General features: G+C 46.5%; 4 protein-coding genes and 1 long non-coding RNA gene across 7 annotated transcripts; all 5 read left to right on the forward strand.

Moving 5' to 3' along the window:
- The first annotated feature begins 18,338 nt into the window (after window positions 1-18,338).
- On the forward strand, window positions 18,339-119,817 carry PPP1R16B (protein phosphatase 1 regulatory subunit 16B). The gene is made up of 11 exons (XM_075901331.2): window positions 18,339-18,532; window positions 44,831-45,238; window positions 98,866-98,936; window positions 101,278-101,423; window positions 105,259-105,362; window positions 106,283-106,407; window positions 107,827-107,952; window positions 108,935-109,010; window positions 111,024-111,153; window positions 112,157-112,325; window positions 113,034-119,817. Exons 2-11 carry the CDS (start codon window positions 44,992-44,994, stop codon window positions 113,553-113,555), a joined length of 1,716 nt encoding a protein of 571 aa, XP_075757446.1. The 5' UTR covers window positions 18,339-18,532; window positions 44,831-44,991; the 3' UTR covers window positions 113,556-119,817.
- LOC149523448 (uncharacterized) lies at window positions 61,943-81,669 on the forward strand. The gene is made up of 4 exons (XR_016347016.1): window positions 61,943-63,180; window positions 63,865-64,040; window positions 65,127-65,292; window positions 81,532-81,669. It is a non-coding gene; the product is annotated as an uncharacterized LOC149523448 (long non-coding RNA).
- Window positions 119,818-120,448: 631 nt separating the features above from the next.
- Window positions 120,449-150,019, forward strand: LOC102445795 (scaffolding CK1 anchoring protein D-like). The gene is made up of 4 exons (XM_075901336.2): window positions 120,449-121,310; window positions 145,250-145,417; window positions 146,606-146,730; window positions 148,647-150,019. Exons 1-4 carry the CDS (start codon window positions 120,861-120,863, stop codon window positions 149,584-149,586), a joined length of 1,683 nt encoding a protein of 560 aa, XP_075757451.2. The 5' UTR covers window positions 120,449-120,860; the 3' UTR covers window positions 149,587-150,019.
- Window positions 150,020-150,164: 145 nt separating this feature from the next.
- On the forward strand, window positions 150,165-162,705 carry LOC102445553 (protein sack1d.L-like). The gene is made up of 4 exons (XM_075901337.2): window positions 150,165-153,979; window positions 158,480-158,647; window positions 159,444-159,568; window positions 159,844-162,705. Exons 1-4 carry the CDS (start codon window positions 153,329-153,331, stop codon window positions 160,232-160,234), a joined length of 1,335 nt encoding a protein of 444 aa, XP_075757452.2. The 5' UTR covers window positions 150,165-153,328; the 3' UTR covers window positions 160,235-162,705.
- A 12,936-nt stretch (window positions 162,706-175,641) lies between these two features.
- DHX35 (DEAH-box helicase 35) lies at window positions 175,642-245,660 on the forward strand. 3 transcript variants are annotated; one of them, XM_075901329.2, is made up of 22 exons: window positions 175,642-175,780; window positions 177,292-177,425; window positions 177,841-177,933; window positions 180,181-180,258; window positions 189,019-189,123; window positions 193,800-193,861; window positions 195,848-195,917; window positions 196,619-196,678; window positions 198,526-198,638; window positions 200,520-200,616; window positions 205,575-205,733; window positions 208,152-208,362; window positions 218,964-219,088; window positions 220,924-220,978; window positions 227,329-227,424; window positions 233,071-233,165; window positions 233,816-233,893; window positions 235,321-235,450; window positions 236,762-236,843; window positions 238,137-238,208; window positions 240,543-240,681; window positions 243,944-245,655. In XM_075901329.2, the coding sequence occupies exons 1-22, from the start codon at window positions 175,741-175,743 to the stop codon at window positions 243,986-243,988; spliced, it is 2,139 nt and encodes a 712-aa protein (XP_075757444.1). In that variant the 5' UTR covers window positions 175,642-175,740; the 3' UTR covers window positions 243,989-245,655. The 3 variants fall into 3 exon arrangements, with proteins under 3 accessions (XP_075757444.1, XP_006126256.2, XP_075757445.1); XM_006126194.4 differs by having other exon boundaries at window positions 240,543-240,654; window positions 243,944-245,654; XM_075901330.2 differs by lacking the exons at window positions 218,964-219,088; window positions 220,924-220,978 and having other exon boundaries at window positions 243,944-245,660.
- Window positions 245,661-270,421: the final 24,761 nt, after the last annotated feature.

Genomic DNA, 270,421 nt, shown 5'->3' on the forward strand with positions numbered 1-270,421 from the left:
GACTCTGCTGCCCAAAGAGTGAATATGTTCCTGGGATGCGTAAGCAGGGGAACCTCCAGCAAAGAGATTATTTTACATTGCATAGGATTTGGCACTGGTGCGACCACTTCTGGAACAGTGTGCACATTTCTGGTGCCCACAGTTCAAGAAAGAGGTTGATAAATTGGAGAGGATTCAGAGAAGAGCCACAAAACAATTAAAGGATTAGAAAGCCTGCCCTACCATGACAGACTCCAAGAGCTCAATCCGTTTAGCTTAGCAAAGAGAAGGTGGAGTGACTTGATGGCAGTTTATAAGGCTCTTCATGAGGAACTAATATTTAATAATGGGCTGTTCAATCTAGCAGACAGAGGTCTAACTCGATCCAATGGCTAGAAGCTGAAGCTGGACAAATTCAGATTGGAAATGTACATTTTTAACAGTAAGAACAATTAACCCTTGGAACAATCTACCAGAGATTGTGGTCTATTCCCCATCTATGGCAATTTTAAAATCAATATTGGATTATTTTCTAAAACATACACTTTACAAATTTTGGCAGTGGGGAGCAGGGGGACGTTGTTCTCTGGTCTGTGCCATTCAGGAGGTCAGATAGATTATCATAATGCTCCCTTCTGGTCTTCAGTCTGTGACTCTCTGAACCTCTCTCTCTCCCACCCTCTTCCTAGCCGTGGAATCTATGACAAGCCCAGTAATGTTAATCTGCCTCTTCTTCCTTCCAAGTGCCATGTTCTTTACTGTCTTTGACTCCAGTGGGAGCAGAGTTACGCTTCTGTTGAGCACTGTTGAAACCCCCACCCTAATATCCCATGGTCTAGTTCAGTGCTCACCAATCTACTGGTAGATCTTGGAGCCTCCGACAGGTGATCTTGACGGGTTTGGCCAAGAAGCTGTCAAGGGCTGGCACTTCCGCTGCTCCTCCCCCCACTGCTGTGCAACTCTGCTCTTTGCCTTGGAGCTGTTCCCCTTTCCCACCCTGTATTCTATCGCTACAGAATAGGGGAGGGGGACACAGCCGGGTTTGGGATGGAGGGAGTTGGGTGGCTGCTTTTCCGAGTGGTACAGGGCCAAGGTAAGGATGAGCCTACCTTAGCCCCACTGCATCACCCCACAGGAGCCTCCTGTGGTAAGAAGTGTCCAGCTGGAGCCTGAATCCCAGTCATGAACCCCCTCCTGCACCCCAAGTCCCTGCCCTAGCCCTGAACCCCCCTAGACCCAGACTCCTTTACTGAGCCTTACCCTGAACCACCCACGACACCCCAACCCCTGCCCCAGGCTCAGCTGAGAGCCCTTCTCACATTCCAAATCCCTTAGCCCAAAGCCTGTGCCCCAACCCTCTGCCCCTGGCTGATGAAACAGAGGAAGGATGGGAGAGGGAGGAAGGACGGAATGAGCAGGGACGGGGCCTTGGAGACGAGGCACAAAGGAGGTGGGGCAAAGGTATTTGGGTTTGAGGTAGATCCTGGATTGCACTTACATTCAGAAAATGATCTCATACTTTAAAAGGTTGGAGATGACTGGTCTAGTTCATAGATTGCTAGCGTGCTTCTCTATCCTTTGCCTAAACGTCCCCTTTTCCTTATCCTATGCGATACTCTGCCATCTGCTTTCCTGCCGTCCATGCTGGGCGTGCTTGCACAGGGGTGTCCGAATAGAGTGATGAGCTGCTCTGAAGGAAACGTGCACTATTATCATGATAGTCCATGTTTTACTCTTGTGGATGAAACATTTGAACTAGGAATCATAAGGCAAGAACTGGAGAAATTTTTCACCCAGGGATTTGATCTGGTGGGTGTAGGGGAGTAGGGGTTCTCCAGGAGGGGAGTACCCCAGAGTGTGGGGCAATGCCATGGGGCAGTGCCCTGAGGGAAGGGCTCTGTGGTCTGGGAGGGATGCAGGTCCTGATGTGATGGAGGACAGACAAAAAGGTAATAGGGAGAGGGACACTGCTGGGAGAGGGTCCTCTGAGGCTACACTGGGACAATTCCCAAAGTGGACAGTAGGAGGCGCTGCGGCGGTGAGTTATGACCAGTTACACCCCAGTTCAATCTCAGCTGTGTCCAGCAGTCGTCTGGGGTGGGGTGGCCAGAGAGAAGTGACAGCCAAGACCACTTCATTCCCCATCCTTCAATAGGCTTTGCCTAAGGCGGGAGTCCTCTGTTTCAGTCTGACCCCCGCTCTGGCTTTTCATAGAAAAGTACGGGGCTTAAGATGAATTCCAGTCTCAGGTGACATGGTCCCATATATCTGCAAGCCCCTGTCTCCATCCTTCACAGGCTGACCTTCAGGTCTGCAGGAAAGTTAAACTCCATTGTCTCTCTACTAATGCGCCATTACAGCCCTGAAGTGTAGTCAGTGGGAGGGACTCAAAACAGCAGATACGCACTTACAGATACACGGTTCAGTATTCTTAAGTTGACCTACAAAAATGATACTGGCATACAAATGGGAAAGTTGTATTCAGTAGATTACAACTTTTCCAATGATGCCTCAGATGGAATAAGTTGCCTAGGGAGATTGTGGAATCTCCATCACTGGAGATATTTAAGAGCAGGTTGGATAGACATTTATCAGAGATGAGCTAGACCAGGGGGTCACAATGGTACTCACAGTGCATGCAGAGGGCTGCAACTTAAGTGGGGGCTGGATAAGAGATAACTCAATAGTTTGAGCATTGGGCTGCTAAACCCAAGGTTGTGAGTTCAATCTGTGTGGGGACCATTTAGGGATCTAGGGAAAATCTGTCAGGGATGGTACTTGGTCCTGCCATGAGGGTAGGGGATGAGACTCAACCTCTCAAGGTCCCTTCCAATTTCATGGTGTAGGTATGTCTCTTATTTGGTTAAATATCTGGTGAGGAAGGAGGAGTTGCTAGATCATCAAGCAACTTCAAAGATAAAAAGAATGGAGCCACTGTTTTTGTCTTTATGTGCTCCTTTTGCTGGCTCTAGCAGCACTTCACATCAATAGTCATTCCCAGAAATCTGCTGACATTATCAGCAATAATAGTCAATTAAGTGTACCAGGAAGTAATAATGAGGAAATAAACAGATATGTTCAATTCAGTGCCAATGGGACAAAAGAAAATTAATGTTTACCAAGTGGGAAAGGTTAAAAGCAATACCAGGGAAAAGAGCAGGGGAAATATTTTCAATTCTTCAGTGTTACAAATAAAAAGGGGACTACAGAATGTTCCTGACCATGCTTTTTTTGAGCTTGCCAAAGAGGCAAATTGCTATAGAGCATTAGAACATTTTCACCTGCTGGCTCCCGTTATTATGACTATAGAAACATGATTACAAAACCTTTTCTTGCTGTGCAGGTTTTAAAAGGTGCCCTGAAGGTAAATGGATCCATGTTCTATTGTACGGTTTGAGATTAAACTGCTATTTGGTGCTATTGATAGACATGGAAATTCATGGTTGCATTGGGTATTTGAGATGCCAAGGGATTAGGTCAGTTTTGGCACTGGATGCCTTAAGGCAAAATTTTCTGCCTGTTATTTTACTTTGGAAATTTGCATAATAAACTGCTATTAGGCAGGTACAGCATGAACTACTAATCACCTCTGGTCTGGTTTGCAAAGTACAACAGTAATAGCATTACACAATAGCAATTGCACTTTGTAAGTGGAGGATCTTTAAACCCTCCACAATGTAATAGAGACCTAATAATGAGTCCACACAGCTGAGGTTAAGTATCAGAGGGGTAGCCGTGTTAGTCTGAATCTGCAAAAGCGACGAGGAGTCCTGTGGCACCTTATAGACTAACTGAAGTGTAGGAGCATAAGCTTTCGTGGGCAAAGACCCACTTCGTACATGCATCTGACGAAGTGGGTCTTTGCCCACGAAAGCTTATGCTCCTACACTTCAGTTAGTCTATAAGGTGCCACAGGACTCCTCGTCGCTTTTACAGCTGAGGTTGTTACTAGCTTCCCTCTGCACCTGTCTGCTTGCAACAAGCCTTCATTTCTTGAAAACTCTGGTTTGTCCATTGGTCAGTGGGGGATTTCTTGGTGTGCTGTTTGACTAAGAATGATGCTAGTTAGACAGGCTATTTCTGAAAGATGAGGTTGATTGGAGGGAAGGGAACGAGTGTTTCATTTTCTAAGCAGTTAACTTTTCATGGGTGTTGTTTCTCAAACTGTAGAGTCCTAGAGATTCCACTTTTATTTTCTTTGTTTGCATTCAGTGAAGACTGCTGCCTTTGCAAAGAGCATTTGGGAGAAGTGGTGTCCAGCTTTGCTATTCAGCCACATGTGACTAATTTGCATAATTGCTCCAGCATAAATCTGGAGTGTCACAGTAGTGAATCAGGTCTATTAGCTACAAACGTTTCAACTTGTGCTAAGCTCTCTAGTTCACCCATGACCAGAATTTTTGTGTAGTTTAAACTCCACAAGACCAGGGGTCTATCAAAGCTGGGAATTTTGTGGTGCTTTGACTGAAGTCCTGTGCCAGCTGCTTTTGAGTGTCTGCCTACTGGAGCTTCTAAATTTCCCATATATCAACTAGGAGCTGAATTTTCTGGACAAGTATCTTCTTGTTACTTGCAGGCCTCACTACTACCCTAAATACTTGCATATAAATGAAATCTTTTTTTTTAATGGCAATTAGTGGTTGTTTTATATGCAAGTATTCTGAGAAACTTTTTTTTGTGAACAGTTCCTTTTAAAAATAATTTGAAAATAGGAAGTAGGAACCATGGGAATTTCCTTGGAAAGAAGAAATGTCCCCACTGAAAACTCTTGAATTTTCTGGGAGACCTGGACCCGATCGTGCCCTACGGTTCCCGAACTGTGGTAGAGCCATAGATGGGACCCACATCCCAATCCGCGCACCTGAGCAGCGAGCGGCCCAGTATATCAACCGCAACGGCTGGTTTTCAATGGTGCTGGTCAACCAGAGTGTACAGTTCATGGACATTCTGTCAGGTGGTTGGGCAGGGTGCAGATGCCCATGTATTTAGAGACTGACCCCTCTTAAAGCTGTAGGCACCCTGGACAAGCCTTGTGACTGGAAGCCAGCCCTGGAGCAGCACCCTGACTGCATGGCTTTCCCTGCCGTAGGCCTGCTGACCCATGACACAGCCACAAGCCCCTCGACAGCCCCCTGGTCCTCGCAGGGAGCAACACTAGGGCTCCCACGACCCACCGAGGGATACCAAGCGGTGGACACCCTCATGGTCTGGGGCGGAGATCCTGTCCCTCTTTGAGCTGGGGGGGGGGGGAAGGAGACCTTCCAGCAGTGTTTCTTAAACTTTTTAAGACTGAGGAACCCCAAACAATATTTTTGGGATTTTTTGTTGAGCAAAAAAAGGTCAGGAGAAAGTTATTCAGGAAAAAAAAAGAGTGGCCATTTTGAATTCTGTTGTTCTCTGCGGCACACCTCCGAACACAGTTTAAGAAACACTGCCCTACAGGATCTCTGCTCCAAATGTCACAATGCGGACATTTAAGGCTGAGTAGCTGAGGCCCTTAGAACAGGTCTGGACTAAAGGGAAGGACCTCCACCAGGGATATGGGAGGGCCAGAGAGCACAGCTTATGCTCCTGGGCAGGACCCCATGCCTGCCCCTACTTCACCGAGCTCCACCAGATCCTGGGCGGGGGGAAGCCCTTTTCCCACCCGTCGTCAAGGACTCCGACCTCGAGATGCCCGTCGTCGCCTGGCTGGAGGTCACGGAGGAGGACATGGCCACAATGACGCTGTCCCTGGAGCCAGTTGCTATGTGCCAGGACGTGTCCCAAGCATTGTCTGATGCCAGGTAGAGATCATCAGGTGAGTGCTCTCACTTTGTCTCACACACAGGCTGTGTCCAGACTCCATGCCTCCGTCGACGGAGGCATGTAGATTAGCCAGATCGGAAGAGGGAAATGAAGCCGCGATTAAAATAATCGCGGCTTCATTTAAATTTAAATGGCTGCCCCGATCTGCCGATCAGCTGTTTGTCGGCAGATCGGGAGAGTCTGGACGCGATGCCCCGACAAAGAAGCCTTTCTTCATCGACACAGGTAAGCCTCGTGAAACCAGGTTTACCTGTGTCGATGAAGAAAGGCTTCTTTGTCGGGGCATCGCGTCCAGACTCTCCCGATCTGTCGACAAACAGCTGATCGGCAGATCGGGGCAGCCATTTAAATTTAAATGAAGCCGCGATTATTTTAATCGCGGCTTCATTTCCCTCTTCCGATCTGGCTAATCTACATGCCTCCGTCGACGGAGGCATGGAGTCTGGACACAGCCACAGGGTGAGGGAGGCGGGTGCGAGGGGGTGGGGTGCGAGCGTCACTTGGCCTGCTGGGGCTGGACCTCATGCTGCAGTCCGGGCATGTGGGCCCACGTGCAGCATTATTGTGCACCATGTGGACTCAGCAGGCAGCCCCTGAGCCCACCCAGGCTCCTGCTCCTAGGCTCAGGGGAGGCCACACACACATCTGGCCCCGGGGGGCGGGGATACCCTCCCACCACCAGACACCTCTGGAAGCAGGCTAGCCACAGGGGCGTAGGCATGTCCCCCGACACACCGAGGAGTGCCGCACACAGGCATGCCTGCACGTGTGAGGCACCACCCGCTCCAGCGGGCAGCACTGTGAGCTGCAGGTGTGTGTGCAGGCTCCAGGGAGGACCAGGCTGCTCCTGGCTCCTCTGCCGCCCATGGGATCTCCCTGTGGCCGGACACTTCCCTGGCCTGCTTGTCCATGATGCGGTGGAAGGGGGAGTGGCCAGCATGGTTCCCTGAGCACCTTGGGCTTGTGAGAGGCAGGGCCTGCTGTGCAAGCCACACATGGCCTTGCTCCCAGGACATCCCCCTCCTCTGGCCCGAGGACTGTTGGTCGCTGCTCACAGAGAAGGGCACGGCCTCAGGGACAGTGTCTGCAGGGATGACTGACCGCCTCTCCCTCTTGTGTAGTCTCCACAGCCTGGCTCGAGGGACGAGCCACGCCACCCGAGCCAGCCGCCCGACCCCGGGGGAACCGAAAGCACTTCAGGGTCCAGGTGGAGCTCATGAGGAAGCATGTGGACATCCTGTGCAATATGCAGCGGACCTTGGTGCAGAAGGTCTAGGAGGGTGCAGACTGGCGGACCCACATGTGAGATCAGCTTGAGAGAGAGATGATGGCACACCCGGCTGCTGTTGCTGCTCCTGCCTGCCATCCTCCTGCCCTCTCCAAGCGATGCCCATGCACCCTCCTCCTACCATCCCTGACCATGCTCAGGCCCACCCCCCTGCGGTCCAAGGACCCACGCAAACCCAAGTTCAGTGAGGTCTCCACACCCGGACATCTAGCTGTCCCCCACGCCACTCCCAGCTCTGAGGCCCCCTCCAGGTTATGAGCCCCCCCCCCAACTTTTTTTAGTAAAGGATAAATACTAAGTTCATTCTGTTAAAATCCCAACAGGTGTCTTTATTCTGAGGTCTGTGAAAGGGCGGAGAGGGGTTGTGGTGGGAAAGGGATATTAGAGCAAGCCAGAAGCCGCTAGTGGGGAGGTCCTGGGGAGAGTTACTGGGGTCCTTGAGAGAAACTCTCCCTCAGGGCCTCCTGGATGTGCAGCCCGGCTTGATGGGCCTGGCGGATGGCAACTGTCCGCAGCTGCTCAAAGAGTCTCCCCTCGTGGCCGGCCTCTGCCCCCCACCCAGGTAGGAAGGCCTCCCCCTTCCTCTCCACAATGTTGTTGAGGACGTGTTGAGACAACCTCCGGGATGCTGTGCTCCCCCACATCGAGGCAGGTCAGGAGGTAACTGAACACACCTTGAGGCGGCCAAAGGTGCACTCCACCTGCATCCCTGCTGGGCTAAGGTGGGAGTTAAACTGGTCACTGCTGGGGTCCAGGTGGTCGGTATAGGGTTTCATTAATGATGACATGAGGAGGTAGGCTGCATTCTCCACGATGCACAGTAGCATCTGCACATTCCCAACCACAAAGTCACAGCAGGGGAAGAATGTGCCCACCTCCAGCTTGCTGTAGAGGCTTGAGTTTTGAAAGATGCAGGCATCGTGTGCCCTTCCTGACTACCCGACAAAAGTGTCCGTGAACTGTCCACCGTGGTCGACCAGGGCCTGCAGCACCATTGAAAAACAGTCCTTGGGGTTGATATACTGGGGCGCTCGATGGTTCAGAAATGTGGACCGGGTTTTGGGTCCCATCTATGGTTCCACCACAGTTCAGGAACCCCAGGGCAGCAAATCCAGTCACAATCGGGTCCAGGTCTTCCAGGAGGATGACCCTGTGCAGCAGGATGCAGTTGATGGCCCTCACCACCTGCAGAAGGAGACAACACACAAAACAGAGAATGACAGGGAGTGCCGGAGCACTTGGGAGGTGCCTGCCCCCCCAAACACCCCAGGAGCCCCCCTCAGCAGCAGGGCTGAGAGAGGGCGGGATGGCACAATCCCCCAGGCACGGGGCTTCTCCCCCCCCCCAGCCCTACACCCTGCCCCCCAAGCCTCCTGTTTCCTGAGGATCCCCCTTTTCCAGGATTCCTCCCCCCATGCAGGGACTGCAGCCCCGGAGTGCCTTACCTCATGAAGAGGGCTCCAACGGTGGACTTCCCCACGCCGAACTGGTTGCCCACCAACTAGTAGCTCTCTGGGGTGGCAAGCTTCCAGATGGCAATTGTGAGCCGCTTCTTCAGGGGGATGGCGGGCTACAGGTGGGTGTTGCATTGTCAGAGGGCAGGGACGAGCCAGGCACATAGCTTCAAAAAGGTGGCCTTCTGCATGCGGAAGTTTTGGAGCCACTGCTGGTCGTCCCACCGCTCCATGTCCAGCTGGTCCCACAAATCAGAACTGGTGTCCAGCCTCCAAAAATGCCTCTCCACTGTGGGGTGCAGTTGCACAGGTCTTGCTCCTGCATACAGGGAGAGGGTCTCCAGTATGAGCTTGGAGTGGAGCTCACGCAGGGCCAGGAAGGCAGCCTGCGCAAACTGCAGCATGGCCGTGTGGGGCCATCGCATGCCCAGGGGCAGCTCTGGCTCCATGGCACAAAGGAAAAAGCTGTGGTATCCAAAAAAGCTGGCCAACCAAAGCTGGCACTGCAGGAGCACTGCAGTCCCTCGAAGAGGTACCAAGCACGCAGCGGAAGCAGAGAAATGGATGTCCAGGAGGGTCCCTTTAAGTGTGTGTGTCAGCAAGGATTCAGCAACAGCACTCCGAAGCAATTGGTGACCTAAAGCCCTGCTTGAAGTGGTTCCGGGTGGCCTTATATGCGAGATAGTGTCCAATCAGTGTGGACGCTCTCTTTCAAAAGATTTTTCAGAAGATCTCTTCTGGAAAAGCTTCTTCCAAAAGAAGCCTGCAGTCTAGATGTAGCCTAAGTGTGGCATTAGGTTGGCTCTTTCCTTTTATGCTTGCATACTGAACAGGCAGCTTAAATCTCAGGGTGGGCAGTTCAACACCAAATCCATGAGAAAATTAGTATATTGTTACAGCAACTCCTGCAGCCATGGCAGAAAATGCAATGGTGCAGACAAAGCATGGACATTTGACCAGTGTGTGTTCTACACACTGCACAGGTATCTGCCCAGCTTTAATGGAGAGCGGTCCTAAAATTTTTTTCAGCAAAAATTGCAGAATGGGGCTGACCAAAACATTTCACAAGTTCATGTTAAAGTCATTGAATTGTGTGTCAAAAAATGTGAAAGAACTGAAATGTTTGACATTTTTTATACCAAATGTTTGACCTTTTGATTAAAAATTATTTTGGTTTTAAAATTAAACTGAAACATTTCAAAAGTAAAAGCACAAAGTCTAAACATTTCTGGTCAAACAACCAGAAATTTGTCTGACCCCAAATTATTTTTTTTTATTTTTCAGGATGGTCAACCAAAATATAATTTTGTTAACTAAATAGCTGATACAACTGGTTACTGCATTAAAGGGACTTTCAGTTTAGTAGAGATACAGCCCGAAGGGGCAAAAATAGCAAAGGAGACTATTATGAATTTATACAAGCAACTTTTGATCTTGGGAAATGACACACATTCCAGATCACTATCTACAGTGAGACATTTGCTTCTGAGTTGGAAATGGCAGAAACAACCCTGAAATGTCTTTCCAGCAGGCCCAAGACCTCAAAGCTGCCTTGCCCATTCCAGAAGTGAAATCAGGACAAAAAGCATGCCCAACACTAAAAAGCAAGTACAGAGAAAGTATTAACCTATAACATACTCTGCAAGTCTGAATTTTGTGGCCTTCCAAGCTTCCTGCAAAAGCCATAGTTGATGTTTTGAAAAAGGCAAAGGGTATAAATTTCATAGTAATGAAAAGGTGGAAAGGAGTTGGCTGATTTAACTACAGGGACATTAACAAATTTCAGTTCAAAAGCACAGGAGCTATTTAACCATTTGCTAGTAAACAAGTATTATAGGCAATGGAGACCAGTCTTCAGTAAGATGAATACCTTGTAGTTACAGATACCTGTGTAGTCCCCTTACTAAAGGTGCCTCCGCTTATTTTCTGGGAAGACCCTGAGTGCTGCAATCCAGCCTCACAGACTACAATTCCCATGAGTCTTTGGGAAAAACAGGAAGGAAGTGACTCTTGTGTGGGAGATCAGGGTCTCTCCAGTGCATGAGAAGGGAGGCTTAGCAGTCTGGGACTCTGCCCTTGGATTTTGGAACAGAAGGGAAGCCAGGCTGCTGTGGAGGAGTTTCATCCAGTCCAGGGGCTGTTAGAGTGCAGCTATAGACTAGGACTGGCCTTTGGAACTGGGATCAAGCAGGCTGCTTCTGATAGGCACAGCATGAGACTGTAAGTAATTGGGCATTTTTGGAAAAGTGCTGCCTGGGACAGAGCTGCTGCCTAGCTTGGACCCTCATACACACTGCCTGCAGAGAATCTCCATTACAGCTGCAGTTCTTCAAGTGCGCTCATGCAAGCAAGAGTCTGGGACTCTGAGTCCAGGAGTGTGCGCACACTGGGGTGGGATCAATATTGGCAGTGCAAATGCTAGCTATATAAGTTCCAATTATTGTGGTGCCCTTTGTTAATGCTATTCATTGTTAATCTATTAAACCCTGTTTATTTAAGTTAAGTAAAGAGTGTTTATTTTAATGTAATCTTTTAGATGTATATGATTTGCAGTTGTTGTTCTGGAATTAGATCCAGATTATTGCTGGAATGAGTTTATTCCTGGATGCTCTCAAGGCACACCAGTAAGTGTGTACAAGGCCAGCCAGCTGGAGGCACCACCCTTGTATGTTCTTTATGAGCAAGGGACTGCAGAAAAGGGGTGGATAGGGTTTTCCCCAACTAAACAACATCACCACTGGGGTGCTCAGGATCTCCTTTTATGTTAAAACCATCAGGTGCCCAGGCACACAGGAGAGTGTGACCTGCTCCCGAGTAACCCGGGGAGGGAAAAGGGGGTTACACCTGTCATGTTATTTCCTGTTCTACCACTGTGCTCTGACCTTATCTGCCAACAGCACGTTATTCTCCCCCCCCCCCCCCCCCCATAGCCTAAGTGCTATTTGCTTCTAAAGACAAAGTCTCTTTCAGTTACTTCATTGTATTCATCACAGGACACATCATCTCCTCTCAGACTTTTGGGGAACTGTTTATGCTTCCTCATGTCTTTGGATTCTTTTCACAGATCCTTAAGTTCTAGTTTTACCCAGTCTCCTGCCTATCTGAGAAGTAAAATGCATGGTTCTGCTTCTGTGGCCCTGTGGGAGAGACATAATGGAAGTATAAAGTATTCCATCTGTGGCTGATGATCACTTATTTCAGTCAAAGCAATGCAAGTAAACTTGGCTGAAGTAACATCAGGGCATGGTAAGCATGCAGTTCTGGTCACCCCAACTTAAAAAAATAATTAGAATTGGGAAAGATTCAGAGAAGGGCAATAAAAATGGTTAAGGTATAGAAGAGCATTCACATGAAGGGAGATTAATACAACTGGGACTTTTCAGCTTGGAAAAGAGATGATTAAGGGGCAGGGGGATATGATAGAGGTTAATAAAATCATGACTGGTGTGGAGAAAGCGAATAAAGCTGAATTTATTTATAGTCACGTAACACAAGAAGCAGGTGACACTATGAAATTAATAGGCAGCACAGTTAAATGAATGGAAAACCTCTTTATATAATGCTCAGTCAACCTGTGGAACTTGTTGCCAGGGTATCTTGTGAAGACCAAAAGTATAATAGGGTTTGAAAAAGAATTAGAGAAGTTGCCAGGGAATGAGCCATCAAAGGCTATTAACCATGATGTTCAGAAATGAAAACTCCTTTATCTGTGTGTAACTAGGAGGGAGAAGCTGAGAGTGGATAACAGGGGACTGATCACCTGGTCTATTCATTCCCTCTGACACACCTGGCCTTAGCCACTGTTGGAAGACAGGATGCTGGGCAAGGTAGACCATTGGTCTGACCCAGAATGCTTCATGGCATATCTGTGGCGTAGAACTGGGCTCCTATCGTTTTACAAGAGATGCTATAATTAGGAGAGTCTAATGTGTTCAACTTCCTACACACTTTGCAGAAAAACTAAGCTGATACCCTTTGTCTTCCATATTCTGGCTCTCATATATAAAATCATAATATACACATGGCTTTTATAAGAATGCATTGTTGCTTCACAGCACCTCACAAACAACATGCTACTAGGCTAAACTATAGTCACCCCAAACTCTGGTTTCTGAAATCTCATCCCAGAGACAAACTTTACATCTTGAATCTATCTCTGTCATTATCTGCCTGGGAGGTAGGTAAAATGCATTAGTTCAGATTAGAGGAAGAAAGTACGCAGATTAAGTGCCACACAATGGTCTTTGAGCCCAAAACTAAACAATAGATATAAATAAATAATGCATCAGCCAGGTGTTGAATTTCTTTTCTACTCTGTAAGGAATATGTGTAGGCAGGACTTTAAACAGTGTCTACCACACATGCATTCTGTTCAAGGCAATGATGTCTGTTTTGCAGCAGCATGACAGATGCTGCAACAGGGACATTTCAAGCATTAGTAAAGAAAAAAGAATTAATCTTAAGATTACAGAGCCCATTAGCTGAGGTTCTGCTGTTGCTGGCAGGCAAGGTTCCAGGACAGTGCGGCTGCGTCTACACTGGCATGATTTTGCGCAAATACTTTTAACGGAAAAGTTTTTCAGTTAAAAGTATTTGCACAAGAGAGTGTCTATATTGGCATGTGCCTTTGCGCAAAAGATTTGCTTTTGCGCAAAAGCATCTGTGCCAGTGTAGACGCTCTCTTGCACAAGAAAGCTCCGATGGCCATTTTAGTCAGAGGGCTTTCTTGAGCAAGAAAGTAACGTTGCTGTCTACAGCGGGAGTGTCAGAGTATTTGCGCAAGAACCACTGATTTTGTACATTACAAAGTCAGTGTTCTTGCACAAATACTCATGACCAGTGTAGACAGGCAGCAAGATTTTGTGCAAAAGCACACGCTTTTGTGCAAAATCTTGCCAATGTAGAGACAGCCTGCAAGTATAACTTCACCTAACAGTGAAATCTGGAGGATGGAACCCAATTCCCAGGGAAATTTGTTAAGGAGCTCAGGTATCCCCAGCTACCACTATGTTCTGTAATTGCTTACACCTGTGCAAAGAGGCTGGGATGAGCCTGCCAATTGGACTCTCCACTCACAGGTGTGAGCCTTTCACTTGGCACAGCTGCAAATAACTAACCAAGGTGGTAGAAAATCACACCCTAGAGGTGTAGTTTTAATTTTTTTTACTGTAGTAACTAGTAAAACAGTCCCATGTACCAATGTTCAGGAGCTGCCTTAGATCCTATTATTGTACCCAGAAGGTCTTTCCAGGCCAGGTCTCCACTGCTAGCCACAAGAATCCCTGCCCTAGAGAGTTTAGAATCTTAGTTTAAGATAAGATGTCACAGGTGGGTGAAACTAAGAGACTGGTAAGTGGAGGATGGACTAATGATAAGGAAAGCATGGTTTCTCCCACTGAGTGGGGTAGGCGGTCAGCTACTAGCCAGAAAGATTCTAGTCAGTACCTGCACCAATACAGAATCTTCCCTTAATCAACATGCAGCATTGTTTTTCTGGCTTTACAAAATCCAGGGGCTAAATCCTGCCATCTTTGCAGAGATCAGTTCAAAGTTGTGGGTTGATCCAGGTAAATGGAGTAGTTTGAAATTCAAATCTAGATCTGATGTCTAGATACACAAATGTCCTGATCCAGATATCCCCACATGCTGTGGTGGACAGGTTCCAGATCTGACCAATTCTGCATTTCTTCCTGCCAGCTCCCAGAATTTCTTCCTCCCAGTTCTCTTTGTCTTGCAGCTTTGACTGCTCCACTGTCTTCCTTACTCTCAGCCTTAAATTCTTTATTTCCACTCTCTTCCTCCCCACTTTCTTCAACGCCTTTCTACCCCTTTGAATCCATAGTTTATTGCATAATATCACCATCCTTCCCTTTGTACCCCTCTTTCTAAAATCCTGGCTCCCGTGCCTCTCGGCTTGATTAGTATAGTTGTCTCCTTTCCCATGCTGCTCAAAACACCCCAACTACAATTATTTTCTCCTACTGCTTTGACCTCAGCACAACCCTCCTTGAATCACTTCACTGATTTCCTCTGTGCTATCACGAGTTCCAAGATGTTTGCTCTCAGTCACCAGTAAGGCCCAAGTAACCTCACCCCCAAATGACATCTGTTCTTCTTCACTATTTTCTGTTTCACTCTCTAAATCCTCCCTGTCCTTTCATTTTATAGCGTCCTCTGTGTGTGCCTCCCACTTCCAGCTTAGCCTCTTCTTGGACTAGTCTCTTCCCAGTCACCAGGTATCTTTTCTAATCTTCAAATATTAAATTGCTGTAGCTTTTTTCCTTTTTTGCCTTTTTTGCCTAAATAGACTAAACTGACTGCTAGCATCTTCTCTGCCTCTGGCCAATTCACTCATAGAATACAAGAGCATGTGATAGCGACAAGGAGTCCTGTGGCACCTTATAGACTAACAGATGTATTGGAGCATAAGCTTTCATGGGCAAAGACCCACTTCGTCAGATGCATGTAGTGGAAATTTCAAGAGCATGAGATAAAAACCTTTCTCACAATGCAGAGCCTACATTTTATAGGAACGGAATCACAGGATGTTAATAGCTAGTTTATCTTATTCTTTGTCTGCTGCTTCTAAGTTTGTACCTGGGCTCAGAAAAGCCTCTGCCTAAAGTTCAGTACTCAGGGAAAGGGTAAGAGTTACTCCAGAGGTATGCCTGCTTACACCAATGCTCAGTTTGGCCCTTGGTCTCTCTGGGGATAAGGCATGAAAGTTACACCCAAGTGATGTACCAGTTCTCTTACTGCCAGTGATATTTGAGGAGAAATCTCCAAAGGTCCTGTTACCATAGCTGCTGTCAAAATCCTGGTTTGCTTCCACAAAGCTCTTGCTCCTTGGCTGCCACCAAGCCTCTTCACGCCCATGTGAAGTGAACTATGGAATAGCTTTGCCTTTGTATTTTCTCGTGCCCTGCATCACATGCACACCTCTGACCTGCCACCTGAAGTGCAATCTTTGCTTGCCCGATTCCAACTCAGTCTGACTCTGCCATATCTCACTGGTATCAAATTCCCATCCTGCCTTGACTGGTAAAATGCACTTCAGCTAATATGGGATGATCAAGCTGCAAAAGGAGATTGCCCCATTACTCTATTATCTGAGCATCTTGGAATCTTTGATGTATTTATCCCTTCAGAGCCCTTGTGAGGTTGAGAAGTGCTGCCATTCCTGTTTTACAGATGCAAAACTGACACACAGAGGGACTCAGTAGTTTGCCTAAGGTCACACACAAAGTCTGTAGTAGAGCAGGGAATTTAATCCGGGAATCCCAAATCCCAGGCTAAAACTCTAACCCCAGGACCATCCTCCCTTAGGGGAATTGAGTCATATGTGAGAGAACTGGATGGCTCCTACAAATGTTATTTCACACAGGGTTAAACCAAGCCTCAGGTTACCAAAGACTTGAAATCAGGAGAACCTGGGATCTAGTCCCAGCTCAGCCATTGACTCCAAATCTAGTGCTGGATCATGCTGTCTCCCTAGCCTCAGTGATTTAAAGGCAAACATCAGCTCCTGGTAGAGCTTTCCTAGATAATTTTCACTTGAGCTCAGTTACCTGACACTTCTAATGGTAATTTTTTCACCCTTTCTTCTTTATGGTGTCGATGTGCCTTCTTTGGACAATCTCTCTTGATTTTCTAGATCTGTATTGGAGATGAACAATTCTGTCTTCCTCTCATCAGCCTTGTTTTCCAGGTCTCTGCAAGTAGTGCAGCCGGAGCCCCTATCACACTCCGAAACTCCTTGGCCCAAGAGCAGAGCCTGCACCCCAATCCCCCAGCCTGGAGACTGGGAGAGGATAGGGCATTTGCCTGGGTAGTAGGGTGAGGTCTCGGAGAAGGGGTAGAGCAGGGGCAGGACCTCAAAGAAAGGGTATGAAAGAAGTGGGGCAAGGATATTTGGATTTGAGGTAGATCTTACATTGCTCTTAAATTGAAAAGGTGATCTGGTGGTTAAAAAGGTTGGAAACCACTGCCTTAAAGCTTGCAGGCTTTGTGTATACAGGAGGTAGATTGCTGCTGCAGCAAATAGTTAGTGGACTGCATACGTTACTTTACTAGACCAAGCACTTCACATCAAGCCTTCATCATTGTAGCTTAGTACATTCCTGTACAGCTGAACAGCCTGTGGGGACACGTGAAAGTTTTGGATAACCATGTGTTTGGATCAACAGAAGTGATTAGCTTCCAGCTACATGATGGATGCCAGGTGGATTTGAATAACTGGGATTTTTGGATAAAAGGGGATGCAGATAACTGGCTTTATACTGTATCCAGGGGCGGCCTGTGCATATAGGCCGACTTGGCCGTCGCCTAGGGCGCCGTGTTAAATGGGGCGCCCAATGATGACGTCACACCATTGAGGGCTGTGGAGGCGGGGGCGCTGATTGCGCATTCCGCCTCGGGCTGCCTCTGACTGTATCTATAATGGGTGGGACAATAAATAAAGTATTTTAGAGTGCACTTGGGAATTTGTGCATGTGCAGTCTTTCCAGGAAGAAGGTCTAATGGTTAAAGGAGATTTGGAGCTAGGACTCGAGGTTTCTATTCCTAACTCTCCTATTAATTTACTGTGGCCATTGGCAAATGACTTCATGCCTCAGTTTGTCTGTCCACAAAATGGACATGAGAATTACATCATTGAGGTGTTGGCTTGATTCATTAATATATGCACATTGAGAGCCTTAAATGAACACCTGATAAAAGCACAAAATATTGCTTATTTGGGCTCTGTTTTTAACACTTTCCTTATAAAGCATGAATCTCTCTTCCCTGAATAATGCATTTCATGGAAAATAGGTACTTGCTATCAAGTTCTCTTATTGTATCTACTAAAAATTGTAGATATTTTTAAAATCTGTCTTCTGCACCAACAGCAACTTAATTTCAGTAAAGCCATCAGTGTACCAGGTATGTTCACTCTGAAATAAAATACAAATCTTAGCTAACTCCACAGTGGGCTGTTTTAGGAAGATTCTCATAAGTACCTGGAATTTTCTACCAACCCCCATTTTTTTCAGTTCCCCATCTTTTGGTCTCTCAACAGTGCTATTTTGCTGACATCAGCCAAGTCCAGAGGTTGTGTGCAGCTTTTAGGGAAGGGCTTGTAGACACTCAGAGGTGTAAATCATCAGTGGTGTAAATCAATGTTTCTGTAGCAGTTAGGTGTGTGTGTGTGTGTGTGTGTGGAGGGGGGAGGGTTAACTAATCTTGTTACTATCTTTATAAACAAACTTACTTTGTACTATTTCATTTTCACTTTCCGCCTTCACCTTCCTCTCACAAGTGCAGGGGGGAGTTATGGTGCCATATGCCCCTAACTGCTTTTCAGCTCTAGGAAGGGTTTAGCTCCATGTCCCTGAGTAGGATCCCTTAACAGGATCCCCCCTGCTGTGCCCAAAGGACTCTTCTCCTGTCTTGCTCTAGAGTGAGGTGTTGATTTGCTCCCGGGCCTGCATTCTACAGCTCTGGCCCCGGGGCTGCGAGCAGGGATGCGGGGGGCAGCCCGGTAGCTGCAGATGTGGGGGTGGGGGCATGCTTGGAATTTCAAATCTCAATGGTGCGGAGCCGCGGCGGGGAGGCCGCTGCACAGCGCCCCCTCCTCCCCCGGCTTTGCTGGGCCTGGCTCCCGCTGCCTCCCGGACTCTGCCCCGCTAGCCCGGCTGAAAATACCCGAGCGCCCGGCGCTGCCCGGCTCCGCCTCCCCCTCCCCAGCCCGCGGGCAGCAGAGCGCAGCGCCCCGCCAGCCTCCGGTCCTCAGCCGCCCCCCGCCTGCTCTGGCCCCACCCCCGGGGAGGAGCCGGCGGGACCGAGCGCAGGACCCGGGCTGCCGCACTTGCATCCGCGCCGGCTCCTTCCCGCTGCTCCTGCCGCCCGCGGAGGGCAGGGAGCGCTCGGCAGCGGCGGCCCTGCGCCTGGGGACCCCGGGCGGCGCTCGCCTCCCCCGGCCTGGCGGCTGCCGCAGCCCGCTCGGGGCTGGCTCCTGCGGCGGGTGAGTGACGGAGCAGCTGCAGCCCGGGGGGGGGCGCCGCGCATTGACCCCCCCGGGGGGCAGGTGCATCCAGCCCAAGGCTGGGGATGGGGGGCAGACAGCGAGGCCGCGGTGGGGAGGGGCCGGGGAAGCAGCTGGGGACCCCTCCCCCGGCCCGCTCCGGCCGCTTCTCCGGCTTTCATTGAGCAGGAACTTCCCAGCTCGGCTGGGCTCTGCAGCGCCGGACCCTGGGGCTCGAGGTCCTGCCGGGCCGGGCTGTGTTGTGTCCTGGGGGAGGCTGGGGTGGGACAGCGCTGGGTTTGCATGGCGGGGGCGGGGGAGGGGGGTTAACAGGCAAAGCAGCAGCTCTGGGGACCTGCTGCGAGCCAGGCACTGCTCTGGGGCGTTCGCACTAGCGAGGCTCCGAGGCGACTCCTGGTAGCACTCGGAGATGTGCTGCCCCTGTGTGGCCCCCCAGAATTTTAATTAAGTGGGGTGTCCTCGTGCCCCCCTCGTGCCCCCTCCGTGCTCCCTGGGTGGCCCCTCATGGGCACCAGTCACCTGGGTGTGGGCTCCTATGCTCTCAAACCCTTCCCAGCCCTGCTTGTGGGGAAGGAGGTGGTGCTATGGGAACCAAGCAGTGTGAACATGACTAGCTGCTGACCTACCCACCTGCTGTTCTGGGACTGATGGCCTGTATCCCGTCCGCCTCAGTCTTGACCCAACACTCCTGCTCCCTGGGGCATTTCACTCCTGATCCTGCTCTGCCTCTCTCCTGGTGCACCGTGATACCCCCTGTTGTTCCAGTTCTTGACCATAGTTCTGCCTGTGTGCCTCGCCCCTTATTTCTGATGTGCAGCTTCCCCCCCTTACCTCGCAGTGTGGGGTCCTCACACAGTGCCCCTCAGTCCTGACCTGCAGTACCCCAGTTATTTCAGGCTCAGACTTCTATATTTCTGTGCCAGTGCATCCCTATTTGAGCTACAACACTGCCTGCTATTCCAGTTTTGGTATTGTCAGTGATGCCCCAGCCACACGGTGACTTCCCAGGGTGGATAGAATAACTGACTTGTGACCTGAGACCACCAAACTAGCTTTCGTAGCTGACATGGTGTAAGTCAGGGCTACTCAACACGCAGCCTGTTTGTTTGCGGCCCGCCAGCGGGAGCTAAAACAAAAAAGTTGTCTATATAATGGTCTTCTGTTGATATGTGTTTCAGTAGTTAAATTCCTGGACTGTCATTGCTCATTAAAAGTGCTGACATATGGGTAGAAATCGGGTAGATATTGCATTTTATTAATATCAGCCAAACTTACTTAAAGGGGGCCTGTGTGTTGTGTAGTCTTGCCTTAATTTTTGTATTCATGCCCCTCAGTGTGAAAGAAGCTATTTGCATATATTTGCAAATATATTTTTGCATATATATGCAACCACACTTGAGTTGTGGCCCTTGGCATGTGCTGTGAGTATCATTGTGGCCCCAGGGGGCTTCCAAAGTTGAGTAGCCCAGGTGTAGGTAATGCAAACCTAGGTTTCCAAATCTGAAATCAGGGGATGGTTATCTGTTACCCAGAAGTGATGACAAAATTACTCTGCAGTGTCAAGTCTGGAAATAACCTCCAGTATTGTGCAATCCTAGGCAAACTAGGTAAGAACCACTTAAATAATCTAATCAGCCCTCTAGTCAAGTAGGATAAGACACTGTTAATCCTACTATAGTCTAACCTTATCTTGAACACATCTAGTGACAGGACATAATTACCTTTCTAGGGCAGTTCATTCCATTGCCAGTCAGGGTTGAAAACACTTTACCCATTATGGAAATTAGGTGATCACAAGAAGCTAGAAAATTCAAGGCCTCAGTTTCTCACCCCCACATTGGGTGTGGGCTCGGTTTGCTTCATTTGGAAGTTCTCTTCCTTTTGCCTAAATTAGAAATGATAATATACTTCAGCAAAACATATGTCTGTTTTTAGAAATGGATTGATTGTTCAAGTCCAGGGACTTAAGGGAAGTCAGTGGCCAGCCTGGCCATCTTCCTGTGTGATCCAGTGAAAGCATGTCTCAGAGACACTGTCAGCCAACTTCAAATCTATCCGTGCCCTGAGGCTCCTATGTGTAGTTCAGTATTGTTGAAGGGACACTACCAGCCTGCAACCTGCCTGCCAGTCTTTGTTTTCCTAATCACTTTCTTATCTTTAAAAATGTTTATTTTCTCTGCTGCAGAAAAACCCACACGAGCCAGGGGACATCTAACTCTCTAATGGAAATAGTGAAATTGACTTAGGAATTCACAAAGCAAACAAATGGTGGAGGGGGCAATCTCCAGTGTTTCTGCTCTAGTCATCTTAGGTATTTGTAACGTGTATGAAGCATTTTCAGATGGAGTCAGTGTTGGAACTTCTGTGCCCACCTATTGTTTTACCTTCCTCAGTAGAACTGTTTTGAGCCTTACCTTAGATTATTAATACTAAGTTGCATAAGGAAGGGCTAGGTATCCATACTAATATTCAGAACTGATTTTATTTATTTATGGTCTTGGAACTGACTTAAAGCATGGGTGCTAGTCCACCTCTAGATTGGTTTCATTGTAAAGCACATATGGTACTGTGGTAAATGCTATATAAATAACACCACTGATAACACTTTTCCCTTACGCATTTAATCTCTATATTGAAGGCCTGGATCCAAAGCTACTAAAGCTAATTGAATTGATTCCTTTTTTTCATAGACTTTGTATCAGCCCACAGGATCTCTAAAAGCCGAGCTGCTTTCCTTCTGACTGGAGGGAAGGGAAAATGACTGTAGATTTCAGAGTAGATGTAAGATTAAATGTGTTCCACATTCAAAGTGTATGATGCATGTGATATCATTTAGATATAAAGATGCTACTGTTCCTTTCTTCCCTTACGAATGTATGTCCAGGCAGCTTGCCTTGAACAAGGTTTTGTTGTTGAAGCTTTCTTTGGTGAGAACTTGTCCCTGCACGGTTTATCTTGGTACCAGCATCTTCTTGGTGTCTGAGTTGCACTGTGTCATTTCTGTAGAAATTCTGTTGGGGGGGAAAACTCAGCCATGTTTTACTTTTACTTCGATCTTTTATAAAATGCCTGTTGCATATTTCATCCAGTAAAAAAACAACACATCAACCAATGTTTATTAGAATGCTGTTGATGATTACCTAGTCTGAGATGTTCAGGCTAACAGATTACAAAAAGTCCATGGCTTTCTAGCTGATTTGGGAAAGTTTCATTTTACCCTGGTGTGCACTAGTGAAAATGTAGGCTTTGTTCCAAAAGATATCTAGTGACGCTAAATTATTAGCTCATGTTGTTTTCTGTGCCCCACCTCAACAAAAGGAACCCACTTTCTTCCTACAAACTGCAGAATTTACCTATGAAATCAATTAAGTTAGTTTAAAACAATGAGTAATCTTGTGGCACCTACCGTATATAGATTAATGAGCTTTCACGGGTAAAAATCTGATGAAGTGGGTTAGAGTTAACACAGCTACGCCTCTGAGATTTTTAACACTTAAGTGAGTGTAACTCTACTGGACCTTTTTCTTCTCTTGCTTTTCTGTCTAAATCTAAATTCAGTTGGGCAACTCTGGAATTAAACCCATATAAAAGAGATTTAAGTGAGACTAGAATCAGGCCCACCATTGCTTTCCAGAATCAGCATTTGTGGATAGAAGGGACTCCCTATAGTTCTTCAGTGCAGATACTATGTACGCTGACAGGAGGAATTCTCCCGTCCATATAGATAATACAGGTACCCAAGAGGCAGTAGCTAGGTCAACAGAAGAATTTTACATGGGGATTTATGTCAGTTTAACTATCCTGCTCATGGGTGTGGATTTTTCGCATGCATGCTCAATGTAGTTAAACAGACCATATTTTGTAATGAAGACCAGACCTTAGAATTGCTTATTCAGCTTTAGGTGGTTCAAAATGAGACTGGATAAATGACAATTCAATGATCTCACTTGGCAAATTAGATTGCTGGCTAATTGACCCAGCTGTTCAGGAAGAAAAAAGTTACCTAATATTCAACACTCACTGAAGTCTGTTACTCATTTAAAAACCCTTAACTACCTTGGGTAATATTTCACCTTTGTCACTATTTCTTAATTACTTCTGGGTATTTATCAGAGCTTCACTTTGTCATCTTGTCTTTGGGCTGGATGTAGTAAATTCTCTCCATTAATCATACCCACTAATCCTATCAGCCTGTTGATCTCTTGGAAATTTCTTTTGCAAACTCCTGCTCTTGATTCTTCCTGTCTCTTTTGCCCGCTTTTTAAAAATACATGCATAGTGGGGGTAATTTTATAAACACAACTGACAGGCCTCCTCCTCCTCTTCCCCCACCTCCACTTAGGCACAATTAAAACCTTATTTTGAATGTCACTTACAAGAACTCTTGTGGGTGAGGAAAAGCCATTTCCAGCCCCAAATCAACATTTGCCATAGATGCATTTGTGAACACGAAGGTCCCAATCATGCAATCAAGACACCACTTCCCACACAGAGCCAGAGCCTTCAGATGCTCAGTGCAAACTTGAGAATCTGCCTGCATATTGCCCTTGCACAGTTGAGGCCTAGGGTTGCTAATGTCATAGAAGAATTTGCTATGCATTTAAAATGCACTGTTTTTCTTGTGGGCTAAAGTAGCTAGATGTGGTCAGTGAGTGTGTGGCAGTCGGTTGATTGTCCTGAAGATGCTAATGATCAGTCTGAATTCAGTGTTTGTTTTCCCGGCTGAAAACAGCTCAGCTGGTTTCCTTCTATGCCAGAAAGGCCAATGATTGTTGACTGCAAGTAAATGCTTATTTAGTATCTAGCCCTCACCCCTCTTAAAAGAGCTCAAGGAGTGAATTGGAGTGTGTGAAAGGGGTTAGCTGTTCACTTTTTGCAAGGCTCTTGAATCAAGTAATACTCTATCCTAGGAATGGCTTGCCAGCTGCTTCTCCCTTTAGGGAAGTTTAAAGAGGCTTATTGCAATCTTACTAGAGGTTGGTCTGTCTTTTATTAGTCTGCTTGTCTCTCCATCTCCTTTCCATGGGCTCGCTCCCTCATTCATACAGACAGATCCATTGCTGGATGTGCACGGTTATCTAGCCACACCAGCTGTGCTGCTCAATGAAGTATTCTTCCCATTTCTGGCACATTCATTTGTAGATTGTCACTTTTTGCTGTGTAACATAGATTTTTTCCCCTTAATGCTTTTCCTTAAAGTGACACTTCTGAACTACTTCTTAAGTGTATGGCTAAGAAGTCTTAAAAATGAATCTTCTGTTGACTATCCAGGTGAGACCCATTATGTTTGATTTGAAAATCAATCTCTCCAGCTTTGATCAATTAATCAAAATGCCCTCTTGCTGTAGATTCTGGTTTTGCACCTACATGGCTTTAATATAAAGCATGAACTCTGCTTGTCTTGTGCTGGGGACCTGCAGACAGGACTGTGTGTGTACCATACGGGAAACATGCCTCTGTTTCCCAGTATAAATTTAGAGATACTTCAACCTCACACAGAAGGCTGAATTGTTTAAAGCACTCTGACACTTGGATCAATAGGACCCAGAAGTCCTGTTCTCATTATCAGTAAAATAATGGTTTAACTACAATTTCTAATGCATTTGCAAAAGGAGAAACTGAGGCAGAATTGACATGACTACCCAAGTTGTGCCAATGCATGTCCAGGATGCATCATAGGCCTCCTCAGTCCACCTGATGTCTCTTCTGCTCTATTCTCGGTAAAATATACTCAGTCTTTTATATTACTCTCAACTGTTTGCTTGGAACATTTAGTCTCTGAGAAGGATTAAATTATGTTTTTCAAAGCAGCTAAACTGAAGTTATGCTCCTGGGAATTGTTACATGCACTGGGAGGGAGGAAAGGTGCTACTGCTCTGAACTTCCTGTTTTCCCCCCCTTCTATTGGAATTACGGAAGTTAACTGAATAGCTTCCCCTCCCCATTCACACTTAGAACAACTTGTTAGGATCTGGATTAAGGAAGCCAAATAAGAGTTTGATAAATAGCAAGTTACCAGATAAGCTTCAAACAGGAAAATAATGTTCAGAGGGAGACTTTTGCTTCATGGGCTCTTCCTTAACTATGTGTTCATAGTCCTGAAAGTAGGTTTCTTACGATCCTTCTCTTCCTTTAACATTAGAGATGTAGCCGTGTTAGTCTGGTCTTGCTGAAACAAAAGACAGGACTATGCAGCACTTTGAAGAGTAACAAGATGGTTTATTAGGTGATGAGCTTTCGTGGGCCGGACCCACTTCCTCAGATCAAATTGTGGAAGAAAATTGGCATGACCATATATTCCAAAGGGATACAATCCAAAAAAAGTGAACACATAAAACTGACAAATCAGATTTTGGAACAGAGGGGCGGTGTGGGGGGGGAGGTTAGTGTCTATGAGATGATATTAGGGGTGATAATTGGGGAAGCTATATTAATCACCCCTAATATCATTATCTCATAGACACTAACCTCCCCCGCACACCTTCCCTCTGTTCTAAAATCTGATTTGTCAGTTTTATGTGTTCACTTTTTTTGGATTGTATCCCTTTGGAATATATGGTCGTGCCAATTTTATTCCACAATTTGATCTGAGGAAGTGGGTCCGGCCCACAAAAGGTCATCACCTAATAAACCATCTTGTTAGTCTTCAAAGTGCTGCATAGTCCGGTCTTTGTTCCTTGAACATGGAGTTGCTCCACCTTTTTCTTTCTAAATCACCCCTCCTTCCCCCCCGCTATAAAAATTCCATGGCTTGCCTGTGCCACAATAACTCTCTTTCTGCATATGCAGAGGGTTAAAATCCAGGGCTGGTTCAGTGGGTCTGACAGCCTGGTCAGGCCCCTGGGCAAAGCGGTGGGGAGGGGCTGCTCTGCACTGTGGAAGGGGCGGGGCTTCGGACAGAAGGGGTAGAGTGTGGGGCAAGGCAGCCCTCGGCACTGCCTAGAAAGCACTCAGTGGCCCAGTGTGCCGCACTTCAGCAGCTCTGGGCCCGGGACAGCTGTCTCCTTCTCCCCTCTTTCCTCCCCAGGTCAGTGGCTGAGCTGGTATTAAGAGGTAGCAAGCAATAGCACGGTAGTTGCCTGGGTGCCCCACGTTACAGAGGGCCCTGCACAGTTAAATTGCTCAGGCTCTGGCTTCAGCCCAGGATGACGGGGTTGGAATTGGACTTCTCCCCTGGACCCCAGTGAGTCGAATACTGATCCAGCTTTCTGGTTTATCAGAAACCTGCTTGTGGGCCTCTGACCCCTGTTTGAGAATCACTGCTTTTAACACATGAGAGGGAGGGGCGGGTAAGGAGGAGAGAGAGGACTTTGGAGGTGGATTAAACAGGAAAAAGATATTTTTATTTAAATAAGTATTTATTTACATGGGGAGTAATTCTAGACCAGTTACAGCAATTTAAATTCACACCCTCTCTTATTCCACAATAACTTCTGCCTGTAGACAAGCCCCATGGCACAGGTAAAATGGGGAGGTGACTCTCGCACATCCATACAGCAGGACAGTGGCAGATCCAGGAACAGATATCTAGTCTTCTGGGCTACGTCTACACTACAATACTATTTCGGGCTCACTAATCTGACTTCCCTGTAAACCTCATTCCATGAGGAGTAAGGGACGATTTGGAAGAGTGGGTTGTTATGGAATTTGTTGCTGTGTAGACAGCGCCAAATTATGAAATAATCTCTTTCAAAATGAGATTGAAATAAGCTACATAATTTGCATAGCTCAAATTGCGTATCTTATTTCGAACGGTGGTGTACTGTAGATGTAGCCCTGATGCCCTTTCCACGTTGCCTCTTGACTGACTGCCCTGTCTAGAGGCATAATGCAGTCTGACCTGTTGAAATCAGCTTAGTCCTTTGAATTTGTTACTGCTAAAATGGCAGAGATCCTAGCTTCATAGGACTGCACTTATTTCATTCCAGTTCTTAAACTGAATTTTGGCCATTAAATATTGTATTCAAGATCAGCCCTAACTCCCTGCTTTTACAGCATGTTGAAAACACAGACAGACAACACTCACCAATAGGTCTTGTTTGTGTTCCCCAAATGGCCTAATAAAGACGGACTCAGAATTGGGTATGTGAATGGGTAACGTATTACCCAAAAGCATCACCTTTAATGGGTGATACTTACAGTAACCCGGGAATCGGCAGCCTTGCGGGGGGCTGGGGAGCCCAGAGTGGGGTCGGAAGCAGCTGGGCAGGAGCCGCCCCTGATCGCAGTGTGGGAGCTGCTCCAGCCGGCCCCCATTTGACCAGTTAACTGGTTAAACTTACATTTAACCACTTAACTAATTTAATGGGATTTTACATCCCTAATCACAATCTCTTGCTAGGCTACGCTTATGCTGCACAGCATCTCCTCTCTGCAGAGATTCAGGGTGGATCCGAGGCAGAGCGTAGTGTGGGATGTAACAGACTGAGGTGGTGCTAATGGATAAGCTGTCTGTTGGTGTGAATTATTTGTAAGTAAGTGTCCTGCTACACACTTGGTAAGTCAGTCTTGCTGTGAAGAAGCAAGTGTCTCCTGAAGTAGGGAGAAAAATCTGTATGGTAATATAAGTAAGCACTTTTGTTTTGTTGTAACTTCTCATGATTCTTTGGGGTCTGACTCATGGTTCCTTTGGCCTGAATGAATCATGGCTTTTGATTGCTCCCTGCTTACCCCCTCGTGTGACAATCACAAGTTGAAAATGCAACTTTAAATGCATGCATGTAGGCAGGCATTAGCTCCCACTTTCCTCTCTCTCCCCCACATTATCCAGAGCCCTCCCCTGTGGGCCTGCTCAGTGACTCACTCCCCCCAGACGGGGGAGAGGAGGAGTTCTGTTCCCAGCCTGCAGGTGGCTGTGCCTTGGGATCGTGCTTTTAACAAGTGAGAGAGGAGGAGAGCAAGAGGTCACGGCAGCACAGGCACCGCAGCCAAGCTTGGGAAGAGTGCAGCTGGGAGCAGGGCTTGCTCAGAGCACCTGCTGATTCAGGCCATGGTTTCAGCTGCTACCTGCTGCACAGTGACATCTCCAAGCCAATGCCCGAAACTGCTCGTGGCTCAGCCAAAATGCCTGTACTGCTATCACACCCCACTCCCAATCATAGCAATATCAGTGAAGTGTTGAATGGTGCTAAATTCTTTGTTTCCCAAATGCATCCCACCCATGGAGTTACCCCGGAGTTACTCTTGGCCTTGTATCGGTAGTGAAATAGCTATTGAGATCCTCTGAGAATTGCTTCTACTGTCCCGTGCAGGGCTTAGGTTTTAGGTCAAAGAAAGGAGTGATCATGGGCGACTGCACTTCTGGGCCTCGAGCTCAGCTGTTCCCCCTGCTGGTGGTATCTTAGTGCAAGAGGTGCCCACATTTTCCTGCATGCCCCCACCCAGCAGTAACGGAATCTGTCCATGTCCCCAGCCCCCCGTTACAGCATAGTTGGTTTAGCGGTGGAGTTAGACTGGAGGCAGAGCAGAGGGCAGAGTGCAGAGTGGGACTGCAGCGGGGCTGGGAGCTATGTTGGGATCTTGGGGGAGGGGTATTCCTTCCTAACCCCCTGCTGTGTGCTCCTTCACATACTCTCCACACACTTTAGGGGGCTTGCCCCATAATTTATCTTAGCAGCTGGAGAGCAAATGGGCAGAGACCTTCAGATCTTACTTCACGTAGACGTCTCAAGTAGGAATTAATTCTGTATCCGTGAAATTCAAGGTGCTTGACTGCTTCTGGCCAGGCTTTCCATAATGACTGGGGCATGTTGAAATGCCCCCCCTCCATCCATGAGCGCCCATATGGGGAAATGTGGTGGGGGGGCAGGAAGCAAATTCCAGCTTTGAGCAGCTTCTGAGGTGCTGCAGAAGCTAGAAAGGGAAACCTGTTAATTTCCCTAGCTTATTTCTATGTCCATGTAGGACATACTCTTGTACTTCATTGTAAAAATAACTTGAAAGGCTTGGTTCTTTGGCTGCTTCCATAAGACTCTGGTGGAAGAGTGTATTACTGTACTAAGGGAAGGGGATTGTTCCCTACAATCTCCCTGCTTTGGAAGGTTGGTGTAACTTGCTTCATGTCTCCTTGCTCTATAGGCTGTTCTGGAAAAATCTACTTCTTCAGATCACAATATGTTCAGGTATATGGTCTAAAATATCAGGAAAGGATCCAGGCTTTGGGACCAAGCCCAGCCATACCCATTGCAGTGCTGGGGAAAGCTGCTTGAACTAAAAAAACAAATGCAAGGCAATTATAAAGTTGCTGTCACAAATGGGTCAGACAGTTTCCCAGGCAGGTGTCTGGCCTGGCAATCTGCATTCAGATTTAATGTGCTGTTAAAAAAAAAAAAGTAAATGGAAAACCAAATTGGAGTCTTATGCCCTCAATTAGTTTTGTTCTACATAGTCTGGGCTGCTCTGTACCCCTCCCTGTGATGTTTCATTGCTGCAGTTCAGTCTAGTTCATTGGATGCTCTGCCCTGCTGTGAGGCAACTGTTAAAATTCAGTTAATATTTGCACACAAGTACAGATGTGGAATTTCCATTTCTCCTAAGTAAACACTGAATTCTGGGATGGGGTCCCTCTGTTGATCTGATATTGGAGATAGATTTTGGTAGCTGCTACAGGTTGCACCTCTATAGTCCAGCACTCTCTGGTCCCACAACATCTGCAGACTGGCATGATTTTAGTTAGACAGATATTCATTTATCATGGGTGTGGTCAAGTTTCCAGTGGTCCTATATAGTTTATCTGAAGCCATCAATCCTAGCTCTCCGTGTTCTGTGCTGCTATTTAGCTCTAATTTACCCCAGCCTTCTAATTTACCTTATCTTCTAAGAACCCAGTAAGCAGTGGAAGTGTTAGTAATGCTGCTAGACAGTATTGGCCTCCTGGGGTTCGGCGCCGGTCAGGTCTCAAGTGTGCAGGACTGAAGAGGTTCAATCTATACTTTGCTTCAGGACTGCAACAGGGAAATGAAGGGGTGAAATGAACCTTCAAGGGAACGAACGTGTCCGTGTTCCCCTGAAAGGCCAAAGTTGTCCTTACCCTGGCCCTGAACATGCTCTCCGTCCCTGGGGTCACGTGATCTGTCATTCTATATAATGCATCTTAGCGTAGCTATTGCAGATTTTGAGGTGCCTACCACCTTGGCGCAAGTGCTCTCAATGGAAGTCTCAAATAGAATTAGCATGAAAAGATATGGCCCAAAAACAGGAAAGGAAATCGGTCCAATTTATCTAGTCTTGGCTACTCCACAGGCCAGGAAATAGAAGAGCTTTCTCTTCCCAGCTGGACAGAGAGGGGATGAGTTGGATTGCTAGAGTGTAGTCTCTTCTCAGTTTCATCCCAAATCCAGTTTCTGATCCCCACCCTAAAAATTAGAGTTTTCAAAAGTAGCCCTTCGTTTCAGATGTTTTGTGTCTGGCAACCCTCTTGAGCTCTTTCCTGATGGCTTTGTGCCCCTGGTAAGGCTGAAACCAAGGGCTCAGCTTTCCAATGCTGGCTGGCTTCAAATTTCCAAGTAAAAGGCTGCTGAGCATCCACCTCCATAGTGCCCAATGAGCAGTTTCTGCAGCTGCCAGAGACCCCTTTGGGTGCACAATCATGTTGCTTAATAGTAAATCCCTGGATGAAATATCATGACTGAGCCTTCACTGAACATGCAGCTGAAAAGTGGTCAGGTGAGGAATGGTTTAATGACTTATCTCCTTAGAGATGTGATTTTTTTTTTTTTTTTTTTGTATACAGGCAATCCCTGGGTTACGTACAAGATAGGGACTATAGGTTTGTTCTTAAGTTGAATTTGTATGTAAGTCGGAAATGGTACATATTGTAGGGGAAACTCTAGCCAAACATTTCTCCAGAGCTCAGTTTTATTCTCCCACACCTCACTTCCCTCAGTCCTTTATTCTCAAGCTGAGGTGTCTGCTGAGAAAAGCCGCTCCGCGTCTCCCTGGTCTGCTGGGGGGGGGACGCTAGCTTCGCGTCTCCCTGGTCTGCGGGGTGGGGGCGCTAGCTTCGCGTCTCCCTGGTCTGCTGGGGGGAAGCTGCTAGTGCGGGGTTGCCTCACCCTGTTTGTAAGTAGGGATCTGATGTAAGTCGGATCCATGTAACCCGGGGACTGTCTGTATTAAAATGTGAAATCTAAACTTATTTTACTCAGAACTCTTACCACCCACCAGAAAAGCCTAACCTGCATTTAACTTCAGATTTTTAAAAATAGTGTATTAATAAACCAACCAAAAAAAATAAATAGAGCTGGAAGGGACACCTTGAAAGGTCATTGAGTCCAATCCCCTGCCTTCACAGCAGGACCAAGTACCATCCCTGACAAATTCTTGTCCCAAATGGCCTCTGCAAGGATTGAACTCACAACCTTGAGTTTAGCAGGCCAATGCTCAAACCACTGAGCTATCCTTCCCCTCAAAGGAGGTGGCTTACTCCTCTGCATAGGTGCTAAGAATAGGAGTGGTGGGGTGCTCCAGTGCCCCCTGGTTTGAAGTGGTTTCCATTAAGGGCAGGATTTACTGTTACAAACTGTTCCAGCACCTTGCTCCCATGGAACAAAACTGTGTTCTACCCTATGGCCTGTACTGAAGCTCTGCATAAGCTTGGGCAAGGATCCAGAGGCTGTGGTAGATATTGCAGTTCCTGCAGCTTTCCTCAGTGGACAAGCAAATCAGTGGGCCTTGCTAGTCTCTTTGCCTGCCTCTGCTTCACTCCAAGCTTCCCCTGGTGCTAGGGACACCTTTTGTTGGGCTGAGGCAAGCCGTTGGCCTGGCTTTAAGACACAGTCCTGTTTAAGTAATTTGGCTCCTATCCAATACTGAGGCAAATTCAAATCTGTTTTTGTCCAGTTTCACCATGGAAAGTCTCGCCACTGTGTGTGGAAGACACACAGGCAGGAGCGGGCCCAGACTATTCCCAGAAGAACTGTAATGTCCAGTGTTGTGAGGATGGGTGGGTAGCCAGCCTCCTTGACTTGGTGCACGTCACAAGGCACCATTCCTCACACTGGCTCTCCAGATTCATTCTTTTCCTGTGCAGTGGAAATGCACCAGTTCTGCTCAATCTAAGGACCTCCACCTGCAGCATTGCTTTATACTGCAAGTTTGAGAAGCAGGATTTTATCCAAGCCTGGGCTAGGGGGAGCAGATTACACAGGAGCAGGTGGGGGAAAAGGAATGGGTGGGTAGGTGAGTCGTGGCATCTGCACAGTGAAGCTGAGGTGGGGCAAGTCTGTAGTGTCCCTGACTCACTTGCTGCAGACCTCTCTGGCTGGCTAGGTTGCAGGGGGAAGAGGGAAAGCAGGCTGCACGCGGTGGGTGTGTACCAGGACATTTGCATGATTATATTTCAAACGTAGTTCACATAGGCATTAATGGCTTATAGTAAGAAATAAAAACATTTTAACAGAATTTTTTTGGAGTGTTGCAAATATCGAAAATTCTGATCTTAATGACTTTTATCATCCTGTGTTACTAATTAATTAATTCACGGTATATTATATTGCAGTAAGGCCAAATCTTTGCTATGTGGTAGAGGTCTGGTTTTTATGAGGCAGCAGTCGCAAGTATTAGGTGTGATTCTAATTGTTTTGTAGGACAAAACCCTATTTGCAAGCTCTTCGAAGCCATGTGTTAATTTGTTCTGGGGCATCTATCTATCTGTTTTTGTTTGTATTGGTGGTGCACATGCACACACTACCTCAATATTAGTATTGAACATAAGAAATTTCAGCTGTCCAAAAGAAAATTCATCGTGCCCAAGGGTAGAAAATGTTACAGGAACACTGGTAGAGAATCCCTTTAAGAAAGTAGAGAAAGTGAGTCCAAGGTGAAATATTGGGAGGAAAAGTGGTGTTTTATGGCATACTGTGCTAAATGTTACAGGAAACATGAGGTGAAAATGTTAAGAGGCTTCCTCTGGCTCTTGTTTAGAGTGGAACAGCTGGAAAAAAACAAGGCCCTTCGACTTTTCTATTAACAGTGTCAGTTTTAAAATAATTTCTGACTCACTGTTTAACACCTTTTTTTCTTGGTTGGCATTTCAGCCCTGGTATTAGGAATAAGTTCAATGGAGAGAAAGATGATATGGAACCCTAGAGAACAGCCAACCCAAAACACTTCTTTCCAAACTTACTGGCTTGGAGTTGCTGAGAAAGTCTTAGTTAAAATCTTTAGGCTTCTATTGAACTAAGGAAATAATTTGTAATCTTTGATCCCATTTATGTAGCTTCATCAATACCACAGCATCTCAACAAATTATGAATTTATTTTCTTAGTAATGTGGTGTGATAATATCCCCATCTTATGGATGGAAACTGAAAAACAGACTAAGTGACTTGCCTGAGATCATACAGGAAACCTGTGTCAGAGCTGGGAATCAAACCCAGAGCTCTTGAGCCCCAATCTAATGCCTTAACAGAAGATCCTTCTTGGCTTAAAGTCCCCCTGCTGTACATGGACATTAAGTATGTATTCAAATACTTACATTCTGTAAGAATCATGGTTTACACAGGGTCCTTGGTCAAAATTTCCTCTTCCCTCTATTTTTATACGGTATGTTAATACCACTTGACTGCTGCCCATCACACCAGAAATGGCTGCATTTCATTGATCCTTTGAGTACAATTTCAGAAGGGCTTTAGGATCCCTGAGCATGAAAGGTGCTGAATGCATCTAAGGACATGTCAGATGGCACAGATCAATGAGGACTTGGGCAGGTTTTTAACTGCAGTGTAAAGGTTTGGTCTCTGGGAACCTCCCATGTTGCAGCGTCCTAGCCCAAGTTCAAATGTCTACCCCACATTTAAACAGTCCCAAGAGACCAAATCCGTTGCCATGGGCCAGCCTTAGGTTTTTAATGGCAGTGTAGACATACCTAAAATAGTGATTACACAACTGTTGATTTTCATCACTGATACAATTTATTTTCACTCCCACCTATGGCTAACCTGGGAGTACCCATGTACCCACCAACAAGGCACAATGCGACAGAAACAGTTGGTGAAATTAGTTCTCTGGGTGAGTTGATTGCTTTCGGTAGTCAGGGGGACGTATTCAGCACTGTGGCATGGCTCCCGTGCAGGACTAGGGCTGAAAACCCCAGAGTTCTAGACCTGGCTGTATCACTGACTGACTGTCTAGTCTCTGGCAAGTCGCTTTGCTCCATGAAACCTCCATTTCCTCATCCTTTACGATGGAAGCAATTGCATTTATCCACCTCGCAGGAGGCTGGGACGGTTAGTCATCTCTGCAGTGCCTTGACAGGGTAATTGATGTACTTCTACCACATCTTTGTTTCATGCACTCCCCTGAGCTTCGTGCCGCACATATTTCGCTTCGGTAGGCAAACTGCCTCCCACAGCCCTGCTGGTTCTTGTCATCTTGTCATGAAGTGGGTGCCATGAGTGCTGCCTCACGTAGTGATTCTGTGGGGCCAAGATTCAGTACGGGGGTGGGGGTGTGTGTGCAGTCTGTTTGTGGCTGCTTGTGACTGTAGACAGAAGCAGATGTTCAGTTTCAAATGAACAAAAGCAGCCCCCCACCGTGGGCTAGAAAACACTAATTTTTACTTTGTTACCTTAGAAACCTTCCATTGATGGGCCACTGTTTGCTCCCACACCCCATTGCTGAGAGGGTGAACTTGTCTTGGCTGATCCGGATCAGGGGTGGGAGGTGGTGACCAGAATCCCTAGAGAGCAGGGGCTTTGATGTGGCAACTCAGTGTGTCCTAGTTCCTGAGCACACCCGAGTGTGCCCCAGGCAGTCAATACTGGCAGCTGGTCCAGCCTTCGTTGTGTTGGAAAGGCCTCAGCACTGGGTGAGCTTCACAGGCAGCCTGCAGGGGAAACTAGTCAGCGCTGGCTGGTGAGGTAGTCAGAACTGGCACCTTGCCCTTCTCTGGCTACAGGTGCCTGGAGGTTGGAGAGAGAGTGGTTAATGAAGTGATATTTTAAGACTAAGAAAGGAAACTTAACTGCATTTGCTGTGAGTAAGGGCCCGTGATGGTTGTAACAAGCTGGTGATGTAGTACAGGACTTTGGCCACGGTTTCCATCATCCAGACAGAAAAGACATTGGTGTCACAGCACCTGTCTTAAGGGTATAGCAGACTGATTCAGATAGCAGTGCCACTGGCGAACCTGGGACCGTAAGTGCTCAGCAAGAACTCGTGCGTGGCTAGGAAATTATGCCGAGCTTGTTTGACTGGAGAGAGTATTAAGTAGGACACTGGCATGCTACAGACTCGCTTGAACAGTGTCATGTCGGCTTTAGCTCCCACCAGAGAGGAGTAGAAGAGGCTTCAGTCCCTCTGCCCCTATGTAAATACAGCACTTCCCAGGTACTGTACTTCCAGACTCTTTGCTTCTGGAGAAGACCTGCTCCAAAGCACCTTACCATCCTGCCTGGCATACAGCCGGTGCTGCTACACCTGTACATCTGGCCCATTTCCATCTTGGGCTCCCTCCCTCCCTGGCTTTTGTTTGGAGTCCATTTGAGTTCAGTCCACATCTTGCCCTGTCCCTCATGCCTCTCCTCCCCTCCCTCTCCTGCTCTGTTTCCTTTGGTTTCCTGCAAACTGCCTTACCCCCTTTGGCTTGCCCAGCTTCAGGTGGGAGCTGCTGCTCACCCTGCTGCTGGGGAACTCCTGCTACTGGACAACATATTACCAGCTGACATGGTTCCCAAATTTCCCCTGAGTGGGGGCACTGTCTGTCAGCCCAAACCCCAGTGCAGGACTTGAACCACCAACGTTCAGTGGCAACAAAGCCTGATTAAAGGAACCTAGAAGTCCAGCTCCGGAGTCAAGGCCAACATGCTTGATGGAGGCATCCATGGGAGAAGGACAGCAGAAGACCTGCCCTGGGTGGTGGCTAGGAATTGTGTGATAAGGCCTTCATGTAGCGGTGGGTAGAGAACACTGATTAGGAATGCTGAGGGGCAGATCTAACCTGCCTGAAGTGGTTTCCATTACATACAGGGGTTAGTCTGGTTCAGTGGCTCTCAGCAACCCACGATTCAAATGGTTGCAGCGTCCCTGGATCTGAAGAAACCTTGACTTTGCAGTGGGCTAGGAATGAATGCTAATGAAAGAAATCAACCTGCCTTGTTTACTACTTTCATTTGGCTTCTGGTTCCTTGTGGGAGAAGATTAACTGGGTTAGTTGGTAAGGGAAGGTGATGCATTCTCTGTTCTTTATGCACTGATAGCACTTCGGGGCTTGGGGGGAGGGGGGGAGGCTCAGTCCTACAGACCCTGCTGTCCACAAGTCATCCCACTGACTTCAAATGAGACATCTTGTGAATAAAATTACTTGTGCCAGTTCGTGTGACTGGGTCCTTAGTTTCATTGTTGCTTCAAAGCCCAATACAAACAGCAGGACAAATTTTATACTTACATCGTTGGGGGCTCCCTATTTAAAGGATGCTTTGTCAGAAATATTTTCCCTCTAATGTTAACACTTGATAGACATACCTAGTTTGTTAAATCTGTGTTTGCAGTGATCTCATGTAATTTAAATAAAATCACAAGACAGGGCCGCTGGGTGCTTTAATAATGCTCATTCTATATTACCATAACACCACCTTAAATCAATAGAGCTGGTGATTACACCTGTACAACTGCTTTTGCGCAAAATCTTGCCACCTGTCTACACTGGCCACGAGTACTTGCGCAAGAACACTGACATTCTAATGTAGGAAATCAGTGCTTCTTGCGCAAATACTCTGACGCTCCCGCTCAGGGATAAGCCCTCGTGCGCAATTGTTCTTGCGCACGAGGCCAGTGTAGACAGGCAGTGTTAATTTCTTGTGTAAGAAAGCCCGATGGCTAAAATGGCCATCAGCGCTTTCTTGCGCAAGAGAGAGTCTACACTGGCACAGATACTTTTGCGCAAAAGCACATTTCTTGCGCAAAAGCACATGCCAGTGTAGACGCTCTTTTGCGCAAATACTTCAACACAAAAACTCTTGCGTTAAAAGTATTTGCACAAAACCATGCCAGTGTAGACGTAGCCTAACTGTTGTAGTGATTGTGCTCTTTCTGATATTTACATGCCGAGGAACTATAAACTTGTTAAATCTGCCAAGTAAAAAAATAGAAAAGTCTTGTTTGTTTTTAAAATTTCTTTAAACTAACTGTCCCTTTATGTGTTTGGATCACTTATTGCTTTATTAACGTGGGAGTTAGGGAGTAAATTGGGGGTGAGGTCAACGTTATGGTGCTCAGGCGTGTCAGGTTTTGCTGAGTGACATAGCTAAGTTGACCTAATTTTTTAGAGTAGGCCAGATCTAAATTTATCTACCATCAACTTTATAACATTTTAACTTTGACTCTTAGATTGAAAATCCTATTACTAGATATTTGTTCCCCCGTGTAGATATTTACAAATGATCATCAAGATCACTCCTTCACCTTCTTTGTGTTCAGCTAACACACAAATTAAAGTGGGGCTGCTTGTTTGTAGCTCAGGGAGTTGCCACTTTAAAGGAAGCTGCCCTGATCCTGCCAGGCATATGGGTCCGTGGAACTCATCATCACATAATTGCAAGAGGGGCCAGAGTATGTAGCAAATGTGGGCTTTGGTTGCATTGTGGGAATGGACATGATCACAGGTGCCAGCCTCTACATGCTCTCAGTAAGGACATGTGGAGGCAGACATAGTAGGACCTACCTTTGGGATCCCCATTGGAGCAGCTGGATTATTTGGGAAGGGATGGACCATTGTGAAAAGAGTGATCACGTGAGTGGTATAAAATAGGGAATGTCCCTCCTTCTGACTGGCACGTATAGTAGGATCACTGTTCTCTCTGTCGTGCTGCTGTGGTTTGCTTGCAGCTTGCAGGATGTGCTCTGCACCTCTTAAGAACCAGGGCAGCTGAGCTCATGGAAACAGAGCTGGGTGAGAGGCAGGGAGCAGCACTTCACTAAAAAAAAAAAAAAAAGAGAGAAACTAATATGTGAAGCTTTGTAAGCCACAGACACCCACACAGCTGGGTCCTATGCTGCTTTACAGGTAAAACGAACCTTTAGGCCGTGCTGTGCTATAATTAGACTGACCAGTTTGTGAGAAGAATAATTAACATGTGCAACAATTTTTTTTTTTTTGTACAGTGAAAGAAACTAGGGCATTTGAAAACAAGCAGCCTGAGCTGCAGAGCCAAGGTTCCACGTGGGACTTTGTGGGCTACAGGAGTAGCACGGAAGTAGGTCCAGTTCTGCCACCTTTTGATGCCTTGTAAACGTATAGCAGTTTTCTGGTGCTTGAGGATGATCTAGTATTTCTAGTACTGGCAGCTGCCTCTCAATAACTCCCACGCTGCCATGGGCACTGGAACTATTTGTATTAAGAATATAAAATCATGGTTAATCAGTAAACCAGTTAAACGTTGGGTTGACCTAACATTTAACCAGTTAACCTACTAACTAAAGCAGGATCCAACCTGGGCTCCCCATGGATACAGGCTGCTGCAAATGCTGGAGCAATCCCTGCCTGCGGAGTACCTGAGCCTGCCGTGGACAGGGGTACTCTGGACAAAAGCAGCCCCTGTCCATGGTGGGAGCAGTAACCCCTTGCCCCACAGCAGGTGGGGATCTGCTCCAGCCCCCATCTGTTACCTGGAACTGGTAACCATTACCCATTTAGGGTGATGCTTACCAGGTAACCAGTTAACCCTTTGCATCCCTAATTTGTATAGTGGGAATGCTGAGAGCCACTGCACCAGGCTGTAAACCCTGAATGTGATGGAAACCACTTTAAGGCAGGCAGTGCGTGTCTGAGGCATGGGTTGCAAAGCACAGCCTCTTTGTCATCTCTCATTGTCTTCTCTTTTACCTATCTCTGTTCTGTTGTTTGTTTGTTCTTGTACCAAGCTAAGAGCTACAGGATGCTAAACATTGAGCAGAGATCAGGTGAAGCCAGGCAACGGCAAAGCAACTTCCCACCCACTGGCTCCCTCCCATGCCTTCTAAAGGGGCCTTTTTCTCTGGCACTTCTAGGACACAATCCTTCCTCACAGGAGTAGCTTAAGGTTTCCAGGAAAGTTGGCAACTAGCTGTGCCTCAGGCAGGCAGATCCTTTAACTTCCCTTGTGTTTCCTTGAGGGACAACTTGTTTGAATAGTCCTGCAGAATCAGGCTTGGGCAGTTTTTATGGGGATGGACACAACTTTTACTAAATTAACTTGAAAAGTGACGTCTGTTGGACAAGGGGGGAAGGCAAGAATGACCCTTGTTGTTACCTCTGAAACCATCCATTCTTTAAAACACATCAAGCTTAAAATCCTCAGTGTTAGCTAAAAAAGTACTAGACTAGACCTCTCCTCAGAAGAATGCTCTCAGGCGGGCACGGTTATGCACCACGCTCAGGTGCCTTAGACCTCGTGTTCCACTCTGATAAACTCAGTCACACGTGCCTCTACCTCGGCATGTAGGCCTTATGCTGGTTTCTGCATGTGACTGTTTCCACCAGAGCAGCCAAAAACCAAGGGGTATGCTTTGGCTTCCCTGTAAGATAGATTTATATTTGAACTCAGGGTTCCAGCTGAAGAAGAAGAATTTCTCGTTAACATATGTGGAGCTGAATCTTTTATCAAAGGCCTCTGGAGGTATTTGGTACAATCTGGTGCATTCCAAAGGGGAAGAATTTACTCTTCAGAAACATCTTTGTGGCTCATGAATAAATCATGCTTGACTGAACTGGCTTGTGTTATCCAAAGAGGGCGGAGGTCTAGCAGAGGCACATGGCTTGCTTTGACAATGATTTAAGCTGTCTTGAGGACTTACTAGATCTGTTTCAGTCTGCTTCGGTGTTTTGCAAATATTGTCTGTCCCAAAAGGCCTTGAGGCTTTTAGTACCACTTCAGATCAGCAGCAATGCTGATCTTACTCTGTTTTGGAGTGGCAGGTGAGCACAGAATGTTCCTTCCCGCTTCCCTCAACATTTGATTACAACCTTCCAAATTTTCAGGCATTTGCAAATTTTGCATAATGAATCCCCGGCAGCTGACAGGGTTTGACTTGCTTGAAAGAGGTATGGGGGGAACAATGTTGGTAGGAAACTTGACCAGCTCTCTTCATATGGGGCTTTAGCATAGCTGCCTGAAAATATAATTTTGACAGGCTTTGGATCTATGTTGAACTTTACAACTCTATACGCTGTGTATTGGTGTATTTAATGGGAACAAGCTCATCTCTGAGGCAATTTGTGCCTTGTTAACTGTATCTCAAATTCATTTCCTTTAGAGGAATGTGCTGTACCCTGAGTATGGCTGTTCCTCTCTCCCAGGTGCTTCCTTCTTTGGCCTCTTGATTATGAGGATGTGTTAGTATAGTTTCCTAACTAATTGTATAGTCAACTATTTGTATAGTTGACTATACGATTAGTCGATAGGACCACTCTGCAGAGCTGCAGCAGGGGCAACTCGAGGAACTGGCTTGTGCCAGCTCCAGAAGCCACCTGCGCTGTGGCTGTGCATTTTAAATATAGTAAGAACCTCTGGACTCTTGCTACCTTTAAAATGCAGAGGTGCGGCGTCCCAGACCAGCGCGAGCCAACTGCTCTGTTCCAGCGTGTGCTAAGTCCAGCAGCCCCTGTTCGCAGCAGACAAGGCTGGCTGTGGACAGGGGCTGCTGCCAAAGCAGCCCGTGCTTGTGGTCAACACTGGCTGCCGCGAACAGGGGCTGCTTGGTGGCAGCAGCCCCTTTCCGTGGGGGGCCCAGCTCCCTACTAGGACCCCTGCGGACAGGGGTTGCTCTGCAGCAGCCTCCCCTATTGCCCTCTCCCCCCCCCACTGCCTCTGATAGGGGCAGAGGCAGGCGGCATCCTAGAGACATGTGTCGACAGGGGGCTGAAGAAGGCTGGGGACTCTGAGAGTCTGAGGGCAGTGAAAGGAGAAGAGGGATGTGAGAGGGGGGAACAGGGATGCAGGGGGCCCCTGCCCTGCACACAGGCTACCCTGTCTCACCTTCTCCCCTCCTTACTAGTGTGGATGAAAACTATCACCACCATAGAGCAATCTGTACCATAAACTAACCTCCCTCCCCGACATCACACCCAGGTGCTCTCTAGCACACATTTAAAACAGGGCTCCCAGACTGCCCCCAAAGAACCCAGCACATCACAAAGGGAAAGCATGCCAGATCCCTGTCGCCTCCCCGTATTCTGTAGCTCTCTCCACTCTGGCTATGTCTACACTGGTATGATCTTGTGCAAAAACTCTTCCAGAAGAGAGCGTCTACATTGGCATGTGCTTTTGCGCAAGAGCATCCATGCCAGTGTAGATGCTGTCTTGTGCAAGACAGCTCCGATGGCCATTTTAACCATAGGGCTTTCTTGCACAAGAAATTCATGTTGCCTGTCTACACTGGCCTCTTGCGCAAGAACAGTTGCACAAAAGGGCTTATTCCTGAGCGGGAGCATCAGAGTTCTTGCGCAAGAAGCCCTGATTTCATACATTAGAACATCAGTGTACTTGCGCAAGAACGTGCGGCCAGTGTAGACAGGCATCTGCTGGGGCCCATTGGGGTGGAAGCTCTTACTGCTGCTACTAGGGTTGCCAGGTGTCCGGTTTTCTATCTGACAATCCGGTAATAAAATCCAGAAAATACCGTATATGTGCAACATCCGGTATTTCCTGGTTTTCCGGCTGGCCGCCAGACAGAAGCCTTGTGGGGGCGGGGTGCGATCGGCGCTGGGAGCTCTGATTGTGTGTGAGGAGGGAGAGCAGCCCGGTCCGTGCTCTTGCGCTGGAGCCGCAGCCGGACTGAGTCGCATGGGACGGGAGCGCCCTAGGATCTGCACTGGCCGGGTCAGTCATGTTCCTTGCCGGCTGATTCGCTCCCCTGCCCCCTCCGCCAGCTCTGCGTCCTGCTCTGGTTCCTGCTCTGGATTTTCCCTGGCTAGTCCCTCTCTTCTCCCTCCCCCCCGGCCGCTGCCGCCAGCTCTGCGTCCCGCTGCGTCTTGCTGGCCGATTCCTGCACGGCCCCCCCATCTCCCCTGGCCAACCCTGTTGCCCCTCCATTAGCTCTGTTTCCCAGCCCCCCCCCCTCCATGAACCGTGTCCGGTATTATTATTTTTTTTAATGACTACCTGGTGACCCTAGCAGTGATCCTATCCCTGTGATTACCACAGAGATTTAAACCGAGAAGCACCTTGCCTTCCCCCTCTCCTTCAGCTCCCAGTACCCCCAGACCCCATGCTTAGCTGGTTCTGGAGGGCTGCCGGCACAAAATGGTCCTGGAGCCTTTTTTTTTCCCCCATCAACAACTTCGGTCCCCCCCCTTTTTTTTCCTTCAACAGAATTTTTTCGTGTGCGTGCGCGTGCAGTATTTTTGTTTCAACCAGCTGGCACCCAGGCCCGTACTGCACTTCAATACTCACTGCAAAGAACACTGGTGTCCAAGTTGCCTACCTGCTCACCCACATGGTGGCTGCCGAAGCTGGAGCCCAGGCTGCGGTGTGGCTACCCTGGGAGCTGGGACTGCAGTACGGCTGTCCTCGCTAGGAGAGCTCCAGCCCGGAGTAAGAGCTGAAGCTAGGGCCAGGACTGCATGGAGGCTGCCTTGCTGCTCCTGGGGTGGGGCAGCCACCCGCTCCACGGCCCCACCTCGGAGCAGCTAAGCAGCCATTGCACAGCTCTCCTGAAGAGGTGGGCAGCTACCACATGGACCTTAGAAGGAACTGTGGTGCAGATGAGCTGCAGCATCCCCAGGCCTGAATTGGTTTCCATTATACACATAGGGTTGCCAGGTGTCCGGTATTCACCCAGGCAGTTCGGTATTTTTGCCTCCTATCCGGTAAAAAAAAAATTCAAAGAATATCGGACACCTGAGATGTCTGGTATTTTCTGAATTTTTCCCTGCACCAGGCAACTCCAACACTCAGTGCCCAGACCCCTTTCCCCCCCGAGTCCTCCTGACCTCAGCCCCCATGCTTACCTGGTTCCCCAAGGCTGCCGGCACAAAATGGCTGTTGGTCAAAAGACCTAAGGCAGTGGTCCCCAACACTGTGCCCGCGGGGGCATTTGTGTGCGCCGGCCAAGTGCTCGGGGCTGGCCTGGCCCCGGCCACGTGGTGCACGGTGAGCCCCGGGAGCGCTGCGGATTGGCTGCCCGGGCTCTGGGTGCATGGCGCATGGGGGGGGGCACCGGCCCCAGGCATGTGGCCCTTGGGGGAGGGGGCCGCTGGCCCCGGGTGTGCAAGTGTCCCCGCCCTCTGGTACCTGGTGGGCGAACGGCCACGCCCCCTGGCGCCCGGCAGCCTCTAATGGTTGGGGACCACTGACCTAAGGGAAACAATGCTGGGTCTTAGTGCTTCCTCCCTGTTCCTATCCCTGCACTCACTCTTAAAGGGGACATGCTGTTTTAATGCTGTTTTATTTTAATTTTTTTGGGGGGGGCGTAATAAGTCCTTGGTCTCCCCCCTCTTTTTTTCCCCCCTTCAACAGAATTTTTTGCAGGTGTGTGGTTTTTTTTTTTTTTTTTTTTTTTTTTGTTTGTTTTTTTTTGAGGGGAGGAGAGGGGTTTGGTATTTTTTTTTCAACCATCTGTCAACCCTATATACCCGGGGCTTATAGTTTGGTTCAGTGGCTCTCAGCACCCCCAATATACAGAATGTTCCAGTCCCCTTGTCTGGGCCTCTTGTGCATTTTCTGCTCTTACTCGATAGTGTAAGTCAGTGGACCCCAACCTTTAGAGGCTCCCGGATGCCTGGGGGCGGGGCCACTCACTTGCCAGGCGCCCGGGGGCGGGGACGCACGTCCGGGGGCACGCCAGGGGACCCGCCAGGGGACTGGGATGCCCTTGCACCCGGTGCCGGCATGTGCCCCGGGGCTGGGGCCATCCGAGCGCCTTGTGCCGTGGGCCTGGGGCCGCCGCCCGAGCCTCGCGGCTGGGGCTGGCACCGGCGCGGCTCTAGTGTCGCATGCCCGTGCGCCCGCATGTGCCTTGGGGCTGGGGCCATCCGAGCGCCTTGTGCCGTGGGCCTGGGGCTGCCGCCCGAGCCTCGCGGCTGGGGCTGGCACTGGCGCTGCTCTAGCGTCACATGCCCGTGCGCCCGCATGTGCCTTGGGGCTGGGGCTGCCTGAGCGCCGCGCATCCGGCGCCGGTGCGTGTCGCTCGCATGGGGCCGGCACCTCCCGTGCGCCGCGCACCGGGGGCGGGCCCAGCCCATGTTGTCGGCGGGCCCGTACAAATGCCCCGGCGGGCGCCATGGCGCCCGCAGGCACCGCGTTGGGGACCACTGGTGTAAGTCCTGCAGCACAGAGACTCTTTCTATGTGGCTGTCTAATGGCTAGCCTAGGGAAGCTCAGATTGCTGCAGGGGCTACTATACACAGCTAGCTGTAACTTACACAGCTGGCAATGGCCTCCTCAGGCTGGAACCAATCTAGAGCTGTCATAAACTAGTGGGCCCCTGGGAAACTAACTCCCCTGTTGCTGAAGTGGAGTGCAGCTGGGGACCTGACCAACATCACATTCTTATGTGGATCTTTCCGTGGTATGATAGAGGAGCCCATGAACGAGTGGTGGCCTCAGGGGGCTCTCTTTCAGCTTTCTGGTGTAATTCACCCCGACTAAAACCACAGCATCACCAGATGGGTTTCACTAGGTCCCTTCCATCTGGATGAATTGGATGACAACTGTGCAACTTGTTACTGAGTTTTGTAGTTAAAAGCCTTGATGTGTCAGCTGGTGTGACCAACCTGGGATCTCTGAAACGTCATGCCTCAGCCTCTACTGCATGAGCAAAAAGCTGCCTGCCTCTTTGCTAGGGCTGTGGCAGACTCATTAATCTCTAGATCAGTGCTACTCAGACCTCAGTGGTTCAGGAGCCAGAGTAGTGAGAATTCAGAGTTTCATTTACTTTCTCTCGCTTTCCAGTAAATAAAACTCTGTCCATAGTATTCTCACAGCAAAATGACTGACCAAATTTTCTACAGTTGGTTGGTAACCATGCCAGGTTATTAATGCATCAGGAAGTTTTTACTATGCTAATAATGAAAGCGTGGAGTGTTTTAATATGATATGCTGCGAAGAGCACCACGAGACCCATTAGAGAGCCATTTATGGCTCCTGAGCCTTAGTCTGAGTATCACTGCCTGGATGGACTTGGTGTCACTAGGGCACGGGTCTCCAAACCACGCAGGCCGTGCTTACAATGGCAGCCCCATGAAAATTCGTTTCAGATGTTAGCTGTTCTCTGGAGAGGTTTTTCCATTGGGCTGGGGATGGTGACTTTTCCGAATGGGAACTGTGGAGACTTAGCCTTGTTCTTTCCTTCTCTTCTTAGGGTTCCACCATGCCCTCCTTGGAGATGAGGATGCACTGGTCCCAGCTCAGTCCCAGCCTGCCGGTATAGTGCTGGGCTGCTGATGCGCACCTCACCTGCTGTGGGATATCGCTCCAGCAGGGACGCCCTGGGCCTGCGCGCCCTCTCTACCAGCAGAGGCAATGGACGCCCACATGGATCTCCTGACAGAACTGGAGCTGCTGGATAAGGTGCCCACACTAGAGCGGCTACGAACAGCCCAGAAGCGGCGGGCTCAGCAGCTGAAGAAGTGGGCGCAGTATGAGAAGGAGATGCAGCACAAGAAGCGGAAGCACGAGAAGAGGAGGAGCGCTGTCAGCCGCAAGAAGGTGTCTTTTGAGGCCAGTGTTGCTTTGTTGGAGGCATCGCTGAGGAACGATGTGGAGGAAGGTAGGACTAGCTGTGGGCAAAGCCCTCATGGTTTGGCTACCTGTGAACCTGCAGTATCTCTTCATAGGCTACATCTAGACTGCAAGCCTCTTTCGAAAAAAGCGTCTAGATTACAACCAGTACTTTTGAAAAAGCAAGCCGCTTTTTCGAAAGAGAGTACCCAGGCAGTCTGGATGCTCTCTTTCGAGAAAGCACAGTTTGCATTACATGGCGCCTTTTTTCGAAAGAGCATTTTTGAAAAAAGGCGTTATTCCTCCTAAAACGAGGTTTTCCGCGGTCGAAAAAACTGCCGCGTTCTTTCAATTTACTTTCGCAAGAACGCGGCAGCAGTCTAGACGCAGGGGAAGTTTTTTCGAAAGACCCCTTATTGAAGAATGTTCATTGTGGGGCTGTGGTGGTTTTGTACTGGAAAAGCCGGTCTATTAGAGCTTAACTGGGACTACAAAGCGGTGTTATGTGACATAAGTGGTAAGTTGGTTGCTGCCTGGCTGGCATCCTTTGGTGATGGCGGGTAGGTGGCTGTCTCTTTTAAACTGATGGCCAAGCTGTGAGTGACATGAAGTACCTTCATTAAATAGGATAGTGTTCTTCTCTCACAAAATGCACTGAGGCTAGAAGAGGTTAAAGCCAATAGTATTGTTAAAGACCTTGGTATCCACCTGCATCGGATGGATTTGGATTATAGAGGTTAAGGGAGCTGCTAGACTGGATCAGACCATGGTTGTCTTGTCTCTGGTGGTTGCCCATACCAGACCTTCAGTGGGAGTTACAGAACAGGGCAATTGTGGGGTTGTCTTCTACTCCAAGCTTCTGGCTGTCTGAGGTTTTGAGTCACCTTAAGTGTGGGGTAGTATGCCTGACTTTATCTAATAGCCATTGATGGACCTATCCCCCGTGAATTTATCCAGTTCTTTTTTGAACTCAGTTATACTTTGTGGCCATCACAGCATCTCACATCTATAAATTCCACAGGTTAGTTAGGTGTTTTGTGAAAAAGTCTCCTTTTTGTTTGTGTTAAACCCTCTGCCTGTTAATTTCATTGGGTGACCCCCCCCTGGTTTTTGTACAGTATTTGTAGACAACACTTTCACTTTCTCTACATCATTCATGGTTTTATAGACCTGTATCATATTGCCTGCTTAGTTGTCTCTTTCCGAAGATAACCAGCCCTAATCTTTTAGGCTATGGCTATACTAGGAACTTTTTCCGGAAGAGGAAATGCAAATGGAGTGCTCATTTGCATATCTTGTGTTCTCATTTGCATATTTTCTTCCGATCCTTTTTGCAGAAGAGGTTTTTGCGCAAAAAGGGGTTTTTGCACAAAAACGTGGTGCTTTTTTGCGCAAAAACCTCTTCCGCAAAAAGGATTGGAAGAAAATATGCAAATGAGAGTGCGATATATGCAAATGAGTGCTCCATTTGCATTTCTCTTCCGGAAAAAGTTTGTAGTGTAGACTTAGCCTTAGTTTCTCCATGTATGGAAGCTGTTCCATTCTCTTGATCATCTTTATTGCCCTTCTCTGGGGTTTCTTGTTCCACTGTTTCCTTTTTGAGACGGGGTGACCAGAAGTGGGCACTGTATTCAAGGGGTGGGTGCACCATGGATTTATAGTGGCATTTGTTGTTTTCAATCTTTTTTTTCTATCCCTTTCCTAATAGTTCCTAACATCCTATCGGTCTTTTTGATCAGTGCTGTGCATTGAGAAGAAGTATTTGTAGAACTATCCACAGTGAGTCCAAGGTCTCTTTCTTGAGTACTAGAAGGTAAGGTAGAACCCATCACTGTATATGTATAGTTGAGATTATTTTTTTTTCAGTGAACATTACTTTGCACTTAATAATGGTGAATTGCATCTGCCATTTTGTTGTCCACTCACCCAGTTTTGTGAGCTCCCTCCGCAGCCCCTCACAATCTGATTTGCTTAACTGTTGTGAATACTTTTCTATCATCTTATAAACTTTGCTGCTTCACTGGTCACCCTCTTTCCTAGATCGTTAATGGCAATGTTGTACAACACAGGTCCCAGTGCAGATTCGTGGAGGAACTTGCTCCTTAGGCCTGTCTCAGAGACAGCTTATCTGTATTCAAGTGAAAAGAGTGGCTGTGAGCAACAGCAAACCCAGGCGTAGAAATCTTCAGCTTACAGGGTGTGTGTGTGTGTGTGTGTGTGTGTGGTGTGTGTGTGTGTGTGTGTGTGTGTGTGTGTGTGTGTACACGTACGTACTGTGACTGCAAACTACATCTTGGATGCCATCTAAACTACATGTATGGTGTCCAATACAGAACATGCCCTGGTCCCTGTCTCCAACCATCGTATGAACTAAAGAATCACTATTAGAGGTTGTAGTATTGAGGCTTTTTCCCCTCCCCCCAGGCTTCAAAGAATTGAGAGTGATTGATTGTTAATTCTTGAGTAGATTGGCTAATCTGCCCTACAGAAAAAAGCAAAATACACTGTGTCTAAAAGGACATGGAAGTTCCGTTTAGCATTGAATAACACAGACGGTTTATTCCTTGAGTCACTCCCTGTCTGTTAACAATCAGACCTTTTTGGCGCTCATTAGACCAAACTTCCAAAATGGAATCATTTGCCTGGAGATTCAAGTTGGTTTTTACTTTCACTTTCCTCTTAAATGAATTCCAGGGGTGGTTCTGCAATCAGTGACTAGATCAAACAGAGGAAGATCAAACATCTCTGGCTGCGTAATTTTCTGCTTTGTAATTTTACTGAAGCCTCTACTGTAATGAGACTAGAGTAGAGTTGGGTGGTATTTATAGATATATATATTTTTAAAGCCCATGATGTATCACTGCAACTGAGAATTTAAATTGTTCATGAAACCCTGTCCCCCATCCCAGAATAGCTAAATATCGGGTGGTACGGAATAGGGAGGTTAACGGTTAACCCGTTATCCAGTACTTGGGAAGCAGCCCTGCTAGGCCCCTGCATGGGCTGGGATCTGGCAACCCCATGCTGGGCCAGAAGCAGCTAAGATAGAGCAGCCCTTGCCCACAGCCAGGATTTGGGGGGCCGGAACAGCCCTCCTGCCCACCCCCATTTAATCTGTTAATTAAACGGGATTTGACATCCTTAGTTAGGAAGTGAAAAGGCACAGGCTCCAGACTTTGGTCTGATTGAGACACGAGTAACATAACCATTGGGCTATTAGATCGTCTGGCGGGGGCGGGGGGGGGGGGGGGGGGGGTCTCTTGCAGATACGTTCCGATCTGAAATTCGGCCCTGGGACTGTGAAACTTTTCTTGACAAAAGTTAAAGCTGATACATTCTCTCCAAATGGCTCAGGTATTGATAGGCATTGTCCAGCAAACACTTGGAAAAATTCCTGGCCAGCTCTGCCAACGCCTGTGATCTTGAGAGAAATTGCTCTGCAAAGTATGTTTTGTCACCTTGGCATCTGGTCTTAGTTTTGTTGGCAGCACCAGTGCCACTTCTAGCCAGGAAAGGGCTCTGCATACAGAGGGCCCAGTTCTGATCTCCAGAGTGGTGGCCATATACCTGGGAAAAGTCTCCAGTTGTGCATGGGCAGCAAGGGCAAGGGGAAAGGGCTTGCTTTGTGCTCCTGGAAAGGGTAGGATTACTAGGTGGCTTCAAAAAAAATACTAGACACACTTGAACTCAGTTGGGGGGCGCAGGAGACGCATCGGTTGGGAGGGGAGTGGGGCTGGTCGGGAGGATTGGTGTGGGGGGCGGGGGAGGGACCAGCTGGCAGGAAGCAGGGCTGGTGGGGGGGGGGAGTCGAGGGAGATAGAGTGCGGGGGACCGGCCGACGAGAAGCGGAGCTGGCCAGGAGGGGGTCGGGAGGAAGCGGGGGGAGCAGGACTAACCCGGGCGTGCAGAGATCCTGGGGCTTTGCCCGTCCCACACATGGTTTCGGTGAAGCACGGCCGAGTCCAGCCCTGGGGATTCCATCCCGCACCGGTCCTGTGTCCGCGCCCCTGCTCCCACCCCCTCCGGCTTGTGTAGTTGTGTACTGCCTGGCTGATATGCTCACGCTGCATGAGTGTGTCTGTCGACTAGCCGGGCAGTTTGCAACTAGGTACTGATACTCCTAATAATAATAAAACTTAGCTAATTAGAAAGTAGCAGACATTTTATATGTCCAGTATTTTCTTAATTTTTTTTCTGGACAGAAAGCTTGAATTCTGACTGTCCGGTTCAAAACCGGACACCTGGTAACCTTAGGAAAGGGCAGGGCTGGGGCTAGTCTCCTGCCACCAGGGGTGGGGAATAAAACTGTGGTGGTTCCCCAAAGTTAACCTGGTCGCCACTGCTGTATTTAACTGCATCTCTAGAGGTAGCGGCAGTCACGGCTCCCATTGGCCATGGATCGCTGTTCCCGTCCAATGGAAGCAGCAGGAAGTGACGTGGACTGGGACACCACTTCCTGGAGCTCCCATTGGCCGGGAACAGCGATCTGCGGCCAATGGAGGTGATTGCCCATCTCTGTGGAGGAGCAGGTACATATAATGGTGGGGGCCTGCTGGGAGACCAGATTTGGCAAGACCCTCGTAGACCAGATCTGGCCTACGGGCTGGTATATGCCCACTACTGGTCTACAGGAAAGATGACCATCTCTGGATACCTGCTAATAGGCTGACTCGCTGGTTCTCCAGAAAGCAGTTTTACACTGCACCATATTGCTAGGGCTGCATGGGGAGCAGAAGGTAGGTATGCAGCTTGTGGCTTGAAGCTCTTCTACTTCATGGGAAAATCTGAGTCTGGTCTCTTTAAGTGCAGGGTCACCACCCCTAAATGCTGGAACTAGTGGTGTTGCCGCACTCCCTGGTTTCAAGTGGTTTTCATTATATACAGGGCTTCGTGTGTGGTTCAATGTCACTTTTTTCCAGCATCCCTGTCACCACTCTGATTCCTTCTCCCTTTGGGTTGGCCTGTGTGGTGGGATGTCCCTCTTACTCATCTCTTATGAGCACACTAATTACCACATCAGAAAAAGGCACTTTCAGGGTGAGCTGGAAAAATTTAAGAAACCTGGTTGTAGTGAATATCTTAGCTAACGGAAAGTTATAGGGGGAGGAGGGTTTGAGATGCTAAATAATTATAATCATATCCCTAATGCAATGTTTGTTTCCCCATTTAGCCGAATATTTCAGATGCCACTGGTCTACTTCAGCTCAAATGGGTTGTGCTGTGTTCATTTTTCAAGACTAAATGTAGTTTACAGACCCGATTTTATCCCTGTTCTGGTCCCTTTTGTCCTTCCTGGATACTCTGTACAAAGGGTGGGTGGAATCTAACTGCAGCTGCCAAGTGGAGAATTCTTTGGCAGAGGAATTCTTAACTGGTTTAGAACAAGCCCAGATCCTTGGCAAATGCCCCACACTCGTTTTAGGGAGCAGAATTTTACATTATCAGTTTTCAGTTGGTGATGGACTTTCAGGGGACGCAGCCAGCTGCTCTTAGTTTTACAGCAGCCCCTGCTATCCAAGGGAAGACCAATAAAAATGATCATGAGGCTGAGAAGTCAGTTTGGGGAAAGAATTAAAAAGCTAGGTGTATAGTTTGGCTCAGAGGTAACTAGGTGGGGGAACAATAATCCAAATTCCTCTTCTCACAATTTAAACACTTGATATTTGTAAAGCAGTAAAAAAAGGGTATTACTACAGCTAAAATAGGGAGGGGAACCTTAGGATGAATATCAGGATAGCAGTGTGATGGGAGATCTATTCAGATGTGGAATAACCTCCCATGGGAAGTGGTAGAACCCTTGTATTTTGGGACTAGATTGGATGAAAAAATCATGAAGCATCCTTTGGGGGAACAATCCTGCATCTCAAACCGGCTGATTTAACAAACAGGTCTTTAACTTCTCTGGCTTCTTTTACTTTTACACTGCCATAACTGAAATCAGCAGCAGCTATTTTACTCAGTTGTCATAATACAAATGTCAGCCCAAAAGAAGGCATTTGTTAAAGTTATGAGCTGCTGAAATGAAATGTGGGTTAGAACAGGAAAAGCAGCTGAGCCTTAGCATTTCCTCTTACATATAACCACCAGTATTTGCATTGCAGTCACGTCTAGAGGCCAGGGCCCTATTGTGCTAGGTTCTTGCAAACATGAACTAAAACCAGTGTCTTCCCAGGAAGGGCTTACAGTTTATGTTGAAGGCAAGACAGCAGACATGTGACCAGCCTAATGGGCAGCCCACTAGCAGCCTGGTTCAGAGTGTCATAGCATAGATGGCATTTCAGCGCAGGGTTACAGGATAAGGTAGTGGGCTTTCAGAGTTTTTCAAAGGATTCGTCCTTGCGTAAGAATCTGCATATGAGAGCACAGCACTGCTTGGTGGAACACTGGATAGACAATTACAGCTGACGTCATTGGTATCTGTGGCACTATATATAGCCCCGGTGCACTGCTCTCCTTGCTACTCATTTACTTTCCCTGTTGGTTAACTGAGAACCACCTTCCCCTTCCCATTTTTGTCTGAAGGTTTCCTTCCTGTTGACATCATAGCGGATGTCCAGCTATGCTGAAGTCTAATAACCTTCTGGCTAGCATCTGGGACTTCAGAAATGCACTCCAGAGAGCAGGCATGAAGCTTTTGTTGGTTTCACTCTCAAAGCTGCTGTGATGAGCTTTGGGACTGGAATGATTCTTGCAGGATGACAGATCATAGAACCATAGAGCTGGAAGAGACCTCAGAAGGTCATCAAGTCCAGCCCCCTGCCCAAAGCAGGACTAATCCCAACTAAATCAACCCAACCAGGACTTTGTCAAGCCGAGACTTAAAAATCCCTAGGAATGGAGACTCCACTACTTCCCTAGGTAACCCATTCTAGTGCTTCACTACCCTCCTAGTTAAATAGTTTTTCCTAGTATCCAACCGGAACCTCTCCCATCACAACTTGAGACCATTGCTCCTTGTTCTACCATCTGTCACTACTGAGAACAGCCTCTCTCCATCCTCTTTGGAAGCTGCCTTCATGAAGTTGAAGGCTGCTATCAAATCTCCCCTCTCTCTTCGCTTCTGCAGACTAAACAGACCCAACTCCCTCAGCCTCTCCTCATAAGTCATATGCTCCAGACCCCTAATCATTTTGGTTGCCCTCCGCTGGACCCTCTCCAATGCGTCCACATCCTTTATGTAGTGGGGGGCCCAGAACTGGACACAATACTCCAGATGTGGCCTCACCAGAGCCGTATAAAGGGGAATAATGACATCTCTGGATCTGCTGGCAATGTTCCTCTTAATGCAACCTAATATACCATTAGCCTTCTTGGCTACAAGGTCACACTGTTGACTCATATCCAGCTTCTCATCCACTGTAACCCCCAGGTCCTTTTCTGCAGAACTACTACTTACCTGGTTGGTCCCCAGCTTGTAACTATGCTTGGGATTCTTCCGTCCCAAGTGCAGGACTCTGCACTTGTCCTTGTTGAACCTCATGAGATTTCTAGTGGCCCAATTCTCCAATTTGTCTAAGTCACTCTGGACCCTATCTCTGCCCTCAAGCATATCTACCTCTCACCCTAGCTTAGTGTCATCCACAAACTTGCTGAGGGTGCAATCCATCCCCTCATCCAGGTCATTAATAAAGATATTGAACAAAACCGGTCCTAGAACCGAACCTTGGGGCACTCCGCTTGAAACCGACCGCCATCCTGACATCGAGCCGTTGATCACTACCCACTGGGCTCGGTCTTCTAGCCATCTTTCTATCCATCTTACTGTCCGTTTATCCAATCCACATTCCCTTAACTTGCTGGCAAGAATATTGTGAGACCGTATCAAAAGCCTTGCTAAAGTTAAGGTATATAACATCCACTGACTTTCCCACATCCACACAGCCAGTTACCTCATCATATAAGCTAATCAGATTGGTCAGGCACGCCTTTCCCTTTGTGAATCCATGCTGACTATTCCTAATCACTTTCCTCTCTTCCAAGTACCTCAAAATAGATTCTTTAAGGATCCCTTCCATGATTTTTCCAGGAACCGAGGTAAGACTGACCGGCCTATAGTTCCCTGGATCATCCTTCTTCCCTTTTTTGAAGATGGGCACTCCATTTGCCTTTTTCCAATCATCCGGGATTTCTCTCAGTCTCCACGACTTTTCAAAGATAATGGCCAAAGGCTCCTCAATGATATTTGCCAACTCCCTCAGTGCCTTCGGATGCATTAAGTCCAGACCCATGGATTTGTGTACGTTTAGCTTTTCTAAATAGTTCCTAACCTGTTCTTTACCCACCAAGGGCTGTCCATCTTCATCCCATCTTGCGTCACTTAGTGCATTAGTCTGGGAGCCTACCTTGTCCGTGAATACAGAGGCAAAGAAAGCATTGAGTACTTCAGCTTTCCTCACATAATCTGTCACTAGTTTACCTCCTTTATCCAGTAGGGGCTGAACACCCTCTCTGATCACCTTCTTCTTGTTAACATGCCTGTAGAAACCTTTCTTGTTATCCTTCACATCCTTAGCCAGTAGCAATTCCATTTGTGCTTTCGCCTTCCTGATAACCCCCCGGCATTCTCGAGCTCTACATTTAAACCCTTCCCTGGTCATTTATCTAAGTTTACATTTTTTGTTAGCTTCATTTTTGTGCTTAAGTTCACCAAGGATTTCCCCTGTAAACCAATCCGGTCTCCTACCATGTTTGCCTCTCTTGCTACATGTCGAGATGGTTTCTTTCTGTGCCTTCAATAAAGCTTCTTTAAAATACTGCCAGCTGTCCTGGACTCCTTTCCCCTGGGATGCTAACATGAAGGGGATTCTGCCCATCAGGTCTCTCAGGGAGTCAAAATCTGCTTTTTTGAAGTCCAATGTGTGTATTTTACTACTCTCTTTTCTTCCTTTGGTCAGGATCCTGAAATCTACCATCTCATGATAACTGCTTCCCATGTTGTCACCCACCTCTACTTCCGCTATTAGTTTCTCCCTGTTTGTGAGCAGAAGGTCAAGCTGCGCACAGCCCCGGGTCGGATCCTTCAGCACTTGTGCCAAGAAGTTATCCCCAACATTCTCCAAAAACTTCCTGGATTGCCTGTGTACTGCCGTATTGGTTTCCCAACAGATGTCAGGGTGATTAAAGTCCCCCACGAGAACCAGGGCCTGTGATCTGGAAGCTTCTCTCAGTTGTCCAAAGAAAGCCTCATCTACCTCATCTACCTGATTTGGTGGCCTGTAGCAGACACCAACCACAACATCACTGCTGTTGTTTGCTCCTTTAAATTTAACCCATAGACTCTCAACAGGTTTTTCTCCCTCTTTATACTGGAGTTCAGAGCAATCATAGTGCTCGCTTACTTATAGTGCAACTCCTCCTCCTTTTCTCCCCTGCCTGTTCTTCCTGAACAGTCTATACCCTTCCATGACAGCGCTCCAGTCATGCGAGTCATCCCACCAAGTCTGTTATCCCAATTAAATCATATTTCTTGGACTGGTCCAGGGCCTCCAGTTCTTCCTGTTTGTTGCCCAGGCTTCTCGCATTAGTGTACTAACACCTCAAATAACCAGTTGATCGCCCTATCTTCTCCATTCGAATCAGGGGTCCTCCTTTCTTTCTCGTTCCTCTTTGCATTTCTTCCCGGTATCCGACTTTCCCACTCCCCTCAGGGTTTTGGTCACCGTCCCCCGACGAACCTAGTTTAAAGCCCTGCTCACTAGGTTTGCAAGTCTGCCCGCGAAGATGCTCCTTCCTCTCTTTGTTAGGTGGATCCCATCTCTTCCTAACAATCCTTGTGACTGGAACAGAGTCCCATGGTCGAAGAAACCAAAGCCCTCTCTGCGACACCACCTGCGCAACCACGCATTTACGTCCTCAATTCGACGATCCCTGCCCAGTCCTTTCCCTTCAACAGGGAGGATGGACGAGAACACCACTTGCGCTCTGAGTTCTTGGATCCTTCTTCCCAGCACTACATAATCCGCAGTAACCCGCTCAAGGTCATTCTTGGCCGTATCATTAGTTCCCATGTGGAGAAGCAGGAAGGGGTAGCGATCCGAAGGTTTGATGGGATGGAAACCATCCCATGCCTTCCAGTAGATGGTGTTCCCTTCCGGTTTCTTCCTTGTGAGGTCCCTTCCAAAGCATTCAGCACTGCAGAGCGTGTGGAGAGAGCCTGAAAGCAATTACTTACCTCTATAGCACTGGGAGATTCCCATGCTGGCCTTTTCCCCCTTCTAGAAGTTACATGCTGCCAGTTCTCTTCCTGGTCACGTACTGCCCTCTCTGGCTCTTCTGCCTGCTGTGCTTGAAGGATTAAACGCTGCCTTCTATCGAGGAAGTCTTCATCCTCTCTGATCGAGCGTAGGGTCGACACTTGGGCCTCCAGTCCTCTAATTTTTTCTTCCAAAATGGCTTGCACTTAGTGCAGATGAAATCCGTTCTTTCTTCTGGGAGGAAGACAAACATGGCACACTCCATGCAGGTAACAGCAGCAGACCTATCACCATCCATCGCTGTTGTCCTGGAGAAGGGATTTAAAAAGAAAGGGAAGAGAACCTCACGCCCTTCCCAACTCCCTCTCTAAACTCCCTGTTAGCACTCACTTGTTCGCAAGCTCTCCTTGGTTGCTTGCCCACTGCCTTATAAAGACCTGGAGTGCCTGAAAGACCCTCCCCCTACCAAGGCTCAGCCGATCAGCAAAGGCTTCTAGAATTCAAACTTTAATTAGAAGCCAACAGTTTCCACCTGCCAATCACAGCACACACTCCATGAAGGGGAGGGGGAGGGCAAAGGGGAAGTGGGAGGGGGGAAAAAAAGCCTCACTCACAAACACAGGGGAAAAAACAAACAAAAACAATAACAAAAAAAACCACACACACTAACCCTCACTCACACACACAAGCTCAGCACAAAGCAAGAAAGCCCCAAACACAACACACACTTCCCTCAAGAGTCCTATATCTGCTTCTCCTCTACCTGGAGAACTCCCCCTCTAAAGCCTCACTCACAAACACAGAGGAGGGGGAAAAAAAAACCATGAACAGATCCTACAAGTTGGTTCCACTCTGTGAGAAGGTGGTTAGCCAGCTCAGTGCATGGTGGAAAGTGAACACAACTACATTCTCTTCAAGGGAGAGATCATTAATATATACTGATTAAAGCAGATGGTGGAGACAACTTCTAGGGCTGTGGTGTGCAACCAGTTCTGAAACAGTAGCTACAGTAATGGCCACTGCTTTAGTGAATTAGCCACACTCAACCGGCCAAATAGCCACATTGTTCAAGCCAACTATCAATACTCAGCTGGCCAAAGTGCCATATGTGGCCAGTGTGTTGGACACTACGGTTCTAGGGTTTGCTTTAACACATACACAAGTTGTATTTGGAGGTGAACTACATGACACAGTGAGTGCCTGGCTCACTTTTGGAGGTAGTTCTGCCAAACCCATGGTTACATTTTCTGGCAGGACAGTGTGGTTGGTGGAAGCACAGCTGGTCCCGATGCTCTACCTATTTGTCTCCAGGGCCGTGACCCAATCAATATTTTCTAGAACACTGGACAGTGAAAATAATACCAAAATGGTTGACAGTCAAATAGGAAACCAGCTGAAAACTGAGGCCTTTTCTCTCCTGAAAGAGTGCAGAGTGGCTGTGCCTAGAAAAAGGTATGTGCGCTCAATGCCTGGAACATGCTGCATTTTTTTCACTTGAGTATCTGCACAGCTGCGACCGGGCTGCCCTTACAGGTCCCACTTGAATGCACAGCAAAGTTTTCTTGTAGTAACTTTGGAAAGTTCTCTTCTGCTAAATGCTAGCTGGGAAGGTAAACTAATCAGAGTAGAGTGCCTGCTGGAAAGTGTGGGTGGTTACCAATATTGCTAACTCTCACAACTTGAAATTGTAATATCTTATAGCCCCAGCTCTCATGGTTATTTTGTAAGTAAAATTTGGGATTCTCGCATAACTTTCTGGCTCTTGTCTTTGTGAAGAAGCTTGAAACCCCCCAACCCTAATGAGCTGCAAACAGAAGACAAACAAAACCTTCACATTTATTTAAAAAAACCTCATGACATGAGCATGTGGGGTGTCAATAGTGGAGGCAGCATTTACTGAAACCATTCCCAGTTACTGAGATTGTAAATCAGAAGTCGGTGGAGTTTCTTACGTATGGATCTAAGCCAGAGCCTGAGGAGATGTCCATAACTATGGGAAGCTTTGCTGAGGTAGGGCTTCAGGACTGGGTTTTGTATTCATAAGTATTTACGTAGGTTATCAATAACATTGGCATTTATTATGACCTTTGAAAACCTCCATAAAACTGCAGCAGAATCTTATGCGCAGAATGTGCACTCTCCCAGGGCATTTCATGTTGTTTTCCTTTCTTTGCACTGTTTTAGTATAAAACTGACCTTGTCAATTAAAAAGCATTTTAAAGAGGTCCTAATTAACGTCTATAAATTGCTTTGGCTAACCTTTTCAAGTTGATGTGATCTGTTCCCTTGTTGCTAAAAACCCTTTTATGAGGTGCCTTAATTTTCCACCCACATGATTACTTTTTTGAAGCCTTTCACTCATCTTATCTTGCATACAGTCAAACTTGAAAGCAGTTTATCAGCAAGTGCATTTGCCTATTTGAAGGGGATTTTTCTGTTGTCTTCTGTGCTACCTTGAAGGGCCTGAAAATTTTTTTGTCTCCAGCAAAATCAGGATATATATTTAGTAAATTAATCAAGCCCTAAATGTGTACAGTCTCTGTTCAACAATACACACTTTTTTGGCTTCTTGAGCACCAAAGTCTATTTCCTCACCCCCAAGCAAAACATCAGTGTCAGACTAGTTGGCAATGGTGAAATATTCGAATGGTAAATTAGTGGAGGGGTGTGTTTCCCTTACATGCTCCTACAGTCTGTGGATCTGACTGCAACCAGGGTGGCTGACGTATGGCAATTAAGCAGTTGTCAATGAAATCACAACCTTGGATTCTGTCGGACGTTCTAACAAGTAGTTGACTCCTCTTGGCTGCCTGAAGTCAGAGCTAGGCAGGAAACAGTGTTCTTTTGAGATTTCAAAAACATTTCCTGACCTGAATAGGGATAAAAAATCAACTTTGAAATTTTTTGCAAATGGAAAATTTCAGATAAGGTCAATAAAAACATTTCATTTACATGTGTGACCTTTATCTTCTTTTTAAACTATAAATTATCTTAAATGTTTAAGCTAAAAAGTTTTGAATTGAAATAAACATCAAAACTGGGAAACTTTTTAAACCAACGTTTTTCCATTTGGTTCTGACATGAGCATTTTCCTTCTAAAAATATATATACAGGCAGTCCCCGGGTTACGTACAAGATAGGGACTGTAGGTTTGTTCTTAAGTTGAATTTGTATGTAAGTCGGAACTGGTACATATTGTAGGGGAAACTCTAGCCAAACATTTCTCCAGAGCTCAGTTTTATTCTCCCACACCTCACTTCCCTCAGTCCTTTATTCTCAAGCTGAGGTGTCTGCTGAGAAAAGCCGCTCCGCGTCTCCCTGGTCTGCTGGGGGGGGGAGGAGCGAGGGCGCTAGCTTCGTGTCTCCCTGGTCTGCTGGGGGGAAGCAGCTAGTGTGGGGTTGCCTCACCCCATTTGTAAGTAGGGATCTGATGTAAGTCGGATCCATGTAACCCGGGGACTGCCTGTAATTGAAAAATTCCCACAAGTTCTATTTAGAGAGTTTTATAGTATCCACTGAGGAGAGCCATATAAGGCACATATTCTTTCTGTTTCAAGGAACTTGAAATGACAACTAGATCAGAAAGTGGGGTTCTGTCTCTGACTAGCATGCCCATTACCATGGCTAGATGCTCTGTCAAAATAAAAATTCAGGCCAAAATTCTCAAACCTTCAGTTCCTGAAGTCACACAGGGGATCATAGCACCAATAACAAAAGAGGGTGGGGGGATGTTTTTTTTTAACAAGTGCTGAGCAGCTCCTATTAACCACAATTACATTAAAAAGAAAAAGCTCATAGCCCCTTTCAGTTGTACTTAGGTTCCTAACTTTAGGCACCCCGGCTTAAAAAATGGGGCCCAAGCATTGAAAAACAAAAATCCTTGCCCTTTGTTTCTGACATTTGAGATAGATTAACAATTTTTTTCCGTTTTATCAAACTTCTGAGTTTATGCTGCGTGCATGTTCTGTCCTAGCATGTGTGTTCTTTTGCCTTACACACTGAAGCTAGAATTCTGCTGATATTTAACCCTACTTTTTTGTTTTGTTTTTGTACAAACAGACCTGATCCCACTTTCACAGGTGTCTGTGGTAAAACCATGGCTGCTGTGGATGCATTGTCAGGTGTTAAGAGAGGATCTGCCATAAAGTGCTTTGGTTTTCGATATATTGTTGGAGAGCAAAATTGAAAATAACACTTTTTATGGATCTTTTCAATCACTGAAAATATTTCATATGGGGTTTTAAAAATGCCTGTACAATAGACCCTAAATGTACTATTTGTCCCAAACTCTTTGTCCCTGTTAGCAAAGAATGCTCAATTGTATCCAGAGCATTTTAAATGAATCTGGGCTTGGCCAGTGGCTCTTGTGGATTCCTGGATTTTGTTTCTTAACGAAAGTAGCTTAAATTGGTTAAGCTACTTTTAAAATGTTGGAAATATGTGGTTTGGAGGCTGGCAGCAGCAGCTTTGTCTCCCTGGTTTCAGTTTTAAAACCTGACACACCTTGGCAAGTTCAGTCTTTAGTTGTACTTTTTAAACAAGAACCGGCTCTTAAAACGGCTGAGTTGTCTGGCCGTGAACAGCCATTAATCCCCATCACCTGTGGTTACTGCTGATCGTGCATGATGCCTACTTCTAGTTTATTCAGGCTTGGTTTAAAAAGATTCCTTTACCATGAATAATCCCGCTGATGAACTGTCAGTGTGATATTGTCTCAATCAGTGTATTGACTTGGGGATGGAACGGATGCCAGTGTTTGAGGCTGCTGTGGCATGTCACAGTATTTTAGTAGAGAGACAAGGTGGGTTGGGTATTATCTTTTATTGGATCAATTTCTGTTGATGAAAGAAACAAGCAACCAGCTATGCAGAGCCCTTTTCAGGTCAGAAGCTGGTCCAATATAAGAGATTATCTCCCTCCCCCCCATCTCTCTCGTATTCTAGGTTCAATGTGGCTGCAGCAACACTGCAAACAATACTTAGTATTGTTTTAAGAATCCCATTACTTCATTGGGAGCATAGAGATTGGTTTCCTTGTCCCAAGGACGTATTGGCTGAGAGGAAGCATGTTATACGTGGTTTGAAATGTTACGTTTCATTGAGATTTGTGTGTCATTCCTCTGGGCTGCCTTAAAGGAGTTCTTAGGTTGCCTAGGACTTGGGGGTTACTCTTGCTGCAGTAGCACCACATAATGTGAAGGGTTTCCTGCCAAGAGGGGGAAAAATTGAGTCAATTCAGAGATGAGGCTGTAGTTCTCCTCAGTGCTTGTGAGGTAAGGCAGATAGGATATGTGAGGTCACCATCTGCTCGCGAACGCTGCATTGCCACATCCCAGCAGGCCCAGCTGAGGACACAGCGGCAGCCTCACCTGGAAATGCCATGGCTTTTGTCAGCTCAAGGCAGATTATTAATGTTACCTTAGCTCAAGTGGGTGGGTGGGGAAGGTTTGTGCTCAAAACGAAGTGCTAAATCTCTCCATTTAACTGGTCAGTGCCCCCGTCACAGCTGCTAGTTGGGGGTCACGCAAGTGAGAAGCAAAAAAACAAACCCAAAAGACCCTCACTGACTTAGCCACTGAGTGAGGAGAACCCCCCCATAGATGTGGGCTTCAAGTGAGAAGCAGGAACAAAGAGCCTAGGGCAGTGGGGCCTTGGGGCTCTGCTTGCGGCTAGGGTGGCCATTTGTCCTCTTTTATAGAAGACAGTTCTGTTTTTTTGTTACTCTGTCCTCTGAATGACTTTACAGCCTCCATTTTTCTCTGGAGACCAGAGGTGAAAGTAACCCTGTGTGCCTCATGTGGTGCTCCGACAAATAGAAACGAGAGGGCCAGCACTTGGCTGCAGCTGCTCCCTGCCAGGCTGGGGTTCTGGGCTTGCTAAGTAGTAGGTAGCCAGGCAGTTAAAAGGGGCTGGCTGGGAGTGTGCGTGACCCTCCCCCCACCATCCAGGGCTGCCCTAGCCCCCTGCACCTCCAGTGGCCTTTCTTCTTCCTTTTCCCCTGATTATCAGGGAACAAGGGGAAAGTGCTCAGTGTGTGGCTGCCTAAGGGAGGGCAGAGCAGGAATGCAGCAGGCTGTGAACTTCCCCTTACTCCCTGAGGGTATGTCTACACTACCCCCCTAGTTCGAACTAGGGGGGGTAATGTAGTCATACGGCGTTGCAAATGAAGCTCGGGATTTGAATTTCCTGGGCTTCATTTGCATAAAGCCGGCCGGCGCCGTTTTTAAATGCCGTCTAGGTCGGACCCCGTGCCGCGCGGCTACACGCGGCACGCACTAGCTAGTTCGGATTAGGCGTACAGCTAATCCGGATAGGAAGGCGTACAGCTAGTTCGGATAGGAAGCCTAATCCGAACTAGCTAGTCTGTGCCGTGTGTAGCCGCGCGGCATGGGGTCCGACCTAGCCGGCATTTAAAAATGGCACCGGCCGGCTTTATGCAAATGAAGCCCGGGAAATTCAAATCCCGGGCTTCATTTGCAACTCCGTATGACTACATTACCCCACCTACTTCGAACTAGGGGGGTAGTGTAGACATACCCTGAGAGACAGAGGAAGAAGAGCAGCAGTGACCCTATATGTGTGGCTGCAGCACCTCCCCCTAGGGTTGCCAGACATCCAGTTTTGAACTGGACAGCCCAGTATTTGAGCTTTCTGTTTGAGAAACAAATTGAAAAAATATAATTGAGAAAATATAAATGTCCGGTATTTTCTATATAAGATGTAATGTAGATTGTGATGTAATGTCAAGTGTGTCCGGTATTTTTGTTGAAACCATCTGGCAACCCTACCTCCCCCCCATCGAAATGGCCCCCTGGTCCCCTGCACTCACTCCTACACCTCCTCAGCCCAGGACCCCTCCACCCTCAGCCATGATTCCTGAACCCCCCGCATCCTTCAGACATGGGCTCCCCACACCCTAAATGCAACTGTCCTTTATTCTTGAGGTACCTTGATGGCCACGCTACTTGCAGCCTGTGCTCCCATCTTCCCCCTCCCCCGTGTGTGTCTCATGTACTGGGGCACTGGAGCCCTGTACTTCTTCCCCTTCCCCCTCCCTCCCAGCACTTTTGGAGTTCCATGAATCTTCTGATTTGCACTCCATCTCCCCTCCTCCCCCTCCCTCCCAGACATGGCCAAAAGTGCTGGGAGGGAGAGAGAGAAGTAGGTAAATGGGGGCTCCAATGACCCAGTGCACAAGAGGCATGGGGCAAGGGGGCAGAGAGGCGGTATGCGGGGGCTGCAGGTGGAACCCCTGTAGGCTGCAGGTTGCCCGCCACTGGTGGTCATATGGCCCACTGAGACAAAGGAGGGCCACTCATGTGGCCCACTCACTAGTCTTGGTTGCCCATCGCCAGTCTACATTGAAGTGCGGTACTGCTTTATGTGATCATAGCCAAGCCAGGGCTTAGTCAGCTGTATTTATTTACCGCAGCAGTGCCTGCTGTGATCAGACGTGTTAGTGCAGGGTTGGGCAAGAAGTGGCTAGCGGTTTGGATCCAGCCCACCAAAATGCTGGATCTGGCCTGCAGGCACCTCCCCAGCACCCTTATTACACAGCAGCTGCAGCTGCTTTAAACAGCAGGCTGCTAATTACTGTGGTATCTGGGCAGGGAGGAGAATGCTTTGTGCGCTGTCCCCGCCCCCTTTCAAAATGCACCAGCTTTCATTGGCCAGTTTCTGGCCAATAAGAACTGAGAAATTTTGCTGATGGCAGGGCAGCAAATAAAGCCTCCTAACCCCTTCCTCCCTCCCCCATGGAGGAGCTGCCCAGCACAAGCTGCTGGCTGGGAGCCACTTAGGTAAGCGCCTCCCAGCCAGAGCCTGCCTCTGGCATCCCACCCTCTTTCTCCCCCCAACTACCTGCCCCAGGCCACCACCCAAGCCCTCTGTATCCTCTCTTCCTACCTCCTCCAGCTTACAACTCCCTCCCAGAGCCTGCAACCCTCCTGCACCCTTTCCCCAGGGTGGAATCCTTTCCATCACCCATACCCCTCCCTGCCCCTGCACCCCAAGCCCTTCCTCCACATCACTGCCCAAACTCTCTGCACCCTTTCCCCCAGGTCACAACTCCCTCCCATACCCTGCACCCCCTCTTCTACTCCCTTTCCCCAGGCCAGAATCCTCTACTGCACCCATAATCCCTCTTGGAACCTTCATCCCAAACCCCTGCCCCAGATCATAACCTTCTCCTTCACCCAAACTCCTTCTCAGACCCCACACTCCTTCCTGCACCCCAGTCTTCTATCCCAAGCTCCCCTCTACACCCCACCTGCTGTCCCAGACTCCGCACACCCTCCACTTACCAAAATCTCGGAGTGGTCCTCCATTAAAAATTATTGCCCACCCCCGTGTTAGTGTATCTGTACAGATCTCCGGAGTATGGCGGAGACACTGCATGTATGTGTTTGCGTAAAATGATGCTGGCCCTGTCCCCCCTGCCTTTCACTTACATTCATTCTCTTCACTCAACTATTTTGCTTCAGATCCCACTGGCTGCAGTTCTGACACTTCCGTGAAGAATGTTCTAATTCCTTATTTAATACCAGTTGCTATGGCAGCTGTCAAGATAGTTCCTGATGACCTATTGTAATGCTGCTTCGCATGCGTTTCTCTGGTGTTTGCTTTCTTGGCTGGAGCCTGGCGCTGTGTTTCTCAAGCAGTAAGTAATCTGAGTTTGGAAGCCTTTTATCACCACTGGAGAATGAGATGGCAAAATAATCAGATTCTGAAGTAGCCTGGGGCTTGACTTATCCTATTCTCCATCACCTCTGGGCTAGTAAACACTCCAGCAAACAAGCTGCTGCCAGTTTAACTCCATGACCAGTAGAAAACCAGGACATTGCTGACTGTCCCAGCACTGTTGCCCATAATTAGGAAAACAATAGTTCAGCTGCAGCCCATAATAAGCAGATGCATCCTCCATTGAAGTCAAGGGGGATTGTGACTGCTTATCCTTGAAGCTGGCCTCCAGAGAATCCCAGACTGCCCTCTTTTTGAAAGTGAAATGGAGTCAAGCGGTAATATGTTCCCTTTTCACCCAGTATACACTGTGTAGTACATTTCACAGTCTTCCAGAGCTTGTAGTAAACCTGTCCCTTTAGTTTTTCTAAGTGGACTACCGATCCCTCTGCTCCCTTAGGTAGGGAACGCCTCCCTTTCACCTTGTCTGGGCTGAGTCAGAAGGTCTGTCTGTCCCTGGAGGCAGGATGCTGACTTGGCTGCACCAAGTTGTGGTTAAGCACAGGAAACTGGATGTTCCTAGAGATCGAGCTAATGCTGCTAAGTATGCCTAGGTGAGGGGTGGACAGTAGGATAGGCCCTTTTAATAAGGAGGACTCTTGCCTCAGCTCCAGTGTCTAAAGAGAGAAGTGAGGACAGCAGGTCTAATACTGTCTGGCTATTGGAATATAAAGTTAAAAGCAACCCCATCCAATCACCTTGCTTCTGCATGTTTTACTTTAGCCCTGGTTCTCAGCTGGGACGTCCTAGTTTCACAGTGCTGTTGCTTTGTCCTAATTAGTTACACAATTAAAGCTTTTTGAAAATCAAATTTGCTGTGGTGGGGAAAATGCAGCATCTCAGAATGACTCTCTCTTTGTAAGTGGAACAAAAAATGAACCTAGCACAATTATTTGCAAAACAAAACTCCTAAATTTTCTATTGGAAATGTCCAGATGGTATTTGATATGTCAAAATAACCATTTTCTTTCCAATTCCATTCCTAACAAATTCCACGGTGGAAAAGCGATATTTCAATTAAATGACATTTTCCAGTCCACCATGTGACCCACCCCAGAAGGAAGAGGAACAGGTTTGCCGTGAGTCCATTGCTGCACTGAGTTCACCTGAGCGTGGTTGGACAAAGCAGTGCTTTTACTCCAGCATCCCTGATCTGAGGCAGTCTGCCCAAGGTAGGGGTAATTGTGACACTTATTTGGGGTACTCAGAAGTGTTGGTCCTGATGTAGTTCCCTTGCCTCCTTGAGAGAGATTTGCTGGTTTTGATTTGATTTTTTTAAGGGTATGATTGTCATAGATGTAGCTGATTTGGTGACCTTCTGGGACCTCTTTGGCTTCTTCCACAGTGGCAGGGCTAGAGAAGCTGTGAGCCCTCTAGCTATCAGAGCAGTGACCCAGGGCTGAAGCAGTGGTTGGATTTGGGTCAGCCGCCTGGGGCCACACCAGGGGCATTCAACCCCTGCCACAGGAGTAGCAGCAAGGTGGAAGCAGCTGCTGGAGGTCCTGGCAGTGCTCCAACTCTTAGTCTCCCCTTCCCCAGGGTATTTTTAGTGAAAGTCAGGGACAGGTTAGGGGCATCCATTAATTTTTGTTGATTGCCCATGACCTGTGCCTTGTTTTTACTAAAAATACCTGTGACAGAATCTTAACCTTACTGATTTTCAGTCAAAGTAGGGTCCAAGATTTTCATGATTCTTCCGCATGTCCCACTTGGAGTCTCTGCATTTAAAAGCAAAATGTCTTTTTGCTTCCCCTTATGTTTCACAAAACATTGTTTTCCTTCCTCAAACAAAAACTCTTTGTAGCTTTTTGCTTTAAGGTGCTGCAGGATGTCTCATTGTTTTAGCTGAAACGAATAACAGAAATGTATAGTTCTAGTTTCTGGTGTGTTTCCATGCTGAATTCACATCCCCAGTCAACATGACTTTTCTTATTGACTTACATGCAAATACCACTCCCATTGTATTTGGCTTCACAAATACTCCATTTGTATTAAGATAGTTTTCTCTTTGTTCCTACCTTCTGTCTGGATGAAAATCTATTTCTCCTTTGTTTGGTTTTAGAGTCTAAAGCATAATATCAGCAAGTGTCCATAATTCCTCACATAGTGTTAATATGCACATTTCACAATGATATTAATGATCTCTGTGTTAACAGCTTTCATTCAGTACCTAACCAGACACACGTTTTAGATTAATTCTATTATAGGTGTAGTGAGTTTGTCAGGCCTGAAAACTGCTGACATACAGTGAACCACTAGTGGGCCTCTATGTTACAGTATTATTTAAGGCTTTTTTACTGTTGCAGACTTGAATTACACTTAAAGTGGAGTGTGCTAAATGTCTGTTTATAGAATGTTGTCTGTACTGAGTGCTTTAAAGACAGACATGAAGACCAGATCCATGTCCTTGGGACTTTACAGTTTAAACATCCATGTGGGGTGAAGATAGCACATGTTCTCAAAATGTGAGGTGCGTAATAGAAATAGGAATCTGATTTAAGAAGGAAAAGAATCAAGGACAAGTTTCTTTTGTGTGTGAGAGGGTGCCAGGGGAAGAGATTTCATTCAAACACTTAAAGAATAAGTTTTAACCTATTTAAGAGCTTGGAGTCCTTCTGTGACTTTTCAGACCTGATTTTTTTTTTTAAGCTCTGTAAGTTTCTCTTAATTAGCACAGTCTGTCAGACCTCAGGAAAACTCCTCAGGCAGCTAAATGCACTCTTTTAATTTAATAATAATAATAATAATAAAAAAATGTAGTTGGGTTGCCTAAAATAGCCCTCATTAGAATGGGGTAGTGTTCTACCAAAGGAAAGCAATCCCAGTGGAATCTATAGACTGGGGCAGTCTCCTAAATCCCTCATGCAGCTGTTTTGAAAGCTTTTAAGTAGATGCTAGCAAGGTATCAATGCTGGTCTGGAGTCTTATGTTCACTTCCTTTGATGTGGGCGGCAACACTGAAATTCCAACTTCGCTGCTGACTAGTGTCAGGAGGAAAAAAAGTGTCCTGGTAATAACGATACCTCGCTCTTATGTGGCACTCCTTAGCAGTAGAGCTCAGAGAGCCATTGATCTAAACCATTTGTTTTTACATACAGTAGCCATCAGTGTCAAATCTAAGCACTAAAGAGCATGGGGGGGAAAATCCCTGTCTGTTTCAGTGACAATCCTGCTCACAAGTGACTTGTTTGGTCCAAAGAGATTTGATTTATTCATTAAGCCCTTTAATACTTTGATAGTGGACTGTGAAGATTCTTCTAGTTACAGTGATGAGTGACAGGATGAAATATTTGTTCTACTTGCATTTGAGACCTGTTTTCCAGTTAAGGGGCATCCCTTGCTGAACAGTTTCTGAAGACTGAGTAGGATTGACAGCCTGAGTTACAACTGGAGCTGGGGAAATTGTCAGTTCACTTCCTGTAGCTTTGTACAGAGGCACGGGTGCTGGTGACTGGATGCTCTGCTGGATGCGGTCTCCCACACTCTCTGGGTTTTCTCAGCTTTCCTGAAGCAAAATGCAGGTTTATTCTTACTGATCCAAATTCCAAGGTGTGCTGAGTACCTACAACTCCCCATGACTTCCATGGAAACTTTTGGGCCTGGCATCTCTGGGCATTTGGCTCCTTAGGAATGAATTACTCAGTCAGTGAACCTCCTATTCCTTGTGAGTAGATGTTAGTGCAAAGTCTGCCAGTTGGAACACTTGATGCCTCTAGTAGTAATCAACCCCAGACTGGGTTCTTAATGCACCCCAGCTAGTGTTCAAAGTTCCCAGCCCATGTGAGAATGACTTAATAATTAGCATGGGTCTGAGAGGGAGGAGTATTTGGCTTCAGTCATCTTGTTTTGGAAATTGATTTCAATGGGATGGTGCCCACACCCTTCTCCTTCCCTTAAACAGGAAGTCACTTTGGGCTTTCCAGTCACAGGACAGGAAGGAGGTAGGAGAGGCTTGTTAAGTCTCCAAGCAAGAGGGAGTTAATAGTTAAGCTATGGCAAGCTGTGACACTAATCATAATCAGGAGCCCTACTGGTATTCTGGGAAGAATTCCCAAGTCTGCAGCACCATGACCAGCAGTCCTGAAATGCCATGGCTGGGGCCTCTGGAGGCTGCTTCAATAATATGCAAGTATGCTGGCACATGAGAGCTGGAGAACCATTTTAGTTGCTGGTTGATCAGCCAGTTAAAGGAAAATCCCATTTCATAACTGAAACAGCTGCAGGGCTGTGAGACCAGCCAGATGTCTTTGTTGCTCATGTTTGAGTAAGCAGAGTCTAGAATGGGGATATTGGTCTTTACACGTTGTTCTCTGCTGAGTAGGGAACTAGGTGGAACAAAGTTCTCCCTCACAGGTACATTGTGATGTACAAAAGCTTGGCCAGTTTTTTTTATAACATTTGCCCTTTAATGAATGGGATCGAAACTATTTGCATATCACAGCTGGATGGAGTCTCCTTTTTTTGCTTATGTGCCATTGTATCCAAGTTCTGTCGCTGCCTACCTGAGTAGTAAAGGTATGCTGCATAATGACAACCATGACATCCTGCATAACTATTGTTGTGTTCACCTTTAATGGACTCTGTAATATTAAAAAACAAAAACAAAAAAAAAAACAGACTAGAAACACTCCCCTATCCAAATAAACATCATGTTGGCAGGTCCATTTGGAGAAAGGTGGCGCTATTGTATATAGCTGCAGTTTGATAGGTTATAGGAAAATATACATGTAAAAAGGGTCCATATTTGTTGAAATGTATTTCCCCTTCAGCGGAAGCATTTGCCATTTTGTCATGAATATTTGACACTTGCTAGAGGCCCAGAATGTTTAAATTCCCTTACATTTGCCACTCTTTGCTCACCTGAGTAGAAGTAAATCCACTTCCCAGCACAGGCCACTCTGAAACAGAGGAGACTCTGCAGCATACATCTGACACACATTGTCTCCCCTGTGAAAGATGTGGGGCTGCTCTATTAATTGTTGCATCCTTTGCATGCTGTCCCCATCCAATGGCTTGAAGGACTGTTTTTTTCTGACTACACAGACTTTAGTCAAAAGGGGCTATCGGGGAAAGCAAGTGGGAAACAAAACAATAACTAGAGGTGAAATAGGCACAGTAGGCTTAGGGAAAACATTTAAAGGATCATGAAGAAAACACTGGCTGAGCTATTAATTGGGAAAGGCTCACCAGCTAACGCTGGGAACCTAACATCAAAAGGACAGGTACTGAATAGGTGAAGTCCCTCTCTGAAGAGAAAGAGACCCTAGCCTGCAATGTCTGTTAGTCTGTCTTATCCTAGCTGTCTGTACAAGGTTTCTTGTACTTGCCTTTGAAGCAGCTGGTACTGTCCACTCCGACAAGATACAGAACTAGATGAACCACTGGTCTGATCGGCATGGCAGTTCCAGTGTCGGTTACTGTGTTTACCAGTGATATCTGGGCACTTTGGAGGGCAGGGATATGACAAACTGAATCCACCCGAGATTTCCCATCATACTTCACTGTATTGGCTCTGCACTCAGCCAGGCGATGTTTACACTGCACTCTTATTTTGAAATAACTCACGTTGTTTCGAAATGACCGAGTGTGTGTCTACATAGCAAGCCCGTTATTTTGAAATAATTTCGAAATAACAGGCTTCTTTCTCCAACTTCTGTAACCCTCATTTTATGAGGCATAAGGGAAGTCGAAGAGAGAGTGTTCTTCCTTCAACTTCCTGCTGTGTAGACAGAGCCAGAAGCCAAGTTAAGGTACTTTGACATCAGCTGTGCAATTAATGTAGCTGAAGTTGCGTATCATAACTCGACTTTAGCCAGCAGTATAGACATACTCTCAGTGAGCTCCTACAAGAGGTAGCCCGTGGAGGAGGAATGCCACACTGTGGAAAATGAGGTAATTAGCAGAGGTCCATGTGAGAGGTTGACTCATTAAACACCCGCTACCCAGTGAGTAATGCTAGCCTCCCTCACAGTGAAAGCACCACACTCATACAATCAGGACTTAAATTCTCATTGGGTATTTCCTGGGACCACCCATAGGAGATGTCAGGACTTTAGCCCAGCAGTGGGCATTGGGACTCAGGTTTTCAGCCCTGCAGGAGGCACTGGGGCTTTGGGCTTTAGCCCAGTGGGGGTGGTAGGCTCCAGACAGCTCCAGCTGCAGTTAAACTCCTCATCCAGTGCTGGGAGAGAATTATGACCATGGTGTTTAGGAAGGACAGGTTTTTGAGGATTTCTGAAAGCAGCAGGACTGGCTAGTCCGCCAGCTTCTAACCTATTTCTCCCTTGCTGCTATGTCTGCTGTCACCAGCTGGCCATCGTGTTAATAATCAGCCCATGGCTAGGGTTTTAAGGTAGCAGTTAAAGATTGACCAATGGAGTGGGAGTCCAGGAGCCCATAAAAGTTCTTCATTATGCTAAGCAGCCACGTTTAACTAAAATTAGCCCTTGGTAAGTGGCATTGACTGCTGTGCATAACAGCCAGCTAATCTCACTAGTGAGCGGATTTACTAGGAAAGGGTCCATTTTCTCTCAGCTGTCTGGCTGTGTTGTCTCTGTACGTTACTAGGGGCAGTGGGACCCTTTGTAAGTCCTGCTTGTGAAAGCTCAGGGCCCATGGGACGTTGTCAGGTTGTACTTTGAGAGGCAGGTTTGAATCCTGCCTTATAGCACAAGTGGGAGAATGTGCATCTGCCACCTGTGTTGGGTTTCTCTGGCTCAGAGGATTAGAGCAGAGCAGGTGCTCTACAATCCAGGATTGAAGGAGGAAATTTCACAGCATTTACCTCCGGGTTCCTGCTCCACATTTTCGGGGAGGTCACCACCTGTTAGTAACTTTGTCCTGCTTTATTTCTGTTACACCAAGTTGTCAGGAGGCAGGCTGCTGATTAGCAAAATCTTCATGCCTTTGAGGGTTCCCGTGTCATTCTCAAACCCAAGAGCTCTTGGGTTTCACTAGAGTCCAAACACAGGACTCCTGGGGATCCCTTCAGAGTCATGTCAGGAGGGTTGAATGACGATACAGTGCTTTGAAGAAGGAAAGTGCTATGTAAGGAGTAGTAGCTGACTCTTCCAGGCTCATTCTGCAGCTGGCAACAGGCTTTCCTTCCCAGCTATGGAGCTACCAGATAGGCCTGTGACTATGAAAATTTCAGTCACTCTATTTCACTTAAATCCCAGGAGGGAACAGTTGAATCTTCCAAGAGGCTGTTTCTGGTGGGTGGGTAGGAGGCTGTTTAGCTGTTTGCAGGTGACCAAGCAATCTCCCAAAGCCAGAAGTGTTCTAGCACCCCAGGACCCAGGGTGGATGGGGATAGAGAAAGAGCTGAACCACCAGAGCTAGATTCCCTACTTGAATTGTGAGATGGTTTATCAAATAGTTGTGAAATTGCAGAAAAGTAGTAAAGGATAATATAGAAAAGACAGCACCATTTGTTTGAGAAAAATTTGCTGTAACGATATAAACACTCATACTTAATATTTTTTTTATAGTCAGCTATTTTGCTACAACTGCATTATAGTAATTAATGCAGTATAGCCTAAAAGGACTTGTAGAAGAACCATGCATGGGGCTTGACAGCCTGAGTGCCATTATACAAGGGGCTGAAAGCCGGAACCCTAGCATCTGTCAGCTCAGATAAATGGGGTTCTACTACATTAATGGGGGAAAAGTGCGCGTTTCAAACCACTAAATGTGTGCAAAACTGAACTGTGCAAAGTAAGCTCATTAAAATCAAATTTCCAGTGGAAAACTAACATTGTAGGATCCACAATTTCTGCAACATCACCATTTAAGTAGGGCTTTAACCATAGTTTAACCTGCATCCAGTTTTACCTGTTGGATGGTATCATCACTTTGAGCTGCTCCACTACTGTGAAGGTGGTGGTGCCTGGGCACTGTCTTATCGAACTCCTAAGAGCAGTACATGGGGCCGGCAGCAACTCAAATCCAGAGCCAAATTCCAAGTGCGGTGCTGGTTTCCTGTCTCCGGTGCAGCTTGGATCCATCTCTGTTCAATATAGAAACTGCCCAGTGAAGGTTAAAAGGAAACATGATAAAGCTGAACTAGCGTGACTTAATATTTCATTTAATGAAGCTTTTTCAGGATTTTTTGTAATGGCCTGTTTTCTGCAGCGCCGTTTAACTGGGAGGTAGGATTCTCTAATTAAAATGCTTCTTCTAGAAGTCCTTTTAGACTGGTAAATCTGGCTCAGATTCAAAGTATGTTCTGGATGCTTTCTGCAGCTCTGATATAGCAAATCAACCATAACCCTGGGTTTGCAGCCCCTTTGCATTGCTTAGTGGCAGAAGGCCAGTATTTCTTGCCCTCCTGGCCTCCCTAATTTGTTTCTAGTTAAGTGTTGCCCATTGAGGAGTTCAGCTAAAAACAATCAAAGATTCAGAAAACCTGGCCTGTGAGGAAGGGTTAAAACAACAGGTCATGTTTAGATTTGAGAAAAGATGACTGATTGCAGGACCTGATGTGACGGACCTGGCCAGGTCTGGGCACAGCTGAGGGCGTCCGCTCAGGGCGAGTTGCTCAAAACTCGGGGCTCCTTACAGACCCAGACGGGAGACCTTCCAAACAGGTCACAAACCAATCACACTGAATGCTTCAGCTGCCAGTCTGACCAGCCAGAAGCCCATGAGCAAAACCCCTCTGACACCTCAGCTCTTCCTGTGCCCCAGTCAGCCCCATGCCTAACAAAAAGGTGAGGGGTTATAGAACCCAATCTCACCTACCCTGAACAGGTTCTTCCGGTCCCAAGAAATCAGCCACAGGTCCCAGTCAACTTACACTCTGGATCTTACCCACAAGACCATGCTGAGCCAATCCGTTAGCATCTAAAATCTAACGGTTTATTAATAAAAGAAAGAAAAGCATGAGAGTAGATTAAGGAGAATACGTTACATGCATCGAATCACCAAGTTCTCAATGCAGGCTCTTAGCAGAGATGTTACAACTGCTATCTTAAAAGTCTCTGGTGTACATCCTGTGTCAGGATGGGTCCAGGGTTCTTTCTGGCTCGTTGTTCCCTGCAAGACTGCATCTAGGATCAAGAGCTGAACTCGAGACCAAAATGGAGTCTGCCACATGGCATTCTATATCCATCTCTGATCTCTTCCAAGCTGGAGTGGGTCACATGGCCCAGGGACCTATCCTTGTGTCCCAAGACAGCAATCATTATTCTGGCTGGTCTTCAGGTATCCAGATTCATTCCTCAGGTGTGTCTTTGGCACCTAGAGATCTATTGTCCCTGGAGCGTCGCTAATTAGCATAGCCATTGAACGAACATTCCTGGCACTTCGCTCTGCCTCAGACAGAGAATTTTCCAGCATCAACACAGAGTACATATTTATAACTCCACATACAGATATTATACAAGTACATGAATAGCATCTACAGAATCAGTAGAACATACGCTTTCATGTGATGCCTCACATGACCCCCCTTTGTACAGACTTTTGGGACAACCCCCCCAAGGGTGCAAGAGTGATCTTTAGAATCCAATAACATGACACCTGATAACAGTCTTCAGATATTAAGGGTTGTTATGAAGAGGAGGGTTCTTCAACACCATTGAATGTAGGTCAAGAAATAAAAGGCTTAAATGGCAGCAAGGAAGATTTAGGTTAGATGGGAAAAGCTTTACTGTAATGGTAGCTAAGTCTGGAAAAGGCTTTCGGGGGGGCTGAGGGATCCTTGTCATTGGAGGTGTCTTAAGAACAGGTTGGACAGACACTGGTGAGGGAAGGTCTAGGTTTACTTTGTCTTGCCCCAGTGACTTCACGAGGTCCCTTCAGCTTTACATAGCTGTGATTTCTATGATCTTCCTCCCCTTAAAGTAAAAGCCCAGAATGAACTTTCCTTACTTGGGTCCTACAACTCATTGATGGTTATCATTCTGTGATAATAGAATTCTGCAGCCAAGTACAGGATGGAGTCACTTATTAATGGGTTTTTGTTTAAGGGTTGAGCAGATTGCTTTTTTAAAACTCACTAATTTGAAGTCTAGAAGACAGCCCCGACCAGATAGCAGCTGTTTAGAAGAAAACATCACTGATTAGCTATTCTATAGTTTACAGTACACCCTGCAAAAAAATCCCTGCAGCAGCAAATCTCAGAGCACAAGTCAGCTGACTCAGGTTTGTGGGGCTAGCACTGTGGAGCTAAAAATAACTGGGTAGCTCTTCCCTGAAGGGCAGGACCTGAGGCCTTGAGGCCCTCCCCACTATTTCTAGCCCCATTGCACCAGACCAAATCAGTTGACCTGTGCACTGACACTCTCAGCCACATGGGAGTTTTTTGTAGTGTAGATGTACCCTTTGAGTCTAATAGATCAAGTTCATCTAGTTCTATAACTGGAAATGAATCAATACTTTCTTCACACAGTTTGTTTGGTCAGAGTTTTACTATCTAGTCAGAAGCACTAGCCTGACTTGACTTAAACTTGTTGTTTTCAAAGATACTGACGAACACGGCTACCCCCCTGAGACTTTCAGCCTGACATAGTTTGTGATGCAGGTGGGGTGGAAAAGCAGCTCGGCATTCAAATATATATCAACTTGTGCCTTAAAATGACCTGTTTGTCATAACCGTGGGCATCAAAATACATGAAGTTACCACAAATCTGCCTGCTTTACTGCACATGCAAATTACTGTACTAATGCGGCCATCATGCAGTTACTGGACTTTTAGGTATAACTGCAATTTTTGCTCATGTGCAGTAAGTATGCTGTTAGACAAGTGCAATTCTAAAACATGAGGTTTTGTGTTCTGCAAGGCAAGGCAGCAGTATTTCTGGAAGATATACCTCTTAGGGATTTGACTGTTGATCAGCATTTCCTGCAGCTCACAGACCAATTGCAAGAAGCCAGCTTCCTCTTGGATCATGAATTATTTTTCAGCAGTTGGAACACACTTCAAGAGTATTCATTCCTTGGTGATTTGTTCTTCACTCTAATTGTATGGAATGATTAAAATATATTTTATTGCACTGCAATTTTCTTGTCCCATAATGCTCTCTGAGTGGCCAGAAGGAAACCAAGATAACCCAAAGAGGGCTTCTTGAAAATTTAGGGGTGCACTCACTGCCTGACTCCAAATTACTTTCTTTTTTCTCCTTCAGCCTGTGATAAGCAAATCACCGGTCAGCAACTTTTTAATCAGATACTGTTTTCCTTTGTGAAAAGGGACTGTCATTTGTGAGGGTGGATTATCCTGTATGAGAATTTAACAAAATTAGGCCAGATCTAACAACGTGACTCATAAATGTATCTGCTTAATTTAACCCCCATTCCTTGGCACGTGAATCGCTAGGAATACTCTTTATTAAGTATCTGCTTGTTCTGAAGTGTTGAAAGGATGTGGGATGCAGGCAGATAAGAGGAGAAGAACTGGCAAGGAAATAGCAGCCAAAGCATTTTTGGGGACCTGTATAACTCAAAGATCATAGAATCATTGAATACTAAGACTGGAAGGGACCTCAAGAGGTCATCAAGTCCAGTCCCCTGCCCTCATGGCAGGACCAAATACTGTCTAGACCATCCCTGATAGACATTTATCTAACCTACTCTTAAATATCTCCAGAGATGGGGATTCCACAACCTCCCTGGGCAATTTATTCCAGTGTTTAACCACCCTGACAGTTAGGAACTTTTTCCTAATGTCCAACCTAAACCTCCCTTGCTGCAGTTTAAGCCCATTGCTTCTTGTCCTATCAGTAGAGGCCAAGATGAACAAGTTTTCTCCCTCCTCCTTATGACACCCTTTTAGATACCTGAAAACTGCTATCATGTCCCCCCTCAATCTTCTCTTTTCTAGACTAAACAAACCCAGTTTATTCAGCCTTCCTTCACAGGTCATGTTCTCTAGACCTTTAATCATTCTTGTTGCTCTTCTCTGGACCCTCTCCAATTTCTCCACATCTTTCTTGAAATGTGGTGCCCAGAACAGGCCACAGTACTCCAACTGAGGCCTAACCAGCGCAGAGTAGAACAGAAGAATGACTTCTCGTGTCTTGCTCACAACACACCTGTTAATGCATCCCAGAATCATGTTTGCTTTTTTTGCAAAAGCATCACGCTGCTGACTCCTATTTAGCTTGTGGTCCACTATAACCCCTAGATCCCTTTCTGCCATATTCCTTTCTAGACGGTCACTTCCCATTCTGTATGTGTGAAACTGATTGTTCTTTCCTATGTGGAGTACAGTAAAACTCCAATAGTCCGGCATCCAATAGTCCGGCGCTCCTGATAGTCTGGCATCAAAATGGCAAGAGCCTAGTGAGTGATCTTTGGCAAAAAATGAGTCACAAGGAAACAGCGGCAGCAGCTGAACTGAACGAAAAGGGTTAAAAAAAGTTAAAAAAACTGAAACATTACAGTATACTGTATACAGTATGTACAGTAAAAAAGGTTAAGAACACTTTATACACAGTATATACTATATACAGTATATACATAACCATCTTATAGTACCTCCTGATACTCCGGCATATCTGATAATCTGGCACCACCTAGGTCCCATAGGTTCCGGATTATCGGAAGTCTACTGTACTTTGCATTTGTCCTTATTAAACTTCATCCTGTTTACCTCAGACCATTTCTCCACTTTGTCCAGATCATTTTGAATTATGACCCTATCCTCCAGAGCAGTTGCAACCCCTCCCAGCTTGGTATCATCTGCAAACTTAATAAGAGTACTTTCTATGCCAATATCTAAATTGTTGATGAAGATATTGAACAGAGCCAGTCCCAAAACAGACCCCTGCGGAATCCCGCAGATGTACTCTCGGTGACTCTTTTTCAGATGCTCACTATAATATTTTGGGGATAGTGTAAAATCTCATGCCATTGACTGAAAGCTGGAAATCTTTAAGGCTGATTTTTTTAAAAAGTCATTCCCAGAATCTGCTCTTCTGCAATCTCTGAATCAGAATTTCATGCGCATGATGACAAAGCTACTTGGCTGTTGCTACAGAAGAGAATCTGCGTGAAAAGGATAAATCCTAGTTCGTCCACGTGGGTCTAGTTCTGATTTATTGCCAAATCCACCCTCCAGCTATTATAATTCATTGAGGATGCCACCATACATTTGGACAAGCATAAGCCACTAAATATAGTATACTTGGACTTTCAGACAGAATTTGATAAGCTTCCTCACGAAAGGCTGTTAAGCACAGTAATCAGTCATGAGATCAGAGAGAAAGTCCTCTCGTGGATCTGCAACTGGTCAAAACACCTGGAAAAAAGGGATGGGAATAAATGGTCAGGTTTTGCAGCGGAGAGAGAGAATTAGGTGGGTCTTCCAAAGATCTGTACTCAGAACACTGCTGCTCAACATATTCAGAAATAGAGCTCTGGAAATCCATGGATATTCACTTTATAACTGTGGGTATCTGCGTCCGTGGATGAAGATATCTGTGGCTCGTTTCTGCAGATGCAGATAGGAATTTTGTATCTGTGCACGGCTCTAGTAATAAATCACTTATAAAAGGGAATGAACAGTGAGGTGGTAACGTTTGTAGGTGATACAGAATTACTCAAGCTATTTAAATCCAAAGATTACTGTGAAGAATTGCAAGGGGATCTTACTAAACTGGGTGAATAGGCAAGAAAATGGCAGCTGAAATTCAATGTTGGTAAGTGCCAAGTAGTGGACATTAGGAAAAAGTTCTAATTATACGTATAATATGATGGGGTCTAAATTTGCTGTTATCGCTCAACAATCTTGGAGTCATTGTGAATGGTTTTTGGAAAACATCCGTGTGCAACAGCAGTCAAAAAAGCTAACAGAAAGATAGGAGCCAATAGGAAAGGGACAGATAAACAGAATCATGGAACTCGAAGGGACCTTGAGAAATCATTGAGTCCAGTCCCCTGCCCTCATGGCAGGACCCAGTACTGGCTAGACCAGTGGTCTCCAACCTTTTTAAGCACGAGATCACTTTTTGAATTTAAGTGCAATCCAGGGTCTACCTCAAATACAAATACTCTTGACCCGCCTCCTTCCCACCCCTTCTCCAAAGCGCTGCCCCTACTCACTCCATCCTCCTCCTCTCACCCATCCTCACTCACTTTCATCTGGCTGGGGCAGAGGCTTGGGGTGCAGGCCCTGGTCTTGGATTTAGGGATCTGGAGTGTGAGAGGGGCTTTGAGCTGCTGTTGGGGCAGGCATTTGGGATATAGGAAAGGGTTATAGATGCAGGCTTTGGGATGGTGTTTATAATATTTTTAGTATATAAATGCATGATACTCCCACACTTTGAAATCTGTGTGTGGTTGCCCTATGTCAAAAAGATATATTAGAATGGGAAAAGGTGCAGCGAAAATGATTAAGGAACTGGAATAGCTTCCATATGAGGAGAGAGTAAAGAGATAGGACTGTGCGGGGAGGCACATGATAAAATAACGAATGGTGCCGAGAAAGTGAATACTGCTGAATTAAATGGCTGTGATCAAGTACATTGACATTCCCACAGGCTTGGGATCCCGCCCTCTGGGAGGAGTAAGGAATGGGGAATGCTGGCTCCCTTTGCATCAGCTTCCCTGCCTTTGTTTCTAACGGCTGTCTGTCGTATGCATAATGGTTGCTATTGTTTACTCTTCTAACTCTGCAGTACCGCTAGAGCTAATGGAACATTTCCTGGCCATACTGTGTAGTTATCTCTGTCCCTTTATGGGCTTTATTTACTGGGAAATTCAGGGGCATGCAACCTGCTTTTTAACCTCCTCACTGCTGTTTTGTATTGGGCATGAGATATTTAAGAGTAGGTTAGATAAATGTTTACCAGGGATGGTCTAGACAGTATTTGGTCCTGCCATGGGGGCAGGGGACTGGACTCGATGACCTCTCGAGGTCCCTTCCAGTCCTAGTATTCTATGATTCTATGATATACATGGAGTGCTCGTCCTTGGATCAGCTGGGCCCATCGAGGAAATGTTTCTTTTCGTGATACTGGGGAAGAGTCCTGCTGATGGATGGACTGCAACACATTTCAGCTGTGCAGGGGTTAATTTTGTCTTATCAGGAAACTGTTTGCATTCCAGCCCTGAGAACTTTCTCCTATTAGCCCCAAAATTGTCCCCCTCTCAAAGCCCTGCGCTGTGGTATGTAGGAGTTATATCAATGAGGATGGGATGCAAATGCATTAGGAGGCTGACATCTGTCTATATGACCTCAGAATGTGTCTGCACTGCAGGTGAACACCCATAACTGACTCAGGCTCATGGTACTCTAGTAGCAGGGCTGTAAAAACATACTGGAGGTGTTTGGGCTCCAGCCCAAGTTTTGGCACCTTCCTTCTTTGTGAGGTCACTGAAGTTTTATAGCACTATAGACAAGTCAGGTGACATGGGCCAGCCATGGGCCTTTAACTGCAGAGTCAGCATACCCTAACATACCAGCTGGGTGGGGGCAGCAGGGCAGAGAGGTCCCTGGAATATTCCATTAATATTCCAAATGGAGGTGATTGTACTGGGGCACAGAGGGCCTGGGATAGACTCTGCACTAATGTGGTCCTATTTTATCTCATAATATGCTGGGGGAGGTCCATGCTACTGAAGGCAAGTCCAAGGCTACTAATTATTGTAGATGCCTACTCAATGGGAGGGAGTTTTCAGTCTGCAGAGCCTTGTGCCTGTTGGGCCTACACCTCTCATACAAAACCATTCTGGTTTATTCTGCCCCAGGCACCCAAACCTAGAGGGAGAGTCTTGCTGGATGCTTGCTGGCTCCCTTTCCCATTGTAATGGCTCATATTGAATAACATGAGACATACTGGGAAGGAAACATGGTTCCCTCATCCCAGGCTGAGTGAGTGCTTATTGATGGGCTAGTAAGTGCCTGGAAGCAGGCTCATATGTGTGAAACACAGGAAGCCTCTTTTGCAATGGAAACAGCCAGAGTCTGAAGTGGTTTTCTCCCCAGACTTGGTATGACAACTGGCTGCCTAAAAGTTAGCCTTTGCTTAAGAAGTGTGACTGGGGGAGAGATTATGCGACACAAATAGACTACGTTGAGCTCAAAGCCTCCGCAAGAAGTGTTGGAGTGGCTTGAGCACAAGGCTAAGAGCCAGGCCCTCCAAAGTTAGGAGGGAGCTGGACTTGATGACCTCCTGAGGTCTCTTCCAGCTCTGATTCTGTACGTTCCTGCCCAACATTGACTCCCGTGGCCTGGGACAGGTCACATGGACCCTGATCCTACCAAGAGAAAGATGGGCAGAACTTTACTCCCGTGAGTGGCCCTGGGAACCTTAAAGGAACTGCTCCTGTGGGGAAAGTTATGCGAGAGCTCCCTCTCCCTGCCTCTGTCTCTTAGCACCTGTGAAGATGATTCCATGTGTTTGAATCACTTTTAGCATAGAAAGGAGGCCTCTGTTCAGTGCTGAGGTCCGCTGCAGCCTCTCACACCTTATTCAAAGCAGCACTTGCCCAGTACAACCCACACTAACTTTTCTAGAAGGCTTTCTGGTGCAAAAGTGCTGAACAGAGCACTCTGGGCCTGATCCACTGCCTATTTAAAACCAGTGGAAACATTCCCCTTGGTGGCGTCACAGGGCCTGACTGAAAGCCCAAAGTGCTAAACATTAGTAGTGCTTGCACTGACTGCATCCAGCTACTAATAGCCTGGCTCAGTAACACATGAAGCTGAGATATTGCCCCTCGTTTGCATCTGGCAGCGCACGGGGAACAGGGGACCAGCAGAGCATGTACAGGGCCACTAAATGGCACAAAAATCATTTCAGTGCAGAACACAAATCTTTGAGCCCTCGTCTCCTAATTAAAACTGACTCATGGCTCCCCAGAAGCTCGGCATAATCCACCTCTGTAGCAGGTAATTAACTCACCTGTCAACAGAGCAGTATAAGCAGCCATTTAAGCATTAATTAACTTGAATGAACTTACAAAGATGAGCTTTGCTGTTCAAGTGTTTTGTTATTACTATAAATCTCAAATCCAAAAGATAGCACTGTGGGCTTGCTGCAAGGTGTTGCAAAGCGCCAGTGTGATTGTTGCTATATCATAATCTCCATCTTGTGTCGTCTTAATGTCTGATTCTTCTCGTCCGTCATGAAGAATCGGTGCTGGCAGTTATTTATTAAAACCATCAATTTTAAATGGCCCCTGTTTATGTGACATTCAAATATTAGGGGCAGAACAAACACAGGACAATCTGCAATTACAATGCCGATGGTTGAAATTGTCTTTAGTACCTGTTTTTTAGCATCATGCACATCCCCAAGGCATGGGACATGACCCCCTTGTGCTTGGTGCCGTACAAACACAACAAAAAAGTCCCTCCTCCGAAGAGCTTACAATCTAATTTTCTAGTAATTAAACATATGGAACAGAATGAACTGATTAATTAACATAATGTTCTTGTATTACTGCATGTATTCTGCCTTCAGGCAAATCAGTGTGACACTGTCGACATCAGTGGAGTTCTTCCAGACTTACACCAGTGTAGAGAAGAGAATTGACCCGAAGGCCACTCACAGAGCTTCAGCAGCACGTAATGACTCTGCAATAAATAATTTGGAAATTTGCTTTATTTCTCAGCTCATTACTTTGAAAGGGCAAAGTGCTTTGATACATGAGAATGTTCGTTCACTGGCAAAGAAAGAAAAACAATACTTCCCACTGATGTGCTGTTGCTAGAAGAGGCATGGGGGATATCTGACGCATGAGTTGGAGTGTAGGCCATTGAAAATATCATTCACCCTATGGCTGAAGTACTTCCAAGGGATAAAGTGGAAACAAAGCCTTTGTCTGACTCTGTACACTTTCCACTGCTGTGTCTTGGTATGTTTCCCACATATGAGAGCATAAGATCACATGAGGATACAGTTGTCTGAATGTTACATGATATGCAGCCATGCACGGGAACCCTGAATTTTCGGGCTCCTTATCCATGTGTTTGTTCAGTCTGATTTCATTGTATTTATATGTAGGAAGTAAGGATGTGAATGGTTAACCAATAGGGGCTGGAGCAGCTCCCTTCCTGCCGAGGGCAGGGTCCCACTCCAGTCCCATGGGGCCCACTGCAGATGGGCTACTCTAGCTGGCCATGGGGAGGAGGCAGCAGCGCTCTAGGCTGGCCACGGTGGGCTGAAGTGGTCCTCCGCGAACTTAATCACAGGAATGTTGCATGTTCAAATTTTTGTGGAAAAGTCCCGAAATTGTCAAACTGCAGCTTGACACAGTGGTACTGTCATACCAGGAAGCTTGATTGTGACACCCAAGTTTCATCACCATTTAAGGCCAGCTCCCGAATGGAGGCAGCTGCCTTGCAGATGGAGGGCCATGTGGATTGATTTCGAGCTAGGTCCTTAAGACGGTCTGGCTGGATGTTCTGTCTGTGTCCATCACTGGCGATCTTATCATGTCAATGAACCTTTTGGCAACTATCTGGTCGCTGCATTGTGGCAGCATTCCATGGTAAACATGCTTCTTTCTGTGTTGGTTTCCCATCCTAATAAAATGTCCATTCCAAGAAAGCCACTGAAACTGAGTTAGTGCTGATAGGGGTCAGTTAGTGAGTGCAACTGCAGATATCCTCCTTGCTGATCTTGTCCTGCCACTTGATATAGAGCATCTGACAAAGATGACTCTTTGCCAACCTTGATGGAAACTGGACACAGTCATAAAAATTGTGGCAATCTGTTCTGTGCAGAGAAGGAAATAGTTTCTCAAGCAAGAAAGCGAAGCATGAGCCCTCAGTTTCTGAGAACTTTTCCATGGTTGTTTGGTTTTAATGTGCAGAGCATGGTGAGCAGAGGCATAAGTAGAGGTATAGATGTCTCAGCAGGAGTCTTACCCCAAGTGCACAGGCTGTCTGGTTTCAGTATTACAGTTAGAGAGAACCACACTGGCAGTTTGAGTCAAGCATTCTTAATAAAGAATCCTGCTATACACAGTACATCAGCTCTGTCTTCTCTAGTACAAGTCACTTATCAGAGTCTGACCTCTGCAAAGTTCGTTAGCTCTTGGGGCAGTCAGAAGTCTGATTTCTCCCAGACTCCATTGTTAATGTATGTTACTGTGCATGTGTCATTTGAACTCCTGTAGGATTGGAAAATACATTGACAATATTGTCCTTAGCTAAAGAGAAGTGACTTCCCCTCTTTCCGTTGGAGTAGGTGCCACCAGGGCTGTCTACCATACCCTTCTGCTTCTTCAAATTCCATCCGTAATGGTCCAGATTCTGAGGTGAAGTTGCCACTGATGACAGTATTGAGTGTGCTTGTATTTAGGATTGTGCGCAGTAAGTCTGTGAAACCCAGAATTCCTCTTTAAAGAACTCTTCTTCTTGTTGGTGCTCACCAGTTACTGCATTGCGTGTTCTCATGTACAGACCAGAAATCCTGATTGACAGTAGGTCTCACTCAGATTGGTGCTTTTCCTTTAACAGTCTAACTTTGTACAGTTATCTGGTAGCTCCATTGCAGCTGCCTTTACCACTATGTCATTTACTGGGGCCAGGCTGCATGGGGGGATCCTGTTGCACACACAGGGAGACTAGTATAAACACTGCTGATCCCAGGGTTTCTCTTTGCAAATTCCAGTCATGTGAAAGGCAGTTGGCCTGGTGAACAGACTAAATGCATCTTTTTGTCAAGCCCTTGACAGAGATGTACAAGACAGATGCAAGGATATTGAGTTGCAGACTCCATGAGTTACCTTTGTGGGCAGGTGAGCAGGTTCAGATAAAATGGAAAGCTTTGGGGAAAATGAGGTTCTAGCCTCCATCTAAAATTCCCTTGCACTGCCAGATCTAGGCTGTGGTAGGGAAGACAGAAGAGCATGATTCCATTCTACCTCGCTGTCCTAGACCAGGGAATCATGTCTTCTCAGGGTTCAGAATGGGGCTTTGGCTAAGCATCTGTGCTTTTGGAGGCTCCTTTTCATTGCTGACTCTTAGGGTTCTCATGGACATAGTATTCGGTCCTGTCTCTAAACCAGATGTACCCTGCCCGTCTTCCCTAAGCCTTTAACATGGTCTCCACCTCTGCCTTGGGGCTCCCCTGCCTGCATCTCAGCTCTTCATCCTGAGCTCCCGCCCACATCCTAACTCTTGCCCAGACCCATTCCGCCACCCCAGCCTCCTGCTCTGAGCCCACTCCTGCACTCCAAACCCCTCCACCTGAGAACCTTCACCCCCACTCGGAGTCCTCAGCCCTCCCGGACCCATCCTCCTGCCTCAACCTGCAGTCCCCACCTGCGCCCATCCTCTTGCCTCAACACACAGCACCCTCCTGCATGCTAACCCCCCCCCCCCCCATTTTTGGCCCTACAAGAATCTAATAGCCCCATAAGAGATAATCCAGCCCTGAGCACCAGTGCCAAATACAAAGGTAAAATAACCTCTCTCCTCGTACTTGAGAGTAGGTTTATACAGCCTAGAATTGCATTAGCCCACGTGTCATGCAATTTTGTGTGCATGGCGGGTGTTCTGTGGCATAGCTGCATTCTCATATTGCACGTATAGTTAGTCTCACAGTTTTCTACCAGGTCTAGTAACCCTGCTGTTGCAGTGTCACTTAACAGTTTCAGAGGCTCTTGTTGCAAAGCACATCTTGGAATAGCACCCAGCTTTAAAGGTCAGATTAAGAGGTGCTGAGTATTGTCAACTTCATTGTGAGTCCAGAGTGCTAAGAACCTTGCAGGATCAGTGCCGAATATGCCATCTGATCATCTGATTTCTTAAAGCTCCCCAATGCACAGCTGCTTCTCGAGCCAAATGAGGGACAGTGCTGCAACCACTTGTTGGTAAGGGAGTGACTATGTAGCTCAGAGCAGCTGGAAACTCTGTAAAGTAGGAATTAAGGGACGGTCAGGAGTAGAGAGCCCCACAAAAGAATAAGAGCCTCGAACCATCCTCCATAAGCTGAACGGTTCATGTCTGTTGGAGTCTCATTTGGCTGCCGGTTGCAGTGCCTGCTGCTGTCGTTTGGGTCACTAACGGGTCAACGGGCTGGCTTGTGGTGGCGTGGCAAGCAGGTGCTTTCCCCTCAACCCTGCGTTGTCTTATCAAAACAACCAAGCACACGTTAGTGCAGTGATATCTACACACACCACAGTGCCAACAGTGCTGTGCTAGTGCACTGCCTGAGCGGGGAATTACAACTCCTCAGAGGAGGAGCAGTTTGCAAGATCTCTCCCTCTGCCCCCCAGTGGGCAGTGTTAAAAGGAGACTCAAAATAAAACCTAGTCAGTTAACAGAAAACGTGAATTAAAAGTGTTGGCTGCTACATCTCCCAAGTTCCCATTGATGATTTGTAGCATTGTGATCACGTTTTTCTGTGTCCATTTCCCTTTTTGCTTTACTAAAGACCCACATGACTAGGGAACTGACTAGCCAACTAGAAGGAAGGACAATGAAACTGGACTATACACAAATTATCATCAAAAGCACAAAAAAACAAAATTATTTTCACATAAATCTGCTCCATTATTGTAACTTGTGAAAACAGGCAAACAGGAGCATGATTTTTAAACTGATATTGTCCCTTTAAGGTGGTGGTTCTCAAAGTGTGCTTCATGGACCTCTAGTGGTTTGTGAACATCTTGCAGGTGGGTCACGGGCTTGGGGCTTAACCACTCTCCCACCTCCCCCCCAGCCTGGAGCCTGCGCTGTGAGGATGAAGTGCTAGCACCAGCTTCTTGCTGTGGGGGGTGGGAGAGGAGGAAGGGAACTAGGGGCTGGATCCACGTCACCTCCCTTTAGCTGAGGGAATGGCAGCACAGGTAACAACTTGCTTGGAGGCTTTCCCTGCTGCTCTCATTGTCTGGAATCACGGCCAATGGGAGCAGCGGCGGTGGTTGGGTGGCCAGTATGGTAACATCAGTTATGGGTGTGATTTATTATTATTTTAAATACTTTTTATAGTGCCAAAAGCCCTAGTGTAGATGCACTGACATTGCCATAAGTGCTTTTGCTGGTATATGTATTGGGGATGTACGGGAGTAGTCGACTACTCAATTATCCAATAAGCATAAGCTTATTGGGTAGTCAAGTGGAATGTCTGACTACTTGCTTCCCTCCTTGCTGCCTCTCTATGAAACAGGAGCTGGTGCTGGGGGGAGCTGGCTTAACAGGCAGATCCCCTCCCCCCAGCATCATCTCTGCTGTGGTGCCACCTGCCCCCCTCCCCCTCCAGCTGCCTCTGTTAGAGGCAGTGGGTGGGGAGTGGCAATAGGGGAGGCCACTCGGGCAGCAGCCCCTGTACCCTGTCCAGCCCGGGTCTCCTCGAACAGGGGCTGCTGGTGGACCCAGCGCAAGCCAGGACCAAGCAGTCCTGACTTGTGCTGCTCCAGGACCATTGCGCCTCTGCATTTTAACTGTAGTAAGAGCCCAGCAGCTCGTACTACATTTAAAATGGAGAGCTGCAATGGCCCAGAGCTGGAGCGAGTTGGGACTGCTCAGTCCTGGCTCGAGCGGATGCTGGGATCTACTCCTGCTGCAGCTCTGCAAAGCGGCCTCCTTACTGACTAATCGTGTAGTTGATACAAATTGTATCAACTACGCGATTAGCCAGATGACCATTCTTTAACATCCTTAATGCGTATGCAGTGTTTTTGTAGCCATGTTGGTTCCTGGAGATAAGGACCAATATCTCTTGGTGAGAGAGACCAGCTTTTGAGATCAACCACCTGGTGTCTCTATGTTTGCTGGCATTTTAGCTCCAGGGACTGGTGCAAGTTGCACAGGCAAAAGCACTTTTTTGCAGGTATAAGCTGCATCTTCACCAGAATGTTTGCTAGTACAAATTTTCTTGTGCAGGCTGCCTAAATGGAGATCTAAGGCCTGAGGAGCTCCATTGCAGTCTTGACTGCCTCTTCAAGTGAGTGAGCTTCTTACATGGAGATGTCTTATTTAAAGCCCTCACCATTCAGTGAGTGTAGGCTGCTGTATCATCTCTTCCCCCCTGTGACGGGGCATACGACACAGCCGCGCTGCCCCGCACTGAAATGAACGCCGGGTGGAGGGCAGAGTGACCCGAGGGGGCGCTGGGCGGCTGCGGAGAGGCCGCCGAGGAACCCGGGGCCGGGCCAACCGCGGCCAAGGATCCGCGGCCCGGACAGGCACACCTGGATGACGTCCCTTATGACGTCAGCCGGGGATCCCGGAAGGGCGGGGCGACGTGTGGGGGCGGAGCCTACTGGGGATGCTAAGCCACGGCCCTTTCAAAAGGGCCGGAGACAGGAGACTAAGGGGGAGGACGGCAGGGAGCAGGTGTGTCCTTCCACCCCCCTGAGGAGACGGCCGGCGGTGAGCTTATCCCCACACTGGGGGAAGGGACTCTGACCAGGAAGAAGTGGCCCAGGGCAGGGCCGTGGAACCCGTGAATGGAGGGTTTAGGAGCCGCAGCCCCCTCCATTGGTAAGGGATAGACATCCCTACCTTAGGGCCCTGGGTCGGGGCTTGGAGAGAGGGAGGGCCAGAGCCCCCTCCCCGCTCCGAGCGAGCAAGCGAGTCTAAACGCACGAGTATAGACCGATAAATCGAGTAGACCCTTCGGGGATCAGTGACACAGGACGACACCCCACCCGAACCCAGGGAGGGTTTGGGACGAGCCGTTAACACCCCCCAACTCCCACGGTTTGGGCATGACCTAGGTTATGCTGAGATGTGGCAGGAGGAGGTTGGGGGGGACTCAAATGGAGGACTGAAGTTCAGTAAGTGCTTTTGTTTCTGTAGATGCCACTTTAGTGTGTAGCTGTTGGAATCTGTTCATTTTTAAGAGATGTATTTTTATAGTTGTCATGGGAGCTCTTTTATTTAATATAATGTAGATCTGAATAACTAAATATATACAGAAACTGCATTAATGTCAAATCTTCTTGAGCATGAGAAATGCAATTATTGCTAGAGTAGGTAGAATAATGGAGAATGCATTTTAATTATTATTCTGTGAATATAATTCATAATGAATTATTCACAACAACTTGCTCACCTGGCTCCTATTGTGACTGCTGTATCCCATTTGAGAGGGCGTCCCTATTTCTCACCATCTTTTTGCTTGGTGCACACAGCATATCACTGGCTCTACCAATTACAGCTAATTATGGCCAGATTTCATAACAGAGCTCAGCACATTGGGTACTGAGCTACCATAAGGACATGATTAAGTGTGAAAATGGGAGCTGCTTTCTGTATGCTGAACTCTCTTGAAAACTGGCCCCTACCAATTCTGAGTGTTCAAAGCTCACTTTTAAGTAGGTGGTAAAAGCAATTCTTCTTCGAGCGATGCCCCTGAGGGTGCTTCACAGTTGGTGTCAGGCTCATCCTAGCACCACAGGTCGGAGACTTTGAGAGCAGTGATTGGGCTGCGCATGTGCGAGCAGAGAGTGGCGCTCCCGCCTTTGAAGTAGTGCGTGCAGTCCGCTTCTCCTCATCCCTCGACCACAGACAGTTCAGTTCTCTTCTCCTCAGCGCGCTCTGCAGGGCAAAGCAGAACCACTTTATCAGAGTCCTGAGACACTCAGGACTACCTTCTCTTTACACAGAAAACAAAACAGAAATCTGCCGCCACTGCCAGCTTTTACCGCCACGCAAGCAAAACAAAAGAAAAGGAAACAGAAAGCAGCGACCCACAAGCAGTCTCCACTGCTTGTGCAGCTATCGATAGCTTCTGGGAGACATGCCAGACTCTCCTAAGGAGAAAAGATGTGGCAAATGCCAAGAATTTATGCCAGCCTCTGATGCCCGCAATGAATGTATACACCGTTTGGGGGACACACGTGCATCTCAGAAATGTGTCCATTGCTGTAGCCTCACAAACAGAGCTCACAAAGAAAGGGAGCTCACAGTGCGCACGCAGTCCGTGGTTAGATCCCTGGACCCCCATAATTATCAAGGGGGCAATAAGGGCTCAAGCGCAACTTCTCCTTAGGGCAAACATTCAAGCCCTTCTCCTCAGAGTACACGCTCAGGAACTTAGACCCTCACCAGGCCATGCTCTCCCCTCAAGAATTAGCAAAGGAGATGAGCCAGGCACTCGCAAAGTCTCGAGCCTCCTCAGGAAAGGGCTGAAAGAAATGCTCGAAACAGCCCTTAAAATCAGCTACCACAAAAAGGGCACCTAGCAAGGACCCTGTGGTGACAAGAGGCACCACTGGCATTAAGGGCACCTGGCTCCCCCAGCACATTGCCATCCTATGGCACAACATTCGCCTGTGACACAGAAAAATTATATGGCTAGCTCCAGCCGCCCCCTAATACTTCACACTAACTCTCGAACCCCTGGGGTCACAGCTACACCTATGCCACCACCACAAGCGCCGACCGGTGCGGGAATGGATCACAAGCCTGCATCCCATCACCGTTCCTCGGGTCACAAAACACAAGCGCCACCAGGACATGACGGGGTCTAGGAGCCTGACCTCTCCTGAGCCGTCACCACCAATCCGTTCACGATCCCCACTACGAACAAGGGGCTTGCCACGGTCACCATCCTTATCAATATTCAGTGCCTACCATGGGGACACAGGGAGCATGTTCTCCTTATAACACTCCTCCCCAGGTAGGGCACATGCATGTTATGAGGCATACAGACCACCACATTATCAGTATTCTCTGTGGCACACTGATTGGCATTACTATGTCACTTATCACAGCCAGTGGTCCCCCTATCATTACTGGGCACCACGACACACCTCAGGTGCACCACCTACACCCACACAAAGGTCATTGCCCTCCATGCACTCAGATGCATCACATTCCCCATCTGAGGGCTCAGATCTAAAGGAAGGACATATCGAGGATGACCCAACTGTCCACTGATCTGATACAGCACCAATTGATAATTCATCCTCGACTCCTGATGAAGCGGTTATTCCAAATGACCCAACACCCACTGATGATATCAAGCAATTCCAGGTCCTATTTGAAAGTTTGGCTACCAGTCAGGAGGCAGTTTTATCAGATGTCCAGGAGAAACAACACAAACTCCTAAAGAATCTACAGCCCTCTGTGAAGTCCAAAATCACACTACCTCTAAATGAAGTGATCCTTGAGGCAGTCTGGCAAACACCTGCCGCTACCCCTCCAACTAATGAAAGGGCTGATAGGAAGGATTTTGTGCCATCTAAAGGCATGGACTTTCTCTACCTGCACCCTCAACCTAACTCCTTAGTGGTTGACCCTGCCAATCAAAGGTCCAAGAACCCACAGCACAAAACACATACACAGGACAAGGACCACAAACGCCTTGACGTGTTTGGGAGAAAAGTGTACTTTTCATCAACCCTCCAGTTGTGCATAGCTACCTATACAGTACTGCTTGCTAATCATGATTTTGACAATTATACGAAATTAACAGAACTCATGCAGAATCAAGGCAATCATTAAGGAGGGTTATGCTGTATCCCGTATGGCATTGCAAATGGGCTTGGATGCCTTGGACACGGCAGCTAGGTCCATTGCAACATTTATGGTGATGAGATGTTCATCTTGGCTACAAGCAGCGGGAGTCCCAGAGGACCTCCAGGCCAAAGTAGAGGACCTGCCACTCGACAAAGCAAAATTGTTCGCTGCAGGTACTGATGAAGCACTACATTCCAGCAAAGATTCGTGCACTACCCTTCGCACATTGGGGATGTATCTCCCCCTTACTGAAGAAAATGTTACACACCCTATCAAAGACACAAGGATGCAACTTTCACTAGACAACACCCATACCGACCCTTTGAGCAAAACTGCTTCAGACCTGGAAACAAACAAAAGAGAGCCCCAAACAACCGCTCTTCTGCGACCCGGGTCTCGAGACAGCAGGTTTGAAAATTTGGTCGAGGATCTGCCCAACTTCCCCCCCAATTATAATACCAGGTGAGCACAATATATTTCACCACCGCTTGCGCCCCTTCTACAATCAGTGGGCAGCAATCACTATAGACCGGTGGATCTTAGCAATTGTCAGCCGTGTTATTCTATCCCCTTCACATCAATTCCAACCTCTGCACCCTCACCCCTCCCTCTTCAGGGACCCCTCTCATGAGACTCTTCTCCACCAGGAGGTTTTATTTACACCATCTCAAAATAAGAAAAATATAAACTACTTTCTCACCAAGAAGAGAAAAGGAGGTTGGAGACCTATCTTGGAACTTCACCAATTAAACAAATATCTTCACAGGCAATGCTTCAAAATGGACACACTCACCACAATAATTCCATCACTGAACAGGGGAAACTGGCTCGCAGCCCTCAACCTTCAAGATGCGTATTTTCATATCACAATACACCCTGCACACAGGCGTTTTCTACGACTCGCAGTAGCCTGAGACCACTTTCAATATAGAGTCCTCCTGTTCAGACTCTCCTCTGCCCCCAGAGTCTTTTCCAAGACCCTCGTGGTGGCTGCAGCATATCTAAGATGCAATGGGATCACAATTTTCCTCTATCTAGATGATTGTCTTATCCGAGGTCTCTCACAAGGGAGCGTCAAAAACATGATCACATTCACAAAGACCACGCTAGGCTTCATTATCAACAAGCAGAAATGCATAGTATGCCCTACACAATCTTTGGAGTTCATAGGAGCTCGTATAGACTCCACAACAGCTCGAGCCTATCTTCCCCAATTACCGGTTTAACAATATAAGAAATCTCGTTATGACCACTACCTCCAGCCCAACAGTACCCATCATAACGTACCTCAAATTTATGAGCTGCATGGTGGCTACCACATATGGCATGGGAACCCCAGGCCTCCCGCTGTCTGACTATTTGCTAAGATGCTCATACAACTTTCACTCCCCCTCTCTTGCCCCCAACTGGGATTTACTGGTTCAGGTCCCCAGCCTTAAAGCTTTCTGGGTTTGTTGCTAATTGGGCTTTCCTGCACTGTTCCTATTAATAGCTTATTGCCACTTGCATTTCCTTCAGGTTGTCTCTGTGCTCCACAGCAAAGCAAAAATCCCTGGTCATAGAATCCTAGGGCTGGAAGAGACCTCAGGAGGTCGTTGAGTCCAGCCCCCTGCCCAAAGCAGGACCAACCCCAGCTAAATCAGCCCAGCCAGAGCTGTGTCAAGCCAAGACTTAAAAAATTCTAGGGATGGAGATTCCACCACCTCCCTAGGGAATCCATTTCAGTGCTTCACCACCCCTCCTAGGGAAATAGTTTTTCCTAATATCAAACTTAGACTTCTCCTCCTAGGTCAAGTGTTCCAGGCCCTAATCATTTTGGTTGCCCTCCGCTGGACCCTCTCCAATGCGTCCACATCCTTTCTAGAGTGGGGGGCCCAGAACTGGACACAATACTCCAGATGTGGCCTCACTAGTGCCAAATAAAGGGGAATAATCACTTCTCTAGATCTGCTGGAAATGCTCCTCCTAATGCAACCTAAGGGTACGTCTAGACTACATGCCTCTGTCGCCAGAGGCATGTAGATTAGGCTACCAGACATAGTAAAATGAAGCAGCGATTTAAATAATCGCCGCTTCATTTAAATTTACATGGCTGCCGCGCTGAGCCGACAAACAGCTGATCAGCTGTTTGTCGACTCAGCGCGATAGTCTGGACGCGTGGGTGTCGACATCAAAGGTATTTGTCGACCACCCAGGTAAGCCTCCTGGGACGAGGTTTACCTGGGGGGTCGACAAATACCTTTGATGTCGACACCCACGCGTCCAGACTATCGCGCTGAGCCGACAAACAGCTGATCAGCTGTTTGTCGGCTCAGCGCGGCAGCCATGTAAATTTAAATGAAGCGGCGATTATTTAAATCGCCGCTTCATTTTACTATGTCTGGTAGCCTAATCTACGTGCCTCTGGCGACAGAGGCATGTAGTCTAGACTTACCCTAATATGGCATTAACCTTCTTGGCTACAAGGAGACACTGTTGACTCCTATCCATCTTCTCATCCATTGTAATCCCCAGGTCCTTTTCTGCAGAACTGCTACTTAGCCAGTTGGTCCCCAGCCTGAAACAGTGCTTTTTGGATTCTTCGGTCCCAAGTGAAAGACTCTGCTCTTGTCCTTGTTGAACCTCATCAGATTTCTTTTGTCCCAATCCTCTAATCTGTCTAGGTCACTCTGGACCCTCTCCCTGCCCTCTAGTGTACCTCTCCCCCAGCTTAGTGTCATCCGCAAACTTGCTGAGGATGCAATCCATCCCCTCATCCTGGTCATTAATGAAGATGTTGAATAAAACCGGCCCTAGAACTGATCCTTGGGGCACTCCACTGGTGGTGTTGCCTGCACTGCAGTTTATTCCATAGGCAGGCAGCGCAGCGGGTAATCACCTGCTTCCTTTGCTACTGCTGTAACGGGTAGAGGCAGGATGCGGGCCCAGCACATGGTGGAAATAATGGATGGATTTGTGCCAAAGAGAAAAGATCAGAATTCAATGGGCGGAACAAGCTGTGAATGAGCAGGCAGCCAGCAGTGAATAAATGAAAGCCCTGCCTGCTGTTCATGGCCCGTGTGAAATGAGGTGGGTGGTCTTAGCCCAGTTCCTAACTGACAGGTGTCTGTCAAAGCTGGTCCCCTCTTTGACATTCCTGGCAGGGAACTCCACGTTCCATGAATGGGCTGTGGACAGACCGTGCGTCACTCCCCAACATGACCCCTTTGGACCAAGCTTCTGGGGATCAGTGTCTGCATATTGTGCAGGCCTTGGGGGACGGGGGACATGCCCTTCTTGGCTCAGAGAGGAGGGATGAATCTGTGCTGAAGCAGAGGCCTGGGAGTCAGGGTTCTGTTCCAAACTCTGCCATACACTTGCCGTGGGACACTGTGTGAATCACTTTCTCTCATGGTGCCTCAGTTTCCCATCTGTAGGATGGAGTTTTCCCTAGCACACAAAGATGAGACCCTAAATTCATTATTTGTGAAGTGTCCAGCTATTAAGATGTAGAGGACATACAAATGCCTCAACGGAGCCCACGGTAAAGCTCCTAAATATGGACTGGGGGTTGGAAATCCAGTCAGACAATCCCTGAGAAGGATTCAGAGATCACCAAATTGATTGTCAGTCATGATCTAAGCAAGTTTTTGCACCTGGACTCCAGAAGTGGAAGCCAGGGCTCACCATTACTCCCTTCTTTTGGGGCTGTCTTGTCCCCAAGGGATTCTCCACATCCATGTTGGAGCCCTGAGGATCCTTACTGCCTTGGGATCCTCTGAGTCAGGGCGATGTCTTATGGGGAGAATAGTTTATCCCCTGGCCAGCTAAGGGGCAAAATCCTGACTCTGGACTGAAAGTCAGTTTAGGGGCTGAGAACCACAGTGCTTTGTGCTTCGTGCTTCCTATTGTGCAGGAGGGAAACGGAGGCAAAGTGAGGGGAAGTGACTTTGCCAATGTCAGCTAGCAAATCGGTGGCAGATTACAGACTGATTCCCTTTTTTTCCATAGGGACTGTAAGCAATCCTAACTTCAGTTGAAGTCTCCTAGTCTGACAGGTGCCCAGCCCCTTGGAAAATCAGACCCTCCCGAGACCTGCTTTTAAAAGCTCAACTTGTTCAGTGGCAACTTCTGGGCGCTGATTGTTTCTGAAAATCTAGGTAGTGGTGGGGCTGGGCGTTGAACTCAACCCCTGGCTTCCGCCACACACCAGACATCCGCAGTCCATGTCCCAGATAGGGATGTAAGTGACTAGTCGACTCCCCGATAAGCGTAGGCTTATCAGATATTGAGTCACTACTTGCCAGGTCGCTTCCCCCCCTTTGCTGCCTGTGTATCTGCCAGGGCTCCCTGCAGCACGCATGGGGCTCTTGCTACGTTTCAAAGGCCAGAGGCACAGCACTTGGGACCTGACATGAGCAGGGACTGCCTGTGTCCCCACTTGCCCCAGGTCCCATTGTGTCTCTGCCTTTTAAATGTATTAAGAGCCACGGGCAGCTCTTTCTAAATTTAAAAGGCAGAGGCACAGCAGGGATAGCGAGTGCTACCCCCATCGGCTAATCGAGTAGTCGATGGAAATTCCATCGACTGCTCGATTAGTTGATGAATCGAAATGTAATATCCTTAGTCCCAGACCACCCTGGGCTGAAATAGCAGGGAAGGGCGTTTCCAAGGAAAACCCCAGGTGTTTCCAGTTGAAGGATGCAGGTTAGGAGCGGCCCTGTTGCTGAGTAAGTGGAATGGTCCCCGTGCTATTTTGACAGCAGCCCCATGGCCTTACATGCCATATGGAGCTCTAGGCAGCCACGACATACTCAGACTCTGGGAATGTGGCTCTGGAAAGCATTCTGCAGCCGTAAGTACCCTATTACCTCCTCTGTGAGGAAGGTCGGTACTGCTCTGCCCATTTCACAGACTGAGCCATACTGAGAGCACACAATGCCTGTGGCAGAGCTGTGAGTGCAAGACAGGAGGCCTTGGCTGTCAGTGCTGCCCTCAAGCCGTTTCCTGTCAGGACTAAGGAGCAGAGTCAGGGCCAGGCCTGGAGGGAAAGTGATGCACAAGCCAGTGCAGTGAGCATGAGTAATACCTTGGTGAGTCTGCAGAAAGGAGAAGATAATGTCTTGTAGTAAAGGCCAAGTCAGGAAGCTGCATCTCAGCTTCATGTCAGTTCATTGCTAACAGTCCTTACCTCTTTCAGTGCCCTACAAACTTTGCCCACCCAAGCAGAGTATGTGGACTCATCTGTATATGCCCTGGTGTTCCTCTACAGCTGACCGAGCTGGGATCAGTGCCCCTGCTCCACCCACATGGATGGACAGCACTTGTAAGGTTAATCCGCCAGCATTTACTTGCCCAAATCACTGTAAGCAGGGAAAACATGATTATAGAGTCACATGACACTAGTACACAATGGCTCTGAAATGAGCCAGATTGAATTAAGCCTCCTAATAGTATCACATCCAAAGTAAATAACAAAAAACCAGAGCCACCAGTGAGTGACATGTCTATCAGTCAGATCCTATTAGCAGTGCAGGAAGATGGGGTTAGCCAGTAATAGACGCTTCACAGCCATTAAATCAGATGTACTGGCAGGGGTACAGATGCTTTCAGAACTGGGAAGTGTGCGAGTAGTGTGGAGTGTCTGTGCTGAGCATAAAGTGTGAGCTACCTAGTTGGGCCCTTGAACCTGATGTGTGTTTAGTTCCCAGGAATAAATATATGACAGGTGTGCTCTGTTTCTGCTTCAAAATAGTTAATAGATAAGGTGCAAGTTGATGGAGCCCAAGAATATATAATGTGGTTTCTGGATTCTGTAGGACCAAGAAAACGTGCTGAACTCAGCTTTCTCTGTGCAGCTCCCACCATCAAGCTGTCAACAGGATCAGGACCGCCAAAGAAAATTGCAAATGTTAGTTAATTCTCCAACAGCTCTGTGATTCCAGAACGAATGTCACTCGTCTCGCTGATGGGGGAAACTGAGGCTCAAAAGGGTTAAGCGATTTAGCCAGTATCAGTGAGTGGCAAAATCGGGACTAGAACAGTACCCAAGAGATTGGTCTGACCACCTGACTTTATCTCCCTTCATCCCAGTGAGACCTGCTTGTGTGACTTGAGAGCTGTACGTGTCCGTAGCAAACTGGACCAGCAAGAAAATATCACATTGACTTTAAATAGAAGGAGGAATCAGCAAAGCTCTAGGCTGTATCTCAACACCAGGCTGTCACGCTGGATCAGTTACATCATGAAATTGGTACTGGAAGAGAGGGCAGCCTAGTGCCTGGAACCCGAGAATGAGAATGAACTCTGGTGCTCTAGTCTCCTGATGCCGTCTTCCTCTGGGTCTGGGGCAGAGCACTGAAATGCCTCATCTCAAAACAGCGCAGTACAGAAAGAGCTGAGCTGACGAGCAGTGGGGACCGTTACCCCATTTTACAGTTCGGGGAACTGACTTGGAGAGATGAAGGACCTTGCAGAAATACTAGACCACAAAAGCAACCAGCTGGGGCTTCTGACTGTCTTGGTTCAGATTCGTAGTGCAGAGAAAACTGAGTCACGTAACTGGGACATGGTGGAGGCCAAGGCAGGTCAGTGAATATCCCTGCAGTCCTGTCTGATCTACAGACTGGCCATGTTGTGATCATCTCCGCTAACCTGAAGGCATTAGTAGGGGCCTGAACCTCTTAGGCATATTTCCTAAACTGAGGGTAAGGATCTCCCCGCATGCCCTGCCTCTCTGAGCAGTTTCCTACTGGTGCTCTGAACCAAGTGCTAAGCGTTGCTGGTTTCTGAGCAGAGCACAGAAGTCCTCTTGCTTCTGTGTGTACATTGCAGTCTTGCCCCTGCCTTTTTGATAAAGGGGTAGCAGGAAGGAAAGTGATGGGTATAAAACTTGGCACCTTCCTGCTTGTGCTGATGCTCAGGGAATAGCCAGTTGCCGTCTTCTGCCTGAAGGCTGTAAAGATTATTGCGCTCTTAGCCTCAGGAGTGTTCTGTGTCTTACAGCTCTGGTTTCTCTTAATGATTATGTCCCATGCCAATGAACATGATGGGATACAAGTAGCTGGTGTTTCTCTGCCCCTAGGGAGAAAGTGATTATGAACCTGCTAGCTCAGTGACATGTGAGCTAGGAAGAGCATAAGGCTATAGAAACACTGAGGGATCAAAAACCGAAAAGCAGCAAACAAGTGTAGGACATCATAACCACAGTGTAAATGATTGGAAACTTTCCCCATGCTGGTCACTAACTGATATTTGATGAGACCCTTTGGTACTTGTAGCTACTGCTGTTGCCACGTGTGAGGTCCAGGATCAGTTCCAAGATTTTTATTCTTTTAAAATATTAAAAATTTTGTAGCAGCTTTCCTTTAACAAGGAATCTTGCTTAAAAACTAACAATATCTGCAGAAAGAAGCAGAATTTTAACACACTCATCAGTCATCTTCAAGTCCCATGGTGTCCTTCAATCAAACAATGACCCATATGATGTCCTGAAAGCTACATCTGTGTCTTGCAGACCAACCAGGACTTTAGAAAGCAAGGATTGATTCTGAATGCCTTAGCTCTTGTATCCCCAAATCAGTGACTCCCAACAGAGGCCTTACTTTCAGAGGATGGGTGCTTATTCTTGCTAGAAGTTAGGTTCTTTTAGCCTCAAGCTGGGAATTAAAATGATCTTTTGGAAAAGTACCAGTTCTAGTGTACAGTCAGTGCACACAGTGAAATCTGCACTCAGGTATGGTGCAGTGAAATGGAAGGTGAGTTCCAAACTGTTCGGAAGCAGATCTGTGCACTTCACAATTCCTAGTACAATAGAACATCTATTTTATGACCAGTTTGGATCTAGGAATTCATAACATTGAATGTTGCAAAATTACAGTGGGTATGTTGCAGAAGTTGTAGTTTGGTGCTTGCATTGCTGTCTTGTCCTCAAACTGCAGCAGAGAGATTTTTCCGTGCAAAGAAGTCATCAAAATGTGAAGGGACAACACTGACATCACTTTTGTTCTGTGCTTATTTTATTTTTGTCTGGCTGTTGGTATGATTGGTGTTCATGAAACTTGAGGCTCTACTCTAAAGGATAATGCTTCTATTTTAAGTTAGTGAAAAGCTGTGTCTGAGTGGCCTCTACTGGCTAGAATCGGGCAGCATGATGTTATGTACAATATTAACACTCCTTTATTTCACGTGCGAGGGGCCAGGATTCTGCTGTTGCCACAATGCTCCAGGTGGCCAGAGCACAGCACAGTGACAGCTTGGAGTGGTCGGTGGCCGTGGCTCTGGCACAGTCACAATCCTGTGTCTTTGTGGCTGGGCAGTGGTTAGATCTGAGGACAAAGGCCGTGCGCAGGACTGGTAAAATAAAGTTCCTTTCTTCCCATTGTTCTCGTTGCAGTGTGTTACTTACTGAAGAACAATATCAGCCCGGACCTGTGTAATGAAGATGGACTCACTGCACTGCATCAGGTGAGGCTGTGACCTACCCTCGCCATCCTAGGCTGCTTGTTCACGGTGCACCTGTGTGTGTGCAGGGCCATCTGGGAGCACACCTCACAGGCAAGGCAGGGTTCCTTCTCCACAGGGATTTAATTAGCTTTTCCGTAAAACACCTCAAATCTTCAGGTGGCAGTAGCCTGTCCTTTGAAGCTAAGCTGAGCTCGGAGTCCTCTTCTGCCACTCAACTTCCTTCTGTGAGAGGGGAGCCCAGGACCAAAACGCAGCACCCATCCAGCTCCCCATGAGACCAGGCTCTCGGCTCTTCAAGGCAAGGTGCCTCGACTGTCCCAGCAGGCTGAGCTGCTCCCTGGTTTTGAAATGGGCGTGGTTCAGTCAGTGCAGTCGCTGGTTAGGTCACTCGTTGCAGCCCTCTTGTGGGGAGACTCCTAGGCTGCTTCAAGGCAGCATGATGCTCCCTGAGGTACCCAGCATTGTGAGGCACCTTGCCCTTGTCTGTATCTGTCAGGGTCAGCTCCCTGACGTCATTGGTCCCCTGGCAGCACAAGCTCCCGCCTCTCAGCCCACATGGGCTCTGCCGTCCCTCTGCAGGTAAGCAACAGATGCTCTTTGCACACCCCTAGGCTCGGCCAGACACTTCTCCTCCAGACTAGGGATGTGAACGGGTAACCGTTACCCTTACCGAGTGATGCTTATCAGGTACCCGTTAACCGGTTCCCTGGGGAGCAGCCCCCGCACCCACAACCTGTGGCAAGCAGAAGGCTACTTGAGCCCCATGCGGCTGGTGGCTGGGGCTGGGAGCCGGTGACAGGTCTAACCCATGTGGGGCTAGGATGGGAGCCACATGGGCAAGGGGGCTGGAGCAGTGAGGAATTGATTAACCAGGATTTTACATCCTTGCTCCAGACTATCAAAGAATTACCAGGTCCACTGTCTCTACAAGGAACAGTACAGCTCAGTTTGAGTTCTCCTTAGATCACAATGTCACTTAATACACAGCACTTAGACATTTTGTATAGAGGAAATAAAGTTTGTTTCACAGAGTAGTGATTTGTGCCATAGCAAACAAATATTGGGCACACGGGGTTACATATAAAACAAAATCATCACGTACTCTAGAGCCTGATGCCAATAACCAGATGTCCTCTTGTCTAATAAGGTACTGCTTACCCCGAAGGCCTTCCCACCTTGTTTTTCAGTCAAATGATTGTGACCCTTTTTGCCTGAGGTCAAACCCACCGGCAGCTTGCCTTCCCAGTGAGGGATATCGGGGAGTTCATCTGTGTCCCAGATATACTTCCAAAACTTCATTGTCTTTAATCCTAAACAGGATTAACCCCTGCTGCTTATGTTTTTTCCTGTGACCCCTGCAACCTAGCGATTAGCATTCTGTTCAGATTGTCGGTGGGTGTTTATTATGAACCACACAATACTCAGTTGGCACATCCCCAGCCAGAGAGAAAAGCGGGGATCACCTTTTTGTGACTTGCCAAGTTCTCACCCCAGGAAACACCGTTTTTAGTAGACATATGCATGCTGCCACATAGCTCGCAATGATTGTGCTGATCAGCACGACACAGGCTTTCATTAGAGGGGCAGCAGCCCCCAGGCCCAGGGGATCCCCGTGCCCTCTGCCAGCTGGCACGATGAGGCCCCTGGGTCTCAAGCACTTAGAGTAATTTTCCCAGTATCCACACAAGGGACTACACTGAACTAAACTACAATTTGTTAAGCCAAACCAATTGTAGTTCCCTCCCCCACTAATAAGTCCCAGTCACAAGAGAAGTCAGACTGCTCCTGGGCTCTCAGGAGTTGCAGTGATTGAAGTGCCAGCCGGCTGCTTCCTGCCACCCCTTGGAGGTTGGGGGGGCAGTGGATAGCAGTAGGGCAGTTGAGTTTCTGCTGAAGCCAGCTGAGCTCAGCCTCTCTGGTCTGCTCTGAATGCTCCCATTGATTTTTATGGCTGGAGCAACGGTTGGTGTACAGATGACTTCCTCTCTTGGGGATGGAGGAATGTTTGCTGCACGAGAAGCTTTTTCTCCGCAGGGCCATTGTTCTGTAGACAAAGGGGAACATTTTGACACTGGTGGTTTCATTACTTTTCAGTGCCAGCAACCAAAATCATGCCAGGAAAACCCTGCCAAGCCCGAAAAAGGAACAGTTATTGGTAGGGTACTTTTTGGGGTTAAGGCAAGAACCATGGCAGTCATTGAATCCTGGATGAAATACTGCACCAGGTGTGGTTACTGTGCCTTTAAGAATTGGTGTTTTTACAGAGGAATCAGCTTGTGGTCTTGTGATCACTTATAAGCTCAGAGTAAAAATTAACCCCTTTGTTTCTGTCCCTCACCAGTGCTGCATAGACAACTTTGAAGAGATAGTCAAGCTTCTCCTCAGCCACGGGGCGAATGTCAATGCAAAGGACAATGAGCTGTGGACTCCGTTGCATGCAGCAGCCACCTGTGGTCACATCAACCTGGTGAAGATCCTCATTCAGCAGTAGGTGGCCCCTGCTTCCTTCTTGTGTGTCTCTCGGTGGGGCTGAATCTGCACGGTCCTGGTTGCTTCCTGTGAGATACTAAGTGCTCTCAGCTTCCATGGTTGTTGCTAAGATTGGAGAACGCTTAGGCCTTGTCCACTTACTGGCACCGTCGATCTACTTCAGCTATGCAAATAGCGTAGCTTAAGTCGACATACTCACCATGGTGTCTTGCGTGCGATAAGATTGGTGGGGGCTGCTCTCCCATCCATGCCGGCTACTTGTCTTGGTGGAATACCAGCATCCAGCGGAGCACACTCGGAGATTGATGTATCGCGTCTAAGCAGACGTGATAAATCGACAGCTGGTGGATCAGTTGGTGCAGTGTCAATCCACTGCGCCGTGTAGATGAGGCCTAAGTACCTTGTAGGATCAGGCCAGAAGTGCTTGTTGCCCAGGTCAAGGTTGCACGCCGAGGGCTTGGTGTTAGAAATGGTGCCTAGGTTGGAAGAGTGGGGATAGAACAGGAGAAGACAGTAAAATAGGGGACAACTAAGATCTTTGCTTTGAAGGAGGCAGGTGCCTGTCTGGTTAAAGTCTCTGGATTTGGATTTCAATGTGCAGTGTGCTGGCTGGTTATGTGTAGTTCACCTCTTCTCTATGGTCCCAGGCTTCTCACTCTAGGTGGGCAAGGAGCAAAGGTGCAGTAAGAGGACTAGCCAGGAAAGACAAAGGGTGAAACTCATCTCTGCACAGTGTCCCCACAGTTGTGCCAGTCCCTCATCCAAGGCCATTGACACAGGAAATACGAGGGGTTCACATAGCACAAGTGCTATAGAGACCCAAGCTGCACCACACAGGGCACCAATATTTGGGCCTCCCTTTACTCTCTTCCCCCTCCCAAGCACTTGGGTGAAGGCTCTAGGGTTTAAGCCTTTCATGCTCTCTGCACTCAGGTGATCAGGAGGCCTAGTGTTGTGGTACAACTTAGGGGTAATCACACTAAACTGTACTTATCTGAGGGGGGTTCAGTTACCAGACAGTTTTGTCCACAGGTGCTGCCTGTAGCATGAATAGCTTGCACCTTCTGTACTGGGGGCCATTCGTCACCTTGGCTGGAGGTCAAGCAGGCTGAGAAGAAGCCCTGTAGGCTTAACATGCTACTCTTCCCAAGCAGTGTCTGCCTCTCTTTCTGTGTGCCATAGACTATTGCACTGCTAGGTGGGAGACTTGAGTTCCAGTTATGGCCTCTGTTTCTTAGGCAATGGATTCTGCCTAGAAGGAAGATAATGAAGCAATGCTTTCTGTCTCTGAACAAACCCATCCATTGCTGGGAGCTTCCTGCTATTTCTTTAGCCTATAATTAGGCTGGAAAGGTTAGAATGACTGACACCCACCCACTGATGTTTGGAGCAGCTGTGTGTAGCCTCAAGGTTTGGACAAACCCAGGGATTTAATCGGCAGGAACCTGAAAATGTTGGGGAAGGAGGATAAAAATGGAGTACAGAAATAAATGGAACCTGGGAATGTATATTGCATCCTGGCTGGGCCCTGGAACATCCCTTCTTTGGTTATAGGAAAGCATATAGCAGGAGAGATAACAAGCCAGCTGGGAGCATCTGTTCTGGCCCATCCCAGTCAGGTGAGTGCAGACTCTCTGTTCACCTAGACACTTGCAAACCAACACTATAGTAACATTGTCCTACGGTCCATGTTTAAAAGCTGAGCTGCCAATTGCTTTCTAAAGCTGAGGGCTGACAGGTTTTCTGTAGTACCCGGCACAGCGTGGAATTATTGTGCTCAGAGCCTTCTGCAACAGGTCTCCCATTCAAAGGGCTTGCTTACACATTGCATCCCAGGGCTTTGGTGCCTGAACAGAGAACCCACAGAGACCTCCAAAGCTGGCAGCTACTTAAGGATGTCAGGCCACATGCTTTGTTAGTTGCTTAAATTGTCTTCAATACATTGCAAGTGTCTGTTACATTGTAATATGCTCTGCTGATATGAAAGAAAAATGAACAAGCATATAAATGCTGGTGGATGCTGTCTGCCTTTCTTCCAAAGTTTCAGAGGGGTCTGTAACTTGAAAAACAGCGAGTAGTCCTGTGGCATCTTAGAGACTTAACAAATATATACAAGATCGTGAGCTTTCGTGATTCTCATCTGATGAAGTGAGTTTAACCCACACAAGTTCATGATTCTATATCAAGGGTGAGCAAAAGGGCCTCTGCGGGCGGATCCGGCCCTCCAAGCGGGTTGATCCGGCCAAGAGCACGTAGCACTTTGAAGTGCTGTGCACTCCTCACAGGGCGGGGGGAGGCTTTGCACATTCCCCCGCCCCCAGGCCAGTCAGAGCTTGGGGTGGGGGAGTGCATGAAGCTTCCTGCGCCCTGCTCCCACCCTGCAAGGAGCGTGCAGCACTTTGAAGTGCCGCACAGTCCTCGCAGGGAGGGGGGAGGAAACTTTGCATGCTCTTCCTGCCCCCAGGCCAATCAGGACTTGGGGGTAGGGGAGAGTGTGAAGTCTCCTCCTGCCCTGCCAGGAGTGCTCAGCACTTCAAAGTCCTACGTGCGCCTGGCAGGGCGGAGGAAACTTCGTGTGCTTCCCCTCATTGGCCTGCGGTGGGAGAGTGTGTGAAGCCTCTACCTGCTCTGCCAGGGGCATTGGTGCTTAGTGGGAAAAGGGGGGGGGGCAAAGGGCTCCCCCACCCCAGACCAATCATGGTCTGTGGGTAGGGAAACCCGGAAGCGTCCTGGCTCTGCCCCTTCCATTTTAGGCCCCTCCCCTTCTGGGGCAGCGCGGGGCCAATTAAAACATTTTTTAAGTGGCCCCCGGCCCAAAATTATTGCCCACCCCCTCCTATATACATATTTTCGTTAGTCTCTAAGTTGCCACTCATTTTTCTTCCAAAGCTGTAACCACCAAAGCAGATCAAGTTGTAGCTATGTTTATAATATAAAATACACAACCAATTTGCATAGTTTGAATACTGATAGGAATTATCCTGTTGGATCAGAGTAGTGGTCCATTTCCTTAGGTTCATTTTTGAGGGGTAACGTTAGTTGAAACCAAGGGGTTTGATTCGAACGAACGTGTCCCGGAGCGCACTTCCTGGTTCGAATCAGCTGGCGAGCGGAATAGCGCGCAGGCGAGATTATGCTAATGAAGCGCGGGATATTTAAATCCCCACTTCATTAGCAATTTCGGTCAGCTACATTTGCATCCCTGGTTCGAACTAGGGAGCAAGTGTAGACGTGCCCATAGGGAAAAATCTGCCCAGAGAGGAATGTATTAGTTTATTCCCTGCCTACATTGCCATTAACCTTCTGGGGACACAGAACTTTTTAGTGAGGACCTGCCAGCCAAGTGTCCGCTGATTAGGGATTTGCTAATGGCTTGGTACTGTGTTCCAGAATGTCTCAGTGGCTCATCATGCAATGTTGCTTCTGGCACCAGTGGGTCATTGGCTTGTTCTTCCTTGAAGTGCAGGAGGGAGGCATGTAAGCATAGAAGGAGAGGCTGCTGGGCCCATACACAGCCCAGATCCATTACCCCCAACTCCCATGGTGGAGGCTCAGTGTGCTGGGAATATACCAGATTTGGGGCATTTACCTCCCTATGTCAAACTTCATAAGTTCCATGGATACTGCCATGTGTATCTTTGTGTCTGTCCAATCCTGAAGGAATTTGAAGTCCACATACGAGACATTATCATTAGAATCCCAGCTTGGTCTTCAGAGGACTCATCCAGCTGCCGTTTACTGTTGGACATTCTCTGTTCTAGAGCAGCATCGGAGGTTCCCTTTCTCTTTGTATATTTGTGCCTTTTCTTCACAATGGTCTTTCTCTTTGCAGTGGGGCAGACCTGCTGGCAGTAAATGCAGATGGAAACATGCCATATGATCTCTGTGAAGATGAGCCGACCCTTGATGTCATTGAGACCTGCATGGCTTACCAGGGTAAGAAAGGATGGGAAGACTCAAGGTACAGTAGAAGAGTGTTTAAAAAAAAAAAAAAAGTATTGAATCATGGTTTTGTGTTCCTCTATCAGAAAGAGGCAACAAGGGATGGGGGAAGTGGAGGGGGTTCTTCAAAGTGTCAACGCCGTGTGGAGCCTGGGTCCAACTCCCAGGGTCCACACGGTGCTGCTGCTTTGAAATGCCTCGTGCAGCCTGGGGCCAGTTGGGAGCCCAGGCTGCATGCAGCATCGTCCAAGCGGCAACACTGCGTGGAGCCCGGGGTCAGCAGGAGAGTCCCCAGCTGACCCTGGGCTCCATGTGGTGCTGCTGCTTTGAAACACTGTGGGGAGCATGGGGTCAGCAGGGGACTGCTCTACTAGCCCTGTGCTGCCTGCAAAGCTTTCGCTTCTAAGGTGAAGATGCCCTACTGACTAATAGAATAGTCAATGCAAATTACATCGACTATTCGATTAGTCAGTTACCCGAAATTTAACATCCCTATTGAGGATTGAACTAAAGTACCTATGGAGATTGTGGAATCTCCATCGATGGAGGTTTTAAAGAACAGGTTAGACCAGGATAGGCAATAAGATGGCAGCACTTCACCAGGATGATCCCCTGGCAGGCTGCTGCTGCTTTGTTTACGTGCGCCTCTTCAGGTACAGGCGTTTGCAACTTCTGTTGGTCGCAGATCACTCTTCTGGTCAAAGGGAGCTGTGTGAAGTGGCCTGGACCAGGACGTTGCTTCCCGCAGCTGTTGCTGTGTTTTGGGAGTTCCACCTGGATGTAGCGTGCCATGTGTTGTGTCCGATGTTCAGCGTACTGTTACAGTCGGACAAGGAATTCTGACACAACTATGGCTGCTATTTATTGGGTTAGGATTGGAAAAGAATATTTCCCTTTCTCCCTCTTAACTACAGGCATCACACAGGAAAAAATCAATGAGATGCGGGCTGCCCCGGAGCAGGCCATGATCTCTGATATCCGAGCTATGATTGCAGCAGGACGAGATCTGAACGGGACAGATGTTCAAGGTGCTACATTGGTGAGCAGAATTGCCACAGTATCCACCCGAGTCTCTTCTGACAGCCTATGTGAATTCCAGGAGGCTGTCAATGGTGTGTGTCCTTTGTTCATCTGCAAGGACAAGTCCTGTCCAGTGTGAGCAGATAGAAGGCGAGTGGTTTCAATTTTAGGCTATCCCCTTTGAGCAACACACTGTGTCCACGAGTAAAGACGTCACAATTCAGGACCTGATCTTGCTCCCCCTTGAATCAAGGGCCAACAACATAGGAATTGCTGTATCAGATCAGAGGCCTGTCTAGTTCAGTATTCTGTCTCTGCTAGGTGGAAGTCCTGTCCACTCCAATGGGAACATGAATTTGGGAAGTCTTTGGGCAGATTTAGTCATCCTGTCAGTCCTAATCCTGTTAGCATCTGATCTGACTAATTGAAATGAGAATAAAAAGCCTCATTGACTTCAGTGGGATCAGACCTACCTGCGGGATCTGACCCCATATCTTTTTGGTTGCCCCAAAGGAGTTTTGTCACTTACACTTTCCCCAAAAGCTGGACTGCTCTAGCAATACTCTTTCTTAACTGCAGTGTGTTGTAGCCCATGTGGCCGTGACCGTGGTAATGTTACATGTGAGTTCAGAGATATCTGAGATGGCAGGGCCGTCCTTGCACTTTATGGGTCCTATGCAAATGACCCCTCTCCCCCTGCAGCTTTTGCTGGGGTTCAGGACTTCCCTTCCCTCCACCCCTGCACCTGCACACCAAGAAGTCTCTCCAGAAGACAGCTGGTATAATTTCATTTCTGCGATGTAATCCACATTCCTTCCCCATTGTGGACTGTGCACAAAGGAGGAGAAGTTCTCTTTTCCCATACACCGCTTGAAATAGAATGACCTCCTCTTAGGTGGAGGGTTGCTGCTGACCTCCATACAGTAAACTGCATAAGAGAGCATGGAGCAGGAAGAGGGTATGTTTGGATCAAGAATACAGCAGCAGACGGACAGTACTAAGAAAATCTCCCAAAGAGACCTAACCGTTCTCACAGAGTAGAAAAGATCCTGTGATTGAGGTTGCATCTGGAGAACACTCAGATGCAGTTTGTGCTCTCAGCACCAGATGTGAGAGACCAAAATCTGAAATGCAGAGTCCCTGATTTGCAAGCACTCAGGATTTCGATGTCATTGTGAGTGCAAGTAACAGCATGTGCAAACCTGTGGCTGCAGAAATGCAAGCCGGGCTATGGCCAGGCTGAAAATGTAGCCCTAGAGATCCATTCCCTAGCATCTCGGCATCTTGTCATTCACTTCAATGGGAGCTGAATCCAGTGCTGCTGTTTTCTCTTGGTCTAAACTCAGACACTGCAGTGGCATCACCTGGGTTACTTGGTGAAGAAGGAAGTTCATGAGCCTTAGGCAGCAATTCATACTCTCTGTTCCTGGTCTCTTAGCTGCACATAGCTGGGGCTAATGGCTACCTGCATGCAGCTGAGATGCTTCTAGACCATGGAGCACGGCTTGACATCCAGGACTGGGATGGCTGGGAACCTCTTCATGCTGCTGCTTTCTGGGGACAGGTAAACTTTTTTGTTGCAAGTCTACTTTGTGTGGCTGGTTCGCATCAGTGGGAGCCTGGGGCAACATTTCAAGGTGGACTACAAGTGTCCTGGCCAGAGACTGCATACTCCCTTTATACCAACCCAGGTGTTCTAGTGGGACAAGGAGAGGAAGTGTATTATGTGACACGACTAGTTCGAACAAATGCCAGTAAAGCCTTAGTAACCCCCACCAGTGCATCGTCCAGAATTTTGCATATGGCCTGGCTTGGAAAACTACTCTTTAGGATGGTTTTTGAATGCTGTGAAAAATGTCATTGAGGCTGTTTCTTGTGTCCCTCCACCTGTAAAGCTGGGGGCCTACTCACCAATTATACAGAGCTCAGAAAGCCTTAAAGACCTAAACCAGCCTTTTTAGACATCCATGTTACAGCTTTAGAGTCCCAACGGTAGAAATGAGTGCAGGAGCCGGGAATCTCACTTTCCCAGTGTTGGAGGGTTGCAATGTGATCTCAGCCTATGCATGTACAGAGAAGAAATTGATTTGCTCCTGGTATTTTTTTCCTCCATCTCCTACGTTTCTGGACACTGTCTGCTAGTACCATTCCTTGGTGTATATGTGCTGGAGTTCATTGCAGATGGACACAGTGCCATCCTGGCATTAGATATAGAGTGGATTTACTTCAATTGTGGTACCCCTCGGCCATGGGTTGGACTTACTGGATGTAGGTGGTATTTAAGCTGAGAGCCCCACTAAGATCCTGGTGATTCTAAGTGAGCAGCTGTCCCTGGACGAGCTGATGGGAAATTGCCCATTGGTTGAATTGGTAGGAGCTGTGCCTAGTATCTTGCCTGGACATCACTCATACCGCCACTAGTGCAGTCGGGGATTCTTGTGTCCATGAATCATGCACCCTTCTGCTCCATAGCTTGCTTTTGACCCTTGCAGCTACTGATCACCCAAACCAGGGCTGTGAATATGACTTTCTTTCCCTTGCTGCAGATGCAGATGGCAGAGTTGCTGGTGTCCCATGGGGCCAGCCTGAGTGCCAGGACGGCCTTTGATGAGATGCCAATAGGTGAGTTCTGATTCTCTCCCTTGTCAGGGTATTTTGGATCTTGGCTAAATCCCTGGATTTTCTCTAAAGAGCTAAGAAAGGAACCGTGGTGCCTCGGAGCCTGCTGGAGGGGTGATATTTTTAAAAGCACTAAAAGCTGATTTTTTTCAATTGACTTAAAAGTATAAATTCCATTGAAACTCAATGGAACTTCAGCATGTAAGTGCCTCAATCACTGCAGTGCTTTTGAAAACATTATTTCTGCTCCTGAAGATCTTGCCCACGTGGCCTCCCCATATTCAGGCCTGCCTGCTGCAGAATTGAACGTTTTGCTGCTTTTTGTTCCCTTGCATTGTTACCCGCACACAATTTTCTGTCATTCACATACTCTAGGGGCACCCCCCCGTACCTGTTTCCAGGGCTCAGGTGTAACCTCAATATTGGCACCTCCTCTTCTCTGCTCCTAGGGCTCAGATGTAACCTTTTCACTCTCTGGGTTTGTGAGGTCTTTGACCAGTGACATTTGACCTTTGGTAGTAATGTCCCACTTTACCTCTGTTCAGTAACAATCACCATAAACCGGAATGGCCACGCTAAGCACACAGTGCTCATCACTCCCAATAAAACTGATGAACTTTTCGTGATGGCCGGTCAGGATCAGGTCCATCTAGGGGATACCTGTTTCTGCACCAAGTCAGTGGCACAGGGTTGAGGGCTGGCAGCTCTGATCTTGGAGCTGTGTCCTGGAGTTGGTTCCCAAAGCACTTCCTTTTGGGTCCCAGTTTATATAGTGAAACCTGAGTTGTGCTTAGCTATGCTTTAACCAGTTATTTTACTAACATTTTACTAACCAATCCTAGCATATTGTTACATAATTCCCTAACCAATTATATCCCACTTCCTTAATTGATTTACACCTTCTGTCAGTTATAATCAGACAGGAACAAAAAACCAGGCAGAAGTCATACAACAGGGAAATGGGATCCATAAGGATAGAACAATGAAGAAATGAGGATTTCACAACCCCAGCTCTTGATAAGTAGTTTCTTGTCCGAGAGAATGCGTTCAAACTGAGTTTACTTTAACCATCTTAAGATCTGTTTCTTTGGTGATATTGGTTCTCATTAGGACCGATCTCCTTTACAGCCTGATATTATGCTATTTTAATGCAATTTAGATAGAATGAAGATGTGAATTCCTGCTTTTCACATAGGCCATGTCCAGACTCAGGGGTTCTTTCGAAAAAAGTAGCCTTTTTTCGAAAGAACTTCCCCTGCGTCCAGACTCAAGCCGCGTTCTTTCGGAATTATTTCGAAAGAACGCGGCTTTTCTTTCGATGGCAGTAAACCTCAATTTACGAGGAAGAACGCCTTCTTTCGAAAGTTCCTCTTTCGAAAGAAGGCGTTCTTCAATGTAAAGAGGCCGTCTTCGAAAGAGAGCATCCAGACTCGCTGGGTGCTCTCTTTCGAAAAAGCGGATTTCTCTTTCGAAAGATCCGCCTGCAGTCTAGACGCGATCTTTCGAAAGAGGCTCTTTCGAAAGATGCTTTCGAAAGAGCCTCTTTGAAAGAAGCCTGCAGTCTAGACATAGCCATAATGGGCTGCTGCTCTTTCAATCTGACTGCAGACAAAGGATGTAGGCTTCCAGTATGGCTACAGGTAGAAAAAAGGACGTATCCTTATACTCACAACACTCATGCCAGGCCCTTATGCAGGAATTTCTGTAGGGGGTGCTTTTTTTTGGTAAATGTGGACTGCAAGGGTGTGAATGCGCCTCCCATGGTTGCCCAAGTAAGCGGGGAGATCAGCCTCAACCTTCCCCTGGCCAGCCAGAGCGTGCTTAATTGAGGGACCATGAGGATGCTTTTGCACCCTTTGCGCTCACCCTGTCTTGCGTACAGGCCTGTACTTTGTGCAGCCCGAAGAACATGGGTTTTATTATCCTGGTTTTCTGTGGCCCGATTCTAAACCTTGTTCTGTTCAGCTGAGTGTGTCACATTAGCTCATGGCTTGGTTTGGTTTGTGTGCTCCTTAGATTTGTGTGAAGAAGAGGAGTTCAAAGTGTTACTGCTGGAGCTGAAACATAAGCACGATGTGATCATGAAATCTCAGATGAGGCACAAGTCCTCCCTCAGCCGGAGGACCTCCAGCACGGGAAGCCGAGGGTGAGTGCGAAGCTGATATTCCCACAGATCATGCCACATGCTAAAGTGAAGAGCACCTTTGCTGTACCAAACCTGAAAGCAGAATACCCAATATTCAGTGTAATCCGATCCAAAGATAGCTGTTGTGAAGGTCAGTGGACTCTCTAAGAGGCTGAAACTGGGCTGGCTGTCCAGTGACCTTGTTTTGGGATATCGAGCTGCTTCTGGAAAAGTACTCTCCATGGCGCAGTGCAGCAGGTGCTGCTGGAAAACAGCAGATAACAGGGGAGATTCCCACCTCATAAATTATTGGTATTTGTGCCATCTTGTAATGCTTTCAAAAGATCTTCTCATGCATGGCAGCTTTAATGACTGGAGATGGGGAAAGTGGACGAATAGCTGTGGGCAACAAAGACAAACCCATGCTTCACTTCTGCAAGTTGTGACTGAACACACGCTCTACTTAGAATGTTTATTTTCTCTGTGAATGTAGAATAGTAGTTTTTAAGCTCTGGCCCATAGAATCCCACTGGACCAGTCCACAGGTCCTTTCCTAGAACAAAACAAAGCACCCCAAGGGAGGCTGGGTGGAAAGCTGTCCACTAGCAGAGCTGTATGTGAGATCTTGTCTTGTGAGCCCAAAGCTTCCCTTTCCCTTTCTTCCCTGTAATGTGGGAGTAGGGACCTTTTTACTGCCCATGGCTGCTCAGCGGCTTAACTCATGTTCGTAACATTCTCCTAGACCAGAAGGGAAACTAAGCAGGTGCACACTGGTGTGCAGTTCCCGCAATAGCTGGCTGAGCTGCAGCAAAAGCCAGCAGGGAGCTATTGAAAGAGCTGGCAGGGACCTGGGTTGCAATAGGACAGTACCTGTAAGAAACGTTAAGTTAATTTCTCCACTGTCCTAGACACTGAAGGAAGATGTTATAAAGTGCAAAGAGAATGTGAAAGAGTTATCATGGGAAGAGGAGCTCCCTCATTGCCCATCTTGCTAAAGTCTCTGCTCCCTGCTTCTCTCCTTCAGAAAGGTGGTAAGGCGGGCGAGTCTTTCAGATCGAACCAACCTTTACAGGAAGGAGTATGAGAAGGAGGCCTTTGTCTGGCAGCAATTGGGAGCAGCAGAAGAACAGAGAAACTCAGGCTATGCTGGAGAAATCAGAGAGGCTCGATCCGACCAAGAGAACACAGATCCAGTAAGAAACCAAACTGGCATTCTAGTTTCCTGTCAAAATTCATAAAGAGTCTCCAGCCAGAGTTGTGAAGGGGCATGTTGGTTATGGGCACTTGGACACTCTGGTGATGGGTGCTGAGTGTGACTCTAGGTTATGGTAATGGCAATATTAAGGTCATACATTTCAACACAGGGCCAGATTCTAGTCCCAGCTTTGCTGATGTATACCAGGACTACTGTCCTGGAAGGGAAAGGGATGATGTAGGATTTACAACAAAATAAATGAGGCCAGAATCTGGCCGCAGAAGTCAAGCAATTGCAAAAGCTCCTATAACACTGTGTTATCGTGTACATTCAGTACACAAGTAATCAAAGATACGTAGATGTAAGGGAGGTGGGCTAATTTTTCTAGAATAACTTGATCTCATGCTCTCTGGTTGTCCGTATATAATTAAGCTACTATCCTATTGTAGTAACACAAGATTTTTGCGTTTAATTGCCTTGTTTTTAAAAAAAAGACGACAAATGTGGAACTGTCTTTCTGTGTTAACATTTAACTGTTCCAGACAGACTTTAAAGTTCACACGTTAATGAAAAAATAGGGCCAAGAGATAGTTAATTTCACCCCTTTACTGCTACTGTTTGGCTGCGGGAATGGGTTAAAAGGAAGCCATAAAAGGCACGAATCCTACAATGGGAGCTGCTTCTCGTTAATGTTTTCTCATTACAGAATTCAGTGCTGGAGAATTCTATGCTCCTTTCTGAGCTAGCTACCAAAAGCATCCAGAGTGACTCTGAACCCTCCCTCCAGAATGGACTCAGGGCAACGGCCAGCACTTACCACTACTCAGTTTCCAACGGGGACGTCTGGAAAATGCACACAGCTCCAGACTATAGTGCAAGCCAGGCACTTCCCTACAGCAGCCCCAGCAGCCCTGACTCTCAGCAAATCTGGGGTGGCTACAAGGAGCGCAGCCATCAAACTCTTTCTGAACTGAAGCGGCAGCGGGCTGCAGCTAAACTGCTCAACCACCCCTTCATCAGCACCCACTTTGGCACCAATACGGGTGGGGCAATTGAGAATGGGGGTGAGGGCACGGAGCACCTGATTGATTCCAGGACTTCTCCTTACAGCTCCAATGGGAATTCAGTTTATTACACAGCGTCCAGTGGTGATCCCCCTCTCCTGAAATTCAAAGCTCCCATGGAGGAAATGGAAGAGAAAGTGCACGGGTGCTGCAGGATTTCCTAACGTCATCGATAGCTCACTGCAGAGGAGATCAAAAGTGGATGGCCAGATTGGCTTTATTACTGAGGACGGGCTGTTTCCATCCCCACATGGAGAGACCTCCGTTGAGTTACAGAGGACTTAATGGTGCCAGTCGTTCATCTTTGAATAGTACCTTAGCCTGACAGTAACCCGCTGCAGTCAAAGGAGTAAGGCTGGAAGCGTGTGGCCCACAGGGAAGAAATGAACTACACGTTGTGAAAGGTACATTGGGGGCTCCCCGCTCTAAAGCATGAAGGGTCTTTGAAAGGCAAAACCATCTGACATGGAGTCCTCCGTTTCTGGTGGGAGCCCCCAAGCTTGTGGAATGTGACCCGCTGGGCCTGCCTCTCCCTCGTGGATGTGACAGGTGTACCCCCTGAGTGTGTGTGGTTAGCTCCCTGCATTTGTGCAAACAGCCCAGGGATTGCAAGAGCAGACTTGGAGTCTTTGGTGTGTTTCATTTGCTTTGCATGAAGGTGAAGCTGAGCATTTCACCAGTGCTTGTACTTGGGGAAGTTGTGTGATGCCTGCGTTATGGCAGCCCCTGTCAAATGCTGCAGGCCAGTGTGTGGCCCGCTCGAATTGCAATCCAGGGCTGTGCGGTACCATCAGGTTTGAGAGATGGAAATCCAGTAGAAGAAACGTCTGCAATAAAATGCTGAGTGAAAGGTTCAGCAATGGGCTAGAAACAAATTACTTGTATTACTGAGACCCTTAGGTTAGTGAAATCCATTCACTTTTAACAATGTCACCTTCCCTATTGGTGCTGCTGCTTTACTCTCGATGCTTCACTTGGCTTAAAAACTAGAATGGTTCTGTTGCTTTCTGTGTCTCCTGCACTAGCTGAGGGCTTTTGGATTTCCAGAACCTCAGAGCTCTCCTTAAATTAGGCAAGAAGGGCAAAGAAATACCTGCTTCGCTAAAAATGGCATAGAAAAATCTCCTGTCTCACTAGGTTTCATCATTTTTGTATGTGAATAGTTACCTTGTATGAGAGAGAAAATAGCTTATTTCAGTAAGCAAAAGCCATCCCCCAGCAGCATGTAGTAGTGACTTTGGGAGTAGTCTAGTGAAGCTCTGATGGACAGGAAGCCAACAACAGTGTTTTGGGGTAGCATGTGTTAAATGTGTGCCAGGTTGCATTTGAGGAATCTGTGGCTTGTTATAACACGGGGTGTGTGATTGGCTGGCCAATTCCTGCAATTGTTCCTAAGGGAGCAGAGCCCTCACCTGAATAGTGGGAGCAGGAAAACAGTACTTGTCAGGGGCGTGTCAGCTCTAGAGAAATGAACATGATTCCAGGATAAACCGGCAAAATATTCAAAAATGTTTTCAGTTGCATCTACAACATATTTGTCTGCACAAAGGGCCATTGCACACAGCCTCCATCTTTGAATGCTTGTCTCGTAGGTGAAGCTTAGGCCCCAAATTTTAAAAAAGGCAGGATTGTTTGGGTATCTGATGCCACCTTGAACCATTACTGGATAGAATCACTGTATCTACACTGCAGCTAAGGATCTGCCCTAGACCATGCAGCTTCCATCCATCATCTTCTTTCTGGCTGCTAAAGTATTCTGTTCTGGCATAAAGATGAAGCAGGATGTTAGTGCAGCCATCTCACAACCAGAAGCACTGTTCATCTCTACAGGGGAGCCTAGCAGTGTGTTAGTGAGACATGTGGTGTGATACTGGATGGAGGCGGGGGAGCATTTTGACAGTGGTGGGTGGGTACCACAGTTGCACTATGCTTATATGGGGAGAGAGGAAGCAAGAGCCAAAGGCAGAGATGCTCCATGAGGTACAAGCAGCATATGGGGCTCTCTTGGGGTCTCTCACACTCCTGGCTTTGTTTACCTTAGAGTAGAATTTGAGGTAGCACGTTTTTTAATGGAGCCTATGTCAGCAGTGCCATATCCTGTGGCACAGAGATTTGGGGCCATCTCGCCCTCTGCTGGAGAAGACAGGACATTGTACAATTCAGCGTTTGCCTTCCAAGCAGTGATGAGCATGTTACCCCAAGAAAGGTGCCAGGCTGTATCTGCAGGTCTTGGCACTTCTTCTCAGGCTGACGGTTTAGTCTTCTGGGCTCTGAGAGTCCACCTATCCTCCTGTTCGATTTTCTCCCTAAATGAAGAGAATTTTGGGATAGGGAATAGAAAGTCAGGTCAGATTTCTAAAAGCACGTTACAGTGAAGGCACTTTTTCCTAATGTATTTAATAACATACCCAGCCACTCCTCTCCATTACTCCAGGGATCTTGCCTGACACTCCAATTCATTTCCAAGGGGCCTCCCTGCAATTTCTGTTCTATTTCTTGGTGCCCTGGCTGCCTTGAATGTCTGTTGCTGCATTGATTGAACTTGAATGGTGTTTCCTTTCCCCCAGCTCTTGTATGTTCTTTTCCCATTCAACCAGGTCTTGGGAGTAGGCCATTACTCCCCTTGACCCCGCTCGAATGAGAATTGCTGGAGCAGAATTAGCTGGCACTGCTACACATCAGTTATGGCCTGTGCCAAACTCTGAACAGTTGTTAGCTGCCTTCCCAGTGAGAGATATCAGGCCATGTCTGGTTTCTTCTCACTCTTACCAGCTGTAAATCAGAAACAACTCCACTGAAGTCAGATTATACCGGTGAAAGGAGTGCCAGGCTTTACATCTCCGTGACAGTGGTTGTTACACGAAAGCAGTATTAATCCAGTAATTTAGATAAATAGCACTGTCACCTTGGTTTAATGTGAAATTCCAGGATTTCATCATTCCAGCTAATGCTGTGATGTCTCCTAAGCAACAGTGACTTTTCTGTCAGGGGAGGAGAAGAAGTACGAGGTGCTCTAAATTGCACAAATATTCCCTTAATTGGGCTACTGTGACATTGGAATCGTAACATTGGCCTTAGAGCTGCTTAATGTGGCTCTTCTAGCTCTGGGGCTGCAGATATTATCTTGGTGATAACTTTCTCATTAGCTGTCTGATGGGGGTCTCATGTAGTGTCTTTTATCTCCACTCAGATGGGAGAAGAGCCCAAAATTAATGGATGTTCCAGGGGCTGCACCATGACAGTAATAACCTTTATTGCATGGAGCAATTTGTGAATGGGACAGTCAATCTAAGTTCCTTTCCATGGCTACTTAAGGATGTGAATCAATTTGAAGCTTGGGATAAGTTTTCATAGAAGGGTGTAAGGGAGTTGCTGGCTCGAAGACCTCAATGGCCATGGGACACCAGCATACATGGGCAGGGCATAGACAACTTAAACTTGTGTGCGAAGTGGGACTAGTAAGTACTGAATGGATAACTGAGCACAAAATGGGGATTTAATCCATCTGCAGGTATTTATTTGGTAGATGCAAATGCAGGTTTTCATGGGTAGAACTGATGCACTGGCACTTCTGAAGACATATTGCCAATCCAGCAGGATGCTTCCTTTATTCTGTGGTGTACAATAGTAGATACTCAACTATTTTGCTCGAGTTTTTAGTGCCACTAAAAAGCTGTTGAGAATAGAAACAGTGTGAGGATTTGCATGTCTAGCATTTAGGTTAACAGAAAAAAATCTTTTAGCACTCTGTTCGTGGCCACACCATTCGAGCTCTGTTCCCCTATAAGCCTACACAACTGTTTGGCTCAGCCTCTTTGGTGTACAGTCTTCTCCTTCATACATATTCCCTTGTAGGCAAAGGCAGCCTGCCTCTGTTAAAATCTGAGTGACAGCAGGGAAGCAGATCAGACTCCATCTTTCTTAGACATAAGCCCAGAGTATAAATTTCAATTCTGCCCTTCCCCAAACTTCTGAGGAGGTTGAAGCCAGTGACCACCGCCAGAGCACTGTGTGGGCACAGCGTAACTGCATGCAAACCTTCATCATGCATTAGGCTCTAGTGCTGCTAGTAAGCTAATAGTGAGCTGGAGAGAGCTCCAGTTGCCATGGTGAAGGACCACCTTCAGATGCATAATAGTGCCTGGGAGCAGTCTTTGCCTGTTCTTGATGCAGCCAAGCAACACTCCTAGCAATAGACCATTAACAGTTAGAGATGGGCTTGAACTATGCAGTTTGGATCTCACTTCCAACCTTTCCTGTTGGAATTTGTTGTCCCAACCAAGCTCCTAGAGCTTGGCCTTGATCTGAATTTCCTCCAAAGGTTTGGGTCTAGTTTTCTAGCTTGGGCCCTGATGTGTTACACAGGGCAGAGAATCCCATGTTAGGGAAGGAAGGGATGATCACAGGGAGAGTTCTGGTAAATAGCAATAATGAGACAGGACAATACCCAGTGGGGTTGACGAATTTTTTTTAATGCAAACAGACTTTTCACTGACAAGTTTGCAGTAGAAGTAAGCACTTACTATCTCAATTGCATACGCCTTATTCTTAGCACACTTCAGCTTGATGTTGGGCATCTATTCCCCCAGCGCTCTGCGTTGGAAAAACTATCAGTCATCTACTGAAATCAGACTAGCCCATGTAGGGAAGCACTAGAACTATTCTTGAGCAGATCTCAGTGGCTTAATTGGTGTCAGGCTACATTATGGGGTTCTCCCTTGTCTCTGGGTACATGTAGATACTACCATGCTGGCTAAAAATAGCTTAAGTGCACCTGGCTACGAGAATGCAACTACTCTGTACAATTGGCTCAATTGTTTTGACAAAATGGCTTTTCAGAAGAAAATCTCTTTTTTTCTTCTTCTTGGGCTTCATCGACTTCCTATGAAAATTGTTCAATTTGAGTTGCAGATTTTGCTTCTTTTGTTCCTGCATCTCTGCTTTTCCAGTGAGAAGAAATAGAGCCCCCCCCCCCCCCCACACACACACACTTGTATTTGAATTGAAATAAAACAAATTTTCAGCAGTTCTGTGATACCTGGAATAAACGTTCTAGTTTTGTTAATTTGGGACCATGATCAAACCTTAGATGTACAGCACCAGGAGAGGTTGGTTTTGGTTCACTGGTATAGAGAGGGGAATATGGAAGGTTATATTTAGGTCTGGCATACATCTGAGTTTCATCTCTGGTTCCTGTCTGCTAGCAGTGACTTGATTCCAACACTGAGTCTGCTGCCAACTTTAAAAGCTTTATTTTTCTTCAGCTCTGGGGCAAGCAGTATGAGCTCTAAAATGTTCTTCCTGAAGTATTGTCTTGCTAATAACTGGCTGATTTGTAAATGAAAATTTCTGTAAGGCAAAAACACCGGGTTAGCTTTAGTTTGCTCAGATCATATGAGTGCAAAATGAAATCCAAGTCCTTTGTGTGTGAACAGAAATTGGCACATCACATTTGTTCCTCAAAGTATTACAGTGTTGTACAGTAAGTGCCCAAACACAATTATAGTACCACAAGATGTACTCCATTACTACAAGACACTGTAATTTTTCTAATGCTGTAGAATGGGATTTGGAGTTACTGAAGTTTCCAGGCTTGATCCTGCTGTCTTCACACAGGTAAAGCTGCTAATATAGTTGCCTACACAGGAAGAACATGATTGGATTCTTTGCAGGTGCATCTGCTACTGCAAACTTGGAGCTTACTATTCTCCACGGTTCTGGTTCTATTGGTGATAGCAATGGTGGACGAACTAGCAAAAAGAAGTCAGGCATTTTCACTATGTGGTGTTCAGTTCCTTGCCTAACCTGTGTAAACTACCACTCCCACCTGCACCAGTGAAGACGTTTTCAAACAGCCAGTGCAGATGCACCTCTAATTGGACCGTATCTGACTTCCCAGAACCTAAATGGCAATTTTTTCAGTTTTTCCAGGAGAAAGAAGCAGTAAACTAACTTCGTTGGGTTCTGTAGGCCTTGTACAGCTAGGTTCGGCTGCTGCATATCTAGGACATGTCAAAAGGCTGCCCAGTCCTCTGCAATAATTCATGACTCCATTGAGCTGTAGTAAATGATATATAAATAAAACTTGACAAAATGTATTTTATGTGAAAAATAATATAAGAGAACTGTATATTGTATTTGCAGCTTTTGTGTATAAAATGGCATTTTGGCAATCAGAGTAATATATTTAAAACTTTTTAAAAAGATATTTGATATTGTATGGAATTAACTTCATATTGCTACTATAAGAATGAAAAGATGGTTTCTTAACATGTTGAAGCAACAGATTAAATCTGAGTGTATATAAATCTCATGCCAACAAGATACGTATGACAGTATTAGCATCTGACTTCTAAGTGTCTTTAATAGAATGACTGAACTTTTTTATTTAAAAATATATTAAATTTCTTTTGATAATACCAGGAACTGCAGATGGGGGTCTTCATTTACTGTTTTAATGTGTTTGAAATCTACAGCATTATTGTTAGTATAACAGTATACCACCATTATTTGGACTGTGCGCCTAAATGTGTGACCTCTTATGATGCAACCATGAACTTTGCCAAAATAAGCTGGCTAAAAGAGCTAGGCTGGTGGATGAAATGTAGTAAGCATAGATCAACCTGTGATCAAGTGAGCTTTTTAGGATAATGGGAAGAGGTCCAGTGTCCTTAACTGTCAGTTTCAAAGTTGTATGGCACTTTGAGCTCAGGGTGGACTCCTCACTAATGGTAATCCTGTACATGTACAGACTTACTCGGCAACCCCCTAAAGCTGTTTAAAACAGCTTGCCATAGGAGCAAGGACTTTTCGTACCTCCTCAAATACCCAGGAACAATCACCCTTTTCTTCTAGCAGTTATATTTGATGCTTTTGTCATTTAATTGAAGCTCAGTGCTTAATTTATGCCAGCGGTCTGAGTCCTAGCAGGTCCCTACGTAGGAATTTGTGGGGATGTGTGCTTTTTTGATAAATGCACCTTCATGATCTTCCATGGAAGTAGGGAAATCAAGCCCCGCCTTGCCCTGGCCGCCAGAGCATGCTTCCTTGGAGGACTAGGGGGAGTGCTTTTGCAGCTCCTGCGTACGGGCCTGCCCAGCACCTCTGCGCCTGGCAGCTCCGGGCTGGCGCAGGCCCTGGGCAATTGACTGAAGAAGTTGCACTCTGGTGCAGAAGCGGAGCGGCGGACAGGGCCAGGGGCGGAGGGAAACCGGGCCAGGCAGCCCGCACTGGGCTGAGCTCGCGGCGGGGTCGGGCCCGGGAGCACGCGGGGCAGTAGAATCCGGCGCAGAGGGGTGGCCCGGCCCGGCACATTCAAACGCGGCCGGCCAACCAGGGCGGGAAGGCGGGGCCGCGCCCCCCAATCCGCGGCTGCCCGGCTGGGTTCAAACCGCCTATAAAAGGCTCCGGCGCGGCAGCCGCGCGGTTTTGCCCCTGTCGGTCCCGCTCCCTCCCGGGCCGCGGCTCCCATGGCGAACCAGTCCCAGTGCCTGGAGGACGCGCCCGGCCGCTGGCCCCGCGGGGAGCCGAGCTCGCCCGAGCTCTACAGCGAGGCGCAGCGGCTGGCGCTGGAGGAGCTGGTGGCCGGCGGCCGCGCCGCGTTCCGGGCTTGCCTGCGCCGGGAGAAGGTGCCCGGCTTCCTCTCGGAGCCCGAGATCCAGGCCATCCTCCAGGCGGCCGCGCCGCCGGCCGGGGCCGAGGACGGGGCGGGCGAGCCCTCGCTGGACGGCTCCTCGCTCACCTACTTCCCCGAGCGCTCGGACGTGGAGCCGCCCTCGCTGGAGCTGGGCTGGCCGCTCTTCCCCAGCGGCTCGTACCGCGGCCTCACCCGCGCGGAGGCGCTTTTCCAGCCCGGCTTCGGGGAGACCGTCTACAGCTGCAAGGAGGCGGTGCGCAGGCAGATCCGCTCGGCCCGCGAGGTGAGCGCCCGCCCGGCCCCTGCGCCGCCTCGGGTCCTGGGCAGCCCGGCCCGGAGGGGGGCGCTACCCTCTGGCTTGTAGCTTCCAGCGCTCCAAGGGGTCCGCGTTTGGGTCAGTGGGTCCCTCGCTGTGCAACCCTTTCCAGCACCAACACCACGGGAGGTGGGCGCAGGGTAGAGTTTAACCCGCCCCTGCTGCTGTGCCCTGCAGTGTGAGCAACCTCCTAGCCCCGGCTCAGCTCCCCTAGTGCTGCCCCTGCTCCAGTGCCTGGCAAATGCTTTTCACTACCAGCAGCTCAGCCTCATTAGCTCCCCAGATACATGAGAGAGTCTGGCTGGGACTGAATACATCCCTGTACTCGGCAGTCATCTGTGCAAACTGCGTCTCATTTGAAAACCCTTAATTTGCCGTAGGGATGTAAACGTGTGGTCGGCTATGGATTGATGGATAAAGCTGGGTTTATCGGTTAATCTTCTAGGCCACATGCTCCCCCATCCCCTGCTACCTCTATGGGAGGCGGGGAGCAGGGGAGGCTGCCGCAGAGCAGCCTCTGCCCTTTGGGAAGTGTGGACGTGGCAGACTGGCTGCAGCCATTCCGTGGCTGCCTCTGTATCAGAAACAGCAGCATGGGGTGGCAAGGCGGCCAGTAGGCAGGGGAAGCTGGATTTTAAACTGGCCCTCCTCATGGACAGACTCCCAGTGGCTGCTGCCCCCACTCCTGGGGACTATCATATAGTCTGTAACTGTAAAGATTTCATGTGGTTACCTGATATCTAACATTCCTAATTTGCTGTTGGTCCCTGTTCATGCTACTACCATGTGGCCACACGTTCTATGTGAAGTTAAGATCCCCTTGATGGTGTTAACTGTGCCCTGCCCAGTCAGGCAGAAATCAGGTCCCTCAAACAAGAGGAGGAATGTGTGTTACCTTAGGACTTGTCTGTGCTGCTACTTTCCTGTGCTGTAACTTTCTCAGTCTAGGGTGTGGAATCTGCCCCTCCCTCCAGCTCAGGAAGTTCAAGTGCCCATGTACTGGGCTCCTAGCACTGTTAAACTACTTCCTCTTGGAGGTGGCTTACCTAGAGTCCTGGGAGAGCTCTCCCAGCTCATGTACCTTGCTGCATGGAAGTGCTGCTGTCCATGGCTGTGCTTTAAACTTCCAAGTGTAGACAAAGCCTCAGTTTACCTTTAAGCAGTAAACACAACCATCATGCAGTGAAGAGGAAAACAAAGGAAGCTTACATAGGTGGAAAACAGCAGGACATACTCTATAGAGATGTAAAAATAGTACCTAATCAAAATTCCATCAGTTATGTGGTTAATGCTTTACCTGGGGATGTAGGGGTAGGAGGGCTGCAAGGCCCCAAGGGCTCTGCTCCTGGCCTCCCAGAGTCCCAGCCGCCAGCTCTACACTGCAGGCTCTGCTGCTGGCATGGTCCCAGAACACACAAGGTCCTGGCTGCCAACCTGTGTCTTAGGACCCTAGCAGAGTTAACCATTAACAGGGACCAATAAGCATCAGCTTATTGGTTAAGTTAAACTCCTGTATTACTAATCTCCTACCACATAGGATCTCTGAGTCTCAGCTGGAAATGTTTTTCAAGGAGGGGAGTGAAACTTCAAAAAGGGGAAACAAAGGCCCCAAGTCTGTGCACTTCCATCTTGCCCATTGCATTCACTGTCACCTGAAGAGACAAAAGAATCCGCTATTAAACTCTGTGGCAGGGTGCTGAAAGCATATTCTGAGATACTTGCTTTGAATGTAATACACTAACAAAATATATCTTTATTTTTCTTGTGACCAGTTTCTAACTATTACACCTCATTACTTGCATTCTGGAGGCTGTTTGACAACAGTCCAGCCTGGAGACTACAGCAACAAGGCGTAACCTGAACTGCCCTTTACAGGGCAGGGATGACACACTACCATTGGGTCTGGATCAGGCTTCCTGCCTGCCATGGCCTCACACACCACTCGAAGTGGACAGCTGCTGGGGCCAGCTTGCACATCCCTTGGAGGCGGGGAGATCTCCCTGTGCTGCCTCCACCTCTGCACAAGGATGATAAAAATCGAAGATGTAAAAAAAATTGGCTTTTTTTATTTAAATTGGATTTTTGATATGGTTTTCTCCTCAAAAAGCATTTTATCTAAAGATTGTTTTAATTAAGATACATTATGTAGCTCAAAGATCTAGCTCAAAGATCTCTCATAGTGGAATAGGGATTATAAAGTCGAATTCTATAGTATGAGAATATTCGTGTAGGCTACGTCTAGACTGGCATGATTTTCCGCAAATGCTTTTAATGGAAAAGTTTTCAGTTAAAAGCATTTGCGGAAAAGAGCGTCTAGATTGGCAGGACGCTTTTCTGCAAAAGCACTTTTTGTGGAAAAGTGTCCGTGCCAATCTAGATGCGCTTTTTGCACAAAAAAGCCCTGATCGCCATTTTCGCAATCGGGGCTTTTTTGCGCAAAACAAATCTGAGCTGTCTACACTGGCCCTTTTGCACAAAAGCTTTGCACAAAAGGGACTTTTGCCTGAACGGGAGCAGCATAGTATTTCCACAAGAAGCACTGGTTTCAGACAGTAGGAAGTCAGTGTTCTTGTGGAAATTCAAGTGGCCAGTGTAGACAGCCGGCAAGTTTTTCCACAAAAGCAACTGCTTTTGCAGAAAAACTTGCCAGTCTAGACACAGCTGTAATGTTTAAGATAAGTTTTATAATGACTTTGAATAGTTAATGGATTAGGGACCCCGTCTTATGGGATGGCAGAGGTTTCTGTATAAATGTAGGATACTTTTTCTGTCTACTCAATTCTCAGTCTAGATGGGGGGTGAGAAACCTTATTAGGGTCTGGTGCCGCTGATCCACAAAAAATCAGTCGGGCTGCACACAAGTGAGGAGCAAAAACAACAAAAAATAAACCCCTCTCTGATGCAGGCCCTGACGGAGAAGGAGAAAGGCACTGCCTACGTTCCCCATGCAAACCAGGGGGATCCAGGCTAGTAGATTGTGTGCTATAGCCTCTGGCCGGTAAGCTGGAGCATTAGCGCAGGCTCCCCAGGGTTGGTGGGGAGCCGTGGGGGCCGGATCCAGACATGCGGCCCCTGGGCCATAGGTTCCCCACCTCTGGTCTAGATCAGTATCCCCCAAGGTTTTGGAGTGCCTGGGGGCGGGGCCGCTCATGCACTGTGCATACAGGGGTGGGGCCGCTGACAGGCCACGTGCCTGGGGGCAGTGCCAAGAATGCGCCGTGCGCCTGAGGCCAGCACCGGCATGTGCGGCAACCCCAGGCAGGGGCTGCCCAGGCACTGCGCCCTGGGGTCGGCACCAGCATGCACTGTGACCCCGGGGCAGGGGCCACCCATGTGCCCAGGGCTGGCACCTGCCGCACGCCCGGGGGCGGGGCCAGCCCAGATTACTCTGCGGGCGCACATAAATGGCCCGGCAGGTGCCATGGCGTCCGTGGGCACCACATTGGGGACCACTGGTCTAGATGATACCATCCAAAATGCTCAGTTTTGCAGTTCTCAGACTGTGGCTTGGTGTCTCCAAAGATAACATGCTTCTTAACATAAACAATAATTTTTATTAAATAAACAATATAAAGGTGAGAAATAACAGACCTTCACCCTATTGTTCCCTTGCAAATTTGTGTACACAGAATCAATCCCTTACCTCCCTCTACGTGCAAGTTTTCGGAAAGTTCAATGAATAGTAGATAGTTGGGGGCAGAATGTATCAGGACAAGAAGTTTGGAGATAAACAAGAGAAGGGAGGGAAAGGCAACACAAACAATAGTGAAAACTGAGTAGCATATACCAGAAGTTTTGTGGTGTTTGAATGTAGCGTTCACTGATTTTGTTAGATACATCTCTGTATTAATCATTTTCTCATTGAAGTTTAACAATGTATCAAGTCCTTTTATATAGCTTTATATTAGGTCTTTTTATATAAAAACGTTGTACTTCTTCATATAGAACATAGAAACTTTGTATTAAGTCTTTTGCATTAGGGATGTAAGTGACTAGTCAACTATAGAATCATAGAGCTGGAAGAGATCTCAGGAGGTCATCCAGTCCAGCCCCCTGCCCAAGGCAGGACCAATCCCAACTAAATCAACCCAGCCAGGGCTTTGTCAAGCCAAGACTTAAACACCTCTAGGGATGGAGATTCCACCACCTCCCTAGGTAACCCATTCCAGTGCTTCCCCACCCTCCTCCTGAAATAGCTTTTCCTAATATCTAACCTAGACCTCTCCCACTGTAACTTGAGACCATTGCTCCTTGTTCTGCCATTTGTCACCACTGAGAACAGCCTCTCTCCATCCTCTTTGGGACCTCCCTTCAGGAAGTTGAAGGCTGCTATCAAATCCCCCCTCACTCTTCTCTTCTGCAGACTAAACAAACCCAAATCCCTCAGTCTCTCCTCATAGGTCATGTGCTCCAGCCCCGTAATCATTTTGGTCGCCCTCCGCTGGACCCTCTCCAATGCGTCCACATCCTTTCTATAGTGGGGGCCCCAGAACTGGACACAATACTCCAGATGTGGCCTCACCAGAGCCAAATAAAGGGGAATAATCACTTTTCTGGACCTGCTGGCAATGCTCCTCCTAATGCACCCTAATATCCCATTTGCCGCCTTGGCTACAAGGGCACACTATTGACTCTTATCCAGCTTCTCCTCCACTTTTAATCCCCAGGTCCTTTTCTGCAGAACTGCTACTTAACCATCCGGTCCCCAGCCTGTAACAATGCTTAGAACTCTTCCGCCCCAAGTGCAGGACTTGTCCTTGTTGAAACTCATCAGATTTCTTTTGTCCCAATCCTCTAATCTGTCTAGGTCACTCTGGACCCTATCCCTGTCCTCCAGCATATCTACCTCTCCCCCAGCTTAGTGTCATCTGCGAATTTGCTGAGGGTGCAATCCATCCCCTCCTCCGGGTCATTAATGAAGATGCTGAACAAAACTGGTCCAAGTACAGGGCACGCTGCTAGAAACCAACCACCAACCCGACATCGAGCCGTTGATCACTATCCATTGATCCTGACAGTCTAGCCAGTTTTCTATCCATCTTACAGTCCATATATCCAATCCATACTCCCTTAACTTGCTGGCAAGAATATTGTGGGAGACCATATCAAAAGTCGAGGTATATCACATCCATGGACTTTCCCATATCCACAGAGCCAGTTACCTCATTATAGAAGCTAATCAGATTGGTCAGGCACGACTTGCCCTTCGTGAATCCGTGTTGGCCATTCCTGTTCACTTTCTCCTCTTCCAAGTGCTTCAATATGGATTCCTTGAGGGTCCCCTCCATGATTTTTCCAGGGACTGAGGTAAGGCTGACTGGTCTGTAGTTCCTTGGATTGTCCTTCCCTTTTTTAAACGTGGGCACTACATTTTCCTTTTCCCAATCATCCAGGATCTCAAAGATATTGGCCAAAGGCTCCACAATGACATTTGCCAACTCCCTCAGTACCCTTGGATGCATTAAAGCCGGACCCATGGATTTGTGTATGTTTCGCTTTTCTAAATAGTTCCTCACTTGTTCTTTCCCCACCAAGGGCTGTCCAAAAGCTTATCAGATAGTCGACACTAGTCGACTAGTCACTCTCCTCCTCTCCCCACCCCCCTCCGCTTTGCTGCCTCTATTGGAAAGAGGTATCAAGGGAGTGGGAAAGTGGAGAGGGTACTGGGGGGAGCACAGGGCCAGCCCACAACATTTTGGCACCTGAGGCGGGGAGCTCAATGCCCCTTCGCTTGGGCCAAAACTTTGAAAGGTCTCAGTTCTGCCCTTATTCCTCCAGCACAGTGCTCCACCATCCGTGCGTCTAGAGCAGAGAATGCACATGCACCAGCAGCAGACACAATTTCCTGCACTCTGGGACTTAGTTGTGTCCATACCCCAGCACAGTCTGGCACCGGAGGCAGTCACTTCAGTTCGCCTCATGGTCAGGCCAGCCCCGGGGGGAGCCAGCTTAAAAGCCAGTTCACTCTAGCTCCATGGGAGGGGGCAGGGCTGCATTCCAACTTTGAAATGTACAAGAGCCCCAGTAGGAGCCCGGGGTGTGGCCGGGTCAGTCCCACTCCTGGGTCCCAGACCGCTGTTCCGCCCACTGTCCCACAGTTTAGTGGCTGCAGTACACGTCCCACCTGCCCTTTCTCAGCATTTGCCTTTCTGTCCCTTGGCAAAACAAAGGCATGGAGGGGCCGCTGGCCAGTCGGAGCTGAGTAAACAGTCCTCACCCACTGGCTGAAGTTTCTGGCCACCTGGGGAGAAGAGAGCCTAAATCTGATTTGTCAGTTTAATAACGTTCACTTTTTTCATTGTATTCCTTTGGTCTATATGGTCATGCCCAGGGCTCGACAAACCGCTGTTTCTACTCGCCCATGGTGAGTAGATTTCAGCTGGTCGCTCCGTGTGCCCCATTCACCGACACTGCGCACATGCACAGTGCCGGTCTGGCACATGCGCAGTGCAGGACTGGCAAGTAGCTGTCGCTGCAGCTTGTCGAGCCCTGGTCAGGCCAATTCTCTCCAAGAATATGATCTGAGGAAGTGGGTCTGGCCCACAAAAGCTCATCACCTATTAAACCAACTTGTTAGTCTTTAAAGTGCTGCATAGTTTTTCCTTGGTGTAGAGAATAGCTCTCTCCCCTTTTATTTAATTGATTGCCCTGTTGAATGAATGAGGTGTGACTGGATAAGGTGGGAAAGGCAAGCACCTCCGGACGGTTACAATGGTTAGAGAGGGGAGGGAAGCCAGATCCAGGAACAATGAGACCTGTGAAATGGGCTCATTAATAGAAGACTGGACATATGGAGGGCCTTGGGAGTCAGCAGCACTTTTGGAAGCTCCCTTTTTGAAGATGAATGTGGCAGCATTGAGACAACACCCAGAAGAGGGCGCCACAGATGACTTACTGCATATGCATATGATGACTCACAGATTTTGCATATGCATAAGATAGATTTGCATGAGAGGGGAGCTACTATAAAATCTTGCAGGAGGGATCCCAGGTTTCATCTTGTCAATATGGGAACATTGATCCAGATCACCAAAAGCCTGGTTCCACCCCTTGGCCAGTGCAGTTAGGGCAGGGGTGGGCAATAATTTTTTATGGGGGGGCCACTCCAAGAATTTGGAAAGTGGCCAAGGGCTGCATTCTTCCATGATATTAATGGAGAAGCAGGCTCTGGGATGGAGATTTTGGTGCAGAAGGGAGCTTGGGGTAAGCAAGGGAGCTTGGGTGAAGGAGGCAGTTGTGACCTGGGGCACTGGACTGGTGTGGAGGGGGTGCAGGGATTTGGGTTGTAAGCTAGGGCAAGAGGGGACTGTGATCTGGGGCAGGGGATTGGGGTGCCAGATCTGCACGGGTACTTGGGTACCAGAGGGTTGGGGAAGGGAGGGACTGGGGTGCTGGAGGTAGACTCTGCAAGGAGACTTACCACCCAGCAGCTGTTCCTGAATCAGCTTCCCTGCCTGCCCTGCCCCTGCACAGGCTGCAGCCATGTGCTCTGGAGCCCCTTGTGCTTCATGGCTGCCTGTAATTGAAACAGGAAGCTCCCATTAGCCAATTTCTGGCCAGAAACCAGCGAATGGGATTGTGCTGGGGGTGGGCCCACCTCCTGAAGCTTTGCCCTTCCCCCCGGTCTCTCAGTTTTTAAAGAAAAAACACCCCACAGCCGCATTTCTGAGCTGCGTGTGGGTGGGGCGAGGCAAGCGGGGAGCCTGCCTGGGGCGAGGCAAGCGGGGAGCCTGCCTGGGGCGAGGCAAGCGGGGAGCCTGCCTGGGGCGAGGCAAGCGGGGAGCCTGCCTGGGGCGAGGCAAGCGGGGAGCCTGCCTGGGGCTCCCCACAGTATCTGCGGGCCGGAGCTGGTGACGCAGCAGGCTGGATGTGTCCCATGGGCTGTATTTTGCCCAGGCCTGAGTTAGGGGGAGTAACTATTGGTAACAACCACAAGGTAGAGTGTGCTTGTGTGTGAGTGTAATACGTTATATGAACATAAGTGTTGATTGCTGTATGTATTACCAATAAATGTGGTGTTTTGCCTTTTCCCCCCTGAAAAGATCCCATGCAGTACTTTTAAGTACAACAGTTTGAAATCTACCATACCATTCTTTCACTAGAAGAGAAAACCTATGCAGCAGGCTGTGAAAGAGCCCCAGTTTGGGAATATTTTAATACAGTTTTTCTGCCTGTGGGTAAGATAGACATGCATGTAAAATGCAAAGTGTGCAACAAAAAAATGCAAGTCCTGGTTGCCTGAATGAAACAACACCATGAGAAGTGTTCCCTCAGGAGCAATCTTCACTGAAGATGATGACAGGAATGTGTCTAAACATGCAGCATCTTCAAGTTGGTAAACGTTTTTTCTTTCATACTTCGTTGTTAAGGACAACTTGTCTTCCTTCCGGACTATTCTTGAATTCTCACGTTTAAACAAAAAATATAGTTGTCATTGTTGATGCAGATGTGATACAAAATAAATAGCTGAAATAGGCAGATCTTTTACAGTTTCACTTTCAAAGTAGTGCTGGATGAGTGTCAATAAATGCAATTAGTTATACTAAGTGAGCAGTATGGTAATAATTAAATAACTGCATTGACTTATTTTGTTTAGGAGACACCATCCTCAAAATACAGGATTCTGAAGACTCTCCATCTTCAAGATCACCATCATTTTCTATAGTTTCAGAATTATCTGCCAATGATAGGGTTTCGGTCACATTCTGTATGTCACATAGCCCACACCTGTAGGAAAAAAAGGGGGGGGGGGAATCTCCGTCATCCAGAAATAACCATAGATAAGTTTGTGATAAGTACTAGCAGATTGCAAAAAGAGGTAATTGATGAAAAAAATTGCCTGATTTGTTTATGCAACAAGCCCTTCTTCCTGTACGACTGAGAACCCACACTTCATTAACATGGCTCAGTTATTAAGAGTAGGATACAGTCCACCCAACATAGCAGATGTTGCGGGCAAATTGCTGGATAAAATGTATGAAAGAGAAATTGATCCACGTGCAAAAAGTCTACATGGGCAAAATTGTTAACCTGCATCTTGATGGGAAGAGCAATGTCCACAACGATCCTGGGCTACGTCTACACTGGCCCCTTTTCCGGAAGGGGCATGTAAATTTCACCAGTCGTCGTAGGGAAATGCGCGGGGGATTTAAATATCCCCCGCGGCATTTAAATAAAAATGTCCGCTGCTTTTTTCCGGCTTTTAAAAAAGCCGGAAAAGAGCGTCTACACTGGCCCCGATCCCCCGTGGATAGTTCTCTGAAAAGGGCACTTTTTCCGGAGGATCGGGGCCAGTGTAGACGCTCTTTTCCGGCTTTTTTAAAAGCCGGAAAAAAGCGGCGGACATTTTTATTTAAATGCCGCGGGGGATATTTAAATCCCCCGTGCATTTCCCTACGACGACTGGTGAAATTTACATGCCCCTTCCGGAAAAGGGGCCAGTGTAGACGTAGCCCTGTTGAATGTGCTTGTGCGACACCAGAAGAGGGGAATGGCTACAGCAGAATACTGACAAGAATTAGCAGTAAAAACTGTCACTGAAAAAAATTCAAATGTCTTGGTCACAGGCGATGCTGTAAATGTCCAAGATGAGAAGAAATTTAGGAGAATGAAGAGTCCCAGGCTAATAACATGGTTGCAGTGCTCATTTGATGTACCTCTGCCAAAGACTTCAGTGTCCTAGAAATGAGGGCTAATGTTGAAATTGCAAAATACTTTCGTAACAACCACTTTGCAGCAGCTGATCTGATAAAAGTGGAAGGAAGCAAACTAACCCTCCCACAAGACGTGTGATGGAACTCAGTCGTAGGCTGTTTTGAGTACTCTATCAAGAGCTGGCCTAATCTAATGACAGTTTGTGAAAAAAATGGTGGAAAAAATGGATGACAGTCACTGCTGAGATTCTCAACGTTGGGCTTAAGAGAATTGCTGAGTACCCTGACGTCTGTTTCTATAGCCCTAGTTTTATTGCTGATGTTCGTGACATTTGGAAGGAACAGTGAGAACTTAAAAGAAGAAATATGCAATGACAGTTAAATTACAAGCATTAATACGAATGGGACAAGCACTATCTCCAGCTCATTTTCATGGAAATATTCTCAATACTTGGCACCAGGGTGAAACCTTAACTGCTGAAGAAGAGGAGTTGGCTGACATGGGCATCGAGCAGTCCTCCCTCCCTAATGCCAACTACAATAAATTTCAGATCTAAGGGTAAACCATTCAAGAAATATGTTCGCTGATGATGATTTAAAGGAAGTCACCTGAGTGAACTGGTGGAAGTCACTTAAGCATGTGGATTCAGAGACTGTAGAAGTGATAATTGAAGTGACTGTTCAACTTATTCATAAATGATCTGGAGAAAGGGGTAAGCAGTGAGGTGGTAAAGTTTGCGGATGATACTAAACTGTTTAAGATAGTCAAGACAGAAGCAGACTGTGAAGAAATTCAAAAAGATCTCACCAAACTGAGTGATTGGGCAACAAAATGGCAAATGAAATGTAATGTGGATAAGTGTAAAGTAATGCACATTGGAAAAAATAACCCCAACTATACGTACAGTATGATGGAGGCTAATTTGGCTACAACAAATCAGGACAGAGATCTTGGAGTTATCGTGGATAGTTCTCTGAAAACTTCCACGCAGTGTGCAGCGGCGGTCAAAAAGGCAAATAGGGTGTTAGGAATTATTAAGAAAGGGATAGAAAATAAGACCCAGAATATCTTACTGCCCCTGTATAAAACTATGGTACGCCCACATCTTGAATACTGTGTACAGATGTGGTCTCCTCACCTCAAAAAAGATATTTTGGCCTTGGAAAGAGTTCAGAAAAGGGCAACTAAAATGATTAGGGGTTTGGAACGGGTCCCATATGAAGAGCGGCTAAAGCGACTGGGACTTTTCAGTTTAGAAAAGAGGAGACTAAGGGAGGATATGTTAGAGGTATATAAAATCATGACTGGTGTGGAAAGGGTAAATAAGAAAAGTTATTTATTAGTTTCCATAATAGAAGAACTAGAGGACACCAAATGAAATTAATGGGTAGCAGGTTTAAAACTAATAAAAGAAAGTTCTTCTTCACACAGCATGTAGTCAACCTGTGGAACTCCTTGCCAGAGGAGGCTGTGAAGGCTAGGACTATAACAGAGTTTAAAGAGAACCTAGATAATTTCATGGAGGTTAGGTCCATAAAAGGCTATTAGCCAGGGGCTATTAATCCTTGGCCTCTGTTTGTCAGAGGCTGGAGATGGATGGCACGAGACTAATCGCTTGGTCACTGTCTTTGGTCCCCCTCCTCTTAGGCACCTGGAGCTGGCCACTGTTGGCAGACAGGCTACTGGGCTAGATGGACCTTTGGTCTGACCCAGTATGGCCGTTCTTATGAAAATCAGTAGTTTCTTCTGCTGTTAGAGAGAGAATATTTTCTTCCTTTGGACTAGTTCATTCCAAACTGAGAAATCGCTTGACTTGAAAAAGCAGGAAAGCTTGGTTTTTTCCAGATTATGAACAAAAAAGAAAATGAAGGCTTTTAAGCTGGCTCTTCCCCCTCCCCCGCTGCCTTTGACAGAGAGGCAGTGGGGTGGGATGGAGGGTGCTGCGTATAAATGCTCAGGCTCATTAATTAACCATGTACTCGGCTACATGTTCACATCCCTAATCCAAGCTCCTGCCCCCCAGTCCCTTACCCTGAGCTTTGTTCTACACCTAACCTCCATCTCCGACCACGTTCACTGCATTAATATCAGAACAAGGATGGCGTTTGACACATACCAAATTCTTGGAAGTGCCCCTCCCCCCATCAAAGATTATTTCTCACCCCTAGTCTGGACTGACACCAGTAATTTTGTTGGGAGAACTGCGTTAAGACACTGATATATAAGAATTGAAACAAAACCTCAGAAGTCTGTAACCTGGATATACCCTGAGCTGGTTATAACCAGTTTTGTAGCTAGGACCAAACTGCCCCAGGGATGGGGCTACAACCCTGGGTGGTCTGACAAGCTGCATGGATGTGGACTTGTTGATGTTGACTCCTCCAGTTGATGCGGATTAGAGCCGGAGAACGTCTTTAACGTGTCATAACTGCCTTCACTATGCACAATGCAATCGCTTTTCTGCCATGGGAAGAAGGAAACTTCACAGGAGACACATGTCTAATGTATGCCCAGTCCTTCTTGCTGCAGCATTCATTCTTGTAATGCTGCCCCCAGCAGCGTGGGTAAGTGAAGGCTGAATGGCCCCTGTGCATATGCCTTACTTGGCATGTGGTGTCTGTTTTTCACTTTGCAAGTAGTCCTATCGACTTTTTATATAAACCAGAAACTTCACATAGCCTTGCATACAAGCTGAAGACTTTGCATCTATCCTAGCCAAAATATTAAGAGCCGTGTGTCATATACAGTGAGGTTTAATCCCTTCAAAATGAGTCAAATTTTAACATTACAATTAACAATGTTAAGTTTATAATGAGTTATCCCTTCTTGTGTGCATTACAGAAACTATTGCTGAAAGGGTAAAGTAACTTGTAAAACATCTAAACCTGTTGCACAATACATTATGAATGTATTGGTCTCTGTCTTCCCATCTCCTGTCAAAAACCTCATGAACAAACTTGTCTGGTCTTTAACCACCCTCGACACTTTTTGGGGGAGATCTGTTTGGATCTGGGCCCTGCCCATATTATTTCCCTCCTAGCAATGTAACTGCTACATAAAAGTAAAATTCCATCCTCCGTCTATGCTGCTTGCCAAGATGTTCCAAATCTTTGCACCCAAATGTTTCACTGCTCATATGCTGAAGCTTGTCTTGGCCAAACCAAAAGTTCCAACATACTTTGTATTATGCCACTGCCTAATACATGGGCAGAAAAATCCAGCCCACCAAGCCACTGCAGCCCAGCCCTACCGAGGATAGAGGGGGGAGGAGAGTAAGACGAGGCGTCATATGACTCATAGACTTTAAGGTCAGAAGGGACCATTATGATCATCTAGTCTGACCCCCTGCACAATGCAGGCCACAGAATCTCACCCACCCCCTCCTAGAATAATCCTCTCAGCTATATCTCAGATATTGAAGTCCTCAAATAGTTTGAAGACCCCAAGATGCTGAGAATCCTCCAGCTGTGATCTGTACCCCATGCTACAGAGGAAGGCGAAAAACCTCCAGGGCCTCTGTCAATCTACCCTGGAGGAAAATTCCTTTCCGACCCCAAATATGGCGATCAGCTAAACCCTGAGCATGTGGGCAAGACTCACCAGCCAGACACCCAGAAAGTTCTCTAGTAACTCCTATCATCCCTCCATTGACCTATTTACCACTGATAATGAATGGTCAATTAGTTACCAAGATCATGTTATCTCATCAAACCATCCCCTTCATAAACCCATCTAGCTTAATCTTGAAGCCAGATAGGTCTTTTGCCCCCACTACTTCCCTTGGAAGGCCATTCCAGAACCTCACTCCTCTAATGGTTAGAAACCTTCATCTAATTTCAAGTCTAAACTTCCTACTAGCCAACTTATATCCATTTGTTCTTGTCTCCACATTGGTATTAAGCTTAAATAATTCCTCTCCCTCCCTGGTATTTATCTCTTAAATATATTTAAAGCGTGCAATCATATCCCCTCTCAGCCTTCTTTTGGTTAAGGTAAACAAGCCAAGCTCCTTGAGTCTCCTTTCATAAGACAGGTTTTCCATTCCTCGGATCATCCTAGTGGCTCTTCTTTGTACCTGTTCCAGTTTGAATTTATCCTTCTTAAACATGGGAGACCAGAACTGCGCACAGTATTCCAAATGGGGTCTCATCAATGCCTTGTATAACGGCACTAACACCTCCTTATCCCTACTGGAAATATCTCGCCTAATACATCCCAAGACTGTATTAGCCTTTTTCATGGCCATGTCACAATGGCGGCTCATAGTCATTCTATAATCAACCAGGACTCTGAGGTCCTTCTCCTCCTCCATTACTTCCAACTGATGTGTCCCTAGCTTATAACTAAAATTCTTATTATTAATCCCTAAATGCATAACCTTACACTTCTCACTATTACATTTCATCCTATTGCTATCACTCCAATTTACAAGGTCATCCAGATCTTCTTGTATGATATCCCGATCCTTTCTGAATTGGCAATACCTCCCAACTTTGTGTCATCCACAAATTTTATCAGGACACTTCCACTTTTGGTGCCAACATCAGCAATAAAAAGATTAAATAAAATTGGCCCCAAAACTGATCCCTGAGGAACTCCGCTAGTAACCTTCCTCCAACCTCACAGTTCACCTTTCAGTATGACCCGCTGAAGTCTCCCCTTTAACCAGTTGCTTATCCACCTCTCAACTTCCATATTAATCCCTATCTTTTCCAATTTAACCAATAATTCCCCACGTGGTACTGTATCACATGCCTTACTAAAGTCGAGGTAGATTAGATCCACTGCATTTCCTTTATATAAAAAATCTGTTACTATCTCAAAAAAGGAGATCAGGTTGGTTTGGCACGATCTACGTTTTGTAAAATCATGCTGCCCTTGTCCCCAGCAAATCATGTAGCTCTCATTGGCCAGTTTTGCCCGAGCCTTGTTTGTGGCGTAGGGCAGGCAAAGCACGAAGTACCCCAACCTTCCCCTGCTCAGAGAAGAGTGGCGTGCAGGAGTGTGAAAGGCAGGGAGCCTGCCTGAGGAGCCCTTAGCTGGGAGCTGCCAAGGGAAGTACCTCCTAACCACAGCCTACCTCTGTCAGCCTAGCTTCATCCTCCCCCAACCCTGTGTCCCCCTCTTGCACCATGCAATACAAACCCTCTGATCCTGCACTTGTGCTCTGCACCCCAACCTCTACCTCAGGTCACAACTGAAACCTCTGCACTCCCTCCTCATCCCTGCCCCAGGTCACAGCTCCTTTCCAGATCTTGCACCCCATCCTACACTCCTACAGGTGGGGATCCACTCCTGCACCCTAAGCCCTTGCCCCAGGTCAAAATCCCCTCCTTCACCCAAACTCCCTCTAAGACTGCACCCCCTTTCCTGCACTCTCAATTCCTTCCCCTGAGCTCCCTTCTGCATCCAACCTCCACCCAGACCCCACTCTTCTTCCATTGGTATCATGGAAGAGTGCAGCCCTTGACCAGTTACAAAATTCTTGGTATGGTCCCCATCTAAAATTGCCTGCCCCTCTGCTAGCCAGTTCACTGCTGCTAATAGAAGCCTCCTGGGCTAATGGGAGGTGCTGTGCCACTGTTTGAGGGGTGCAAACGAGTAGGCATTTACCTTCTTGGCAAGTGGGACTGAAGATGCTCAAACTGGAAGCCGGCAAAAGAAAAGCCTGGGGCTATATCTACACTGCCCCCGTTTTGCGCAAAAAATATGCAAATGAAGCGAAGCGTGGGATATTGCTGCTTCTCATTTGCATAAATGAGGCTCTGTTTTTGCACAAAGACCCCCTCTTGTGCAAGAGCCATTCTTCCTGAAAAAAATAGGAGGAACAGCTCTTGCACAAGGAGTTTTGCGTGTAGACAGCTCCTTTTTGCGTAAAAGCCTCTTGCACAGAAACACAGCCTCATTAATTATGCAAATGAGGCACAGCAATATTCCGTGCTTTGCCTCATTTGCATATTTTTTGTGCCAAACAGGGGCATTGTAGACCTACCATAGGACCTAGCATAGAAGTACTTCTTGATCTGTCCTGCCATATGTGCGTGTTTGTGCATGTGCTCCTTCTTCCACACCAGCCACCAAGCTCTGAGGTGGGAAGCAAAAAACAAGCTTGGTCTCTTTTCCTTTTCCTTACTAGCTAGTATTTGGAGTAAGGGGAACGTTTGTCCTCTTCACATCATATGTCTACTAGTGGGGCACCTAAGCAACATGAGTCCTGGTGCAGAGTCTAGAGCTAGCAGCCTTGTCAGCAACTGAGGCCAGCACAGTTCTAGAGGATGAGCTGGGGAGAAGTGTTGTTTTTATTGCTTCAAGTTAGACATTTAAAGCCCCCCCCCATCCCCGTCCCCAATCTAGTTAATCAACACCACACAAAACATTCACTTCTATCCAAAACCGCTGCTAGAGACAATGGGCTTGCCAAGGCTGTTCCCCACTCTGACACTTTGAATGCGCAAGGTGGGGCCCACAAGAGGCTTCAATAATTCCTTGCGTGTACAGGCTGAGTGTGTTGAGGTGGGTAATTCACTAATCATGCAGTTGATAAAATCTTTATTGACTACACGATTAGTCGATAAGGGAAGGCGCTCAGTCGGGCTCACGCTGGGTCCAGAAGCTACCCCCACTGCAGCTCTGCAGTTTAGATTCAGTAAGAGCCAGGTGCACAGGCAGCCTGGCTCCTACTACATTTAAACGGCAGAGCAGCAGCAGAGATGGGAGTAGGTCATCAGTCCCTGTCCACAGGGGGTCCCAGCGGGGAGTTGGGACCCCTTGTGGATAGGGGCTGCTGCCAGAGCAGTGTCTGCTCCTGGCCAGCCTGGGCCACCACAGATGGGCTGTTTCATGGCAGCAGCCCTTGCCCCCCACCCTGCACTGCTGCCTCTATGAGAGGCAGCAGAGTTGGAGGGGGCAGGCAGCACCACAGAAATTGTGCTGGGGGGAACCAGCTTTTAAGCTGCCCCTCACCAACTCCTGCGTCCTCTCCCCTGCTGCCTCTGACACAGAGGCAGCAAGGATGGGGAGGAGTGAGTAGTCGACTTGACTACTCGCTTACATCCCTAGTATCGGCTTCTGCTTAAAAACTCCCCAGGTCACAGATTCCTGTGTGGGGACCCTTTTCAAACCTAGGAAGATTCACTTGGAAACTTCTTCCCAGGGAGGTACCCCATCCTTTTTTACCACACAAGGGCCTGAAAAAAACCACACTGTAATCTCTGCTAACTGACTCCTCAGTCATGTATAACAGACCTCCTGTTACCTTCCAGGACACAAGAGTTGGATCATAGGGTGTGTCTAGACTACCTAGTTTTGTCGACAAAAGTCCACTTTTGTCGACAAAACTATACCAGCGTCTACACTACCGCTGAGTTCTGTCGACATAACGTCAACAGAACTCAGCAGTTTTGTCGACGCTGGTATACCTCATTTTACGAGGCATAACACTTTCTGTCGACAGAAGGTGTTATTGCCTGTAACGTTGCGTCCAGACTACAGAGTTCTGTCGACAAAGCAGCTTGCTTTGTCGACAGAACTCAATGTGTCTGGACGCTCTTTGTTGACGGAAGTTTTGTCAACAGTATCTGTCGACAAAACTTCCGTCGACAAAACGCGGTAGTCTAGACGTACCCATAGTCTTTTAAAAGGTGATTTTCAACAACAAAAGAAAAAGATGTACTTGGTAAAGCATAGCTGGTTGATAGGTGTTCTAGAGCAACGGAGATGAACAGGGAATTGCTTCCTTGTATTCCGCTTCAGATATAGGGGGCATGTAGACTAAGCGCAGCGGAATTTAACCAAACTACAAAATAAAATAACCTGATTGTGTCTAATTAAACATTTCCTATCACTTACATAGCTGTAGCTTCAAGGTCCTGTCCATTTCTAGGCATGGTATTCCTGCCTGGTTCAATTCATCTTTTCTCCCCAGCTCCTGGTTGACCTTCCCCAAAAGAACTGCAGCAGACAGATTCCCATTCAATTCAAATCTTTCTTCCCATTGGTTCTCCTGGCCCCCTGCCAACACTTCCTGTTTAGAAACAGGCAACATCCCTATCTACCACAGAGCTAGATCCTGTTTTGTCACAGTATTGTAATATTCAGACTAGCTGTTTTATTTCTATTGAAATGGGGCCCAAGAGTTCCTATAAGCTACGCTTAAAATTCGACTGATCTAGCTACATCACTCAGGGGTGATGTTCCCTCTAATATTTTCCATCTGTGGGTGGAATGAATTTTATGTGCCTCAAAGCATGTGCAGATATGCACCACACATGCTGCTGGCTTTGGGAGGCTGTGGGCACTCTGCTAATCAGGTGGGTGGCAAAAATACCCATCCATCAATCTAGGAAGCACCTACTATTTGATAGCAGCCTTCAATTTCCTGAAGGGATGTTCCAAAGAGGACGGAGAGAGGCTGTTCTCAGTAGTGACAGATGGTAGAACAAGGAACAACTATTTCACTAGGAGGGTGGTGAAGCACTGGAATGGGTTACCTAGGGAAGTAATGGAGTCTCCATCCCTAGAGGTTTTTAAGTCTTGGCTTGACAAAGCCCTGGCTGGGTTGATTTAGTTGGGATTGGTCCTGCCTAGAGCAGGGGGCTGGACTTGATGACCTTCTGTGGTCTCTTCCGGCTCTATGGTTCTATGGCACTATAGCAGTGTGGCTGCAGCCCCATAGCTGTGATACTATAGTATAGACATAACTTAAGATGTCCTACAGTGCTACTAAGAACCAAGCAGGTGTCAAACAATTGAAAAAGAATGGCTGGCTCATCTTCTGCTTTGCACTGCCAGTTTTGACTTGACAAATGTTGCCATAGGTGGTCAGATGTTTATTATCTTGTCTCTGATAGTGGCTAATACCTTAGGAGACAGAGACTGTCTCTCCTCCAACCCAATCCTTTCTATAATTGAAAAGTATTTTCCAGGCAGGTGTGGGAGCTTTCTTTCCTATTTACCAATAACTTACCTTTTCAAATGAGAATTGGTTTCTGGTTACCATATGCATATTGTGTCAGGAGATATAATGAATATATGGACAATGAATTTCTGGAGTGAGCGAGATCAGGCTTTTATCTGGGAGGATCATGTTCTGGATATGCTACTCTTGGCTGCTAACAAACAACTCTACTGATTCAAGTTGGGATTTAAAAAAAAAAAACTTGTCAGGGCAGCTCTTAGTCTCTATGAACCTGACAAGGAGAGCTGACAAAGATTCCCCAAAAACACACAAGGACAGGAAAGCCCAAGTTCTATGAGGCTGAATGTTTGAAGCTATCTAATCGTAAGGTCCAGAATTCCATGTCTTTCAATGTTAAGTTATGACAGCAACAGATAAGACCAATTTCTTCTGCTGTACAGTATGAGGGGAAAGGGGTCGCTTTAGGGAAAAGAAAGATGAATTAATAAAAGAGAATGAGTTGATATGGTGTGTAACCCACCTAAGGAATTCACAGCCCCAAAAGATTAATCAGTTACTATAGCTGAAGTTAATAAAAGTGGTCTTAATTTTAGCTAGGCTAATGACACGTAATTAGACTCAGTAAAAGCAGTCACTGATTGAGAGTTACAAAGAAAGTTATTTGCTTCCTTTCCTACCCCAGCATGCCTACCTTGGTACTATGTGCATTGTACAAAGATTGAAGACTACAGCCAAAGGCAGGGCATTTGATTAGATTGGCCAGTGGTCTGATGCTTATTCAATAATAACAGCAGGCCCCTGATTCACTTGTTTTCTGGTGGTTAAAGATTAGCTGGAAGATCTTAAAAGTCTGATGTGATGTAAAAAGCCCAAAACTAAGCTGGTTACTGACTATCAGGAAGTGCCTTTCCCAGAGATGATTGAAAATCTAAAATACCTGAATGGAAACTAGGGATGCTAATTGTTAACTGGTAAATTTCACCCTTAATGACTGAAGTTTACTGGTTACGGTTAACGAGGGGGGGGCTGGAGCAGCCCCCTCCCTGCCTGCAGTGGATGGGGAGGTGCTCCAGCCTGGCCAGAGCAACCCATGATTGTGGTGGGCCTGCCCCCCCCCCCTTAATCATAAACTGGTTAAACTTAATATTTAACTAGTTAACTAATTCCATAGGATTTTACATCCTGAAAGGGAACATTGCTCTACTTGTGTTTGGCTTGGGAGTGCTGATCTGCCCAGTACAGTAGGGAACAGCACTTCTTTCCATAGCCTGTGCCTACATGCCAGCAATGTGCAGTAGAAGGAGTGGGGTTGTGTGGCTCAGAGGTAGATGTGGGACCTACAACAAGAAGTAACTTTCTGACTAGTCCAGTGGAAATGTACATGGAGCTCACTGAGGAAGGTAAAGACCCGGGGGGGGGGCAGAAAACATCAGAATACTCAGCAATGGGCTTAATTCTAGTGTGTTACTACAACAGCGCTGATACCGAATTGTGGAAATCTCCGATTTGGCAAGGACATGGTTACTGGATAATCCTATCTGCTAGGGGATAAACCCTCCTCATCTACATGGAGAGATGCAGAATTGCCTGCTGTAACTTGCATATAATTAAAACTATCTACCTTAGGCTGGCCTCTTCCTCAGGGATTGCCTCTGTTGTGTAATGCCCCGAGTCCAGGTAGAAATTTCGCCATGTTGGGAGGGACTGTTTCTTTATCTTGGCTCTTTAATCACATGGGAAAGTTGCTGAATGAGGCCAGGTCGGTGCCTTCAGGTGCCTAATCAATTCCAGTGGTTGTGGTTCAGGAAGGGTTGCTGACAGCGTTCTCTCTTCCAGGGGTGGGCAACAAGTTTTGATAGGGCGCCAAGCCAAGAACTGGGTAAGTGGTCAAGGGCTGCACTCCTCTAGGATATTAACAGAGAGGGTGTAGGGTCTGAGATGGAGATTGGGTGCAGAAAGGCTTGGGGGAGGTGTATGGGTGCAGGAGAGGATTCTGACCTAGGGCAGGAATGTGGGAGGGCATTGTGTGTGACCAGAGGTGCAGAGGGATTGGGTTGTGACCTGAGACAGGGAGTTGTGGGTGGAGGCTTTGACCTGGAGACACTTGCTATAATATACAGCTCCTGGCAAGCAGCCAAGCAGGACCCTCTGGCTGCCTCTGCCTTCTGTGTCCACAGTTGCCACTCAAAGCACCTGGCTGTTGGGGCCAGCGTGTGTGTCTCCAAGCTGTGCACCCCTTGAAGGGGACTCAGCACACTGCCTGGTGCTGCAAGCACAGCCCAGGCAGTTGTTTAGCTGGGGAAGTGTGTGGAGTTCCCCCCTTCCTGCTATGGTGCATGTGGTGCAAAGATGCAGTCGTCCCAGGAGCCGGATGCTTTGAGCAGTGTGGGGGGGATGCCTGCTGTGGGCCCACTGGCCCATGGGACGTTGGTCGCCCAGAGTATTGTGGTAGGCCAGATCCAGCCTGTGGGCTGTATTTTACCCGTGCTCGCTCTGCTCTATACCGGGAGGGATTAAAACCCCAGTTTAGAGAAGTAAACAAGTGATTCGGGTAATGGAAATAACAAAGAAGGTGGAGCTATTAAACCATATTGTCTCAACATGTGCACAGCTGGTGCAATGAAGGGAAATGACAAGAGAATGAGTAACTTATACCCTCTTGTATCGTGCTTGCAGAAACCAGTCACACTGCTCACCTAAAACTAGCCTGGGGTGGGCAATCCTTTTTGATGGGGGGGGTCACTCCAAGAATTTGGTCAATGATCAAGGGCCGCACTCTTCCATGATGTTAATGGAGGAAGTGCAGGATCTATGATGGAGGTTGGGTGCAGAAGGGGGTTGGAGTAGGGCACTAGTATGTAGGAGGGGATGTTGGATCTGGGAGGGAGTTTAGGTGAAGGGAGGGGGTTGTGACCTGGGGCAGGATATGGAGGAGCAGGCAGGAGGGGGTGCAAGGTTTGGGAGGGGGTTTTGACCTGGAGGAGTGATGTAGGAGGGAGTGTAGGGTTCGGGAAGAGATTGTGACCTGGGGCAGCAGTGCAGGAGGGGCTATGGGGATTGAGATGTTGGGGTACAGGGTGGGGGCAGAGGTTTGGGAGAGGGAGGGGCTAGGGTGTCAGAGGCAGGCTCTGGCCAGGAGGAATTTCCCTGGGCAGCTCCTGGCCAGCAGCCCAGCAGGTTCCTAGCTAGGGTCCCTGCCCTCCGTGCCTCTGCATTGGCTATAGGGGCCACGTGCGCCTCTGAACGCTGTGAACTTAGAGTAGGAGGGATACTTCATGTGCTGCCTGTCCTGCAAACAGGCAGTTCCAATTGGCTGGAAGCTAGCCAATGGAAGCTGCAAGATTGTGCTTGGGGCAGGGGCTGTGCATGAAGCAGCAGGTGGGGGTGGGGCAGGCAGGGAGCCTGAGGCTCCTGCGGCTGGATCTGGTGGCTTGAGACAGAAAAGAGAATCACCAGGCCCGAGCTGAAGCTTCTGTCCTTGCTACCCCACTCGATTTGTATGGGGCGTTGCTGGCTGCTCCTCTTTGTCAAGGAGCCAGGGAAGAGTGCAGTTGGCTCCATTCCTCACTCTGCAGGGGGGCACCGGGGCAGATGAATCTGGACCCACCTCAGTTCGGGAACATGCACCCCTCTCCCGTCGGCTGCACCAGCTGGACTTGCCTCAGTCCCGGAGAACAGCTTCTCACTTGGCCTCAATCTGCTGCAGTGAAAGAGGACTGGGGTAGTCGTCACTCCAGGGCAGCCTGAACCCTCGTCCCCAGCCCCACTCCACAGCAGTGACTTAAAGAAAGAAAACCCCAAAGTTAATTGAGTGAAGGACCCCAGCAATGCTGGGCCAATCTAGTGCCTCGTAATGCTCTTCTGATGGTCAGTTCAAAGAGTATCATTGCTACCTTCCTAGTTGTAAGGCTGTGCAGCTGGGTAGCCTCAACTTACACCAAAAAGAATGGGGAGACTTGGTATCAGGTCGTGAGTGGGTGGGTAAACTTTCAATTCGAGGTTATGCACAATCTCAAAAGTGTGTAAATATATTAAATAAAATGTAATTAAACAGTGAGAGAGATTGTTATTGACCTTACCAGTAGGGATGTAAGTGAGTAGCCTAAGCTTATTGGGTAGTCATGTCAACTATTCACTTTGACAGCAAGGAGGGAGGGAACAGGAGCCGGTGCTGGGGGGAGCTGGCTGAGTATTTCTGCAGACTCTAATTACCAGTGCGTTGGGACAGTGTACGATGAGAAACAACCAAGTCATCCTCTGTTTTTATGGGAGGTACCTTTGTGCTTGTGAGCAATGCCACACAAGTAGTGGTTGTGTAGTGTACCCATACACGCCTTGCTGGGCAGTGGGGATGGACGGGGTATGGGAGATAATGTTATACCTAATAAATGTAGCTCCCATAAAACTTGCATTACTTCTATAGACACGCTCCTTGAATGTACTGGTGCTTTAGAAAATATGGCAAAACAAGCCATCAAACTAATTTATTTTATTCATCTCCATCATCTCCCGGTCAGATTCCTGAATGAGGAAGGGCCAGATAGCTATCTCTGTGATGACATTTGGAGTGTCTGAGAACCTTTGGCCTCTAAGGGTATGGCTACACAGCAGCGTTATTCCAAAATAACAAAGAACGTGTCTACACTACAAGCCTTTATTTGGAAATAATGTCGAGCTGGAGGTCGTCTTACGCCTTCTCATGGTAACCCTCATTTCACGAGGAGTAAGGGAAGTTGAAGGAAGAGTGTTCTTCCTTCAATGTCCTGCTGTGTAGACAGCGCAAAAAGCCGAATTAAGCTATTTCGACTTCAGCTATGCAATTGACGTAGCTGAAGTTGTCGCTTAATTTGACTTTTGCCCTGCTGTGTAGATGTACCCTAATGCTCTTGAGCTACAGTGCACTGATCAGCAACTTCTGGCTTAAGAGAAAACCCTTGCAGCAAGAGGTGCTCAGCCCAGAGTATCTGGGAGCAAGGGAGTGGTGCCAATTCTGCAAGATTGCTCACTGTGCCATGCCAGTTCCCCAGGTGCTGAAATAAGATACTATTATGCAAGGTTGTGCAGATAAGCAAACCATAGCATGTGAGAACATCCGCAGGTGTGGGAATAATCCATCTGGGCTCATCCTATATACTCGGGGACAAAGAGTTTATGACTAAATTATGGGAAGGCGAGATGTCATTTTGCCAAAAAGGAAAAAAAAATGAAAGGGAAACATGACTGGCTGCACAATAGCCTCTGAATGAGAACCGACTGGGGAACTGCTGATCTAGGCAAAGTCATGCTTAATTGCGCAATGAGGCTTGGGGTTTAATGACTGCTTCTGTTTCTGCAGGTGATCGCTGTGGTTATGGATTCCTTCACAGATCCGGATATCTTCAGCGATCTTCAGGAGGCCTATACAAAGCGGAAGATTCCAGTCTACATCCTTCTGGACCAAGATTTTCTACCCCACTTCATGGAAATGTGCAAAAGTCTAAGAGTCTGTCCTGAGCAGGAAGGTGTAAGTGTTAATGGAGGTTTCTATGGTGAAGTATAACATTACTTTTGAAAGACACGCCAGTGTTTCACATGCTGCCTGGACTTTAACATTTTAAATACTCTGTTTCCTTAGAAGCCCCTGAGCATCCCAAAGGCTGGGGGTTAACACTGCAGGATTTGAACATGGGCTCTGCATTAACTCAACATGATAGGCTCCCCAAACCAGCAAGAGCCCTTATCCCAACTCACCCATATTGTATTGCAGATGGAGTGAGCAGCCCTACTCTGTGGAGTGTCGAACATACATGCACTCTGCTGAGTGCATTCTAGATCACTACCTGTACAATGTCTTCTGCTCCAGAGAGAGTCTGCTAAATAGAACAAGCCAATACAAGGAAACAGTGAGACACATGAAACCTGTATGGCTTTTATAGCATCTGTTTTCCCTTCCCCCTGTAATATGCATTTCTTTTAAGTGAAGTGTCAAATGTCAGAGCCACCAGATACAGTCATGTGAAATATTCTAGTTCTTCAGAATCAGTTTTAATTATTAATAATGAAAAATTTCTATCTCTGGTGGTTGAGGACTCTTCCAAGCATAAAGCAATGCAGTGTTGCCTTAAGATTTCAGAGATCCTGAAGTGTGAACTTCCCTGCCTCTCATGCTGAGAGGTTGGGGCTAAAACCCACTGATGACATGCAGTGGACAGAAAAAGAGAGGAGGCAGGCTTTGGAAGCTCCTTCAGGGAAGGAAATGCAGACACACAAAAGTGGGGGGGGGAGGGGGGAAGGGAGAGAGAGCAAAGATAGGGAAGAGATCATGGTAATCACAAAGGAAAAGCAATTTTTCGCACTCAGCAACACTTATTGGGAAATCTTGTATTAAATCACTAATTATTTAAATTTCAGTTACTGCAGAGAAGGCCATTTCTACCTTTGATCTTTGCACAAATAACCAGTAGATATTGGTGGGAGTTTTTTTGTGGTACTAATCTGTGCCCTGACTTAATGACTCATTAAAATGGAAGTGGGTCATCTCTGCAGATTGAATCCAACATCTCTGGTCAATATTAATACTTGCTGGTCATATTGGCCAGTAACTGTATTAAGGAACTCTGTTTTATTCCTCTTTCCTACACTGCACAGTTTATATGTAGAAGAAAATTGTTGACTGTTATGAAACTCATTCAATATTTTTTCTTTTGAACAGCTGCTGAGTGTTCGAACTATAACAGGGAACACTTACTACACAAGATCAGGAGCCAGAATTGTTGGGAAAGTCCACGAGAAGTTCATGTTAATTGATGCCATTAAAGTGACAACAGGTTCCTATAGGCAAGTACTGGGGTCCGTTGCATTTTGTTAGGTCTTTGTGGGGTGATGATTTCTGCATGAAGTGAAATTAACTTGAAAGGTACAGGATGGGACCAAAAACTATATTGATAGTTCTGCTGTTTAATGCTGTATCAGCTTTTTGAATCAGACTTGAGTAATGTAGGGGAACTGATTTGGCATTAGTTGGTTGGCAAACTGTCTATACAAATTCCCTCCAGATCTCTGTTGCTTAATTGGAATGTCCTCATTGCGCTGGGCTGCTGCTAACAATGTAATTTGTTCATTTGGGACAAGTGTTCTGGTATCGTGCTCCTGCTACATCATTAGTGAGCTTGTCCCCTCTCCCAATGTTTGGTGGTGGTAGGTTAGTTTGGCAGAGTGCCTGCATTTCAGTGGATTGTTTGGAGGGTCATGGAGAGGAAAACATTGTCTCCTTGCTTCTGTTCCTGTTTCTGGCAGGCTCTGGTCTCGATTGTATTACTATTTCCTGTAACTTCCACCATTTTGGGGGACTTTCTGTAGCTTGTGTCAAGGCTGTTCCCCACTCTGGCACTGAGTGCCGAAGGTGGGGGCCCACAAGAGACCTTAAAGTACCTTGCCTCTATCAATAGGCTTCTGCTTAACAGCTCCCCAACGTCACAGATTCCCTGGCCTTGGGAGATAAGCGGTCACCTCCAAGTGAAAAGCCCCTTTTTTCTTGAACTCAGGAAGAAACACTTGGAACTTCTTCCAGAGGGGCACCCCAAGCTCTTATAACACAAGAGCTTGAATAAAAAGACAAAAGAAACTGCAATCTCCGATAGTTGACCCCTCAGTCATAGGCATTCATACACAGATCTATTACCTGCCAGGACACAAACATTAAATCATAGCCTTAAAAAAGGTGATTTTTATTAAGAAATCAAAAAGATGCACTTGATAAAGCATTCTGGGTTGCTAGGTGTTTTAAAGCAACTGAGGAAAAAACAGATTAAAGCACAGAGAATTGTTTCCATGTGATACAGTTTAAAGTATGGTGTTTGGGGGGCAAATGGACTTAGCACAGAGAAATTTAACCAAACAACAAAACAAAGAAAATAACCTAATCATATCTAAATAAATATTTCCCTATCTACTCATGATTCATGCTTCAAGGTCCAGTCCATTTCCATGGCAGGATTCTTTGTGGGCATGGTAGTCCTGCCTGGTTCCATTCATCTTGTTTCCCCCCACCTCGTGGTTTAAAACTCACACAAAGGAAAACAGCAGGCAGGTATATCTTCCTGTTCAAATCTCAATATCTTCTCCCATTGGCTCTCCTGGCTCCCTACCGACACCACCTAGCTACCTGAGTTTAACCCTTTAGTCACTAAGTGCCAGGATACTCAGAAAAGGCCAGCACTCCTCCAATCCATCACAGCTTGTATTCTAACACCTGCAACCCAGTTGTAGAAGGACAAGCATATTTCTCATTAGTTTTTGTTGCTGTATCAGAGGTAAAATCTAGGTGCATGGTAGAGATTGCTAATGGTTAACCAGTGGCTCAGGTTGCTGGAGCAGCCCCTGCCCACAGCGGGAGGCTGCACCAGCATGGCCGGCCAGCCTCCCGCCCAGCCCTGTTTAAGTGGCTAATGTGTTAAGCATAATTTTTAAATGGCATTTTACGTCCTCAGTGGTGGGTTCCTGAAAACCCTTGCACAAATTCAACTGTGCATTAGCCCAACAGGCTTCTGTGTACTTAACTGCAAGAGCAGATCACTAAGGTACAGTCTCATTGATTGTAGAAAGTCTTTATTGAATATGGGTTGCCTTAGTAGAAAATTAGACACACAGCCCTCCAAATGTGAACTAGTCACCTGGTGTGTATAGCTGTATTATTCATTTTAATGTACTCATTAAAGTGAGATTAACTATGAATCTTGGCTTTTTTTCACTAGCTTCACATGGACTGATGGGAAATTAAACAGCAGTAACTTGTTGCTGCTGTCAGGCCAAGTGGTTGAACATTTTGACCTGCAGTTCAGGATCCTTTATGCCCAGTCAAAGCCAATCAGCTCTAAGGTGACATCCAGCTGCAGGAGCAGTGGGCTATTTGATCACCTGGTCAATGGAACAATATCACCTAAAGACTATGCTGAAGGAAACCTGTTGAGAGCAGAGGTGGCCAGACTGTCTAGCACCCCCAAGAAACCATTGAAAACCACAGATTTGGCTACTGATGCTGAAGGAAGCAAACCCGATAACCTGGGGCCTTCCTGTGCTGGTAAAGAGGGGTGGTTTGGAAGTCAGGAGGCCATAATGGAACCAAAGGAGGTGAACAGCACGTCGACTCAAACTGAACATTGGGAGAAGCCCACAGTGACTCTGTCTAATGCTGTCACGCAAACCAGTGTTGTAATGGTAGCGTGTGGAACCCAAACCTCTGTTGGTGCTAGAACAACTGGCACTCAAACAGCAGTGCCACAGAAGACAGCCATGACACAGACAGACGAGAAGGGGAGCGTAGAAGAGGCTCTCCTTCAGAGACAACAATCAAAAGAAGGATCGCCTTCCTCTGGAAACTCCACATCAACTTCTTCCAGTCTACGGTCACTTTCTTCATCATCTTCCCAATGTTCTCTGGCAAGCTCTACCAGCTCGCTGTCCTCTCTGAGGTCCAGTAAATACTCTGGCCACCAGAGGGCAGAGTACTTCCAAACACTACACAAAGAGAGGCAGTTCCACTACTCTGTTATCCGGTCCAAACTTAACCATATGGTTGCTGTCCTCTCCCGAAGGGGACGCGTGCCTGAAAACTATACAAGCTGCCACATAAAACATAGTCATGGAATGAGCACCAGCCTGCTCAGCCTCAGAGACGTTTCGCTGTTCAAATAAGTGACTGCTGAGTTGGCTATAAACACAAGACTTGCAGGATCACTGCATAGCTCTTTTTAATAGCTGCTTGTTGATGTATGTATGAGGAGGGTGGTAACTAGCCAGCATTGTTGTCTCATTCTATGCAACTTGTTAAACAGGGAACTGAAATATTTAGTCACCACTTGCTTTTTTTATATGTAGTGGCAGTAAAATTTTATATGTAGTGTCTATGGAGGTTCACCCCTCTGTTCCTTGTTAGACCATCATAGCACTGTCAGCATTATGATTGTAACTTATTTATAATCAGAACAGTTGTTATTAAGTCAAAAGGATTCTGTTTACACTGGGTTCTGAGATCTTATTCTGACTTCCACTAATCAGTGCAATTCATGTTAATGTTGAGTTTCATTTTAACTTTTCTTTTGAAAATAAAACAACTTTTAAAAAGCAATGTGGGAAAATAGTTACTCAAATGTGCAATACACAAGGCTAATGCTTTGTTTCTAATTGGACTTCAGTGATGAATTAAGATAGTATGGGTTTATCACTGTTGCATGATAGTCGTAAGGTCCCTACATAAAAGATTGAGTGGTTTTCTTTTCTGTTTAACTCCAAACTAATGAAACTCACTGAGTGGTACTGAACTAGCCAGTGTTCCAGCTTCATCAGTCTTTTGTATATTTTTTATATAAAACCAAGCTTCTTTAATAACCAACTAAACAATCCTGATGAATGATGATTCTACACTCCCCATTATTTGGGAGAGCTCTTGTGTGTGCTAAGCCTAGACCCTATGTCAGCCAAACCAACAGTTATGTATTATCTCAAAAAAAAGATTTGTGGGATATGTTGCTGAAAAAGTTACTTCAGTTAAGGAGGAGTATGTGTCTTGTTGTGTGCTCTCTGTCATTTTATTCAAGTAAGTGGTGTAACAAGGTGTGCTCTGGTGGGACGCTGCTGAGAGTATCTATTCGTTGCTTAGAAATCAGCCCAAAACTGGGGATCCTTCACCCCAAACCAGCCTAAAAGAGAACTCTTTCACCACCCTGGCTAATGAGAAGTCTATGTCTGTAAAACCAAGAAGTCCTCTGGCACCTTTGAGACTAAGGGAACGTCTACACAGCAGGGGAAAAGTCAAATTAAGCTACGCAACTTGAGCTAAGTCAAAATAGCTTAATTTGGCTTTTGGCACTGTCTACACGGCAGGAAGTTGAAGAAAATTCTTCCTTCGACTTCCTTTACTCCTCGTAAAATTAGAGTTTACAGGAATCAGAGTAAGGAGTCCTCCAGCTCGCTATTATTTCAAAATAATGGCTTGCAGTGTAGACACAGTCTTTGTTATTTTGGAATAACAAGTTATTCCGAAATAACGCTGCTGTGTAGACACAGCCTAACAGATTTATTAGGGAATAAGCTTTCATGGGTAAAACCCACTTCATCAGATGAGACGGAGTGGAGATAACAGAAGCAAGGGCAACACTTTGTACAAGATTTACTGCAAATATATTAAGAGTGGTTGTAACGGTCTATATCAGCAGGGGCAACCTCCAGCCTGAGGGCCACATGCCCATTTGGGGTTCTACGCGTGGTCCGTAAGACGTTTTGTTTACAGTTACCCATGCACAGGGTTGCCAGATTCTGCTGGTTTTCAGCTGCATAATTTTTATTCTACCAGTATTACAAAAAGGACACTTTTAAAGCAAGGGCATGAAGTGAGGTGTGTGCTGATTGCACAAAACATTGTGAGAGCTGTGCTCCCTCTGCATCCAGTTTGAAGTGCTTCTGTGTTCAGTGGGCTTATCCCACCAGTTCTAGGTATGAAAGCAGGGCTAACAAAAATATCCGACCTGGGTTACATCTTGCTTATGACAATCTTGTGGCCCACTGCGACGGAGGGCCACTCATGCAGCCCACTCACAAGCTTAGGTTGTCCCTCACTGATCTATATGGTTCTTTTAAACAGGCAACATCAAAACTAGTATAAGTTGTAAGGGCAAAAGGATGAGTTAGTGCTGGTGCAAGGCCTTATTCCACATGTATGTAAAAGTCAAGCAACTTGTTTCGCTCTTGTCGCATGGAGGGGCTAGCAGGGGGCAAAACAAATGACTGAAGTAGGTGCTCTGTGATCTGTCCTAACATCTAGCTGCCAGCCCTGCCGACCAGTGACTCCACACGAATGGTATTGCACAAATGTCTGCTTGTGGGACAGTTATTCTTGGCAAGCTGTAGTGCCCGATAGCTACATTGACAGAACCGTCAGTGGCCAATCTGATGGTCGCTTTTGTAAAACTGTAACTTCAGGACTCAAATATACTACAAAATAATTCCTGTCAGTGTGTCTGTCCAATGGGAGGGACAAAGCAGCTTTCTTTTTGGATCCTCTTTTATAAGCCCTACCCCTGTGCTCAAATGTGCATTTGAAAGTAGCCGCTATCTCCCTACCTTGGAAAGCTGACAATTCACCACTATGAGGAAAGCAGGATCTGGTTTCAAATTCCTATCTGCACTAGCACTGTTCTAAACAAGTACAAAAGGTGGCTTGTGTCTGAAGTTGCCTCAGCAACTGAATGGGTTGCAGAGTCGGTCGGTCAGTCAATGTATGTTCTGGCAGCAAACTGAGGGATTTATTTCATGCTTCACGTGTGGTAGCACTTCAAAGTCTATCCAAAAACTTTCCACGTTTTGTGTCCCAAGTGAATTTTGCATTGTGTGTTTTTTAATTATGACTTTTCCTTATCTTTGGTTCATACTTTCTATTGGGACTCTTAAAGCACATTTTATTTAGAGAACAGCTGGATTATATTTTCCAAGTACAACGGAGGCTGGACATGGTTTTGCTATTAACCGCTCTAAATTGTCCATGGAAAAAGTCAGTTCTCAAGATGTAGCGTACCTATTCTAGTCTGTAACAATCTTATTCTTTGGACTCTCCCCTCCATTTGGGGGAAGAACAGCCCTGTGCAAGGGGCCCTAAGTGTAGTTGTTCACGCTAAAGAAAAGGCTACCGTAGTGTCTCAACTTTTTTTTTAATTTGGGTGTGTAAAGTACCTTTTCAAAAAAAAAAATGTACCCCAAGTACCTATAGTTTTCAGACCATTTTTTTCCACCATTGCAACACATTTGTTTTAAATAACTTAACTGTAACCAGGTGGGTAATTAAATTTTTGGGTGTAAAAAGTACAAAAATAAAATTCTGTAAAACTTAAAAAAAAATTTAGTTTTCTCCAAATTTCAAATGCATTGACGTACCCCTGACTTCTCTCCGACTTCCCTAATGCTACTTGTACCACTGGTTGAGAAACACTGGGCTACAGGACTGAACCTAGAGCTGTGGGCCTGGAGCTTTAGCTTTCAGCCCTTGACTAAGGGGGCAGTGATGTCTTGCTTTTTCCCTTGGCTGCTGCCTAACCCGGGCAGGGGAAGCTCTGTCTGTTTCGCTACCTGTTGGAAGGGCTCCTTCATGGGAGGAGAAATCAGAGTAAATAATACGACCCTCCTTCCCTGCAGCTTGGTAAACAGGCAAGAGCCAACTTGATGTCGCTACGTGGCACGGGGCTTGCCCTCCTCTGTATCTCCAACTTGCAACTTACGTTCCGCGCCGTGGGATGATGGTGGGAGGGGGCTGCCTGGGGATCCTGAGCACAGAAGGTCTGATACTGGGGTTGGACCCAGCGTGGGAAGAAAGCAGCCGCCCATCACCCTGCTCCTCCCTGGCCCGCTCCAGCAGCGGCCGGGCCTGAGCCAGGGCATCTCCAGCGGGATGAGCTGGGGCACGAGGGAGCCAAGCAGCCGCTTGAACTCAGCGACCCCTGGCTCCCTTCGGCCTGGGCAGGTGCACGAGGAGGCAGGGCCCGGCGCAGCTTGGGAGGTGGCGGAGAACCGGGGTGGGGGCGGTGGTTGGGTTCACACTCCCGATAAAAGGCTCCGGTTCAGGCGTGAGGCCCCTACGGCCGCGGCTCCCATGGCGAACCAGTCCCAGTGCCTGGAGGACGCGCCCGGCCGCTGGCCCCGCGGGGAGCCGAGCTCGCCCGAGCTCTACAGCGAGGCGCAGCGGCTGGCGCTGGAGGAGCTGGTGGCCGGCGGCCGCGCCGCGTTCCGGGCTTGCCTGCGCCGGGAGAAGGTGCCCGGCTTCCTCTCGGAGCCCGAGATCCAGGCCATCCTCCAGGCGGCCGCGCCGCCGGCCGGGGCCGAGGACGGGGCGGGCGAGCCCTCGCTGGACGGCTCCTCGCTCACCTACTTCCCCGAGCGCTCGGACGTGGAGCCGCCCTCGCTGGAGCTGGGCTGGCCGCTCTTCCCCAGCGGCTCGTACCGCGGCCTCACCCGCGCGGAGGCGCTTTTCCAGCCCGGCTTCGGGGAGACCGTCTACAGCTGCAAGGAGGCGGTGCGCAGGCAGATCCGCTCGGCCCGCGAGGTGAGCGCCCGCCCGGCCCCTGCGCCGCCTCGGGTCCTGGGCAGCCCGGCCCGGGGGCTGCGCTGAGACTTCCCCCGGCAGGGGCGCCACTTCAGATGGGGGGGGGGGCGACCTGTGCCGGCCGCGGTGGGGCGGGAGTGAGGACAGGGCTGCAGCGGTGTCACTGAGCACGTCCCATGCCAGCCACGCAGCAAATGCGGGAGGAGGGAAACCAATTCCTTCTGCCCTCCCTCCCCTGTCATCTCTGTGCCAAGGCTACCAGGGCCCTGGGAAACTCTGCTTTTGGGGGGCTGGCAGGAGCACTGGATCTAACTCCTGTGTAAAGGAAAGAAAAGGAAATAAATATTAGACCCACTCAGCTCTAACACTGGTGTATTCTGACAAGTATTTTAGCTATTTTAGACCCCATCATTTTTGTATCTCTAGTTAGGGTTATATTTTCTCATGTACGTTACTTCGCACTTCTCCACACTGAATTGCATCTGCCTTTGTGTTGCCCAATCACCCAGCTTTGTGAGATCCCTTTGTAACTCTTTACAGCCAGCTTTGGAGTAGTTACTGTTTGTCCCCTTTTCCAAGAACATTTATGAGAAGTTTAACAGTAGTGATGTCAGTGCAGATCCCTGCAGCGCAACACACCCCCCCCTGTCTTTTAAGTGGAGTACCCAGCAATGTTTTCATGATGATCTAACCATCCTGCAGTTACCTGGATAATTTGCCTTTTGTTATTCTTAATCACCCTGCCCCTCCCTCTTTTTGTAACTAACTCAATTTTCTTCCACTATTTGATCTGAGCAAGTGGGTCTGGCCCAGGAAAGCTCATCACCTAATAAACCATCTTGTTAGTCTTTAAAGTGCTACATAGTTTTTTGTTTCCCTGCCCCAAAGGCAAACCTGCAAGCAGCCTGAATTGTTGCTTTTGAGAACTGCTTCTGGAGTTGGGGCATGAGCTGTAAGCAGCCCCCAAGCATGAAATCCAGAGGTTCAAACTTGGGAGGGGGAGCAGTAGCCCCCTAGCCTCCCCAAGTGGTGCCCCTGACTCCCGGGGTCCTGACAGCTTGAATGAAATTCAGAAACCTGCCATTTTGCATGATTCTTTATTGATTTTTTTTAAACCGCTATTTTTGTTAGTGTTGCAAAACCCACAACCCTTTTGTAATAACATTCCTGGTTGTCCTGAGCCTTGCTGTGTGGACAGGCCACTGCAACAACTCTGCAGAAGACTGAAGGAAAAGGGACAAGTGCCTCTGGGCAGAGATCCTGTCTCCTCCTTGATAGACGCTCTCATACCTGAGAAACCAGTCCTCCTTGGGCAGCATACTGCTACATGCGGAACAAGTGCTGGTCTGGGATGTGCTTATAAAGGGGTTGTAGACACTCAGTCTGGGTGAGCTGACTTGGGAGCTGGCAGTTAGGCTAGGTGTGATCATACCAAACATGCCTATAACACGGGTGGGCAATAATTTTTCATGGGGGGCCACTCCAAGAATTTGGAAAGTGGTCAAGGCCTCACTCTTCCATGATATTAATGGAGGAAGTACAGGGTCTGGGCTGGAGGTAGGGTGCAGAAGGGAGCTTGGAGTAAGAGACTGGGGTGTAGGAAGGAGTGTGGGGTCTGGGAGGAAGGAGATGATTATGACCTGGGGTGCTGGACTGGGGTGCAGGGGTTTGGCTTGTGACCTAGGACAAGAAAGGGTTGTGATCTAGGGTGCAGGGGTTTAGGTTGTGACCTAGAGCAGGGGACTGGGATACAGGGGTTTGGGATGTGACCTAGGGCATGAGGGGATAGTGATCTGGGGCAGGGGACAGGCTGCAGGGCTATGCGTGTGTGTGAATAACTACAAGCCAGAGAGGAGGGGGCACGGTGTTTTGTGGCTGCCTGTTATTCAAATAGGCAATTCTGTTGCGTCTCCAGCTTAGGTACATCAGTGTAAGAAACTTCAGGCTAAGAATTAACCATCTAGCCAAAGTTCTGTTTTGGACTGGATATTTATTCCCCATTCCTATATTCAGTTTATAAGTGGCTGAATTGTATCAAAGGTCAACTATTCAGTGATAGGAGGCTGGTAGGGAAACAGCTACCTTAAAAAATGTTTCCAAGTCAGTTTCTTACTGGCCCGTTCATCTGGCATTGAAGAGCACTCTGTGGTCTCGGCCTGCCCCGATGGGTCATGTGGCAGGGGAAATGAATGAACCTTCAGACCTGTGTGGCTCAACCTTGAGGGTGATGTCATGCAGTGCAAAAGAGGGAGCACAGGATAGAAATATAATTAAGCAGTGAGCAAGCAGCTGTTGAGCAAATGACAAGTGGAGTCAGTGTTCCCTGATAAGTAATGATTCAGTACTTGAGTTTGAATGTATATTAAGATTCCCTTTTCTGAGTAACGTATGCATGGGCAGACAGGACTGGCAACCAACAATATCTCTTCCAAACTGCATACCTGCCTTCAGCTATTGCACTACGTTGCTTGCACTCTATGAACTGAAGAGATGTAGTCCCTCTTCACAGCGGCCCCCAACTGAAACACCTCACTCCCCTGGTGTCTAGCCTATGGTGTGGGGAGGGCAGGGAGGTACTGAGGTTCAAGGCTTCAGGCCAGATTAACTCTTCTGGGGTTAGTGGGTTTTGTGGGCCTCACTAGGCTCTGAGGTGGGGCCAAAAATGAGGGGTTAAATGTGTGGGACAGGGCTGCCAGTGAGTGGGATGGGAGTGCAGGATCTGGGTGGGAGTTAGGGTGCAGGAGCAGGCTGGGAGTAGGGAGTCTTGCTGGGGGTGGGGAGGGTGCAGGAGCAAGGGAGAGTGCAGGAGCAGGCTGGAGGCAGTATTTAGCTAGGAGGGAGGTGTAGGAGCAGAGTGAGGGTAGGTATCTGGCCAGAGGGGAGGGTGAAGGAACAGGCTGGGAGTGTGGGATCTCAGCAGAAGGTGTGTGTGAGGGGGGGTGGAGGTGTGGGGTTTTATTTTGGAGGGTATGAGTGATGGGGTTGAGGGTGCAGGGTGTCAGTGGAGGAGGTGAGTGAGAGGGCCGGGTGTGGGGTCTCAGCAGGGCAGTGTAGGAGCAGGACTGGGGGCCTGGGGTCTCAGCAGGGTGGTGAGTGAGTGGGCTGGGAGTGTGGGGTCTCAGCAGGGTAGTGAGTGAGAAGATTGGGGGTGCGGGGTCTTGACAGGGCAATGAGTGAGAGGGCTGCGAGTGCGAGAGTCTGGGCATGGAAGGGGCAAGGCTGGAACACCAGTGCTAGCTCCCTGCTGCAGGGGAAGAGAGGGGGACTGATCTGGAGCTGCAAAAGTGACGTATTTGGCTCAGGAGCCATAGGGTATGTCAACACCTGCAGCCTAATTCGAACTAGGGCTGCAAATGTAGCCATTAGGAATTGCAAATCAAGCCCGGGATTTAAATATCCCACGCTTGATTTGCGTGTTCCAGGCCGGGCGCCATTTTTTGAAATTTACAAGCCCGGGCTAACTGCCCGCTAGTGCTCCTATGCAATGAGGTTTGACAGGTAGTTCGAAATAGGGCTTTATTTTGAACACCCATTTCCCTGCCGTGTGTAGACGCGGGCAGTTAGTCCGGGCTTGTAAATTTCAAAAAATGGTGCCCGGCCGGGAACATTTCAAAATGCTTTTTTAAAAGAGCTGGAATACCTATTTCGGGATACCAGAAGTATCCCAAAATAGTGCTGCAGTGTAGATGTACCCTATGGAGAGAAAGATGCACAAACTCTCTCAAATATATAGTAGATTGTCACTTATTTAATTCTAAACCAGGATGAATACTCTAAAAAGCAGGCTTCCATCATCCTATGATTGCTTATGATGGGTTCCCATGTTCCTTAGGTGTGCTATATCTAATATGGAGTTATAGTATGCCTGCAGTACCCATGTATTTTCCCCTTGAAGTGCTGTTAGCTTAACCTGAACTCATTCCTTTACCCTTCCATCCCCCAGTATCATGGTGTCCTTTCTCAACTTGATGCAGAGAAATACACAAATCTTTCCACTACAGAGCCTGCACATGTGGCTCTGATTCAGCTAGAGATTTTTTTCCCCTCTACTTTTTTATATCTTACTTAAATTATCCTGTTATTGAACAAACTGCTGTTGGTGAGAGACAAGTTTGTCACTCGCCAATAGAAATCAGTCCAATAAAAGATATTTCTCTATCCACTTTGTCTCTCTAATAGCTTGGGATTGACATAGATAGAACACTGCATACTCACATTATCCATTAGTTGTCAGACACTTGTGGAATGTTGCTAAGAATGATATAACTGGTTGACTATACCACAGTAAAATAATACTTACAAAAATAGCAAGGAAACTGGAAACATGTACAGAGAATATGATATAAAAGGAAATCAACAAGGGGACTACTTAATTTTGAAGCTAAATCGATTCATAGACCCATCTGGCCTTTCTAAATCTCTGCTGGAATGCTGAGAGAAATATGATGTAGGTCCCCAAGGTTTTATTGAATTAATATTTTCTTCTGTACATTATTTCAGGTTATCGCTGTGGTTATGGATACTTTCACAGACAATGATATCTTCAAAGATCTCCTGGAAGCTTGTGGGAAGCGTAAAGTTAGTGTATACATCCTTTTAGATCGTGCTTCATTTCCTCACTTTTTGAAAATGTGCAGAAATCTAGAAGTTGATCTTGAGCAGGAGAAGGTAGGCACTGCAATACTTCGGGCAATAAACAATTGATTATTGGCTCTTTTGAAAACTCAGATGTTATGGTTGGAATAAATATTATTTATGTAGCTCTTGCTCTTTTTATATTTTAACCGATCTTGGAAAACAAGGTATTAACTGCACGTCTTTAGAGATGCACTAACACCCATGTATTGTATTGAAGGGATTCATGAGATTGCTGAAAGCACTGCAGACACTTCTTTTTTTTTTCTACCTAAATATCTGTAGGTTGAACCTTAATTTTCTTGCCATCCCATAGAAGTAAATTTACTTTCCTTGCTATTGAGAATCTTCTTAATTGAGTGCCTTAATAATGTTTCTGTCCCAGATGATTAAAGTTCTTTTCTCTTTTTCTTCTAAGAAATCTGTTCATACTGAGTAAACACATGATCCACCATATTTTAGTCACCCTTGTGTAAGGACATAGAAAATGTCTCATTTCAGTTTAGTACGTTTTTTTCTTACCTTAAGGACAAAAACATTGAGTGGACTTGTTAGTCCAACAATATTGAGCCTCACTGCTTTACAAAGAGGGAGACTAAATTCTGGTTTCAATTTTGACTTAACGTTTTGTTCCCTGAACCAGCAAGAACCCTTAGAATGGTCATTTGGCTCCTAAGTAGAAAGAATCTTCCACCAGTCAGCAGCATCCTGCTCAACAGTGGTCTTCGGGCTCTTATTTTATCATTCATGTTGTATGTTTCCTTCTTAGGCAGGATCATTTTATTTTGATATGTGAGGACTTACATGATTTTTTTTCTTTTAAAAACAGTTGATGAGAGTTCGAACTATATCGGGAAACACTTATTGCACAAGGTCAGGAGTCAAAATTGTGGGGAAGGTCCAAGAAAAGTTTCTCTTGGTTGATGGCATAAGAGTTACAACAGGTTCTTACAGGCAAGTACCCTATTTCTTTTCATGTCCTTGTCTCCTAAGACTTGTTTGGATTGTTCAGCAAAGAGTAATAGTATAAAACTGTTTTTTTTTAATGTGAGCTGTTGATCGTATGTGATGTTTGCCCTAAAAATTATGTTGCAAAGTATCTGTGGTACAAAAACAATCTAGTTTCTTGTATTGAAAGAAAACATATATTGGCACTGTTTCACCCTTTGTATGGGTGTATTGTTTATTTTAACAAATTAACATCAATGAGAATTTTTCTTATTCTTAAGTTTCACATGGACTGATGGGAAACTAAGCAGCAGTAACATCTTGATTCTGTCGGGCCCAGTAGTCACACACTTTGACATGGAATTCCGGATCCTTTTTGCACAGTCAAAGCCCATCAACCCCAAGCTGTCATCCAGTTGCAAGAAGAGTGGACTAGTTGATCAACTGGTCAAGAGGACAAAGGCTTCCAGAGACTCGATGAAGGAAGGATTCTTCAGAATGGAGTTTTTCTACCTTAGAGCATTTGTAGGAAACATGAGAAGGAAACAAAGTTGGTTGTGTGCCACCAGGGAGGGAAAGTGTGAGTCAAATATAATAATGCAGGTATCCCCAATGTTGACTGAGAGGAATGTCTCTGCAGTCATAAGGCCACATTGGAGCATAGAGAGGTGAGCGGTGTCCACTCAAATTTAAAGATAAGAAGAGCCCACTGTGCCCATATACAATATTACTTTGCAAATCAGTTTTGTCATGGCAGCTGCTTGGAAACAAACCTCAAATTAAGAGAAAACAATTGAGAGACGGTTCTGTTGAAGACCACTGCAAGACAAACCAACAAACATAAGTCTGTGATATTATCACCTAGGAGACAGAGACAATAAAGGATCTCCAGCACATGGATAACCTTGTTAACTTCTAGGTCTGATCTACACTACGAACTTAGTCTAATATTAGCCCTCCAAGGTTGATTTTTGTAAGCGATGCATCCACACTATCAATCCTGTTATTCCGGAATAAAAAGCCATGGATTTTGAACTCTGTAGTCCTGCTTTTCATGAGAAATAACGCTATTCCTGAACTTGTAAGTCCAAACGTTAGTGTGAATGCTTTAGTATCACTAATTCAAACTAATTATCCTCCAGAAGACCTGCCTTGGCTCCCCAGAGTGCTTCATGGGAGTCTGAGGTAGCGCATCCACATTGATGGAGCTTGCCTCAGCCTACATTCAATTCTTCCCTGTAGTGAGGACACAGAACTTTGAATTTGTAAAATTGAATGCTCAGAAGTCGAACTCAGTAAATTCAAAATAATCTCCTAGTGTAGAGATGGCCCTAGTATTCAATCATTCTCCTGCACTTTGACATACTCTACTAGGTCAATGTCCTCTTAACTCAATGGCTCTGGTTACTCTATAGACTCTAGCTATTGAGAAGAACACTTCTTAAAGGTCTCCTGAAAAAAAAAACAGGCAGGCCCTGTAATCAGGTCCATACTCAGTCTTGTTTTTGGCAACTCCTCCAGGAAGGGGAATATGACTGAAAAATGACACTGATGGTCAAAGCCATAACATGTCTCAACTAGATTGGGAAAAAAAAAATACTGGGCCTCAGACATGATACACTTGTCAGATGAATGGCCACAGCTAGGAGGACCAAGTTAGTGCATCATCTGCTTTTAAACATTGTTGTTTGCAATGTTTTGGCCATGTTGGTCCTAGGTTATTAGACAGTCAAGGGGGGTGGGGTAATCTTTTATAGGACAAACTTCTGTTGGTGAAAGAGAAGTTTTCAAGCTTATAAAGAGCAGTATTGTGGTTCTTTCTAGGCAATTTGTTTCCCAATGTACAGCGAAGTACTTGAAGCAGTAAAACATAGAAGTGCCCGATCTGAAAACATTCAGTAATCCTGGTTGGACCTCTCTGGTCCAGCATTCTCTGGACCTGACTGGTCCCGAATGAGGGAATTTGCTGGACCAGCGGAGGTCCTTTCCTACCATCTCCCCCGAACACCTTCCCTTCCTGATGTTGGCTCCAGCCACCCCCTGCCAGGCTGTTTTAGTCCCTGCAGCCCAGAGTGCCCCAGCCCCAGCCCTGCTATTGGGCCTGCTGTGTCTGCCACATCTCTGGCCCTTGCCCTGCTACTGCGGCTTCTGCGGCTGCCATGTCCCCATTCCTGCTACTGGGGCTTCCGCGGCCCATGCTGCACTACCAGGGCTCCGGTGCCAGTCCCAGCCCCAGCTCCTTTCCACTGGGGCTCCCAGCCAGGACTGCCTGGTCCAGGAACATCCTTGGTTCTGCTGGATCACGGATGTTGCTGTATGAGGGAGTCCCAATTTTGGGAGGTTCAGCCTGTAGTGAGTGACTATGAAGTTGTTTATCCTTGTGTACTAGTATCTTAAGTGTGTTTGTCCTTTGCTACATTTTTCTTAAATGCACTAATCCTTTTAATGCCAATTTTGTGATCTATGCAGAATGTTCCTGTCAGGATAACTCATTACTTCAGAATTTGTGTCTTGTATATTTGTATGTTCAAGATTAATGCTTGGCTTTTCTCGGATGAGCTTTCTGACCTCTTTTATGCAAAGGAATCTATGTTTACTGTAACAGTGTTTCCTGTGGGCTATTGTTGCTATGATTGGGGAAAAAAGCAATACTTATATCAATGTTATCTGTTTTTAATAATGGTGGGAGATCTTTTGTATTTTTCATAACTTCAAAATATATCCAGATAAACAATCAGGAATTTAAGATGACATCTCTTATTGCAATCAAAGACACAATCTTTTTCCAAAAGAGTTTGCCAAACAACCATGGGATTATAATAAATAAAAGTTGCCAGGACCATATTAACTAGGTAATGTTGTAATTAATCTTTTATACAACAGTCATACTGCTTTCTCTGTTGATACTTATGTGCATAGTAAAGAGTGCTAGAGAAAGAAGATTGCTAAAAAAGCAACTGAAATGTGTCTGGGGATTTGTGGTTCTGGAAGTTTTCACCCTCTTTCTCAAAGATTTAATAAAAGCATCAGAGTAAGTGAACGTGATAGTCTAGTTATTCTTTTACAAACCATCATCTGCCTGGTATAAAATGCAATGACTGATGCATATATCCTTGTGGCACTCATAGTAAGGAAAAAATTTAGTTATAATGAATACAATGGGGATTCTTTATTGAAATTGTAGGTTCTCCTTAGGTCTAGCCACCACTTCCAATACAGCCTGTGCTGCCTCATGACAAACGGTTTTCTTAAGGCTTTACTAGGATTGAGTCGCATCATACTTTTGTTTGTTCATTTCATTCTTTGAATTTAAGAAAACTTTTTACAAATCAAACTTTGGGTTGTGAACAGCCATATCCATCCTGTTGTGCTTGGGCTTCTCCTCTGCTGGTGCTGCTTAACATTACATCCAGTCCAGAATGCTTGCCAGTCACTTCCAATGCTATCCGTAACAAATGGTCACAATAGCAGCCAATTTGCAGTTGCTTCCTTATCTCTTTGCTGTGCTCTACTGAATTCATTTGTGAAACATAACAAATGAGTTCAAATATAAAGAGCAATGTGGACTATTGACGAGAAAAATCAATTGAGGTGGGGCTTAGCTCATATGTGGTAGTTGTAACCAACATACATTCAACTTATTTTCCCAGTTAGCCAGGTGAAGTGAAATCTTGCCCTTAGTGTTGTGGCATTTTCTATGCTTGTCTGCAATGCAATAATTTTTGAATGCTGCATTTGAACAACTCCAAAATGTGAGGGACCACTGCAGATATCAGTGAGTAGGACAGTAGTGCTATGAATGGAAAAAAAACAAAACAAAACTCCACAGCATGGACAAATGGAGACAAAATGGGACTGATGCACAGATCCTCCCACATCTGGTTAGCAGATTAAGCAGCTCCAACCACTGTCTGTGTCTATAGATCAAAGAGCCTGCTGCCATAACAATATGCTAATCTCAGCTCTGCTGCTATTCCCACTACAGTTTAAACCTGTTGACACCCTGAATGACTTATTACTCAGAGAGAAAAAAAAATGATTTGGAAGTGGGGGGAATAGGGGTGCACACAAACAGTCCCTGGCCTAGAGGGGCAAATGGAGGATAATGACATGGAGGGCACACAGCAATCCTGCATGGGGAATGTGGAACAATGCTGTAGGAGGGGAAAATAGGGAGCACATTAAGTCTTTGCTGTGGTGAGGGAAGAGGAATGGGGAGCATAGAGAGAATGCAGACACACAGGACCTCATGTGTAGAGGCTGGGGGAACTATGAGCATCTACACTGCAGGGTTAATCTCAAAATAAGCTATGCAACTTTAGCTATGCTAATTGTGTAGTTTAAGCTGAAATAGCTTATTTTGAATTCAGGCATGTCTACACAGGACTTATTTCGAAATAGAGCACTTTTCCTCCAATTTCCTTTAATACTCATAAAATGAGGGTTACAGGAGTCAGAGTAAGGAGTCCTCCAGCTGGAAATAACTGCTTGGCTACGTCTAGACTGGCCCCTTCTTCGGAAGAGGCATGCTAATTTCTAACTTTGGAATAGGGAAATCCGCGGGGGATTTAAATAAACATGGCCGCCGCTTTTTTCCCAACTTGGGGAAAAGCCGGAAAAGAGCGTCCAGACTGGCGCGATCCTCCGGAATAAAGCCCTATTCTGGAGGATCTCTTATTCCTACTTGAAATCCCCAAGCCGGAAAAAAAGCGGCGGCCATGTTTATTTAAATCCCGCGGGGGATATTTAAATCCCCTGCGCATTTCCCTATTCCAAAGTTAGAAATTAGCATGCCTCTTCCGAAGAAGGGGCCAGTCTAGACGTAGCCCTTGTGTGTAGACATGCACTTTGTAACGCTGCTGTGTAAATGTACCCTATGGCTTCGTCTTTATAGCAAGTTTTTTCAGCAGAAAATATGCTAATGAGGGACTCTCATGATTTTTCCAGGGACTGAGGTAAGCCTGACTGGTCTGTAGTTCCCTGGTTTGTCTGTCTTCCCTTTTTTAAAGATGGGCCCTACATTTGCCTTTTTCCAATCATTCAGGATATCTCCCGAGCTCCATGAGTTTTCAAAGATAATGGCCAAGGGCTCCACAGTGACATTTGCCAGCTCCCTCAGTACCCTCGGATGCATTAAATCCGGCCCCATGGATTTGTGTACGTTTAGCTTTTCTAAATAGTTCCTAACTTGTTTTTTCCCCACCAACGGCTGTCCACCTCCTTCCAATACTGCATTGCCTTTTGCATTTGTCTTGGAGCTGACCTTGTCCATGAAGACAAAGGCAAAGAAAGCATTGAATACTTCAGCTTTTCCCACATCATCTGTCACTAGGGGTATGTCTACATACAGCACTAATTTGAACTAATTTAATTCGAATTAGTTAATTCGAAATAAGCTAATTCGAATTTGTGCATTTAGACCAGTGTTTCCCAGTTTTATTTGGCTGAGGAACCCTTTTCAGCTTTTCAGAATTTCAAGGAACCCCTAGGTTTGTCAAGCAAAAAAGAAAAGAAAAAAGGGGGGGGGGGAGGAAAAAGGGACCCACCAATTCATGAAAATCACATTCCTTCCCCAAGACCGCCCCCCATCTCCCTTCTGTGAGGCCTCATCCGCTCTGTTCCCCTCCTCTCCATCACTTGCTATACCCAGCCCTTATATCTGTCTCAACCTAGTGAGAGTGAGGTGTGGAGTGGGAATGAGGGATTTGGGTGTGGGAAGGGGTGAGAAGTACAAGCTCTGGGAGGGAATTTGGATGCAGGAGAAGGGGCTGTTGACTCGGGGAGGGGGCTCTAGGCTGGGGAGTGTTGGGTTCAGGTGGAAGGTTGGGGTGCTAAGCAAGCCAGGGCTTGTGGATGTGAGGGTGCAGGAGTTTGGGCTGGATATGAGAGGGACTCAGAGCAAGAAGGCTGTGAGTATGATGGGCTCAGGACACAGATTTGTGATGTGTGGATGGTGGAGGAATGTTGTGGCAGAAGACTGAGGATGTGGGGATGCAGGAGTTTGGGGATGTAAGAGGCTCAGGATGGGGGTTCCAGTGTATGATAGGCTCAGATTTGGGGTCAGGTGGTGCAGGAGTGTTATGATGCTGCAGTGAAATGGGGGTTTGGTCCCAATTGGGGGCTTGTTGGCCTGGCGTCATTTTTAAATACAATATTGTCAAACTCAAAAGGTTTTAGCATTGCCTTTATATATGAGAGGGGTGAGGAACCTGTTTTGAGTCAAAGGTCACTGACCCACAGAAAAGTCAGTTGGGGCCACACAAGTGAGATGCAAAAAAACAAAACAAAAAAGCTCCTCCAAAAAACCCCAAGCTTTACTAATGTGGTCCCAAATGTGCTGGTGGGGCTAGGGGACGGAGTGCTAATGGGTGCTGGGGCTGGGGAGAGGGTGCTGCTGGCTGGTGCTGCTGGCTGGAAGGATTCTGGCTCAGGTGGCAGGGTGCTGGGGCAAGGTGCTGGGACAGGCAGGTGGCAGGGTGCTGGGGTCAGGGACATGGTCCTGCTGGGCACTAAGGTGACTGGCAGGGTGCTGGTACAAGGAACAGGGTGCTGCTTGATGCTAGCGTGGATGACAGGGTGCTGGGGCCAGGGCCAGGGCCAGGGTGGTGCTGAGTTCTGGGGTGTGAGGCAAGGTGCTGGGGCCAGGGCGGTGCTAGGGTGGATGGCAGGGCTGCCAAGGAGTGGTATAGGGATGGGGTGCAGGATCTGGGAGGGAGCTGGGGGGCAGAAGGGGACAAGATCTGGGTGCTAGGTAGGGTACAGAAGCAGGCTGGATGTAGGGTGTCTGTCTACGAGGGAGGGTGCGAGGAGGGGACTTGGGTAGGAGTTGGACCTCCCTGATCTGGCACCCTCTAGACCTGACTGGTCCCAGATGAGGAATTTTTGGACCAGGGGAGGTCATTTCAGGGCTCCTGGTCCCCCCCCCCTCCCCTTGCCCACTAGGCTTCTTTGCACCTCTATCCCCTGCAACCGAACTAAGCTGCCCACCCCTGCTGGTTCCCTGCACTTCCCCTAAAACCATCCCTCACAATTCAAGGGAGTGCAGCACCAGTTCCCTGCAGCCCCTCACAGCCCAGCTGAGCTGCCCGTCTGTTCTGTATGCCCTCCCCCATCCACTTCAGCCCAGCTGAGCCCTGCACTGGTTCCCTGCATGCCTCCCCCACAGCACAGCTGAGTCCAGTTTCCCTGCACCTCCTCCAAGCCCCACAAAACTGCTGAGCCAAGAGCCAATTCCCTGTCCCTCCCTCCCCTTGAGTCTAGCCCCGGTTCCCAGCACCTCCCTCCTCCTGCAGTCAAACTGAGCTCTGAGCTCCACACACACACACACCCCACCCCACCCCACCCCACTGCCCAGCCCCCCAGACTTCCCCACTCTGCAACTCAGCTGAGCTCAATTTCCCTGCACCTTACCCCAAACCATGTAGACATGCTGAGCCAGTGCAGATTCCCTGCCCCTGCCTTCCTCCCTCCCCTTGGCTGTGTCTACACTGGCACGATCTTGCGCCAAAGCGGCCGCTCTTGCGCAAAAGTTTGCTGCCTGTCTACATTGGCCGTGTGTTCTTGCACAAGTACACTGATGTTCTCATGTACGAAATCAGGGCTTCTTCCGCAAGAACTACGATGCTCCCACTCAGGAATAAGCCCTTTTGAGCAACTATTCTTGCGCAAGAGGCCAGTGTAGACAGGCAACATGAATTTCTTGAGCAAGAAAGCCCTATGGCTAAAATGGCCATTGGCACTTTCTTGGGCAAGAGAGTGTCCACACTGCCATAGATGCTCTTGTGCAAAAGCACAGCTCGCACATGGAAGAGTGGATGTGTTCTTGCCCAAGAACACAGTGTAGACATAGCCTAAGAGTTTCCTCACATGAACAAAATGAATTTTGTGTTGTGCACCAGTATTGAGTTCATGTGGATTGTTTGGATGTGCCACCCAAGTTATTAATAAATATTTTTAAACCTCTACCTTTTCCCTCTGCTGCCATGTCAGCTCCCCTGGTGCCTGCTGCCCCCCCCCCCCCCCCGCTGTCCTGACTCCTGCTCTTCTCACTGTCCTCAGCCCTCCTGCAACCTGCCCCCCTCCACCAGCCCTTCTCTCCTCCCTGTGCCCACTTCTCCAGTAGCCCCACTCTGATCATGTGAGCTACCCCTCCTCATCCCCTCTTCCAACACCTCCCTCTACACACCTGCCCTGCCTCTCTCCTCTGGTGCTGGTCCCTCCACTGCAGGTGTCTGCCCTTCTGCTTCACCCCAGAATCCCCTGGCACCTGCACCTTCTCTTACCCCTGCCCCCTCTCGGTGCCTCCCCCTTCCCTCACTTCCCCTGCCCCCTTTGCTCCATTTTCCCCTGATGCCCACCCCTCACCACCCTCTGCCCCCGTTCCCCTCATGCCCCGTGCCCTCTCACACGACTTGCTCCATCCCAGCCTTTCTCATGCCCACCCTTCTTTCAAGCCTTCTCCCAGCACCTCCCCTCAGCCCTCTAGCCCCCAATGCCCTTCCCCTCTCCCCTCCCAGCATCACCCTGTCCCCCTCCCACTGACACCTCCCCTCCTGCCCTTTTCCTCATTGTCTGCGCTTGGCCCCCTGCCATTTGTCTCTCCTCCACCTCTGTCCTTTTGGTGCCTTCCCCTCTGCCTCCGCACAAGCACCTTCCTCTCCCAGCCCTTCCCCTTTCCCTCTGCACAAGCCCTGCCCCTTCCCTTCCCTTCCCTTTCCTTCCCTTCCCTTCCGTCTCCCTTTCCCTCTCCCGTACCTTCTGCCTTCCACTTTGTGGGGCCGGGGTCTGTGCTCTGTCCCTGGACTCCAAACCTGCAACTCAGCCATGCAGCGCATCACAGCGCCCAGCAAGTTTAAAATCCTGGGCTGTGAGGTCACGTCACGTCCGGGCATTTCTCCACCCACTGGTTTCAGCATGCTGTGCAGGGCAGCAGCAGCCAGCGAGGGGGAGCTCAGGGAAGGTTGTGCACGGCAGGGACGGGTCTGGGGACGGGGAAGAGACACTCTGGGGCCAGGGTGGGGGGGGGGTGCGGCGTGGGGGTCGGGACCCACTCCAGCTCCAAATATTGCAGGAGCGTGAGCACCACAAGCCCACACAACTCGCTGCCCATGCCCCTGCTGGCTAGCCGGCTCTCTTTCTCTCTCTTTTTCAGAGGGGGCGGGGGAGCGCCGGCTCCTCGCGGAATCCCTCGTTTTGCTACGCGGAACCCCAGGGTTCCGCGGAGTACCAATTGGGAAACACTGATCTAGACTTAAAAACTAATTTGAACTAGCACGTACACACTGATTGGACGCTGGATCGCATTTAAGGGCGGCTGAAACCGGTTCTGGCAGGGCATCAGGTCAGTAGTTGCATTATGTGGCTGCTGTTTGAGGCTATCTGAGGCTCGTGCTTAAAGGGACCCCCCTGGACAGCCAGTTCTCAGCTTTTCCACTTGCTTGCCTACCTCACCGAGGGACAGCAAAGCATTTTTCTCTCCACCTGCCTGTGTCGGTGCTTCCCATTGGGGATGCCGCCACAGTTGGCACCATGGAGCCAGAGCCCACCCTGGGCATGCTGCTCCAGTTTTTGGACTTGCTGCTTCAAGCCTGCCTGCAATGGGTGGAGGCTGCCTTGCACCACCTAGTGCATGTCAGCCCCCTGCCTCTTCCCCTGGCCTCCCCGGAGGTTGTGGAGGAGTGGCAGCAGCGCCTGGACGCCAGTGTGCCCCGCCACATCTGGCATCTGGACACCAGCAGTGACTGGTGGGACTGCATCATCCTGGAGCACTGGGGAGACCAACAGTGGACCCAGAACTTCAGGATGAAGAAGGACACCTTCCTGGAGCTCTGTGAGTGGCTCGCCCCGGCTCTGCGGTGATGGGACACTTGCATGAGGCCTGCCATCCCCCTCCAGAAGCAGGTGGCCATCGCCCTGTGGAAGCTCTCCATGCCGGACAGCTACCCATCCGTTGGGAAGCAGTTCGGTGTGGGGAGATCCACCGTCGGAGCAGTGCTCATGCAGGTACAGCACTCACCAGCCACTGGGCCAGGGGGTAGGGGTGCTGCAAGGAGGGGATGGGCCGCCCCAGGGAAAACAGGGGGGGAGGAGGCGAAAGTGCCCCACACTGGAGGGTTCGGTCTGTCCCGGATGTACTACACACCACCCGCAGGGGTTGCTTCCGGGAGGGGGGCGCGGGGCAGTGCCAGGGAACGAACACTCCCAGTCACCTGGGTGCCCCAGTGATTAGCGGTTTGGTGTGTCTCTCTGCAGAGGGAGGAGTGAGGGTGAGAGAGGGGGAAACCTGGGAAGAGAGAGCTGGAAGGGGAGGAAGGGAAGGGAAAGCTCAGGGTTGGGGGTCCTGCTGGCTCTCCCATCTCACAGCACTGCGGGTGTGGGGGCATCGGGGGGGAGTGGGCGTGGAGGGTGGGGAGGAGGGACGGGGGGTGTGGAGGAAGCAGGAGGGGGAGCAGAGGTGGGAGGAGCAGCGAGAGCTGGGGCGGCCGCAGGGGCTGGAGCAGGAGGAGGCAGGAACCTGTCCACCAAGGTCTGGAGGTGACCTCTGAGGGCACGGCTCTGCTCCTCCAGCACCTCCAAGCTCCGCTGCTGCAGCTGCAGTTCCTCCCAGACCCAGTGCTCCTGGATGCAGATCTGGTGCTCCAGTAGCCACCGGTGGTAGTCCTCCAGGTTCCTGGTGCGCCTGCTGGCCCGGGTGCGGGTGACTGTTGCAGGCAGGGTGCTGCGCCCTGCAGTCCTAGGTGCTGCGACTGTGGTGAAACAAGAGCAGTGGTCAGTTCTCCCTGGGGACACTGTGGGTGAAACCCAGTCCCCCTCTGCAAGGTGAGGTTGGCATGTGGGGAACGGGCCAGGGCCCCTGCATGACACCCAGCTGCTTCTCCGTGGTGGGCAAGGCCAGGTGCACGGTCCCTGGGCTCCCTCTCTCCCCACACCCAACATACACATAAGGGGAGCACGATGGCACTCACATGTGGAGCCCTCCCTGGCCTCGGACGACACAGGCGATGTGCTCTGTGGGGTGCCTCCCGAGGTCCTGGGCAGGCTCCCTGCAGGCTCCTGGCTCTCGGCCTCCTTCTCCTCTGTGTCCAGGATGGGTCCCTCTGCCCCGGGGTCGATCACCACCCGGGGGGCATGCACTGCCTGAGCCCCCAAGATGCGGTCTAGCGCCTCGAAGTGAGGTCATGCCTCCAGGTCGGCCACTGGCTGGGAGGCCCTGGAGTAGGCCTGCTGCAGGTCCTTGATCTTGCAGCGGACCTGCTCCCAGGTCCGCATGTGGCCTCTGGTGGCCAGGCTGTGAGCCATGTGGCTGTAGACAGCCGCGTTCCTGTGGCTAGTGCGGAGATCGTGGACATTGGAGGACTCCCCCCAAACCTCGATGAGGTCCACGATCTCTGCACTAGACCAGGCGGGCGCCCGCCTCTTGCGGCCCCAGCAGGGTCGGATTAAGACTTTTAGAGGCCCTAAGCACTGAAAAGATTATGGTGCCCTCCCATATGTAATTCAAACTAAAAACAATACTATACCATAAAATTTCATTTTTTTGGTGCCCCTGCTTTGCTGGTGCCCTAAGCATGTGCTCAGTCTGCTTATTGGGTAATCCAGCCCTGGGCCCTGGGCAGGCTCCTAGGAGCTGCCAGCCTGGTCCTGGGAAGAGGCAGAGGGCTGGGTGGCAGCGGGTGGCTGGCTCATCCCATGCCAGGTGCAGGGTCTGCTGGCTGGGTGCTGGCAGGCTTGCAACTGGCACAAGCACCGTAGCCAGACCATGGCCCTTTAAGGGCTCCGGGGCCGGGAGGGGGGCAGAAGAGTTTCCCTGGTTGTGCCCAGAGTGGCCACCAGGGCAAGCTGGGAAGGGCTAGCCTCCCACTAGTTCGAATTAAGTGGCTACACAGCCCTTAATTTGAACTACATAATTCGAACTAGGTGTTAGTCCTAGTAGAATGAGGTTTACCTAGTTCGAATTAAGTGCTCCGCTAGTTCGAATTAAGTTCGAACTAGCGGTTTGCATGTATAGACTCTATGAAAGTTAATTCGAACTAATGGCTGTTAGTTCGAATTAACTTTGTAGTGTAGACATACCCTAGGTTACCTCCCTCATAAAGTAACGGCACCACATCCTCTCTGATCACCCTCCTATTGCTAACATGCCTGTAGAAACTTTTCTTGTTACCCTTCACAAACCTTGCCAGCTGCAATTCCAATTGCACTTTCGCCTTCCTGATAACTCCCCTGCATTCTCGAGGAATATATTTATACTCCTCCCTAGTCAATTGTCCAAGTTTCCACTTCTTGTAAGTTTCCTTTTTGTGTTTAAGCTCACCATGGATGTCCCCAAGGCAATCTGGTCGCCTACCATATTTGCTTTTCTTGCTGCTCATCGGGATGGTAACATAAGAACATAAGAATGACTGTACTGGGTCAGACCAAAGGTCCATCTAGCCCAGTTGCCTGTCTGCCAACAGTGGATAGCACCAGGAGCCCCAGAGGAGGTAAACCGAAGACAATGATCAAGCGATTTGTCTCGTGCCATCCATCTCTAGCCTCTGACAAACAGAGGCCAGGAACACCACTTCTATCCCCTGGATAATAGCCTTTTATGGACCTAACCTCCATGAAATTATCTAGCTTCTCTTTTAAACTCTGTTATAGTCCTAGCCTTCACAGCCTCCTCTGGCAAGGAGTTCCACAGGTTGACTACATGCTGTGTGAAGAAGAACTTTCTTTTATTAGTTTTAAACCTGCTACCCATTAATTTCATTCGGTGTCCTCTAGTTCTTCTATTATGGGAACTAATAAATAACTTTTCTTATTCACCCTCTCCACACCAGTCATGATTTTATATACCTCTATCATATCCCCCCTCAGTCTCCTCTTTTCTAAACTGAAAAGTCCCACTTGCTTTAGTCTCTCTTCATATGGGACCCATTCCAAACCCCTAATCATTTTAGTTGCCCTTTTCTGAACTCTTTCCAAGGCCAAAATATCTTTTTTGAGGTGAGGAGACCACATCTGTACATAGTATTCAAGATGTGGACGTACCATAGTTTTATACAGGGGCAGTAAGATATTCTGTGTCTTATTTTTTATCCCTTTCTTAATAATTCCTAACATCCTATTTGCCTTTTTGACCGCTGCTGCACACTGTGTGGAAGTTTTCAGAGAACTATCCACGATAACTCCAAGATCTCTTTCCTGATTTGTTGTAGCCAAATTATCCCCCATCATACTTTATGTATAGTTGGGGTTATTTTTTCCAACGTGCGTTACTTTACATTTATCCACATTAAATTTCATTTGCCATTTTGTTGCCCAATCACTCAGTTTGGGGAGCTCTTTTTGAAGTTCTTCACAGTCTGCTTCTGTCTTAACTATCTTAAACAGTTTAGTATCATCCGCAAACTTTACCACCTCACTGCTTACCCCTTTCCCCAGATCATTAAGAATAAGTTGAACAGGACTGGTTCCAGGACTGACCGTTAGGGGACACCACTAGTTACCCCTCTCCATTCTGAAAATTTACTATTTATTCCTACCCTTTGTATTCTGTCTTTTAACCACTTCTCAATCCATGAAAGGACCTTCCCTCTTATCCCATGACAATGTAATTTACACCAGAGCCTTTGGTGAGGGACCTTGTCAAAGGCTTTCTGAAAATCTAAGTATACAGTATCTACTGGATCCCCCTTGTCTACATATTGTTTAACCCCTTCAAAGAACTCTAATACATTAGTAAGACATGATTGTCCTTTACAGAAACCATGTTGACTTTTGTCCAACAAATTATGTTCTTCTACATGCCTGACAATTTTATTCTTTACCATTGTTTCAACTAATTTGCCCGGTACTGAAGTTAGATGTAATTGCCAGGGTCGCCTCTAGAGCCCTTTTTAAATATTGGTGTCACGTTGGCTACCTTCCAGTCATTAGGTTACGGAAGCCGATTTAAAGGATAGGTTACAAACCACAGATAATAATTCAGCAATTTCCCATTTGAGTTCTTTTAGAACCCTTGGATGAAAGCCATATGCTCCTGGTGATTTGTTAACGTTAAGTTTTTCTACTTGTTCCAAAGCTTCCTCTAATGACACTTCAATCCAGGACAGCTCCTCAGATTCATCACCCGCAAAGGACAATGCAGATTTGGGAATCTCCCTAACATCCTCAGCCGTGAAGACCTGGACGAGGGGATGGATTGCACCCTCAGCAAGTTTGCAGATGACACTAAGTTAGGAGGAGAGGTAGATACGCTGGAGGGCAGGGATAGGGTCCAGAGTGAGCTGGACAGATTAGAGGATTGGGCCAAAAGAAATCTGATTAGGTTCAGCAAGGACAAGTGAGAGTCCTGCACTTGGGATGGAAGAATCCCAACCATTGTTACAGACCGGGGACTGAATGGCTAAGTAGCAGTTAAGCAGAAAAGGACTTGGGGATTACAGTGGATGAGAAGCTGGATATGAGCCAACACTGAGCCCTTGTAGCCAAGAGGGCTAATGGCATATTAGGGTGCATTAGGAGGAGCATTGCCAGCAGATCCAGATAAGTAATTATTCCCCTTTATTTGGCTCTGGTGAGGCCACCCGTGGGCTGCGTCTACACTGGCATGATTTTGTGCAAATACTTTTAATGGAAAAAGTGTCATTAGAGGAGGCTTTGGAACAAGTAGAAAATGGCCATTGGAGCTTTCTTGCGCAAGAGAGCGTCTATACTGGCATGTGCCTTTGCCCAAAAGATTTGCTTTTGCGCAAAAGCATTCGTGCCAGTGTAGACGCTCTCTTGCGCAAGAAAGCTCCAATGGCCATTTTAGCCATCGGGCTTTCTTGCGCAAGAAATTGATGTTACCTGTCTACACTGGACTCTTGCGCAAGAACACTTGCGCAAGAGGACTTATTCCTGAGTGGGAGTGTCAAGAGTATTTGTGCAAGAAGCACTGATTTCATACAGTAGAACATCAGTGTTCTTATGCAAATACTCGCAGCCAGTGTAGATAGGAGGCAAGATTTTGTGCAAAAGCAATTGCTTTTGTGCAAAATCTTGCCGGCGTAGATGCAGCCCTGGAGTATTGTGTCCAGTTCTGGGCCCCCTACTATAGAAAGGATGTGGACGCATTGGAGAGGGTCCAGCAGAGGGCAACCAAAATGATTAGGGGGCTAGAGCGCATGACCTATGAGGAGAGATTGAGGGAATTGGGTTTGTTTAGTCTGCAGAAGAGAAGAGTGAGGGGGGATTTGATAGCAGCCTTCAGCTTCTTGAAGGGAGGTTCCAAAGAGGCTGGAGAAAGGCTGTTCTCAGTAGTGATAGATGGCAGAACAAGGAGCAATGGTCTCAGGTTATAGTGGGAGAGGTCTAGGTTGGACATTAGGAAAAAACTATTTCACTAGGAGAGTGGTGAAGCACTGGAATGGGTTACCTAGGGAAGTAGTGGAGTCTCCATCCTTAGAGGTTTTTAAGTCTTGGCCTGACAAAGCCCTGGCTGGTTGATTTAGTTGGGATTGGCCCTGCCTTGGGCAGGGGGCTGGCCTTGATGACATTCTGAGGTCTCTTCCAGCTCTATGAGTCTTTGATTTTCAAGAGGGTTCCAGCCCACAAAAGCTCATGTCCATTAAATGTGTCCATCCTTAAGGTGAAACAAACAAACAGCCCCTGAAGCTTTGCTGAGAGACTAGCCCCCATCTAGCCATGCCGGTAAATGAGACAACGAATTCACAGGATTGCGCCCCTTGTGGGTCCAGCCCATTGGGCTCCAAAACCAGGTCTGAGGTCACACGGTCTCAAGCAGCATGGCCCGGACTTGGCCCAACTGCAGCTTCCAGCCCTTCTTGCTTGAAGAACTGGCTTCTGGCTTCGTGCGGGGTCCCGGCATTCACCCCTGGGGAGAGGGCTGCAGCCTCCCCTGCTCGCCGGGCTGTGGGCTGCTGCCTTACCAGCACCCCTGAGGGGAAGGGCCCTCTGGCTAGGCTCCTCCCCTGGCGCCCGTCGCCCTCGTCTCTGGGCGCCCCCTGAGGGAGGCGGGAGCAGCCTGCAGAACAACGGGGCCCGCGAGGACCCGAGGCAGAGATGCCCGCGGGACAGACGCCATGGCAACGGCCGGCCAATCACATCGCTCATCACATGACGCACCAACCGCTCCCCTCCCCCGCCGCGCAACGGGAGGGGGCGCGGCTTCCTTGTTGACCTTTCACCGCAAGATGGCGGCGCCCGTGGGGCCGGTGAAGTTTTGGAAACCGGGTGAGGGGCGAACGGGCGCGGGTGGCGGAGGAGCCCAGGCGGGGGATAGGGAGTGTCCGTGCGAGGCGCCTGGGTCTGTGAGAATCCCCTCGGGAGTGGGGGCGGGGCTGCCATTCGGGCCCCCTTGACCTGGCAGGGTTGCGGTGCCGGCGCCCCCATCATCTGAGCTGGGGCTGCCCGGCTCCGGAGTCTGAGCTCCGCTCGTGCGGCCGAAGGTGGGCCCCGGGCTGCAGGTCGGCAGGGCACAGGGGGAGGCGCAGCTTGTGCGCCTGCTGTCCGGGTTGAAATGTCTCTGTGGATATATAGGGTTGTGATTTCAAGCAGGCATCTTGCACCCACACTAAATTCATTAATCCCTATACCTTAGAATAGACTCAGTTATCTGGCAAGCCAGGGACCTCCAACCTTAACAGTGGCAGAGCTGCAGATCTTCTATAACATACGCAAAGCAGAGAGCAAATCTAGTGGAAACACGCACAACTCTTCCTGACATAATTATACTATTTTGTGCGTATGCTCCATGTTTTCTGTGAGGATCTGAAGGGAGGTTCCAAAGAGGATGGAGAGAGGCTGTTCTCAGTAGTGACAGATGGCAGAACAAGGAGCAATGGTCTCAAGTTGTGGTGGGAGAGGTCCAGGTTGGATATTAGGAAAAACTATTTCACTAGGAGGGTGGTGAAACACTGGAATGGGTTACCTAGGGAAGTAGTGGAGTCTCCATCCCTAGAGGTGTTTAAGTCTCGGCTTGACAAAGCCCTGGCCGGGTTGATTTAGATGGGATTGGTCCTGCCTAGAGCAGAGGGCTGGACTTGATGACCTTCTGAGATCTCTTCCAGTTGTATGATTCTATGATAAGGGGATGGGTTGATGAGAGAATATGATCTTGGTAACTAATTGACTATTCATTTTCAGTGGGAAATATGTCAATGTAGGGATGATAGGAGTTACTATAGAGAATTTCTGGGTGTCTGGCTGGTGAGTCTTGCCCACATGCTCAGGGTTTAGCTGATCGCCATATTTGGGGTCGGGAAGGAATTTTCCTCCAGGGTAGATTGGCAGAGACCCTGGAGGTTTTTTGCCTTCCTCTGTAGCATGGGGCGCAGATCACAGCTGGAGGATTCTCTGCATCTTGGGACCTTCAAAGTATTTGAAGGCTTCAATATCGGAGATATAGGTGAGAGGGTTATTCTAAGAGGGGTGGGTGAGATTCTGTGGCCTGCACTGTGCAGGGGGTCAGACTAGATGATCATAATGGTCCCTTCTGACCTTAAAGTCTGTGAATCTATGAATCTATCATCTCCCAGCAGCTCCAGTGATGCACTTGTTCAAAGCTCATGGAAGAGCCAGAATTTAGACTGATTGCTAGTAAAGGTAGAGGCAGACACATTTTGAAAAGTATGTGTTCGAAGGCAGAGTTCATTTTCCTAAAGAACTTATTTGTCTGAGTAAGACTGTCATATGCCAGGAAAATTTATTTCATCCTCCAATTAAAATTGTCGTGTGTTATGTAGGCACAGAAGGTCCCGGTGTCAGTATCTCAGAAGAGAGGCAGAGTGCTGCTGAAAGTACTGGTGTTGCTGTCATCTATAATCCCTATGCATCTCTTTCTATTGAACAACAGAGACAAAAGTTACCAGTGTTTAAGGTCTGAAAGAACTTTTTGATATGCTGAAGCTCAGACATGCTGTGTTTCTTTTATAGATTTGTTTTAAATCCTCTTTCTCAAACATCACTTTACAACATGAAAGTGATGTAATTGAAGTCACCATTCTTTTATGTGATGAAATTTATTGTGTGTGTAATAGATGTTGGCAAAAGTGAATCAGTTCTCTCTTTTATCACAACATTTATGTGGATTTATGTTCAAATATTATATGTTGTGCATTGAATTGATAGATTTTAATAAATTGCTTAGCTTTCTGACATCAAGCTCTGAATACAATTCACACCTTTTACTGAGTGTATATGTATGTATATGTGCATTGCTCTTCACAGAAATATATTGAAAATTCAGTTGTACAGATTTATTCTCATAACTTGAATATGTTCCTTCCTTCCAGCTTAGAAATCACATTTTGTATCTGGTGGAGAACTATCAGACACTAGTGATTGTTGGAGAAACAGGATGTGGGAAAACTACTCAGATACCTCAAGTGAGTGTGCATGTAACTTAGCAAATTTGTATTCTTCCTTGAGATCTTATGTAGGATGACAGCCCACTTTTGGGAGTGGTATGCAGACCTTATGCTACAAGGGTGATACCTTGGACCCAGCCCTCATATGTTGCAATGCAATATATCATACATTGACCTACATAAAAAAGGACCATACTTAGGAATCAGACTTGGGTCCACAACTCCGATTGCAAAAATCTCCTTGCTCAGCTAGGAGGCCAACTTTTCTTAAATTATTACTTGTTCAGAATTCTTTTAAATTCACCACCATTTGTATAGTATTTTTTTAAAAAGAAAAAAAATCAGTCAGGATCTTTCTAATTTTCTGTTCAAACAGTGACCCTCTTTATTTCCTTTGCTGCTTTGCTGGAAAATTGCAGCATGATGGGAAAAACATATTGTGTATTTGTATTGTACCTTTTCATATTCTGGAGCCCTCCACCTCTGGCTCTGGAGGTGGGTACCTTATCCACTGTGCCGCTGGAGTGGCCCCCCAGCCTCCCTGCATTCTGGGCTCCCCTTTTCTGTCCTGTGTCCCAAGGGTGCCAGATCTGTCCATCACCATGCATGTGTTTGGTGACCCCAGGTTGTATGGGTGGGGCTTGGACCCTTGACCTCTGGCTCTGGGGGTGGGTGCCTTATCTGCTGTGCCACTGGAGGAGCCCCCCAACCTCCCTACATTTTGGGCCCCCTTTATCCATCCTATGTCCCAAGGGTGCCAGGTCCACCCATCACCAAGCTCGTGGTGGGTGACCCCACATTGGGTAGTGGGGCTCGAGTCCTCCATCTCAGGCTCTGGAGGCAGGTACTCTGACTACTTGCACATGTCCATTCCACGTTACATGTTTGCATGCTTGAGCCCAGTGTCTGGAAATTCCACCCCTTTCTGCAGTATGTATCTGGTCAGTTCTAGTATTCTCTGGTGCTGCATGTTCATGGCACAGGCATAAAGGGACCAGTTTACCAGCTCTTCTTGCTATGGTAAGCTGTACTTAGTGGTCTTCATTTTTCATTCATTTTCCCTATTTCGTTCTTCACTATTTATTTTTTGTTTGGACTGTAAATAGCTTTTGTGCATAATTTAGTTGGAGCTTTTTTCTTGTTAGTGAATTTCTTCTGCCCCTGGTGTCAAGGCATGCCTCAGTCACCAGACTTTAAGCTCTATGCTTCCTGAGGTAAGCCTATGCCTTTGGGTGAGCCATGTGTCAGTTGCTTAAAGCAGTTTGGTGAGGTTCATGTCCAGGATCTTTGTCATATCTGCCAGGAGTTCAAGCCTTGTATGAAGAAGAAAGTCCTATTGATTGAAGAGGCACTGAGACACTTTTTGGATCCACGTCAGCCAGATTCAACATTGAGGCAGAGTGGTCCTCCTGCTGGGAGGGACTCTTGGTACCATTTCCCAGTGTTGAGAAAGAAAGCTAAGAAACAGCTGGCATAGAGGGAGAGTTCCCTGACCTAAAAAATGGCCGACCATCGACTGTAACCTGAGGGACAGCAAAGCTCCAGTGTGATTGTAGTACTGGATACCATGGAGGCATTCATGCCAGCCAGGTACTTGCTGGCATTGTTGGTACCTCCGTCGCTGGCAATGCAAGGGCTGGTGCAGGTGGGTAGAAGAGAGTATGTCACCTCAAGCTGCTGCTTTCTACTTGGCCTTTTGATACCATGTAGGTGGAAGCTGTCCCTGGTATCCTCGATGCAGGCCTCCCCACCTTGGCATTGATGAGTACCACACTGCTTTGGTCCCCGGAGGAAGGCTCAGCCAATGGATCGCCCTTTATCAGACCTGGTCAGACCTATGCAGTGCTATATCTGGGTGAATGGGCATCTCCAGCTGCTTGGCCCAGTGGCCCCTGGCCTAAATTGATGCAAAGGCCATTTTGGAATCTTTGGCGATTTCCCCTGATACCAGGGGCACATTCTAGATGCTCATATTTGGTAGGCTTGGAGAGAAGGGTTTCTTTATCTCATTGCACAACACCTGACTTGGAAACCAGCACTGATTTCAGTACCAGTCCATAGGACCTAGACCTGCAGGACCCTATCATTGCAGAAAAAAGAGGAGTGGCTCCCTGCCGGTACAGCCTTCCTCCTCCTCCCTGGGTGAGGTAGTGTGGGGGTGGGCATTTCACCCCTTCTCTCTTTTTTCCCACCTGGACAACTTAAAAGCACATCAGGGTGTCATGTATGATTGATTAATTCCCTGTCTTCAATGTTTGTTTGCAGTATCTAGCGGAAGCTGGCTGGACAGCCGAAGGGAGAGTAGTGGGAGTGACACAGCCTCGCAGGGTTGCTGCTGTATCAGTGAGTTCCTTTCTTTTTTGCTGTAAAAATTACCATTGTCCGCAGCTTAATGTTTAAATGATTCTTCTTCTGATTCTCCTTAACCAGAATGTTCAAAAGTCCTAAATTCAATAAAAATTGTATTGTCAGACCTAGTTCTACCACAGAAAATTTTTAAAAGTCCACCTGTTGGTTAATGTTAATTTATTAGCTATTTTCCTTTAATGGATGTATAGAGTCAGTTTGTATCTGGTTATATAATTGAAATTAGTTTCTAGTTTCTGCATCAGTAAACTAGTAGAGAGATAAGTTGGGTGAGATAATATCTTTTATTGGACAACTTTTGTTGCCCTTCTCTACTTTTTCCCATTCCATTATATCCTTTTTGAGATGGGGCAACCAGAACTGGAAACAGTATTCAAGATGTAGATGTACTGTGGATGTATATAGTCTATTGTGGTATTTTCTCTTATCTGTCCCTTTCCTAATGGTTCCTAATGTTGTTAGCCTTTTTGATCTTTAGTGCCTTGTCTGTTTTGGATTCTTTCATTCTTGTATGAACTGGTTACCATCTCCTATCTCTACTACATAGAATTGTACGTTCCTCAGTCATGTTACCTTCTTGAGGTCCTCTCTGCTAATGGTTATAAACCTAATTTTCACAACATCTAAGACATACAACATTTTGTTTTTGTTGCTCTTTTCTGTATCATTTCATTCAATAGCCTTCCTGTAGGACAGGGCTACTCAACTTTGGAAGCCCTGGGGGCCATAATGATACTCTCAGCACATGCTGAAGGCCTCAACTTAAGTGTGTTGCATGTATATGCACATTTATATGCAAATAGCTTCTTTCACACCTATATGCATGAATACAAAGATTAAGTCTTAACCCGCAGCGCCAGACCCAAACGTGGCCAGTGTGAGCCAATCAGCATCTACCAGGCTCTACCCACAAGGCTAAGCAGCCAGCACTTCCCACAATGCCCCAGCGCACCTGGCACCTCCTTCCTTGGGGCTAGAAATGCCTAAACCCTGTACCCAGCTGTTCCAGCCAGGGCCGGACGGAGGCATGGGCGAGCCAGGCAGCTGCCCAGGGTGCCAACCCATGGGGGGCGCCTGATGGCAGCTGTAAGCAGCGCGTGGCATCCCTTACAGCTGCCATCAGGAGCCGCGTGCCCGGCTCCCGCAGCGCCAGCCCCGTGGTGCCAGATAGCAGTGCCCTTGCTCCTACGGCTGCTGGGCCCTGCATGGCTGGTGCATGCGCCAGCAGCACTGGCCAGGCCGGACTGGGCAGCGCATTCGCCGTGCGCCCTGGGGGTGGGCCCCGGGCTGCAAGCCAGCGGGTGTGACTGGCCCGCACATGGGCCAAGCTTCCCAGGGGCGGGTCCCGGGCTTTGTGCCAGTGGCTGTGTCCGGCGTGTGCCCTACGGGTGGGCCTGTGCATGCGCCCTGCGCCCGGGGGTGGCGCCGCACGCCCAGGCCCAGGGTGCCAAAAGGGCTCAGGCCGGCCCTGGTTCCAGCCAGCTATTGGCTTGCATCTTTCAATGCTCACCCCACCTGGGAGATGCCTCGCCGTTATGGAATGTGTTCCTAGTGGAGGCCATGTTCAAAGGATCCCCCCCTGCAGGCCGGGTGTTGAGCCCTGCGTAAACATAAACCACACCGTGGGCTGCAAATGAAAAGGGCTGTGGGCCTCATGTGGCCCGTGGGCCATGTGTTGAGTAGCCCTGCTGTATCAAGAACCCAATTACTCAGTATGGACTCTTCTTGCCCTTAATAATGCTTCCATGGTTATTTCAAATACGTTGTGCTCTTTTCTTCCTTTGTTCTTCTTTTAGCTGCTGCCACATGTTCAGTTTCTGTCCATTAGGGAAGTGAACGTGTACCAATGTACCTGGCTACATGAAGCCTCTCTTCCCCTCCGTGCAGTTGCCTCTGTATCAGAGACCGTAGCATGGGGGGGCAGGCAGCAGCTTGTATGCATAAGGAGGTGCTTCTCCTCTCCTTGAGCAGCAGCTGCATGAGGGAGAGAGGTGGAAGCCAGTATGTGTAGGGTTTGGATCCCATGGAGCCACCAGCCCCCCCCAAGCTGCTGTGTCCCACAGAGGCAGCAGCGCGGATTGGAGGCAAGCAGGAGCTGTTATGCACAGGGAGCCAGCTTTTGAGCCGGCTCCCTGTGCATGCCGGCTCCCACAGAGCCACCTTCTCCTTCTCCCTGCCACTCCACGCTGCTGCTCAGAGAGACAGCAGCAGGGATGAGGGCAGGCTGGACCCTGTGTTCGTAGGGAGCCAACTTAAAAGACAGCTCCCTGCAGGTACTGTCTCCCGCCTCCCCCCGCTTGTAAATGTGTAAGAGCTGAAAATTTCAATCATTACATGTTTACAAAAATAAATACATTTTAACATCCCTATTGTCCACTGCAGCATTCTAGCCTGCCAGAACTGTTTTCTTCATCTGTGTTTTGCAGTTTCTGACCATTTTAGGCACAGACCTCTTTGCTACCTTGTCCTGATTTCTTTACATTACATTGTATGTGCTGACTGTCAACCTGTACCTATGGTAATGTGCTATTTTAGAAAATAAATGCTCCAAGGATTCCTGTTGCTTTTTCAAAGTGGATCAGATAATTTATCTATCTAGTCCAACTTTCTGCCTCCATCAGCGACCTAAGTTGAGTACTTCAGAGAAATGCTCACCTAGAATCATAGGGCTGGAAGAGACCACAGGAGGTTGAGTCCAGTCCCCTGCCCAAAGCAGGACCAATCCCAACTACACCAACCTCTGTCTCTTCTCTCTCAATCCCCATATAATATGCCTAACTGACTGTGTAATTCTGTACAGGTTAGTCTACACTGCAGTGTTTTGCGCAAGAAGCCCTTTGCAGAAGAGTTCTTGTGCAAAAACTTCTTGTGCAAAAGCACATCCAGACCTCAAACTGCATTGCAAAAGCAATGTGCTTTTGTGCAAGAGAGAGTCCACACTGCATGGACATCAGAGCACCTGTGCTTTTTCCGATAGGGGTTTCTTGCACAAAAACCCCTTTGAAGCGTCCACACCTGCCTTTTTGTGCAAGAGTTATAGTGCAAAAAGCAGTTATTCCTCATGGGGAGAGGAATAACTCTACCAGCAAAAGCCCTCTGTTTTGTTGATTTTCTTGCGCAAAAACGTGCTTGAGGTGTGGACGCTCTGCCGGTTTTTACGCAAAAGCCTTGTAGTGTAGACATAGCATACCTGTATATTGTAAAGATTTATATTACTTTACATAATCTTTGTTTTCTTTCATACCTCTTTTTTTCCCTCTTTCTTTTTGGGCTCAAAGACTGAGCTTGCTTGAATATAGTCTAGCATATTGCCATAGTGGGTTCTCAGTGTGGGCATGCCCTTGAAATTTCTCCCGGTCATTGGTGGAGGCCGGGAGGCATGGCTGGTGTTATTTATTACTTTGACTAATTTAAATTGATTTTTTTTAAAGCAGATTGTTCATCTGCACTCCTCTCTGAGGATTGATTTTTACCAGATGGGAAAAAGGAAGCTGTAGAGCTATAAAGGGGAAATAATTTAGAAACTTTGGGACTTCTCTTTGATTTAGCATTGCATTGTCAGCGCTGGTTATTTGCTTGAATGCTGTGTTTAAGGGAGGATGGGAGCTGAAGAGCTCTCATCTGAAGTAAGGGGTTCATGAAGGAATTAATGGAAGAAAAAATAATAGAAAAAATGGGCCATTGAGAGATGCATTTTTATGTGTAGGGAAGAGAAAAATGTATACATGTGGAAATTATTTTTAAAGCCTGTCAAAATGATTTAAAGAGTAATTCAAATGACTGTTAAAAACAATGTAGTTTTGGGCAAGTTAATGCAATTAAAGTGCACATTGCTTAGTTTTCATTAACATTAAGTGTTGGGCTGTAGATTTCTGAGTTCAGAAAATCATTAATATAAAATAGGATCTGATTAATCAAGATGTGAGCTTTCATCCTCAGGCTGTTGGTTCAAAACTGGCTTCGGTTGTCAGTGTCCCATAGTCATGACCATCTGCAAGTCATTTAATAACCCATGAGTTCCTGGTATTGAAGGGGTAGCCGTGAATTCCTGGGTGTCATTATCATAAAACTGTCATCGAACCTAGTTGGTGCACAGTCTCAGAAAGACCTTTTCTCCTCACTAGTGGTTCTCCCAATAGTGTCATACAATGACAAAACAGTAGAGGGTTATCTTGAATTATTTCTGCCTGTTTTCTATCTGTCCAATGCATAGAAGATTCTATACTCTAATATTTTTTTAAAGCAACATTGTAATTTTATAAGAAATCAGTTAGTGCTGCTTAGATTGAGGGACAGATGGGAATAACTGGTGATTTATCTAATTACAGTACTAAATTTACTACATATATTTGCTTTGATCTCTCCTTCCATTTTATGATTTTATGTCACTTATATTGTTGTGCTCCAATCCTGCTGCTGTGGGTGGATGGACCTGTGGGAACACAGCAGTCTGCATGCACACTGTTAACTTTTAGACAGGGAGCTTACACAACGAGTTTTCTTGGATAGAGATTGTTTTTTTTCTAGGTGTGTGTACGTTGTGTAGTGCACACATGCTTCAGTTCTAATTTAAAGATTTTTATATAAAGAGTTTTAATAAAATATAAGACCAATACAAATGTATTCACAGTTTATGTAAAGTTTTAATGCAAGCTGTTTTTAATTAAACATTCGCTTTGAAATACAAATATTGCAGCACTAAGGACCTGAAGGTGAAACTGAGTGTAAACAAAAAGTAAATTGGGCAGAAATGGTTTTTTATTGTTGAAGCTGAGAGAAGTGCAAAAAGCATATAAATATAAACATTGTATTTTTAAAAGTATTTTTTTAGGTATAGTATTAACAAAGTAGGCAAAGAATTTGACTTACAATGTATGATTTTTTTAGTGATAGAAATGTAGCCGTGTTAGTCTGGGGTAGCTGAAGCAAAATGCAGGACAATGTAGCACTTTAAAGACTAACAAGATGGTTTATTAGATGATGAGCTTTCGTGGGCCAGACCCACTTCCTCAGATCAAATAGTGGAAGAAAGTAGTCACAACCATATATACCAAAGGATACAATTAAAAAAATGAACAAATATGAAAAGGACAAATCACATTGCAGAACAGGAGGGGGATGCGGGGGGGGGGGGGGGAGAAGGAAGTTAAGTGTCTGTGAATTGATGATATTAGAGGTAGGGAGAGTGGGATGTTTGTGAGTTAATGGTATTAGAGGTGATAATTGGGGAAACTATCTTGGTAATGGGTGAGATAGTTCAAGTGTTTGTTGAGTCCTTTTTGGAAAGTGTCGAATTTTAACATGAATGACAGTTCAGAGGATTCCCTTTCAAGTGCAGATGTAAAAGGTCTTTGTAGCAGAATGCAGGTGGTTAAGACATTGAGAGAGTGTCCTTTCTGGTTAAAATGGCAAGAAACTGTTTTTTCTTTGTGATCTTGTCTGATATCTGTTTTGTGGACACTTTGGCGAAGTGTCTGAGATGTTTGTCCAATGTACATAGCAGACGGACACTTTCGGCACATGATAGCATAGATTATATTTCTGGATGCGCAGGAATATGTGTTCTTGATCTTATAACTCACTTGGTTAGGTCCAATAATGGTATCAGCAGAATGAATATGTGGACAAAGCTGGCAACGGGGTTTGTTGCAAGGGAAGGTACCAGGGTTGGTATTAGTGTGGTATGTCCTGTGGTGGTTGGTAAGAATCATCTTGAGGTTAGGTGGTTGTCCATAGGAGACTATGGGTCTGTCTCCCAGAGCCTCTTTGAGTATGGTATTCTGTTCCAGTATAGGCTGTAGTTTATTGATAATGTGTTGGACAGGTTTAAGTTGGGGGTTGTAGGTGATAAGTGGTGTTCTATTGTTGGTTTTCTTGGGTCTGTCTTGAAGTAGATGGTTTCTAGGTATTCTTCTGGCTCTTTCAATTTGCTTTTTTATTTCTCTGGGTGGGTAGTTGAGGTTTATAAATGCTTGGTAGAGATCCTGAAGCTTCTGGTCTCTGTCAGTGGGATTAGAGCAGATGCGGTTGTATCGAAGGGCTTGGCTATAGACGATGGATCGTGTGGTGTGTTCTGGATGGGAGCTGATATTTTAGTGATAGTAACCCTTTTTAGACAAGTCGGACACATGATTTATAGATTTAAGAGTGCATTTTCAGCAATTATATGGCACAAATTAGGCATGCATCTAAACTGTTTACAGATGTATGCCTCATTTTCTGGAATGATTACTATAATGTCTTTCATAAACATCGAAATAACTTAAAATATTTCAGCCTTTGAGGGTTTTAGTAGCTACAAATTGTCTCCCCTAAATGTATCTGCTATGAGTTTTTGTTAACGTTTCTGTGCCTGAAAGAGAAATCAGAAGATGGGAGTAATATTCTCATCTATTTTGGTGTATATTCATCTCTGGCATTCTGTCAATTTTTTTTTTCTCTTGATGAAAGGAAAGTTTGAAGACTGCACAAAGACTTAACTTGGATCTTAAGTCTACTTATGATTGTAGTATTTCTATTAACTTTATTTTTGCTTGTTATAGTAGGCTAGTTTTCTTGTGCCATGAGAGCTGTCTTCCATCATCTTTATTAAACACAACAGTCATGGTTTCTCCAAACAACTTGATAAAGACTATGGCAACATTTTTTTCTTAGTACACTGGGACTTAGGACTGAGTCTTAAATGTTAAAAATGCAGGTTTTAAACAAACTCATGTTTGTTCCTAAATATCTGCACATTATAAGATAGATGGGACATTTTAAGTTTGAACTTCACACTAATGTCTTAAGTATAAGATTAGGTATCAGAACTGAGAACTCCAGCCCTTCCCTTGGTTTTTGGTCCAACTTAGGTCAACCATTGATTAAAATAGTAATTTTACATCAGAGCCTCCCCACCTTCCCTGCATATATAAACACACACTTGTGTGCACATGTTTGGTCTTTCTCTCTCAATTGCTGGTGACTATGATGACATTTTCTGAAACTGACATTATAAATATGGTTTAAATTGGAAATGCATGTTAAATATGTGAAGACTGTTTATTAATAATAATAATTATAAGTGTAAATCATTGGCTGAAAACGTGAAACAATATTGACAGACCTTATGTCCATATTTACTAGTGTTGATCATGTGGAGAACAAAACTGGTTGAGCAGCCATGAATGTTGCCACAGACAATAAATTACAGGTATCTTTCCGTTTATCCTGGTAGGAAATTCAGCAAAAGCTGAGATTTCAGAAGTTATAATTGTTAGCACCAGACAAGGTTGCTGTAAATTGACTCAGTATGTTTGTAAACATAAGATTTGTCCTTGCAGAAAAAGACAGTAAAGATGCTGTCTATGTGCATATAATTTTGAAGTGATAATTTGTTCGTTTCATGGCCACCTGACTTGTATTCATGCACAATCTGTTGAAATAATTTTTAAAAATTCAGTTTCAAATATTCAGGTGTGTGTTTTTGGTAGTAGAGGTTGTTTCCCTTCAGTCTTCAATGCCTTTATTTTGAATTAGATAATGAAAGCTGCAATCTCAGGATTACTGGAGGAAGATTGTTTTGGTTAGCAGTGATAGGCCTGGTAATCAAACCGTTGATTCAAAAGTCCCCCTTTCCTGTTCTGCTCATTAGAAGTGCGAAATTACTCAAACTAAGATAATCTAAAAGAATCTCTTCTGTGCCCTATTTGCTGCAAAATAGTTCAGGGAGCATGTGCCTCCAAGCTTTGGCAAATGGCTATATGTGTTTCTTATTCTGTCCGTCCCTCAGTTTTCTGTCTGCTTTGAGGGGCAATCTCCTAGGGATGTAATAGTGTAGTCGATTAACCGATAAGCAAAAACTTATAGGTTAACGCTATAGACTACATCCATTTCCCTCCCCTTACCCTGACCAGTAAATTTTTTGCAAGCTGGCCAGCAGTCCGGCTCAGTTCTGGCTCCCTCCAGGTCCAGAACCTACAACTGCTGTGGCTCTGCATTTACAGTGTATTAGGAGCCAGGTGGGCAGGTTGCCTGGCTCACTTTGTCTCTCGCCAGGTCCAGGAGCTTAGACCCCCCCCTCCCCTTTAGACTGGGGCTGCTTGCCATCCCATGTTACTGCCTTTTTATCAGACACAGCAGCACTGGGCGACAGGCAGCTGGTCCAGAAGGGGAGCTGGTTTTTAAACTGACTCCCCTCTTGGGCCAGCTCTTGCCTGGCACCCTACACTGATGTCTCTGATACAGTGGCTGCTGGCCCCGACCCTGGGGACTATAGAATAGTCGACTAACCAATAAAAATTCATGAGGTTACTTGACTATTAAATTAACTGATATTTAACATCCCTGCTCTCTCCTATGTTTTCTGTTTCCCATCACAGAAGGTATCTGCATAGCTTTCTCAAGCAAATGCAGAATGAAAGTGATCTGATTGTCGTTGGTTTCACTGTTATTTACAAGTAAATTGACTGTATATTCTGTTTTTTATCTGGTGTTCTAATAATTTCCTTTGGAAAAATTAAAATGTCTTTTTAAAAAAATTAATCCTAATGTTTCTTAACGTAACTATGGAATGTTTATTCATGACATATTGCTATACAGAGTAGAACTTGAGTCCAGTGGAATCAGTGCAAACAGTATTTTCACATTCCACATTTCCTGCCCCCCTCTCCCAAACAAAGATATCAAAAGGAACTCTGTTATAAGTCATCTGCTTTGTACTGCCTCTGTTGCATTGAAAGACCTCTCTTCTCTTAGGTTGCAGGCCGAGTGGCTGAAGAAAGGGGTGCAGTACTGGGTCACGAAGTTGGATATACTATTCGATTTGATGACTGCACAGATCCACAGGCTACAAGAATTAAGGTAAAACTTAAGCAGAAGGCTAGTACCCTGCAATGGTTAGCCAAACACTCAAAGCACATTTGTGAACATTAATTTAGCTTAATAAAACCCAATGAGTGGGACAGATGGTACTATACCCATTCTGCTTATGGTGAAACTGAGGCACAGAATGGTGAATTACACAGAGTAATACCAATGGCTCAATGGAAGAATGAGGAACAGGCTCCTAGGTCCCTTCCTGAATCACATTAGTCATACTGTCTTCAGTATTTTTAAATTTTAATACAGAATATGGCGTGGCACTTTATTATAATCCTGTTTTCTGGGATAGCAGTTCAGCATACAGGAAGGAATAAAAAAACGCAAATTTGTGATAATGCAAATGTTTCGGTTTTTATTTTGTATTTTTTGCTTATTGTTAAGGACTTTGTCAGCTTATTTAATGTTTTTGATTCTACTCTGTGTGTTTGCATATATTTAAATCTCAGTCCAGGTGGTCCCCGAGTTACGAACGCTTGACTTATGACCGTTCGTACTTACGACCAACCTCCCATTAAGCACATTACAGCCGGTTTCTGAGTTACGAACACGCGATCCATGCTTATGAACAGCGCGGTCACATTTAAATGAATGGAGTCTGACTTACAAACAGATTGAGTTACGACCAGCTGTTTGGTATGTAACTCGTTTGTAAGTCGGGGACTATCTGTACAAAGAATGGAACATTATGTTCTATTATGCCAATACCAACTGCTATCACTCTAAATCCAAATGAGGTTTTCAAGGTGGTTATGACCAGATATTGCTCCAGTGCTAGTGTAATCTGAGACACCAGTGAAGTAGAAAGGAAGGGCTGCAATGAATTGAAGCCTGGCTATCCTAGCCATCTTAATTGAGAGAATGAACAAACTACCTGAAAGTGACTTCATGTGGGCTGTAGCTTTCTAGTTATCACAGTGGGGAACACAGAAACTATTTGTGCTATGTGAGAAGAGTGTTTGCTTTATTTTCTATGGAATAATAGCAGTGAACAGGATTTATCTAATATTTTACTTTTCATAAATGTATTGTCAAAACGTTGACTAATTCAAAGTAATAGAAAAAAGCATAAAACATAGTGAGAAGATGTGTGTATAAAAAGCAGTTCTTAAATATTTTTTTAGTGGTTGGTTGCTTATGGGATTGGTAATGGGAAAAATATGGAACCTTTAATCTCAAAGTCATCTTGAGAGGTGTGCTGCTTACCGGGAGCTCGAATTCAGGATGTGACTGAGAGGCTTACAAAACTGATCAAACCTTTGGATTGGAGCACTGACATGGAAGGGTATAAACTGTTCAGGAAGAACAGACAGGGGAGAAAAGGAGGAGGAGTTGAATTGTATGTAAGAGAGCACTATGATTGCTCAGAACTCCAGTATATAGTGGGAGAAAAGCCTGTTGAGCGTCTGTGGGTCAAGATTAGAGGTGTAAGCAACAGCAGTAATGTTGTGGTTGGTGTCTGCCAAAGGCCACTGAATCACGTGGATGAGGTAGACAAGGCTTTCTTCGGACAACTGAGAGAAGTTTCCAGATCGCAGGCCCTGGTTCTCATGGGGGACTTGAATCACCCTGACATCTATTGGGAAACCAATATGGTAGTTAACAGACAATCTAGGAAGTTTTTGGAGAATGTTGGGGATAACTTCTTGATAAAAGTGCTGCAGAATCCGACCAGGGGCCGTGCGCAGCTTGACCTGCTGCTCACAGACAGGGAGGAGCTAATAGGGGAAGTAGAGGTGGGTGACAACCTGAGAAGCAGTGATCACGAGATGGTAGATTTCAGAATCCTGACCAAAGGAAGAAGAGAGAGTAGTAAAATACACACCTTGGACTTAAGAGAAGCAGACTTCAACTCCCTCAGAGACCTGATGGGCAGAATCTCCTGGGATGCTAACATGAAGGGGAAAGGAGCCCAGGAGAGCTGGCAGTATTTTAAAGAAGCCTTATTGAAGGCACAGAAAGAAACTATTCTAATGCGTAGCAAGAAAAGCAAATATGATAGGAGACCAGATTGGCTTACCGGAAAATCCTTCGTGAACTTAAAGCATAAAAAGGGAGCTTACAAAAAGTGGAAACTTGGACAGATGACTTGGGAGAGGTATAAATGTATAGCTCAAGAATGCAGGGAAGTTATCAGGAAGGCAAAAGTGCAATTGGAATTGCAACTCACAAGGGATGTGAAGTATAATAAGAAAGGTTTCTACTTGCATGTTAGCAAGAAAAAGGTGATCAGAGGGGGTGAAAGGCCCCTACTGAATGAGGGTAGTAACCTAGTGAAAGATGATGTGGGGAAAGCTGAAGTACTTAATGCTTTCTTTGCCTCTGTCTTCACGGACAAGGTCAGCTCCCATACTAATGCGTTAAGGGACGCGATATGGGATGAAGGTGAACAGCCCTTGGTGGGGAAACAGGTTAAGAACTATTTAGAAAAGCTAAATCATGGGTCCGGACATAATACATCTGAGGGTACTGAGAGAGTTGGCAGATGTCATTGAGGAGCCTTTGGCCATTATCTTTGAAAAGTCATGGAGATCAGGAGAGATCCTGTGTGATTGGAAAAAAACAAATGTGTGCCCATCTTTAAGAAAGGGAAGAAGGACTATCTCAGGAACTATAGGCTGGTCAGTCTTATCTTAGTCCCTGGAAAAATCATGGAGGGAATCCTCAAGGAATCCATTTTAAAGCACTTGGAAGAGGGGCAGGTGATCAGGAATAGTCAGCATGGATTCACCAAGGGCAAGTCGTGCCTGACCAATCTGATTAGCTTCTATGATGAGGTAACTGGCTCTGTGGATATGGGAAAGTCAATTGATGTGATATACCTTGACTTTAGCAAGGCTTTTGATACGGTCTCCCACAATATTCTTGCCAGCAAGTTAAGGGAATATGGATTGGATAAATGGACTGTAAGATGGATAGAAAGCTGGCTAGAAGGCCAGGCCCAGCGGGTAGTGATCAACGGCTTGTTGTCAGGATGGCGGTAGGTTTCTAGTGGAGTGCCCCAAGTTTCCATTCTGGGACTGGTTTTGTTCAAAATCTTTATTAATGACCTGGATGAGTGGATGGATTGCATCCTCAGCAAGTTTGCGGATGACATTAAGCTAGGGGTAGAGGTAGATATGCTCGAGGGTAGGGATAGAGTCCAGAGTGACTTAGACAAATTGGAGGATTGGGTCACAAGAAATCTGATGAGGTTCAAGAAGGACAAGTGTAGAGCGGTGCACTTGGGATGGAACAGTCCCAAGCATTGTTACAGGCTGGGGACCAACTGGCTAAGTAGCAGTTCTGTAGAAAAGGACCTGGGGATTACAGTGGATGAGAGGCTGGACATAAGTCAACAGTGTGCCCTTGTAGCCAAGAAGGCTAATGGCATATTAGGTTGCATTAAGAGGAGCATTGCCAGTCGATCCCAAGATGTGATTATTTCTCTTTACTCGGCTCTGGTGAGGCCACATCTGGAATACTGTGTCCAGTTCTGGGGCTCCCACTATAAAAAGGATGTGGATACATTGGAGAGGGTCCAGCGGAGGGCAGCTAAAATGATTAGGGGGTTGGAGCATATGATCTACGAGGAGAGGCTGAGGGAGTTGGGTCTATTTAGTCTGCAGAAGCAAAGAGTGAGGGGTGATTTGATAGCAGCCTTCAACTTCCTGAAGGGAGGTTACAAAGAGGCTGGAGAAAGGCTGTTCACAATAGTGATGGATGGCAGAACAAGGAACAATAGTCTCAAGTTGAGGTGGGAGAAGTCCAGGTTAGATATTAGGAAAAACTATTTCACTAGGAGGGTGGAGAAGCACTGGAATGGGTAACCTAGGGAAGTAGTGGAGTCTCCATCCCTAGAGGTGTTAAAGCCCTGGCTGGGGTTATTTATTTGGGATTGGTCCTGCCTTGGGCAGGGGGCTGGTCTTAATGGCCTTCTAAGATCTCTTCTAGCTCCATGGTTCTATGATTCTATGAGTTCATATCTAGGTCAAGGACATGTTCAACTCATGAGTAAACTAAAAAGGTTTTGTTTCTAAGTCCTGAGTAGCTAGACATCATTATCAACTGCTGGTTGCTCAGAGGCTTTTGAGGGGGTGGGGGGAAAAGAGTCATTTAATTAGCTAATAAGAGAGAAATGTCCATATCACAAAACATAATCTGTACCCTGTGGTGAGGTACCTGACGTTTGTTAAGCAGTTTCCCTAGAAGTGTCAAAGACTGAATGGGCACAGAGAATAAAAAATCTTTTTGTTCTATGTGGGGCCTTCTTTAAGCAGGTTGAGGCATGATGGCAGGCCAGAACAAGGCACTGCTGTCTCTGGTGCTGTCAGTACCTGTTTTTGCACAAGAACTTACATCATTTATTGAAAAAATGAAATACAAAATTATTTAAGAAATGTAATCTGCTTGTACTTGGATTGATTTAGCATGCTCTACTTGTAGCTCTTGTTTTTCAGTACTAGCATTCAGAAGCATGTGTCTGCAGTTGACACTGTGGAGAGTGAAAGGTACTTAGAAAATGAGTCAAAGGCAATATAAATACAATAAAAATGCCTTTTGTAATCCAGAATACTTGTTGTTTTCTGACAAACAGGTAATATAAATATCCTATCCAGCTGAACTTGTTCCTAGAGGAAGGTTATAGATGATTAATTTTTCTTGATGTTTAATTTTAGTTTCTGACCGATGGTATGCTGGTGAGAGAGATGATGGCTGACCCATTATTAACACGTTACAGGTAAAGATGTGTTATATGGAGCAGATCCTCACTAATGCATGCTGACAACTGTCAGATCTGTGGCAAATGTCTGAATTTTTGCAGACTAAAAGGCAGTTAATAAACATCCAAATTTGTCTTGAAATTGAATATCAGCATTATTAGGGAATTATAGAAAATAAATTACATGCAGAATAATAGCCTGAGCATTTTGTTTCAGTCCAGAGATATTTAAGCAGAATGGAAAATGAGGTTTATAGTAGAAATGGGAAACATCTACCTTAAAATGAGAGACTGCTTGAAATCCCTGTGCATGGATAGAAAGTGGTAGATTTCAGCATAGGGTTTTTTTCAGTTTCTTTCAGCTCAATTTTTTTTTTCCTTGCTGCCATCCCTGCAGATATCTGAAAGTAAAAGCTGGGTTCGTTGCAGCCTGTACATCAGTAACAGTAATTTGCAACCAAAATTTAGTTAATGCTTTATTATCCACAGACCAGAATAGCTTTTAGAGCTGTGCTAGCTCTGCAGTGTCAACAAGAATAAAACCTTGTTTGGGCTGGTTGAATGAAGTGGTGCAGTTTTTAATATAGCGACTTTTCGAGCAGAACTGCACTTTCACTGCTTAAACCAAATGGCTGAGAAGCTGGTGTAAACAAAAACCAAAATCAAAAGAAGAAAAGCTGCAGACCATGTTCCTTATAAAAAAAAAATGTTGTTGAGAAGCATCTTTGACTGCAGTAGCTTTGTTAGTAGGGATAAATGAATCTCAGAGTTTGCAGTTCTGTTAACTTCTCTCTCTCGTTTGGGTTTGCTAAATTAGGTTGCAAACCATTTAGTCTGATTTAAATCTATGTTTCCCTTCAGGATTATCACTCAAAACCAAACAAAATTCTTAACTCTAAGAAAGACTGTTTTGTGTATCAAATATAAAAGAAATTCCCTCTTGCACCTCTTCCAAAACCTAGCTGGTATTGATGATGCTTAATACACAGCATGTGCACGATTTCTCCCCTCCTGTTCCTTTCCCCTCCCTGCTTCATTCCACTTCTTCAGTCTTTATTCTTTTCTCTGACTTGCACACCCAGGATTGTTTTTTCTCTCTCTGCTCTTTCCACAATCTCATTTTATTAGTGTGTGAACAATAATATCTGAATATTCAAACCCATGATGTTGAGATGATTTAAAATTGGGCAAAAGATGCTTTTCTATCTCTACTTGTAATACCTGGTGATATGGTTAGTAAATTAGAGCATAATCATTGGTAAATTTTTGCACTTCCCTCTGTTTTTGAGAGGATTTTAATTACAAACATACATTTACTTTAATGAGAGATGTGCCTAAATTCCAGGCACTTCCCTGAAAATGAGGAGATTTGGAGCAGGGTGTCTTGATTCCACAGTCAGTCAGATATAGGGTTGTCAGATGGTTGAAACAAAAATACCAAACACCCGCCCACCCTCCAAAAAAACCCAACCAAATAAAAACCCCCAAAAAACCCAACAACATACCAGGAAAAAATTCTATTGAAGGAAAAAAAAGGGGGGTGGGGGAGACCAAAGTTGTTGAGCCAAAAAAAAAAATTTTTTTTAAATAAAACAGCATGTCCCATTTAAGAGTGAATGCAGAGATAGGAACAGGGGAGCGGTTAAGCACTAAGACCCAGGGAAGTCACTGCTTCCCCTTGGTCTTTTTCCCGGCAGCCATTTTGTGCCAGTAGCCTTGCGGAACCAGGTAACCATGGGGTCGGGAGCCTGGGAGTGTTGGGGGGAGGGGGGCGGGGCAGGGGGGCAGGCTGGGCGCTGAGTGTTTGTAGGGTTGCCAGGTGCCTGGCATTTTCACCTCCTGGCTGGGGGAAAAAATCAGAACATCTTAGGTGTCCGGTATTTTCTGAATTTGTTTTACCCGACAGGAGGCGAAAATACTGGACTGTCCGGGTGAATACCGGACACCTGGCAACCCTAGTCAGATATGATTGTTGAAACCTTGTCTTTCTGCTTTGATTGACAGTGTCCTCATGCTGGATGAAGCCCATGAAAGAACCCTATATACAGACATTGCCATCGGTTTGTTAAAAAAGGTTATTCCTCACTAGCTTCACTTTTTAGTTTTTTGTTTTGATTTTCGCCATTAATCCTTTAATACTAATACACTGCTTGGTAACCCTGTTGGGAAAAGCTTCATGAGCGAAGGTTTATAACCCTTTTGTTATACGTGGCTTTCCGCCTTCCCCAGCTGGAACTCAGGTTACACCCTGTTGCCTCCATAATACATAACTCCTCTTTTCTTTTGTCCTACATGGATGCAGAGTACAGTCTATTTCTATGGCTTCTGATAGTGCTTTCCTCAGAGTGATCTTGTATGAAATGATTGGCTTCCTCAGAGATATTTTTGCCTGATTTCTCTGGCATGACGAATAAGCTTATCAAGATCATTCTGGAACAGGGAGTATTTAGCCTACCCCAGTGTTTGATAAAGAAGAGGCTTGCTCATTCCTGGTTGGATGAGCTTTAAACTCATTCAGTTGTCTGGGGCTTGTTAAGTATTTGTAACTAAGGTGAATGGCGGTCAGGGTGTTATAGGTGTCCAATATGCTAGCCACTAGCCACATGTGGCTTTTTGGCCAGTGGAGTATGGCTAGTTTTCTAAAGGAGTAGCCACTGCCACTGTAGTGGCTACTGCCTCAGAACTGGTTGGACACCATAGTAGGACATTTCACTTTTGGTTAATCATACCCAGGTGAGTGGATTTTATCCATTAATACTTTATTGTTTGTCTTAGGTTCAGAAGAAAAGAGGGGATCTTCGAGTGATCGTAGCATCAGCCACGCTGGATGCAGAGGTACAGCTTATGAGTTTGGTTTAAAAATTAAGTGAGCTCAAGTGGAAGTTTTACTTCTAGCAGAAAGGATGTGTTGTCTAGGTGTTTTGCTTACCTGGAGAATTGTATGGATGGTGGTGATGGGCAAAAAGAACCTATATGTAGAGACATTGTTGTGTTTCTATTTCTTTGCAGCGGTGTTTGTTGCATAAGCTCATTTTTGCAAGGCTATTAGTTTCTGTCATATATTTGTGGCTATTTCTTTTCTAAATGGCTGCTTTTATTTAAAGATGTTCCTTCTATCCTTCTACTTAATGTAGCTCATTTCCAGTCAAACTAAAAGACTTAAGTCCTATGTTGGTGATGACAAATTGTTACAATAATTGATTATTAAAAATACTAATTCCTACTAGTAATTCAATAGCCCAGTGTTTCCCAGTTTTATTTGGCCACGGAACCCCTAGAGTTGCCTTAAAAAAAAAAGACCCTGCCGCATTTCGTTGAGCAAAAAAAAAAAAAAAAAAAAAAAAAAGCCCTCGCCATGGCTCTGTCTCTTTAACAGGGGGTGAGGGAGTGCTGGCTCTTCGCGGAACCCTTGCTTTTGCTTTGTGGATCTCCAGGGTTCCCCGGAGCACCAGTTGGGAAACACTGCAAAAGCCTGTTGAGAATTACAGATTGTAGGTAATTAGCAAATAAACTGAAAGTGAGACTAATGCATCACAAAAATATACATTGTTCATTTGATACTAACTTAATTTTACATGCTGATAATGTGCCTTTCTTGGTAATATTTTACATGTATATTGTAATGTATTTTGTAAGAGATATTAGGGATGTAAAGAATTAACCGGTTATGCAGTAAGCACTGTCCTATCAGCATGCTTATTGGGGTAACCAGTTAACTGGCACCCAGCCCGGCTGGATGGGGCTGCTACAACCTGGCTGAGCCCACTGCATAGCTGGCCAGTTAACTGGTTAAACATATAGTTTGGAAAGGAGAAGACAGGGGGGACATGATAACAGTTTTCAGGTATCAAAAAGCATGTCACAAGGAGGAGGGAGAAAAATTGTTCTCCTTGGCCTTTGAGGATAGGGCACGAAGCAATGGGCTTAAACTGCAGCAAGGGAGGTTTAGGTTGGACATTAGGAAAAATTTCCTAACTGTCAGGATGGTTAAACACTAGAATGGGTTGCCTAGGGAGGTTGTGGAATCTCCATCTCTGAAGATCTTTAAGAGCAGGTTAGACAGACATCTATCAGGGGTGGTCTAGATGGTACTGGGTCCTGCTGTGAGGGTAGGGGACTGGACTTGATGACCTCTCGAGGTCCCTTCCAGTTCTAGTGTTCTGTGATGCTATATAATTTAACCAGTTTACATTTTAAATGGGGTTTTACATCCCTAAGAGATATCATTAAAATACTCCATTAAATCTTTGAGGAGTTGTATGCTATAAAAAATAGCTGAACATTAAATATTTGACAGTTAAAATATATAGACATATTAACCATATATTTATACATGATTACTTGATTATTGTGACTTTTTAAATTGCTAGTCCAACTGTAGTTGTACAAAAGTGTTCATATAATAACTGCACAAAAGAGCTGTAGGCAGGGATTTTCAAAGGGTCTTGGAAATACCTATCTCCCACAGTGAATTAATAGGAATAGGGCACCAAAAACCTTGCCTTAATTTTTTAAAAATAAGGATGTCAGCTTTATATGAAAATAACAAATTGTTGGATTTGGAAAGATGAAAGATGCAAGTGACATTAAATTGACATTCTTCAGTATTCTCTGGGAGCTGCGTCAATTCTTTCAAATACTGAGTTCAATCAATTTTTTTATTTCCTATTTGATTTATCAAGAAATTTAGAGATTTCTTCAATCAAAATGAGACTAATGACCCCAGTAAAGATACCAGCATGATCCTTACAGTAGAGGGGAGAACGTTTCCGGTAGACATCTTTTATATACAGAGGTTTGTTTCTGTTTAACCCTTGTAAGTAGTGGCATAACAGGATGGAATTCAGCTATTGTGGGAACTTCAGTTGTGCTTTCAAAATATTCCTACGTGGTTTTGGTGCTGACACATTAAGTTTGTAAAACTGAAATTGTTTTGCAGTTGCATGTGTTTTTCTCCTGTTTTGTGAGCATCAGGAGCAGATTTCAGTGGAGAAGGGCTTCAGGAGCTTTAGCAGGCTTCAGACAAGTCCTACAGGGATTCAGTGGCATCTTCATGCTTTTCCTTCCCTTGAGGGCACAAGCCCAGTGGTATTTCATTGCTTACTTCCCTTACTTCCACAGAAAATATATTGGCAACCCTGTCTGCAGCTTCATGCTCCCTCTTCTCAGAATGAGATGGACAGGTCCCATGGCATCAGTCTGCTTGTTAAACCCACAATTCAATACTCAGTTTGCACTCTTACTGAGCAAAGAAATGTGAATGTGATAGGCATATTGTCACATTCTGGTGCATGAGGCACCCCTCATTCTGAGGCTGTTTCTTCCAGATGCTGCTGGGAGATGCTTAAAATAAAACAGTAAGGCTACGTCTCTACGATGCTCTCTTGCTGAAGAAAATATGCAAATGAGGCAAAGCAGTGAATATCGCTGTGCCTCATTTGCATACTTAATGAGCCACCATTTTTGTGCAAGGGGCTTTTGCGCAAAAAGGAGATGTCTACACGCAAGAGCCATTCTGCCTGAAAAAAAGTGGCAGAACGGCTCTTGCTCGGGGGGGGGGGGGGGGGTTTGCGCAAAAAGGAGCAGTATAGTCGACTCCTAAGAGTAAGGAAGTGCTAGGAGAAGAACATCTAAGAAGAAAAAGAGTAGCCACTCAAATCTTGGTAACATCTGTGTGCACCATGCTGAGGATGAAGCACTGCACCTTTTAAGCCCTTCTCACTACTTGTGCTGCATTTGGGTTTTATCTAAAGATCTCCCATTCACTGGCCATCCCCCATCTTGAGCACAATGTGGTCTGGCTACCATGATGGTATAAGTTACAGACAGATTGGTAGATCTGGATGTTTGGTTTTCCCTTGGTTTGCTTTGAAAGCAACATGTCTAGCCTCTTACCAGTAAGTCTTTTCTTAATGCTACATTTTAAAGGTGAGCTGCACACTTCTGGGGGAGAAAAATGTTTTGAGGAAACCCTGGCATTCCCTGGGGTCACTCAGGCAGCAGGCTATTAAAATCACATGTTCTAAGAAGTCTGCTAATTTATGCACATCTCTCTTTGAGCCCCTGCTAACTAACATTTGTACAAACAGACCTTGATATGTTATCACATTTTGTATGGGAAAATGTCACTCTTCCTTCATACAAATGAAAGCATGTCCAATTTTACAAAGATCCTATAAAATTAAGCCTGTAGAATATTGGGAAATGGAAAAGCTTATGGCCATATTTAAAAAAAAAATTGCATCCAACATTTGGGTAATGAGGACCCTTTGTATGTGCATTTGCAGTAAACAGTTTCATACTTGGTGGAAAATTTAGCTCAGAATCTTTGTACTAGAATTTCACTTGAGTGTTCTAAAAATGTATAGTCGTCTCATTTCTCATTTGCTAGGAAACAAAAGATTTAAAATGTTTCTTTTTATGTAACAAGCATCATATATGTTTGTAAAAGCTGATGAAGAGAACAAATGGAATGCTTCTGATTTGGTGGATATGGGATTCAGGAAGGCCCAAGAGTTGACTGATTAATTTAATGAAGGCACATGATGAATTACATGGGCTGAGCATATGACTAATTTGTAATAACTATGCAATGTGAACAGTTTATTCTTTCCTTACTGAAGAGAGAATACTGTGTTGATGCATGTATTTAGACTTGTTTGTTTTTTTCCCACAGTCCTGTTCCAGATTATGTCAAATCAACAGTGGAAACTGTGATGAAAATTCACCAGACAGAGAGTGATGGAGATATATTGGCATTTCTAACTGGCCAGGTACCTGCAAAAGGCACCCCCCTGTTAAGTCTCTATTTTGTCAGGCTTGTACCCATGGGGGGTGCGAACGCACCCACTCCCATGGTCCTCCAAGTAAGCATGAGGCTGGGGCAGCACATTGCACCAGCATGCTTTCCCCATGTGCTGTCCATGGAAAGGCAGGAGCAACGCATTGTCCCAGTCTCTTTCTCCTGTGCTCCAGCTCCACTATCCCCTCCCACAGCTGACACGCCCTCTCCCCCCCCCCCTCCAGAAATTCCTGTTGTACTTCGGAATTTTCAAAACACTTATCTTTGATGTAACTCAGCTTCTATTAAAGGCAGTAGGATTTGGAAATTAATGGAGCAGAATTAGGCCAACTGAGTACTTTCAGAATAAAATAGATTCCTCAAACTTGTGGTGCTATATTGAGTTACATTCTCTGATGTTAGTTGGTGATTTCATTCTCACTATCCAGGGAAATAATGCAAAACTTAGATGTACTTGTCTAAGTCACCAAGATTTAGTGGTGCTAGTAAAACCTCATTTAATTAGTAGAAATTGCAACTGTAAGAGCTATTAACTTTAAGTTTATAAAATGGTGTCAGGTAAGTTAAATATCTTTAAAATTACTTGATCAGTAATATTTCAAGCTAGCTGGTATTTCAGATGCAGAAATGTTTTCCAGCTTGATTTTTAATTCATGTGGTTGCATAGATGTTAATCTCCTTCTGACAAGCTTTTATTACCCTATATGGGTTCTGTGGACAAGCATGACTGCAAAGCCAACAACTATGCAGTAAATATTGCTGCCTTGTTAGTGTGGATTTCCTTCAGATATGAGATTTTTGGGGAAGGGACTTTCTCTTACTGGTGTCTTATCTACACATGGAGTTATTCAGGGATAGCAGTAAGGTATTAGATGTCTGCAAATGGGATTTTCAGGAGTAGCCATCGCACTTAAAATTAATATCCTACTATAATCTAAATGAACTTTCAAGTGTGGTCAAGTCCTGTCCATGTGCTTGTGTAGTCCTTAGTAAATCATTATTTACATTTGCTCTCATGTGGATCTTCTAGGTCAGTGTTTCTCAACCTTTTTTTATAAAGTACCCCTTAAAAAAAAAAGTACCCCCAGTACCTACAGTTTTCAGACACACACAATTTTTTTTCTACCATTGCAACACATTTGAGTAAACAACTTAATAGCAGCTGGGTGAGTGATGAAATTTTTGGGTGTAAAAAGTGCAAAAATAATAAAGCGCTGTAAAACTTAACAAAAATTTCAGTTATCTCCAAATTTCAGTTGTGTTGACGTACCCCGCAGACTTCTGTTGAGTATCCCAAGGGTACTCATACCACTGGTTGAGGAACACTGTTCTAGGTGGTGCTGTGATGCACAATAATAAAAGTGGTTTAGCTCTCTTGTGTTAGGAGTGGGAGAGGTTACAAGTGAAGGAAGGCTGTTGCTGTCTTGCATGCCAAATTCCTTGCTTAGTGCAATTTCTTTTCTTGACTTTGTGAACAAAAGGAGCAAGCCAAGTATCCTGTTTCGAATGGAGAAGATAGGGCGATCAGCTGGTTACCTGAGGTGTTTGTACACTAATGCGAGAAGCCTGGGCAACAAACAGGAAGAACTGGAGGCCCTGGACCAGTCCAAGAAATATGATTTAATTGGGATAACAGGGACTTGGTGGGATGACTCGCATGACTGGAGCACTGTCATGGAAGGGTATAGATTGTTCAGGAAGAACAGGCAGGGGAGAAAAGGAGGAGTTGCACTACACATCAGAGAGCACTATGATTGCTCTGAACTCCAGTATAAAGAGGGAGAAAAACCTGTTGAGAGTCAATGGGTTAAGTTTAAAAGAGCAAACGACAGCAATGATGTTGTGGTTGGTGTCTGCTACAGGCCACCGAATCAGGTGGCTGAGGTAGATGAGGCTTTCTTCGGACAACTGAGAGAAGCTTCCAGATCGCAGGCCCTGGTTCTCGTGGGGGACTTTAATCACCCTGACATCTGTTGGGAAACCAATACGGCAGTACACAGGCAATCCAGGAAGTTTTTGGAGAATGTTGGGAATAACTTCTTGACACAAGTGCTGAAGGATCTGACCAGGGGCCGTGCACAGCTTGAACTTCTGCTCACAAAAAGGGAGGAACTAATAGGGGAAGTGGAGGTGGGTAACAACCTGGGAAGCAGTGATCATGAGATGGTAGATTTCAGGATCCTGATGAAAGGAAGAAAAGAGAGTAGTAAAATACACACCTTGGACTTCAAAAAAGCAGATTTTGACTCCCTCAGAGATCTGATGGGCAGAATCCCCTGGGATGCTAACATGAAGGAGAAAGGAGTCCAGGACAGCTGGCAGTATTTTAAAGAAGCCTTATTGAAGGCACAGAAAAAAACCATCCTGATGCGTAGTAAGAGAGGCAAACATGGTAGGAGACCGGACTGGCTTACAGGGGAAATCCTTGGTGAACTTAAGCACAAAAAAGAAGCTTATAAAAAGTGGAAACTTGGACAAATGACCAGGGAGGGGTTTAAATGTAGAGCTTGAGAATGCTGGGGGGTTATCAGGAAGGCGAAAGCACAAATGGAATTGCGACTGGCTAAGGATGTGAAGGATAACAAGAAAGGTTTCTACAGGCATGTTAAGAAGAAGAAGGTGATCAGAGAGGGTGTGCGGCCCCTACTGGATGAAGGAAGTAACCTAATGACAGATGATGTGGGGAAAGCTGAAGTACTCAATGCTTTCTTTGCCTCTGTATTCATGGACAAGGTAGGCTCCTGGACTTCTGTGCTAAGTGACGCAAGATGGGATGAAGATGGACAGCCCGTGGTGGGTAAAGAACAGGTTAGGAACTATTTAGAAAAGCTAAATGTACGCAAATCCATGGGTCAGGACTTAATGCATCCAAGAGTACTGAGGGAGTTGGCAAATGTCATTGAGGAGCCTTTGGTCATTATCTTTGAAAAGTCTTGGAGATCGGGAGAAATCCCAATGATTGAAAAAAGGCAAATGGAGTGCCCATCTTCAAAAAAGGGAAGAAGGATGATCCAGGGAACTATAGGCCTGTCAGTCTTACCTCGGTTCCTGGAAAAATCATGGAAGGGATCCTTAAGGAATCCATTTTGTGGCACTTGGAAGAGAGGAAAGTGATTAGGAATAGTCAGCATGGATTCACAAAGGGCAAGTTGTGTCTGACCAATATGATTAGCTTCTGTGATGAGGTAACTGGCTCTGTGTATATGGGAAAGTCAATGGATGTGATACACCTTGACTTTAGCAAGGCTTTTGATACGGTCTCCCACAATATTCTTGCCAGCAAGTTAAGGGAATGTGGATTGGATAAATGGACAGTAAGATGGATAGAAAGCTGGCTAGAAGGCCGGGCCCAGCAGGTAGTGATGAATGGCTCGATGTCAGGATGGCAGTCGGTTTCTGGTGGAGTGCCCCAAGGTTCGGTTCTAGGACCGGTTTTGTTCAATATCTTTATTAATGACCTGGATGAGGGGATGGATTGCACCCTCAGCAAGTTTGTGGATAACACTAAGCTAGGGGTAGAGTTAGATATGCTTTAGCACAGAGATAGGGTCCAGAGTGATTTAGACAAATTGGAGGATTGGGCCACAAGAAATCCGATGAGGTTCAACAAGGTCAAGTGCAGAGTCCTGCACTTGGGACGGAAGAATCCCAAGCATAGTTACAAGCTGGGGACCAACCAGGTAAGTAGTAGTTCTGCAGAAAAGGACCTGGGGGTTACAGTGGATGAGAAGCTGGATATGAGTCAACAGTGTGTCCTTGTAGCCAAGAAGGCTAATGGCATATTAGGTTGCATTAAGAGGAGCATTGGCAGCAGATCCAGAGATGTCATTATTCCCCTGTATTCGGCTTTGGTGAGACCACATCTGGAGTATTGTGTCCAGTTCTAGGCCCCTCACTACAAAAAGGATGTGGACTCATTGGAGAGAGTCCAGCGGAGGGCAACCAAAATGATTAGGGGGCTGGAGCATATGACTTATGAGGAGAGGCTGAGGGACTTGGGTCTGTTTAGTCTGCAGAAGCGAAGAGTGAGGGGGATTTGATAGCAGCCTTCAACTTCCTGAAGGGAGGGTCCAAAGAGGATGGAGAGAGGCTGGTCTCAGTAGTGACAGATGGCAGAACAAGGAGCAATGGTCTCAAGTTGTGGTGGGAGAGGTCCAGGTTGGATATTAGGAAAAACTATTTCACTAGAAGGGTGGTGAAGCACTGGAATGGGTTACCTAGGGAAGTAGTGGTGTCTCCATCCCTAGAGTTGTTTAAGTCTCGGCTTGACAAAGCCCTGGCTGGCTTAATTTAGTTGGGATTGGTCCTGCTTAGAGCAGGGGGCTGGACTTGATGACCTTCTGAGGTCTCTTCCAGTTCTATGGTTCTATGATTCTATGATCCTTGGTAACATATTCATATCTCATTTTATTTTGTTTTAGATGGTTTACGTGCTTTTTTTAGTGGCCGAATTTGGCTTGGTCATGGGAGTTGGCAAACTGGTGCTATTAGTATTGACCATCATCTTGTGCTCCAGATACCAAGCTTTTTAAAAAGAAATATTCTCTAGACCCTATTTTGCTATATTAAGCTTTTTATAACAGTCATCTCATAGTGGTGTTTGTCTCAGTTTTCAGGCAACCAGAAACTAAAGTTTTAAATGGAGTCACGAGGAGTCCTGTGGCAATGGAGTCAAATACCATTAATCTCAATTGAGTGCGAAATCTGGAGCTAAGAACAGTTCAGATGACAGTATTGTTAACTATTTTACTCCTAATCAAAGCACAAAAGAGACCAAAAGGGCTGGGGGCAATATGAAGTTCTTCACAATCTAGTAACAAGATACTAGAGACAACATTTCTATGTGTACCTATTTCTTATGCAGCTGGGAGTGAGTTGTGCAATCTTAAGGCTAAATCTCTGTTGGTCTGTCTTCTGATTTGATTCTAGGAAGAGGTAGAGACCGTAGTTTCTATGCTAATAGAACAGGCTCGAGTCCTTTCTCGCTCTGGGATGAAGAAACATCTTCGTGTCCTTCCAATGTATGCTGGGCTGCCTTCCTCTGAGCAGATGAAAGTGTTTGAGAGGGTTTCACATAGTGTCAGAAAGGTAAGGCTGCCATTGCTGTAGTGCCTGTTGTCCAGGAAGATTCCAGCGCTCTTGACTGTAGATATTGCCCACCCTTTTCTAAAATGAAGCACTCTCTGGGTTGATAGAGGCATCCTTTCTACCTAGCTTACATTGCCTATCAGTTTTCAAAAGGCAAGTGAAAACTATCAATATAGAACAGGGATGGTCACATTTGCTGACTCTGACCGCATTCAACAATCTTCAGAAGTTTGAGAGCCAGGGTGCACCTGCTGGGGCTTAGAGCTTCAGCTCATTGTCAGGGTAGTAGGACTAAGGATTTGTGCCAGATAGGGAGGAGGATCTTGGAACTTCAGCCCCACAGAAGGCACTTGCTGGTGCTCAGGGCAGAAGCCACACTCATGTCTTCTCCTTCCCCAATTGTTGCAATGATTGTTGGCCCTGCTTAGTGACATGGTGCCACTAGGCCTCCTACCTGTACTGCAGGTGCTGGAGGTAGCAAGCTGGGAGCTGTGGCTTTGGGGAGAGACAGTGGCACAGCCAGGAACTGCAGCTGCTGTCTCTCCCCATGGAGCTAAAAAAGTCCCTCCCTGCAGCTCCCAGCTGTTTGCCATTGCCTGTCCACATGGAGCTAACTCTGGGGAGATGCAGGGAAGGGTTGCTGAGTTAAAGGGGAGGTGCATGTGACTGAAGCTGTTGAGGGAGAACCTTTACATTGTGCATCTCTCCCCCACCCCCTGCTCTCAGCAGGCAAGTCATGTCTGGCAGAAGCTATTAGCTCCATGCCTTGCTGCAGGGCAGAAGACCTGACCTCTCTCCCCTTTTGCCTCCTCTCCCTGGTCTGCTAGGCAGAGAATGTTGGGGACTCTTCAAGCCACATTTTAAGAGCTGCTTGTGGCTCATGAGCTGTGGTTTGGCCATCCCTAGTACAGAGGGAATCATTGCATGTCCATCTACCATAAAGTCCTCTCGCTTCCCTCTATTTCTTCTAGATTTGTAGTCTTCCCCAAATGTGATAGCTGTAATAATCTTTCCCTTCCATGTACCTGATCAATTTCTCTATTTTTTAGTGTCTGCACTGTCTCCAAATGTGTTTCTTCATTCACTTCAAACTTCTCATCATCCTCTTTGAAGTACAGGCTGAACCTCCGAAATCTGGAACTCTCTGGTCCGGCAACATCCATGCGGGACCAAAGAGCCGCGTAGGCTGGAAGTGGGAGCCAGTCAGGAGTCCTGTAGGGGTTGGGGACCCCCGGCTGGGCCAGGCAGTGGCCAGGGAACCTTTGGTGGGAGTGGGGCTGGCAGCAGCCAGACAGCCCTGACCCCACCTGGGGAAACCCCTGTGGCAGCAGGGTAGGGATCCCCTGCTGGGCTAGTGGCAGGATGAGGAACCCCAGCTTTGGGACCCTCAGCGCCAGGAGAGGAGCTTGGGAGTGGGGCAGCAGGGGAGTACTGACCTCTCCTAGTCTGGTAAACTCCGTGGTTCAGGAACACTCGGGACCCAAGGGTGCTGGACCAGGGAGGTCCAACCTGTACTCTAGTCTTGCCTGCTTTTCCAGTTGGATTTCTTCCTTCAATCTATGCAGCTAAGGCACCATGTTAGTAATAAAAGGAGGCTTGGTGGCACAATGGGCTAATACTCTAGAATTGGATCTGAAGAAATTAATTAAAACTTGGTTGCACTTGTTTGGCTCCTGTTAGCTTGTATTGGATACTTTCCCACATTACAGAGCTACCTTGCATTTGGGAACAATTGGCTTTTCTGTTTAGTGGAGCCTATGTCTGAAATGGAAATATATTGGCAGACCTGCACAGGATGAGCTTTTATAGCTTTTACGTCTGTGTGGCTCTAGCTAGTGCTATATCATTCTCTCGCTGGAGGGCCATGGATCTGATACTAGTCAACAGCTATGAGGGTTTAACTTTCGCTGTTTCAGATGAAATACAAATTAAACTTCTCTGAATTCTGCTATATCATTTTCTTGTTGCTGTATACATCTAATGCAACAAGAGTGTAACTTTAAAGGGATACTGTCAGCTTAAATCAGCCATCTCAATTTTTATTATTGTTACAAGTGTCACCCGTGATTATAACAGAGAGAAATTAGAAGGAAACATTTTTCTCCGTTTTCAGTTATTTGATAGCACTTTGTGTATAGTCATTTTTCATATATTGACAGTTTCCTTAGTTTAAATAGGAAAATGCTTCTATACTCACAAAATTGACAGATTTCAAGTTGTAAATATCCCTTTAATGTGATGTGAACGTCTTCAGCTGTGTATTGCCTCTTTAGGTGTCAGATGCATTCTTTGTGGTTTCTTTAACTTGAGTTATTTCCAAATTACTCATATCAGAGTCCTATTGCACTGACTGTTTGGTTTATCACTAGTAATGGTGGAAGGTCTCAAAATTAGCTTTCTGTTCTCTGATATATTTAGGTGATTGTGGCCACCAACATTGCTGAGACATCCATCACAATTAATGGGATTGCATTTGTGATCGACTGTGGCTTTGTGAAGCTTCGGGCCTATAATCCAAAAACAGCAATTGAATGCCTTGTGGTTGTTCCTGTATCAAAGGCATCAGCAAATCAGAGGGCAGGTCGTGCAGGCCGGAACCGCTCTGGAAAATGTTATAGACTTTACACAGGTAGGTGGTGTTGTGGGACTTGCATTTAGCCTTGCCGGATTACTTGACAAACATTAGATCATGAAGGAGAGAACTGGAATCTTTGCTTCAGCAGGAAGTAGTCACCTCCCTTCACTGCTCGTATGGATTAGTTATCCCAGTTCTCTAAATAGTCTTCGCTGGTTCTAACTTCTGACCAAGGGCCACAGGCCCCTGTCTGCAAGTGATTGAGTATTTCTCAACAACTTCTGATTTGGCATAAAGTACAGGTTGAACCTCTAAAATCTGGGACTCTGGTCCAGCAACATCAGACCATGGATGTTGCTGGACCAAAGAGCCCTGGCTTACCAGGTTCAGAATCATAGCCTGGGTTGGGCTGGGCTGGCGGTGGAAAGCCCAGGCCCAGCGGGATCAGGTCAGGGGAGAGCACAGCCCTGGCCAGGGCTGACGGCAAGGAGTGCGGCCCCAGCCAGGGCTGGAGATAGCAAAGCCAGTGGCCAGGAGTGCAGCCTTGGCCAGGACTGGCTCTGTGAGGAGCACAGCCTCAGTTGAGGCTGGCGTGGTTCAGGAGTGGAGTCCTGGCTGGGGCTGGTTAGTGGCTAACTCGCGCTGGTCCAGGACCATGCCAGTCCAGGACCTTCCCCTGCTGCAGTTCTTCAATTTAAATGTAGTAAGAGCTGGGCTGCCTGTGCACCTGGTTCTTACTACTTCAGAGACTCAGTGGGGGTGACTCTTGTACTGGCACGAGCCGGGCCAGACCGCCTTCCCATATTGACTAATTGTATCGTCTACACGATTAGTCAGTTAGCTGCCTCTTAACAGCCTTAGTTTAAAGATCTTAGGTCTTGGTTATTTCCTTTTGTGAGGGAAGGTTTTCATTAAAACAATACAACTGCTTGCATGTTTCAGATTTCCTCTAGTTTTATAGAAGCTTTAAGATTTAGATAGGCCTAGAATGTCTTTAAATAAAATGTCTAGGGTATCAGAAAAAATTACAATTTTAAATGTGAACCCGGTCTGTTCTGTGCACTTATCGTGAGCCTATTGCATGCAGTCAGAGTGCTACTGTAGTTACTGTTGCTTTGGTTCTAGCAAGAGAGTGTTCCAGCACTGTGGGAGAGTGAGACAAGTGAAGGCACATGTTTTGTGTGTGGTTCAGATTAATTATCCTCAGTAAAGTGTAGGTAATACACTTTGAAACTCCCAACTGGGAAGCTCTGGTCCAGCAACATCTGTGATCCAGCTGTTGCAGGACCAGAGAGTTCTGGAGGAGGGCCAGCAGTAGGGAGCCCCATAGGGCTGGCAGGGTAACAGGCTGTCCACAGCGAGCTGCTGGTGGGGCCTGGCTCATGGCTGCCCAGCAAGGCTGGGAGGGCAGCAGGCCAGTAGGAGGTGAAGAGCTGGCTGGGAGGCTGGCAGGTTGTGCCAGGACTGAGGGGCCAAAAATGACCAACCCTGGTCCAGCAAAATCCCTCATCCAGAATCAGTCAGGTCTCAAAGGTACCAGAGCATGGAGGTCCAACCTGTAACATATTAAACTGTGTCTTTCTAGTAGGTTGCTTGTACACTTCGCTGTATAGGTCTCTTGTTATGTTAGGTTTGATTTCAATACTCCATTGTTATATGTCTTGTTAACTGTGGAATGCTTTTCCCTAGGGTAGCCCTCATTCCTTTGAAAATTAGATACCTATTTCCAATTCCAGGGGACAGCAATATTGGGGGCTCTTTCTCATCTGTGATCCCATATCTCACAAATATATGTGAAATAGCATCTAATGCACCAATTGGGAAGTTAATCAAAATAATACCGTGGATATAAGGTCAATAAGCCAGAGTTCTTAGCATGCTTTATCAACATTATGCTAGTATGCTGAATGGAGAAAGCAACATTTCAAAAGGACTTGTTCTCCATTTATGGTTTTTCTAGCCATATGCAAGGGCTATGTCTTTTTTTCTTATACCGAGCAAAGACTTTCTATCTCTTATGTATTTGTTCCACATTGACTGACTGACACTTTTGTGGGGTGAGAGTACAGTGTGGTTGGTTGTACTCATATTGGTGATAGACTGCGGTATTGTAGCTTATTGTTGAACTCTGATGAGTTGTTCCATGTGGGTGTATACCTGCTGCAGTAAGCACTATTCTACTTTCAAAGCCACTTGTGGCAATCTTGAGTAGGAATTCTGAAATAAAAACTTTTATTTGTATGTCAATATATAGTGTAGTGTTCCAAAATTTGTCACAGAATTCTCAATGTCTAGACTCTGCACTCACAAGTATACTCCAGATCTTTCAGATTATTACCAGAATTATTTCATATGTTACATAATAGTTCAAACTTCATGGCTATTGTAGTGATTTTGACAGGGAGTAATGTTGGCACAAATGTGGAAAGCTCTGGTTGCATATGAATCACTTGGGGCATGTCTACACTAGGATTTTTTTTTTAATATGGAGATATACCTATCTCATAGAATTGGATAGGTATAATAACCTAATAATAACAACTCTCAAAATAATAACTCCTGAAATAACTATTTCGAAATAGTGCATCCACACTACAGGGAACCCTCAAAATTAGTCCGAGGCAGGCTCCCTTAATGTGGACACGCTACCTTGACTTAGAGCCCCAGAAAGCACTGAGGAGAATTATTTTGAATGACTCTGAGGAGTAGTTATTTTGAAATAGCAGCAGTGGAGCACGCACACAGCTGCTATTTAAAATAATTATTTTGAAATAAGTGTTATTCCTTGTGGAAAGCAGAAGTGATTATTTCAAAATAACCAGCCCCATATTTTGAAATAATGGACTTGTTAGTGTGGATGCTCTGCTTGTTATTTTGAAATAAAGGGAGTTATTTCAAAATAACTCCCTAGTGTAGACCGGGTCTTGGAGGGATAGGAGAACTTGTTTAATTCTGATCACTTTAGCAAAGACTTCACTGCAAAAAAGGTTTGGTTTTTACATCAGGATAGTGAATTTGATATAAAATCCTAATGGAGAAAAAGCACAGGTAGTTCTTACCTTGATGTAGTTAGTTGAGGGCAGGACCAGGTGTGTGCTATAGGTTTTATGCAGTCCCATAGAGAACACTTTTTATGATGAAGGCACAACCTTAGATTCTTCTTCGAGTGCTTGCTCATGTCTATTCTGATTAGGTGTGCCCGCACCGCATGCACTGTCTCTGGAGCTTTTTTCTCTTAGCAGTATCCATAGGGCCAGCAGGGAGCCCCCTGGAGTGGTGCTGGTATACCAGTGCTTATATACCCCTGCTGGCCCTTCCACCCCCTCAGTTCCTTCTTACCGCCAGTGACAGTAGCTGGAGCGTGTGGTTTAGGCTATCAGCCTGTCCTATAGCAGTTTATCTCTCCTTTTTAGTGTAGTATAGTTAGATTTGATTGTAAATAGTTATAGTAGTGTACATAGTTGAGTAAAGACCCCAACGAGACTTGCCCCATTAGGGGAGGGGATGCCAGGGGCCCCAAGGCTTCAAGCCGTGCAGTTCCTGCTTGAAGTCTATGCCCTGCGGCAACCCACACTTGTCCTGCCTAAAGTGCCTGGGTGAAGCCCACAGAGCTGAAAGTTGCTCTATCTGCAGGAGTTTTAAGCCTAGGACAAAAAGAGAAAGGGACTCTCGCTTAAAACTCTAACTCGTGGAGGCAGCACTGCAACCTGAGAGCGCGGAAGGGCCGCAGTCTGCCCATAGTGCACCGGAGACATCTACGGTACCAGCCAGACACCAAGCAGTCGCCCCTCAGGTACCGAGGAGTAGATCACAGTCACCGGTGCAGAGGGGCTCCAAAGCCTTCAGGGGCCGGTTGCCAGAGAGGCGCAGTCATAAAGTGCGACCCAAGGAGGGGGACTTGACCTCAAAAGCGCCTAGGAAGAAGAACAGAGGGGGTAAGGTCACGAGCCCGAGGCAAGAACTGGGGATGGAGGATATATAACCGTCCCTCCACCCCAGAGATATTCGATGCAGCCAGAGAGCTCATCGAGTTGACATCCATAGCTGAGGAGGGTTGGGCACTGCAAGCACGGAGCACACTCTCTCAAGGCACAGGCACAATCATGACTCCGGCAGGACAATAGATACAGGACTCTGTGCAGCATTTTCAAGCCCCGGCACCCGTGCGCACACCACTAGTGGCACCGCCGCCTGCTTCAGCACGGGCACCGACCCCTGCACCTATCTCAACCCTGGCACCGGTGATGGTACCGGCCCTGGTACCGGCCCCGGCCCCACTGCAAACGGCGCCAACACAGCTGCAAGTGGCACTGGCGCCGCTTCACACGGCACCGGCAGCAGCACTAAGCCAGATGCCTTTCACGGCACTGGCGCTTGCTCTCTTGGCGGTTTTCCTGGCACCAGGGCACAGGGCGCCAGCACAGTTAGCGCAGCAGCAGCAAACTGAGCCAGCAGCACCGGGGGCGCTGTTTTACATGCTTAGCGAGCCGGCACCGCTGAAACCACTAATGGGAACAGCTGCAGCACCGGGCTATATACCGCAGCCGTCGGCACCGGTGCAGTTAGCAGTGTGTGGGACACTAGCACTTCTGCCCCTCTCACAGCCTATTGTGATGCCGGGCCAGTTCCAAGGGGCCTCACTGGTGCAGCCACCACCAGTACCACAATCATCTACGGTGCCACAGGGATATCTCCCAGCTTACCAGTTACAGCTGGACCCTCAGCAATCCCAGCAAATGCCTTCCTTGGCACCGTCCCCAGGACGTGGGGCAAACCCTCTGCCATGGCTGCCCACCGGAGGGAGCAAAGTCTGACAGCCCCTCCGTGGTCGGCATCAGACGATTCATCTGAGTCTAAGGCTGAATCTGCCAGATCAGTCAGATCATCATATAGATCGTGGTCTCAGCACCGTTCAAGGTCCACCATCAGATCTGGGCATAGTGAGCCCACTGGTCAACAGCAGTGGCAGACATAGTGGCAATACCAGCCCCAGTGGCCATTTTGGATGCCATGGGCATATCACCAGGGCCCGCCCCCACCAGCATTGGTACCGGGGTTATCCGGGAAGAGCAGTGTCCTCTCCGCCATGCCCTTGTGAGCCCCAACGCTGGACCCAGTCACATTGACCAGGTTCAAGGAACAACTCCTCTATTGGCGGCCGCACATGAGGTGCAGGGGCACCCGAGGGTGGGGAAGATCAAGTACCTCTCAGGGTGTCATCCTCTTCATCCCCTGACAAGGCATTGACAGATCTGGCCCCCTCAGCTCCCATCAATGGACACCAGAGCCCATCAAGATCTCCTGAGGAGACTGGCTGCCAACCTCGCAGTACAGGTAGAAGAAGTCCAGGAGGAACTGGACCTTGTGGTGGACATTTTGTCGCCCTCAGGCCCTGGTAGAGTGGCACTGCCATTGAACAGAATGGTGGACAAACTCTCTAAATCGCTCTGGCAGACACCAGCATCTATCCCGCCAACTCAAAAGGGAGTGGAAAGACGATACTATGTGCCCCAAGAGGGACACGAGCATTTGTTCACCCAACCAACCCCGGGATCCATAGTAGTGCAGGTGGCAGCGCAGAAAGAGCGTCAGGGACCTCTGGGCCCAACGCCAAAAGCTAAGGACCCTAAGAAGCTGGACCTCCTGGGCAGAAAGACATACGCCTTGGGAGGCCTACAGCTTCGAATAGCGAATCAGCAGGCACTGCTGGGGCGCTATCCTTTTAACACCTGGACGGCAGTCCAGAAATTTGCAGAGCGCCTTTCTCTGGAGTCCTGTCAAGAGTTTGGAGCTCTGATGCAGGAAGGTAAAGCTGTGGCACGTACCACCCTACAGGCAGCCTTAGATGCGGCAGACTCCGCGGCTCATACTATGGCCACAGCGGTAGTAATGAGGCGCAGCGCATGGCTCCAGGTATCAGGCATACCGTCAGAGGTGCAAATGACCATACAGGACCTTCCGTTCGAAGGGCCGACCCTGTTTTCTGAACAGACGGACTTGAAACTCCATAGCCTCAGGGATTCAAGAGCAACCCTAAAATCCCTTGGCTTACATACCCCGGCACCTCTGAGGTGGCTTCTCAATCCCAGGCCATACCAAAGGCCATTCCAAGAGGGAGTTTGGTCAGGACAGAGGGCGGTGCAGGGGGCGTAACCATGGCCGCCCTGATCAATTTAGAAATAGACGCAGGGGGCCTAGAACGGAGTCCGAGAGAGGGTCTGGCCCCTCACATGGGCAGCAGACTAAACCATCGTTTTGAGGGTACGCTCGGGAGCAGAGCACTAGTTGCTCCCTCCGACCCCCCTTTTGGGTACCGCCTTTCCCTCTACCATCAGGCTTGGACACACAGTACATCAGACAGATGGGTGCTTGACCTGGTGGCACAGGGAAATACGATACCCTTCACCAGTGCCCCTCATTCCCACCCTCCTCTCTGTCCCTTTTCAGGGACCCCTCTCATGAGACCCTGCTCAGACAGGATGTCTCCAATCTTCTGTCTCTTGGGGCCATAGAACCTGTTCCGCAGGAGTTCAGGGGGAGGGGATTCTATTCCCATTATTTTCTCATCCCCAAGGCAAAGGGAGGATTACGACCTATCCTGGACCTAAGAAATCTGAACACATATATAAAGAAGACAAAGTTCAGAATGGTCACCTTGGCTTACATCATCCCATCCCTCCACAAGAGAGACTGGTACACCGCTCTCGATCTAAAGGACGCCTACTTCCATATTTCGGTGACCCCATTCCTCAGATTTGTGGTGGGCCAGGACCACTTCCAGTTTACGGTACTTCCGTTCGGGTTATGTACGGCCCCCGGGTGTTCACCAAGTGTATGGCAGTAGTGGCTGCATTCATGCAGTGCCACAGGATTCAGGTATACCTCTACCTGGACGATTGGTTGATAAGGGGCACATCATAGAACCAAGTGTGAGACCATATTGAAAGGACACGGTCTCTGTTCAACAGCCTAGTACTCATAGTAAATGACATCATATCGTCCCCGAACCCCAGCAGGTGATAGACTTTGTGGGGGCCCATTTGAACTCGATCAGGGAAAAAGCCTCGTTGCCAAGGGAAAGGTTTCTCAGAATATACTCGCTGATAATAGAACTGCAGAGATTTCCTGCCACCACGGTGAGAACCTGCATGGGGCTTTTATACCATATGACGGTGTGCAGATATGTAGTCTGCTATGCCAGGTTACGCATGAGGCCACTACAGGGGTGGCTCAAGTCAGTGCACAACCCTGTAAGGTCGCCCCTGGATGCGGTTGTCACTATCCCAGAGATAGTACTATACTCCCTAGATTGGTGGAAGGACGAGGCCACAGTGTGTGTGGGAGTCCCATTTGCCAGACAATCGCCCTCAGTGCGGCTGGTCACGGACGCTTTAGACACAGGATGGGGGGTGCACCTGGGCAACCTCAGGACACAAGGTACGTGGTTACCAGGGGAGGCACAACTCCATATCAATATCAAGGAGCTCAGGGCAGTCAGATGGGCATGCAGGGCATTCCTCCCTCAGCTAGGGAACAGCATAGTGGCAGTGCTGACAGACAACACAACTGCCATGTACTATATCACCCAGCGGGGGGGAGCACGTTCCTCTCCCCTGTGTCAGGAGGCCCTGGAGCTGTGAGAGATGTGTGTATCTCACAATATTCACCTGGAGGCGTCATACCCACCAGGCTCCAGAAATGGGTTAGCAGACAGACTCAGTTGCTCGATTCAGGCGCACAAGTGGACTGTAAGGCAGGATTTGTTACAGGAAATCTTCCACAAGTGGGGGCATTCCCTACTAGACCTGTTCGCCATGGAGGACAATATGAAATGTCGGGTGTATTGTTCGTACATGGGTCACGGAATGAGGTCGAAAGGGGATGCACTGCAGATAACGTGGCCCAAGGGTCTACTGTATGCATTTCCCCCATTTCCCTTGATTCACGAGGTACTAATCAGGGTGGTGAAATTCGAAGCACAGATAATTCTCTTAGCGCCGGTGTGGCTGCATCAACACTGATTTGCAACTCTCCTAGAGCTGGCTATAGAGGGGCCGCTCATGCAGTCCCTAGTGTTGGCCCTGATCACCCAGAAGTACGAGAACAGGATGGCCATCCACCTGAACCTATCATCGTTGCACCTGGCGGTGTGGCGCCTGAGTGGCTGTCAACGCTAGAGCAGGCTTGCTCGAGAGGAGTGAGGGAGGTGCTGTTAGAAAGTAGGAAGTCATCCACTAGGGCACTGTATGAGGCCAAGCGGAGGAGGTTCATATCGTGGCTGGGGGACAGAGTGCGTACCCCAGGGGAAGCAGCTGTTCCTGTTTTTCTGGAATACCTACGTGAGCAAGGCCTGGCCATGTCCTCGCTCAGTCCACCTGGCGGCAATAGCGGGGTGACACAGGTCTATATTCTCCAATGCAACGGTTAAGAGATTTCTGAAAGGAGTAGACAGGCGGTTCCTGTGCGAGTGACCGCCAGTCCCTACATGGGACCTCAATCTGGTATTGACTGGTCTTATGAAGACCCCTTTCAAACCTCTAGCCTTGTGCTCCCTGAAACACCTGTCATATAAGGTGGCTTTCCTGGTTGCCATAACGTCGGCAAGGAGGGTGTCGGAACTTAGGGCAATAACATCTGAGCTCCCTTATACAGTCTTCTTTAAGGATAAGGTGAGATTGCGTCCCCACCCAGGGTCCTACCCAAGGTGGTCTCGCACTTCCACATGTCTCAGGACATTTACCTGCCAGTGTTTTGCCCTAAGCCACACTCCACACCCAGGGAACAGGCCTTGCGCTGCCTGGATGTCAGGAGGGCACTGGCATTTTATATAGAGAGGACACAAGAATTTCGTAAATCACCTCAGTTATTTATTTCAGTGGCGGAAAGGATGAAAGGGTCACCGATATCAGTGCAGCGTTTATCCCCTTGGATTATTTCGTGCATCCAGGAGTGCAATGAGGGTGCCAGCAGGCAGGTGCCTAGGCAGACGGCCCATTCCACAAGAGCCCAGGCAGCGTCGGCGGTGTTCCTGGAGCATGTGCCGATCTTAGAGATATGCAGGGCAGCCATGTGGTCGTCCGTGCATACGTTTGCACAGCATTACACTATCATGCAGATGGCCAGGGATGATGCAGCAGTGGGGGCTGCAATGCTGGAGTCTGAAAGAATTCAGTCATGAGTCATCTTCCTACCCCGCCTCCTAGGGAATGGCTAGGGAATCACCTAATCAGAATGGACATGAGCATTCGCTCGAAGAAGAAGAGGTTACTTACCTCGTAACTGTTGTTCTTCGAGATGTGTTGCTCATGTCCATTCTACATCCCACCCACTTCCCCTTGTCAGAAGGAACCAGTAAGAAGGAACTGAGGGGATGGAGGATCTAGCAGGGGTATATAAGCACCGGTATACTGGTGCCACTCCAGGGGGCTCTCTGCTGGCCCTATAGATACTGCTAAGGGAAAAATGCTTCGGAGACCGTGCATGCAGCGCACGCACACCTAATCAGAATGGACATGAGCAACACATCTTGAAGACCAACAAGGTAAGTAACCTCTTTGTAGCAATCTAACTGACTAATGTAACGTATAGCTTTTGTTGAGTTTGTACAAAATATTTTTCCTGATTTGAGCCATAAAAGGAAATATTTTAAAAAGGGCATTGTAAAATAGCAAAGCCCAAATAGTAATGCTGTATATGCTTTTAAAAAGCTTATTGCCCATCTATTAATTACAGAGCCCTGAGGTAGTCTTCCAATGGTGAACAAATATTTTCCTCTTTGTAAAAAGCCTTTTCAAGCTTTTTTCTGTGTAGTAAAATCGTTCAGAATGTGTGCGTACTTGTTTACTGTTGTCTGACTGCTTAGAAACACTGAGCTGTAAAGAAAAAAGGCTAAACATTTGTTTTGAAAAATGTGTGTAACGTCATTACAAAGTTAATTTTAAAAGCTTCAGGGAGTAGCCGAGTTAGTCTGTACAGGATAAACTTACAAAACAAAAACGGATCTGGTAGCACTTTATAGACTAACAAAGCATATAGATGGTATCAGGAGCTTTCGTGGGCACAGCCCACTTCTTTCGTGAAAGCTGATGATACCATCTACATGTTTTATTAGTCTATAAAGTGCTACCAGACCTGTTCTTGTTTTTTAATTTTAAAAGTATGTCAAGTGTGGAGTCTATCAACAATGACAGTCTCTATTTAAATAGGTTTATTTTTAGATTTAACAATTTTTCCTACTAGGATTCAAATTAGGGATGCGAAAATTTAACTGTGTAAATAGTTAACTGATGAGCCTGGGCTCCCTGTATGCACAGGGAGCTGACTTAAAAACCAGGTTCCCATGCTCACTGGCTCCTGGGGAGCTGCCTGCCACCTCATGTGTAACTGCTGACATTTTCAGCCATTACACAGTTACTTAATTACATACATGTATTTTTAACATTCCTAATTCAAATTGCATAAATGGCATGGCTAGAGAGATACATTTCTTTCATTTGACTGCCAGTGATTTTTGGTGCAGTTAGCACCTCAGTAGTACGTACACTCCCACTAGCAATGTTAAACTGAAACTGGAGACCGTGGGAGGATTTGGGCTCAATACAATTGGTGTTTGACTGAAATATGGTCACAAGGAGCTTTGACTTCTTCCCCCACAGAGGAAGACTTTGATAAATTGCCACAATCTACTGTTCCTGAGATGCAGCGGAGTAACCTAGCCCCCGTTATCTTGCAGCTGAAAGCTTTGGGGATAGACAACGTGCTCAGGTTCCCCTTCCTGTCTGTAAGTGCTGTATTTCTGTTAGAAATTCTGTGTTACAAAGATTGTCAAACTTCTTCACGGTGTGGACCATATAACAGAAATATGATCTTGTTGACCATCTCCTTTTATGTATGTCTTATGCACCATCTCCTAATCAATATCCCTTCTGTAATCATATAACATTCCTGTGGAAGCTGCAGTGAGGACTTACATGATTGGTTGGCTCCTTGTTTCCAATATTATGGGACCTACCTGCTCTCTGTGGACCAGCAGCAAGTGCTGTATAGACAATTTCAGGCCAATGGATCATTTTCTGCTAACCTATAATCTGTTACTTTGGAAGAAACAAGGAATGACCTATTACCACGTTGCAGATGAGTATTAGATTTCCATGATTCTGCCAGCACTACTGAAATGCCACTCTTTTAAAACTGTGGTACGTTTTTTTTGAGGAGTAATGTTAGTTCGAACCAAGGGTTTTGGTTCGAACTACTGCATCCCGGCACGCACTTCCTGGTTCGAATCAGCTGTGATTCGGACTAGTGCACTGGGCAAGATCTTGCTGATGAAGTGCGGGATATTTAAATCCCCACTTCATTAGCAATTTCAGTCGCCTACATTTCCATCCCTAGTCCAAACTAAGGAGCAAATGTAGATGTACCCTGAGAGAGTCCTGTGAGATGTTAGTAAGAAAAATTTTGAACAATTTAGAAAGTGAAAACCCTCAATTTTTAAAATGTAGAATTGTGGAGATCTTTTAGTAAAGTGTGAGAGAAATCTGTAGCAGCAAGCTCCTGCACTGTCATTTTTATTAACTAATAGCAAGTAGCAATCATTAGACTTAAATTGCAGTAAGGGTTGGATATTAACAAAAACTTCCTAACTGTCATAGAGATGTAGCTGTGTTAGTCTGGTCTTGCTGAAACAAAAGACAGGGCTATGCAGCACTTTAAAGACTAACAAGATGGTTTATTAGGTGATGAGCTTTCGTGGGCCAGACCTACTTCGTCAGATCAAATTGTGGAAGAAAATTGGCATGACCATATATACCAAAGGGATACAATATAAAATGTATATGTGTTCACTTTTTTTGATTGTATCCCTTTGGTATATATGGTCATGCCAATTTTCTTCCATGATTTGATATGAGGAAGTGGGTCTGGCCCACGAAAGCTCCATCACCTAATAAACCATCTTAGTCTTCAAAGTGCTGCATAGTCCTGTCTTTTGTTCCTAACTGTCAGGATGCTTAAGCACTGGAATAAATTGCCTAGGGAGATTGTGGACTCTCCATTATTGGAGATTTTTAAGAGCAGGTTAGACAAACATCTGTCAGGAATGGTGCTTGGTCCTGCCATGAGTGCAGGGAATTGAACTTGATGACCTCTTGACGTTCCTTCCAGTTTTATGATTCTGTTACTTTGTTTAGTGAATCTCTTTGTAATGTTTCCAATTACACTGATAAACCCAATACAATTGAATTTAAATAGCATTCAGGAAGCAATTGTTCTGATGCTGTAATAGCATCATTATGTTGGACAATCCAAGTTTGTGTTTCCAACATGGACTTATTCCATGTAGTCTCAGGATCTTGAGAACATCATATCAAGGATGTTGGAATCTGCTGGAGGAGTATTGAGATGTGGGTCAATTGAGAACATGAGGTGATGTTTTGAGCCATCTTCTGCCATTCTGTAGTAGAAGACTGGTGGCAAACACTGCCTCTGGGAAGACTAATCCTATAGAGGATTAGAATTGGTGCCTTGAAGAGGGGAACTCAAGAATTCTTACTAGGAATCTTCACGTGTTCCCATATCAGCAACACTTAAAAAATTGTTTCAATTTTTTCTTCACAGCCACCCCCTGCGCAGTCTATGGTGCAAGCATTAGAGTTGCTGTATGCTTTAGGAGGTGAGCATGCTACACTTTCATTGTTGTATTTATAGTGTGTTACCAGAGAACAAATCCAAATCAGTAAGCCATTTGTTAGTGCTTGTGTAGCTATTAACTTCAGTATTAACCAGACCTTTCCTCTTGAATACTATTTGTACTGGATACTGTTTCCTGCAGCTTTGTCAGTGTACCTCAGTTTTGATTTGTAAGTACCTTATGTTCCTTTTCCAAACAAGAAAACCCCAAGAGCTCCGTCTAGACTGGCATGATTTTCTTCAAATGCTTTTAATGGAAAAGTTTTTCCGTTAAAAGCATTTGCGGAAAAGAGCGTCTAGATTGGCACGGACGCTTTTGCGCAAAAGCACTTTTTGTGGAAAAGCGTCCATACCAATCTAGACGCGGTTTTGTGCAAGAAAGCCCCAATCGCCATTTTCTCCCTCGGGGCTTTTTTGTGCAAAACAGTTTTTAGCTGTCTACGCTGGCCCTCTTGCGCAAAAGCATTTGCGCGAGAGGGCTTTTTCCCGAGCGGGAGCAGCATAGTATTTGCGCAAGAACACTGACAATCTTACATTAGATCGTCAGTGTTGCGCAAATTCAAGCGGCCAGCGTTCAAGCGCAAATTCAAGCACTTTTGCAGAAAAACTTGCCAGTCTAGACGCAGCCAAGGTGTTTTGGAAAGGCATTACACTCTCAAGCATGCAGCACGTGCCAGCCTTTAATTGTTGTGATTTAGGAAGAAAGGGTTATTCCATAATTGTCTACTGCATAGTCTCTTGCACTTGCCTGTGAAGCATCTGGTATTTCACTGGGTTAGATAGACTACTGGACTGGCTTGCTTTGGCAGTTTCTTGTTCCTTATTTTACAATATTATGAAGTGCTGATTAGCAACTAGATTGAGGATATCAAGTTGACCAAAACCTAAAGTTAGACACTTTTGTCTGCTTGGATACACATTATTGTCCACATTTGTCCACTTGGATAAAATGCTTGACATGGACATCCTTAATTGATACAGTGCTATAGCAGTAAAAGAAATCTGTCATTATTCTAATAAAATGATGCCACCTACTAGCTTTAAGAACTTTTGACAAGAAAGCTAGGAAATTAAAAAAACACAACCCCCCAAGCATGCCTATGCTTATCTCAGAAATAGCCAAAATGAAAACCATGAGAGCAGTACATTTGCAATACTTTGTGCAGGCATTATGGATTTCAAGAAGCTTGCATTTGGTTTTTTTTCCCCTTGCAGTGAGGGATGCCATGCTGTAACATAGAGCTGTAAGTTCTTTTGTGACCATGGTTTTTCATGTGCTCATTCCATTCAGTGAAAATAGGAGGAGGAGGGAGTTTTAATTTGTGAGCTAGTTGGCTGATGGCATCATTTTGAGCTGCAAATCATTGATCTCCCATTGGCTCATAACCAATGAGTATGATACTAGGGTATACAAACAGAAAAATCACCTTAGGGAGGGCTGAGATTAAGAGAGAGAGGTTGGTAAGAACTCTGATTAGCTCTTTGATGTTGTGCCAAAAACCTGTATTCTTGGACAGAATCACAAAAAGGTGCAGAGATTTTTTCTACTGGTTACCCACGTTTTCTAGAAGCCAAGAAATTTGCTAATGCTGCTGTTTTGGTTTGGAGCGGTTTGGGTGTGTGTTCATATTGAAACTGATACTCTCAGATATCAAAGAGGTTTAAAGTTTTTATTATGGAGACATTTTTAGTAACTACTAGGCATGTAAATAATGTAAAAAAATATTTATGTGTAACCAATCAAAATCCTGTTGGTTAACTACTGGGCTCAGTTGCTGTGGGACTGCCAACTCCTAGGGGTTAGGGGTTTGGGCATCAGGGGGTGGGGGTCCCCCTCCAGCACTGTTTGGGGTTGGGGGTCACTTACTCCGTTAACTAGCGACATACAGAGCACTTCCTCACTCCATTGACTAGTGTCTTTGTAGTGCAGCTGTCCCCAGTGGTTACTATGAGTATTGTTTCTCCTCTCTGCCTATTCTCTTTCCATGTTATGGAAAACAGTCCCATTCCTGGCATTTCCCGTTTTCCTGGCAAAACCAAACTATGTCCTTGCTATAAGTTAGGGTAAGAGGAAGCTTCAAACTAAATTTGGTGGCCCTAGCTCTTACCGTTCAAGAGGAGTTCTTGAACAAACGGACTCGCAGACACACAGGTAGACAGACAGACAGATGCACTGTAAAATATATAGAGAGATTATTTGTGCTGTGGGAGTAATGAGTAGTCCATTTGTGGATCATGACCCCACGAAGCTACACAAAATACCAAACAAATGATATTCCTTGCTCCAAAGAGCTCACGAAATAAGTACCTAATTTTTCAGGTATCGAGTGAGTCATGTTTAGGAAATAGTGTGAGCCATAGTGTGTTCATAATTTTGAAAATTATTTGGGGAGGGAGATGGCTGAACTTAATGACATCTGATGCTCTACTCTTACTCCATCTCTCTCCACCTTTATTTTCTTCATGCTAAATAAGTATCTAAAATGGAGGATAAATATGCTCTGTATATTTGTAATGATAATATTTTCATGGAAGCAACCATTCCAGTTGAAGTGATGTCAGGACATCAGTTGTTAACCCACTTTTCACATGCTCAGTATTTCCTTATATCATGTAACATATGTAGCAAAATTAAAATTCTAAATGATCATGCTCAGTTAACATCTGAGAAGATTTTAGCAGAACCAAAAAGCTCATTGTGATATAATGCATATTTTTCCTATGTACTCCAATAGGCACAGGAACTGCTGCTGTGGCAGTTTGGAGGATGCAAATGCCATGTCTTATTGAAACAGCAAAAGTCTCCAAGAGATATAAATTAAGGCACAATAGTGCAAAGGAGTTCAGGAATGTAGACCCTTATTCCCATGCAAAGCCCTATTGACTTTAATGGGGCTATGCATCAGCACGAAGGTTCATCTTGGGACCATTATTTGTTTTTTCCATTTAGGCTATTTAATATTTAGCACACAATCATTCATTTATCACAGTAGTGCCTAAGCATCATGTGTACCAAATGGCAAAGTGATGGTTAATGTTAATGTAACTTTTGCATTTACATCACCACAACATTCCACTAGTTTGCGTGCCCCAGAATGTTTGGAGCTATTGGGCATGGGAGGAACTTTTTATTTCCCCCCCCACCTTGAGAGAAAAATATATTTAGAAAGTACAAAATGCCCATTGGATTCAGTTTTGTGAGAAATATTTGTCCTGAGTGACTTCCCACTTTGACCTAAAAAGGTGGGTTTAGTGCTAATGTAGTCCAAATGTTAAAACAAGGTTTAAATGACTGATAACTTGTGGTTTAAAATGTGTTTACATTAAAGGTTTTAGGAGAAGAACTCACACTGGCCTCTGTTTCACTTTATCATTTTCTTTCCCTTCAAGAATGTGAGGAGGCTTATTTAGCATAAAGAGCACTTCATTGTGATTATGTTTGAGACACCTAGGGCTCTTCACAGCACTGCCTTTCCCTTCATGTGTACTCTTGCTGTTCTGGTCTGTTGCTCCCACCTCTTCCACTGTGTTCGTTCCATTAGTCAGATTCACAAAGTCGCTCTCATTTTCCCACAAGATACACACAGTCAGGCTCTTGCCATAACCTGGTGCCTCTACATTCTGTTAATTTTTCTTCCTCTGTGCCACTAGGAATCCTTATCCATGCTGTGCTGAAGCTGAAGAAGTGGGTTGTACCCACAAAAGCTCATGATAGCATCTACATGTTCTTTTAGTCTTTAAGGTGCTGCTAGACTGTTCGTTGTTTTTCAAGTTTTTCCAGTTACAGACTAACTTGGCTATCCCTCTAAAGCTCAGATAAACTATTAACTTTCTCATCTTTTGCTGCACATCTTCCCATTTCGAGCCTGTTCCAAATGCTGCATCTAAAGGTCCAGAGTAATTTTCAAAACTGCTTAAGGGGGCAAGGTACCCAACTCCCTTAGGCAATTTTGAAAATCTTGCCACTCTGTCTACAGTGCATAAACAGCTATGTTTAAGCACAGTTATTTGACAGTTGCACAGCCATGTTATTGGTCTGTCTTGTTGAAGACAGGTTAGAAGAAATATGTTATGAAATGTGGTGGTTTCAGCCATGTTTGACAAGTTCTTCGAGTGATTGCTCTTGTACATTCCAATACACGTGTGTATGTGCACGTGCATCCGTGATCTCTGGAAAGGGTTTTCCTTGGTATCTGTCAGGTCAGCTGTGGAGCCCCCGGCATGGTACCGCTTTTGCAGTGTATTTAAGGCATAGCCAATCCCCACCCTCTCTGTTCCTTCTGACACCTTGTGATGGTTGCTGGAATAGGAATGTTAAATTGCAGGTAATCAGCTAATCGAGTAGTTGATGGCATTTCCATCACCACATCTTGAAGAACAACAGTAACAAAAAACGGTCTTTTATGCTTAAACCTGCTTATTTATGCATTGCAGATAGAGTGGAACTCCTATTCCCCTTACTCTACCATTATCAATCTCCCATTTAAGAATCTTCCTTTTTTTCTTCTGCCTCCTGACTGCACTTCTCCTCTTCACCTTGAGGGTCTTGCACAGCTCTGCCTCTTGTGTTACTTGTTTTTCTCCTTGCACTTCTACTTCCTACTCAGCCTTTTCTGATGTTGTTTGTCTTGTTCTCTTTTCCCAGCTCTTTCCTTTATGGGCCTGTCTACATTGGCACATTTTGTTGCCTAAAACTCCCCTTTGGCAGCAAAACAGAGCATTTAAACTGCAATGTGACTTTTGTTGAGAAAAACACAAAGTTTTGGTGACAATCTTCTATCTTTGCGAGAGACTTTTGTCTTTTCTCCTCCCTTTATTGTCACCCAAGAGCCAGTGTGTACTGCTGTTGGTTTTGTCAAGAGAAATGGCTTCCGCCAGTATCCCACAATGCCTGCCCTGATGGCTGGACTCAGTATTTTGTGATCTCTCTCCCCCCACCTCCACGCTTACAAAGCTCCAAGAAGTATCTGACAGCTGAGGGAGCTGTTCCATTTGGGGAACAAACTAAGAACAAATCATCAGAGTTCTTTTCTTCTATTCTGCACTTTGGAGCATTGCTGCAGAGACTGCTGTGCTGCTTTTGACATTCCGTAGCATGGAGAGCTCACAGAGTTACAGTGGAATCCCAAGAAGCACATTGATAAGCTTTGCCTTCACGCAACACTGCACCGTGGGATGCTTACCCGCGTGGCTTTGGTCTATCTGTTCATGGGGTGCTAGTAACGTGGCCATAAAATGTCAACAGTGGGAGGCAGAAAAAACAGTTTGACCAGTTTTCACATTTGAGGACTTTTGCATATCAGCAGCACTTTTGCAATCAAGTCTTCCCAGCGTAGCCATAGTCTATGGCTCACTCTTTTTGTGCCTTTTTCCATTATTTCCTTTTCTCTTGGAACTCTTTTCATTCAAATCCTTCCCGATGGCATTTTCTTCTAGGAAATCTTTCTGCATTGATCTCTATAGTGCTGTTAGAGGTTCATTCTGTGGATTGTGGCTGAACATTATTGCAGGTGCCAGTCTTAGACTATAAGTAGTAAGTCTATTCTCTTTGTAAAATAATGGCACCATGTGCTCCGTAACAATAATTTGAAAATCAAACCATCATCCCTCTGTTCTGTTTATCATCCCCAAGAACCACAATTCTGGAGCTAAAATGTAGCTCCAGTAGCTGATTTAGCTACTGGTGCATGAGGCAGAACAGATTGCAGCTATTTTTCCTGTGGCTGATGCAGGTGCCATAGTCCTGATGCTATTAAATTATTATTGTCAGTGAGGCAAGTAGATATGACTGAGAAAAATGGCACCCCATCACCTCTGAGACTCCTTCTGTATTTTCTACCCTGCCCACTCTTTTCCTTTCTTATCAATGCTTTTCTGTCTCCTAATAACTTGGAAGCAAATACCAAAAGGGTACGTGGAAGATATCCTACAAAACTTACTCTGCAAGGTTAAATGCTTTCCAAATGGTAAATACAAAATGCATTGAAGAGTATATCTCTGTGACTATTGTATTGCTGTATTGACCTTGGTGGTTACATCTTTCCTGAATTAGTGGAGGTCCCAGTAGAACTTGGTTATGGATCGAGTGGCTTGTGTGTCTGGCAAGAGGCCAGTGTTTATGTAAATATCATAATGTTTGCTGAAAAGTACTGAGGACTCAGGGGAAAGTTAATGGGTATTTGCAGGAGCGCCTGATTTCCCAGCTGTATACTTGCTAGCTCAACAAGCTTTTTTGTGAGTTTCTGTTACATATTAGCTGATGGCACCAAAGATTAAAATAATTTTCTATACTATTTTGGTCTGTTTACTAAATACTTACCATTATTCCTACAGGTCTGGATAAACATTGTCGTCTAACAGAACCTCTTGGTATGAGAATAGCAGAGTTCCCTTTGAACCCTATGTTTGCGAAGATGCTGTTAGAATCAGGTAGGTAAAAGGCAGGGTGCCATCAGTAATCGTGTGCTGAGTACGAGATACTCTCTACCAGTGTTCCCTCTAACATTTTCCATACTTGGGTGGGTTCAGTTTTCTTTTGGGTGGGTTGGAATTTCTTAAGTGCGCCACCAATATTGAGGTTGTATGTGGATTTGTAGTGTGTCCCAGTACAAACAAAAAACCTAGATATAAATATATTATTTTAAACAGTCCATAGGTATGGAAGACAATATATTAAAACAAAGGATAATTAACAAGGAGCAATGCTTAAGATGCTTATTTAATATGAAATCAAATAAAGAAAACTAATAGGACCCTTGGAGTACATGTATTATCGTCCTTTCTAACAGCTCAAGCTAGTAAACACACCAAAATGAGGCATACTGCAGATAGCTATATAAATAAACCAAAGACATGGCCATTAAGTAAAAGTCTAAAAAGTATGTATAGCTTTAAGATGCTAAAGAAATCTGAGTCAGCTGGAAATTGTCATGCTCTCCTTGAAAATATTAATACAGTATTTACTGACACTGGAAAGGAGAGTGAAAGCATTCACTCAGGCTTATCCACTTTCTCTGGGGAATGTTTAAGATCCATGCTATGCAAATGAAACAAAGATTTGTAAAACAGATAGAAGTTCTGGTTTGAAACTTTCATGTTGTGTGTCACTAACTCAAAGAGTAGAAGCCTCCCAGAGTAATTGTCCAGAATACAACTCCAATTGAAAGGCCAAGCAAATTAAACAGGATCCATGGTAAAGTTCTCCAGTTGTAGCAATTTACCATATATCAGCTAGTGAAACAGCATTTTTTAAAAAATCATTAAGATCAGAGTTTGCAGGTGTCTACAACATTAAAAAAATCTATTAAAAGAATCCTTTCCTTTCTTACCTTAAGCCATTAACACCTATGTAAACTTTCTTTGAAATGTAATAATGCAAATGTCACGAGCTAGGCCAGTGATCACCACCCAGTAGATCTTGGCGCCTCTGACAGGTGATCCTGACTGGTTTGGTTGGGAGACTATCAAGTGCTGGCACTTCATCTGTCCCTCCCCCCACTGCTGCTCATCTCTTGCCCTTTGCCTTGGAGCTGCCCCTCCCCCTGGGGAGCCTCCTGCTTACTGTGAAGAACAGGGAAGGGAGAGGAGGGTGCTGATAGCAAGGTGCCTCCTCTCCCACTCAGTATCCTTTCTCCACAGAGTAGAGAGGGGGCACAACAGGACTTGAGATGGAGTTTGCTGGCTGCTTTAGGGAGTGGGCCTGGGCCAGGGCCAGGGCAAGGGTGAGCCTGCCTTAGCTCCACTGCACCACCAGCCGTGCCCAGCTGGAGCCCACATCCCAAACTCCTGCCCCAGTCATGAACCCCCTCCTGCACCTTATGACCCTGCCCTAGCCCTGAGTACCCCTGCATCCAAATGCCATCCCAGAGCCTGCACCTAGAACCCCCTTCTACATCCCAACTGCCTGCCTCAAGAGCAGCTCAGAGCCCCTCTCACACTCCAGATCCCTTAATCCAAGACCAGAGTCTGCAGCCCAACTCTCTGCCCCAGCGTGATGAAAGTGAGTGAGGATGGGCAAGAGAAGAAGGATGGAATGATCAGGGGCGAGGCCTTGGAGAAGGGGTGGGAAGGAGGCAGGGCAAGGATATTTATATTTGAGGTAGATCTTGGGTTGCATTTCAGTTAAAAAAGTCATCTCATGCTCAAAAAGGTTGGAGACTACTGAAATAGGCCTTTTGTTCCAGTATTCAAAAGCAGCCTAAAAACTTTTAACCCACCTGAATTTTTGGCACCACCCCATATAGCCTGCCCTGGCCCAGGAGAGAGTCCTATGTCTGCACGCCAACTAGGGCTGCTGTGCTAAGACAGTCTGGCTCTTCCTGCCTGCAGTGCAGATGGGAGCAAGTTAAGACACCACAAACAAACTCCCCTTTGTCCCCACCTCACTGCACAAATGTCAGCACTGCCCTCCCCCCCCACTTCTCCCACCTATCCCATGCAGTCTTCTGCCTTTCTCCCAGACCAGGAAGCCAGAAGAGAGTGCTAGGTTTCCTCCCAGGAAGCTGCAGGCAACCCAGCTGCAGTAATCAGATGGCTGTAATCAAACCTCTCCTCTCCTGTACTTACTGCATGTTCCAAACTCCCCTTCCCTGTGGCCCCCTCGGGTCCCAGCCACGTACTTCCTCCCTCCCTCCCTCTCTCCCAGGGCACTCAAAAGGAGGGAGCTTGTGCTGATGAGGGAGTTCCCTTCCCCAGACAGGAAGCTCTCTGTGGGGCAGCCCTAAACCTCTGGGTGGGGCTCAGTTAGCAACTGGGCATCTGTGTTGCCATGCAGCTTAAAAGGAACTTATCTCTCTAGCCAAGGACAATAATACTCAGTGCTTCAGTAGAGCAAACATTTTGTATCTAAAAGAAGATACAAGAAGTCAAGAAACCATTTGATACCATCAGTGCATCCCATGTGCTTTCCTGTAATCTTAACTTCAGAATTAGTCTATCTATAACTTGGCATATTTATTTTCTTGACCTGCCGTATTGCATCAATGTGCCTTGCATGGCTTGAAAATAATTGATCCCCATGCCATTAGAAAAAATGCTTAGGACTAGGCTGTACTTTTGGATCAGGGCAGTATCCTTTACAGAGTTGCTCAGCTTCCACAATAAAAAATAAATGATAGGTTCGGAGGCACAATAGGACATGCAAAGACTTATGCATATTCTTAATTTTATGGAGTAAGAGTAATCCTTTTGAAGTTAATGGGACTAGTCATAAGAGTACAGGCAGTCCCCGGGTTACATGGATCCGACTTACATCGGATCCCTACTTACAAATGGGGTGAAGCAACCCCGCACTAGCTGCTTCCCCCCAGCAGACCAAGGAGACGCGAAGCTAGCGCTCCCCCCCCCCCCCCCCCGCAGCAGACCCGGGAGACGCGGGGCGGCTTTTCTCAGCAGACACCTCAGCTTGAGAATAAAGGACTGAGGGAAGTGAGGTGTGGGAGAATAAAACTGAGCTCTGGAGAAATGTTTGGCTAGAGTTTCCCCTACAATATGTACCAGTTCCGACTTGCATACAAATTCAACTTAAGAACAAACCTACAGTCCCTCTCTTGTACGTAACCCGGGGACTGCCTGTAATTTTAACAATGTATATGAGTTTTTGCAAGTTAGAGAATTAATGCTTTAACTTCTTATTCCTGATTAAAGTGCTGCTAAGGCTGTGAGGGTATGTCTATACTACAAAGTTAATTAGAACTAACAGCCGTTAGTTCGAATTAACTTTCATAGGCGCTACACAGGCAAACCACTAGTTCGAACTTAATTAGGTAAACCTCATTCTACGAGGCCTAGTTCGAATTAAGTAGTTCAAATTAAGGGCTGTGTAGCCACTTAATTCGAACTAGTGGGAGGCTAGCCCTTCCCAGCTTGCCCTGGTGGCCACTCTGGGCACAACCAGAGAAACTTGTCTGCCCCCCTCCCGGCCCCGGAGCCCTTAAAGGGGCACGGTCTGGCTACGGTGCCAGTGCCAGGTGCAAGCCTGCCAGCACCCAGCCAGCAGACCCTGCACCTGGCATGGCATGAGCCAGCCACCCACTGCCACCCAGCCCTCCCCCTCTTCCCGGGACCAGGCTGGTGGCTCCCAGGAGCCTTCCCAGGGCCGCAAGAGACGGGCACCCGTCTGGTCTAGTGCGGAGATCGTGGACCTCTTCCAGGTTTGGAGGGAGGCCTCCAACATCCACAACCTCCACACTAGGCACAGGAAAGCGGCCGTCTAGGGCAGGAAAGCTGCCAGCCTGGCCACCAAAGGCCACATGCAAACCCAGGAGCAGGTTTGCATGAAAATCAAGGTGGTCCAGTGAGACCCTTGACCCTGAGCTTAGAACATAAGAACGGCCCTACTGGGTCAGACCAAAGGTCCATCTAGTCCAGTAGCCTGTCTGCCGACAGCGGCCAACACCAGCTACCCTGGAGGGGATGGACCGAAGACAATGACCAAGCCATTTGTCTCATGCCATCCATCTCCAGCCTTCCACAAACAGAGACCAGGGACACCATTCCTACCCCCTGGCTAATAGCACTCCATGGACCTAACCTCCATGAATTTATCTAACTTCTCTTTAAACTCTGTCATTTTAGTTGCCCTTTTCGGAACCCTTTCCATGGCCAAAATATCTTTTCTGGGGTGAGGAGATCACATCTGTACACAGTACTGAAGATATGGTGTACCATAGTTTTATACTTCCCCTCCTCCTCCTTCCCCTGGCTTCCCCCTTCCAGCTCCCGCCTCCCAGGTTTCCCTCTCCCCTCTCCCACCCTCTCTCTTCCCCTCTCCCATCTCCTTTTCCCAGTCTCCTCAGAGGTTAATCCCCCCCCCCCAGTTTTGTTAAATAAAGAGAGTTTCTGTTTTTGAACACACATGTCCTTTATTTTGTACATCAGGAAGGGGGGCTAGGCAGGGGTTAGTGGGAGGAGGTGAGGGAGAAATGGGGTATGAGCCCCCGATGGGGAGGACTGGGGTGGCTCTGCGGGCTCCTCGGGGTGGAAGCTCTCCTGCAGCCCCCCAATTGACCCCCCCGGATGGCAGCCTGCGGCAAGTGCAGCCGGGCTGATGGCCGAGTGCTGTGCTGTGCCGAGTGTGGGCATTCAGGGCACTCCAAGATAGGACTGCTTTGCTGTCCCTCATCGGCGTAGACAAGCAAGCGGGGAACCCTGAGAACTGTCTGTCCAGGGTGGGGGTCGGGTCCCTTTACGCACAGCCCTCGGCTAGCCTGAGACAGCAGCTCCGTGCTCTAAGTCCTAACCTGATGCCCTGCCGGCACTGCTTCCGGCAAGCCTTAACTTTGGTTCAGGGTCCGCTCAATGTGGACATGCTAGTTCGAATTAGCAAAATGCTAATTCGAACTAGTTTTTAGGTCTAGATGCACTAGTTCGAATTACTTAGTTCGAATTAACTTAGTTCGAATTAAGTTAGTTCGAATTAGTGCTGTAGTGTAGACATACCCTCAGTGAAATAAAAATACATATTCATCACAGAACCAACCTAAGTTTCTTCATAGGTAGTGGCCCCTGCTCAAGATGGACCTAAGACTAAAATACAGGGAATGGGCTATGTTAGCAAGGCTCTGTGTTGGACTGCATCTACCACACTGTACAGCAAGCAGAGCTGCTGTTTGAGTCTTTCACAAGCTCCATAACTTGACAAGTTGTCTTTTAAACGAAAAGAAGGAGCACAATTTTTAAAGAAAATTATTTTAATGTCTGCCCAGTATATAAAAACAGACTTTGTTACAACGGTTTCCCTTAAGTCTGTAGAAAAGATACATATTCTTTATTTCTTTATACTTTACTATAAGTGCATACAGAAATGTGACACTAGGCATTTGCTAGTCCTTGATTCTAAGGTCTATGTATGACAGCATGTAGAGCTGTCTGTACCTGTTGTTGCTGCAGGGACTGAATGATTTATTCTGCGAAATTCTTAAATCTCTCTTTCCTCACAATGAAACAAGATCATTTTCCATTGCTGCTGTAAAATACTTTCATCTAGAAAGTCTAAGAGTAAGTTTCTTCTTTTTTGTGGTATTATTTATGTTTCATAAGCTTAGAAGCAAGAACCTTTCACCACATATTTTACAGGAAACCATGGCTGCTCTCAAGAGATCTTGAGCATTGCTGCCATGATGCAGATTCAGAACATCTTTGTGTTCCCTCCAAACCAGAAGGCTCAGGCTGTAAGTTCCATCTCATAATTTTCTTCACTTATTTCACATCTTGACTATCTGCCAAAACTTACTAATATCTATTTGGGACTTGCAAAGTCTGCTGTGTAGAGTGGAACTGAGGGTTTCTGCCCTTGCCCATTCTTCTTGGTAATGCAGAAAAGGGGAAGTTTGCAGGACAGCAAAATCTGCAGACAGTCCTCTGCTAATGATGGAGGCCTTGTACTTCAGAGAGTCCTAGAGAGTGTTTGGAAATGTTAGGGTCATAAGTTGGTATTAGTCAATTTTGAGGAGTTTGGAAAGGAAGATCGTTCTTTATGACCTTCCTTTTGAGAGGAAAGAGGTACATTTATTTTCAGGCTGATAAAATTATTGAATATGAAATAGAAGTATTTCTACCTCTGAATTAACCAAGTCTAACTTACATACAGTAAGTAAATCCCATTTCTTTTGTGCAAATGAGCTTTTATTTCATTAATGTAATTTAATTGAAAATATAGCATGTTGAAGAGTGACACTTTTATATCAACTGGGGAAGCTGTGAATTAAGAGTTTAAGGTCAATAAAGACTCAAGATGGTAAGAACTGAGAGCAGTAGGAAAGGCCATTGAAAACAGAAAGTAATTTCCATATAAAAATGCATCTTTTCTCTTTTTTTACAGATCAGGAAACATAGAAAATTTGCTGTGGAAGAGGGTGATCATCTCACTATGCTTAATGTTTATGAAGCTTTTATTAAAGTAAGCAGGGTAGAGTGCATGTGGATTCCTGAGGGTGAGGAAGAAGAGAGGATAGATTCCAGTGGTTTTAATGCCAGAAGTGGCAACGTTCCATCTTTGAAATGTACAAGCGTCCCCACTGGGGCTCTTGTACATTTCAAAGCGAAATTGCCACATAGAGTCAGGAGCCACCAGGGGACTCAGGGAGTCCCCCGCTGGCCCTGGGCTCCATGCAGCATTTAGATCTTTGCAATGCTGCTGGGGCTCTTGTACATTTGAAAGATGGAATGCCATGCAGCACTTCCGCCTTTGAAATGTAGCAACAACAAAAAATTGACTCAGATTTAATTTCTACTAAGACAAAGAACTTTTATGTGATAGTATGAAATAGCTGACAATATTTTTCCCCACCACATCCCCAGAAATGACTCAGATGTATTAGTGGGAAGTAAGTGCTGGAAGTGTGCTTATGCATTGGAAGCTATTATGTCTATTTGAAATTGACAGTGTAGGCAGTGGCAATTCAGATTCATACTTGCTGTTAACTTCCTACAGTAACTAGAACTAGGGGGCTAGGCTTGCCAACCCCCTCTCAGCCAGGGAGGGCCCGGGGCTGAGGCCACCTGGCTCAGGATCTTTTCTCCCTCCTGCCTCCACTGCCAGGGAGGGTCAGAGGCTGCCTCCGCTCTTCCTCCGGGCCCCTGGGGAGGGCTCGGCCCCTGGGGAGGGCTCAGCCCCAAGGCTACCCCACCAGGCCCCGGCTCTTGGCCCCCCTCCAGCTACTGAGAGGAGTCCGGCTGCGAGGCCACCCTGTCTCTTGGTCTCCCTGATCCCTTGCCCCTCCTAGCCCCGAGTCTTTGCATTCTGCCCCCCCAAATCCCAGTTTCCCCTGGCTGCTGCGGGGAGACAGGCCTGACTCTGTCCCTTCACGTGCCAGGCACAGCTTGCTTCCCCTGGCCACTCGGGGCTTGAGCCAGGCCGGGCCTTGGCCTTGCTGCAGTGGGCTCAGCTTGCTGGGAGGGTTGAGCCAGGCCGGGCCTCACCATGGCCAGGCCCAGCTTGCTCCTTGGCTTTACCCCCCGCTCTCAGCACAAGGGAGGGGGAGGCTGCGCAGCTCCTGGAGCACTGGGGAGGAATCTCCGAGCCCCGGGAGCCACGTGACCTGTGGCTCCCGTTCCTCCTCTCCCTCTAGTATGGGGGAGAGTGGAGCGCGGAGGCAGCGGAGCACGGGGGAAGGGAGGAGGCTATGTGGCTGAGGGCGGAGGGAGGGGTTGTGGGATGCAGAGTGACACATGATGTCACTCTGTCTCGCAGGAGACATTTTTTATATATGGAGAGAGACAAAATCAAACAAAGCACAATAGTTGGGGAACAGAACTAGACTGCACTGCAGCAGAAAGATTTACTGTGGTGTTTGTAATTGTTCTTGTATTGTTGTTGTTATACAGCACAGCAAGAGTTCTCAGTGGTGTCAGGAACACTTTTTGAACTACAAAGGGCTTGTCAGAGCAACAACCGTGAGGGAGCAACTGAAAAAGCTGCTTGTCAAATTTAAAGTGCCAAAGAAATCCAGTGAAGGTAGGAGCCACAGAATAAGAACTTTTTGTGTCTTATCTTTCAGAGTTCACCTGAATATTGAATCGCCTGACTATCAGTTTATTTTCTTACTATTTTAAAGGAATAATGTGTCTTGTCAGCCTAAAGATAATGTATATTAAATAAAACTGATTTCAAAATATGTTTTTCAAGAGTAGCAGCTGCTACAATTTTTATAATAAAAATTTGTTCAAACCTTGATGGTTTAATTGACTGCAGCAGTCTAGTTTAGTGATTGTTAATAATAACTCCAGCAATATAACCTAATGGGTGATTTCCATCCACCCCCGATTCATACCTTTGAAAATCTCCCTCATTACAATCAAGGTTCAGTACAGATCAGGGGTGGGCAATAATTTTTGATGGAGACCCACACCAAGAATTTGGAAAGTGGTTGAGGGCTGCACTCATCCCTCATATTTATGGAGGAAGTGCAGGGACTGGGATGGAGTTTGGTCTCAAAGAGAGCTTGGAGTAAGGGAGGGAGTGTGGCCTGGGGCACTGGACTGGAGTACAGGGGGTTGGATCGTGACTTAGGGCAGGGAATTGGGTTGTGAGGTAGGGCAGGAGGGGACTGTGAGCTGGGGTAGGAGATATGGGCATAGGAGAGGGGAAGAGGATTTGGGTATGTGGAGGGAGGGTGGGAGCAGAGGCAGAGGGTTGAGGAAGGTAGGGGCTGGGGTGCCAGAGAGAAGCTCTGTCAGAAGACTTACTAGCCAGCAGTGGTTCCTGAATCAGCCTCGCTGCCTGTCCCACCCCCACACAGGTTGCAGCCATGTGCTCTGGAACCCCTTCAGACTCACAGTTTTTAAAGAAAAACCACCCCGCAGCCGCTTTTTTGAGTGGTGTGTGGGTGGTGTGATGCTCCTCACAGTGTCCACAGGTCAAAACCAGCCCATGGGCCATATTTTGGCCAGGCCTGGTATCGACATTTGGTGCTACTTTCAGTTGTGCTGAGTACCTATAGCTCCTTTTGATTTCAGCTGCAGTTTCAAATGCTTAGTACATCTAAAAATCAGGCTGGTATCACCTACTCCTCATAGTATCTTGAGATGTAGCTTATGGTTGGTGCTCTCTCCAGGGTATGTAATGTGTCACCTTTGTTTTTTTACATAGTAATTTAGAATTACTATGAAACCAAAGTGAGGGGAACAGTGAATTCTGAGCCTTTGGTCTCTGAAACCCTCAATGTTGCACTTAATGACAGAAGAGTATTTAGGTGATTTTTTTTGTCATTGTATCAGCCCTGTATCACATACATTTGAAGAATAACATGTCATTTTCCTTCTTTAGGTGACCCAGATCCTGTCCTGAGGTGTATTGTTTCTGGATTTTTTGCTAATGCAGCAAAATGTCACTCCACTGGAGCTTACAGGTATGTTGATTCGAGGTTAAAGTAAGGAAGTGCTGCTCTGGCAAGAGCTGTCTGTGTTGTGGCAAGAGCCTGCCTGGGGCATTCTCTTTAAGCAGGCCTGGGGCGTGGCTTGCAGTGCACTCTCCCAGCTGTGCTCTGCTGCTGCAGGCTGGTGCTAACTGGGTGCACGGAGCTAGGAGAGGCACTGCAGGCACGTTAAAGGGCAGGGAACTGGGGATGCGCTATAGGGAAGCTGTGCACTGGGCAGCATCCCCAGCCCCCTGCCTTGACTCTGGTGCACCCCTCTCCCCACATCTCCTTCCCTGACTCCGGTGCTCCAGACACCTCCAGCTGCCTGCCCTAAAGCCCCCCATACCTACTCAAATAGGAATGAAACAGCAAATCAGAGTTATTGCTTTAATTATATATATTTTACATTCACCAATATTTTACATTACAAATCCTCCTCAATTTTCACTCCTTGCTAAGTGGAATATTTTTGCGTCTGATCTGATGTGACGTAGCAGCACTGTCCTATCGCAAAGCCCTCCTCCCCTCCTCAAGGATAAATTTATCTTCACCCCCAGTGTTGATGTATATAATTCCTTAGAATTGTCCTTTTATTTAGTATGCTTTTATGAATTGACAGAGCTGGATAGTTAACAAACAGATGCTTCTCTAGATAGACACAGAGCAAGAAAAGTTTCCTCAATTCATTACATTAATGAGGTCTTCCAGAGCTACATTTAACAGTTTCCAAACACTGTTTATCACCTCTCTTGTTGGTTAAATGCTGACAGTAAGGCTGATAGAAGGGAATTGTCAGTAGATACTAACTAATGTGCTAATGTGAGCAAGAATTATAAATGCTTCAATTCCATAGCACCTCCAGTGCAACTTAATCCAAGCCTGGAAAGCCCTGTTCTTATGATATGGGCAGAAATCCGTTCAGTGTTAGGGCTTGTCTACACATGAAAAGTAAATTGGAATGATACAGGGTATGAATTTAAAGTGATCTCCATTTGTTGATATTCTTGTTTCAGAATAGGAGTGTCTATAAATGGAATAACTCCCCATGTAGACAAACCCACACAATGATTGCTCCAAACTTTTTCCCGGGTGATATCATCCAGAATTTGGGCCTGATCTCTACAACTGAGGGGCCAGTGCATTAACTTGCATATTTTTAACTTGCTTCAGCTCTTTCAGTACTTAAATTTATTAGCATTTTGACTGGGCTGAAAAGTCTCCAGTAAATAAATGTTAAGAATAAATTTGCAATCACTAAATCTGAAATAATACTCTCTCTTCAAGGACTATCCGTGATGACCAGGAACTGCACATCCATCCCACCTCAGTGCTGTATGCAGAGAAGCCTCCTCGCTGGTAAGCTGGTGCTGCTTTCACTTGTCTGTCTAGACTAGGAGGCACTCCACATCGCACACTGTTAGGAAATCCCCATTAATAACTGCACCAATATAGCAACACACCTGGAAGATCCTGGTTCCCAGAATGTAAGTTTAAAGGAGACTTGCCTGTCAACAGTCTTTAGGCAACACTCATATAAAACTGCTAGGTTGGGAGAAAATGCTTAACCAGTTGCCTGCTCTGGCTGGCAGCCCCCACCTCAGCAGGAGCTGAGAGCAGCCCCAGCCCAGCATGGGAGTGGGAGTCCTGCAGGCTAGGGGGCTGGACCAGTGAGATCCCGCTTAGTTGGTTAACCAGTTAAACATTAGTTAAACCTAATGTTTAGCCGATTAACTGGGATTTTGCATCCAAACTCAAGCATAGTGTAGGGGACAGCTTGAAAAAATCATGTAGGTGTGTGTGTGTGAGAGAGAGAGAGAGAGCGAGAGCGAGCAAGCACTGGAAAGGGAGGATTTGGAGGGAAAATAATGCGGATGGATAGTCCAGTGCTAATGGTCTGGGATTCAGGAGACATGGGTTCAAATCCCTGCTTCACCAAATTTCTGTGTTGCCTTAGGCAAGTTGCTTAGTTTTCTGTGCCTCCTTCATTTCTGAAACAGGGATATTAGCATTTTCCTGCTTCACTGGAAGTGTTAGGAGGCATTCAAGGTACTGTATGTAAGTACTTAAAGATAGAACATGAAATGATCACCAAGATGAGCAAAGATCATCAACTCAGCTATATATTTAAACCTCTCTATGTACAGTTTAATACTATAATTACAACTTTATAAGGATCACATTTGCATATTCACGTATTCATGTTGCCATTTTAAAATATTTTAATTACAGTACTTTACTGAAGCTATGCTAAAGGTTTGAAATAACTAAATGGTCGATAGGAATGTTAAATTGTGAGTAATCAGTTAATTGAGTAATCAGTGGAATTTCCATCGGCTACTTCATTAGTTGATAAGGGTGGGAAACTGCAGGTGCTAACCCTGCCGCAGCTCTGCCTTTTAAATGTATTAAGAGCCAGCAGGCTTGCGCCAGGTTCCCTCTGCTGCACTTCTGATTTTTAAATGTATTAGGAGCTGGCAGGCTGTTAATACATTTAAAAAGCAAAGGTGCAGTGTCTGGGACTGGGTGTAAGCCGGGAATCAGCTGATTCCTTAGCTGTATTTTATTTATTTTTTCTGTATGAAATATGAAGTGTTATGTAACATTTGCAAAGGGCATTTGGAATCATGCATACTATGTAAGATCTTTGGGTGAGCTTCCAAATATGTTAAGAGGCTGGATTTATTTTTGTACAAATCAGTTCCAAACAGGGAATTGTATATATCACATCTTGACTTACAAAGACATGACTCTCTTAAATGAATATTCCACCCATTCTTTTAAATCAGTCTATTCCTTATATCTGATGAGTAGTCATGCAGGTGTTAGTATATCATAAAATTGGCTAGCAAAACTGAGCATTTTTCTTTCTGACTGGAAGGGAAACAATCTGTGATTTAGCTATAATTATAGTCCTGAAACTATGATGTGGGACTTACAGATTAGTTTTTTATACTAAAATGACAATACGTTTACCTTATCCATCTTCCTTCCATCTCCACTTATTTATTTGTAGTTTTAGGCTATGTTCATGTGTGAATCAATATACTGGGCTGTGGACAGTGTTCATTGGGTTGCTTTAGTCTGTCTCTGTTGTTAGTATGGGAGGAATATAATATCTTGTTCTGCTTTGCCTATCAACTGTGAGTATAATGTGTTCTCACTCTGGTTTTAATTTTGGTTTTCCTCAGATTTTCAAATGAATCAGTGGTTGTCTTGGGGAAGAAGAGAAAAGTGAGAACTTTCCTCATGCTTCTGTTCACTAATCCTCTGCTCTCAAAGGAGAGTCTCTCCTTCCCAAGCAGTGTGGTGCTAGCTTTGTCTATTTTGTTGTATATGGAAGATAGCTCCATGTGGTGAGGTTATGAATTGGATTACTGAGAGAGCAGAGCAGAGGATTAGAGGTGCTTTTGTCCCTGGGGAGGGATGTTTATAACAAGTCTTAGAGACAACTTTCCAGCTTTCTTGGCAATGGCTGCCTAGGGTGCTGCAGATGATTCTGGTGTGCTCACTTTCTGAAACTAAGCAGTATATGTTCTGGCCTTATTCAAAACACTCTTCCACCCATAAGCTTTGTCCTGACTGTTCCCTGCAATCAGGGATCCCACTTCTGCTATATAATATGACCTCATAATATGATCTCACCTTCTGCTATATAATATGACCTCATTTTTTCTCTCTCTTTGTTTTCAGGGTAGTCTACAATGAGGTCATACAGACCTCCAAATACTACATGAGAGATGTGACTGCTATTGAATCCACTTGGCTGTTAGAACTGGCACCTCACTTTTACCAAGAAGGAACGGTACGGACTCGACATAGACATCAAATGGTACCACTGCTGTATTGGCAGCTCTTGTACTTAAAGCTTTTTTTTCTTCATTATTTTTATTTTGTTTGCTGGGGTTAGAAATGGATTGGAGTGTGAGTCCTGACAGGGGATTTAATATAAAGCAGGAGGCTAAGAGCTCTATTTCCATACTGGAGTATAGCCTGTTTAGATACTGACTCGGAGTTGTATTTCTCCATTTGAAGTCCATTTGTAAATTCAGCACAGAGCTGTTCTGTACTCAAAGGTGTGTGTTCAGTAGCACTTCTCACAGCAGTTCTGTTGACTTGCTGTTAGTAAGTGTAAACTTGAGATGGCCCAAGTCTTCATGTGCATTGAAACAAATGTCTGGGCAATACCAACACTTCATGATTTCAAGCATAGCAATGATAAACTGCTCTGTTAGGAAAATAAATTAGAGGTTAAAATTTGGAGTCATAACAAGCAGTATCCTTTTATGGATAAATGTAACTCAAGTTTTGTATTTAGCAGCTTTATATTAAGGAGATTGATTCATTAGGACACCTGGGGTAGGTGGATGTATAATCATATAACCTGAGGCCCCAAGACACTGTAATAAGTAAATAAATAGAAAAATTTAGGCTTCAAGCAGTGAAATCAGAAGTTGATTAGAGCTACAGGACTATGGATAAGAAATACTGGCTTGTGAGTTTGTTTTGCTTCCCTGTACACAAAGTAGCTCAAACACACAAAGTGAAATAGGAAAAATGAGCCAGGTTGGCAGGTACCCATAATGATAGCACACACCCCATTTTCATATGGATGTTTCTTATTTTTTCCAGTTGATGTTATCCTTCTAGCTTAACGTCTATTTAAAAAACCAGATGCTTTGCCTTGAGCCTGAAAGTAGCCAAATTCTGGCCATAAAATCCCTTTTGCTACGTCTAGACTGCAAGCCTTTTTCGAAAGAGGCTTTTTCAAAAGAATCTTTCAAAAGAGGCTTTTTTGAAAGAGAGCGTCTAGACTACGAGCAGATTTTTCAAGAAAATGAGCCGCTTTTTCGAAAGAGTCTAGACGCTCTCTTTTGAAAAAGCACAGTTTGTATTCAGTAGCGCCTTTTTTTGAAAGAGTACTTATTTTTGAAAGAGTACTATAAAAAAAGGCATTATTCCTCGTAAAATGAGGTTTACCGCGATCGGAAAAACCCCTGTAGTCTAGATACACCCTTTTAGAGCAAGTGCCTCAGGCAGAAACACCCAGCAGAGAGAGCCTTGCCACCAGTTCTGAATAGCAGGAGCATCCAGCAGATAATTGTTTCAATGGGACACCGGGGAAGAGGTGACTTCTTAGGTAACAGTGTCCTAGACCAATAGCACATACTTGAATAGCATCCAAAAGTGAACAGTTAACTAATGCAGGACATGAGGCATTGACACAATAGCCTTGTAGCATCTCAGGTGGCAAGTTGGAACATACTGTGTTCCAGCTAAAACTTCTGAATCTTCTTCAAGGATGGCCCTAAGCAGAATAGGGATGTAAAATCCCATGTAATCACTCAACTGGTTAAACATTACATTTAACTGGTTAATCGATTAAGTGGGATCCCAGGCAGTGAACCACTCCAGCCTGGCTGGAACAGCCCCCAGCCTGCAAGGCCAGCCCCACGCGGGGACTGTTGGCCGGGTTCTTGGGCACCGGTTAACCATTACCCATTCACATCCGTAAAGCAGACCTTGCAGCTGTAATGTAGCTTTGGAATGCTGTATGTATCAATCATTGAGGCAAGGTCTCTCTTAGAGGAAATTCTTCAGTCTCTTGATTGACATTGCATGAATAAAAGGCCTACAAGTTCTTGATATCTGGGAACACAGAAGCAATGACAGATTGAGTATGACCTCTAAAAGTCATGAGTCATATCCCCAAAGGGCAAACACATATCCTCAGTAGCTGCCTCCCGTTCCTGCCAGCCTTCATCACCTCTATCTCGTTTGGGCCAAGCTTCAGCCGAATTTGCCCTCATTCATCTACACACCTTTGCTCTGCCTTATAAGAACAGGGCTGGGCTGATAAGGAGTGGAATATTATCCCTGTGCTTGTGACACTGAAGCTAGGCTCTGCAATAGCAGTCTGTAAACTCTGAACGGTAGGGCTGAGGTGACCAAATAAGAACATAAACATAACATAAGAATGGCCAGACTGGGTCAGTCCAAAGGTCCATCTAGCCCAGTGTCCTGTCTGCCGACAGTGGCCAATGCCAGATGCCCCAGAGGGAGTGAGCAGAACAGGTAATTATCAAGTGATGCCTCTCCTGTCATCCATTTCCAGCCCCTGACAAACAGAGGCTAGGGACGCCATTCCTACCCACTCTGGCTACATGGATTCCACGTGTGAGATCAAGCAGGGAGGAAGACTGATTATTCTGTTCTAAGAGGAATTTGAGAGGTACAAAGCAATGCCAAAAAGCCTCATTCCACATGCATCATAAGATTGTGAGATTCTTCATAAAGCTCTTCTGATATGCAACCTTCTAGCAAAACAATGATGTGGGCATCTCAATGTAAAGAACCAAATTCTGGTTTTTCTCAGGGTGGTCAGAAAATGGACACACACAGAGCAGTATTATTGTGAGGCTGTATTCAGGCCAGCCACTGCCAACTATGCAGGAGTAATCTGAATGGAATAGGAATATGCAGCTTCTCTTGTGAAACAAACCTTCCCTGATGTGGAGGGATCCCAGAATGGAAACCTCCTATGGAATGAGAATGTATTGGAATGAGATCTGGTATTATGATGCTCAAATGCAGTATCACTGTAGTGAAAACTTTAGACACGATTTTTGAAAAGATCAAGTTCAAATTACCCAATTTACTGAGCAAATTCCACAATTGCACATGCAAATAAAAGAATTGGATGGGAAATGTAGCTAAATCATGTATCTAAATAGACACTATTTTGTTCATACAAAAACCTGCAATAGTAGACACTGAAAGGTTGCTTTCTCTTGAAAATTGTTCATACACTAACATGTGTACTAGGTTTTGTTAAATACCTTAGGGAAAATTTGACTTTGGAGTTTGTCCATTTATTTCCAGAGGAACAGTAAGATTCAATGCATTTTACAAAAACAAACAAAAATATCAACAAATAAACAGTAAATCCTGTTGTTTTTGTGGAGTCTATAAGGTATTCTGGAATACAGGCATGGAGACTGATTTAATGAGGGATTAAAAATTCAATATTCTGTACTTGGATTTTTATGAAATGGTGCCATAAATACTAAACACTCTTTTTCTTTCCCTTACAGCACCTTTCCTTGAAAGCAAAGAGAGTTAAAGTAGATGACCACTGATTTGATGTGCCTGTTGAGCCTTTCCAGATACAAAGCCTACTGCTGATTCAAAGCTGGCTACAGTCCATTCGGCAGTCAGTTCATTAGCAACCTGACCCCACATCAATTAAGTGTTTAAATGCCTGCCAGGATGCTGTAGGGGTTTATGCATGACCAGTACATTGTAAACCCACGTTAAGCTTGCACTGTGAATATATTATTCCTTGGCCTAATTGACCACTCTCTGTAACCTGAATATGTTGCTTTTTTTAAACAGGTAGACTAAATGATCAGAATAGAAAAGGCAGAAACAGAACAGAAACAAAATACTTAGTATGGTACAGCACCCTTTGAGAGAGACCCAGGGCTCGGGATGCCCTGCCTCCTGATTCCTTGGAACACTGTGAATATTGCTGGCCATCCTGACACTGCCTGCTGAAGTTGGGTAGGTGGACGGCAGTGAATTGGCCCTTAAATTGTAAGGGGCTGCCATGGAAACCTTGATACTGTGTTTAACTGTGCCTAATTGGTATGATGTTGCCCTGAAATAACTAACGACTCCTCTCTGTGAGTCAAGCTTTCGCCATCCTGTAAAGCTTGTTCCACAGATAGTGCTGTATTTGGACAAAGGCTTTCCATCCTTGAGAAGCACTATCCAGCAGTTGGGTTTTTTATTAATCATACGAGGTGTTTGCACACATTCTGTTGTGGAACAGGATTTATGCAGATTCACAGAGGGGACTTAGCTTTATTTTCTGAGTAAGAATAAACATGCCAGCCTCTCTCAACACTTCATGAGATTTCAGAAGGGAAATCTCATAGGAATGCTGCTTTTAGCAAGATTCAGCAAAGACTAAAATGCTCTGTACTAACATAGTCCTTTTTATATTTTTATTAAAACAATCTGCTCTTTGCAGTTGAGGATTCTTCTCCTCTTCTGTCAGTGGGAGAGAGGTATTTTCAGCAGCTGGTGGTTTAACTGGGACCCCATGGCTGTCTTTTTCATAAAGAACGTTACCCCTTTGTGTTTAAACACAGTCACTTGGGTACATGTACATTTATTTTTCTTACCCTTTTGATGATATTTATTTTAGAAATGTGGTTTGAAAGTTTTATTTTTGTAAGGACATTTGTTTGGTTGATGTGCCTCTTTGGAACATGTTAACTATAATTTTATTTCCATTTCTAAGAAGTGTGTAAATAAGTGAAACTTTCTACGTAGAATAAATGTCTTCTTGCCATGGGCTGCCTTGCACATCATTTTTGAAAATTTGCATTGCTGCCTCCCACAAAGCTGCAGAGAAAGCTTGTTCTGTTGTGTGAAATATGTGGTCTGTGCAGTGTCTCGGTCCTCATCGCCAGCACAAAAAATAAGATATGTTAGCCTCAATATGTGGTACCAGTACTATGACAAACTGTCATCCCCACCCTCCTCGATTTCCTAAGTGCAATCCATCTTCTCTGTATCTTTCTCTTAGAGTGTAAGCTCGTTGGGGCAGGGGCCGTCTCTGCGTTCTGTACAGCGGGAAGACCACCAACAGCACTAAAAGATCCAATGTAGTTTTTTTCTCTTAAAGGGGCAAGAGCTGAATACAAAGACTTGTAAACTTTCGATGTTGCTTTGTCCTCTGGAAACATTCCCTAGAAAAATAAAAGCATTGAATCAAGAAGGCTTGAGAATGTATCCCTTCCCACCCATCCAACTAAGCTAGCAAGTCCTTATTGCCACACTGCCGTGGTCTGTGTTTTGAGATGGCTATGCAGGGAGCATCCACTTAAAGTGGCATTTCTAGAAATACCAGGTGCGCTTGAACTCTGTGCTCCAGAGGCTGACACGGTTACGTGGCCAATGTTTCGTCCTGTTGCAAAATAATTTGATTTATAATTTGACTCCCTGTACCTCAAGGCCTTTGTGAGTCATAGTAAGTTAGGAGCACAGAGATCTGAAAGTGAAGTTACCACATGCAACCTGTTGCATCTTCAGTTGTGCAAATAGAATAGATCATTGTAAGAAATCCCAGTCTTCCCAGTAGGAGATGACTTGTGCTAGAGGTAGCACTCTGATTCTGAAGATTTGGGCCAAGAGTGACTAATGCTACTGGCTCCCTTAATATTTTAGTACCAAAATCGAAACAGCTTAACAGAAAAGAACAGACTACAACACCCCTCCCTGTCTGAAAAGCAAGGCCCCTTTAAAGGGCTTTCACCCACAATACTAAAATCACTAGTTTCTTTGGGAAATTCAGGCTTAAGGCTTTTCTTGCTCGATTCATAGCACTGTGTTTTAAATACACTAGATACAGAGACTAACAGCGCTGTCTTGACACAGGCTGTGCGCAACACTGGGAGTCTTAGCAGAAACATCACTAGTGCTGAAGGGTGGTAGAGATTGGAATGATTTAAGGATGCTGCCATGTGTTCATAAAGGAATTTACTGAAAAATGCAAAGATTTGAAACCAATGAGAGGATGTTAGAGCATTATGCTCTTGCATCACCAAAGCTATATTTGAAGAGATGTTTCCTGTAAAAATAAAACAAGTTATAGCTCACTCACTACCCATTGAAGTTAGATGTTAAATCACCCTAAAGCAATAGAGGGTGCTGTTATTATTTCTGCAGAAGGCCTTCACTGTATTGATGGCCTACTATAAAAAGGATTGCCGATGGTAGAAATAATATGAAGCTAATTGGAGTAGAAATTCAGTCAAAGCAATAGCAATTGAAATGCAAATCACTTCCTGAAGATTAATGGAGGCTGTGACAAATTGATGGGGAAGCAGTCACAGCTGTGGCCCATTCTTCAGCCAGTCCTAGGAAAAGGCATGGGCTACGAGGAAAATGAAAAGCTCAGGCAGATGGGTTTAAGGCAAGGCCATTTCCATTAGTTTAGTAGCTATGCCCTACTGCCCATACCTGGAATATTCCTTTAACTTCAGGATAAAGTGCTGTGCTTAACTTCATTTTGTGCCCTTGTTCCTGGCCATGACATTCACCATCCCTATGGGGCTGTAACACTGCTCATTGCAAATTAGTTTGCATGTATTCTTAAACAAAAGTGTTTTAGTTCATTGCCAGTGGCAAAACAGGTGAATTCTGCTCTCTTAGGCTATGTCTACACTCGCAGCTTCTTGCGCAAGTACAGCCGTTCTTGAGCAAGAATCTGCAGAGCGTCCACACTGCCTGCTTGCTCATGTGCAAAGAAATTTACAGTACAGCATGGTAAGAGAGGGCTTCTTGCGCAAGAGCTATGTTCTTTATCAGGTGTAAGCCCTCTTGCGCAGGAGCTCTTGCGCAAGAGGGCAGTGTGGACGCTCCGCAGGGATTTCTTGCACAAGAAAGCCCTATGGCTAAAATGGCCATCGGAGCTTTCTTGCGCAAGAGAGCATCTACACAACAGGCACAAACATCCTTTAAACCATGGGTTCTCAAATTGGGGGGCATGCCCCCCTGGGGAGGCATGAAGAAATTCCAGGGGGGGGGCCTGAGGTGACCCAGCCTCCCCCCCATCAAGTTTTGCTGCCCTGTTCAGTTCCTTTTTTTTTTTGCTCAACAAGTTTTGCTGCTATTTGCGGGGGGTGGGGGGGAATGAGGGTTTTTCAAAAAGAGGGGCCTGATGCCAAAAAGTTTGGGAACCACTGCTTTAAGCCATCACCTCTGGCCTATCGTACCAAACTCAGCTCTGGGATTAGGTTACATCACCCACTGGTTTGGGGTGTTCATGGGCTGTTCGGAACACTGCCAGGGCCTGTACCAGCTTTGTTGTCAGATCAAGGCCAGCAGGGTCTGGCATTACATGTCAGGGCTTGGCTTTCATCCCAGTCATGTTTGAGCTGTGAGAGATCTGAGAATTTAAAGAGGGAAATAAACAAATGAGAAGCAATAAATAAAATAAATAAAAAAGAGGGGGAGTTCAAGGGAGGGGTATGGGAAGAAATATGGGCCCTACTGGAGATGAAAACTTTGTTCAGCATCCAAAATTCAAAGCAGATTGTCTGTGGGTTGGCTTGAACTTTTCTACAAACAAGTTGGCCCAGCTTATAACCTGTATCAATCTATCATATGCACCAGCAGTGCCAGAATTCATACAGATCTCTGCCCTGCTGTTTGTTAAGCATTTAAGAGCTGTGTGTTACCTAACTAATGAAATACTAGGATCTTTCCTCCTCCTCTATCTGGTGGGTCCGTGCATGTTTATTCTGCCAGGAACTGGAGACACAATACCTAGCAGGGAAGGACTTGAAGCACGCGGACCCCAGTACCTCTGCCTGCTGCAGAATCAGAGGTGGTAGATAAAAGATCTCCAGCCTGACCGTTTTGAAAGTGGGAGTATTTCTGAAACCTAGGAAAGCTAAGAAACCATCTTGGAATGAGTTCTGTGAGAAGAATGGGAGAGACAGGCGGCTGCAGAAAGGAAACTGTGAAGCAAGGGAACAAGATTAGCTCCAGGGTACATAAATGTCTTCACACAATAATAATTAGTTGCATATCTAGAGGAGGAGTGTACCCTGTTGCACACCATAAAGCTATCAAGTGGATTATGAAAGTGTTTTACAATCCTGAAACCAGATTATGACTCAACTGTGCTACTTTCTCTCTACATAGGTCTTCAACTTTGCATTTTGTAATAGCAGAGGCATTCTACTGTTACTTGGCAGAGAGAAGGTAGCAGAGCAGTAACATTCTGGACACTTAAAGATTTACAAAGTATAATTTCCCTGGTATGCTTTCAGGACCCTTTTTACTAGAAACAAAGCTGTCCACTTCCTCTCTGTTAAGTGAGATCAGTGGTTCCCCAAGCAGTGAAGATTTAGCACTAAAGAAGTGCTAATGATTACAATATTGTTTGGGGAAAGGACATCAGTATAGCATACTGCAATATTTAATTTAGATGGCTCTTTATCTAATCTATTACAGAGTGTTTTGCCATCAGTCAACACTGCCTGGCTTGTGGGGAATTCCCCCAGGGGAAAAATGAAGCAGCCTTGCACCCTGACAGCCACAAAAATATTCTGATCTGAAAGTGTTGTTCTGCTCTGAAAATTGCACTTTTTAATCTCCTTACATTGCAGATCTGTGGCTTTGTGTATCAAGGTCTGAGTTGCTTTCCTTAGTGCCTAAAATCAAGGGTTTATTATATCACTTTACTCCTGTCAACACTTGAGATCCAACTCAGCTGTGCATGTGAGCTTTGCAGCTGTTCCTCTCTATCATTCCTACTTCGTACTAGTTAGCAGGCCATTCTTGAGCAAAGTCCGTGAGGCAGTAGGATTACTGAGAGCTGATTTTGGTAAACCAAAAAGGGAAAAAAGCCAGCTTGTCTTTCAGATCTAAAGATGAGTTTATAGGACAGGCACTTAGGGGGGAAAAAGTCACTTTGAAGCTGAGCATGTTGTGGAAGTCAAACTGAGCCCATTGGTGCAGCTACTTCTCAAAGAAATGCATTTTCAGAGGGGTGACTGCAGCTGGAGAAAACCAACAGTAGGTGGCAGCAGGTCACAACTTTTAGAGCCACTTTCTTCTTGAAAGGTAAACTGGCCACTTTTTAAATCTCTCCCTCTCCCTTCCCCATTGTTGAACTTCAGAAAAATTGACCTGTTCAAAACAGTTGAGTGAATAGTGATAAATCGAGGCAGGGAAAATTGAAACAATTCTATGGGTGCAGATAATACTGCAAGCAGTGAGAAACCAATGGAAAAGATGACTCAGATAGCTAGGGTGATACCTCTAGCATCAGACAAAGTTGGGGGAAAAGCTCATAAAACACAATCTGTGATCTAGCTGGACTCTTTCAATTAAAATGGCAGCTGGCATAGAGAATATGCTGGTGGAGAAGTGAAAGCTTCCAGTAGTACTCATTTGTAGTTGTAGGTTTGTTGAACTTACTAAACATTCAGAATGTTTAGCTTCAGATTAAAAAAAAATATATTGGTCTTTTGTTCTAACATCTTGTCCTTCGAGCCACAGAGCTCAGAGTTTACAATGTGTTTAAACTTAGCAGCATTCCTGACTAGGAGAGACGGAATTCTCACTTTATAGCTAGGGAAACTGAGCCACAGAGGTAAATTGACTACCTCAAGCGCATAATTCCCCAAATTAATTCTATGCAGGCCTCCCCCTCATTGCAGGAGCTGGACATGCTGAGGACAAACCAGAAGCAGAAAGAACTCTTAGGCTAGGTATTTACTAATTTACTGTTACAGTTACAATGAACCATATTTTCTGAACCAAAAACAGGGATACATTAGCCATGCCCTCTTACACTGCTAGCCACGCTCCTGACCCCTTAGGCCCCTCCCACCTGCCACAGGAAATCCCATCTGTGGAGTAATACTGCCAGGGTCAAGATGGACACATGACTGGAAGTAAAGAGTGTCACGTGACCCTTCTAAGAACTCTTCCCACCATCCTCTACCAATAGGGATGGGTTTGGGCACTATAGGACACCCCCCATGCAACTATACTGCAATTGCATTGACCTAGGCTCCAGACCTAGGGTCCCATGACACTGCAGTGCTAGGGTTCCAACCTCAATTCCAGATGAGACCCAGCATCCAAGACCTATTAATTTGCACTGTAGGTGCCGCCCCATTTTACTCAGGGCCTGGAAATCATCCAGAAGGATCCCACAATTTCATGGGGGACAACTTCCTTAGTCCTCTCAACGGATGACGCTTACCAGTTCCAATTAACTGATTATCAGAGGGGGCTGAAACAGCTTTCCACCAACTTCTGGCAGGGGGCTGCTTCAGCCTTGTCCAGAGCAGCCCCTGTCTCTGAAGAGCCCGGGGGCTCCACAGGCAGGGACTGCACCAGTGTCCAGAGCAGCCTCTCTTTGTGGGGAGTCCAGCCTGCTGTGGACACGGGCTGCTCCAGTGGGGGCTGGGAACCCGTGGCAGCCCCACTGTGACCTGACGTTACCCGGTTAACTGATCAATGGGAATTTGCATCCCTAATGAGATGTATGGCAACTTCATTTTTTGAAGTTACTGCAAAACTATCAAGTGTCTTCTGTTTCCACAAGCCATAATGACAATACTGAACTAACCATGACAATCGTAGGGTGGAGAAGACCATATCACTAACCCTCACTTCTACTACTTGAAAGGTACATTTCCCATTGAGATCAATGGGGCTGGGCTATTTTATATGTAAAGCTACTGAGAAATAGATGTATCAGTACCATGATGGCAATGCCTATATTATGTAAACAATACCTAATGATAATTTCCAAATGAGACCACTTCCCAACTTGCTTACAAAGTGCTTTGTCCAATTTAAATTTTAAGCTAGGATCGGGCCCATAGCAATCTGTTAATAGTATCCAAGAAGATCCAGAAGCGATCTTTGAAGAAAATTGGAGAGACTTTGGATTTACTTTTTCTGACAGCAGTGCTTTCTCTCACTGGTTGTGGGGTCTGTAGCACAGGTTTATCTTTGTGTGTCAGAATAACTCAGAAATACATTGTCACAGTTAACTCCATAGACAACATGCAACCCAAAGACAGAAGAACAAATCCCTTGAAATTGGAAGTCAAAACATCTTCACAGAGCTCACAAAGGGCATGTTCACCCCAAGACACAAGTCATGACAACCCTCTCTGTAGAGAGACCATACATCCTGCCTCTCTGTGGATGCACCAATGCTACGTCTACACTGGTATGATTTTCCGAAAATGTTTTTAAGGGAAAAGTTTTCCATTAAAAGCATTTTCAGAAAAGCACGTCTAGATTGGCAGGATGCTTCTAGATTGACAAAAGCGTCCGTGCCAATCTAGACGTGGTTTTCCGCAAAAAAGCCCCGATCGCCATTTTCGCCGTCGGGGCTTTTTTGCGGAAAACACTACTGTGCTGTTTACACTGGCCCTTTTGTGCAAAAGTCTTTCGGAAAAAGACTTTTGCCCAAACAGGAGCAGCGTAGTATTTCTGGAAAATCACTGACGAGCTTACATGAGATCGTCAGTGTTTTTCCGGAAATTCAAGCGGCCAGTGTAGACGGTTGGCAAGTTTTTCCGCAAAATCACATGATTTTGCGGAAAAATTTGCCAGTCTAGACACAGCCCAAGTGTTTTCATGTGGCATCTTAACATACTGTTTAAATCATCAACTGCTTGGATGAGGAAGAGTCACAAAGAGTCTGTCCATCAACCACACTGGAGTGACATGGTGATTTTACCGCCATGGTAACAGACCTGATCTCTCTGTGGGCTCTTTTGGAGCAGTAGGGAGCCTGTGGTGGACTCTCAGTGGGAGAGGCCGGGGTGCCTCTATTTCAGTGGTTCTCAAACTTTTTGGCCCATGGACCACCTGGCTCAATGTAAACCTTTCCACAGACCACCAGTAGCTAATGGAAACTCACCGTAAATTACATAATTACGCCCGAGCCATTTTGCTAGTGCTGCAGCTAGGGGGAATGGTTTAATTTAAATTATTAAACAGGTTAAGCAATTTAACTTTCTCATGTTAGTTTATCAAACTTCATTTTAAATAAAGTAAAATATTAATTCATGTCCAACACAAAAGACTTCAATGTTTTCTTTATTCATGGTAGGGGCGGGGAAACTTTTTTGGGTCAGGGGCCATGGAAGCACAGAAAAATCAGTTGGGGACCACACTTCTCCCAAAACCCGCAACCTTCACCAAGGTGGCTCCCAACTCAGACTCCTCACTCCTCTGGCACTCCATGGGGTGGGGGAAGGCACAGGGAGGACTGAGGTTTAGGGCTTCCCATTGGCCAGATTTGCTTTTCTGGTGAATTATACAGACCCCCCCCCCCTTAGGTTCTGAGGTGGGGACAAAAATGAGGGGTTCAGTGTATGGGACAGGACTGCCAATGAGTGGTATAGGGATGGGGTGCAGAATCTGGGAGGGAGGTGGGGTGCAGAAGGGGGAGAGGTTGTGAGGTCAGGGAGAGAGGTGGGGGCAGAAGCAGGGTGGGAGTAGGGTGTCTGGACAGAGGGAAGGAGCAGGAGCGAGCAGGAGCAAGGGACGGTGCAGTGTGTGGCCAGGAGGGAGGCTGAAGCAGCAGAATGGGAGTAGGGTGTCAGGACAGAGGGAAGGTGCAGGAGCAGACCGGGGAGAGGGTGTCTGGCCAGAGGGAGGGTACAGGAGCAGACCGGGGAGAGGGTGTCTGGCCAGAGGGAGGGCGCAGTAGTGGACTTGGGGTAGGGTGTCTGGCCAGGAGGGGACTTGGGGTAGGGGTTGGACCTCCCTGGTCTGGCACCCTTGGGACCTGACTGGTCCCAGATGAAGGATTTTTCCAGACCAGGGGAGGTCATTTCAGGCCCCCTGCTGCCGCCCCTCCACTGAGTTTCCTGGCACCCCTCTCTCCTGCAGCCCAGCGGTTCCCTGCTCCCCCTCTCTCAGCCCAGCTGATCTGCCTGCTTGTTCCCTGCACCTCCTCCCACCCCCCCCACAGCCCAGCTGAATCATAGAATCCTAGAATCCTAGGGCTGGAAGAGTCCTCGGGAGTCATCGAGTCCAGTCCCCTTCCCAAAGCAGGACCAACCCCAACTAAATCATCCCAGCCAGGGCTGTGTCAAGCCGAGACTTAAAAACCTCTAGGGATGGCGATTCCACCACCTCCCTAGGTAACCCATTCCAGTGCTTCACCACCCTCCTAGTGAAATAGCTTTTCCTAATATCCAACCTAGACCTCCCCCACTGTAACTTGAGACCATTGCTCCTTGTTCTACCATCCGTCACCACTGAGAACAGCCTCTCTCCATCCTCTTTGGAACCTCCCTTCAGGAAGTTGAAGGCTGCTATCAAATCCCCCCTCATTTCTCTTCTGCAGACTAAATAAACCCAAATCCCTCAGTCTCTCCTCATAGGTCATATGCTCCAGCCCCCTAATCATTTAGATAAGCCAAGCCCCATGCTGGTTCCCTGCGCCCTCTGGTTCCCAGCTAAGCCCCATGCCCGGGGTCCCGACACCTACTCCCTCACAAATCAGTTGCTTTCCACCTCCCAACAGGCACCGCCTCTGGCTGCTCCCATTGAGCAGGAAGTGTCCGTGACTCCTATTCCCCAAGTAAGGGAGGAGGAGGGAAAACAGCTTCATGCAGCTGTGTTTGGAGTCTCAGAACTTTTCGGGACATTTCAATGCATCACGGGGACACCAGGACAGGAGATTAAAAATCGGGACTTTCCCAAATTTTCTGAGACAGATGGTCAATTTAGGTATAGTACCAGTGTCAGCTCCCATGTGTTAACTAGGCCACTCTTCTTTAATATGGCATCTATAGGGAGTCCAGGCTTCAGCTCCAGATAGCAACATTGGAATGACTACAGCATTGTAGATGTCAGTCTTGGTCTGCATCTTGATGTCATGGTCATTGAAGATGCGCCCCCGTAAATGACCATAAGTTGCACTGGCTCTGGAGCTTCAATGGCGGATTTCATCATCAATGTCAGCATTGCTGGACAGATACTTTCCGAGATAGGGGAAGCTGTTGATGTTCTCCAGCACTTAGCCATCCGCCATGATAGTTGGTTCGGATAATGGTATGGCAGGTGTGTCTGAAAGAGAACGTTGGTCTCTCGTGCATTGAGAGTCAGTCCCAACCTGTGGTAGGCCATGGCACAAACATTGATGATTGCTTGGAGACCATCTTCTGAGGTGGCACTGACCTGGGCATCGTCAGTGTGCTGGAGTTCTACCACTGATGTTGTTGTGGTCTTGGTCTTGGATCTGAAGTGGCCCAGATGGAAAAGGCTACCATCCATTATATAGATTATTTCAACTCCGCCTGGGAGGTCATCTCTAATAACCTGGAGCATGGCTGCCAAAAGATGTTAATTAGCGTAGGGACTATCACACACCCTTGTTTGACTCCAGTCCTTATGTTAATTGGTTCAGTTGTGTTGCCCCATTGAGTATCACAGCCTGAATGTTGTCATGTAAGAGATGTATAATGACGAATTTTGGTGGACAGCCAAAGTGTCACAGGATCTTCCTGAGGGCCTTGCAGTTGATGGAGTCAAATGCTTTAGTTAAATCGAAGAATGCGATTTACAGAGGCTGGCCTTGTTCCCGACACTTCCTTTGTATTTAGGGTTGCCAGGTGTCCAGTTCTGAACTGGACAGTCCGGTATTTGAGGGTTCTGTCTGGGAAAAAAATTAAGAAAATACCAGACATATAAAATGTCCAGTATTTTCTAATTAGATTTGTTTGATTATTATCAGGAGTATCAGTACCTAGTTGCGAACTGCCTGGCTGGGAGACATGCTCACGCTGCATAAGTGTGTCTACCAGCCAGGCAGTACGCAACTACGTGAGGGGGAGCGGGGCCGGGGCGGGAGGGAATCCCCGGGGCTGGACTCACTCGTGCTTCGCCAGGACCGTGTGCGGGATGGGTAGCGCCCCGGGATCTGCGTGCACCCAGGTCAGTCCCGCTTCCTGTCGGCTGGTCCCCTCCCAACCTGATCTCCCCCGGCCAGCCCTGCTGCCCCTGACCAGCCCTGCTTCCCACCATTTGGTTTCCCCTCCTCCTCCTCCTCCCAATCTCCCCTGGCCAACTCCACTCTCCTCGATCCCCTCCCAGCTAAACCTGCTTCCTGCCGGCCGGTTCCCTCCGCCCCCCCTCCAATCTCTCCCAGCCAGCCTCACTGCACCCCCCCCCCCGCTCCATCAGCCCTGCTTCCCACCAGCTGGTTCCCCCCCACACACACACACATCCTCCCGGCCAGCCCCGCTCCCCTCCCGGCTGGTGTCCCCCTCATCTGAGATCCAGTGTGCCTGGTATTTTTTTTACGGCACCTGGTAATTCTACTTGTATTAGGTGTGCAGAAAGGATCATTTCAGTCATTCCTCACCCTGGTTGGAAGCCGCATTGTGACTCTGGAAGGACTTCTTCAGCCAGTGGAAAGAGATAGTTCAGAAGGACTTGGGTGAGAATTTTACCTGTGGCTGATGGAAGGAGATCCCTCAATAGGTTCCACAGCCCATCCTATCACCCTTCTTAAAGATGGCCACTATGATGGTGTCTCTGAGCTTGCTGGGTATGGTTTCCAGATCATCAGAATGAGGAAGAATAGGCACGACAGCAGGGATGGACCTCCCTGTTTGTATATCTCGGTGGGGATTCCATCAGTGCCTGTGGCCTTTTTGTCTTTCATCTGTTTTATGGCTGCTTGGATCTCACAGATGGGGGGTTCACGAGCCATATCAACATGGACAGATATGCTGGTGATCCCTTTGAAAATGCTGTTGTTGACAGTTGTGTCACTGTTGAACAGGTGACTGAAGTGTTCCTGCCACCAGCTAGTGATGCCATCTTTAGGGTGTGTCTAGACTACAGAGTTTTGTCGACAAAAGTGGACTTTTGTCGACAAAACTATACCTGCGTCTACACTACCGCTAAGTTCTGTCGACATAACATCGACAGAACTCAGCAGTTTTGTCGACGCTGGTAAACCTCATTTTACGAGGCATAACGCCTTCTGTCGACAGAGTTTCTGTTGACAGAAGGTGTTATTGCATGTACACTGTCCTTTGCGTCTACACTACCATGTTGACAAAGCAGCTTGCTTTGTTGACAGAACTGAATGTAGTGTAGATGCTCTTTGTCGACAGAAGTTTTGTCGACAGTATCTGTTGACAAAACTTCTGTCGACAAAAGCCTGTAGTCTAGACATACCCTTAGTCTTAACAGTCAATGACCTGTTTGCTAATCGTAGGGGAGTGACACCCTGTTTTGATGGTCCATAAATTGCCCTAACAGCATTGAAGAACTCATGACTATTGCTGGAGTCTGCATAAGCCTGTATTTCCTTTACTTTGTCTCTCCTCCAGTTGTTTTTAAGGACTCTAATTTTTCATTGTACTTCAGCCTTGGCAAGCTTATAATCATGTTTTTGTCGGCTGAGACGAGGAGTCGCTATGCCAGGCTTTGAATGCTCTGCATTTAACATCAATTAGGTCCTGGATCTCCTTATCATTAGTATCAAACCAAACCTGGTTCCTTTGCTGGGTGTAGCCAATGGCTTCACCACAGGTTTCCAGGCTTTTCCCACAAGCCTGGTGTCTGACAGATTGAACCCACCAGCTGCAATGGAGCAAACTTCCCAGAACCAGATGGGGGTGGATAATGCTTAAGAATTAGATATTGCTCTCCTTTTGTTCCCCAGGACGCAAGAGGCAAGCAGGAGTTTTTAAATGCCCTAATGTATGTCTACACAGCAGTGTTATTTCTAAATATCTGACGTTATTCTGAAATAACAGTGTGTGTCTACAAGCCTTTATTTCAAAATAATGTTGAGCTGGAGGACTTTTTACTCCAACTCATGGTAACCCTCATTTCACGAGGAGTAAGGGAAGTCGGAGGAAGAGTGTTCTTCCTTTGACTTCTTGCTGTGTACACAGCGCCTACGCCAAGTCAAGCTATGCAATTGACGTAGCTGAAGTTGCATAGCTTAATTTGACTTTAGCCCTGCTGTGTAGACATATCTCTACTTACCTGGAACCGGCTAGACAAAGGAAGAATAGTCCTGGAGCTCAGGAGATCTAAACTGAATTGCCAGTTCTGCTGCAGACTAAATGTGACCTTAAGTGTGACTTAGGGTACGTCTAGACTACATGCCTCTGTCGCCGGAGGCATGTAGATTAGGCTACCAGGCATAGGAAAATGAAGCGGCAATTTAAATAATCGCCGCTTCATTTAAATTTACATGGCTGCCGCGCTGAGCCGACAAACAGCTGTTTGTCGGCTCAGCACGATAGTCTGGACGCACGGGTGTCGACATCAAAGGTATTTGTCGACCACCCAGGTATGCCTCCTGGGATGAGGTTTACCTGGGCGGTCAACAAATACCTTTGATGTCGACACCCGCATGTCCAAACTATCGCGCTGAGCCGACAAACAGCTGTTTGTCGGCTCAGCGCGGCAGCCATGTAAATTTAAATGAAGCGGCGATTATTTAAACCGCCGCTTCATTTTCCTATGTCTGGTAGCCTAATCTACCTGCCTCTGGCGACAGAGGCATGTAGTCTAGACGTACCCTTTGTCTCTGTGCCTTAGCCCCCTTTCCCCTTTCTGGAAAATGTGGTAATCCCTCCTCTCCCTCTGCATTTGTCTAGGTAATTTAGGTAGCAAGCTTTCCAGCGCAGGGATCTTTGCACTGTGTGTTTGTACATCTTGTGCAAAAGGGTTGGGATCTGAGATGAGCTCTCTAGATGTTGGTGTGAGGCAAATAAATATGGGATATAGGAGGCATCTTTTCTGCAAGGATAAAAAGAAAACGAGTAAAATGGTGCCAAGAAGTTACTTAGCACTAAAAGAAAGGAATCACACATGTGTTATCAGCATCTCTCCATCTCATGTTCTGGCATTTTAAAGACTGCCTGTTAACCAGGGAGCCAAACCCTGCGCCTGATATTATGAAGTACTAGGGTTAGTGTTTCTGCAAAGCATTGATTGCAGTGGCAGGCCGGAATGTAAATACAGGTTCACACTGTACGAGGTAGCATTACTGATAGCCAGTTGGTCTGAACACCAAGAGGGACTCTTCATTGTTCTCCAGGAAAGGTGTTGGTCGGGGAGGAGGACCCAGGGACATATTTCAGAGCTAAATTATATGTGTGCAGAGCCGGAGAGCAGGCAGGGGATGAACTTGTCTTACTAGAAACCATTTCAGTTTCTTGGAAATTGCAGCGATCACTTAACCCTTTGCATGGCAGGAAGGTCACTAATGGGAACAGGACTTTCTATGATCATGTGCCAGAGAGGGGGTTGATCAGAGTGGCTGTAAAGTCATCTGGTTTTAGAGAGACTTGTGGTTAGATGTGATATGCGAGGAGGGTGGGAGGGGAAAGTGTCTTGTTCTGCTTGAGTGTAAATCTTGGCAGAGCTGTTGATTTCCAGCTACAAGTAGGATAAGAGCAGCATCCTCTGTTCTGTAGATCTCCCCTTCTGGCTGGATAAAAAGCTCATTCTAGCACCTTTATGCACATACCGGGGGTATGCTTAGTCTTGGCTGCCTCTGGGGCAGGGTGCATAGTCCTTTTTGGTCTTTTAAGTTTTTAAATAAATTAGTGCTGGTGAAAAGGCTGTGTTACCAGCTCTGCAGAGTGAAGCCACCTGGGTTTCCCCACACTCACAGATCGAAGCAAAGGAGAGCCCTGGGCCTGAGCTTTTCTGTCAGTTCTGTAGTATTTATAGTTCAGAGTTAGTTGTTGGTGTAGTTATAGGTAATGCCATATGTAGTGGGATGATTGCAAAAGCAGCGAGGAGTCCTGTGGCACCTTATAGACTAACTGAAGTATAGGAGCATAAGCTTTCGTGGGCAAAGACCCACTTCGTCAGATGGATGATTGTTTCACTTCACAGTCCCCTTGGGAAGACTTATTTTTTTCCTGTCGGACCAGATCTAGCTTACCAGGTTTCAAACACTTCGTCTTCTGCTGAGATGTGCATGTCCTTTCCATGGATGTCTGTCTCCAGACAGATCCCGTGCCCTCCGACCTTGGCACTGGATCTCACTTTAAGGCGCCAGCTCTGAAAAAGTCCAGATCCCCATCGAGATCTACACTTTCTGGAGTCACAATCTCTTGACTCAATGCTATTGAGCTGAAGGGCTCCTCCTCCAATACCAGTGGATCTGTAAAGTCTCAGAGCATGAAGAAGAGACATGACTCTAATTGGGCCTCGGTACTTTCTACCATCAAGGAAAGCAAGAATAGACATTCAGGACTGGTGCCCGGTCTGGGCCATCATTCACTGGGACATGCCTTTCTTCAGTCCTGGAAGACAGTCTGTTCTATTCATAGAATCCTAGAATACTAGGACTGGAAGGGACCTCGAGAGGTCATCGAGTCCAGTCCCCTGCCCTCATGGCAGGACCAAATACTGTCTAGACCATCCCTGATAGACATTTATCTAACCTACTCTTAAATATCTCCAGAGATGGGGATTCCACAACCTCCCTGGGCAATTTATTCCAGTGTTTAACCACCCTGACAGTTAGGAACTTTTTCCTAATGTCCAACCTAAACCTCCCTTGCTGCAGTTTAAGCCCATTGCTTCTTGTTCTATCCTCAGAGGCCAAGATGAACAAGTTTTCTCCCTCCTCCTTATGACACCCTTTTAGATACCTGAAAACTGCTATCATGCCCCCCCTCAATCTTCTCTTTTCTAAACTAAACAAACCCAATTCTTTCAGCCTTCCTTCACAGGTCATGTTCTCTAGACCTTTAATCATTCTTGTTGCTCTTCTCTGGACCCTCTCCAATTTCTCCACATCTTTCTTGAAATGTGGTGCCCAGAACTGGACACAATACTCCAACTGAGGCCTAACCAGCGCAGCGTAGAGCAGAAGAATGACTTCTCGTGAGTTGCTCACAACACACCTGTTAATGCAACCCAGAATCATGTTTGCTTTTTTTGTAACAGCATCATACTGCTGACTGATATTTAGCTTGCGGTTCACTATAACCCCTAGCTCCCTTTCTGCCGTAGTCCTTCCTAGACAATCGCTTCCCATTCTGTATGTGTGAAACTGATTGTTCCTTCCTAAGTGGAGCATTTTGCATTTGTCTTTATTAAACTTCATCCTGTTTACCTCAGACCATTTCTCCAATTTGTCCAGATCATTTTGAATTACAACCCTATCCTCCAGAGCAGTCGCAACCCCTCCCAGCTTGGTATCATCTGCAAACTTAATAAGCGTACTTTCTATGCTAATATCTAAATCATTGATGAAGATATTGAACAGAGCCGGTCCCAAAACAGACCCTTGTGGAACCCCACTTGTTCCAGCAGGATTGTGAACCATTAATAACTACTCTCTGAGTATGGTTATCCAGCCATGCACCTTATAGTAGCCCTATCTAAGTTGTATTTGCCTCATTTATTGATAAGAATATCACGCGAGACCGTATCAAATGCATTACTAAAGTATAGGTATACCACATCCACTGCTTCGCCCTTATCCACAAGACTTGTTATCCTATCAAAGTAAGCTATCAGATTGGTTTGACATGATTTGTTCTTTACAAATCCATGCTGGCAGTTCCCTATCACCTTGCCATCTTCCAAGTGTTTATAGATGATTTCCTTAATTACTTGTTCCATTATCTTCCCTAGCACAGAAGTTAAACTAACTGGTCTGTAGTTTCCTGGGTTGTTCTTGTTTCCCTTTTTATAAATGGGCACTATATTTGCCCTTTTCCAGTCTTCTGGAATCTCTCCTGTCTCCCATGATTTTCCATAGATGATAGCTAGAGGCTCAGATACCACCTCTATCAGCTCTTTGAGTATTCTAGGATGCATTTCATCAGGCCCTGGTGACTTGCAGGCATCTAACTTTTCTAGGTGATTTTTAACTTGTTCTTTTTTTATTTTATCTTCTAAACCCACCCCCTTCCCACTAGCATTGGGAAGGAATGTTAGGCATTCCTTCAGACTTCTCGGTGAAGACTGAAACAAAGAAGTCATTAAGCATCATTAAGCATCTCTGCCATTTCCAAGTTTCCTGTTATTCATTCTCTCCAACATTGCTGATTCTAAGTGTGACAAGCAAGATCAGACAGGACAAGGTCATGCTTGTGCAGTGCAGATTTGGCTGAGACAAGCTTGGTACCCTGACCTGCTTCACCTGTGTGTTCAACCTCCCAACCATTCCTCCTCTCATCTCCTGTCACAGGATGTGTGTTCTACACTTCATCCTGGCCTAGTATTTCTCTGCCCCAGTGCATGGCTCCTGCATGGTTCATGACATTCAAATCCTTCTGTGCTCTGGAAGTACAGCAGGTGTTCGTAGCAGAGAGGTCGACCTGCACTACTTGCCTGCAGAATTAGAAGAGATTTTTCTATTAGTGGTGGTGTCACTGCCCTGTGAGCGATTCAGTGCCACTTTAGTCAGCCTGGATTATGGGCTGGATATAAAGAAATCAGGTATAAGTTGCTCACCAGCATTGGCTGCATTTATTAATGGTTGGAGAATCTCTATCCACAGATTAGAAACCCTTACCCTACCCTGAGGCCTCAGCCTTGTACTCAGTTACCTTATGAGACCTCCATTTGAATGAATGCCAACCTTTTCTCAGATTCATTTATTGATGAAGATGGCATTTTTAGTGGGAATTACATAGGCCTGTAGGGTTGTGGAGATTGGAGCCTTGGTGGAAGATCCCACTTTTATGGTATTCTTTAAGGACAAAGTGTCTTTACATCCACACCCTAAGTTCTCACCTTATGGTCTATCAGAGTTCCACCGTAGTCAATCTTTTCACCTACCAATGCCATGCAGTTCTCTACAGGACTCTTCTTTACATAGCCTGGATGTTGGAAGGATATTGGCTTTCTACCAACCAGAAATTGGTAGAATTTCCTTTGAAGATAGATCCACTTTGGGATTCCCGATCTCTACTGAGTGACTATCAAGAAGGATAGCTCGATGTATTATCACTTGCTATGCTGATGTAGATGTGGGTCTGCCTGCCCCAAAGGGTAAATAGCACTTTCATCCAAGTCACAGGCAATATGTACGGCACTTGAATAATGTACCAGTACCTGATGTACGTAGGGCTGCTTCATGGATTTCAATGCAGACGTTTTCAGACATTATGCCCTGATCCATGCCCTCAGATCTGATGAGGACCTTAGTTGTGCACTATCTTCGTTTCTGGGCTCGATTCCAAAGCTCCCCCCTTCACCTGGGGGATACAACCATTGGGACACCATTTGAAGAAGAAGAAGAGGTTACTCACTTTGTGCAGCAACTGTAGTTCTTTGAGATGTGTATCCCTATGGCTATTCCACTACCTGCCCCTTTTCCCCTCAGCTTCGAACTGTTCACCCGCACCCCACATACAGTCTTGGTATCCAGCACAAAGGCAGATAATCCACTAATCGTGTAGTCAATAACATTCTTATCGACTACACAATTAGTCGATAAGGGAAGGCTGCTGCAGTTTAAATTTAGTAGGAGCCGGGCTGCCTGAACGCCTAGCTTTTACTACATTTAAACTGCAGAGCCACAGTAGAGGTAGGTCCTGGACCTGCCACGAGCCACTACTGAGCCAGACTTGCTCAGTCCCAGCTTGTGCTGGGTTCAGCAGCTCCTGTCTGCTACCTCCCAGAGCCTGAAGGCGTGTGGCCACTGCCAGGGCAAGTGTCCAACCCCCAGCATCCCTGCAGCACAGTTAGGGCCTGGGCAGGAGGCCTGGGACAGAGATGCAGTGTGTGATGTCTCCTGCCATAGAGGGGTCACATGTTTTCCTTTAACCATCTCCATTTTCCTTATTCATTTAAAAATCGTATTGCATTTTAATCAATTGTATTTGCTTTGAACTCAATGCAATGACCAATGGGTCAGGTCAGCGTCCAGTGCACAGAGAGTAGCAGCCTTCAACTTCCTGGAGAGAGGCTGTTCTCAGTGGTGACGGAGGGCAGAACAAAGAGCAATGGTCTCAAGTTACAGTGGGGGAGGTCCAGGTTGGATATTAGGAAAAACTATTTCTCTAGGAGGGTGGTGAAGCACCAGAATGGGTTATCTAGGGAGGTGGTGGAATCTCCATCCCTAGAGGTTTTTAAGTCTCGGCTTGACAAAGCCCTGACTGGGTTGATTTAGTTGGGATTGGTCCTGCCTTGGGCAGGGGGCTGGACTTGATGACCTCCTGAGGTCTCTTCCAGCCCTATGATTCTATAAGTACCCCAGAGTGGGGATGCCTTAGCCCCTGCCCTAGGGGAGCACATAAAAGGTGGGAGTTGAGCCCCCCAGGAATCCTGGGCCCAGACTTGTTGGGGTTTCAAGGACTCTGACACACAGAGTCAGAGAGGTCTCCGGGTAAAGGAAGCAGAATCTAGGACTGGGATCCTTTCGCTGGCCCATTTCACTGGGGTGGAGTGGAAGCCAGGAAAGTTCCCCTCAATAGTGGGACCATTCTCCCGCTTATACTTACATGAATCCTCCCTCAAGAGGATGGAGGTTCCAAACTGCAGAAGGGGATGCAGTAACTGTCAGCCTGTACCTTCAGGGCAGTGGAAGTATCTGACGTTGCTTAGCTGGCCCCCTTTCCCTGCCTCTTATAGTCTATGGAGCCACACTGTCATTGAGTCCTATGGGGCTTTCTCAATAGATCTGGAGCTGAGACAAAGGTGCCACAAAGAAGCTGTGACTTTTTAGAAGAAAAGGGAACTCCATGCTATCCCTCCACAATTAAATCAGTGGCCCTTTAGCGAGATCGAGAGAAAAAAAAACACATTGTTTTTTATTTTATTCATTTTCACTTAAAACACATGGCACTGCTACTCCAAACATTTGTTTAAAAAAAAGGACCTGATGCCACTCTTTAAAGAAAAAAAAAAGCTGCCATCAGCTGGTGACTAATGTGAGTGCTACCATTCAGCCATTAATTTTTGTTAAGGAAGGATTTGTCAGGCATTGTTATCAATCTAATGGAGCTCATCCTGCTTTCTAAGTGGTGGAAAATCAGCCATCAAGGACCACAGAACTGGCAGTTTTCTAATTAAATTGTGCTATCGCTTGGAACTGGTTTATTTTTTTACGGTGGCAAGCCCAGCAGTCTGAATGATATTTGGGTGACGGGTACAGAGGGACATTCTTGCATTACTTATGTTCTTCTTCGAGTGGCCCCGTGGGTGCTCCACTCTAGGTGTCGGGTCCCGTCCCGGCGCCGCGGCTCGGAGACTTTTCATAGCCGTGCCCCGACGGCTCGCGCATGCGTGGTTCAGCAGGGTAGCGTTCGCGCCTTTGATCAGCTGCGCGTGAGCCGGCAACCGTCAGTTCCTCTCAACCGCCTCAGGTCGCGGTCGGAGCTCCCTGATTTCTCTTCACTGATGGTTTCTTTAGATAGTTATCCACTGTAAATAGTTAGTCAGTTAAAGTTAGTGTTAGTCGTGTTCCTTTTCTTGTTCTCTGTAAAAAAAAAAAAAAAAAAAAAGAAGAAACTTCTCTCTCAAGCCTTCGGGGAAAGCCGCCTCACAGTGCTGGTGAAATTGACTACCCGGGGGATTACACAGGCATCCCTTACTTTTGGTGGCAATGCCTGGCTCAACTGGGTTCAAAAAATGTTTAAAGTGCCGTGAAGCCATGCCAACGACTGACGGCCATGACACTTGTATCAGGTGCCTGGGGGAAACTCATGTCCCTGACAAGTGCACTCATTGTAGAAAATTAACTTCAAGAGCCCGAAGGGAGCGGGAGATGAAAGTCAGGATGTTAATGTTTGACAAGGCTCTGCAGCCTGATCCGATCCCTCCTGCAGCCACAAAAGCCTCGGGGCGTAAGAGGAGAGCGGCTTCTCCGGGGTCGGCTCTCTCCAAGTCAACAAAGCCATCCCCGACGCATTCTCTCCCTGCGGCAGCCACAGCGTCGGCAGGAGCTTCCAAGGAGACCCCCCGGAGATCTGGTAACCCTGCTGGGGCTGATAGGGGAGAACCCCCGCTGCCCAGAGGGAGATCGGCTTCAGCGCCGACATCGGGAGCGGCAGCGCAGCTGGCCGACAGGTCTGCACCGGCTTCAGCAGCGCGCTCCCTGAAACTGACGAACACGCCAGGACCGCAACTGACCAGCCTCTCCGCACCGGCTTCAGCGGCGCCTGATGCATCGGTGCCTATCCTGCCTGCCCCAGCGTCGGCACCGCCCCCTCCAGCACCGCCTGAGCCAGAAATGGCTGATGCTTCAGGGCCGGCACCGTTGTTAACCACGGCACCGGACGTACCACAACAGCTGACTTCTCCAGCACCGCTTCACTTTCATTCGGTGCCTGGCTCCCCCATGCGTCTGGGGATGGATGGGGCTTCTACACCTAGAAAGTCACTATCCAAGACTCATTATAGGGACAGATCCCGTTCTCCAGCTGTTTCATCGGGAATTCATGATCGCTATCGTATTTACGTATCTCCTTCACGAATTGGGCGCAGCCGCCATGACTACAGGGATGCAGTGTATTTAGACACACATCGGTCCCGTTCACGATCCCGTTCACCCTCCCGTTTTTCGAGGTACGGGTCTTGTTAAACGTTTTCCATACCGCGTCTACTATATACATCATGATAGTGCACGCTCCTCTCGGCACTCCTTCCCGTCGCGCTCCGAGCGCTATTATGACTGCTATCATAGATCATATTACGATCGTCCCCAACGTGACTATACTCCATCATCACGCAGAGGATCTTCCTGCGTCCGCCAATCACCAACAGCGAAATACTTACCTCACCAATCACAGCCATTACATTCGCCTTCTCCAGCTAAAAGTCCAATGATCCAGCTGGACCAGTCTGAACCCGAAGAGGGACAGTTGTCTGAAACAGAGGACCCTAAGCCGGGGACTCCTCCAGCACACTGTTCCTCGTCTTCCCCGGATGAGGCGATATGCCCGATTGACATCTCTCCGCTGGATGATCTGAAACACTTTCAGGATCTCTTCAAACGAGTGGTGGGCACGCAGGAAATACAGCTGGAGGATGTTCCAGTTAAGAAACACCGCCTCTTGAAAAACCTTCGTCCACAACAACATGCAAAGATCGCATTACCAATCGATGATGCAATAATGGAAGTGGCGGATGAGATATGGCAAACCCCAACATCGGTTACCCCTACGAGTAAGAAGGCTGACAAGAAGTATTTTGTTCCAGCGAAAGGCTTGGACTTTTTATTCAATCATCCCCAACCTAATTCGTTGGTAGCAGACGCGGCTCAACATAGGAATAAGGCGCCACAATACAGAAATACCCTTCCAGACAGGGAGAATAAAAAATTAGATATTTTTGGCAGGAAAGTCTACTCCTCAGCCACGCTGTTGTTACGAATTGCAAACTACTCAGCCCATCTATCGAATCATAATTTCGATAATTACTCGAAGTTAACAGAGCTGTTACACCATCTGCCAGACAGCAAAAAGCCACTCCTGAAAGCAATAGTTCAAGAAGGATACGCATCATGTAGTACTGCACTACAGATGGCCATGGATGTGGCTGACACAGCAGCTCGAGCCGCTGCTACAGGTATAGCCATGAGGCGATTATCTTGGCTTTCATCGGCAGGGGCTCCAAAGGAGTTGCAAAATAAGGTTGAGGATCTGCCGTTTGACAAACTAAAACTCTTTGCGGCAAATACTGATGAGGTTCTCCATTCGGGGAAAGATTCCCGTACAACTCTACGTACGCTTGGGATGTACACTCCCTCCTTCAAACGCAGGCGTTATTTCCCTTATCAACGGAGATATGATTTCAATTTTGCTAGACAGCAGACACGTCCCTTCGACAACCAGCGCCCTAAACAGCGCCCTCAATGCAAGCGGCCACAGCAGAATCGTTCAGCTAATCAGTCATCGACTAAGCAGCAAATTTGACTTTGTCGAGGACGCAAGCCTTTAATCAACACGGAAAATCATCATCTTTTTCACCATCACCTACGTTCTTTCTATCACCGGTGGTCTGCAATCACCACGGACAGATGGGTACTAGAAGTAGTTCGGTCCGGCCTCTCCATCCCTTTTCTCTCTATTCCCCCTACCACTCCCCCTCCCCCGTCCCTTTTCAGGGACCCCTCTCACGAGAAACTGTTGAAGCAGGAAGTTCAACGCTTGCTCGCCATCGGAGCAATAGAGGGCATCCCCAAACAGTTCTGGGGAAGGGGGTTTTACTCCCGATATTTTCTCACCCCAAAGAAGTCGGGAGGTTGGAGACCCATTCTAGACCTTCGAAAGCTGAACCAGTATCTTCGAAGGCTCCGTTTCAAGATGGTAACCTTATCAACCATCATTCCGTCGTTGAACAAAAAGGATTGGTTTGCAGTCCTCGATTTGCAGGACGCCTACTTCCACGTAGAGATTCACGTGGCGCACAGACGTTTTCTTCGTTTCCAGTTGGGGAGCGAGCATTATCAGTACAGGGTCCTACCATTTGGTCTAGCATGTGCTCCGAGAGTTTTCACCAAGACATTAGCGGTGGTCGCAGCCCATTTACGCAGACTGGGGGTGACAATATTTCCTTACTTAGACGATTGTCTCCTCAGGGGTGCAACGTATATGGAAACATGTCACATGGTCCGGACAGTATCCAACGAATTTGCTGCTCTGGGCCTCCTCATAAACTCAAAGAAGTCTTCGTTAGTTCCTTCCCAGAGCCTGATGTTCATAGGTGCGCGACTCGATTCAACTGCAGCGCGAGCATACTTACCACTAGAACGTTTTACGGCAATCAAAGAGCTGGTACACACCGTGGTGCATGCTCCAACAATTCCCACACGTGTTTGTCTGCAGCTGTTGGGACACATGGCCGCCGCAACCATTGTAGTGCGCAACGCAAGGTTACGTTTTCGTTGCCTCCAGCATTGGTTAGCTACGGTTTACATTCCGTCAAAGCACTCTGTCCACAGGCCAGTAGTGGTGCCACGGTATGTCCGGGATTCCCTCCAGTGGTGGATCAACCCGGCCAATCTTCTCACGGGCGTTCCATTTCATCGACCACAACCCTCAACACAAATCACTACAGATGCCTCCCTTACAGGTTGGGGAGCTCACATGGGCAACCTTACGGTTCAGGGACGTTGGTCGACACAAGAGATGCTACTGCATATCAATGTGCTCGAATTAAGAGCGGTACGACATGCTTGCAAACATTTCCAAGCCCACATTCAGAATACAACGACCAGGATTTTAACGGACAATATGGTGACTATGTTTTATATCAACAAACAAGGGGGTGCCCGATCCCGTTCTCTTTGCGCAGAGAGCACTTGTCTATGGAATTGGTGTATCGCCAACAACACCGTTCTCACAGCATCCTACCTTCCTGGCATCGACAATTTAATAGCAGACTCTCTCAGCAGACGTTTTCCTCAAGACCACGAATGGGAGGTATGTACGGACGTACTGACTCGTATCTTCGATCGATCTGGATTTCCAACAATAGATTTGTTCACGACAGAACTCAATTCGAAATGTCCCGCTTATTGCTCGAGAGCCGGAATAGGACGCCACTCCCTGGGAGATGCCTTTCTTCTCCACTGGGGCACATCGCTACTATACACCTTTCCCCCGGTAGTGTTAATTCCCAGGGTTCTGGAAAAGATCAACATGGACGAAGCCCGGGTGATCCTTCTAGCACCGTCATGGGCTCGTCAGCCCTAGTTCTCAATGCTCCACCAGATGTCAGTGAGAGCGCCATATGCTCTGCCTCCTCTTCCGAATCTGTTGACCCAGGACAACGGAGCCCTCAGGCACCCGAGACCCGAAGTTCTACACCTCACTGCATGGATGCTTGCTGGTTCACCGACTTCGAACAATCATGTTCTCGGCGAGTCAAGGAGGTGTTGATGCACAGTCGAAAGGAGTCCACATGAACCGCTTATGCGGCTAAGTGGTCGAAGTTCCAAGCATGGTGTACGGACAACAATGTGGACTCTCGTTTTGCAACCCTACCCTGTATATTAGAATACCTCCTGCAGTTACATGACAAGGGCCTGGCTCTTGCATCTCTACGAGTGCACTTGGCAGCAATTAATGCCTTCCACCACAGGGATGGCGATTTTTCCTTGTTCGCGCACCCTACTACAAAAAGATTTCTGAAGGGGCTCTCGAACCTTCACCCCCCGCGAAGGCCTCCTCCTCCCTTATGGAATTTGGATTTAGTCCTTCAAACTCTGACTCGTCCCCCTTTCGAGCCCCTAGCTACAGTGTCATTGCACCTACTTACTATCAAACTAGTATTCCTCCTAGCCATTACGTTGGCTCGCAGGGTGAGTGAGATAGCAGCTCTTATGGCCTCACCGCCCTATACAGTTTTTTCGAAGGAATCGGTGACACAGAGCCCATCCGGCGTTTATTCCAAAGGTTTCCTCTGAGTTCCACATAAACGAGCCGGTGGTTTTACCATGTTTCTTCCCGAAACCCCACTCCTCATCATAAGTGGCACAGCTGCATACGCTGGATGTGAGGAGATCCTTAGCGTTTTACATTGACAGAACACGGGATTTTAGGAAAACAGACCGTTTACTACTATCATTAGCACGTCAGTCAAAAGGGCAACCTCTAACTTCTCGGCATATCTCGAAACTAATAGTTTCATGTATATCCATGTGCCATTCATTACGGGGGAAGCCTCTCCCTTCTCTTCCAAAAGCTCATTCAACTAGGGCAGTTGCTACTACTACAGCCTTCCTCAGTGGAGTGTCCTTTCGTGACATTTGCAGAGCGGCAACATGGTCGTCTAATGTGACTTTTATGAAGCACTACGCTATAGTCGATCAGTTTGCTTCAGATGTTTCTGTGGCTACGGGAGTTCTACACCGTGCTGGTAGTCTTGATTCCGGAGCGCCCTGATTCTGTTCCGTGTACTGCTCTGGAGTCACCTAGAGTGGAGGACCCACGGGGCCACTCGAAGAAGAAAAAGAAGTTACTCACCCTGTGAAGTAACGATTGTTCTTTGAGATGTGCCCCGTGGGTGCTCCACTACCCGCCCGTCCTCCCCGCTCCGGAGTTTTTCTC

The sequence above is a fragment of the Pelodiscus sinensis genome, chromosome 17 (assembly GCF_052426305.1).
Source record: "Pelodiscus sinensis isolate ZL-2025 chromosome 17, ASM5242630v1, whole genome shotgun sequence".
In the NCBI taxonomy this organism is placed as follows: Eukaryota; Metazoa; Chordata; order Testudines; family Trionychidae; genus Pelodiscus; species Pelodiscus sinensis.

Coding starts and splice junctions, on each gene's coding strand:
- PPP1R16B (XM_075901331.2), top strand. CDS start 44,992: ATGGACGCCCACATGGATCTCCTGACAGAACTGGAGCTGCTGGATAAG. Junction 45,239..98,865: donor GAGGAACGATGTGGAGGAAG/GTAGGACTAGCT, acceptor TTCTCGTTGCAG/TGTGTTACTTACTGAAGAAC. Junction 107,953..108,934: donor CTGCTGCTTTCTGGGGACAG/GTAAACTTTTTT, acceptor CCCTTGCTGCAG/ATGCAGATGGCAGAGTTGCT.
- LOC102445795 (XM_075901336.2), top strand. CDS start 120,861: ATGGCGAACCAGTCCCAGTGCCTGGAGGACGCGCCCGGCCGCTGGCCC. Junction 145,418..146,605: donor TCTGTCCTGAGCAGGAAGGT/GTAAGTGTTAAT, acceptor TCTTTTGAACAG/CTGCTGAGTGTTCGAACTAT. Junction 146,731..148,646: donor GTGACAACAGGTTCCTATAG/GCAAGTACTGGG, acceptor TTTTTTCACTAG/CTTCACATGGACTGATGGGA.
- LOC102445553 (XM_075901337.2), top strand. CDS start 153,329: ATGAGCTGGGGCACGAGGGAGCCAAGCAGCCGCTTGAACTCAGCGACC. Junction 153,980..158,479: donor AGATCCGCTCGGCCCGCGAG/GTGAGCGCCCGC, acceptor ACATTATTTCAG/GTTATCGCTGTGGTTATGGA. Junction 159,569..159,843: donor GTTACAACAGGTTCTTACAG/GCAAGTACCCTA, acceptor CTTATTCTTAAG/TTTCACATGGACTGATGGGA.
- DHX35 (XM_075901329.2), top strand. CDS start 175,741: ATGGCGGCGCCCGTGGGGCCGGTGAAGTTTTGGAAACCGG. Junction 220,979..227,328: donor GTTGCTGTATGCTTTAGGAG/GTGAGCATGCTA, acceptor TTATTCCTACAG/GTCTGGATAAACATTGTCGT. Junction 240,682..243,943: donor CTCGACATAGACATCAAATG/GTACCACTGCTG, acceptor TTTCCCTTACAG/CACCTTTCCTTGAAAGCAAA.